The sequence below is a fragment of the Pseudorasbora parva genome, chromosome 17, assembly GCF_024679245.1.
Source record: "Pseudorasbora parva isolate DD20220531a chromosome 17, ASM2467924v1, whole genome shotgun sequence".
Lineage (NCBI taxonomy): Eukaryota > Metazoa > Chordata > Actinopteri > Cypriniformes > Gobionidae > Pseudorasbora > Pseudorasbora parva.
The window spans coordinates 28,220,605-28,508,962 of record NC_090188.1 but is presented as its reverse complement, the minus strand read 5'-3'; the positions used below and the strand labels follow the sequence as shown (position 1 = coordinate 28,508,962).

The window sequence follows — 288,358 nt, the reverse complement described above, 5'->3', positions numbered from 1 at the left end:
TATCTCTCTCTCGCTCTCGCTCTCTCTCTCTCTCTCTCTCTCTCTCTCTCTCTCTCGCTCGCTCGCTCTCGCTCTCCTCAGCTGGTGTATGAGTTCTTCATCCGTTTTTTGGAGAGTCAGGAGTTTCAACCCAGCATTGCCAAAAAATACATAGACCAGAAATTTGTCTTACAGGTGAGGATGTTCTTTAAAAGATAAAATCTCCTACATTCCTTGTTTTCTCAGTAACATTTGTTCATCCTAATTTTTTGTATGCTTTGTCCATCTTTTGTCCTGTCAGCTGCTGGAGTTGTTCGACAGCGAGGACCCGCGGGAGAGAGATTACCTGAAGACAGTCTTACACAGAATCTATGGAAAATTCCTGGGACTGAGAGCTTTTATACGAAAACAAATAAATAATATTTTTCTACGGTGAGGGATCTAATATGACCATTTGCATTATATTTGCACATGCAGCAATGAAGCGCAACAATTCATCTCTGTGTCTCTCTTTCTTAGTTTTGTTTATGAAACTGAGCACTTCAATGGAGTTGCAGAATTGTTGGAGATTTTGGGCAGGTGAGTTGTACTATTTTTAAAGTCACAATGTAAAGGAAGTAGTTACAGATCATTTGTTCTGTTTCGTGACAAACATCTGAGTGAAACATACTATTGAAAAAGAAACAATGTAAGGTGGGGACTTAAGTCTATTCACCGGTTGTTAATTGGCTGGAGGCAGATTAGAATGTCATCTTGCAGTCATTTGTAAGAAAGGGGTGGGGTCATAGCAAACTAAATAATTGGAGAAATCTGGCATACCAGAGACAAGTATGATGCATCACCTGGCCCGGCCTTCACAATGTAGGTTGCTATGTAAAGAACACAGTAGAAGAGTGACTTTAAGAAAGAAAACAATATAAACAAACAAACATCTTCCATTTTCAATTTCCTTTAAACATTTAGACCCCTACGGAGGCATGAAATAGACATGATAATGGAGGGAAAAAATGAAATGGGGGAAGAGTTATATAGTTTAATGCTTTTGCGTTCCCCCAAGACTTTTCAAAGAACTCAAGTTTTAAGAGGGAATTCAAAGTTTCTTGGGAGAATGCAAAACATATGCAAGACATTGCAACGCATTCAAGATCGGGGGTATTCCTATCTTACTAAAAAGTTTGAACTACACAAACTAACAGTTTGATCTAGATCAAAACCAAGACTGGATATTATGATCCAATCTGATTTCAGAATCCTTTTTTTTCTTTTGAGCAACCCATTTTCAAGTTTTGATTCAATCCGTTAGCCGAAATCTGGTCAGATTACTTGTGGGCCACAACTGGGCCCAGATTGAGTTTTGGCATTTAGATTAAAAATAAGGTCAAAACCTTTTTTAAGATCATTAAGGTGCATTAAGAAAAAAGGTTTAATTTCCATTTTTTGTCGACTTTAAGCTTAAAGCTGTACCGTTGTGTTTTTGTTTTTAGAATTAGTAGACCTCAAACTGTATGATTTGGGTTTTTTTTGGGGTTAGTTTTGTTAACGGCTAGCCTTACATGCATGGTCATTTACAAACAAGTTAATAATATCTATTAGAATGTGCCACCAATTATGGCTTGGGCTTAGTATTTTTGTGTTGTGTATGCAATCAGCACTGTCATTGACAGTGTTAGTTGGCTGCAAGGCAGGGTTTGCTCTTTACTGTTGGGGTAAAATCATGTAATTTACATAATTTCATTCACTTAACACAGTTACATAATTCCAATTAACTAACAGTTGGGATTTTCTTTTACGTAAGATATGTTATTCTTGATCCTCTAAACATTTAAGTCTTAAGAGGGGGAAGGTTCATCTGAAAATAAAAAAAAGTCTTACCTTCATGTTATTGTAAAAGCATATGACAAGAAAAGACATTTCCGTACAGTAAACCTTACAGTCTCCAGGGGCTCCATAAAAATAGTGATTATTTTAAGTCTTGGCCAACAAAAGTTTTTTGAGGAACAGGCTGTAATTAAATTGTTGCTCAATAAAGATCTTGACATACGCTGCAGCTTTTGTCGTGCTTGCATATAAAACTTGAGAACAGAAGGTTATAGCACAGTCTTCTCTGGAATGTCCATTAAATATGATTAATTTGGCAGGAAAACCCTGATGATTAAATGACTGAAGCTTGCATTATGCTGACTGTAGGGGTAAAATTCAGGGTTACTCAGTCTTTCACTCCCAGAATTCTGTTAGTGAAAGTTGTGTTTGTCTCCTGTCAGCATCATCAATGGCTTCGCTCTGCCGCTGAAGGCCGAGCACAAACAGTTTTTGGTGAAAGTTTTGATTCCTCTTCACACCGTCAGGAGCCTCTCGCTTTTCCATGCACAGGTACTGCCCGTGTGTGTTAAAACATTCAGATGAGTTTAACTTCCTGCAGTGTTGATCGCGTCAATAAAAAACTGTTGTTTTTGCAGCTGGCGTATTGTATTGTACAGTTCCTAGAGAAAGACCCAGCATTAACAGAACCAGTAAGTGCAGTAAACATACAAAGCCTTTCACTGATCAGATGTCTTTTTTTAGTCCATTTATTTTAACCAGTCTCATTTTTCCCCAGGTTATCAGGGGTCTGCTGAAATTCTGGCCTAAAACCTGCAGTCAGAAAGAGGTGAGACACATGCGGTCTCCTGAATAGAGCTAATTTTACAGCATGGGCTTGATCAGTCATGATTTCAGGACATTGGAAGTGTTGATGATTTAGGATGCATTGTTCTCTATCCACTGCTCTGACTGTCTGCATTGTGTGTGTAGGTCATGTTCCTAGGAGAGTTGGAGGAGATTCTGGATGTGATTGAGCCCACGCAGTTTGTGAAGATCCAGGAGCCTCTTTTCAAACAGATCTCTAAATGTGTCTCCAGCCCTCATTTTCAGGTCTGCACAAAAACCCACTCTAGCCCAAGACTAAATTAAACTGGTCCATATATGATTGTTGCCAGAAATTAAAGGTGCACTATGTAGTATTTTTGCAGTAAAATATCCATAAACCATCAAGCAAGCATTATATATTTTGTTCAATTGAGTTCTTACAATATCCCAAATGTTTCCAACTATTTGTAAATTATGAGAATTGCTATTTTAACCAAGGAACCGGGACGTCTGAGGGAGTCGTCTGTCAATTGTGTCATATCTGCGTTACCCTCAGATTCCATTTTTATTCTGCAGAAACGCTTTACTCTTACTTCAGTGTGCAACGTGTCACAGCAGCTGCTGAGCGAACCTATAGAGTAACGTCATAACATAATTTTAAGCACACTTAAATATATTTAATATGATAAACAGAGCTGTGTTACCTCATGCTCATGACCAGAAAAGTGGAAATGGCGTCGGCGACTGTTTCCTGTCATAATAAAAGTCACGAGCCATGTGTTGCGCTTCCATCGCTCCAGTGGCCTTGCTCAGCTCCTCAACACTCTGTCCTGCTCTGCTTCATACTACAGTAACATTAAAGGGGTACTTCAGCGCTGGGAAGATGATTCTGTATTTAAACTGGGTCATCAATGTAGTAGAAATGTGAAATTATTTTTGAATTTGGTGCTTTCTAGACTGAGAAAAGACAGAAAATGTACTTTTGTCTCATGGAGATGAAAGACTACTATTCCCAGAATGCTTCGCTGCCCTGTGAGGCCATTCCAAAAGCCACCAACTTGATTACTGTGACTGAGTTAGAGAAGACACTACAATTAAAAACTGACCGTGTCTGTTCAATATAATGAGTGAGTCACCGCGCGAGTATCACATCACTGAGCACTAACTGCAGGCGTCAGATAAATGAGCTGATGAGTTCTCGTGATGAGAGCTGAGGTAATCGCGACTACACTCGCGGCATACATTCACAATGCGAGTTCAGTCTGGCGCGTTTCAGTTCATGCCTTTGCAAGCTTAACTTTCATAGAAATTAATTTGAGAAGTTAAAAGACTTACATTGCTCACCATAGCTCCGTTTAAATGAGTGCCTGTAGCTGCGAGCTGAGCTCTGAGTGTGATCTCCCATCCCCCATGTGCGGAAATGGCTCCCTCTGCTGGCTGTAGTCTTTAGCCTTTGACCAAACATTCCTCCTCCTATGATGCAAATATCGTCAATTTACATTATAGGAGGAATTTTTCCAGAAATAAAATGCATAAATCTCTTGTCTCAGGAGGATATGAGGGTGGAAAGCACAATCATTTGAATATACTCCAGGGTTTCTACTGATACAAAGCCATATGCAAATCGCTGAAGTAACCTTTTAATGATTGCATCCATGAACATGATTTCTGCCCGAGTCCTATCCCGATTCTTTTCCACCGGCTGTAAGGTGAAAACCACATGTCCCAAGATTCTGCACTCAAACTTAGTGTCATCAAGCTACACCTTTGTTTTGAATAGGTGCCCTCTTGTGGATGGAAAAGTGACATAGTGCAACTTTAATTTATTATTGTTATTATTAAATCTGCTATTTCACCACAGATCAATTCTCACCACAGAACATTTCACCTGTTTTTTTTTTTATAAATGCATGTATCAATTGCTTTCCTCAAGATGTAAAATAAATTATACATTGTATTATGAGCTTAGACTCCAGCTGTTGTCTGTGTGTGTCCAGGTGGCTGAGAGAGCTCTGTACTACTGGAATAATGAGTACATCATGAGTCTGATTGAGGAGAACTCCAACGTGATTCTTCCCATAATGTTCACAAGTCTGTACCGGATCTCCAAAGAACACTGGAACCCGTAAGTCAAAGCCACTCTCTTCTGATATTATTCAACACTTTCTTTGACTAATGCTATCAAAGATCATTATTTTGTGTATTGGGTGTAATAGAATGTTAACATGCTTTGTTCAACAAATACATTCTTTTTCACATACTGTGCATTATCTCTGTAGTAGGGATGTCATTTTACACCAGTTTCCCGTGATTGATCGTCATTTCAACTAGCAATCAATTAATAGTAAGCCTTAATCCGGCAATATGCATCTACTGCAGTAGCTTATAGCCAAAAGCATGATAGGGTGTGCAAATGCTGCTCAAAACGCCATGTTCCTCACCAACTGAATAAAAAGGGTTTCTAAATAAAGGGCTTGTAGGATTGTAAAATTAGTCGATTTGATTGACCATTTAATGGTAAATGGACTGCATTTATATAGCGCTTTTAACAGACCCTATGGCCATCCAAAGCGCTTTACATCTTGCCTCACATTCACCCATTCATACACCGACGGCGATGTCAGCCATGTAAGGCACCATCCAGCTCGTCGGGAGCAGCTGGGGTTAGGTGTCTTGCTCATGGACACTTCGACACTTGGTCAGGTGGAACCGGGGATCGAACCACCAACCTTCCGGTTTGTAGACAATCTACATGAACCACTGAGCCACTGCCGCCCCCAAGCCACTGCCGCCCCCTTTATAATCAATTATAAAGACTAATAGCCTACAATGTTTCACCAACGCCGCCTCAGATGCATGCTGTTCAGAATTTGTAATTTCTGTTATGAACAGAAATTCATGTGTTCATTAGTGTAATTCATTAGTGTTCCAGGAAGAACGCGTTCAGCACGCATGCTGAAAACAGCAACTAAACCCGATGAATTTACAACAATTTATAATAATAGTGTTCTCATTATAATGTTATGTATTGTCATGTTATAATGACAGTCCCAATCATAGTAATTTATTTAGTTGTGCATTGCTATTTGAGCTGCATGCGCTGAAGATGATCAGAGGCGCACTTTATACCGCATTAATTCTTAACCAGGTGCATCCTATATGAGATAAATCAGATGTATATAGGCCTAAACAAAACAAACAGAATATTACAACTTACATTTGCACAAAAAAAGGCTCCTAATGCACACGCAGCCTTATATTCATGAAGATCTATCTCTAGCCTTTTAACGTAAAATGGTCCCAACATATCTCTGGAGCGCTGGCAGTCGCTTCATCTGTCCTTGTGTCCACATCCGCGCATGTCCTGGCTTAATCGACGTTCAATACATTTTATTTTATTGGTATTTATTTTATCAAATTATTATCAACAATTCATCGATCATCGATTAATTGATAGCAGCCCTAAGGCCTAGTTTTTCTAAAACGTGTCGATTTCTACAAAGCCCCTCCTTCTGAAAAGCGTAGTGTGCTCTGATTGACCGGTTGACTCAGTGCATTGTGATTGGCTAAACACCTCAAGCGTTTGTCGAAAATGATATGCCCCTTGCTACAATCGTGAGCTTTTTCATCAGTTTTACTGTATCAGTTCGAGCCAGTGTCGGATTGATCTAAAAGCCACACAACTTTTTGAAAAGTCAATAGCAAATACTTACTTGCAGGCTCAGATTCAGAAGTGCCAGATTGCTCTAGCGAAGTAGAAGTTGCCCCATTTTTTAATTTATTTTTTATTTTAGAAATAGCCTTTGTGTACAGCTGCGCTTGTACTCTCCCAGAGTCAGGAAGCGGTCCTCCTGTAAAAAATGCTGCACTCAAACATTTAGGTTGTACTGTTCTGGAACAGTGTTGAAAATAAATATTAACTACTGATTCCTAATTGTGTCCACTTTTTAGAAGGCCAAATAAAGTGCTGATTTTGGTTTCACACAGAAACACACAGCGTCACAGCATCTCGCAATCTCCACAACTTAGAGGCAACAACACTCTTCTTTCTTTGCGTATGCATTTGGGCAGCGTTATGCAAATGTTTCCACAGTGACGTAGGGAGAATTTAATCAAGGCTTTTTAGCTTGGTCTAGATCTGCCTTCTCTTAGATAGAATAAATATTTTTGTGGGAGACTTTAAGCTTTGTAATTGTGCAGATCTTATACACATTCGCTGGTTTTTCCTCAATTTCCAAACTCTCTCAGGACACTATTAGGAAACCCATACACATTTTAGTCACATTTAAATTAAATATAGAAATAGGCAAAAACTTTTCCCACACATTGCTTTTGTGATCTATCAGATGTGGTTTCAGAGAAAGTTTATTTAGGTTTCTTGTGTGAAAATGGCTTTATTCACTACTAAAAAATTTGGCCTCAGTGAGATTTTTTTAAGACATTCATGTAGCAAGAAGTTGATCATAAGTCGCTGTAAAGATCTAAAAGAAAAAAAGAAAGAAAAAAAAGTTTCAAATAAGTTATTTGAAATTTCAATTCATCAAAGAATCCTGAAAAAGCTTTTCAATGGTCATGTGACACTAAAGTTGAGTTGTGGCTCCTGAGAATTTAGCTTTGCGATCACAGAAATAAATTACATTTAAAAAAAATACTAAAATATAAAAAAAAATTTTTTTGATTTAATATTTTTCATTCTTGCAAATAAATAAAATGAATGCAGTCTTGGTGAGCATAAAAAAACCTTACCAACCCTAATTATTTGAAATGGTAGTGTACACTCACAGCCTCCATGTAAAGATTCAGTATATCTGTAGTTGATATACACAACACAACACTGTCATCACTGTCCAGCATTAATTAGATATTGCCATCTGCTGGAGTAAATATGTCCTGTCCTTCCATTTCCAGTGTAACGAGTGCTTCAAATGGTTTAATTCTTTTTCTTTTTCCGCTTTCAGGGCCATAGTAGCTTTAGTCTATAATGTTCTGAAGGCCTTCATGGAAATGAACAGCACTTTGTTTGATGAACTCACGTCCACTTACAAGTCAGATCGTCAGAGGTGAGCTGTTTTTTTTATTCATTACTCGGACACGTGGCTCTTTGGCTTGTTAAATGTACCTCCTCACCTTTATTTTTTCTGTCATTCCTTAGAGAGAAGAAGAAAGAGAAGGAGAGAGAAGAGCTATGGAAGAGGTTGGAGGATCTGGAGTTGAAGAGAAGCCTCCAGAGTGACGGAATTATTCCCACTTAACGACGCGCCTCTCCTGGACCGTTTTTTCCCCAACGCCTCCACCACGCGCTCGGAACGTTGGCCACTTTTTTTTCCTTTCTGTATTTGTGCGACTTACTTTACCGTAGATTCACCTCGTCAGTCTCATTATTTCAAAAGCACTGTAAATAACTTTATTTTATCCTCTTTTTTTCCCCCTTAAAAATATTATGCCGAAAAAGAACGTGACTAGAAAAGGAAGTTAAAAAATAAAAATAAGCAAAAACAAAAAAAAGGAAAAAAAAAGAGAAACCCGCACTGGAGTTGGAAGGACTTTGAATAGACAGTAGGACTGAAATGAACGACTGCTGTTAAGAAAATCAATCAAACAAACAAACGGAGAATCTCAACCTACCGATCTGACATACCTCGCCCATCCTTACTGAACAACACCAGCTCAATCCTCTCTTTCTTTCCTCACTTCCTGCCCCCTTTTTCTTTTCCTCCTCATGTCAGCGCTCTATGAATTGGGTCAACATTCGCCACCTGTGTGTCCTGAATATTTGAAAGCAGAATTGTCTACCCTTAACCTTTTGACCTTTGTTTATCCGTTAACATCTGGATAAATGCAGCAGGTCTGGATTGTAGACTTCTCCAAAGGGAACGCAAAGGACACTATGCAGTATCCAGCAGAGAAGATGAAGTGGACACAGAATCACGAATACATACCAGCTCATTTTTTCCCCCTCTTTTTTGTTCTCTTTTTTAGATTTTTTTGTCCAAATGTGCCGCCCTGTACACTCATTTTGGACTCTTTAGCACCAGTCCGGTACTGGTACCAGTGAATGAGAGAGACACACACATCTGAGGTAGTGTCGAGAATTCCAGCAGCAAAACCGGAGATGCTTGTCATGAGAAATGGAACTGCACGTTCACACACACATTCTGCATTCGAGTGTGTGAGGGAGTTTCTTACAGTGTTAAGTACCTGTATACTGTATCTGAATGCAGTACTTTGATACTCTGTATCTAGTAGAACCTTTAGCGTATTTTTCTTTAGGAGAATCCAGTATATGATGAGGAAAGATTGAACACAGCCTCTTGGGATTTATCGTTTCTTTCTTGGGTTTCACTTCTAATTTGTTTTGGGTTTAGTTTTGGAATTGGTTTTGTTTTTTTCTTTTGACCAAGTGGAATTTGTTCTCGCTTCCTTTTTTTACTTAGTTGCTGATTGGGGGGGAGTGAGAGGGGGACTGTGGAGACTGATGCTGTGGTGAGCATTGTCAGAATTGAACCTGTGCTTTAGAAAGCCCCAGATATCAAACGATTACAAAAGTTAAAAAGGGTCGGAGAAATACAAATGTTTAATTATTTTAAAAAATAAAGAGATATTAAATTAAACCTGTTTTGTGATAAAGATGAAATGCACATTTGTTTTATTTGTGGCATGTGTGAGCGGATGAAAGACTGAAAAAAATGCATTATTTGGGTTTCAAAACAAGTAATGTTTCTTGTTTATAGCTTGTTCCTTTTTTCCGTTTAAAGCACTTCAACCAAATTTTCACGATTTTTGCTTGTGTTAACTTGCATACTTAAGAGTTTTTGAGTATCTTTGTGATGAACCAGATGAAAAACCTTTCTGTGGTAAGTTTCCCAAAAGAACCGTAAGCCAAATCTGGTAGCAAGTTCAATCAATCAATCAACTTTATTTTTTTACCGCTTTTACAATGACGATTTTTTTAAAGCTGCTTCACAGAGTTAAACAGGAAAATATTGCAACAAAATTAGATTTGGCTGTACAGTCGTTCAGGAGAAAGCAGTGATGTTATCAGCTTATTTTAATTTATCATATAGCGACAATGTTGGCAGATCAGTATTATAGTTTATAGAATTAAATAAGACCTAATTAATTCATCTTATTTGTATATTTTGATTTGTAAGTTCCGTTGAACTATGTTGGTGATGAGGGAACTTGTGACGTTAGTTGTCTTTGTGAAACGCAAACCCCTGAACGATGAGTTTACAAACTGAACTGAACCAGAATTGCAATGGTAGCAATGAATCGTACTTCCGTCACCCATTAGCTGGGTTTGCATTACAGATTTGCACAAAACTTTTGCAATATTTCCGAAATGCTGATCATTTGAAACATTAACCGATGTTATGCGACTAAAATGTCATTTTTAAATCATTGCAATGGATGATGGTAGGCTTACATATATCGCCGTCACTAGCCATTATTTTGAATCGAAAGGAGACATAAGTGTGTTATCCAAGCATTAATAGCAAGGAAATCCGTTTATGTTTGGTAGCGGCACCACTGAGGCTTTTCTTTATTGTTTAGAATCCTACAGAGCCCTGCACATGACGTGCATGAAAAAAAGAGTAAATTGTGCACACAATAAACTAATTTGTTTCCTCAATTTATAAATCATGTGCATGATTTACTAATTTAATTTACTTTAATTCCCTTAATTTGCTAAATCGTGCAGACCATTTACTACTTCGTTCCCTCAAATTGCTAGACTGGGTAAACCCAGCCTTATCTGCCGGCGATTTGATTTTGCCCAGCAACTCAGTCTGGAAACCTGGGAACCAATCACAAACTGGCTTATCCACCTGACAAACTATTGGTGGGTTTAACACGATGACAGATAGAGAAGTGATGGGTCGTTGCCTGTTGATCACGCCTCTTGTGCTCTGATTGGTTGAAGGACTAACCAATCGCATACAGAGTTGTTTAAATAATGCTCGTTTATCACACCTCTTGTGCAGTAGAAAATACAGAGCAGACTCCCCAGACCAATGTTCAATCTTAATTTGAGTTTGGTCTGGGGATAGCCATACAATCAACTTGCTAAACCATCCACACAATTTACAAAAAAAATTCCCGCGATTTATAAATCTGCTCACATTTTATACATTGCAGGAATTAATTAATAAATCGTGCACACAATTTAGCCTACTCGTTTTTTCCTGCTTGTCATGTTAACGTAACTTTTATGAGTTTAGTCTTGTCTTCTGTTTAAACATACCATGCCATCTTTTAAAGAATGATCGAATTTATGTACACCAGGTGACCTGTAAATAGTTTCCATTGCAGTTTTGTGAAATATTTGTTCCCTTTCGAGAGAGGTTCCTCGTATTACGTATGGGAAAAACTCCTTTTCTCGAGAATGTGAAGCAAAACTTTTAATAAAGGTATCTATGTAAAGCGCAGTGAGCTGCACGGCCATAGCCCAGCGCGAGGAGCGCTCTGATTGGCCGGGCTGCGGCAACTGCAGGAACCTATGGTGAGGCGGCTGAGAGGAACGAACCAATCTGACACCTATGGCGAATTAGGGTCTTATATAGCCTCCTGTATGCAAATATAAGCACCTTTTTCGGCGGGCTTCTGGAAGCCCGTTCCAGAAGCCCGCCGAAAAAGGTGCTTATATTTGCATACAGGAGGCTATATAAGACCCTAATTCGCCATAGGTGTCAGATTTTATCTCCTTCAGCGATACCTTCGCTGGTCTCCGGAAGAAGCACCGCCGTTGAAAAGGCACCAGCGGAACCTGCAGCTGAGGACGACGGACTCCCTCTCCGCCTTCTCTGCCGTTCCAGCTACGCCATCCGGCGTTATATATCCTTTAAACTGTGTCTATGTTGAGTGTTATATGTGTTTGTGTGTGTGTTGCCGCTGCAACGCCACTTCTAGAGCTTACAGGCTTGTTCTACTCGAGGACTCTCTCGTTCCGCCGCGTCGTTAAGCGCCGCGGAAAGACGGAGCTCTTCTCACTCTCCCTCTGCTCTCGTCCCGTCGCGCTGAATAGCGCCGCGGAAAGAGAGAATGTTAGAGGACATGAGCACACTCAAGCCGAAGCTCTCTTCACTCTGCCGCCGCCGCGGCTCTTCTTCCGCCGCTGCCACAGAGTTGTTCCCACTCTTCTCTCATTCCGTCGCGCTACAGCCGCGGACAGAGAATACTAGAGTGAATAGGCGAACTCGAGCCGAAGCTCTCGTCACTATACCGTCGCGCTGAGGAGGCGCCGCGGACAGACGGAGTTTTTCCTCAGGCTTCCTCTTCTCTAGTTCAGTCGCGATATCGCCGCGGACAGAGAATACTAGAGTGAATAAACAAACTCGAGCCGAAGCTCTCGCCGTGCTAGAAGCGCCGCGGACAGAGTTTTTCCTCACGCTTCCAATTCTCTCGTCCTGTCGCTCTATCGCCGCGGACAGAGAATACTAGAGTGAATAAACAAACTCGAGCCGAAGCTCTCGCCGTGCTAGAAGCGCCGCGGACAGAGTTTTACCTCACGCTTCCAATTCTCTCGTCCTGTCGCTCTATCGCCGCGGACAGAGAATACTAGAGTGAATAAACAAACTCGAGCCGAAGCTCTCGCCGTGCTAGAAGCGTCGCGGACAGAGTTTTTCCTCACGCTTCCAATTCTCGTTCTGTCGCGATATCGCCGCGGACAGAGAATACTAGAGTGAATAAACTAACTCGAGCCGAAGCTCTCGCCGTGCTCATTCTACCGCCGCCGTGCTGAAGCGCTGCGGACAGAGAATACTAGAGTAAGTTAGACGAGCGAGCTCGGGCTGTTGGGTATGTCAAGAACAATGTCGCTGCAGCGCGCGCTTACTGCCAAGGAAGTTGTAATGGCTGCCTTGTCATGATAGCGCGCGCCCCTTCCACAGCGCGTTGCTGACTAGAGCGCGGCTTACGTCATAGCACGCGCTCACTGTCAGAGCATAAGGGCGTCGGAAAATGGCTGCCAAGCTAAGCCCTTTTTTCACTCTATCACTTCCAGTCCCCTTTATTCAGGCGGCTGGAAAGGTTTTTACACTGTAGACAAAGTGTCCACTTCACAGTGTGCACCCCTACATAAGCACTGTTAATTCAGCCTCACAAAATCACAAATAAATCCCGCCGCGGCCGGATTACACCATATAAAGTCAACTAGCCTTATTGCAGTCAACTAGCCTGTGGTCAAACACGCTTGTCTGCATGCGCGCTTTCAGTCTAGACTAGAGCATAACGGCATTGTGGAATGGCTCACATACCACCCGCACTTCCTTACATTCTCCCAGTTCCCTTAAGTTAAGTGACTGGAGATGAAATCTTGCAGTCAACTAGCCTGTGTTAAACACGCTCGTCTGCACACTAATGCTGTGTGCGTTTACCCCTGTGGATTTGCTCACTGGTTTGCACCGTGGGTATTCTACGTAGGTTGTGCGCCACTGCACATTGTTTACACTACACACAAAAGAGCTTTCTATGTAGGAAATGTGCCCACTTTACAGTCTGCACTCCTGCACCCAAGCACTTTTCACAAAGTTCACTCTCGCACACACAATATAAATGTGAGGCGTGCGCCCACTGCAAAGCCTGCACCGCCAAAACTAACACTATCCCCACAGTGTTACAAGCAGTGTTACAGCACAAGCAACCCGGCTAACAGGCCCCTATTACTAAGCGGCCAGCCCCCGAATCTAATTCAACCCCTGGCTTTACGAGCCCAGGCCTGGCAGGCCATTCCTGGTATATAATATTGGGTGTTGAACATATAAAACGAGGTTCTCGCTACAGTTTTGCTCGCAGACCCCGCGATTCAAGCCGTGGTCGAGCCCTCTGTAAGAAGCAGTGTCAGTCACGTGCTTCTCGCTGAGGCATTGAGACTGTTAAAGGAGAGAGCGGCGGAAACAGTACACCCGACGCTAGCGAGTCAGGTTTTTACTGTCGCTAATTCCTCATGCCGAAAATGGGTGGCGGTCTCAGGCCCATTTTCCAGGCATCTGAACAAAGCACTTATGACACGCTCGTTTCAAGGTGCTGACGGTGAAACAAATCCTCGCGCACATTCGCCCCGGGGATTGGGTTTTCTCAATAGATCTGAAAAACGCATACTTCACGTTACGATAACCCCCCACCCCCACTACAGGCCATTCTTGAGATTCGCCTTCGAGGGGCAGGCTTATCAGTACAGTCATTGTCATAGACTCAAGACTTACGGCATAAGAACCACCACGTCTTGATAATGTACATAAAATCGCTAGGGCAGCCGAGATCAGACTCTGTTCACTGCATGGCTAAGCATCTCCTTTTATGGGCAGAGCACAATCTGAGCTCCCTAAGGGCGGCTTACGTGCCAGGTATTATGAATCAGGGTCCGGACATGTTATCCAGAGGACCCATGTCCCCAGGGGGATGGTCCCTTTACCCGCAAACAATTCAGCTCGCACAGCACACGCTGCCCAATATTTTTTCTGCAAACGCAGGGATGCCCTGGCCCATGTTGGCCCAGACTCCCTCTATATGTTCCCTCCGATCGCGATCCAGCTGCAGCCTGTGCTTTTTAATAGCCCCACTTTGGAAGAACCGCACATGGTTCTCCATACTGTTTCAGCTGTCAGACACAGCCCCATGCCTATTCTGCCAATGAAAGGGAAGGTCTGGCATCCCAATCCCGAGCTGTGGGCCCTCCACGTATGGCCCATCAACGGTATCCGGGAACCTCTCTGACAAGTTATGAACACTATTTCGGAAGCTAGAGCCCCTGCTATCTGGCAGCTCTGCTTTGAAGTGGTCAGTGGTTTTCTAACCAATGTGCTACGCGAAACATCGACGCACACTCATGCGAACTGGCGGAACCGCTCGCTTTCTCCAAGAGCTAATGGATGCGGGTCGTCCCCCCTCCATACTCGGGGTGTGTGTCCCCGCCATAGCAGCTAGCCACGCTCCGATCGCGGCACATTCACTAGGGAAAAGTGATCTTATTGTGTGTTTTCTTAAAGGGGCCAGGAGATTCAGCCCGCCTTGCCCCTACCTCGGTCCCTATTTGGGACCTCGCCATGGTTTTGGAGGCCGTGAAGGGTTCCCCCTCCTAACCACTTCAGAACACGAGCTTGAAGCACATATCACTCAAAACCGTTTTTCTGCTGGCTGTGGCCTCGGTTAACCGAGTGGGTGGCTTACCTGCACTCTCCGTGAGCCCTTCCTGTCTTGAGTTTGGGTCCAGCAACTTCAAGGTTGTGCTTAAACCGAGGCATGGTTTTATGCTGAAAGTGCTATCAACCCCTTCAGTATGCAGGTCTTTGCACTGCTTAACCCGCGTCTCAGAGAGAATAAGACGCAAACCTATTCTGCCCAGTCAGAGCATTGAGATTGTATCTAGAGCGCTCCGCCCCCTTCAGGCAGTCGGATCAGCTCTTCATTGCTTCGGTGGCCGCACTAAAGTTTGTGCTGTCATGAAACAGTCTCTCACACTGGATAGTGGATGCAGTCCCACTAGCATATAGGTCTAGGACCTAACCTGTCCTACAGGCATTTAAGCCCACTCCTCTAGAGGCATGGCCTCATCTTGGGCTTGGTCGTGTGACATTTCTTTGGAAGATATCTGTGCGGCGGCAGGCTGGGCCTCTCCGTCCACTTTTATCAGATTCTACAAGTTGGAGGTTCCAGCTCTACAAGCAGGGCTTCTCTCCATCTAGGCTCTATCTTGACCCTGGCAAACAGATTGCCTTACATTTTGGCCTGTACACATTAGTCCTTAAGCACTATTCATTCATCATAAGATCCGACTATGTCCGATCAGCTGTTCAAACGAACCGACTCTTCCGGTTCTTCATTCCCCTTATAAGCCGCCTCTGTCGGTGTCTCTGGGGTTTATAACATGTGCTTTGGGTATACTGGGTCAGTCAGCACACACGGCGCTTTACATTGTGTTCCCATACGTAATACGAGGAACCTCTCTCGAAAGGGAACGTACTCGGTTACTTTCGTAACCTCGGTTCCCTGAGAGAGAGGAACGAGTATTACGTTCCGTGCCGTGTTTATGCTTCTCAGGTATCGCTTCAGTCGATCTTAAAACCTGACACCTATGGCGAATTAGGGTCTTATATAGCCTCCTGTATGCAAATATAAGCACCTTTTTCGGCGGGCTTCTGGAACGCCCCCCATTGGTTCGTTCCTCTCAGCCGCCTCACCATAGGTTCCTGCAGTTGCCGCAGCCCGGCCAATCAGAGCGCTCCTCGCGCTGGGCTATGGCCGTGCAGCTCACTGCGCTTTACATAGATACCTTTATTAAAAGTTTTGCTTCACATTCTCGAGAAAAGGAGTTTTTCCCATACGTAATACTCGTTCCTCTCTCTCAGGGAACCGAGGTTACGAAAGTAACCGAGTACGTTTTTCCAATTGCCTGAAAAACCACCTCTGGTGAGTGTGTAAAAACTTCAATGCGACTATATGGGAGTTTTTGTGAAATTGCTGTGTTCCATTGAGCCTATTTTACATTCGCAAATATGCTCAATTTGAAGGGTAATGGAAACGTACAAATGATTTATGAACTTGTTCTTTTAATGAATTGAACAAAAATAATCGTTGTTGAACTTGTGTTATCGAGTCAAATCAGTCAGAATGCTACTTTTAAATACTTGAGTTGATCATTTTGTCAATAAGAAAGTGCTACTGTTTGGCCATTGCTGCCATGAGTCCTACATCCCTTCACTAATTGTCAAACGAATGATTGTCTTGAGCAGGTTCTTCTAATGAATTAATCAAAATGACAAGTATCATTGGTGAACTTGTGTATTATGGGTTTAAAACAGTCTTGCTTTTTCCAAAGCCAACCATAATGACAAGTTCTGTAGTTACTAACACAATTATACTGAACTTATGACATTATTAGCTTACAAGCTTTAGAGAACAATTCTCTATACAATCAACCACAAGTCAATTATTTTGTCAACTTGAAACTGCTACAGTTCACTTGTAAGAACAGGAAAAAAATGTAAACACCTGGACACTATGAATATAGTTTTATTCCGTGAAATAGAATATTTCTTCTTTTGTTTTCTTTGGGGATTTAGAACGAGTACTAGAGGGTAAATAAATAAGAGCATTTTCATTTTTAGGTGACATTACTAGTCATTTTTATGCTTTGACAAATGTGTATTTTTTATTTATGAAATCAGTAGGATTCTCTTTCCAGCCCTCTGCTGACCAGTACCGAGTTCATCCACAAGAGTGCAACAGAGCTTGACATTAAAATTTTGCAAACCAGCTAATGATACTTCGCTTTTGTGGAAAACTTTGGAAGTGGATCATAAACTCTTTTCAGTCTTTGTGCATGTATTCTTTTGATGCTGGTCGGTATTGTTTTTCCTAATGGTTTGCATGCTAAAGTGTGAGCTTGCAGGATTTTACAGGATTTTTCCGGAGGGGTTAAAGGATTGAGGGGCCGCTCCAAAATTGGCAGGTATATGTACTTAAGACATACGCTGGCTTTATTCTTTCATTTTGAGCATTAACATGTCAGATGCTTGGAGGGAGTGGAAAGGATAAGATAGAAGGGCATATTTGGGTGACTGCTTGATTTAATTTACATCACCTCTGGAAACAAGCATAGTGGTACATTTTGGAGGGGAAAAAAATTAAATGTTCTTGAAGATAAGGTTAACTCAAAAAATATTTTCTTATTCACTATCATGTTTTTCCCGACCCATATAATTAGATTTTTTTCTTTTTGGCTATTGGTTTGAAACAAAGGGAGTTTTTTAAATTGTTTTTTTAATCTCTCATATTCTCCCATAAAAAATCCTTTGATTTATAATATTTAATGGTGAATGGATCAAACACAGAATCCCACTGACACTAATGGACTGCTTAAGTTCACCAGTTACGAAAGCATCAAAATCCTTCTTTTATTTTTTAATTGGAGAAGAGCACCTTACACAATAACTGTAACGTTTACATGTGACTTCTTTCCATTCATTACAGCTCCACTACATCTCTGGACTTCGAAGGTCTCCCAGTCTGGTCCCGATTTTTGGTTTTAGAGGGTTTTGGACACTTTTCAGCTGGGCAAATAGCTAAATCCGATAAACTAATTGATTCAGCAAGGCTGTTTAAACCAGCTAAGATCATGCCAGCTTTTTTTCCAAGCAGGATTCTGATTAGTCTTTGCTAACTTGGACAAAAAGTCTTTCTTTACTTGCATTTGGCCACATTAAATATGATGTATGAACAAAAGTGATTATCATAATTCACAGTGTTCATATACACCGTTTGGGAAATTATGAAATTTGATTTGAGTAATTTCTGGATAAGAATGGATGGTAAAACATGTTTTTTTTTTTCCAGACTATTGCCCTTATTCAGTTTTCTAAAATATTAAATTATGTATTTATTAAAAATAAATGTATCATACAGGCAGAGTGTTTCATGACAAAAGTTTAGTGATTGTCAAACACAAATGAATGAATTCAAGGTGCACATTTTACACAAGGGGCACATGACTATTAACTAACTTAAGTAATATGTAATTGTGGTTATGAGTTTTGAATTAATTCTGAATTAGTTAATAGTCATGTGCCCCAATCAAGTAAAGTCATGATACATTTGTAAATCATTCGCTAATGATTAATTAAAGCAGACAACTGGAAGTTGAAATGCATGGCTTTGACCTGTTGTGGTAATTAACACATTAATTTACATTATTAGTTAATTTAATATGTTATTAAGGAATTAATACATTATGACAAATTTAACTAATAACTATTTAATGATTACAATCTATTAATCATGTTGAATGTTCATTAGTTGTTGATGCAGTAATCATAAATAATTGGGTTAGTTCACCATTAGTAATACATTAACTCATGATTATATGTATATTATTGCACCCTTATTGTAAAGTGTTACCAGGTTTCTTTTTTCTAAATATATAAATATATGTTTATAATATAAATAGTTGTTTAAAATACTCAGTCAAGCAGCTCGGGTCGAGTTAAGCAGGTCATTCCACCAGACAGTCAAGGACAAGGTAAAGGTCTGTGAAAGTGATTTGTACCTCTTTGGTGATGCATTAAAGGGGGGGTGAAACACTCAGTTTCAGTCAGTGTCATGTCAATCTTGAGTACCTATAGAGTAGCATTGCATCCTGCATATCTCCGAAAAGTCTTTTTTTTTTTTTTATAATTATATAAGAAAGATGCGCTGTTCCGAGTCTTTCCGAAAAAAGCCGAGCGGGTGGGGGCGTATCGTGTGAGCGGAGCTAAATAATGACGTGAGCGCGCCGCTGTTATTGTGTTGAGTGCGTCGTAAAGCTGTGTCATCCCTAACAGCGGGAAAAAAACTTTATTCAAAATAAAAATATGGCGTTTAATCAGATACAGCCATACATCTATGATCCGGAATCAGACCCAGAGGCTGAAGTTGAACAGGAGCAGCAGCAAAAACGACTAGAGCAGGACGTCTCTATGTGGTACAAGTTATACACTAACTATATAATATGCTTAGCGGCTTGTGTTATTTACATATTTATACTTGAATTATATCGTCGTATTTTTGTCTTTGAAGGTGTAGCCTACATGTGGGAAGTGCAGTTGTGCACGTGTGTGTGTGTGTGTGTGTGTGTGTGTTTACGCGTGGTTTGTGTAGACAATTGTAACGTTAGTAAGCGGACTGGTTTTGCACGGCAGGCTAAGTTAGTGTTTACATAGAAAGACATGGAATAGTAGCGCATTTTAATGAAGAAGCGTGCTTATTTAGTTCAACATATTTCCCCACTCTTTGTGTATTGTTGTTTGGAGTGCTTTTACAATACACAAACATAAAGTTACACATATAGTGGCCAGCTAAACAAATGTACACGCACTACACATCGCATGCTCCATTGATCAATTAACTATACGTGATCATGTTTGGGCTACTTGATGAGCATTGGCAAAAACACAGACATTTGAAGCAGTCTTACTCACAGCCTGCGGTTCTAACGTTGGGACCTTTATCGTTGGGACTGCTCCATCATTCAGCATTAGGCGATCGGAAAATCCGGCGTCGAGCTGGGCCTTGTTTATGAAACAGTCGGCACCGAAATGCAGCGAACAGATATAAACATTCGCGCAACTCAGTTGCTGATCCGGAAAAGCAAATTACATCCTGTTGCCTTAACGCGGGGTTTTTGGGGAATCTGTGCAGGACTGTCTTGGTCTGGCAACCAAAAACGCACTTTTTTGGTGACATTGTTATGTGCACATCACCTGTGCAGCGCATCCTACAAGCCAGCGCTTTGATGGGCGTAGCCTGTTACTTTCGCTCTCTCCCTCTCTCTCCCTCTCTCTCTCTCACGCTGTTCCGGTAGAATTGTCCGTAAGGCCCATACAAGGAAATTCCGCCCCCATTAACGTCAAAGGGGACGCATGATCGCAAAAAACTTGCCGAAACTTATGACTAACCGGAAGTAGTATTTTTGACAAAGAAATACTCCCATCAAACGTCCAACATTAGTTTTTGAAACTTTGTCCATGTTTAGTATGGGAATCCAAGTCTTTAACAGTGTAAAAAGATCAGTATGCATGAAACAGCATTTCACCCCCCCCCCCCCCCCCCCCCCCCCCCCTTTAAGCTCGAAGCTTCAGAAAGCTTTGTTTTGAAATCGGCCATCACTATTAAAGTTTTTTTTTTTTGCGCCCAAAAAACATTATCGTCACTTCATAAAATTATTGTAGAACCACTGTAGTGAGATGGACTTTGTAACCACGTCTTTAGTGCCTTTTATGGGTCTTGAGACAGGAAATTACATTGGTGTCAATGGAGGCCTTTCTGAGCCATCGGATTTCAACAAAAATATCTTTGTGTTCCGAAGATGAACCTAGTGATGATGACATGTAGATGTAAAAGAGAATTGGTCGAAGTACTTAGCCCTGAATCATCCCAGGAGCAAAATGTTGCACTTAGTTCCCTCCACAATACCCTTCATGAGAGTTTAGACTTGAACCATTAGTGAGTGGTTCCTGAGATGCCCTTTGCCATTAGTGTTGATAGGAGGATCTGGTGGTCAACCGTGTCAAAAGGAGCAGACCAGTCTAGCAAGATGAGTACTGATCGGACCATGCCGCCATTTTCCTTACACCTGAGTACAAACAAAGGCTCGTTCAGGAACCCCCGGTGAGGCGGGAAGTTAAACGCTGGTCGCCTCATTCAGAGATCACGCTACAGGCAGCTCTTGACGACGTTGACTGGGACATGTTCCGAGCGAGTTCATCGGACGTCAGCGAGTTCACTGATGTGGCGCTCTGCTTCATCAACACACTGACAGAGCAAGCCACACAAACAATAACTATAACGTCCTTCTCTAATCAGAAACCGTGGGTGGACAGTTCAATCCGCGCTGCAGTGAACGCCCGCACTGCCGCATACAACGCCGGTCTACTAACAGGGAATATGAGGGATTATAAATCATCCTGTTATGCTCTCCGACGCGCCGTTAAAGCCGCAAAGCTCCGTTATAGGGATCGCGTGGAGTCTTATTTCCAACTCAACGACTCCCGGCGGATGTGGCAGGGACTGAGGACCATCTGTGCTTTTGGAACGAAATCCTCTGCAGAAGTGAGAGCTGATCCGTTGCTTGTGAACGAGTTAAACTCTTTCTACGCTCGCTTTGATGGCAATCGCGGCAGCGCGACACCGCCGAGTGACGCGTCAGACAGAATCACTCAGAGCTGCAACAATCACGTGATCTCTGTCTCGGAGGATGACGTTCGTAGGACACTCAAACGTGTGGATGTTAGGAAAGCTGCTGGTCCGGATGGTGTTTCAGGTCGTGTCCTGCGGTCCTGTGCTGATCAGCTCGCTGGACTCCTCACATCCATCTTCAATGAGTCCCTTGCTACATCTGTGGTCCCAACCTCATTCAAAAAATCCACCATCATCCCTGTCCCTAAGAACAGTAAACCCTCTTGCCTAAATGACTATCGCCCAGTGGCTCTCACGTCTTTAGTCATGAAGGTCTTTGAGAGACTCATCAAAAACAACATTTGCTCCTCCATCCCTGACACCTTGGACCCTCTTCAGTTCGCCTATCGTCCCAATAGATCGACTGAAGATGCCATCTCTCACGTCCTCCACTCCTCCCTCACACACATCGACAGCAAGAATGGGAACTATGTAAGACTGCTATTTATTGACTATAGTTCAGCCTTTAACACCATAGTTCCCATTAAGCTAACTAACAAACTCCTGGATCTCGGCCTGAACTCTTCTCTCTGTCACTGGATTGAAGATTTCCTCACTGGCAGACCTCAGGTGGTGAGAGTAGGACAGTTCACCTCCACCTCCATCATCGTGACTGTGGGAGCTCCACAGGGCTGTGTCCTCAGTCCCCTGCTCTACTCTCTCTACACGCATGACTGTTTGTCCACACACAGCTCCACCTCTGTCATCAAGTTTGCGGATGATACTGTTGTCCTGGGCCTCATTTCCAACAACAATGAGACCGCATACTTGGATGAGGTGGAGCAACTGACATCATGGTGCCAAGACAACTGTCTCCTTCTGAATGTGAACAAGACCAAAGAACTGATTGTGGACTTCAGGAAGAGACAGCAGCGGTCATATTCCCCTCTCATGATCAGCGGGACACCAGTAGAGAGAGTGAGCAGCTTCAAATACCTGGGTGTCAACATCTCCGAGGACCTGACCTGGACTGCACATATCCAGTCTCAGGTGAAAAAGGCCAGGCAAAGACTGTACCACCTGTGCCAGCTGAGGAAATTCCGGGTCTCACCAGCTATCCTGAAAACTTTCTATTCAGGGGCGATAGAAAGTTTACTAACTCAGTGCATCACAGCGTGGTATGGTAACAGCACCAGTCACGACTGCAAAGCCCTGCAAAGAGTGGTGCGCTTGTCCGAGCGCATCTCAGGGTCAGCTCTCCCGTCTCTGCAGGACATCTACATCAAACGATGCACAGGCAGAGCTACAAAAATCATCAAGGACATTAATCACCCGGCCAACCCCCACTTCACCCGGCTGCCTTCTGGTAAGCGCTTCCGTAGCCTGATGGCCAAAACTGAGAGACTCAGGAGGAGTTTCTTCCCACAGGCCATCAGACTCCTGAACGCTGTCACTTAAATACATGTGACTTCACCTCACTTCAGTATTAACAAACTCACATACTGATATTGCACTGCACTTTATTCTTGTGTTTCATGTAACTACTCATTATAATGCTGTTTGCACATTACACTCCTGCACTTCTGTTATCCACAGATTTATTTTTATAGTCTCCAGTTTACTTTATCTCACTTATTTTATTCCACATCTCTTATTTCTTTTACTTGATTTATTCATAATTCTACATATGTATATATATATAGCACCTTATCCTATTCCTATTTTATCCTATCCCTATTTTATAATTTATTGTGCTTTTTTTGTTAATTGTTATTTGCTGTCCATGGAGCGGACCTGTTTACATTTCACTGCCGGTTGTATTCTGTATAACTGTGTATGTGACAAATAAAACTCTTGAACTTGAACTTGAACTTGAACTTGAACTTAGGATTTGGAAGCTACTCTTGCCATTCTCAGAGCTTCACTATCTGAGAGCGGGGCAGTCTCAGATGAGTGGCCATTCTGTTGTTCTGTGTAACAAATGTATAGAGACATGTTTAAACATAACTTGTTCAAGTGTTTTAGCAATGAATGGAAGTAGGGATACTGGTCTGTAATTTTCTAAAAGTTCTGGATTTAGAGTGGGTTTCTTAAAGGGTTACTTTAGCGATTAGTATATGGCTTTGTATCAGTAGAAACCCTGGAGTATATTCAAATGATTGTGTATATTCAAATTCCAGGCTTGGTCCTCTCTCGTCTTGCACTGTCGTCGCTCCTTCTTTTATGCTCCCATCACTCCTCCGTGAGACGAGACTGGTGTGGCGTGCAGCTGAAACTCATTAACACTCGTCACCAGCCCGCTCTCGCGGTCCCTCGCCTTGCTGCTTGCCACACGCTGCTGGTGCCACTTCCTCTCTACAGCCCTGAGTTCAGAAAAATTCTCGTAGAGAACATCTGATACCCAGGGGACAGAGGAGGTGGTGCGGGCTGGCCTGGATGAAACGGAACAGAAGTTGTCTAAACTAAGTTATTAAAGTGGAGGAAAGGGCAATAGTAGCCCTGTTAATATTTAGTGATGAGAACTGAGTACAGGGAGGAAGTGTGGATGAGACCAACAAGGATAGGTGGGAGGGTGAGAGTAAGTGTAGGTTACGCTGAAAAAAGGGACCTGTGGAGGAGTGCATGTTGTCATGATGAGCTAGGTTGAGGTTAAGCGTGAGGAGTTATTCCACTATCTGAACCCTAAAACCTAACCCTAAGTTTATAATACTCCAAGGTAGTTGACAAATTACTAGAGTAGAATATCTAAAGTGGACAATAGAAATAAAGTGTAACAAAGAGCGTACTTTGAGAGCATCTTTATGATTTACTTGCTAGTGATGTAACCTTGAGCCATGGAGTGTTTTAGGTCTTTATGGCAGCAATATAAAGTTATCTATGGCTTGATTTAAGGTCCTGTAAAATATGTATTAACCCTGGGAGGGAAAGCCATCCATAGAACATAAGTTCAAGTGACAACTCAGGAAAAAAATGGAAATCGATACAAAGCATAATGTTAGGCTGAAATACGCTTTTAGAATATTTATGCTTAATTTGTATTCAGGGTATTTCAAATTAAATGTTTGTTTTTGTTTTCTCCTGCTGTTCATTTGTTCCTCACAATTAATGTGGCTTTGCACTTTTAAATTTGGGGCCGTAATAATGTGCCTTTTAAAATGTAGGCCTGTTATATAACCAAAGTATTTTCAGGTCACAAATGTCTCTCAGTTCTTGTATCTGCTTTTTCGCGAGTGTTAAATTGCTGTATTTTCTATAATTTATCATTTACACAGTCTGTTTTGTTAGGTTTTAAGACTGTGATTATGTAAGAGCCTCCACAGTTTATGCATCATGCATGGGACACGGTCAACAGAGTTTGCCCTTAGAGAGCAACATCTCGGTGTCACTTAGGTAACTGATATTTTTGATTAAGCTACTCTTGTTCATCCTAGAATAACTTGTCAAACAAACATGGTCCACTAACACAAAAAATTTGATTGACAATACTTTTGTTTTAGGACCAGTAAGGATATTGATCCAGGAGCTGGTCTTACTTCACGGTAAAATCACAACAGAACGTGTCCCTTAACAGGTGAGTTGTTCCATGAACTGCTATTTAAAAAAAAAGTCTAATGTTCTTTGAGGTCTATCTATTTATGATAGCAAGATTTTTGCTGATCCTAATGTAAAAGTAATATTTTCTATCTTGTTTTTGACCCTCTCTTTTAAACACACCGTTTTCATAAGCATGCTGCATTCAAGACTTAAGTAAACGCGCACAGCTATAGTTGGGTGACAGTTTTGGATATTAAAATTATTTTCAGTGTCCTGCCATAACAGTTGTGGAGTTGTTTTGAAAACTTCTAATGTTGAAAAATGGAAACCGGTGAAATTCCACCACAGTTTAAGCCAAAGGCAACTAAAGTTCTGTTGGTTCTATTTTAAATTACCACAGTTATAGTTGTCAAGATAACTTAAAGTGTTTCTGTTTCACGTAAACGAATGAACATGAATATTATAAAGGAATGCACCATTGTTTGTCGCACAGTCATTCTTATAGTCATCCATCATCAAATGATCTGTAACACAAAGCAATAGTTACACATGGTAAAAACACTGTTACCCTTGTGTGTTTCGACAAAATAGTCGGATTCGATAGAGTTGGCTCTTTAGTTTTAGTCTCTGGAAAGCTTGCATCGAATGGTCTTGTTTAAAAATGAATCTGCAGTAAAATGAAGCTATCAAATGGATAGTGTCTAACTGACACAATCTGGATATTGAATAAAAAAGTTCACCCAAGCATTCCCAATGTTAAGAAAGGAAGGCAATACAAGGACTGGGGGTTTCCCACAACTTAGGGCTGCAAAATGTCTTGTAATCCTCAGAGGCATTTCTATCATTACTTTTGAGTTCGGTTCACTCGACATTGCGTCATAGCTGAAGCTATGGGAAACACCGTTATCCAAGAATATGACTGAATATTATTATGGTGCCGGAATAGCCGCTCTCTTGCAGCATTCTGGTGAGTATGACGTTTTTCTTTCAGATGCCTTCCAGACCCCGATATTTCAGCCTGAATGATGCCTACTCGGAAGCAGCACTGCATGAGTCTGCCTTATCGTGGTGGACATTAAATACTCCGGTGATGAGCTCATGCCAACTGTTTGCATTCTTCTCACCAAACACTTCAGGAAATAAACCCAGCTACTTATGCTCCCCCCTTCATTGTGGAGCTGTGAGCTGAGCACATAGACTACGACTAATGGTTCTCATGTCTACACAGGTCCCGCATGAACCCCTGCTCTCTAATGTGCAGTCTCTCTAATGTCTCAGTGTGGCGATCAGCTGTGTACACAGCACAAATCACTCCAGCTCCTCACTCATTCACTTAATATAAGCTGCCCCCCCCCCCACACACACACACACCACTACCACCTAAATGCAGGGTTCTGCTGTATAGAGAAAAGGAAAAGTTCCAGTCACTCACTCATTCTAATGATATAAGTCCTACCCCAGCTCCAAAAAGCTCCGGCCGCTCACTCATTCAAACACAAAAAATGCTGTCTCTTGCTTTAGTGTGGTAACCTGTTAGGCATTAAGGACAAAGCACTTCAGTTGCTCAATCACTCATAAGGAGTATAAGCAGCCCGCTGCCTCAGAATGGCGGTCTGCCTCAATAAAGCTCAATGTGCTTCTGCCGCTCGCTCACTCTCAAATATGCAGCTCTCCGCCTCAGCGACAACCTGTCATAGAGTACAAAGCCACTTACCCGTGCAATATAACCAAATCCCCCATCTCAGAGCAGTGGTCTGTCCTGTATAAAGCACCAAATAGTCCAGCCATTCTCTCATTGCCTTCTATGATAAAATTCTTCTATGCTGCTGTTTTTCATATGGGTGTGTATTGTCGGTTACACTAACAACTACGCATGCCGGCGTAGCCGTCCGTTCATTGCTAGTGGTGTAAACCTACAGTGGTCTCACGGTTCTTTTTGATTGCGATTATCATGTCATCGATTCGGTTCAATTCGATATCACCATCCATCACATTGCATTGACGGTTCACTGCATCCTCATGTATACAATTGTTGTCAGTCAGTTATACCTTTAATTTTACCTGCTCAAAATAAAACACGCTTCTTGAATGTATCAAACAAAACCGAAGTCTGGGCACAGACAACAGGAGCATTTAGAATAAATACACAAAATACTAGCCTGGTCTGGGTCTTTTTACAGTCAACAATAAAGCCTAAATGCATCTGGTTGCTAAAAACCACACATGTAAATTTTACTCATCCCAACAATGCTAAAAAAAAATAAACGTATGAGAGAGTGTTATAGGCTATATGTCATGTTATAGCCAGATATGACCGCGCTACCGCCGCATGCATCGCCACAGAGTATCTCTTTATTAAGCTAACGCACAAACTACCGCAAACTAAACCGAAAGTAAAGTCTTAGGTGCTTAACATACAATAATCTTCATTAAAAGTAAAGAACCTGAATGATCTTACCAATGCTCCATTAAATCTGCATACAGTGCAGGAACTGAAGATCGGATTTATATCTGTTTTGCAGAGACTTTTATGTGCCCAGGTGTAAATAAAATTGTTTATGTGCGTGTGTTCTCCAGGTCATGCTTACCAGGTCTTCATTAAAGCGGAAATGTGCCCAGATGTCGGCTTTTAAAGTAGTTGGAGCATTTTTGCCTCGTCAGCCATTGCTACCATACGTGACATCAGTACCATTATAATCAGTTATGGTCTATTACTGAACCTCTGTATGTTCACGGAGAATAGTGTTCCCCATAGTGTCAGCTACAGATGCAATGTCTGGTTACCTCCTTACAGGAAACCAAGGTTACGTTAAGTTACCTGAGACCTTTTGTTGTTGGAGGAATCCTGTGTTTGCATCTTATTTACTTCTACAGGAGTCAGGACATGTTTGAATTGGTGGTCGGGGCTAAAAAGGCAATGATTTTGCTTTAAAAAGAAAATTTCCTGATAATTTACTTATCCCCTATCTCATCCCAGATGTTCGTGTCTTTCTTTCTTCAGCCAAAAAGAAATTATGTTTTTGAGGAAACCATTCCAGGATTTTTCCAAATCAATGCAGCTTCAAAGCTCTTCAAAGGGCTTCAGAGGCTCTGCATCTTCAGAGTCTTATCTAATGAAAAAAATCAGTAATTTTCAAGATGTTTTTTTTTTGCGTGTTTATCAAGGCCATTTCATTCTATCCCCTACACTGCCCCTACCCCTAAACCTACCCAACACACACACACACACACACACACACACACACTGCCCCTGCCCCTGCCCCTGCCCCTGCCCCTGCCCCTGCCCCTGCCCCTGCCCCTGCCCCTGCCCCTGCCCCTGCCCCTGCCCCTGCCCCTGCCCCTAAACCTACCCATTACAAGAAACTTTTAGCATTTTAACATTTTCAAAAAAGCATAATTTAGTATGTTTGTAAATCCATTTCGATGTGGACACACACACATAATGGTTTGTTTCGGCATAGACATTCACACGGAATCACACAGGGTAGACATTCACACGGAATCACACAGTGTAGACATTCACACGGAATCACGTGGTGTAGACATTCACGCGGAATCACACAGTGTAGACATTCACGCGGAATCACACAGTGTAGACATTCACGCGGAATCACACGGCTTAGACATTCACGCGGAATCACACGGCTTAGACATTCAAGCGGAATCACACGGCGTAGACATTCAAGCGGAATCACACGGCGTAGACATTCACGCGGAATCACACGGCGTAGACATTCACGCGGAATCACACGGCTTAGACATTCAAGCGGAATCACACGGCGTAGACATTCACGCGGAATCACACGGCGTAGACATTCAAGCGGAATCACACGGCTTAGACATTCAAGCGGAATCACACGGCGTAGACATTCAAGCGGAATCACACGGCTTAGACATTCAAGCGGAATCACACGGCTTAGACATTCACGCGGAATCACACGGCGTAGACATTCAAGCGGAATCACACGGCTTAGACATTCAAGCGGAATCACACGGCGTAGACATTCACGCGGAATCACACGGCTTAGACATTCAAGCGGAATCACACGGCGTAGACATTCATGTGGAATCACACGGCGTAGACATTCAAGCGGAATCACACGGCTTAGACATTCAAGCGGAATCACACGGCGTAGACATTCAAGCGGAATCACACGGCGTAGACATTCACGCGGAATCACACGGCGTAGACATTCACGCGGAATCACACGGCTTAGACATTCAAGCGGAATCACACGGCGTAGACATTCACGCGGAATCACACGGCGTAGACATTCAAGCGGAATCACACGGCTTAGACATTCAAGCGGAATCACACGGCGTAGACATTCAAGCGGAATCACACGGCTTAGACATTCAAGCGGAATCACACGGCTTAGACATTCACGCGGAATCACACGGCGTAGACATTCAAGCGGAATCACACGGCTTAGACATTCAAGCGGAATCACACGGCGTAGACATTCACGCGGAATCACACGGCTTAGACATTCAAGCGGAATCACACGGCGTAGACATTCATGTGGAATCACACGGCGTAGACATTCAAGCGGAATCACACGGCTTAGACATTCAAGCGGAATCACACGGCGTAGACATTCAAGCGGAATCACACGGCTTAGACATTCACGCGGAATCACACGGCGTAGACATTCAAGCGGAATCACACGGCTTAGACATTCACGCGGAATCACACGGCGTAGACATTCAAGCGGAATCACACGGCTTAGACATTCAAGCGGAATCACACGGCGTAGACATTCACGCGGAATCACACGGCTTAGACATTCAAGCGGAATCACACGGCGTAGACATTCAAGCGGAATCACACGGCGTAGACATTCAAGCGGAATCACACGGCTTAGACATTCAAGCGGAATCACACGGCTAAGACATTCAAGCGGAATCACACGGCGTAGACATTCACGCGGAATCACACGGCTTAGACATTCAAGCGGAATCACACGGCTTAGACATTCAAGCGGAATCACACGGCTTAGACATTCAAGCGGAATCACACGGCTTAGACATTCAAGCGGAATCACACGGCTTAGACATTCAAGCGGAATCACACGGCTTAGACATTCAAGCGGAATCACACGGCTTAGACATTCAAGCGGAATCACACGGCTTAGACATTCAAGCGGAATCACACGGCGTAGACATTCAAGCGGAATCACACGGCTTAGACATTCAAGCGGAATCACACGGCTAAGACATTCAAGCGGAATCACACGGCGTAGACATTCACGCGGAATCACACGGCTTAGACATTCAAGCGGAATCACACGGCGTAGACATTCAAGCGGAATCACACGGCTTAGACATTCAAGCGGAATCACACGGCTTAGACATTCAAGCGGAATCACACGGCTTAGACATTCAAGCGGAATCACACGGCGTAGACATTCACGCGGAATCACACAGCTTAGACATTCAAGCGGAATCACACGGCGTAGACATTCACGTGGAATCACACGGCTTAGACATTCAAGCGGAATCACATGGCGTAGACATTCACGCGGAATCACACGGCGTAGACATTCAAGCGGAATCACACGGCTTAGACATTCAAGCGGAATCACACGGCGTAGACATTCACGCGGAATCACACGGCGTAGACATTCAAGCGGAATCACACGGCGTAGACATTCAAGCGGAATCACACGGCGTAGACATTCAAGCGGAATCACACGGCTTAGACATTCATGTGGAATCACACGGCTTAGACATTCAAGCGGAATCACACGGCGTAGACATTCAAGCGGAATCACACGGCTTAGACATTCATGTGGAATCACACGGCTTAGACATTCAAGCGGAATCACACGGCTTAGACATTCATGTGGAATCACACGGCGTAGACATTCATGTGGAATCATACGGCGTAGACATTCAAGCGGAATCACACGGCGTAGACATTCATGTGGAATCACACGGCTTAGACATTCAAGCGGAATCACACGGCTTAGACATTCATGTGGAATCACACGGCTTAGACATTCATGTGGAATCACACGGCTTAGACATTCACGCGGAATCACACGGCTTAGACATTCAAGCGGAATCACACGGCTTAGACATTCATGTGGAATCACGCGTCGTAGACATTCAAGCGGAAATCACACGGCTTAGACATTCAAGCGGAATCACACGGCTTAGACATTCAAGCGGAATCACACGTCGTAGACATTTAAGCGGAATCACACGGCGTAGACATTCACGCGGAATCACACGGCGTAGACATTCGAGCGGAATCACACGGCTTAGACATTCAAGCGGAATCACGCGTCGTAGACATTTAAGCGGAATCACACGGCGTAGACATTCAAGCGGAATCACACGGCGTAGACATTCACGTGGAATCACACGGCTTAGACATTCATGTGGAATCACGCGGCGTAGACATTCAAGCGGAATCACGCGCAGAGGTGTCAAGTAACGAAGTACAAATACTTCGTTACCTTACTTAAGTAGAAATTTTGGGTATCTATACTTTACTGGAGTAATTATTTTTCGGCCTACTTTTTACTTCTACTCCTTACATTTTCAGGCAATTATCTGTACTTTCTACTCCTTACTTTTTAAAAATAGCCTCGTTAGGCCTACTCCTCTTTCATTTCATCTTGTTTTAAAAAAAAAAAAAACTATGCAGATAAATCGCGTCACCCGGATAGTGTGAATTTGATTGTGGTTGGATGAGAAGTGTAAACATAAACCAAACCAACACCCTATTGGTTACTACGCGATCCATCGAGCCTGCACATGACTCAAAGCACAAATCACACACGGTGTTGCCAGATTGGGCGGGTTCCAGTCGGACGAGCACGCACTTTCAGTCAATCAGCGATCAGCAGCAGTCGCGCTCATTCATGACAGCCAGGTTTTTAGCGGGATAACTCGTCGTAGATGTACTACATATTCAAGTGATGCTATGCTAAAGTGGCATACCGGTACATACAGTATATATATATATACACAAGCCGTTTCTACAGTAAGGAGTGGTAGAGTGAACCAACTCTCAAACGTGGATTACACCTGTGACTCGACGACTCTTAATAAATATAATCACAATTTCTGTCCACACACTCAGGACATCTGCAACTAGCAACCCCAACAGCTGCTGAAAGAGGTTTGAATCAATGATGAATCAGTTTTGACTGGGGTAAGTGCATGTTCTATGAACTTCACAAGTGTACTGTAGTTTTGTCAGAGCAAAGCTAAGCGCATTGTTGTTATTTTTTTTGTCGGCGGATTATTGTACAGTAATAATGAATTACGCATTGTGGCAGTGGTGTGCATGGGCATAGATTACGGGACGTGTCCCCCTCACTTTTAATAAAATGTATTTTCGTCCCCCGCACTTTTACTGGGTCTCACTGATTCTAGTCGACCCGCTCCGAGCGGGATTCGAACCGGCGTTACCCTGCGCGGCGGCGGGCGAGTTAACAGAGACGCTAAAAACAGACTTCTCTAATCTCGGTTGATAGCGCGCTCCACGCGTCACGGTCAAATGTATTTACATAGAAACCAATGTGAATACATCAAGATTTAAATTCAGAGACAAAAAATAATCTATGCATGACCTGTCATTTTATTCGCATCTAAATATGAGGAGGGCGCTCTCATAGAAAGTCCAAAAGTGTATTCGTATAAGTAATACCCTGTCACGCTGGAGCTACAGCTGAAGGAAAACAATCGTTATGAGAAATGAAACGTGACGACGACAATCAGACGAGTGCGACAATATATGCTTTATGTGTGTTTTTCAAGCCATCTCAATGTAGCCTATTTATTGACAATAAAGTATCATAATAATTTAGCTTTTTTAATGTTTAGTAGGCTATCTTCTGCTCACCACGGCTGCATTTATTTAATCAAAAATAGTTAAACGTAATATTGTGAAATATTATTACAAATTAAAACAGCTTTTTTTCCCTATGTGAATATATAGTAATGTATTCCTGTGATCAAAGCTGAGTTTATCATCATTACTCCAGTCTTCAGTGTCACATGATCCTTCACTAATCACTCTCAGATGATGATTTTATAATCAAGAAACATTTATGATTATTATCTGTGTTGAAAACAGTTGTGCTGCTTAAAAATGTTGTGGAAACCATGATACATTTTATTTTTCAGGATTCTTTGATGAATAGAAAGTTCAATTGACAGCTTTTATTTGCATTTATTAAATAAATTATCTTTTATAATATAAAAAATATCACTTGTGATCAATTGAATGCATGTCTGATCAATAAAAGTATTCATTTATCTCTTTTTTAAATTGTACCACAAATGTTTAGATGGCTTCCACAAATATTAAGCAGCACCATGAGCAGCACAACTGATAATAATCATAACTGTGTTGATCATCAAATGCTCATATGAGAATGATCAGTGAAGGATCATGTGACACTGGATGATGATAAATTCAGGAATAAATTACACTTTACTATATATTCACATAGAGAACAGCTGGTTTATATATATTATATAAATATCATATATATATATATTACTTTGCATAAAATCTATGGAGACTTAATGCACAAGTGTTTGTAGTAAACCAATCATAAAATTGGCATAAAATATAGGAGAAACATATTATAGATATTAGAGGTTATTGTTCAGCAGTGTATTTGATATTTTACCAAATTAAAAGCAAGAGATGCGATAAATTATATCGGTCAAAAAAAAAAATGGTATTACGACATTTCTGTCCCCCTCACTCCTGAAAAGATGGCTACGCCCCAGGTGGTGTGTTTTAACGTATGAAATGCCTGTTAATTATGTGCTTTTTCTGAACTCTTATATTGGGCACTGTTTGCACTTAAAGTGGCTTATTCAATAAAATGTCATCACATTATTTTTGTAGTTAAAGTTTTGGCCGTGTTTTTTTTTCCGGGGGAGTGGGCTGGTTTTGTTGAGCTTTGAGCCCTGCACAGGCCCTGCACAATCCTATGACACACTCCTGCAGTCATTAAAATTGTTCAGCTTTGTTTCTAATGTCCAAGTAGTTATATTTCGTTTAGTTTCTTTATTAAAGTTAATTTAGAAAAATGTTTGGATCATTTTTTTTTTTTTTTTTTTTTTTTTTAAAGTGACAACCAAGCAGTCAGCGGCCGACAGGGGTATGAGTTTAGGGGTGTAAAAAAAGTCAGGGCCCGTAGGGCTTTAAAGTGTCGACCCAATCTGGCAACACTGATCACACATGTAGCCTAAATTTACATTCCAATAAAGGTTATTGATAACATTACTTATAGGCAACTAGTCATCATATCTTCCGCTTCAGGAAACACATGTTAATGCTCAGCAGTAGGCTACACATAATGGTATATTTCCATTGTACTAAAATGCATTCATCTTCAATGGGTATATATGCGGCTGAAACAGGTAGCCAGTGCCTCCCAAATTTTTCAACATTAACATTTTAATATAACATAGTCATTATGGCCTTTAGAAAAGTGTTTTTGAGGTGGGGTAGTGCGCTATAGGCCCCTGTGGTGTGGCCTAAGCTTTTGTCTTTAATAGCATTTTTTTCCTTACATTACTTTTACTTTTATACTTTAAGTAGTTTTGAAACCAGTACTTTTACACTTTTACTTAAGTAAAAAGCTTGAGTTGATACTTCAACTTTTACAGAAGTATTTTTAAACCCTAGTATCTATACTTCCACTTGAGTAATGAATGTGAGTACTTTTGACACCTCTGATCACGCGTCGTAGACATTTAAGCGGAATCACACGGCGTAGACATTCAAGCGGAATCACACGGCGTAGACATTCACGTGGAATCACACGGCTTAGACATTCACGCGGAATCACACGGCTTAGACATTCATGTGGAATCACACGTCGTAGACATTTAAGCGGAATCACACAGCGTAGACGAGATTTGCGTGTACAGACGAGTATTCCTCGTCTGGGATTATGCAGAGCCTTTGAAGCCTTTCGAAGCCATTTGATACTGCATTGATTTGGACCTTCAATATTTACGTTCCAATTAAAGTCCATTATATGGAGAAAAATCCTGAAAAGTTTTCCCCAAATAGTATTTTTTTTTTCACTGAAAAAAGAAACACATGAACATTTTGGATGGAATAAATTATCAGGAAATTTTAAGTTGAATCCTTTAAAGAGATCGCCCACCCCTAAATGAAAATTCTGTTACATGTCCAAATCTGTATACATAAAAAAAAAAATCCTACAGAACACAAAGATGATATTTTGAAGGTCCTTTTGCTTTCTATTGACCTCCACGAAGTCAAGGGGAACCGAAACTGTTTTGTTCCCAACACTGTTCAAAATATATTTCGTGTTCTGCAGGAGAGAAAAAATGTGTACGTTTGAAATAACGGGAGGGTGAATAAATTATAACAGAATTTTAGTTTTTGAGGTGAACTAAACCCTTAAGGGGTAAGATATATCAGGAAACCTCACATATAGGTGTCAGGGAGTGTTGAACTTTTATGTACAATATCAAAAAAAAAAGTCAAATCAAGCCCTTTTTTCACCTTGTTTTTTTCTGAGGGTCTGCTGCTATTTTAAAATGTTTGTTTTTGAATGAAATATGGTAATGTATGACATGAGAGATCCACCCACTCCTGTTTCTATATACAGCGCTGGCCCACACACTTTCACACTGTCTCTGCCTCTTTTTCTTTTCTTTTTTTCAGACAGTTTCTTGTCTCTACTTATATATATATAATGTTTTCTTTTATCCCTGCATGGCTCGCTTTCTGTTGTGATCACAGGCAGAACAAAACCTTCAGTCAATTGATGTACAACACGGCTGTGATGTCATGTCGTGAAATAACACTCTTATTAACATGAAGAAACATTGCATGACTAGTCTTGGGTGAAACTTCTGAATGCGCATCCTGTCGACAATCCCTAATTATCTGTCTTGTTATTGGCCGATAACAAAACCAGTCTTCCTACTCTCTCCTGAGCTCATCATCCCTTTATTAGGCTTACGTAATCTTCCTGGTTTTTGCGGGGTTGTGATTTCTCCCCGGAAGAACCCTGTTAAAACATAATTTCTTATATTATTAGACAATGCTAATGTGTGTTTAACCTTGGAAATTGATAGGTATTCAAAAGAGATGACAGAAGTCGGTAACACTTCATATATATATATATATATATATATATATATATAATTTTTGTTATAATGTTACAATGCTACGGTTTACTGTATTTTTGATTATTTATTTTTTTAAATGCACCCTTGTTAAATGCACTTGGCTTTTTTCAAAAACATTAAAAATGATATCTGCATCTGTAGGTCCCAGGTTGGTTTTGAGTCCCAGTCCATTCCCAGTGCCTGTCACTCAAACTGTTTCTATTTCTCCTTGGCTACAGTACAGGCATAACTTGCTCTCTCTGGGCAGCCAGTTGTCTGTATACCCTTCTCTATAGCCAGCCTGTGGTCACTCAGTCTGTACCTCCTCATTGGTCATTGACTTTGCTCCAGTATTCTGCTGTCTTGTAATCTCTGTTTAGGGCCAATTAACGTCCTGAGGCTGATTATTTGTAATAGTTTGTTTTTGCAGCTTCAGGATCAGCTGAATCAGGGGACTCTTCTCAGTGTTTACTTCATAGTTTTGAGGAGCTTTAAAATTGTAAGAGTTGAGGTAACTCAGTTTTAGATGTTTCCAAAAATCTCTCTCTCTCTCTCTCTCTCTCTCTCTCTCTCTCTCTCTCTCTCTCTCTCTCTCTCTCTCTCTCTCTCTCTCTCTCTCTCTCTCTCTCTCTCTCTCTCTCTCTCTCTCTCTCTCTCTCTCTCTCTCTCTCTCTCTCTCTCTCTCCCATTCGCCTCTGAATATTTAATCAGTTTTAATGTTCTTCTGAAGATGTTTAGTGAGCCACATCTAAAACTATCTGACATATCAGTGTTTCTGTACAGTTAAAATGCATCAGCCTAGTGCCATCAGATCAGATTTCTCAGATTTTGAGATCGAATGGATTATACCGATTAAGAGGACTTTTCTTTTTACTGCTGTAACTATAATTGTTGAAGAAGTGACAGGATTCATCCCAATTATTAAAGGTGCCCTAGAATGAAAAATTTAATTAACCTTGCCATGGTGAAATAATAAGAGTTCAGTACATGGACATCACATACTGTTAGTCTCAAATACCATTGCCTCCTACTTCTTATGTAAATCTCGTAAATCAAAAATTCCACGGAAAAAAAAAGTGTTTCTCAACATAAACCCAACCATGATGCAAGCGTTGGAGATCATTTATATGCACTTATTTTATATGCATCTGTCCAAACATGTTCATTGTCAGGTGGAAATGACGGAGCCGAATCTACTGATGGTTAAACAAGACACTCGAAGATAGCAAAAACGGCTCTCATGACACATGGTTGAGGTTTATTATAATCGGATACCACAACAAATCGTTCGTTTGTTCGGCCCATTTCAAGCAAGCTTTGCTCAGCATCTTCAGCAGCTTAAACTGAAGAAAGGGGCAATTACAACTATATTCCTGCAAACAGTAAGTAGCGATTTATCTACTTATTGACTGTTTAAACAATTTCTGATTAAACTGAAAGTTTCTTACAACAAATCTGAACTAGTCATTTTGGTGAACGAACTGAAAATGAATGACTCTCTTAAAATAATTAAAATTTCCACCACTAGAACGAACTCATATCTCATTCAAATAATTCAAAAGACTCCTGCTGAGCATGATGCAATTGGTCACATGACACAGGAGAGCCAATGACATATTACAATCAATGCTGATGTAATGACGCAATGAGTCACAAGACATATGAGAGCCAATGCAATTTCACTATGAAATCTCAGGTAACCGGCGACAATATTTGAAATTTGATGTGTTCATGATCTTCGGCGGATGGAGATGCTGATCGCTTTTGGGGATTTTCTTCATGCAAATCAATCCTTTGGCCTCAGAAAACTCTTTTGAATAACTCGTGGATGCAGTCGTATGTCATACGTATCCTGTGTTTTATATCATGTTCACACAAATAGGTAGGTTTAGGGATGGGGTGGGGTTGGGTAACATGTTAAAAGGTGTCTAAATAGTGACAACTTCATTCAGAGAAGACATCAGTCTCAGCTGTCAATCATGACGTCACACCCCCCGTTTTTAAAGCGTCAGATAACTAACTAAAACTAACTTATTTTAAAAACGATCACTTGAAATCATGATGATAACTGCCTTCAGTGACATAAACTAACTTTGGGGAAAAAATATTTGAAGTGTAATTTTATTGTTTAGTTTGCCTCGCGTCCATTAGAAAACACAGAGGGGCGGCTATACTGGGACCGGTCACCGGGGGGGCGATCGAGGTGCGAAAGCTTCAGTATCTGAGAGGGAGACTGCAGGGCAGGCTTGATTGTGACCAGATTGTGACGCAGAAGCCACTTGACCATACTTCAGATTTTGATGCCTTAGGAGTGAGAATGGGTTGCAACAGGAAACTCCAAGTACCATACAAAACTAAATAGGATGTCTAATGACAAAGGTTAATATTATTTTGTATTACAAAATACAACTGTAGATACCGTTCACTCGATCCTTCTAGCAAACGTCAACTTTTCCACCATATAAGTTAAAACGATAGTCAATGGAGATTATTACTGAAATGCAGCCTACTTGTTTATTGGTGTTTTCAGGTCATCCGCGCAAGACAGAGCTCGCGTGCATATGGTTATTGACCAGATTGGACATGTTTAGGTAAAACACCGGATAGCATATGTTTTTTTTCACAGAAAAGCTGTTTTGGGGATTTAAATGACTGAAATCTGGGAACCGCACGAACGCGAGCTCTTTCTCGTGTGCAGATGATCTGAAAACACCAATAAACAAGTAGGCTGCATTTTATCAATCTCCATTTGAGATGTTTTTGCTTAGTGCCATTTAGTCAGAGTGGTCAGGACTCACAAGCTGCTTCACTGAACTGCTGTGAGCGACTGAAATGAGCCAATCAGAGCAGACCTCAACATTAATATTCATGACTCTTCCAAATAAGGCAAAAACAGAGCATTACATCCTAGGGACAATTTATAGGGTTGTAAATAGACCTATAAAACTGTATCTGGACAATTTTTGCCCTTAAATAAGCCACATACCCTCTATGTAGATATCAGAGAACAATTAATTGCTTCAAATCATTCTAGGGCACCTTTAAATAGATAGTTCTGATTCTGGATGCCTAGTTGAGGCAGCTTTCCAGTTGTGCTAAGGTACTCAACATTGTAAAACTGTTATTTTTTTATGACGCCCAATGAGATGCTGCTCTTTTTCAACAAATGAAAGACAATACAGGATTGGGTGCGAGTAAATGAGTAAACAAAATTTGGCTTTCCCCTTAATAACCCTGCATGAACACAAATTGTGACAGACTGTTAAATATGAACTGTTTATTCTCTCATTGGCAGCTTCTGCAGTATTATCATCACCTGTGCACTGTGGCTGTCTGTGGAAGAACTAGATCTCTTCTCTTTCTTACACTTGGACTATAATGAGCGGAATAACAGTAAAAATGATTTGAACTGCTGAACTTCTGTGCCTGTGAGGCTGGCTCATTGTAATTAGAGAGCATTTGAGACTATTAAACACATTTCAGCCCTGGATAATGCTGAAGTGTTTTAACTAATTTAATGAGGACCTGACTGAATGTCAGTGAGTCATATCACATCAGGATCCCTTTCTCTCATGAGCTCTTTTTCTCCCTCACACTCTTTTTTGCAACTGTGGTGGATTCATGTAGGCTATAGGAGTGCTGGGAAGCATCTAGCTAAACGATACTAAGTATATTTTTCATTATCGTGACATTAGCTGCAACTTTCTCAAAACCGCGTTGATTTTCTGGAAAAACACTTTCCCCCCTAATGAATAGCAGTATGCAGTGATAAAAGTATGGCTTTTTTGTCACAATATTGTAGGCTTTTGCAGACGCAGCTTTACTGCCAAGCAAATAAAGGTAATAATAAACATACTTACTCACTATATTGTCCACCCTATCTCCCCAGAGTCCCCACATAGCAAATGTTTTCTGGCCCAGCCCTGGGCCACATCACCACTTTTCCCTCGGCCCAAGTACTGCAAAGAATGACGGCCCTGAAGCGGCCCAGTACTGGATTACAGACAAGGGTCACACATGGGCCATAACTGGCCCAAATCTCAGCCAGTTAATCACCCTTAACTGACCCTTAGCCAAAACAGGTTTTATTATCGGTACCAATTCTCAGCCATAAGTTAACCATATCAACACCACCCTTTGACCAGAACCCCCAAAACTGAGCCATAACCTAGCCTAATCTTACCCAAACCATGTGAACAAATAAGTCACAAGAAAATGTAATTTTCAAAATGTGCAACAAAAAAAAAAGCCTGAGTTGTTTACCATGCACATTTTTTACAAACTTACTACGCTTACTCTCAACACACTGCGAGAATACACCAGAACTACTAATACTCAACAATACACTACACAAACCTATCTAATAACAGCTGAGCAAACAATCAAATGAGAAAAATTTACAAACACTTACACAGTAGCTGTCTTCCTGTTGATCAGTGACTCTCTAATATATATATATATATATATATATATATATATATATATATATATATATATATATACATATATACAGGTCCTTCTAAAAAAAAAATAGCATTTTGTGATAAAGGTCATTATTTTCCATAATGTTATTTGATAAAAATCAAAACTTTCAAATAGTTTTGATTCATTGCACACCTACTGAAATATTTCAGGTCTTTTATTGTTTTAATACTGATGATTTTGGCATACAGCTGATGAAAACCCAAAATTCCAATCTCAAAAAATTAGCATATCATGAAAAGGTTCTCTAAACGAGCTATTAACCTAATCATCTGAATCAACTAATTAACTCTAAACACCTGCAAAAGATTCCTGAGGCTTTTAAAAACTCCCAGCCTGGTTCTTTACTCCAAACCGCAATCATGGGTAAAACTGCCGACCTGACTGCTGTCCAGAAGGCCATCATTGACACCCTCAAGCGAGAGCGTAAGACACAAAGAAATTTCTGAACGAATAGGCTGTTCCCAGAGTGCTGTATCAAGGCACCTCAGTGGGAAGTCTGTGGGAAGGAAAAAGTGTGGCAAAAAAACGCTGCACAATGAGAAGTGGTGACCGGACCCTGAGGAAGATTGTGGAGAAGGACCGATTCCAGACCTTGGGGGACCCGCGGAAGCAGTGGACTGAGTCTGGAGTAGAAACATCCAGAGCCACCGTGCACAGGCGTGTGCAGGAAATGGGCTACAGGTGCCGCATTCCTCAGGTCAAGCCACTTTGGGCTACAGAGAAGCAGCTCTGGACTGTTGCTCAGTGGTCCAAAGTACTTTTTTCGGATGAAAGCAAATTTTGCATGCCATTTGGAAATCAAGGTGCCAGAGTCTGGAGGAAGATTGGGGAGAAGGAAATGCCAAAATGCCTGAAGTCCAGTGTCAAGTACCCACAGTCAGTGATGGTCTGGGGTGCCATGTCAGCTGCTGGTGTTGGTCCACTGTGTTTTATCAAGGGCAGGGTCAATGCAGCTATCAGGAGATTTTGGAGCACTTCATGCTTCCATCTGCTGAAAAGCTTTATGGAGATGAAGATTTTGTTTTTCAGCACGACCTGGCACCTGCTCACAGTGCCAAAACCACTGGTAAATGGTTTACTGACCATGGTATTACTGTGCTCAATTGGCCTGCCAACTCTCCTGACCTGAACCCCATAGAGAATCTGTGGGATATTGTGAAGAGAAAGTTGAGAGACGCAAGACCCAACACTCTGGATGAGCTTAAGGCCGCTATCGAAGCATCCTGGGCCTCCATAACACCTCAGCAGTGCCACAGGCTGATCGCCTCCATGCCACGCCGCATTGAAGCGGTCATTTCTGCAAAAGAATTCCCCACCAAGTATTGAGTGCATAACTGAACATAATTATTTGAAGGTTGACTTTTTTTGTATTAAAAACACTTTTCTTTTATTGGTCGGATAAAATATGCTATTTTTTTAAAAGATTTTTTGAGAATTTTGGGTTTTCATGAGCTGTATGCCAGAATCTAGCCTGACAAGCCAGAGTTAACCATATCCACATCAAGATGTTTGGTCTGGAAACTCACCATAGACAGCTCAATCCGAGGGGCGAGATAAACGGTTGTCTTTCAAACTCCCTCTGCACGCGATAGGATAGCGCTACCACCAACCAGAGCAACGAAGGTGAAACGGAGCTTGTTGATAGATTAAACATTCACCGTATCTGGTCGGCTAAACTCAGTGACTTCAATGACTTCAGTGCCGTTCTTTGTTCTTTTCTCAGAGAAAAGCTTAACTCCAAGTCTTCCAGAATCGCAGTCAAAGCTGATTCGAAAGACCGCCGCCGTTCGCCAGTTTCTGTGTTTACTAGAAGCACGCAAGTGCAACTCGGCTGTCGTCATTATGGCCCCGCCCGCTGACTCTATACTCTATAATTGTTTGAGTAGGACCTGTATATATAATGTAATTGTACCCACTTTATATTAGGTGGCCTTATATACTATGTTCTAACATTTAAATTAATCATTTGATACAATGCACTTATTATGTACATACATGTCTTTACATTTAAAAAAATACTTGCATGTAATTACACCTGTAATTACATCTGTAGTTACATTTATAATTACACTGTTTACACTTCCCTTACACCTAACCCTTAAACTTAACCATTCCACCACACGTCCCTAACTTCACCCGTATCCCATCTCAATATCAGTATCAGCAAAAATGTGAACACATTAAGTACATTATGCTCATTTTCTCAAGGACGTAGTAGTTAAGGCCACCTAATATAAAGTTGGACCATGTTATTTTACTCTCAACAAACAGAGCAAATTAAAACAATTTAAATTTAACTTTTAAAAAAAATTACACAATTTTTGTGTGTGTTTCATCGGAGTGGTCCAAGACCTTGGGACATTTGTCGCAACCTTACACACACACACACACACACACACACACACACACACACACACACACACACACACACACACACACACACACACACACACACACACACACACACACACACACAAAGAAAGACTGGATTCAAGAAGTTTATGTGGTTGCTATGGGTTGTAGCCAATTTGACCACTTTAGGAATGAATGAAATGTGAGGACCGCTTCGGTATACAGAGAAAAACCTAACAAATGCTTTAAAATGTTAACCCCCCCCCCCCCCCCCCCAAAAAAAAAATATTGTATAATGTCTACAATACATGAATATATTATGGATACTGACGATAAACTCAAGATCTGACTTCAGTACCCAGAGGAACAGTTCATCTAGTGGCAAGACTCTTGAAATGTAATGTTACATTGTTCATGTTACCAGTATATAATTTAATTAAGGAAATTCAATTTAAAAATGGCAAGAATGTGCTTAAATTATATTATCTATTAATTAAAAGTGCACTATAGTATTTTTGGAGTAAATTATAAAACCACTAGGCCAGTGTTATATATTTTATTCAGTTGAGCTCTTACAATATCCCAAATGTTTCCAACTATTTGTAAATTGTAAGACAATTGCTATTTTAACCAATGAACCGGGATGTGTCAGCATATCGTTTGAGGGAGTCGCCTGTCAATTGCGTCATATCTGTGTTACCCTCAGTTTTATTTAGCAGAAGCGCTTTTCTCTTAGCAGTGTGAACATGTCACAGCAGCTCCGAGCGAACGCATAGAGTAACATCATCACATCATTTTTCAAACACACTTAAATGTATCTAATATAATAAAAAGGGCTCCCTCACCTTATACTCATGACCGGAAAAGCAGAAATAGCGTGCGCGCCCAGCGACTGTGTCCCGTCCCGTCATAATAAAAGTCCCGGTGATCATGAGCCGTGTGTTTGTGTAACAACTGCTCCAGCAGCCGTGTTCAGCTCCACAACACTTGGTCCTGCTCTGCTTCATAATACAGTAATGTTAATAACCGCATCCATGAACATGATTTCTACCCGAGTCCAATTTTAACACTGGCTGTGAGATAAAGATTACATGTCTCAAGAGACAGCGCTCGAACTTGGCATCATCAAACTACGCCTTTGTTTTGAATAGGCGCCCTCTAGCGGACGGAAAGTTGCATAGTGCACCTTTAAAATCTAGTAATTTAAGGATACGTCACTGCTTTTTCATATTAAACTATGTTATTCCCTTAACTAAAACAAGTTAATACATACCTATCTCCTCTGAGTGCGTGCACTTAATCGCTCTGACGTGCGGTGACATTCTGATATCATTTAGCTTAGCCCACTAAGCCAGTTCATTCACTACGGTACCAAACAGAGATCAAGTTAGAAGCGACCAAACACCTCCACGTTTTCCCTATTTAAATACAGTTACACGAATAGTTGAACGATCAAGTATGATGACATAAAACGGGACGCTTTTCTAAGCGGATTAAAAAGGAGAACTATAATGTATGGCAGAATAACACTTCTGAGAGTACTTTGACTCGGCGCAGTAAAAAGTCCCGGCTGAACTGTATTCCTCAGAATCTGGACAGCCCAATCACATCGTGTATAGTTTGCGGGCGGGGCCATAATGACGACGGCCGAGTTGCGCTTGCGTGCTTCTAGTAAATAAACTGGCAAACAGCGGTGGTCTTTCGAATCAGCTCTGACCGCGACTCTGGAAGACTTGAGTTAAGCTTTTCTCTGAGAAAAGAACAAAGAGCGGCACTGAAGTCATTCTTAAAAAGGGAAGATGTGTTCGGAGTTTAGCCGACCGGATACGGCGAATGTTTAATCAGTCAGCGAGCTCTGCTTCACCTTCATGTTGCTCTGGTTGGTGTAGCACTATCCTATCGCGTGCAGAGGGAGTTTGAAAGACCGTCCCTGCGTCCCAATTCGCATACTATCCATCCTAAATAGTATTCGAAAATAGAATTAGTATGTCCCAAATCGTAGTATGTTGAAAAGAGTATTCCAAAGATTCCCGGATGGTTTACTATTTCCGGTCCGAATTCACAGTATGGATCGATGGGCACTCTAACGGCTGATATTGCCCATAAACCATTGCGAGTTGGACGAGGATTCGATTAGAACTACAAACGCAGATAAAAAGCGTTAAAAAACTACAAACATGACGGGTGTGCGAGTTCGACGGTTAAGTAGAGAAGTTTAGATAAAGGGGTTTGAGTGACCAACTATCAATATTTAACCTGACAAAAATATATTTATTCAGTGTTGTCACATTATATTTCACCTGCAGCAGCATTGAGAACTTTTGAAATGACACGTTTGGCCATTAACTTTTAAATGCATCATTATATTTAAACTGTAAATACATGAGGAGAGTCTCTGCATTAAAGACCCACAAATGGCAGATCAACGAGCGGCTACATTTCTCTCCAATACGGTAGGAGATTAAACTGAAAGTGGAGGATTTGAACTGTGACGAATCTGACGATGATTGACAGGGCAGATAAACGGTGACGGGATGCACGTAACTAAGCGACAGAGTCCGTTAAAGATGGCGAAGTAGTATGTCCCGAAGCTTGCATACTTTTCTGCTACACACTCAAAAGTATATACTTTTTCTTCACAAAAAGAGTACATACTTTTAGGACGTATAGTATAAGTAGGAGAATTGGGACGCAGCACGTTTATCCCGCCCCTCGGATTGAGCCCTGTCTATGGTGAGTTTCCAGACCAAACATCTTGATGTGGGTCTGGCTTGTCAGGCTACCCCTCTCCCCTATTGACAGAAATGAGAGAGGGAGGGGGAGACGTTTAAAAAAAAAATCTTACCAGCGTTTAAAAAAAATCTTACCACTTTTGAATGGTAGTAGCCCATGTAGCTAACTACTTTTTTTTAAAAGTTCACTATACGTCTGAGGTCTTATTGAACTATTTTAATTTGGAAAATAGCCACTGTCCACCGACACTTGGTGCATATCATTGAGTTGTTCCTGTCATCGATGCGGTGCATATTCTTTCTCCTTACGGTGCTAATGTGGGAACAAATGGTTTTTATGATTCTAGGAGCAAAAGGGACTTCCTGTTCTTAAATGTTTATGTAGCTTTGAATCTGACAGTAATCGTGGGCAGAGCTGTAATTAGCCCAAGCATGGAGACAAAAGAGATCAGGATGGTTCGCGCTCGACATCACAGGCAGCACGAATCACGATGTGTATTTATCTGGCTGTGTTTAAACGGATTCATGTACTCTCCCTGACTTCAGGGAACAAATATTACAACTGGGTAAGAGAATGGCATCTAATCGTATTGGTTCCAGGAAGGCTGTAGCTTTGAGTGACAGCACTTAGGCCAGTTCTGGGATATACTGCTGCTGATGTGCTTAAAAATAGAGGCATAGCAGCCGGATACCTGAATCTTATCTTAACTTGTATCAATACAAATGTGTATCGTCCTGGGGAAAGAAATCATGCTTATGCATTTAGAAATCTTCACTGCTCTTTGATTGTTGCCTGTAATTTCTCATTTCACTCTATTCCTGCTGGTAATAGATGACGGAGCCCTGCTGTGATTCAATCGAGCAGTATTCTGTGAGCTGTACTTGACCACACATTTGATTGTTAGAGAGCCATGAGACAAACGTCTCATCTGACTGCTCTGATGCGCCTCAGAAAGAGGGACAATTACAGCTCTGAAAAAAATGACACCACTGCAAAATTGTCAGTTTTACTATTTAGGTATGTGTTTGAGTAAAATTACCATTTTTGTTTTATTCTATAAACTACTGACAGCTTTAATTCCAAATAAACACATTGTCATTTAGAGACTGGTCAAAATATAATACTATACTATACTATACTATATTGTACTGTACTGTACTGTACTGTACTATACTATACTATACTATACTATACTATACTATACTATACTATACTATACTATACTATACTATACTATACTATACTATACTGTAATATATAACATAATAATGCAGTTTTTTCAGACCTCAAATAATGTAAAGAAAACAAGTTTATATACAATTTTAAACAACTAATGTTTCAACTTTGAAGAGTTCAGAAATCAATATTAGGTGGAATAACCCAGATTCTTTCACAGCTTTCTGTCTTTCTGGCATGCTCTCTCTATAGTCTTTCACATTGCTGTTGCTGTTAGGTGACTTTATACCACTCTTGGCACAAAGATTCAAGCATCTTTACTTTGTTTGATGGCTTGTGACCATCCGTCTTCCTCTTGATCACATTCCAGAGGTTTTTAATGGGGTTCAGGTCTGGAGATTGGGCTGGCCATGACAGGGTCTTGATCTGATGGTCCTCCATCCACACTTGAATTGACCTGACTGCATGGACTGGACCATTGTCCTGCTGGAAAAAGCAATCCTTAGATTTGAAGAACATTGTCAGAGCAGAAGGCAGCAAGTTTTCTTCCAGGGCAACCTTGTACGTGACTTGATTAATGTGTCATTCACAAAGACAAATATGTCTGATTCCCGCCTCCTGAAGTACCCCAGATCATCACAGATCCTCCAACAAATTTCATAGTGGGCGTGAGACACTGTGGCTTGTAGGCCTCTCTAGGCTAGGTGGTGTACTCCTCAGAAGACCTTATTCCAGCCCTTTACGGTCAAATCTTCATGGTCTTTTGTAGGATGGAAGCAACATAATCTTGCGTAGCCAGAACTTCAGACTGATGGCAGAAAGCCTGGACTCCATTGTAGCTTTCATTGGTCAAGGACCACCCAAGAGGACGTTTGACTGAGCTATAACACAACCAGTCACAGTTCGTTTTGTTCTGCGTTATGTTTAGGGGCGTGAAAATGTATCACGTGCATCTACAAATTATTCATTCATGAACGTTGTTCAAATTAACTTCACACAATTTTGAAAATCCAGCATTTTTAACTAAATGCTGGATTTTCAAAGGTCCTGGTTAAGCGCTCATTGTCACAGTTGTAAACATGACGATATTCTTCTTCCACTAAGGAGTTTGGAGCATAGACTGTAAAAAAATAGGTTTGGTGTCTCAGCATTTGTTTCTAGTCAGGCTGTAAAAGAAAGCAACACCCACGTCTCACAGAATTCAACTAATCAGAGAACGACTTCGAACTCCTGAAGTGTTTCCAGAAAAGTACATGCATCAGACGTTCAGCCAGCAGTCTGATTGACATCTGAGGCTGAGACTAGAAGCAACCTGACGCTCACTGTATCCCTCTGCCTGTAAAGCCAGAGTTGAGCCCTTCTTTTCCTCAGTCAAGACTTTTGGCATGGTCAATAGTTATTTGATTCCAATTACTTTTGAGGTACTAGCAGTGTTTTTGTCACCCAGCTGGTCCTATTTTTTTGGTTCAGAAGAATATTTTGTTCAGTGATCACCCGATCAGTATTTCATTAAGCAGAATGAGGTGTGTCTGTGTTGAAATTCAACAGACACTCGAATGAAATGGCTGCCATGTGGAGAGTGGTTTCTTAAATATTTTCCAGAGATGTCCATTGTATTAGCACACACTCATTTGCAACAGTGTATTTAATCTGCTAATCTTCTAAAAGCAAAGTCAACATTGTCAAATCTGGCCCTATCCCACTTTCATGTTCTGCTTGTTGTATGCAATTAATTAATAAATTCCTTATTATAAATTTACATCAAAATGTACCATGATGCTCCAACTCTTAAATCTCCTTTTTAGCTGACGTTGCTTGGGCCACATGGGTTATTGGTTAATGTTAATGTTAACCAGTAACAGCTCCGTTGTGAGAAATGCAACTTTAAGTTCATGCCATATTTAAAGATGAAGTGTGTAATTTCTATGCTGCAGGCAGCAACAAGCATGTCTGCAAAATTAATGCCAATGAGTTTCAAACTCTCTCACATGTTCTATTATTCAGAAACCATAGCGATGTCCTAAACTCACACTATTGGTTCGGCCCAAACAGTAGTTTGATAGCATTAGTGACATATATAATTACCAATACCATAGTAAACTTATCGCAATAGAGTGGTGCAGGTATGATTTCAGTTTGTAGAATAGAATTTTCCCATAGACTTTTGGATTATCGCTAAAATCGAGCTCTGTGAACAACACAAGTTTATACTTGCATGTTTTTTCCATCAAAATAATTATCACAGATGAACACAACTTGTATTAATTTTGAAGCCTAAATGGAGATGGCAGAAGTAAAAAAAGCTAAAGGTATAGGCTATAAATGGACTACACTATGGTCCCGCGATTTCAATGTCACCATCACTAAGATTCCAACAACTCTATCAATCTCAAAATTTTAAATAGTTTATAAAAGCACAGCTATGAGCATAATAAAACAAATAAAGCAAATAACAATACATTTGAAAAATAGGTGTTACATTATGATATGAACTTGACCTTTAACCTCTAGGCCTACATTGTGGTTTGAAAGTGTATGCCTCTGGTAGTTCTTTGCAGTTGACATTCAGGTCTAGTTTTAATCTGGCATGGAATGCCTACTTTTCATTTTCAAATGAAGTCCTGATGGATTAAATCAAGCCCCTTTCTGCTTTTTTTTTAATATAAAATTTTGTTCTGAAATATGTCTCTTTTTAGAAGTAAAATGCTGACTTTATCTGGCTCATTTAATGGAAAGGCCATTACTGTACTGTAAAACTATAGAAAATCTGGCAGTGCTACAGAGCTGGCGAATGGTGTAATGACAAAGGAAAATCTATCATGTCTGTGAAGTTATCATTTGTCCTCTGGCCCTGTCACAGTTCCTTATATAGGGAAACCTCTTTCCTTTCAGATTCAGAGGCTTATCGACTTATCGACAGGATTTATTTATTTATTTATTTATTTATTTATTTATTTATTTATTTATTTTTTATTTATTTATTTATTTATTTATTTATTTATGTTTAAATACATTCAAGCTAGGAAGAATTATTATTATTTTTTCTAATGGCATCACAGAGAGAGAAAAATGGAAACCCCAGCCCCCCCAAAAAAACTGGGATATGCTCACGGGCGATTTAACAGTCACAATCGACGAGTCATGCCAGGCTTATTGTGGTGTGTGTGAGCAAGATTAAGCAAATGTGTATCAGTGAATACAGTAGAGAGTGTGTGTATATGAATGAGTGTTAATAGATGAGTGTGTACATTTGCAGTTACACAGCAGGTCACCGTCTCTGAGGGTAGAATGAGGTCACAACCCCGCTGTGTTCTGTCTCTGACATTTACAGTGAATCTTAAATTATTAAACATCTGGGAATATATTGATCACTTGAGGTTCATGCTGTCAAGCCTAAACTGTGTTGCTCATTAAAGAACCAACGGAGCTGTAATAATTAGATTATGTCTTAAAGAATGAGTTTTGGCCTCCTTTAAAGTTCCCAGCTGGGGAGATGTGTATCTCTCCTCCTTGTGCTTCACCACTCTCCTTTTTCTCTTCTCTATCTTATGATTTATGTTTTGTTCTCTACGTCATAATTATATATGTACTTTATGCCTCTCTAACTGCAAAGGCAAAGTGTGTGAGCTGGCCGGCTGGTGAGTGTGAGTGATTTAATGAACGTTGACAGCTCTGAGTTATGGAACCTTTACTTGACTTATGCATTCCTTTCTTTACTGTGTATTATTGTAGGATATGAACTTTTTGAATTTGACACAGCTTATTAAATACACTCTATATCACACACATATATAATATATACATAAATACACACACACACACACACACACACACACACACACACACACACACACACACACACACACACACACACACACACACACACACACACACACATATATATATATATACAGTCTTGTTCAAAATAATAGCAGTACAATGTGACTATGCAGAATAATCAAGGTTTTTCATATATTTTTTTTATTGCTACGTGGCAAACAAGTTACCAGTAGGTTCAGTAGATTCTCAGAAAACAAACAAGACCCAGCATTCATGATATGCACGCTCTTAAGGCTGTGCAATTGGGCAATTAGTTTGAATTAGTTGAAAGGAGTGTGTTCAAAAAAATAGCAGTGTGGCATTCAATCACTGAGGTCATCAATTTTGTGAAGAAACAGGTGTGAATCAGGTGGCCCCTATTTAAGGATGAAGCCAACACTTGTTGAACATGCATTTGAAAGCTGAGGAAAATGGGTCGTTCAAGACACTGTTCAGAAGAACAGCGTACTTTGATTAAAAAGTTGATTAGAGAGGGGAAAACCTATAAAGAGGTGCAAAAAATGATAGGCTGTTCAGCTAAAATGATCTCCAATGCCTTAAAATGGAGAGCAAAACCAGAGAGACGTGGAAGAAAACGGAAGACAACCATCAAAATGGATAGAAGAATAACCAGAATGGCAAAGGCTCAGCCAATGATCACCTCCAGGATGATCAAAGACAGTCTGGAGTTACCTGTAAGTACTGTGACAGTTAGAAGACGTCTGTGTGAAGCTAATCTATTTTCAAGAATCCCCCGCAAAGTCCCTCTGTTTAAAAAAAGGCATGTGCAGAAGAGGTTACAATTTGCCAAAGAACACATCAACTGGCCTAAAGAGAAATGGAGGAACATTTTGTGGACTGATGAGAGTAAAATTGTTCTTCTTGGGTCCAAGGGCCACAGGCAGTTTGTGAGACGACCCCCAAACTCTGAATTCAAGCCACAGTACACAGTGAAGACAGTGAAGCATGGAGGTGCAAGCATCATGATATGGGCATGTTTCTCCTACTATGGTGTTGGGCCTATTTATCGCATACCAGGGATCATGGATCAGTTTGCATATGTTAAAATACTTGAAGAGGTCATGTTGCCCTATGCTGAAGAGAACATGCCCTTGAAATGGTTGTTTCAACAAGACAATGACCCAAAACACACTAGTAAACGGGCAAAGTCTTGGTTCCAAACCAACAAAATTAATGTTATGGAGTGGCCAGCCCAATCTCCAGACCTTAATCCAATTGAGAACGTGTGGGGTGATATCAAAAATGCTGTTTCTGAAGCAAAACCAAGAAATGTGAATGAATTGTGGAATGTTGTTAAAGAATCATGGAGTGGAATAACAGCTGAGAGGTGCCACAAGTTGGTTGACTCCATGCCACACAGATGTCAAGCAGTTTTAAAAAACTGTGGTCATACAACTAAATATTAGTTTAGTGATTCACAGGATTGCTAAATCCCAGAAAAAAAAAAATGTTTGTACAAAATAGTTTTGAGTTTGTACAGTCAAAGGTAGACACTGCTATTTTTTTGAACACACCCCTTTCAACTAATTGCCCAATTGCACAGCCTTAAGAGCGTGCATATCATGAATGCTGGGTCTTGTTTGTTTTCTGACAATCTACTGAACCTACTGGTAACTTGTTTGCCACGTAGCAATAAAAAATATACTAAAAACCTTGATTATTCTGGTTAGTCACATTGTACTGCTATTATTTTGAACAAGACTATATATATATATATATATATATATATATATATATATATATATATATATATATATATATATATATAATAATAATTATTTTATTTTTATTCATTATTCATAGCTTAGACAAAACCATTGACTTGCCGGTATGACTGCCTGTGGTTTGACAATTTGTAGTTTGCCCTGAAGATCTTTAAGAGTTAAAAATGGGAATGGACTGCAGTTTATACCCCTGTAGTGCCAAAGTGTGGATCACGCAATGCCTGGCTCTAACTATGTCGTCACCTCCTTTGATCAGTCTTGTATATGAGTTATTAGTATCATGTTCCTCAAAACTTTTTTTTTTTTACTGATGGAATATGTTCATGTAAACTCACTCAGTATGAACCTCTACTCTATCACCCCATTCATCCTGTCTCATGTTGGCAGGTGGCTGAGGGCAGAACAGGTGTTTTAGAGTCTTCAGTGATTAAAGCTTCATAGAAATTAAAGGGCACAGACTGACAGCACTAAAACAGATATGTGTGGTCTTAAAAAAAGCAACTATACACAGAGTTTGGTTGATTTTTGTGCTTGATGTCATCTGTTGCGTAAGCCGGTGTACAAATGGGTCTTGACAGCAGTGTTTTTTTGAAAGGACAACTGGGAACATTGTCCTGGGCTCTGTGACAAGGAGACAAGGTACTAAATATTCAAGGATGGAGGGGACCAAAGATAAAGTTTTATTCATTACCAGAAAATAATTGGTCAATATAGAGAACAATCTATATATATTTTTAATATCTATAGTGTTTACTATACTCGTGTGAAAATGTTAGAACACCCTATTGAATCCCATGGTTTTCTGTAATTTAAAAAATCATCTGTGCTTTGAAGGTCTTCAAATTCGGGAACTAAAACTTCAGATGAACATCAATACATTGCTCCTTGTAATTATTTATTTAGCAAAAATAAAGTCAAAATGGAAAAACTATGGGTGACGATGTAAGGACACTATTATTCAATTGCCTGTCAATCTACTTTTAGCAGTAATAACTTGCAATAACATTTTCTGCATGATTTGTCAGTCTCTCACAAAATACTGGAGGAATTTTGGTCCACTTGTGCTGGGGATCTTCAGATCATTGTCCGGTTGCAATTTTGGCCAAGCTTTAGCTGTCGGACAGATAGTCTCACATTTGACTCTAGAATACTTTGGTATACAAGAGTTCATGGTCAACTCAATGACTGTGAGGTGCCCAGGTCCTGTGGCTAAAAAAAGAAGAAGCCCAATTTGTTCATTTGAAAAATGAAAAGTTGCTCTACTCAAACAAATGAATTATTTTGAGTATTAGGCAGTGTACACATTTAGAAACTATAGCAACAACATGCCAGTTGTAGCTAATATAAATCTTTAGTGAAAAATCTATTCCCTTAACAGATTATCACTGTAAAATAAGTTGCTCTCTTAAATTCAACTCAGATGTTTAAGTAATTTAAACTTAAATTAAATTAAACTGACGTATAAGAACTTATTGTTTTAATAATTTTTAGAAGATTAAACTGTGTTAAACATACACACACATTGTATTTAATACTATTTTTTTTTTTTTTAATATTTGTATTACATTTTTCGGTTACCATTTTGGTGAAGAGGTGAACTTGTGCTTAGGTGGTGAGTAGCTGCCATACACACACACCCACACACACACGCGTTCCAAGATTGTTTGAGAGGGGTAGAACTGATGAACTGAATCAAGCTATATTATTTTATTTATTTACATTAAAACTACCAACACAAAACTAGTTCACATGCTAAGTGAAGTGTAATTTTGTAGCATGCAAGTAATGGTCAAGTAAAGCACCTGTCCCCTGGCATTAGCAAAGTTGCAACTCATTGAGAAGATATTATAGCCACCCACAGCCTCCACAAGGTCTAACATGGGCTAAAACAATTGAGTGCAAATGGCAATTAAGTAAAAAACTAAAGATTAATAATTTAATAAACTGAGCAAATAGCTAGAATATTTGTTGTTGTTGTTGAATCTACACGTAGCCTAATAAATTGTTGTAAAGGTGGTCATGATTAAAAAGCTTATAAGCATATGTTGGTGCAGGATGTCGCTGTGATTCGCGCCACTCATGCAAAATTAAACATTTGGGCTTCAGTTTTATTCTGCAATTAATTGCAGGTCCGTTCAATTCGAACGGGTAGCCTGATTAGAGCTTATTAAAGCTCCAAAGGTAGCCTACGATGTAGACTTATATAATTAATCAGTTATAATATAACGGGAGGTATATTATGGTATAACGCTTAAGAGATTTGATAACGCTTTCTTTTCCTCTGCAGTGGAGTTGTTGGGCACGCGCCCAGCGTTGGAGTTGGAGATCCCCATCTTCTGCCTGTGCGCTTCGGTGCAGTTACGCATGCGCGGGGAGCTCCCCGTGCCCACAGACTTGTCGCTTTGAGCCCAGAGCGCGCGCGGGTGGCACACAGAAGCTCCCGGCCAGCCAGCGCGCGACGTTACCATGAGCTTCCCCGCTCCGCCGGCAGAGACTCCACGCGCAGAGAGTGCCCACCTTACGAGAGCAGCGCGACACACACAGCCGCACGATGCCCGGGGGAAAGAGAGGGCTGGTGGCACCGCAAAACACTTTCCTGGAGAATATCGTTAGACGCTCGAGTGGTGAGAAGCCCGCTTATGATTTCTGAAATGCATTAGGTCACTTATTGTTACAGTGCCAATGATACTGTGCATTTAGCCTATACCGAGTTACCACTATTTCTATAAACATAGGCTAATTAATGTGGAGCTGCTTTTGTTCAGTTATATGTAATTGGCTATTCACATTACATTTAGGATGAAAACATGGACGCTGTAATAGGCTATCGAATTATTTAACTTCGTATTTTTATTTTATTTTATCATTAATTTTCATTAGCTGTATTTTAGTGACTGCAGTTCTCTGAGCTGGGCGCATTGTGATTTTTTTTAAATGCATAATTTGCACAATAATTTTTGTTCTTGAGTTATAGAGGCGTTTTGCAAGAAATGAACTTAAAATCGTGCAATAAAGAAACTTCATTCGTCAGTATCCATGCATTAGGACCTCTTACATCTCGTGCGTCTTCATTGCAATTTGACAACATCATTTAATAAATCATTAATTTCTTACTGCGCTGCAGAATTTGTATGTACATACAGTATTTATTTAGTGTGTATATATATATATTTTTATATATATATTTTTTTTTAATTATTATTATTTAAAAAAGAGCACAGAGAAATGTGGGCTAATAATTAGACAATACAACGTTACGCAGCCGCAATTTACTAAATCATCGTGTAGTAGCCCTACTACCTGTACCTCTACCTGCATCTAATTTAATATAATTACGCATGCCGTTTTATTTCTCTTTCAGTTGATTATAAACACACTCGATATACAGTAATTCTCCACATCTCTGCGTCACCAGCAGCACATCAGGACTCGCGTGAAGTTTGGCCCGATGGTTTTGAGAGAACTGTTGTGTTTATGACCACTAGAGGGGGCAGCATCTCTTAGATCCTGTTACAGTAATGCTGTTTGTGTCTGGTGTGCCGTGAGTCGTCGTTTGCAACTCTGCATCACAAACAAAGCGAGTCTGATAATTATAGGCCTGGTTTCACAGACATGTTTTTAAGGCATTTAAGTAGCTTTTCTAAACGTGCTTTAGAAAAAAAACGTTACCGGTGTGAATCTTTGAGAGAAAACACAATGGCACTGACATGTTTCAAGATACGCCCAGTGCAAGTTGCTTTCTGTTAAAACAGCCAAAATATGGGTTTTAGTCTGAGACTAGCTTAAGCATAGTCTGTAAAACCCGGTAGAAAATGTCTGAAAAATGGGAAGAAATGTCTGTAGTTTTGTTTTATGAAGTTTTGAAAGTAAATTTTATAGAGTAGGCCTACACCAGATGTTACTATAGAGCTAGGTAAGTGACTCTAATATAATGTTGTCAGGTCACTAATTCCTGCTCTCTCTCTTATACTTTGTCATTTTTGCTGAACATTCAGAGACAAGTTTCTTGCTGGGGAATGCTCAGATTGTGGACTGGCCTGTAGTTTACAGTAATGACGGCTTCTGCAAGCTGTCTGGATACCACAGAGCAGAGGTCATGCAGAAAAGCAGCACATGCAGGTGAGGGAATGTACATATGACCATAGAAATCTTACACTGTTCATGCTGAATTGAAGATCTCTGGTGTTGCAGTACCTTAAGGGGCCAGTTGAATTGAACATTTTAACACTGAGGCTTTAAATGATTTGTTCTAAGAAATGAAGAAATAGCCTAAGCGTACGTCTTATAAGAAATTATTATGTCTGCTAGGTGCTTGTTTATTGGGGTTTTACATCACTTTGCCTCTACCTTAAGTGTACTGTTATAAGTGTGTGTGTGTGTGCGTGTGTGTGTGTGTGTGTGTGTGTGTGTGTGTGTGTGTGTGTGTGTGTGTGTGTGTCTATATATACAGTACCAGTAAAAAGTTTAAGAACAGTAAGATTTTTTTATGTTTTTTAAGAAGTCTCTTATGCTTACCAATGCTGCATTTACCAGTATGTTATTAAAAATACACAAAAAATGTATTGTGAAATATTATTAAAATGTAAAATAGCTGTTTCTATTTGAATATATTGTAAAATGTGTGTGTGTGCATATATATATATATATATATATATATATATATATATATATATATATATATATATATATATATATATATATATACATATATACACATACATACATACATACATACATACATACATACATACATACATACATACATACAGCGGGTACGGAGAGTATTCAGACCCCAATAAAATTTTCACTCTTTGTTATATTGCAGCCATTTGCTAAAATCATTTAAGTTCATTTTCTTTGGATTTGGGAATCCTCTGCCATTCCTCCTTGCAGGTCCTCTCCCATTCTGTCAGGTTGGATGGTAAATGTTGGTGGACAGCCATTTTCAGGTCTCTCCAGAGATGCTCAATTGGGTTTAAGCCAGAGCTCTGGCTGGGCCATTCAAGAACAGTCACAGAGTTGTTGTGAAGCCACCCCTTCATTATTTTAGCTGTGTGCTTAGGGTTTGAGGTCTTGAGCACTCTGGAGAAGGTTTTCATCCAGTATATCCCTGTACTTGGCCGCATTCATCTTTCCCTCGATTACAACCTGTCGACTTGTCCCTGCAGCTGAAAAACACCCCCATAGCATGATGCTGCCACCACCATGCTTCACTGTTGGGACTTTATTGGACAGGTGATGAGCAGTGCCTGGTTTTCCCCACACATATTGCTTGGATTTAAAGCCAAAAAGTTCTATATTGGTCTCATCAGACCAGAGAATCTTATTTCTCACCATCTTGGAGTCCTTTAGGTGTTTTATCAGGTGTGTCTTGCATAGGGATGCTCATTTCTGTTAATTTTCCCGACCGACAAACGATGCTCATTAATCGATTGTTAAACGTTAACTGATAAGATTATAATATTGAATTGGCATTACATAAAAATAAGCTACAATTGACGAGTGTCTGTGACCCGTTAAAAATACCTTTTTCACGTGTTTATTTTACTGTGCAAACAGCAGAACATACAGAACAGCTCAACAACAGAACCTAGATTCACACTAGAGCCCTGCATTTATGCCTGAGCCCGACAGGACCCGTCGTTTTTTACGCCCCTAGGGCCGGGCTTCGGGCCAATTTTCACTTCATACCTAAAATGCGGGCCTGGCCTTAGGCCTTTTTTAGGTTTCTCCTTTGTTTTATATTTACTTTATTAATTAAAAGAATGAGATGTTGGTGGAAACAACACAAGACCATAATAGCTTACACGACTGTCAAGACATGGCTCGCACAGAGTTGGAGTCCGCGCCAGCAGAAGCGTGCGTTTCTTCAGCGCAGCTGCTAGAGTTATGACCTTTTTACAACTGGTTCCTTCATTCGTGTTCTTTGACCAGGTTTCTATTTGATTGCGAAATGACCATTTGGTCTAAATGCCTTCCGAGATTCTTTCGAGACGTATATAATTCCGATTACTCAAACAAACCAATTCAGAAGGTGGTATGAAAGCATTTCAGACAAAACCGGAGAAGTGTATGTTGAAGCGTATATTAAATTTAAAATTATCTTTAAAAGTCTTAGATGCTCCAAAACACAATCATCTTCAATAAAAATGTATAAATGATCTTATCATTGCTTAGACCGCTCTTTCTAATATTGCGGTCTTTGAATTTGAAATAAGCTGCTGAATAAAATGCCTCTTTTGCTTTTGTTGCTGTGAACTCCATTAAATATAGGCCAGACCGAAGATCTGATTTATATTCAATTTGCGGAGGTGTAAGGTATAAGGCAAAGATTTGTTTAGATTGTGTAGCTTGTTTCATTTGCGTGCGCCGTTGCGAGCAGCATCAACCTGCCTCAGCTCTCAACCTTTTTATTGTGGAGGTAATATTATAGTTGGGTATAATTAACTAACATTGTGATGCTTGAAGTGTTATATCTATGGATTTTATTATAGGTAAGACAAGTCAAGAGTTGATTTGAGAGGACAAATTGATTAAACATGCAATTAACTCACTGTCGGCCGCTAGTTTGTCACTTAAAAAAAACAAAAAACTTTTATTTAACAAACAAAAAAATGCTCTAAACATTTTTCTAAATTAACTAAACAAAAAAACAAAACGAAATATAACTACTTTGACATTAAAAACAAAACTGAACTTGTTTAATGGCTGCAACAATGTAAAAAAAAAAACAAAAACAAAAAAACAGGCTCCAGTCGGACTCGGCCGAGATTTTTGATAAGCTGTCGGAAAAAACCACACCATGAAAAGCATTAAACAAGGCTTCAGATGGAACTGATGCCCGGGGAATACAGAGACGCCTCGCTAGAGCGGCCAGCCTCAGGAAGCAACTTTCATTTGCTTTCCTCCACTAGTCAGGAGCTTGTACTACTGCTGTATTATAATACAGCATATCTTATTTTGCACGTAACTTTGTCACCCTTTCTGTCAAAATAGTCCCACGCGCTTCTTCTATCCCATTGCTTCATTTTGCGAAATGTGTCAGTGTCGGCAAGTGTGGTTGCATTGTTGACGCGCCTTGTGAGTTAACAAAAACTTTTTTTTTTTGTTGTTTTTTTTAAACTCTTAGGAACCCTAAGTGCAGCACACAAAAAAAGTGTAACCATGGCCAGATCTGTGCCTTGCCACAATACTGTCTCTGAGCTCTGCAGGCAGTTCCTTGACCTCATGATTCTCATTTGCTCTGACATGCACTGTGAGCTCTAAGGTCTTATATAGACAGGTGTGTGACTTTCCGAATCAAGTCCAATCAGTATAATCTGGTAATCGAGGATGATCAGAAGAAATAGACAGCACCTGAGATAAATATTTAAGTGTCACAAAGGGTCTGAATACCATGTGATGAATACCTGGACCATGTGATATTTCAGGTTTTCTTTTTTTTAATCTGCAAAAATGTAATATAACAATATAACAAAGAGTGAAAAATGTAAGGGGGTCTGAATACTTTCCGTACGTACCCACTTTATGTGTGTGTGTGTGTATATATATATATATATATATATATATATATATATATATATATATATATATATATATATATATATATATATATATTTATATATAGACGTGTCAGGAATTTTAATTTAAATAGATGAAAGTATCTTTTTGGCCCAGCCAAGATCTGGCATTGCAGTTGCATATAGTGATATAAAAAAATAATTTCATTAAGTGGCTTGAGCCACAGATATACTGTCTTCCACAATAGAGCATATTTCCTGCCATGCTTGCTCACAACAGACAGTCTTTTTATTTATTAATAAGCTTTTATTTGTGACTGCAGCAAAAACAAACAGGTTAAGATTCCATAATTGGTTACACTTTGCTTTAAGGATAAGAGGTGCACATACATTTTAGAAAATCTCTGTAATCTCTTAAGATTTGTCATTAGATATTGCCACTCATTTTGGGAAAATGTGAATCCTGGACATCATCCGAACACTACTTCCATGAGTCTTTAGACTTATGTAGATTCTAATGAATTCAGGAAGGGATAATTACTTAAAATTCACCTGCTGTGTGAATAATCTCTCTCTGTAGTTTTATGTATGGGGAGCTGACAGACAAGAAGACGATAGAAAAGGTGAGACAGGCCTTTGACAACTATGAGTCCAACTGCTTTGAAGTGCTGCTGTACAGAAAGAACAGTAAGTGAGACTTCAAACAAATATATGCACAGATAAAAATGCCATTAAAGTTTCTTTAAATGACTAAAATAATTAGTATAATTAAAAGAAATACTAGATATTACTCAGAATGGAATATCTGAACAAACAGCATTAAACATCTCCATGTACAATACTGGTCAAGTTTGGAATAATTAAGATTTTTGGCATGTTTTTGAAAGAAGTTTTTTGTTCTCACCAAGGCTGCCTTTATTTGATTATAATACAGTAAAATAGTAATTCTGTAAAATATAAACATTTAAAATAGCTGTTTTCTATTGGACTATATTGTAAAATGTAATTTATTCCTGTGATGGTAAAGCTGAATTTGACAGAAATCATACCTTAAACTTTGAATAGTATTTTATAACACAAATGTGTTTATTTCCACACAAAGTAAAACATTATTATTATTATTATTTGTATGTTTCTTGAGCTCTAAAATAGCATATTAGAATGATTCCTGAAGGATCATGTAACACTAAAGATTGGTGTAGTAATGCTAAAAATTCAGCATTGCAATTTTTCCTATTAAGAAAAAAAAAAAACATTGAAAAAATAGATCCAAATTAGCAAATGGTATATCATGGATCGTTGGAGGTAAAAAGTTTTGATCTGGCCATGCAAATGTGCTTATGAATTTACTGTAATCAATTAAAACACAATATACAGTATATAGCCTATTATGGGTTATATAGTATACTTCTATACTTAATAAATACAGGAGCATATTTTCATCAAAATTGGTTTGAAGACTCAATGTGAAAAGACTCTGCTTTAAAGATGTAAAATCTCAAATGGCATTGTCAGAAACTGTGTGTTGAAGCTAACTTTGAACTCTGACCTTGTACAGGATCTCCAGTGTGGTTCTACATGCAGATTGCTCCAATCCGAAATGAAAATGACAAAGTGGTTCTGTTCCTGTGTACATTCAAGGATATCACTGTCTTTAAACAGCCCATTGAAGACGAAAGCACCAGAGGTGAGTTTTACACCCCCCTCCCCACATGCACACACACACACACACACACACACACACACACACACACACACACACACACACACACACACACACACACACACACTGTATGTACTGTATTATACTAATTGTAATGTCACTCTTACGAAAATCAGCCATGGTTTTATTTTAGTTAAAGTATACCATTTGTATAACCACAGTTTTATCAGAAATACCATGGTTAAACTATAGGTTAAGTATCAAAACCATGAGTAATTTGTGCTTACCATGGTTTAACTATAATAACTTTTTTTTTTTTTTTGTAAAACCATAGCTAATTTTGATGCATACTTGTCTGAAAGTCACAAATGTGCCCATAGTGCTTGCTGGATTTTATTTTGTTCTGACAGATAAACACTTCATCAGATGTGCTTATGTGTACTGTATGTCATATTTGTTTATGATTGGCAAGTACTGCTTGGTTTTTCCTTTGGCTCTCACTCTCAAGTGCTATTTCAAGCACGTACTCTGTGTGTGTGTGTCAGTGTGTGTCTGCTGGGGGTGCTTGTTTATTGAACTGAAAAATATGATTCTGTTTCCAAAACTTCCAGTAGTGCAGTCATAATCATTCTGCTTTGGTGTGTGTGGGTGAATTCCACAAAACCAGTTTAAAACATTAAGTCCAGTTCAGTTTTCACCCTCCCCCAAAAAAGAAAAAAAATATTTTTCGTGTAGAAACTACGGAAGCATGCCTTTTTTACGACAATTATTTTTTACACTAAGACAATTACTGTCATAGTATTGAGAATCACTTTGAAAATAAAAGGGAATTGTTACAGTAATTTTAAATGCACTAAACTGTCATTAAAAAAATAATATTATAGTGCAATATTTTAATGGTCCTATAAATAGGCTTAGTTTTCTTTATACTAAATGATTTCAGGATGAAGTGTGACTTGAGCATGTTTGCGTCAGATTCACCAGTGTGTGAGATGAACGTTAATCACACAAGAATCAAAGAGAGATAGAGCGAGAGATCTGAAATGGCTCAAGAGTCCAGAGAGTGTTGCAACAGTTACATTTCATTGCAGGATCATTACGGGAATGACAGCTAACATCTGTTCCACTTTTACTCAACATAAAGAACTTTGCTGAGTCAGAGTCATATCTGGGCCACAGAGGACTTATGTTTGGGAGGATGTATATATATGTACACAGTTAAAATATATCATGGTTTTTTATATCATGGTTTTTTCATGGGTTCCGACACTGAAGACTGGAGTAATGATGCTGAAAATTTAGCTTTGAACACTTTTGAAAAGTGTTATTTTAAATTGTAATAATATTTCACAATATCACTGTATTAATGCAGCCTTGGTGACCTTGGTAACACTTTAGTAGGGGGAGCACATATCCATTATTAACTACACATTTTGCCTCAGTAAATCCTAATTTACTGCTTATAAATAGTTATTTAGGTAGCTGTTAAGTGTAGGTATTGAGTAGGATTAAGGGCTGTAGAATAAGGTCATGCAGAATAAAGCATTAATATGTGCTTTATAAGTACTAATAAACAGCCAATATCCTAGTAATATGCATGCTAATAAGCAACTAGTTAATAGTGAGAATTGAACCCTAAAATAAAGTGCTAACAAGACTATATATATATATAATTCTCCACTTTTTGGTGTTTAATCAAATCAACAAACTTGCGAGAATGAGTTTGTGAACATTTTTGTACAAAATGTCAGCTTCTTGCTCAAAATGAAGCACAACATGCCCTTTGAAAATATTTAAATTCAGTTCAGTTGTGCAGAACCTTTATTCAAATGTGTAATGCTTTTCATTAAACATATCAAATGTGTCTTGTAGGTTGGACCAAGTTTGCACGCTTGACTCGAGCGTTGACGAACAGTAAAAGCACCATTCAGCAAATCACACCCGTGAGCAGAACCGAAGTCACTTCGCACAAACAGTCCAGACTCGCAGAGGTGAAAACGCGCACACACACACACACAAACACACAGACAGCATTTGCTTACATCCTTGACTACACAGTACAAGGTTATACAAAACTTCCTCTCACGGAGGACAAACTTGTAATAGAATCACACACACACACACACACACACACACACACACACACACACACACACACACACACACACACACACACACACACACACACACACACACACACACACACACACACAGGACACTGCTGTAACACAATCTCACACGTGTCTGTTGGACAGCAGAAGTCTACAGTTGAGTGCCAGAAGCTGCTATTAATAATTAACACTGATGAGGAGTGTGTGTGTGTGTGTGTCATAACCCCTGTTAATTTTTCTTCTTTTCTCATCTGTCATTTACTGCTTTCACAGTTTTGTGGTGGCATTAAAGAGGTGCAAAATGTGTTATTTTTTGTGTCAGGATGGAACCAATCTTACTAGATATTTTGTATTTTGTCTGAAACTCCGCCACTGAAAAGTTTTTGATGAGGGTGAACATTAAAGATGGCAGGCTGGTTGCTTTTATCATGGTTTAATGTCTCTGATCCATGCTGAATGTGTGTTGTTACAGTGTTCGCAAGGCAGCATTGCACAGGTTAAGGTTTGTTCTTATTCATCAACTCTTAAAAATTAGACTTCTGTAATTATTTCAACCTGAATCTCTTAAAGGAATCATTTGGGTTCAGTAAAAGTTAAACTCAATCGACAGTATTGCTGAAACCATTTAATGTTGAATAACGCAAAAATGAATTTGGACTTTTCTCTTTTTCTTAAAATAATCTGGATTACAGTAAGGCACTATTATGGAAGTGAATGTGGACAATCTGTAAATGTTAAAAATACAGTAAAAAAAAACATGTTAATATGATTTTAGTGCTAACTAACTTTAATGAAAATGCGTAAAACCCTAAACTTTAAATAATTATGGGTACACATTTACAGCTTAAATAATACACTGCTAAATAAGTTTTAGCAGAGCAAATCAGAAATGTAAATGCTTTAAAAATGCTGCTTTAAAATCCCCAAAGATTGGCCCCAAAGGTCTTGTACCTTGTGCAGCAAGTGCCTCAATGTTACCTTCATTTTAAAGAAAATAAGGGACTAGTCAGTTGTGCCAAATGTGCTATAGATGCTGTTGATTGAAGCTTCTTGTATTGAACCTTTGATTTGCATTGAATTCTTTACCTTTTTTCTTTTTGTAAACATTATACTTTGTAAACATATTTTTTCTTGCTTAAATTTAAGATAAAGGGTTTTCTCATGACTTACACTGACAGAATTCAAAAGGTAACCGGAAATATGTCACCATTTTTGCATTTGAATTCTGATCTTCTTTTCTTGCATATTTTTACAATCAATTAAACAATTAAAAATTGTCTTGATTGATATACTGTATGATGTGAAACGGCTTTCTCCCTCCTTCGACTTCTGTTCTTTATTGTGTCTTCTTTTAAATCTCTGAGTACACTTCATGTTCTTTTAATACAAAAATGCATAATATATAGCAAACAGTGTATTGTCCAGGGAAGAGCAGAAATTAATAAGAGCTAAAAATTAATATTGAAATAAACAATTTCCGGAGGGAAATTTCATTTTCATTTCATTTCACTCTCTCTTTTGTCCCTAAAGACAATCCCCACTTATTAGGGTGATTTATAGGGGATTATTTTTTAATTTATATAAAATGATTATTGGAGTATGTTTTACAAAGAAGTACTATTTCAGTATTTCTACTTTACATTTAATTCAATGTGTTACTTGCAATGTTAAATGTAAAATTTACTAGCAATTTCTGAGTGAAAACATTTCTTAAAAGTAGAACAATTTAAAATATGTATAATATAAAGAACTTGATCATACATTTCCCAACAATTAAATTTAAAACAAATAGTGTCAAAAATGTGAAATGCCACTGCCATTGCTTTGAAATGTTAGTATTTTACGTTTTGTCTGTCTCAGATCCTTCAATCTCTTTATAATTTTTTGTCTTTATTTAACTTTTTCTCAGGTGCTTCAGCTGGGTTCTGACATCCTTCCTCAGTATAAGCAGGAAGCCCCTAAGACCCCGCCTCACATCATCTTACACTACTGCACCTTTAAAACCACCTGGGACTGGGTCATCCTCATCTTGACATTCTACACTGCCATCATGGTTCCTTACAATGTCTCCTTCAAGACCAAACAGAATAATGTCACCTGGTTGGTTCTGGACAGCGTTGTGGACGTCATCTTCCTTGTGGACATCGTGCTCAACTTCCACACCACGTTTGTCGGGCCTGGAGGGGAGGTGATCTCGGATCCGAAGCTGATCAGGATGAATTACCTGAAGACTTGGTTCGTCATAGACCTGCTGTCCTGTCTGCCCTATGACATCATCAATGCTTTTGAAAACGTGGATGAGGTGAGAAACCGTATAACCGCCGCTTTGCTCCTGGTTAGGACACAGAGTAAGGAATTGGGTACTGGCCCCATGAAATTAATGACAACACACTTGGAAAAAAGGTTAATAGTAAAATGTCATTTTAGTTGTTCTTCTATTCTGAGAATGTTTGACAGTTTATTGTTATAAGATAAGCTATAGTAGTTTTTTTTCAAGTAAAACTCAGCAGCACTTCAAACACTTGTTTTTTTTAACCTGTCAACCCCTCAAAGATAAAAGATTGAACAATTATTTTCTATGGCAGGGCTTCTCACAGGTTCTCTTCTGAGAATAATGCTTTAGGGTTGTTGTTGAAATTCATTTAAACCTTTGAAGAGCTTGATAGTTTTGGGGCAGAAAAGCTGAACTGGCAGCAATATTTTTCCTCTGTGAGAAAAATGTTTTTGCCAGAAAGAAACCTCAGGTAGTGTCACATAGACATCGTTTTTATTGATGACATAAAGTCTAGTCCGTTTTGCAGTTTAGTTTGGCCAAACACAATCCTTCTCATGGATTTTTACTGTTTGTGCTATCAAGCGCTTTTACATTGTGAAAATAAGGGTAATACTTTTAATAGGTAACTATGCTGGTAGTAATGCAGGACAAATTAATAGTTCTACATTAACTCTTCAGCTACCACTAATGACTAATAATTTAGTAATATAAAAATTTAGAACTGCCTTATTAGGTAATCAATAATTACTCAGTGAGATTTACTCATTACTTTATCTCTTTCCTCAGAAGCTCTCATTTTATCAAATCTGTATCCAAAAACCCTACTTCACTTCGACTTACTCTAAGAAAATAAAGTATTGTTGCAGCTCTTGTTAATTTTATGACAATGGACTGTGTGCAGTCTGTGGGGCTGTCTTCTGAGATGGTATATACTAATACTGGCTGTATACTCATGTGATGATTTGTAAATTTCTTCCTCTTAAAAACCATGTAGATGTCCATGTCGTTTTGTCCTTTGCATCCTCTTCTGGTTTGTTATATATCCATGGAGTCTCTCCAGGTTATGTGCCTTAGGATAGATATTGATTGGTGCAGAGTGGATCATTTTCTCTCTTTCAGACAGGAAGTCAGTGCAGTGAGCTAAACCCCAGACAAACACTGTAAACAAGGTTTCACTGAACGCTGGCATGCTTTCATTCATATATTTTTCAGGGTTTTTTCCCCCTCCCTGACTCTTGGAATTTACATAAAAGGTTTATTTTTATTTTTCAACACAGAATTCATACAGAATCTCTACAAATCCTCCAAATTCTGAGGTCCATGTTGGTCCTTCTTCTCTTCAGTTCACCCCACTCATTTTCTATGGAGTTAGGGTCAGGGAACTGGGAGCGCCATGGCAATTTTGTGCTCAGTGACACATTTTTATGTTAGTTTTGGATAATTTTCTTGATATGAGATCCAATGGCCTATTACAAGATTTATAGTAGAGACCATCAGGTTTAGATTTTTTTTTATCTGTGTGTATCTGAGAATCGATGATACCATGTCCAGATGTCCAGATCCTCTGGCAGAAAAATAAGATCCAAAGATCCAGCAGTATATTTAAAGTCATGAACTGGCTTTAAAAAAAAAAGTATACTGTTGTCTGAGGACAACTAATGACGTTTGTGTGGTTTTTACATTCAAAAACATCAAAACTAAGAAGTAATAGGCTATTTTCTACACTGGTTTCGAGGCTCTCTCCTGAACGCTGGGTTTTGATGGGCGTGCCGCACTGGAGAATTGGAAGTAAACACCCACGGCTAGGATTGGATAAGATTTGCATATTTAATGAGCTTCAGCTCCCCTGTCAGGTCAGGTCACATGAGGAAGGGATTGTTTTGAAAGCGGCAACCGGAATGATTCTCTCGACCACAGGGCTCGTAAATGTCTTTATCAAATAAACACGATGATTTATTTTTCATCCACATGCGATTGATTGGAATTTTATTTTTGTATTACATGGCCTGCCCATACATGTCTGAGTCCGATGTGCTAAAGGTATTTTTTGTTAGACACTGACAGATAAGCAAACCGATCTATAACAATGCAATATTATTACAAATAAAAAACACTTTTTACTCACATAAGTGTGCTGCATCATTCCTGTCGGATCCAATATAGAAGAAACCGCATTGCGTTTTAATCTCAATATGTCTGCAAATCCAGTATCGACCTGAGACTTGTTTATAAACGATTCCGTGATGAAATGAAGCAAACGCACGTATAATGTCAAGATGCGCACATCATCGTTTTCTAGGCCCGGTGTCTATAAAAGCTTTTCTTTGACTAAAAAGGAAGTTTGCAGCTCAGAAACTTACAGGATATTGTTCTATTACCATGACCTTTTATATATCAAAAGCTCAAGGGAAAGTTGATTTCTCAATTCATCACACCTTTAACTGTGGGCATGGGGTATTTTTTCCCCCCGTTTGCACCAAACCCATCTTGTGAGAATTGTGAGAAATAGTTGCTATTTAAAAAAAATGCTATTTATACTTAGGTTCCATGATTGTTAAATGGGCTGCATGGAACAATTGATTTCAATTTAAGAGTGTAATGTGTATCAGAGTGAGGGTTTAAAATACCTCACAGTTGCTTTTGTGCATCTTGAGTTCAGGTCCACTCTTTACCATTTTCCTTGATAACAGAACTCAATTCTGTGTCTGAATTGAACAGCGTGTTGTCTCTGATAAACATCTCAAGCAAAATATTTATTTCAGGATAAGTTTTCATTAAAATCCCATAGCACAAATTTTCCATGTTATCTCACATGAAAGAGAATTTTATATTTAAGATTTTGCTGTAAACATTATGTAATCCTCTGTTATTCTCATGAAGTTTATTCGCAGGCAAGCCAGCATCAGAGAAATAAACACGAGGAGCACACATAACTTCAGGCTTCAGTAACTGCATTATTCATATCCATTTATGTAAAATCTGCATTTTTCGTAATAATGTTTATGATAACAAATTACTTTGCTGGTATTTGTCATTCCCTGTGATTAGTTTTTTTTTTTTCTTACCTTAATTAAAAAAATTGTTTTCTTCATTTGACTTTTTAAATAGGATTGGGGTTTCATAACAGTTTTGTAGTAGGCTATATCTTTACATATTTTGTGTTACCTTTACAGTTACAGTTTCAACGGAGCTGCATTGTTGGTTGAATCTTTTACTTGCACTTTAAAAGAAGGGATAAGATTCAGATGGTCACACCAGGTCATGTTTTAACGCAGGACTAAAGTGCTGCCTGACATAAAATTTTCAGAGGCCTTTTAATGTTGGACGATAATGGGAGATAACAGAGTTTTCTCCTTTGAAAGTGATTCTGATGTCCAACCACTTTCGCACCTTTTTTCTGTCATTTTGGCTCAGCTCACCAACTCCAGTTTTAGAACAAACCGTTTGCAAAATTATATTTTGTGCAATTAGGACTGTGAAGAGTTTGTTCAGTGAGCTGAAAAATAGCTCTCACTGTTTCCAAATGTAGCGTCCAATTAACAATTCTGTCTGCCAAATAGTATAAAATAACTTAGTGGTCTGTATAATTTTTTCATTTATTTTTATTTTACATTGTTCATAAATATACACAAAGTAAAATACAGTATCAATACCAAACAATTTCAATAATCCACTTTAGACATTTTGCTAATTAACTTTGCAACTACATGTCAACTATCAGTCATTAGAGTATGGCAGCGGCTATTTGCACAAGTGCAAATAGCAATAGATGGTATTTATACTAAGTGCAAATAGTGATAGATGCTTACATCAAGTGTTGATAGCAACTTATATGGTATTTACACCATATAAATAATTATTTTTATTTAAATTATTAAATGGAGGCTGCCTTTCCGATGTTATTTTTTAATGAGAAAAGAGAGAAGAGCAAGGTCTGCAAAAGGTGGATTCGAACCTAAAACAATGTTTGATTAGCCATACACTTTACTGATTGCGCCACTGAAGATGTTTTTAAATGTAGTTTGGCACAACCAGGCATTGTTAGGCGGAGCTAGTGCGAATAGCACTTGCCAACAAGGCACACTATTTGCACTTGGTGAATAGACACTCTGTTAGAGTATTAGTAGTCTGTCTGCTTAATAGAGTCAAAACCCCAAAGACTAATTCGCCACTGGTTCCTTTGAGGTTTTTCTAGGGGGGGGTTATAATGGGATTTTTCATTTTATGAGTAAAATAAAGCCTGTGGTGTAAGAATTGGTTTTACTGCGAGACAACAAGCTGAGATCCAACACCCTGCAATAAAACAATACAACTCACTAATCTGGAGAGATCTCACAGAAAGAGTGTAGGACATCACCCTGCCCAAACTTCTCCCCCTCTTCCTCACCCCTTCCCTTCCTCCTGATTCAAATCACAGAATGTCTATATATCACATATGATTTATCTTGTATTCTGTAGCCAGAAACCCCCATGCCAGGAAAGATCATAATGACGACCCAATGAATGGAGAATGGAGCACATTATATAGGGGCAATTTTATTTGTTGTAGCTTTTGTGACTATTGCTAAAATTACACTTGTTATGAGTAAGCATGCGCAACCTTACAAGGTAAAATAGTCGCTCTGCCTCCTCTGTAATATCAGAACTGGCTAGTTTGTGTCCATGAGCTAATGTAATCGAGAACGTTAAGTCTCTGTGCGATACCGGGTCCAGTGGCGGAACGAATATTTGAAAATTAGATAGGCTACTAAGAAAAATCAACTATCTAAATTAATTCACAACTAATCTTATGATCAGCTGTTATGTAACAAACGTAACAAATTTAACGAAGTCACATAAAATTGGAGTCAGATTACATTATGCATGGAGTCAGAGTTACAATGAGATACCCACAATTAAGTAAACTTCACAGAAACGCTGAAAAGGCATACACGCAGAATTCCTTTATCAACTTAATTGGACTCCGTTGTTGGGGTGACAGGTGGAACTTACAGTGGTAAACATAACTTGACGATATTTTGACATTTTGTTCGGCAATGTAAACTGCACACACTCACCCATATAAGTATGACACACCCATTTTCAGTATAGGTGTTTGTGTGATCTCAGTTGTAGAACAAAACGTCAAAGTATCGCCAAGTTATGTTTACCACAGGCTTTATTTTATTCATAAATTGAACACCCCCCGTTATAAAACCCCTATGGTAAAAAACTCTGAGAGTTAGTTGACATGTAGTTGCTATGTTAGCAGAATGTCTAAACCATCTTTATTTTGTTTTTTTTCCAGGGCATCAGCAGCTTGTTTAGTTCTCTGAAGGTAGTTCGACTGCTTCGATTGGGTCGTGTTGCACGTAAACTGGACCACTATCTGGAGTACGGCGCAGCTGTGCTTGTATTACTGGTCTGTGTGTTTGGATTGGTAGCCCACTGGCTTGCCTGCATATGGTACAGCATTGGAGATTATGAGGTCATCGATGAACAAACCAACACCATTAAGACTGACAGCTGGCTCTACCAGTTAGCCTCCAGCATTGGATCCCCATACCGGTACAATGCCAGTGGGACTGGTCAATGGGAGGGCGGCCCTGGAAAAGACTCTCTGTATATAACGTCACTATATTTCACCATGACCAGTCTGACTACCATTGGCTTTGGAAATATCGCCCCAACTACAGACGGAGAGAAGATCTTCTCTGTGGCCATGATGATGGTTGGATGTGAGTGATTGTCTTCTTTAACTTCTTTTTTAGAACAAAATGATCAGGGGAAATAGATTGTCATTTTTTTCCTGATAAATCAGATCACCCTAGGTAAATAGGTAGTTGACAAATAAGCAGTAAAAAAAAAAGCTTTTTTTTGGTAAAACACTTGAAGAAAAAACAGTTGTGTAGTGTGAAGTCTAATGTTTGAAAAAAATAGGGGTCACTAACTTTGTCAATTCTTTCACGGTTTTACTGAACATTTTCTCCTTTACTCAACATTTTACTGAAATGTGCCCTATTGTGTGACGCAGAAAGAATTAAAGGTGCAATATGTAGGATTTTTGCAGTAAAATATCCAAAAACCACTAGGCCAGGCCAGTGTTATATATTTTGTTCAGTTAAATACTTACAATATCCCAAATGTTTTCAACTATTTGTGAATTGTAAGACAAAAAGTGATTTTAACCAAGGAACAAAGATGTGTGAGGGAGTCACCTGTCAATGCAGTAATATCCGCTTTACCCTTGGTTTCAGCTTTTACTGCCATAGAAACCATGGCAACAGACATGGACAATTGCACAACGTCTAGCACGCTGATGTAGTTTCGTTCAAACATTATGGGACATGGCAAGCAGAAATGTAACAAAATGAGAAATCAAAAGAGGACCAGTATTGATGTGCCATTTTCGAGATGGCGAGAGCTTCACAACATATTTTGACTTTTGACAGAGATGCCGTTCTTTCATATGCTTTATTAGACAGTTGAGCAAATGTACATAAAACAAATCAGTGTTATGTAGCTCAACACGATGAAATATTAGAATATCATCAGTATGATGTTCTAATGTTGATGTAGCTTACTGCTGGTCTCATATAGCCAACAAACACACAGAATAACATTATAACTTTCAACACTTAAATGCGGTTTAGATAGTGTAGACCAAGTGAAACCATTGCTTTTACTCAGGATTTTAATTCATCAAATATACTGACCTGTATGAATAGTAATTCAGCAGTTGTGGTGTGGGTAGTTCGGTAGAATGAAATGTCCTCATTTCTTTATACAGGACTTGCACGTGATGCGCTGATATCTGTCTCTTAGTAGTCTTTTCATACCACAGTCATGTTAAAAAAACATGAATGCATTCAAACATTATTTCCCCATAAACATTATTAGATCCATCGGTATGATGACAAGTTTCATGATTCCACGCTCATTCACTGGATCACCAATCCACACCTTTGTTTTTGTTTTAAAGAGGTTAGCGACCCCTAGTAGTGAAAAAACACATATTGTAGCTTTAAGAATATAGGGGTGTCACACCAAAGGAGAATAAAACTTAAAGCTGCACTATGTAACTTTTCCGTCTGCTAGAGGGCGCCTATTCTAAACAAAGGCATAGTTTGATGACGCCAAGTTTGAGCTCAGAATCTTGGGACATGTGGTCTTCACCTCACAGCCAGTGAAAAAGAAACGGGATAGGACTCAGGCAGAAGTCATGTTCATGGATGCGATCATTAATGTTACTGTAGTATGAAGCCGAGTGTTGAGGGAGCTGGAGCGATTGCTGCACAAACACATGGCTCGCGAGCAGCGGGACTTTTATTATGACGGGGGACAGTCGCTGGCGCCATTTCCTATGAGGTAACGCAGCTCTGTTTCTCATATCAGATACATTTAAGTGTGTTTAAAATGATGTTATGACGTTACTCTGTGTGTTCGCTCAGCGGCTGCTGTGAGTGACACTTGTTGCACACTTATGCAAACTGAGGGTAACGCAGATGTGACACGACTGACAGGTGACACGATCCTCAGACGTCCCGGCTCCTTGATTAAAATAGCAATTTTCTCATGATTTACAAATAGTTGGAAACATTTGGGATATTGTAAAAACTCAACTGAACAAAATATATAACACTGTACTGGTGGTTTTTGGATATTTTACTGCAAAAATACTACATAGCTCCTTTAACACTTTTATAGTGGTTCGAATTGGTGAACAATTCTGAGTATAAATCTTACAATGTGCACCTTATGGGCTTCACAGTAACATGACCTTGAATGAGATCCTTCAACTAATTAAACTTTTCAGTGGAATTGTCCGATTTAAAATCAGGATATGGTTTCATACAGGAGGACATGGTTTTAAATGACAAAATGTATCAAGTTCCTACAATTTCAGAAAGCTATGGATGAAAAAAATATTGTAATTTACTAAAAAAGACACTTGTAAAATTATAACTGGGGTGTTTATTAACATTTGTATGCTTTTTTGTTTTTATTTATGAAAGTTGTAATTTTTTGAACCTTGCTTGAGACAGTCTTTCTGTGTTTCTTTCTTTAGAAAAAATTCTAAAGACAAAGCATATCAATAGGTCCATGTAAGACAAAGAAATGTTTAACCATTTACTGCATTTTAAATGATAATACTAATTATATTAATTTTTATTTTGTGTGACATGTCACATCAACGTCAACGTCAAGGCCATGTCAGGTCAACAACCCAAATATTAATATTAGGTTAAACGGGGTCTCTTTTCTTCTCTTGCTATTTTACTCTTTTTCTGTTTATTCTCTCCTCTGTCAGAATTACTCAGACCAATCTCATCTGGCCCCTCTATCCTCCAGACAGCAGTGCTTTGCTTCTAGTGCATCTCCTTCAGAAATAACTCAGAGACAGTAATGGAGAGAGATGGGTGGAGAGAAGGGCATATAACTGGCCAGAGTGAAGGAACGAGGCCAGTCGTTGTTAATGTCCTTCTCCAGATCTGTGTGTGCAGTGAGAAGTCACTCTGGAGACTAAACAAATATGCAGTAATAATTATCCGCATGTTGCTCTGAACCGCAGAAACACACATTAGAAACCTTGCTAACATGGCTCTTGAACCATGTTTTTAGGAGGCTTTTAGAAGTTTATAATTTTTCTTTAGTGTGCAAGAAAACCTAGGTTCAAATACCAAAACACACAAACGCGTAATCACCCGACGTGAAGCGGGTGGTTGCCTCCACGGAGAGTGCATTCAAATCTCACTCATACATACATATATGAGGGATAATCCACAGCTAGCTTTGCATTAAATGATTTGAATGCACTCCACGGGCAAAAAAAAAACATTCAAACCGTGTAAAGGTTCTGTATGTAATTTTTTTGACTGTACCTAAAGCACAAAAATACCATAAAACGTTTGCAGAGATTAAGGAAACATGCTAAATTCACATACTTGTTTCTCAGCCAATGCTACAGCCAGTTATTCGACTTTGAAATGTGCATTCCGTGTTAGAATGACTGTTTTTGTTTTGTTTCATGTGATTCCGCCCACTGCCGATTTAACCAGTAGTAATTTGCCCCCAATAGATATATTTCATAATATTTTTATTTAAAGCTACACTGTGTAACTTTTTTAGTTTATTCTTAGCTAAAAAAAAACCACTTAGTTCTTTCAAAAATATATGTGCTCATTAATGTATATTTACTTCTTTCACGTAATAAAGTATTCTGGTAAGTTTATAATATGTCATTGAAAATACATACGGGTGAGGGGTTCAAATGCCGGTCGCCATGTTGCCCCTCCATCTTGAAAGTACATTAGCCAAAGAGGGACATACCCATAAATTCAAGCTTCGCCTTTCGCGTTTTAACACTCGATGGCACTCATGGAGGAGGTGGAACTGGAAGTCATGTTAATCTTGGACTAAATCGGCCACCGTAGGAGTTAAAACGAAATTGGAAATATCGCACAGCTAGTTGGGGGAAAATATCACAGTGTAGCTTTTTTTTTAAAAATGCAGCCACGCTGAGCAGAAGAGACTTTCTTTAAAAACAGCAAATCTTAACAAACCCAAACTTACCCAAATTAACCCAAATGCTATTATATTAATATTATATTACTTTTATATTTTATTACAGAAACATTATTTATTAATTCTATTATATGTGCAGAAATATGATTACTTGTGGCTTACAATCCATTTTTGTTCCACTCATTTCCTCTTTCTTTTTTTGAAAAATCCCCATTAGATCTGTGAGTCATAAGGTGTTTTCTTGCTTTTGACCTAGAAAGCGGTTTCCCTGACCTGTGATATTCTCTAATATCATCACTCAGGTGGAGTCATTTTAGAGCTCATTACAGTAATGGGTCATTGTGAAGCTTTAAGAGGATAGTCGAATGAGCTGCTGATGCTGATTTGGTTTCTGATGCATGAAATGTAGGAACAGCGAGATACAGCTGTCAGGGTGACGTGCATGTGGCAAATACATGTTACTTGATGTCAGAATAATATTAGAACGAGGGATTTCTCCTATAATGACATTATTAATGCCATGTAAGGCCAGAAACGAGTATGTTTTGGGCTTAAGGCATTTTAATGAGATTCTGTTGATCTACTTTTGATGTTGTGAGGTCTTCAGAACACTTTGGTTTAATCAAGGGGAGATGATCACACACGCCCAATAAAAACAGCAGTACATAATTAATGGAGAGAATAATTGTAGTTAGCTGTTCTGATGACTCTTTGATGAGGCTCATACACAGCGCAGAGCCCCATTCTCTCTTTCTCTGTCTGTAATTATCTGAACGCATTGTTCTCATCTCCAGATCCTTCAGTCAAGATCATTTCTCTTTTGTTTCCATGTTTCGCTAAAGATCTTAATCTCCTGTCTTACTCTGTCTTTCTTTATTCACGTCTTGCCGACATCTCTGTCTGTCTGTGATAGTGAGGTCATTTAAGGCCTCATTCTGTGTGGTAGTATTTTACAGCCTCCCCTGAGACTCTCCCTCAAGCACCATCTGTTCTAGAACTTTCTCTATTTCTGCCCCAAAGATACACCTGGATAAAAAGTTTAAAACCTTACTGGGTGATATGTGGGGTGAAATATGTTTATATTGTACTAAAAAATGTCAGATAAATTCCTCATGACATGTTTTTATTTATGCCAAACTGTTCAAAACAAGCTTATTTTGATCACAAGTTCTCAGTCCTCATCTCTGACTGATACTGAAGTCACTATGAGGAACTGTCACATCCAGTTAGGGCTGGAAAATATATCAAATATTCATGACATCTTGCAAGTGAGTTAAGGAGATGATTTTAATGCACATCATATTAGCCATTAAAGACTTATTAGACTTTTTCAGTGCATTTCTTTCTTGTATGGGAGTGATAAAGGGGTCATAAACTGCATTGTTTTAAAATGTTTCCTGGGGTGCACTTATAATGTTAAAATGAATTTTACATCAAAATTGCCTTAATTTAGAAATAAAAGGCATTTTTGCTACCCAGATTTAACCCTCTGATTTGAACAGTTTAATGGTCTGTGTCTGCTGTGAGACTTTAGTGTAGACACCTACTGCTGGGATTGGCTAACATCTTTATATATAAAATAGCTAGGTATTACATTTAAAACTCTCTTGAAAACTTTTTCAAGACATCTTTACTATTACATCTCTCAAGGTTAAAGGTGCAGTGTGTAACTTTTAGAGGCATCTTGTGGTGAGGTTGTGAATTACAGTCGGCCACTGCTCTTCCCTTCCTTTCAAAGCACATAAAGAAGAAAATCATACATTTTTGTCCTTTGTGGTTGCCGGATAATTGTCAGAGAGAGCAAAGACTGACTAGCGTTTTGTTTTTTCATCCTACTAAGAGAAACAATGTGAAGTTGACAATTTAGTCACTAGTTTGATTTACTGACACAGAGACAAACAACATCTGACTGTAAACAAATCATACATATTAGAAATCACTGATCACAGATCAGGTATTAGAATTTCCACGGTTACTTTCATGTTGTGGCATTACTGTCGAGTCCATATCGTGAAAGTTTGCTTGCAAAGTCTGCACCGAAGTTGCGAATGATTTACCAAAGAATCCATAGTGAAATGTACCAAATACAAATAAATAGTGCTCAACTGAGTTGTTCACATTGTTGAAAATAAATAACCACATTCCTAGCATTAGGATCCATTGGAAGGTAAGATTATTTGTAGTCCATCCTGTACTTCTCTCCTCGTCATCTCACCAACACGTCAGTGAGTGGGGCCAAAATTGCAGTGATATAGGCATAGATATGCACATTCCACAATGAGTCGTTCACTGGGCTTGGTAACTATAAAAGCTGTTTTGGACTAACAAGTAAGTTTTGAGTTCTGAAACTTGCTGGATATTCTTATAGTACGATGACCTCTTAGACAGTATGTCAAAAGCTCAAGGAAAATGTGATTTCTCAGTTCATGACCCCTTTAAGATATACTAATAGCACCTTTAATAGCAAAAATGACATTAGAGTTCACACCTTTAATGCATCAGCTAAAAAACGTTTCTCAAGTCTTTATAATAATTTCTTTATTTTTATTGAAAATAAATGCCTTTCCGATCTGATTTGTGCTGGGAAAAGGTAGTAGAGCGAGTTTGGCGTGGATTCGACGTGGATTCGAACCTTGGGTCTCGGAACTTGATGCCATACATCTTACCCCTACACTTATTGCTGCTGTAGAAAAATTGGTGTTTTCCGTAATTTTATCTGGTCCAACCAGACGTTTAGTAAACAAGCTGATATATTTGTACATAATGTAAATGGCATCTACTCCAGTAAAATCTTTCTGGGAGAGGACCCACCCACATTTTCTTCCGACGCCCATGGCCTCCATCATCCATTAATGGAAGAAGTTTGGAACCACCAGGACTCTTCGTAGAGCTGGCAGCCTGGCCAAACTGAGCGCTTAGGGGAGAAGGGCCTTAGTCAGGGAGGTGAAGAACCTGATGGTCACTGACAAAGCTCCAGTGTTTCTCTGTGAAGAGAGAAGAACCTTCCAGAAGAGCAACCATCTTTGCAGCACTCCATCTATCAGGCTTGTATGGTATTGGCTAGACAGCACATGACAGCCTGTCTGGAGTTTGCCAAAAGGCCCCTAAAGGACTCTCAGACCATGAGAAACTAATGATCTGGTCTGATGAAACAAAGATTGAACTCTTTGGCCTGAATGGCAAGCATCATGTCTGGAGGAAACCAGGCACCGCTCATCACCTGGCCAATACCATCCCTACAGTGAAGCATAGTGGTGGCAGCATCATGCTGTGGGGAATGTTTTTCAGTGGCAGGACCTGAGAGACTAGTCAGGATTGAGGGAAAGATGAATGCAGTAATGTACAGAGACATCCTTGAAGAAATCCTGCTCCATAGCGCTCTGGACCTCAGACTGAGGCGAAGGGTTATCTTCCAACAGGACAATTATCCTAAACAAGCAGCCAAGATAACAAATGAATGGCTACAGGACAACTCCCTGAATGTCCTTGAGTGGCCCAGCCAGAGCACAGACTTGAGCCCAATTGAACATCTCTGGAGAAATCTGAAAATGGCTTTGCACTTCCCATACAACCTGATGGAGCTTGAGAGGTCCTGCAAAGAAAATGGGAAAAACTGCCCAAAAATAGGTGTGCCAAGTTTGTAGCATCATACTCAAAAAGACTGTAATTTGTGCCAAAGTTGCTTCAACAAAGCATTGAGCAAAGGCTGTGAATACTTATGTACATGTGATAAAAAATAAATTAAAAAAATGTTTCAAATTTTATTCATGTTGTCATTATAAGGGATATTATTTATAGAATTGTGGGGAAAAAACTATGAAATTAATCCATTTTGGAATAAGGTTGTAACATAACAAAATGTGAAAAAAGTGAAGCGCTGTGAATACTTAACGGATGGACTGTATGGCCAAAAGAGTCTGTCTGTGCTCTCTTTCTTTCTTTCTTTCTTTCTTTCTTTCTTTCTTTCTTTCTTTCTTTCTTTCTTTCTGACCGACCGACCGACCGACCGACCGACCGACCGACTAACTACCAAATTAATCATGATTAATCACTTCCAAAATAAATGTTCGTGTTTACATAAAATGTGTGTACTGTTTTATAATTATTATGTATACTGTATATAAATATACAAACATGCATGTATATATTTAAGAATTTGTTTTTCTTTTTATAAAAAATTTATATTCATATATAAGATAAATTATATATACAGTATATACATGCGATAATTTTTTTTTCCAGCACTACTATAATTACTTTCAATAAAGGTGAGTCAGATGGCTGCATCAGAAACTGAATCAAAAAGATACTCTTACTCAATGTTCAGCCTTCTGACTCCCTCTTGTTTTCCGTTTCTTTCTTTCTATCTGTCTTCTCCTCTAACTTTGTCATTTTATTTGGCGTTTTATTATCCATTTTTATCTTATATTCCATTCATTTCACTTTTTTCTCTGTTCCTGTTCTTCTCTTATTGGTTGTGAGTTAAAGTATTTGGAAAGCTATTTCAGGGAAGGTTGCCATAGAGATGAGGAGCGGAGATACTATGGTAACACATGAGAGAGGCAATAAATACAGGAGTAGAAGTTTACATTGTGTACATTCAGAGAAATGTTCGACTGTTCGTCTTCAGTCCTCCTATAAAAGATGTCCCACTGTAAAATTTTAAAGTACTTAAAAACAAAAAAATATATTTGTTTGTACTTGTTCTAATTTTCTGTTTATGTTTTTACAAATGACATCCAGTACCTTTCATTATTACAAGCTTTTTGGGTAATGGGTTTGAAAATAAATGATTTGACTTAATTAATAAAAAAATGTATTATTCTTATTAAAAGTGACATTTAGAAACACTATATACATGTTTAAAATATCAATTTTTCTTCTCTCCTCTTGTCCTATAGCTCTCCTTTACGCCACCATCTTCGGTAATGTGACAACCATTTTCCAGCAGATGTATGCAAACACCAACCGTTATCATGAAATGCTGAATAATGTGCGAGACTTCCTCAAGCTCTACCAGGTGCCCAAAGGCCTCAGTGAGAGAGTGATGGACTACATTGTCTCCACGTGGTCCATGTCCAAAGGCATCGACACAGAGAAGGTGAAACTGAACGGTTGCATGATTGAAGTTTTTAATGTTATTATTTTTGGAAAATTCTACATTGGAAATTCACATGTGCACAGGTGCTCTCCATCTGCCCAAAGGACATGCGGGCGGATATCTGCGTGCACCTGAACAGGAATGTGTTCAACGAGCACCCAGCATTCCGACTGGCCAGTGACGGATGTTTGCGCTCTTTGGCTGTTGAGTTCCAAATGATACACTCCGCCCCCGGTGACCTCATCTTCCATGCAGGTGAAAGCGTGGACCTGCTCTGCTTTGTGGTGTCAGGATCACTAGAGGTCATCCAGGATGACGAGGTCATCGCTATACTGGGTTCGTTTGGTAACTGTTTTTGCACTGATTTAAGCCGGGTTTACACTCTATGATTTTGGCCATCTGAGACAAATTTGGTGAATCCTAAAAGATTCCTCTGATTTAAAATCTGAAGTCTTTGATCGCTTCGTTTTTTCCTAATTTCCCTTTTTTAATGAAAGCCATGATCCAAATTAATGCTAGAGATTGCTCTTATTTGCTAGCAATTTCTATTCCGCATGTAAATGCAGCTCTCAATCACCAAACATGTCACAGATTGATGATTCTTGCGTGCATCAATTTTTTGACTCTCATATAGTCTGACATTTATGACAACTGATCCTACAGGGTGACATGGCTTACAGCGGGGATCATATTCAGTCTGACAAGCAACAATCGTAAAGGACTATTATAAATCGTACAGTGTGCACCCGGCTTAATACATGCTCTGGACATTTTGTCCATCTATTAGTATCTCTCAATATCTACTATGTCTTTCTGTCAGAGTTTGACTTCTACATTAGAAATGCATTTTGGTTGTCATGGTGATAAACAACTATTTTAAAAAGCAGTCCCTGAGATCTGTGACACAACATAACAACCAGCATATGTTTCTCAGAGATTAAATGATTTCTTTTTGACATCATTCATTTGATTGTGACTTCCATTACAAACACTATCTCACTTTTAAACTTTCAATCCGCTGCTTCACTGAAATCGCAAAAGATTATCATTCTCCCTTTAGTTGTCATAGGAATGGAACCATACAGCGCCATTAATCATTCATTTCTAATAGCTGCTAAGTTGAGGCCTTGTCTCTCCTCCAGTTTAGTAGGAAGCCTAGACCCACAGTATCTCTCTCTGTACCCAGGAGGGTGGTGGGTGTCTGGGCAGAGGAAGATGGGCTCCTGGGGAGCTGAGTTAGCAAGGTGTCTTGTTGTGCTGCTCTACAGGAGACGTATGAGAAGAAATTATGTCATTAGTCACATCTATCCATATGGCTCACATTTACCCAAAACAATTTTCACTGGACTATCTTTAACAGAACTGCTGTAAATGTGCGTATGGGAAAAAAAATCATACCCAACTGTCACTTGTTTACTTAAAGGTATCGTTCTCCCAAAATGGAAATTCTATGATCATTTACTCACCATCATGCAGTTCCAAACCTGTATGTTTTTTTTTCTTTCTTTTTTCTGTGGAACACGAAAGAGGATCTTTCAAAAAGTATCTGTCTACATTAATCTGGATACATTTGAGTAGTTTGTAACACTTTATTTGACAGTGTCCTTGTTACACGTGTTACATGTAGTTACTGTAGTAATATTTATAAATGCATAATTACATGCAACTAACTCTAAACCAACCCCTATTTCTAACCCTATAGTAAGTAAATGTAGTTACTTAATATCACTCAGTACTTAAATCCGTAATTACACTGTAACACCAACACCTTCAAATAAAGTGTAATCCAGTGTTTTTGTAGCAAAATGCTCTCCGTCCACACAGTTGCTTTTCCACACTGAAACATTGGATAACGTTTAAATCATTTTACTGTAAATGTAAATATAAATTTCAAATACCTACATTTTCAGTTGACTACATTGAAAAAACAAGCTTTTTTTATTTTTATGTATGCACTAATTAATCCAGAGAGCCTCTTCAAATGGCTCTGCTTTCCCAGGACAAAAACGCTGTTTCAGTGTGGACAGAATACCAAAATGTAGGGGAAAAAAAGGTGTGTTTTCAAATATATCCATATTATTCTAGATGATGTACTTTGCAACTACCAGTCATTAGAGTAGAGCTTAATATTTGCTAGCACTTTATTTTGATGGATCCCAACAGAAATCTACTGATTATAAAGCCTCATTCCACCAAAATTACTGGAACAATTTGTCCCAGGAGCTTTTTTTTATAGGAAAGTTTTTCTCTCCCAGACCTGTTGCTCTGCATTTCCATGATGGTCTAAAGCAGTGGTTCTCAAACCTGTCCTGGGGACCCCCAACCAGTACACATTTTGCATGTCTCCCTCATCAAACACACCTGATTCAAATCATCAGCTCATTAGTAGAGACTCTAAGATTTTAATTGGGTGTGTCTGATGAGGGAGACATGCAAAATGTGTACTGGTTGGGGGTCCCCAGGACAGGTTTGAGAACCACTGGTCTAAAGTACCGTGAAGTTTAGGCAAAATAGTCCGGTGACGTAGAACGTCGCAGGACTTTACAGTTCCCGCTGGATTTTTGTCCTCTACATATAAGCTTAATAAAGCCTGAACCTCGTTATTGGTTGTATATTTTAAACTCCATTGTTGATTTGAATAGCAATCAATTCTTACTGCCAACATTCGCAACACACTTTTAAAAATGGTGGTTAAAATAAAATGCTGCGTGGAATCAACCAATCAAAATGCTGCATGAACTCAACCAATCAACGTGTTCAGTAATACTACCTTCATGTGCTAACGGAAATTTTCTACCCACTTCTGAAGTTGTGATTACGAGCTTAGGGCAAATTTTTACTTGGATATTTAATTCCGATAGCATGTGAAGGCAGCATAAGTAACTTTGAAATGTCATCTTATTCTACTAACCCTAACCCCTAGCAGTCTATAATAATCAAATAAGAGTTAGTTGACATGTAGTTGCAAAATTACTAATGGTCATGGGTGTTGGAACAATGTACCAGACCGTACCAGACCAAGTATGTACCAGACCGAATCAGAACGCAGATGGTTCCTCATTTTAGTGCCATCGAACGTGTTTTTGGCATGCTTTGGCTGGCGCTGAGCCAGAGACAGACACACTCAGCGCTCGGCATATATCACAACGGTTCAGTGTTTTGCACATAAGTAGCAGCAAAAACACGCTGATGTCTATGGAAGTGGCAATAACTCTTTTCTGACAGTTATAATTTGACTGTGTTTTATTCATATCAGACGCACATTATATAAGTTACTATAGTTTACTATATTCTTCTCCGAGTTCACCGGTCACCGGTCACCGGTCGCGTTCTAAAATACAGCTCTGGATAAAATTAAGAGACCACTTAACATTGAAAAATCAATGTTAAGTGGTCTCTTAATTTTTTCCAGAGCTGTATTTAGCCAAAGAATATGGTCATATTAATGCAAAATAATGCTGAACTGAAGCTGGTTTGTAGCAGACCAAGTATATATACTACTTTGTTGTTATTAGTGCTGTAATATCACTAGTATTAGTGCTGTTATTTAGTGTTAAATTAGGCCTATTGTAGTTGGGTTACAGTTTTAAGAGTACTGGTTTTACACCGGAATTGTATAAAACCAAAACGATACCCAACTCTACTATCAAAATAGTGTAACCAAAGAAAATCACACAGAAACAACATAAGGTAAATAATACATTTCATTTTTGGGTGAACTATCTCTTTAAATTTAGTTTGATCTCAGAGCCTCATTTTCTGCTGTATATTTGCATATCCCACCTAACATTCTCAACCTCCTGTCTACACACACTATAAAATATTACAGCCCAGATCCTGAAGGTATGGGTTCAACTGTACCCACGTGTAACAGAGTGCCATGGTAACATGACTCCTTGGAGACCATGTTTGGTGACTTCTGTCTGAGATCAACTGTAAATCCCCACAGTCTCTTCGGGGATACGACTGCTTTTAAATTCTCAGTAGAGCCCTTTACAAAGTCTCTGTAGACCAGATCTGCTGCACACAGCATGTTTGAATCAAAATAAACATCCAGACCGTGTGAAACTCAACTTATTTTTTTTGTATTATAATACTGTTTGCATGAATCTTGGAAATCCATTTGTAACTGGTATTAAGTTCAAATTAATTGTTGAAATTAAGTTTATATTGTATTAAAAGCAACTTACCAGCTCTTGTGCATGCAGCCTACAACATATTATTAGGGTTGACATGAGAGTGGTTTGCTTTGTTATAAAGATGACACCAGAACAATGATATTCAGGAAAAGAGGATTTTTCAGTTCTTCTTGTACAGTTTAATGGCGCTTGACAAGCCAACTTCTGGTGTATAATGGTGGATTTTTCAGTTTTGCTTAGAAAGGTTGATTGGAGCGCATGTGTGAATGCATTCCAAGCAGCTGCTAATTGTGTTTTAATTAGTCTGGCATGTGCAGCCAATTAAATATGTTTTGCTACTAGAAATAAGTGTGTAACACCTGTGACAGACTGTGGTGAGATTATGCTGAGCTTAGCATCTAAAATATTAGACTGAAAAAAAACAAAAAAACTGAACCAACCAAAACAAAAGCTTTTTTGATTTGCCATATTTCTTGTGGTAGCTGCATGTTCAGCACTGCTGCGTCCGATGGAATCAGTGCAGTGTTGGCACTTGAAGGTTGATGGTCTATTTTGGGTCTCTGGCGCCAAGTATCTGTGGAAAGTGATGGGAGAGATCAGTGTGCCATTGATCTTCGGTGTCTCAAACGAGTAGAGACAGCTACACTCCTCTCTGATAATACCACATTTATCTAATGCAGCAATTATCCTGCTTTTTTACTTTCTCTCAATGTTTCTTTGCTCTTTCACTCAGTTCTGAAAATAAGAGATAATTAAATAATGATACCTGAGCTTTAAGTTTATTGTCTTTTGTGCTTTACACTTATTGCATTTCTGAAGAGTTTTGAGTTTCTTGTGGCTTTAAAATTTAAGGTTGGCATCAAATGGTAATCCACCCTATTTTCTAAACAATTGTGAACAATTCATCCAATCTTTTCTTTTTTTCCAGCTTGTGATTTTGTAACTCGACTCGACTTTCCAGTGAAACGTCAGACTTCTCCAATCATTTAGTCTACATAAACCCATCCCTTTTTTACAATCGACTGCAAACTCAAAATAAATCTGCCTCCATCGAATCAACAGCTGATGGATTTAACCAAGTCCCTGTCCTACTTTCTTTTTTATTGATAATTTGTTTCAGGATGTAAGTCACAAAATGGATGAAATGATCTACCGCTATCTATCTACCTTTGACCAGAAAATGAAAGTCATTTACTCACCCTCAATTTTCTATCTTCTATGGAACCCAAATGATTTTTGAAGAATATATTTTTTATAAAAGTTGATAGTAATTTTTACGGGATAAAAACACCAAAAAGTTCATATGACACAAGCACTATTCTAAATCTTCTGAAGCCATATAATAGCTTTGTACAAGGAACAGACCAGAGCAAGGGAAATTGGGGAAAGTTTTCAGCATATATTCAAAAACAACCCTCAAATTATCATCTTTTGCAAAAGAAAGAAAGTTATGCAGGTTTGCAATGACATGAGGGTGTTTAAACAATAACTATTTTTTTTTTTAACAAAGCTATTTTTTGGCTTTATTCAGCTTCACTCAATAAATACAATAATGTGCGTTCAGAATGAAAGGAAAGTGAGTGAGTAATCCACAATTATAATTTGTAGCTTAATTACCCATTTTAAATAGAGTAAGCTAAACTTTTTCCAGTCCAGTAAAGTAATTCTCCTGCTCAGGTTGGTGCCTGTCTCTAGATCTATGAAGATAATATTAATTGAAATGTCAGATTTGATCATTCTGCTGCTTAACCCTGCTAAGAGATGATACATTTGGATTGACAGCAATTAATGCAGTCTGATCTCACACTAACTCTCTGCTCTGTTAAATATCTTTATAATCTTCTCTTTTATAATCAGATCGTTTTGTCCTTTTGCTCTCTCAGGAAAAGGGGACGTGTTTGGTGATGTGTTTTGGAAGGAGACGACTTTGGCCCACTCATGCGCTAACGTTCGAGCGTTAACATACTGTGATCTTCACATCATAAAGAGAGAAGCCCTGTTGAAGGTGTTGGATTTTTACACAGCATTTGCCAACTCCTTCTCCCGAAACCTCATTCTCACCTGCAACCTACGTAAAAGGGTGAGAAACATTAGCAAGTACACTTCTCTCATTGTTTCTGATAGGGTTGTTGTCAGTGTTTACATAGGCCAGCATTTCAGACTCCTTTGTTTGTCTGTGTTCAACTTTATTCAGTCAAATAACTTGTCCTATTTATTGTGCCCGTGTCAGTCAGCAGGTTTCTTTATTGTTTGCCCAGTCCATTTATTACAACATTAACTGTATTTTATATTCATTAAATATTTTAACCTAGATCATTACATTCTTTCAAGCTACTCTTTGATACTAATCAAATCTGCAAGAGTGTTTAAAGAACAGAATTATCCAGAGAGTCATTACCATGATTAGAAGATCCTGGCATATGCCATTTTATCATGGATATATTAAGAGACATACTGAGAATGAAGTTTAAAATTATATGAATCCCAATTTGAAGCATATCAGGCTTGTTTTCAAAGCTATGTTGCTCACGATTGTGTTAAGTTTTACTTATTGTCTTATTTGGTTTTATGGTCATTGTCATTGCCTGAGTTATTTGTTTTACTATGGTTTCTGATTAGTCCTCACCTGTTCCTTATTCTGTTGCTCATCATCCTCTGTGCATTTATGCCTGCAATTCTCCTTGGTTCATTGTTGAAATTATGTTGGTGGTGTTGTATGCATTCATCTCTTCACTGTAAAAAATTATTTAGAAAAAAAGTTAGCTGGTTGCCTTAAAATTTTGAGTTAATTGAAATTAAAAATTTGAGTTAATACAATGAACATTTTTTGAGATTCGACAACCTTTATTAAAATATTATTAAAAGATTTTATAAGCATATTGGGTAATTGTGTGTGTTTTATTTCTGATGACGCAGTGAAAAATGCCAAATAGTGCTATTTTCATGATTTATTAAAAAATGCATGTGGTTCAGATACAAAAATATTTTGAGTTACTATTTATTAAACAAATTTCCTTCATTGTATCAACTCACATTTTTAATTTCAGTAAACTCAAAATTTTAAGGCAACCAGGTTACTTAACTTTTTAAGTTAAACCAACAAAAACCAAAACATTTTTTATTAAAGTATTATTTATTCTGTGTACTATACACATATCATTGTCTTTGGATCATACTACAGAACCCTCCTGCGACTGAACACGAGACCATAACATTTCGATTGGCATATATTTAATGGTTTTTCCAGCTGTCCATATGCCTGCCTAGAGGACTACAGAGACTTTTTAGACCTGGCTTGCCTTACCCGCTCCCTGAGGCGCTCCCTCTGTGTGTGTTTTTTTTCTTCAAGCCAGCTTGAATAAGTGTTCCACGGCATGCATGCCCAGAGATGGTCCTCGAGGTTCATTGGCTGATTTTCTGGATTGGGTTCTTGTCCAAAATGACTCTGTTTACCATTTGCATTGCCAGCCCCACTCCAGCCCCAGCAGCCAGCCAGTTGTCAGCCATGCCCACAGCTGATGAGCCTGAGCCTGCCACAAAGATTGAGCCAGTGTGAACGCCATAGGCCATCTTCATCCTGGTACACAAGCCTAATAAAGAGTTGGTCCAGGTGTTTGAGCTGGCAACAATGAACGGCATCCAGTGCATTTTTGTGGAATTCATGGAAATGGTCTGGAAACTCGCCCTCCCTTCCACTGGTGATGAAGATAAACAAAGCTGTGTAAATACATTGTGTGATGAGCTGAATGGAGGCTTTTGTTGCACTTCAGTCAACATTGTTCTCAGCCTGGTCCATATCATCTCAGTCATCACTAAATATTTCCAAGTTGTCACTGGTTATGTCATGTTATATGATGAGCTGAATGAGATTTTTGCTGCTCTTCAGTCACCGCCAGTCCCAGCCAGTTCCATGTCATCACTGAATATTTCCAAGTTCTCACTGGTTATTCCCAGTACCAAATTTCCTTTGTTGTGGATGGTCCCATCCAGCCTTCCTCTCCCTCCTCTACAGCTAAAACCATCCACTCTGCCTCATCTCCGCTTCTCTCTTCCAGAGGTTCCGCTTTGGTTCACAGATCCACCAGAGACTTCGTATTAATCGGCTCCCCCTTGTTTTGTGGATCCCTTAGCTCCACCTCAAGCCTCCAAGCTTTGGACTCCACCTTAGCCATTCGACCCATCAGCTCCACCTGTTTCATCCTTCATGTTTTAACGCTCCCTTGGCTCCACAATGGACTGCCATCCCTCAGGTCCCGTCCGGTTCACTCTGGCTCCACCTTGGTCCATCGAGACTCTGGTTACACCTTGTAGTCAGCAGCTTCAGTCACATTTTCAATCAATTACACCAAAGTGCTTTACATTGGCCTCAACCCTCCACCCCTCTGGCTACACCAGGCTCTTCCTTCCCTCAGTCTCTGCCCGGGTCCGTCAAGCCCATGCCTCCAACTTGGTCACGCCTACTTCTTCGGTTCCTCCTTTGTCTCCACATCCACAGTCTTCACCTCAATCTTTCATCTCCCTGGTTCTGCCTGGTTCCTCTACCATGGCTCCACCATGGCTCCTCCCTCCATGGTCCTTTGTTATGACTCTAGGTCATCCTCCTGCTTCTCCTGTCTATGCTCTGGTCCCTTCGTCTCTGCCCTGACTCCGCCCACCTTTATTTCTTCCCTAGTCGTAATCTTAATGGTGTTTTCCTCTGCCTGCTCTTTGCCCTCCTCCAATTAGTCATTGCCTGAGTTCTTGTTTGTTACTATGGTTTCTGATAAGTCCTCACCTATTCTCCATTCTGTTAATCATCCTCTGTGTATGCATGCCTTCAATTCTCCTTGTGTTGAAGTTATGTTTGTGGGGTTGTATGCGTTTATCTCTTGCCGTTCATTAAAGTATATCTTTATTCATTCTTTCACGCATCATTGTCTTTGGATCCTACTATACAGCCAACCCATCACAATGTTTGACTAAAAACGAGAATTCTGTTATTTGACCCTCATGTCATTCCAAACATGTATGATTTCTTTGTTTTGTGTATGGCTGAGCTACTTTTTTTATACTGTGAAGTTGGATGGCAATTTTTACTAGGAAAAAAGAAATATTAATATAAATTCTGATTGGTTCCCAAAGAAAGCTACATTATAATTTTAAAAAGACTTGGAATTTGTTTTGGGTTTTTTGTGGTTTTATTTCTGCAAATCGAACTTGAATTTATTGAATAAATCTTCATGTGTAAAGAAAAGAAATTATAGCATGAGGGTAAATAAATAGGTTAACTAACCCTTTAAGCTGCCAGAGCTCTGATTGGATATAAGCCACAATTGCCAACAATTCCCCTAATCTTATTGGATACAGTACAAAGTATAAAGATGTGTCATAGCCATCAGGGGGATTATGGGTAGATCTGGGTCAGTAGTGTCAAAGAGGGGGAAACCCATTGGATGTAAGCTTCAGTATGTTGGGACTTATCCTTGAGCTAAGATTTTCACTCTCTCTTCATTCCTTCCTCTTTATTTCTCATGTACAGTCCTTTTCTGTCAACTGTTCAAATATTACCTTTTTTGTTTTCTTCTCGTTGTTACTCATTCTTCATTTCCACTTTTGTTTTCTTTATCACCAGGCTTTTGACTAGAAGCTCATTGTTTGCTGCTTCCCTCAGTATTTTCTCTCTTTTTTAAAACAATTAATGCAGCACTAGGTAACTTTTCAACCTTCATAATATATTTTCAAGACTCTTGTGATGATACATCGACTTAAAATAGGTTGAATGACACGTCTGCCATAGCTTGATGGGGTCTGTATCGTTTTTAATCGTACTTTTAAACTTCGGGTTTTGGGTAGTAACCCGAGAACAAATAGAACTACAAAATTCGATTGCTTTACGGCATATACGTCACTTCCACCAACACCCACACTTCCTTAAATTCGGACGTGCGAGCCCAACTTTGTTCGTCGGATAATATAGTCATGTCCGAAGCAGCACAGACAAATAAGAAAGAAAAGGTTTTGTTGGAGGAAAGCAATAAGAGGAAACGAAAAAGTGATGGGATTAAAGGCAGGACGAGGATCAACATTGGACCAGCGTTTGCTCGTCGGCGTGAGCTGAAGGAGGCGTGCCCGACCGATGCTGTCATGCTTGTTACGGTGAGCTACCACTCAAACATTGAACTGAAGTATCATATAGATTCTGTAAAACGGTAACCAATAGACTAATATGAGAACGCTGGCTTGTAAACGTGAGCATCATGATTATTTGGCGTTTGAAAAAAATAAAACCCATGAAATTATATTCATATGACATGCTGAAACATATGCCACTGACTGTACCTGGGATGCAGACATTTCACACGCGCGCCAGAAGAACACCTGCATGTAAAAACTCCTCCTGCAGTGTTCAGGGGAACTGTTAGTGCTGCACCAACCCACGGGGACGCTTTTATGAAGTTATTTGGCCCGCCCCGCACCACTGTATATATTTTTATAACCCGCCCCGCACCCGCGACCATTAAATAGACATACGGGGTCCGCGGGTTATGAGACGGCCCACGCAATTACTAGTTCAGGGCTATCAGGGCTGTCATGTCAACAAATGCATGCGCGATGGCATCCCCTGTTGTAGGATGACAGAACTTTCGATAGTAGTTGAGGACATTATTTTTTCCCAACTGTAGGGGGACCCCGAGAGCAAAAGTTGCCAAGTGCTGCTTTAATATTGTATAAATAATTCTCTCTCAATACACTACACTAGCAAGCCATTTATTCTTAGAGAATTCCCCTCAAGACCCCCCCCCCCCCCCCTCTCTCTCTCTCTCTCTCTCACACGCACTCACACTCACACACGCACGTGTGCACACAAAACAACACCACCCATTTAAACCTACAAGCAACACAGTGTTTTTAGGCTAATGGTCAGATATGAATAAATCAAAACACAGTAAAAGCTTTTCTCATATACACTTTCTCTGTTTCCCTCTTTCCGTAATGTTATTTCTTTTTCCCACCCTGATTGTTCCCAACTTGCTTTTACCCTGTCAAAGAGTCTTACATCTATGCTGAAGCAAAACAAAATTTCCCTGCAGCTTTTGAACAGTTTCAATATATTAAATGTTATTTAGGGCCCTATTTTAACGGTCGTAGCGTGTGTCCAACTCTGTTTAAGGATGGAAAAAAACAGTTTTGCGTGTCAGGCGCATGGTCCAAAAGGGTTGTACCTAGTCTGGTAATGAGGCATTGGTGTGTTTTTGGGTGTAACATGCAATTATAAAAGTATATATATAAAAGTAACATGACTATTTACATGACAGAATTTGTGAGTAGAAAGACTGAAGGCTTCTCCAGAGAGGAATTCTTTTATATTTAATATTTAAAAATATTTGTGTGCAACTGCACGTCCCTGTGTGTCTAATAAGCAGATTGTACACATGTTGTTATTGGCACACATTAATAACAGGGACTTTAAATGACACAGAAAATACTGCAGCTATAGACCAGGTTTTTGTTGGTCAATGCCGTTTTCAGTTGCCTCAAAATAGCAACATGGCAACAATGCACCTGAACACACTTTGTTTTCAGACCAGCACGCCCATGGGTGAACAGATGGGTGCGGCATTTGCTGGGTGATGGGTGACGGACGTCCTGCTGTTGTTGTTTCTCCTGTTCAATTACAGCCTCCGAATTTGATTCTGGATCATATATGTATTAGCTGAGATCGATAGCCATGGGTTTCTCCACACTTAAGGACGTCAACGCTTTGTTCGCGCTCGTGATTCTTTAGCTCCGCCCACACGATACGCCTCCAGGCGCTCGTTTTTTTCCGGAAAGACTCGGTACAGCCTACATTTCTTTTATAAATATAATATGATGACATAATATAATATTATGACAGTCAACACGATGATATTCTCTACAAGATGATTCATTCTTCCTGTAATTATGCTTGATCTGTTGATAACGCTCTATGGTTTCTCATAAAATTACTTTATCTTGCTGTTTATTGCTGTAAATCGTGTTATTTTCTACCGGGTGTCTGTTAGATCACCATACTGGACTAGTTATTCTATTGTTCTTCACATATTGTAACTGAAATGTTAAACTGTAAAAAAAAAAAAAAAAAAAAGATATTGCATAGATAATGTTGTTACTCAACACGTCAATATATCTTCCCTTTGTATTTTGAGCTTCTCATTGCGGATGGAGTGCTGCGCGCCTTGACTCCATGTTGCTTCAAGCGCATCATCCTGCGCTCGGTATGTGCATATGCGCTTTGTGGCACTCTGCATTATAATAGAGGGGATGCATCTACGTCACTTTCCCGCCGGAACACGCACCCTCTGCCGGGGCTGAGTGGCAGAAGAGCTGCGGCGTGACTGGAGTTAATAGAGGAAAATGCGAGTTGAGCAAACGATTATCAGTAGTGTTCAATATTAAAAATTAAAGTAGTGTTCAATATTAAAAATATATGTTTTTTTCCCTTTATAATGAAGTTGTCTGTATTTAGTTGATTGTGTTTAACTCACAAAAGAGTGATTATCAATTCAACACACTAAGGTTTAGAAATTCTGCATAGAATTTTTAAACAAAACTGCATTGGTATCGGATTGGTATCGGCCAATACAGAATTTTTTATATTGGATCGGTTATGAAAAAATGGTATCGGTGCATCCCTATTACTAAACCAAGCAAGACACAGGTGAAAAAGGTTAACTAATAATGAGCAGAGGATACTGGGAAGTGAAATCCAGGAGTAACAGATGCTGCGTCTCGCCTATGCCAATGCCAATGCCAATTTGCCTACTTATACTACGTTCTAAAAGTATGTACTCTTTTTGTGAAGAAAAAGTACATACTTTTGAGTGTAAAGCAGAAAAGTATGCAAACTACGGGACATACTGCTTCACCATATTTAATGGACTCTGTCGCTTATATGTGCATCTCATCACCGTTTAACTGCCTTGTCAATCATCGTCACATTCGTCACAGTTCAAATAGTTTAAAATCCTCCACATTCCGTTTCATTTCCTACCGTATCGGAGAGAAATGTAGCCACACGTTGAAATGTTGACTTGATCTGCCATGTGTGTTCCTTTAATGCAGATACTCCCCTCATGTGTTTGCAGTTTTAATATAATGATGCATATTAATGTTAATTTCCAAACGTATCAAAAGTTAACAGTGTTGCTGCTGGTGAAATATAATGAAATATAATATAATGTACTTAAAAACAATTTATTCTTTCAAAAATGTATGTGCTTATTAATGTATATTTACTTCTTTCACATAATAAAGTATTCTCGTAAGTTTATAATATGCCATTGAAAATACATACGGGTGAGGGGTTCGAATGCCGGTCACCATTTTGGCCCTCCATCTTGAAAGTACATTAGCCAAAGAGGGACATACCCGTAAATTCAAGCTTCGCCTTTCGCGTTTTAACACTCGATGGCACCGTGTCGGATGTGAAGAGGGGGATTGCCATGTTAATCTTGTACTAAATCGGCCACCGTAGGAGTTGAAACGAAATCGGAATTGAGAGGATCTGAAACTAATATTCACTGAATGGTCATATACCATTTCACCGCTAGATGGGGGAAAATATCACACAGTGTAGCTTGAACATACTACGATTTGGGACATACTAATTCTATTTTCGAATTGGGACGCAGGGAGAGTCAATGGAAATGAAGCTGCCATCTGCTGATATAATTATTTTCATTTAACAACAATTAATCCTTATAGTATAGAAACCAAACGGCAGAATAGTGAATTCAGATTTCTTCTGTGGACAAATGAAGGACCGTCTTGTTTAGTGTATTTATTGAGGGAGCCTGGGGATGTCAACAGAATGAAAGATTCGATTTCAAGCATATCTTTCACTTAAAAGAGGTCAGAGAGAGAGGGGGCTAAGAAATCAGATGGCATCACACTGGAGAAAAATAGAGCAAAAAGAGACTTGCTGGTGTTTTATATATTGTGTGTGTGTGTGTGTGTGTGTGTGTGTGTGTGTGTGTGTGTGTGTGTGTGTGTGTGTGTGTGTGTGTGTGTGTGTGTGTGTGTGTGTGTGTGTGTGTGTGTGTGAGCCTGTTTATGAGGACACAAATTTGTATAACTACATGGGTATTACACTGGTATTACTCTATAAATGTGGTTTATGAGGACATATCAAATGTCCCCATAATTCAAATGGCCTTAAAAACATACTAAATTATGTTTTTTTGAGAAAGTAAAAATGCAGCATGTTTCCTGTGATGGGTAGGTTTAGGGGCAGGGGCAGTGTAAGGGGATAGAAAATACGGTTTGTACAGTATAAAAACCATTACGCCTATGGAGAGTCCCTGTAAACCACATAGACCAACGTGTGTGTGTGTGTGTGTGTGTGTGTGTGTGTGTGTGTGTGTGTGTGTGTGTGTGTGTGTGTGTGTGTGTGTGTGTGTGTGTGTGTGTGTGTGTGTGTGTGTGTGTGTGTGTGTGTGTGTGTGTGTGTGTGTGTGTGTGTGTGGGGCAGATGTTTGTGCGATGATTTCATTGTACATTGTTAAAAATAAAGGTTCTTAAATGGTTCTTTGGCAGGGTGTATGGTTCAATGAAGAACCTTTAATATCCAAAGAAACTTTCCATTGCACAAAAGGTTATTTTTAGTGCGAAAGGGTCTTTAGACTATAAAAATGTTTCTTTGATGAAACTTTCACAAAATGGTTCTTTGGAGAACCAAAAATGGTTCTTCTATAGCATCACTGTGAAACCCCATTTTTGGTTCTTCCTGGCACCATTTTTAAGGGTGTATTTTAAGAAGGTTTGTCTACTATTCTCACATGTATGTTGTGTTTGATGACTGACGTGTGTGTGTGTGCGTGCGTTTGTGTGTTTTCAAGTTAATCAGTTAGAGTCTATTAGACAGCTTGTGGGCCTTCAGGCAGACACACAACACAGAAACACTTCTTCCAGAAGGCTTTTGCATTAATGATGTGACCCAGAATAAGACTGTGTCTGGCAAATTTTGAGACTGTTTTTTGCCTAAACTACAACAGTACTACTGTCAAACCACATAAAATTTTCACACGCTCTATATGGCTCTCTTGGCGTTATAAGCAAACAATAACATCATTGAAGAACAATGAGAATCATACATGTGTTAGTTAACCAGACCACCTTGCACTGCCTTGTAAAATAAAAATATATAATTTTACATATATACAGGTCCTTCTCAAAAAATTAGCATATTGTGATAAAGTTACTTTCCATAATTTAATGATAAAAATTAAACTCAACTGAAATATTTCAGGTGTTTTATCGTTTTAATACTGATGATTCTGGCATACAGCTCATGAAACCCCCCAAATCTCAAAAAAAATCTCCAAATCTCAAAAAATCTAAAAGATTTAGCATATTTCATCCGACCAATAAAAGAAAAGTGTTTTTAATACAAAAAAGTCAACCTTCAAATAATTATGTTCAGTTATGCACTCAATACTTGGTCGGGAATCCTTTTGCAGAAATGACTGCTTCAATGCGGCGTGGCATGGAGGCGATCAGCCTGTGGCACTGCTGAGGTGTTATGGAGGCCCAGGATGCTTCGATAGCGGCCTTAAGCTCATCCAGAGTGTTGGGTCTTGCGTCTCAACTTTCTCTTCACAATATCCCACAGATTCTCTATGGGGTTCAGGTCAGGAGAGTTGGCAGGCCGATTGAGCACAGTAATACCATGGTCAGTAAACCATTTACCAGTGGTTTTGGCACTGTGAGCAGGTGCCAGGTCGTGCTGAAAAACAAAATCTTCATCTCCATAAAGCTTTTCAGCAGATGGAAGCATGAAGTGCTCCAAAATCTCCTGATAGCTAGCTGCATTGACCCTGCCCTTGATAAAACACAGTAGACCAACACCAGCAGCTGACATGGCACCCCAGACCATCACTGACTGAGGGTACTTGACACTGGACTTCAGGCATTTTGGCATTTCCTTCTCCCCAGTCTTCCTCCAGACTCTGGCACCTTGATTTCTGAATGACAGGCAAAATGTGCTTTCATCCGAAAAAGTACTTTGGACCACTGAGCAACAGTCCAGTGCTGCTTCTCTGTAGCCCAAAGTGGCTTGACCTGGGGAATGCGGCACCTGTAGCCCATTTCCTGCACACGCCTGTGCACGGTGGCTCTGGATGTTTCTACTCCAGACTCAGTCCACTGCTTCCGCAGGTCCCCCAAGGTCTGGAATTGGTCCTTCTCCACAATCTTCCTCAGGGTCCGGTCACCTCTTCTCGTTGTGCACCGTTTTTTGCCACACTTTTTCCTTCCCACAGACTTCCCACTGAGGTGCCTTGATACAGCACTCTGGGAACAGCCTATTCGTTCAGAAATGTCTTTCTGTGTCTTACCCTCTCGCTTTAGGGTGTCAATGATGGCCTTCTGGACAGCAGTCAGGTCGGCAGTCTTACCCATGATTGCGGTTTTGAGTAATGAACCAGGCTGGGAGTTTTTAAAAGCCTCAGGAATCTTTTGCAGGTGTTTAGAGTTAATTAGTTGATTCAGATGATTAGGTTAATAGCTCGTTTAGAGAACCTTTTCATGATATGCTAATTTTTTGAGACAGGAATTTTGGGTTTTCATGAGCTGTATGCCAAAATCATCAGTATTAAAACAATAAAAGACCTGAAATATTTCAGTTGGTGTGCAATGAATCTAAAATATATGAAAGTTTATTTTGTATCATTACATTATGGAAAATAATGAACTTTATCACAATATGCTAATTTTTTTAGAAGGACCTGTATGTATGTATGTGTATATATATTAACAAGTTAATAATTTTAAATATATATTTTGTTAATAAAATAACCAAAGGACTCTTGACTGTGTATACAGCCTTAGAGATTGTTTTTTTCTAGAGGTAATGCTTTATTTCCTCTATGTAATATTACTTTTATAAAATAATAATATATACTCTAATCTAATACTCACTTTATGGTTATAATTATTATTTCTATTGGTATTAATAATAATGAACAATAATATAATTATTATCCTATTGTTGTTGTTGATGTTAATAATAATTATTAGAAATATACAAATATATATAAATATAATCAATAACAACAACTATAATTATAATAGTGATAATAATAATAGTTTAATAAGTGCATTTATATGCATTAATAATAAAATATTTATTATGTTTAAATAATAATTAAATAATAATAATGTTTTAATAATAATGTTTTATTAAAATTAATAATAAAATTGCCAAAAGCATTCCTGACTGTGTCTACAAGTGTTTTTTCTTGAGTTGATACTATGTATCATTTCTTATTGTAGAACTCCGGCAAGACTCCAGCAATGGCAGATTTTTGTGCTGTATGTGTTATATACCCTGAGAGTCATATGTTTTCTTAGGCAAAGAGATGTGGACAGTTTTAAAATTATTTTCTTTAAGCAGTAAATTGAACCGAAGACTGAATTTCATATCTCATCAGTCTCTGTCACAGAATTAGACCAGTTTTCATCTTTCATGGCTGCATTAGGTGTGTGTGTGTGTGTGTGTGTGTGTGTGTGTGTGTGTGTGTGTGTGTGTGTGTGTGTGTGTGTGTGTGTGTGTGTGTGTGTGTGTGTGTGTGTGTGTGTGTGTGTGTGTGTGTGTGTGTGTGTGTGTGTGTGTGTGTGTGTGTGTGTGTGTGGGCATGTTTTTGTGACATCTGAGGACCCAAATGTGTATATTGACATGGGTATGACACAGGTATTACAAGGAGAGGGTGAAATATGAGTACATTGGCCATGTCCCTATTGCAAAATGCTTATATATCATAGAGGATGAGTATTTTTAGAAAGTAAAAATACAGAATATTTTCTGTGATGGGTAGGTTTAGGGGCAGGGGCAGTGTAAAGGGATAGAAAATACGGTTTGTACGGTATAAAAACCATTACAACTATGAAATGTCCCCATATGTTACGTGTGCGTGACTGCATGTGACAGGCTGGATTACATGAACAACCCTAATGTGTCACCTAATCACCCACTGAGACTGATACACTCCCCCTCAGTGTGTGCACGTGTGTTTGTGTGTGTGTGAGTGAGTGAAAGAGAGGGAGGGAGGGAGGGAGGGAGGGAGGTTTAGGTATGGTACGGTGACTGAAAGAATGAGATGAGAACAAATGTTAAGAGACAAAAAAAAATGTATATTCATTATTTTATATGATATTATTTTATTAAATAATAATAATTAATATAATATGTATTTTTTAATATATAAGTTTTAGTGTTTGTACTATTGCTTGATTACAGTTTCATTAGTGAATCAGGCGCTTATCGTGAACAGCATAAGCACATACACTACGCTAGCAACTGGTGCCATTTATTCTTAGAAATTCCCCTCAAGACACTCTCTCTCTCTCTCTCTCTCTCTCTCTCTCTCTCTCTCTCTCTCTCTCTCTCTCTCTCTCTCTCTCTCTCTCTCTCTGTCTCTCTCTCTCTCTCTCTCTCTCTCTCTCTGTCTCTCTGTCTTCATCTCCATGGTCTGTTTAGTGGTCTAATTAGTGATGTTTTTAAGTTTATTCTCTGTAGTGCCGGGGCTCAGGAGAGTACAGAGATACACATTTTTAAGTTCAGGCACACTACATGATAAATATATGAGAAAAGAAAGAAGTTACAAAAAATAAAACAATTGAATAAAGATGGAATGTTTCGATTCACTCGCCTCAGGCAGATCCCCAAGAGCTCTTACCAAGAAAAAAAGTCATTTAATCATGGATGCACACGGCGACACCTTGGTAAAGAAGCTGCGACCCTCCTGCCGATTTCTTCTTTGTAATAATGGCTTCTCTCTTGAGTGCTTCCAGAACATTCTAGAGGGGGAGAGATTGATGGAGGAGAGGAGCAGGCCTGAATTTTAGTTTTTTTATTATTTTTTGGCTTTCTTGCTTGCTGGCAATAATGCGTGAAAGTTATGTGGTGGCAGCTGTAAATCTGAAAGCTTGTGTTTGTGATATTTCTGCTGCTGTAATGTCAGATAATTATTTATTTTTTCTCCACCTGTGTGGGGATTCTTACATTTTAAGGGTTACATTGTCTATTAGTATATAATGAGGAGTTGTGTGTGAGAGTGAGAGTGAGAGTGAGCACACCTGGTTTCCTTCTAACTGTAATGTGACAGTAAGAGAGTCTGAAGCATTTGTCAGTGATTCTCAGCAGTAAACGTTCTGGACACATTTTGAGCCAATTACCTCTCGTCAGAGAGAAGACGCTTCCCCACTGTGTGTGTGTGTGTGTGTGTGTGTGTGTGTGTGTGTGTGTGTGTGTGTGTGTGTGTGTGTGTGTGTGTGTGTGTGTGTGTGTGTGTGTGTGTGTGTGTGTGTGTGTGTGTGTTATATTATTGTGTTGCTAACAGGACAGTGTGTCCTTTTAAGTCACTCAAGCCTCAATGCTACACACACAATACACATTCAAACTGGAAAAGGACTGACAAATGACATATTCAGAATGACCAAAGATGTACTTTGTTATTTTTTTATATAACTTATTTATTTAGAGTCAGTATTCCTTTGATTTCCTTATCAGTATTTCTTTCTGCATTTATTTAATACAAATCTTTGTATTAGTAAAAACAGTATTATTGTAAAAATGTATTACAATTGAAAATAATGATTTTCTCTTTTAGTATACTTTCAAATATAATTTATTTCTGTGATGCAAAGCTGAATTTTCATCAGCCATTACTCCAGTCTTCAGTGTTACATGATCCTTCAGAAATATAATATGATGATTTATTATCAATGTTAGAAATAGTTGTGCTGCTTAATAATTTTTTAATAACCTGTGATGCTTTTTTAGGATTATTTGATGAATATTTTTCCCCCAAAAAAGAATAGCATTTATTTAAAAGATAAATCTTTAGTGTAGTTTAGTTTAGTTTAGTTTAGTTTAGTTTAGTTTAGTTTAGTTTAGTTTAGTTTAGTTTAGGGTGCGTTCACACTTGTAGTTCGGTTAGTTTGGTTCGTTTGGTCCGGACCAAAAAACAAAAACAAAACATATAGTCCGGTCCGCTTAACGTTCACACTGGCATTTTTAACGGCGAACCTAAAGTTACCGAACCAAAGGCATAGTGAGACACTCACAACCTGATCGGTCGGCTTATATGACGCAGGAGCTGCTTACCGAACATTCAGAACAACGCTGTGTGCTGGATTACACGCGGTCATTTTATGCGTGTACATATGGCATTATTTTTACCAGCTGAGAACTCATGAAGAGCTCATAAAATGTTCAAAACATTCAAAACAGCAGCAGGATTTCCTCCGTTGTGCAGAAAAGATACGGCTATCTCTTATGCAAAAGAGACGGCCGCTCTGTTGTCTGTATGGGCAACATTTGATGAGAAAAACCAGGTAACGTTATGCTTTTTGTGTGTTTTTTCTAGCATTTTCGAAACATGCTCGTCGGACCAAGTATTGATGAGGCACTTCCTCGTTGCTCCACGTTTGCCCTCTAACGTTAAAGTTACTCATTTTGGATACACCGATCTTTCTGCGTCGTCAAATAAGCTGACTATGCGTCGCATCTTGTGACATTACGTCCGGTTTTTGGTCCGTTTACATGTCTTTGGTCCGTGTTGCGTTCATATATCAATCGAACCGCACCAGAGTTCGTTTGGAAGCGGACCGAGACCCATCTTTTTAGCAGTCTCGGTCCGCTTGTTTGGTGCGCACCAGGGTTCGGATGGCAACGTTCACATATGTTCAAATGAACCGCACTAACCGAGCAACCGCACCAGGGTTCGTTTTAATCGAACCAAACATGACAAGTGTGAATGCACCCTTAGTTTAGTTTAGTTTATTTATTTAACAGGGACCATACACAACACAAATGAGTTCGCTAAGATAGCTAGTTTGCATATGCAGTCCCTGGGCAGGATGATGTTTAATACAATTACAGCATTCAATTACAATCCAAGAAAGAAAAAAAAATTAAAATAAAATAAAATAATAATAACAATACAAAAAAACAATAATAAAATAAACAAATAATATCATATCATAATATCAGAAATATTTAATCACATAGAAGTTAATGATATAAAAATTTAAAAAAAATATAAATAATCTCACAACTGATTTTTCTTAAACCAAAATTTAAGTTCCGTTTTAAAAATACTTAATGATGTATACTCTCTAATATGAATTGGCAATGACTTCCATCTTTCTGCTGCTCTATATAAGAACGCCTGTAGCGGATGCCCTGGTTTCCCTAAAGTTGTCTTTACAGAAAGTAATACACTGTTTAAGAGGTGGTGGCGCAAGATCCTGAATTAACTTATCCATCAAACACATATCCGCAAAGAATAAAAAACTATCAAACATCAATAATTTATCATTTCTGATGATAATGCAGATGATAACTCTTTGATTTTTTTTTATCTAAAACTTTCACAGTTTGCTTATAGAGAGTATACAATGGCTTCAATGTTGTTACATTTGCTTGAGACCAGCTTTTGTAGCACAATAAGATAAATGTGGAAAAATCATTGTATGCATAAAAAGCTTAGCAGCAGCCACAGGTAACCGATGCCTAATATTCCGAAAAATCATTACGCTTGCTCTCACACATAGAAACCTTGTAACAATATACACTACTGTTCAAAAGTTTGGGGTCAGAATTTGTTTTTCTTTTTTTGAAAGAAATTAATATTTATTCAGCAAGGATGTGTTAAATTGATAAACAGTGATAATTAAATATTTATATTGTTAGAAAATATTTCTATTTTGAATAAATGCTTTTTAATGTTTTATTCATCAATGAATCCTGAAAAAAGCATAAGGTTCCATAAAAGATTAAGCAGCATAAATGTTTTCAACATTGATAATAATATCAATAGTATCAAATCATTATATTAGAATGATTTCTAAAAGATCATGTGACACTGAAGACTGGAATAATGATGCTGAAGAAAATGTAGCATCACAGAAATAAATTAAATTTTAAAGTATATTAAAATTAAAGAAACATTTTAAATATTAATAATATTTCACAATATTACAGTTTCAGTTTTCTGTGTTTTTGATCAAATAAATACAGGCTTGATGAGCATTAGAGACTTATTTTAAAAACATATACACACACAAACATATACACTTATATTATAGTTTTTTTTTTAATGGCTTCACTGACCTAAAACCTCAGCACTCACATGCATTATGACAGTTTGTTCTTCTTAGCGACCACAAGTTTTCTTTAAATCTCTTATTCTCTTGGCAGTTGCAGGTGAATACACAACAGTGCACAAAGGCTTCACTCCGTCTCTCTGAGATCAGAAATGGAATCTTAAAATAGCCATTACAGTATGAAACAGAGTGCTTTAATACTCCAAGAAAAAGCATGAAAATGTGATGTGTATTGCAATGTGCATTGTGTGGTATTCCTTCAGGGAAGGACAGTCAGGTCAGCTGTCTCTTGTTTAGAAAAAGTAAGATGCTAAAGTCCTTTGAGGTGAATGTGAATCAGTTCATTTGAACATTTTGAACCGTATCATTGCTTAGGATCCGTAAAGAATGTGATAATGCCTCTGCCCTCGACTGAATCTGCAGTCTGCCTCTTCTGACACAAAAATATTTGCAGTTTTTCATGTATATTTTTCAGCCTTTCACCTCTTTGTGGTAATTGTTTATCAAATTTGCCTTCTGGCAATGTTAATTTCTCTGATATTACCATATGCATTCCTGAATATGCATTGCATCGTGTCCTTTCCGCAAGACAGTTCACAATTACAATGTCATTATTCATGATCTCATCTTATGCAGCATTCGATGTCATTTTCTTATTGATAGTTACAGATTTGGGAGTAAATCTCCATTTCTGTTAGTTGCATTTACTTTTGGACCACCACAGTATTAACTGAGTTCATGTTTTTCAGGTTTATTTGAGTAGAGCTTCTCTCTTCTAATCACTCACATGCTCTTCATGCACTAATTGCTTTGGTTATGTCCTCTTACAACATTATGAAAGAGATTCTGCCTTAATTTGAACCTTTCTCTGAGGACTCTTGTCACAGCACAGGGAGTGATGAAGGTCAGTGGAGAAGACAGAAAAACCAATCGAATCCACAAGCAGAAAATCTCTGAATAAGATGATGCATAATCCTGCCAAAACAGTGCCAACACGCAAAGACATAGTCTCTACAAGATCCCTCCTGTGGTATCTGCCACCAAGACATTAGCAGCGGATCCTTCAAGCAGCAGATCCTCCAGTAGGTTGCGAGGTGGATCTGCCTTGGGCCAAACTTGTTTGCGCAGCAGATCCCAAACTGTAAAAAAGTTTTTTTGTTTTTTGTTGGTTAAACTTTTTTAAAAAAAGGAAGTAACCTGGTTGCCTTAAAATTTTGAGTTTATTGAAATTAAACATTTGAGTTGATACAATGAAGTACATTTGTTTAATAAATAGAAACTCAAAATATTATTGTAGCTGACCCACATAAAATTTTTGATAAATCATGAAAATAGCACTATTTGGCATGTTTCACTGCATCATCAGAAATAAAACACACACAGTTACCCAATATGCTTACAAAATCTTTTAATAATATTTTAATAAAGGTTTCGAATCTCAAAAAATGTTCATGTATTAACTCAATTTTATTTTCAATGAACTCAAAATTTTAAGGCAACCAGGTAACTTTTTTTTTCTAAAAAATTTTTATTACAGTGCACAGATGCTCAATTGGATTGAGATCTGGGGAATTTGGGAGGCCAGAGAAACTCCTTAAACTCTTCATCATATTCTTTAAACAATTCCTAAACAATACGCACAGTGTGAAAGACCAGTTCCACCAGGAAACGGCATTGCCATGAAGGAGCGTAGCTGGTCTACAGCTATGCTTATGTAGGTGGCATGTGTTAAATTTACGTCTACAGGAATGGCCGGACCCAAGGTTTCCCAGCAAAACATTGCCTGGAGCATCACACTCCCTCCACCAGCTTGTAATCATCCCACAGTGCATCCTGGTGCCATCCGTTTCTCAGGTGAAACATGCACATGTACACGGCTGTCATCGTGATGTAAAAGAAAATGGAACTCATCGGACCAGGCAAGCTTCTTCCACTGCTCCAAGGTGCAATTTGATGCTCAAATGCCCACTGTAGATGCTTTCGTCAGTGGTCACCATATGCGGCAGAGACTGTGTGTCATGGCACATTCTTCCTACAATTATCATTTAAAATTTTACCCGGCTTGTGCCACAGTGGACTTTCTGTTGGCTGGGACCAGACGGGATAGCCCTCGTTTTCTTTGTGCATCGATGAGCCTTGGGCACCCAACGCCCTGTCGCCAGTTTGTGTTTTGTCCCTTCTCCTGCTGCCCGGGAGCAACCCACAAGCCTTGCTGTTTCAGAGATACGCCTTGTCATAACAATTTGGCCCTTGTCAAAGTCGCTCAGATCTTTATGCCTGCCCATTTATCCTGCATCCAACACATTTATTACGAGAACTGATGTTTGCTTACCATCTAATCTACACAGATCTTAATATGTGCCCTTGTTAGAAGATGATCAATAAAATTCACTTCACTTGTGACTTCATTTGAATACATATGGTCAGAAGACATTTGTTCTACTGTAAATCTCCTGTATCTTATTTAAATTCGAACGGATTTGTTGTTTACAATTGATTGCTTTTTTTTGCAGAAGACTGTGTGTGTCTGCTTTGTGTCTCGTGTTGCCCTAGGGGACATTGCAGTCTTGGACAGTTTTCTATGTTCCTGTGCCCAAATCCACAACATTGGCTTCAATGGACCGACCAGATGAACATTTTCTTCCTTTAAATCTTTGTTTTTGCTTTGTATGTTTAAAGTTTGACAGACAGCCTACAGATGGTCCTAGTATCCCTGTGCGTCCTATGGCCAGTTCATCCCTGTCTTTACTGGAGTTAGTGGAATCAAATTTAAAGTGTTAACTCTTCATAAAACTTTGTTTGCAGATGTGCTGAAAAGGCAAACAAGCAATTATTGCCTTGAAAGGGATCAGAAGAATGAGCTTCTAATGAGCTTTCATTGCTCAACGTTATTAAAAAACAACACAAATGCCGGCAGTTCCCTCCATGATTGGAACTCATTAAATAAATTCTGTTGGTTTTGTGTTAAATAACTCTAAGCTGTACCAGGAACCGTGTGTGTCAGAGGAAGATGTGTGATCTCAAACGAAGCCTCAGTGGGACGGAAAATGTTGTAATGTTCAAAAAGAGAATGTTTCAGTACAGTGTTTCTTTTTTTGCTGACTTTCAGAAAGAGGGTAAAAGAGAATGACAGACTCTCTCTGTCTGTGAGCTCCAGTGTCTGAACAAATCCATCATTTCTGTGTTCAGATCTGAGATTTGAATGCACTCAGTATTATTTAAAATGATACAAATTCTCAAGACATACAGGGTAAAAAGGTAATGTGTGCCGTGACCGTGATCAAAACATTACTCTTTTTATTTCATTTGTTTTTGGCAAACATTTGTGTTTTACACAAGCACACAGATATGTACAATTTTGTTTCTTTCTTTTACTGGATTAAATTTCTTCTAGCACAATTGAATTACGCAAGAATCTGTTTTGATCATAGGCAATTCTAAATGATCTGGGCTGCGTTTCCCAAAAGCTGCATAAGCCTGAGTAGATCATACAGTAAATGCCACCAATGGTCTTTACGATCACTTTAGCTCATGCATTTTACATGTCTATGTTAGCTATATAAAATTTTTAAAGTGTGTAATTTCTGCACTATTAATGTCTATTTAAATGAATAATAAACAGGATAAAAACCTGTTTATAGTATGTAAATGGGTTATCAGAAGCTCTTGTGTTGTATGTTTCTCCTTTAGTCTGACATTGTTCTTGTCTTTTTCAGTATCTTGAGTAAAACACAATTGAATGAATATAATTAGCTGAGCTAAATGAATCAAGCACTCTTTCAATAAGGAACGTGATGATTTTCATGTGGAGAAAAGAGGGATATGAGCGAGAAAGCGGAGGGTGAAGAGACCAAAATATATAATTTAAGACAATCTCCAAGCATAGGTAATCTGTGGACAGACAATGGCAAGACACAGAAAGAAGCTTTAGCGTGATGGCTCTAGAGGAAGATAGAACATGTATAATTTAAATCTTTCTCTTTCATCATTGCACACATTATTGATAATACCCTTATGCTGAAATTCCTGTTGTTACTGTACGTTAAATTTTTAACGCTTCTTTTTTGATATTCATGTGACTATTTTATGTTCAATATTCAAATATTTATAAATCGTTTCATTTGCTGTTTTTCATGATTATAATTTCTAAATAATAAAAAGAGAAACGATATCTCAATTTGCATTAAAATTCTATCTTCAAGATAGACAAATTTCTTGTAGCTGCCACTTCCAATCAAACTAATGGTATTTCTTGTCTCTGTATTCAGTTTATATTCCGTAAAATCAGCGATGTGAAGAAGGAGGAAGAGGAGAGGCAGCGCTCAAAGAATGAGGTCCCACTCACCATTCCTGTGGACCACCCGGTCCGAAAACTTTTCCAGAAGTTTAAACAGCAGAAGGAGCTCCGCAACCAGGGGGCTTCGGCCCAGCTCGACCTGGAGAAGAATCAACAGCAGCCCACACGCATGCCAAAACCACACGCCTCTCTTATGCAGAACTCTCTGCACACGGTTCAGAACGGCTCCACAAGCAGCGTGGTCACAATCTCCCAGATCACACCAATCCAGAACTGTCTGGCCTATCCTAAACTGGGCGACTCCAAGCAGAACAACCGCGACATCATGGAACTCAAACCTGCTGTGGCCAGCGGGGACCAAGTCGCAAACCGATTCAAAGTGAATAACACGGCGCGGACCAAACCCGCTGGAACCGCCCGTGGCTGGATGAGACTGAAAAACAACATGGCTGCACCAGGGTCACCTCCAGAGGAGGAGAGGAAAGGAGGATTAAACAATGCAGCTAAGGCTGTGTCTATGGAGCGCCTTTCACCAGAAGTCAAAGTTCAGATAGAGAGTGTCGAGGAAGTTGGAGAATCTAGGAAGAATTCACTCCGCAAAACAGACTCTTGGGATAGCGGCCTGACCTACAGCGACCAGAGACTGGATAGGGTTTCGGAACCACAGAGCCCTGTTCCTGGACTTGATGGAGGAGAAGGACCAGCCCGTAATTTTTACCCCAGTAGCGAGAGCTCATTCCTGGCCTCACTGCAGGAGGCCAGGGTGGAGCTGCGGACAGAGATCCAGGCTCTGAACGGAAGGATGACGACTTTAGAAGAACGGGTTGGACAAATTCTCAGACTGCTTTTAGAGACTTCAAAGGTCCCATCTAGCGAAGATTCAGTTCTGAAAACTCATAGACCCAAACTCAAAACACAGGGCAGCACCACAGAGTCCATACTCAGTACAGCTGATTCTGAAAAGGATGAGGGGTCGTCATAAGAAATTTGCATTAAGTAGGCTTTTGAGATTGTTGTATCCACGTCTGGCAACTATACCAGCTGCTCATAGAGGAATTTCCTAAATAGGAGCTTGGCTAGTGATTTCAGAGGATAACGCTGTAGCTTGAACATCTGTATGGGAGAAGGAGTTGGTTTCTGGGTCTAAATAACTGCCATGAACTCGAACCCTCTCAGAGTACAGTGGCACGTACTGCTAAATACAAACTAAAAGATATTTCGTTTCAGTGCTTTAATGTTCAGTAAGCACTTTTGCACACTGAAGTAATTCAGGAACTATCCCCCCCTTTTTTTCAGTGCGAGTTTGTATATATTCTGCATGTCCAGCTGGGTTCTGGCTTGCCAAAAATGCACAACCCTGATGTCTAATACAATTGTAATTATATTTAAATGCTTGTATATTATGCAGTTAAATGCATGCAGATAATTATTCTCACAGAATGCTTATTTTCAATGTCTAAATGAAAGAGACTGTTGATTGTCTTGATCTCAACGTAAGGCAAATTTCAGGGTTTTTAACAACACATAGCATGACAGATCACTGAGGAAGAAGGCATCTTGTTTGAAACATTTCACGTATGCATGAATGACTTTCACAGCACTCAAGAATTTTGCCTTAAAGGACCTTAACATCGCTCTTGAGATAAAGCTGAAGAAGAAAAACCTGCATTTGTTATCAGTGTAGGACAGGTCTGGGGCTTTTTGGTCTGTCTTTCTATGTGTTTTAACCATCAGGTGACAAGGATTTTGGAAGGTGCTAGATTTCAAGCTTTCAATGTACCACTCAATGTTATTGGGGTTTGTTTAATTTTATATTGCACCAATAGCAGCTATTGGTGACTGAAGCTTCATCACTTTACATCTGGCAACTGTATTACATGCAACCTTAATAAAAATTGCTAATAAGTATTTACAGTAGTAAGTATCAGCTAAAATATTTTGATCTCATATGCAAGATAATACTGATTTGTTTACCTCCTGAAACAAAGGACAGGAATGCCCAGACATGTCCTCATGAATTTAATGAATATGGGATGTCCCAGACTAAGGACTTACACATTCAAATCAGAATTGTCAAATCTTTCGATATGGTCGACTGATAGTCAGCGGTGGCGCCAGGGGGGGTCTTCGGGGGTCTCAAGACCCTCCTAAAAAATGGGTAAAACTATTTTTATTTTCCTTTACACACTGCACACAGCAACAGCTTTTAATAAAGCGACCAAAGCTACCTGCTAACTGACAGACAAACTTACAATGGCTTTCTTATTTAAGTTTAAATAAAAGGTAATGTGGTGGATAAACATTCGTAAAACATTTTCTCATAAAATTTTAAAGCCACGATCGAAATTCAGAACATCACACAAATATATAAAAGAACATTTTGATAAATAAACCTTAAAAAAATACCTGCTTAGGGAAGAAAAGAACACTTTGAGTGCGTTTACATGCAAGTTCTCAAGCCGATTGTGCCTAAAGAGGTCGCACACTGGACGCGAAGCTCAGCGCAGCGCCGCGTATCTCACGCCGGACGCGCACATTGTGCGCGCGAGCTTGAATCGACTTCTGGCAGAAGAGCTGCACGATGGGTGTATCTTGTAGCACAGGGTGAAATCACATTGACGATTTTAGGGAAATTTAATATAAAACCTTAAAATGGCGTTCTGTGGCGCAGCAGGATTTTAAAGACAGGCGCTCAGCGCTGCGCCATGTATTTTAAATATTGAGCACCCCCCATATTGCCAAAATGGTACAATCCTCGTTTCATAACACCCGCGAAGATTCGACCGTGAGATCGGTGGTCGAATCCGGCTCCGCTTATCGATGAATCGAATCTTCGACTTTTCGGGATCCCCCATAATATATATATATATATATATATATATATATATATATATATATATATATATATATATATATATATACATACATACATACATGCATAAATAGCCTACATACACAGACACACACACACACACCAATCAGGCATAACATTATGATTAATAATATTGTGTTGGTCCCCCTTTTGCTGCCAAAACAGCTCTGCCTCGCTTTGACCCATCAAGGCATGGACTCCACTAGACCCCTGAAGGTCCTTTAAGTCCTATAAGTTGTGAGGACACATGGTTTCCCTACAGGACATTGCCCAAAGCATCACACTTCCTCCGCCGGCTTGCCTTCTTTCTATAGTGCATCCATAACTTAAGCTATGCGCACACACCCGGCCATCCACATTATGTCAAAGAAAAGGTGATTTATCAGAGAGCTGGCCACCTTCCATTACTTCCGTGGTCCATTTCTGATGCTCTAATACCTACTGATGGTGCTTTTGGCAGTGGACAGGGGTCAGCATGGGCACCCTGACTGGTCTGTGTCTATGCAGCTTTATACACAACAAACTGCAATGCACTGTGTATTCTGACACCTTTCTTTTAGAACCAGCATTAACGTCTTAAAACGATATGACAGATCGTCTGTTCGATCGGACCACACAGGACAGCCTTTTCTCCCCACGTGAATCAATGAGCCTTGGCCGTCAAAGACCCTGTCTCTGGTTCACCACTGTTTCTTCCTTGGACCACTTTTGATAGATACTGACCACTGTAGACTGGGAACACCCCACAAGAGCTGCAGTTTTGGAGATGCTCTGGCCCAGTCGTCTAGCCATCACAATTTGGCCCTTGTCAAATTCGCTCAAATCCTTACGCTTGCACATTTTTCCTGCTTCTCAGTGTTATTCACGTCACAATGTTATGCCTGATCGGTGGATATATCATATATATGCCTACACATACTGTATGTATATAAATACCTACTAATTTTGATCAGTAAAACATTTTTTATGAAATTAAATTACTTTTATTCAGCAATGATATTACAATTGATCAAAAGTTTGATTGAAAAAAAAATGCAAAACTTGCATTCTTGCAAAAAAAATTAAAACATTGTTTGCTTTTTTGAACTTTCTATTTATCAAAGAATCCTGAAAAAGAATCGATCATGGGTTTCATTTTAAAGAAAACAACTGTTCTCTTAACTGAATTATTTTATTGGATTTAAATAATGCTGCTTAATTATGGAATTTTCGCAGCTTTTTATCAAAGTTTATATTAATGTGCTGAAGAGGATTTTTTCAGTTCTAAAAGTTACCTGATGTGTTTTTAATACATCCAATTCTTTCGATCACAGATTCAATCTGTCTTCTCTCCCTGTCTGTTTCCAGGCGACAGAGAGTTAAAACTACCTGGGCAGGTTAAGAGTACAGCTCTGCAGTCCTGCTGGTTTGACCCTGTTCTCTACAAAAGGAAGACGAATGAAGCTCTCTGCCAAAGTCAATTTTCAGGTCTGCAGTTTGGCATCAAGCCCTCAAGATTCTGTGATTACAATCCATTTATCTCTCACTCTCTTTCTTTTTGCAGAGATAGCTGAATAACCTTATGAAGCATAAGATAGCAGATATGGAATTGGCTTGGTTTTGCTGTAGCATGCGCTTTTATATTCTCTTTACACATACAAACACATAAATGTTGTTTCACAGATTCAAGTCAATTTCAACAGTAATGTGAGTTTGTGAATGTAAAACCGAAGGGTTAGTGCTGTATTGAATACAACAAGGTTTGTCCTCTGTGTTCTAATGGGTACTGGTTTTAGTGGATGGAAAGTCTCAATGAGCTGTCGTTCTACAGTGTATATACTGTATAGGCTATTAGACAAATTTAATTGGGTAAAGACCAAAGGGTCAAGGGTTCGGTTAGCCCCTGTTGTAAAATACAATAACATCTGCAGCTCAATCATTCTGTATCAACAGCCATTCTAAAGTAACTTGCAATTAAGGTGAATGAGATTGAACAGATTCTTACTGATCAGATTGTCCAAATGTATAGCAAGCTTCATATAAGATAATATTGCAAGATCTAGCGGCCTCACTCTCTCTTTCTTATCAGTTTTTCTCTGTCAATCTTTATATCTTTTGAAATAGTGTAGTGAAACTGCCTGATCAGCATAATCGTATGCTGCCCAGAGAGCATCAAATAGGAAAGTAATGATCAAATTTGCCACCCTTTCAGGATATACAGGTCCTTCTCAAATAAATTAGCATATGTGATTAAAGTTCATTATTTTCCATAATGTAATGATACAACTTTAACTTTCCTATATTTTAGATTCATTGCACACCAACTGAAATATTTCAGGTCTTTTATTGTTTTAATACTGATGATTTAGGCATACAGCTCCTGAAAACCCAAAATTCTAAAATCTCCCAAATCTCAAATAATTAGCATATTTCATCCGACCAATAAAAGAAAAGTGTTTTTAATGCAAAAAAAAGTCAACCTTCAAATAATTATGTTCAGTTATGCACTCAATACTTGGTCAGGAATCCTTTTGCAGAAATGACTGCTTCAATGCGGCGTGGCATGGAGGCGATCAGCCTGTGGCACTGCTGAGGTGTTATGGAGGCCCAGGATGCTTCGATAGCGGCCTTAAGCTCATCCAGAGTGTTGGGTCTTGCGTCTCTCAACTTTCTCTTCACAATATCCCACAGATTCTCTATGGGGTTCAGGTCAGGAGAGTTGGCAGGCCAATTGAGCACAGTAATACCATGGTCAGTAAACCATTTACCAGTGGTTTTGGCACTGTGAGCAGGTGCCAGGTCGTGCTGAAAAACAAAATCTTCATCTCCATAAAGCTTTTCAGCAGATGGAAGCATGAAGTGCTCCAAAATCTCCTGATAGCTAGCTGCATTGACCCTGCCCTTGATAAAACACAGTGGACCAACACCAGCAGCTGACATGGCACCCCAGACCATCACTGACTGTGGGTACTTGACACTGGACTTCAGGCATTTTGGCATTTCCTTCTCCCCAGTCTTCCTCCAGACTCTGGCACCTTGATTTCCGAATGACATGCAAAATTTACTTTCATCCGAAAAAAGTACTTTGGACCACTGAGCAACAGTCCAGTGCTGCTTCTCTGTAGCCCAAAGTGTCTTGACCTGGGGAATGCGGCACCTGTAGCCCATGTCCTGCACACGCCTGTGCACGGTGGCTCTGGATGTTTCTACTCCAGACTCAGTCCACTGCTTCCACAGGTCCCCCAAGGTCTGGAATTGGTCCTTCTCCACAATCTTCCTCAGGGTCCGGTCACCTCTTCTCATTGTGCAGCGTTTTTTGCCACACTTTTTCCTTCCCACAGACTTCCCACTGAGGTGCCTTGATACAGCACTCTGGGAACAGCCTATTCGTTCAGAAATGTCTTTCTGTGTCTTACCCTCTCGCTTGAGGGTGTCAATGATGACCTTCTGGACAGCAGTCAGGTCGGCAGTCTTACCCATGATTGCGGTTTTAAAATAATGAACCAGGCTGGGAGTTTTTAAAAGCCTCAGGAATCTTTTGCAGGTGTTCAGAGTTAATTAGTTGATTCAGATGATTAGGTTAATAGCTCGTTTAGAGAACCTTTTCATGATATGCTAATTTTTTGCGATAAAAATTTTGAGTTTATTGAAATTAAAAATTTGAGTTGATACAATGAAGGAAATTAGTTTAATAAATAGAAACTCAAAATATTTTTGAATCTGAACCACATAAAAAATATGATAAATCATGAAAATAGCACAATTTGGCATGTTTCACTGCATCATCAGAAATAACACACACATAATTACCCAATATGCTCACTAAATCTTTTAAAGGGGGGGTGAAACACTCAGTTTCAGTCAGTGTCATGTCAATCTTGAGTACCTATAGAGTAGCATTGCATCCTGCATATCTCCGAAAAGTCTTTTTTTTTTTATAATTATATAAGAAAGATGCGCTGTTCCGAGTCTTTCCGAAAAAAGCCGAGCGGGTGGGGGCGTGTCGTGTGAGCGGAGCTAAATAATGACGTGTGCGCGCTGCTGCTATTGTGTTGAGTCGAGTGCGTCGTAAAGCTGTGTCATCCCTAACAGCGGGAAAAAAACTTTATTCAAAATAAAAATATGGCTTTTAATCAGATACAGCCATACATCTATGATCCGGAATCAGACCCAGAGGCTGCAGTTGAACAGGAGCAGCAGCAAAAACGACAAGAGCAGGACGTCTCTATGTGGTACAAGTTATACACTAACTATATAATATGCTTAGCGGCTTGTGTTATTTACATATTTATACTTGAATTATATCGTTGTATTTTTGTCTTTGAAGGTGTACATGTGGGAAGTGCAGTTGTGCACGTGTGAGTGTGTTTACGCGTGGTTTGTTTAGACAATTGGGACTGGTTTTGCACGGCAGGCTAAGTTAGTGTTTACATAGAAAGACACGGAATAGTAGCGCATTTGAATGAAGAAGCGTGCTTATTTAGTTCAACATATTTCCCCCCTCTTTGTGTATTGTTGTTTGGAGTGCTTTTACAATACACAAACATAAAGTTACACATATAGTGGCCAGCTAAACAAATGTACACGCACTACACATCGCATGCTCCATTGATCAATTAACTATACGTGATCATGTTTGGGCTACTTGATGAGCATAGGCAAAAACACAGACATTTGAAGCAGTCTTACTCACCGCCTGCGGTTCTAACGTTGGGACCTTTATCGTTGGGACTGCTCCATCCTTCAGCATTAGGCGATCGGAAAATCCGGCGTCGAGCTGGGCCTTGTTTATGAAACAGTCGGCACCGAAATGTAGCGAACAGATATAAACATTCGCGCAACTCAGTTGCTGATCCGGAAAAGCAAATTACATCCACTGTTGCCTTACCGCGGGGTTTTTGGGGAATCTGTGCAGGACTGTCTTGGTCTGGCAACCAAAAACGCACTTTTTTGGTGACATTGTTATGTGCACATCACCTGTCCAGCGCATCCTACAAGCCAGCGCTTTGATGGGCGTAGCCTGTTACTTTCGCTCTCTCCCTCTCTCCCTCTCACGCTCTTCCGGTAGAATTGTCCGTACGGCCCATACAAGGAAATTCCGCCCCCATTAGCGTCAAGGGGACGCATGATCTCAAAAAACTTGCCGAAACTTATGACTATCCGGAAGTAGTATTTTTGACAAAGAAATACTCCCATCAAACGTCCACCTTAACTTTTGAAACTTTCCTTTGTCTATGTTTAGTATGGGAATCCAAGTCTTTAACAGTGTAAAAAGATCAGTATGCATAAAACAGCATTTCACCCCCCCTTTAATAATATTTTAATAAAGGTTGTCGAATCTCAAAAAATGTTCATTGTATTAACTCAAAATTTTTATTTCAATGAACTCAAAATTTTAAGGCAACCAGGTAACTTTTTTTCTAAATAATTTTTTACAGTGCTGAAATATTTCAGTTGGTGTGCAATGAATCTAAAATATATGAAAGTTTAATTTTTATCATTACATTATGGAAAATAATGAACTTTTATCACATATGCTAATTTTTTGAGAAGGACCTGTATAGCTTTTTAGAAGATCAGAATCTCTGGACTAAATATACTTAGAAATGAATTATCTCATTGTCCAGTGATTTTCCATTACTTATGGGATTATTATGTATAGAAGTTTGTTTCTGCCACACACACAAAAAGTGCCTGATATAAATGTGCAGTTGTGAGAAGAAAAGTCAGAACTGTGAGATTAAAAAAATCACACTTATTCTGTGGCGGAATTAAAAAAAAATATATAAAAAAAAACTTCCATAGATTAGTCCCCGCACAGTGCAGATACTAGTATATAAAACACCAAACATGAACATAAAGGTGTCACATGCCTGTCCTGTCGTGTGTGCACTTGTGGGTTTTGTTATGTTGAGCATGTGCTCGTGTCCCTGTCAGTTCCCTCCCCCTTGTTATCTGATCATTGGTTAATTTGCCCCACCTGTTCTCCCTCATTATCTGCCTTGTTTGTTCCCTTTATAATCTCCTTGTGTTTGTCAGTCTGTGTTGGATCCTTGTGTAATGTCTGCGTCTCCCGTTCCCCCAGTGACTTCTGTTGGTATGTTTTGAGTTTTAGTTTATGTTCTATTATGTGTTTTGCCCCCTCGTGGGTGTTTGTTTTGTATTTATGTTTTATTTGTTATAAATATATATCCTTTTCTGCACTTGAGTCCTCGCACCATTTCCTTTGTGTGTACGTGACAGAAGGATCCAACCAATATGAGGACTCAGCGGAGAAAGAGGTCACCGCAATCCCCTCCCTCTGCTATCTCCTGTCCCCTCTGGGACCGTATAGTCCAGTTTAGCTCCCTTAGAGCTATGCGGCAACAAGGAACTGATCTGAGGGAATTTGCACAGGAGTTTAAGAGGGCTGCAGAGGGACTGGGATACAGAGATGAAACTCTTAAGGAGCTCTTCAATTATGCCCTCGACAAACCATTCGATTGGACTGTAATGAGGGCACTGGAGGGGGCAACATTCGAGGTGACTGTGGATTATTTCATTGGACAGCGGAGGAGGGCCCCTCTCCGGAGTCCGGTGGTACCTATGGATCCACTTCCGGTGGACCCTGTGCCGGTGGTCCCTGTGCCGGTGGATCGTGTTCCGGTGGTCCCTGTGCCGGTGGATCGTGTTCCGGTGGTCCCTGTGCCGGTGGACTCCGTTCCGGTGGTCCCGAGTCCGGAAACGGCCTGGAGGGCTGTGATGGGATGCTTTGTGGTGGCAGTCCTGCATGCGTGGAAGGAGCACAGGGCTTTATCCGAAGCCCCGGAGGCAGTTCCGGTGGTCCCAGTTCCGGTGGATCGTGTGCCGGTGGTCTCAGTTCCGGCGGATCGTGTTCCGGTGGTCCCTGTGCCGGTGGATCGTGTTCCGGTGGTCCCTGTGCCGGTGGATCATGTTCCGGTGGTCCCAGTTCCGGCAGATCATGTTCCGGTGGTCCCAATGCCAGCAGATCGTATTCCGGTGGTCCCAGTGCCGGTGGATACTGCTGGACTGGAGAAGTTTCCCCAACGCCCTCCCTGCGCCGCTGAGGCGCCCAGCTCTCCCTGCGCCGCTGAGGCGCCCAGCTCTCCCTGCGCCGCTGAGGCGCCCTGCTCTCCCTGCGCCGCTGAGGCGCCCTGCTCTCCCTGCGCCGCTGAGGCGCCCTGCTCTCCCTGCGCCGCTGAGGCGCCCTGCTCTCCCTGCGCCGCTGAGGCGCCCTGCTCTCCCTGCGCCGCTGAGGCGCCCTGCTCTCCCTGCGCCGCTGAGGCGCCCTGCTCTCCGTGCGCCGCTGAGGCGCCCTGCTCTCCCTGCGCCGCTGAGGCGCCCTGCTCTCCCTGCGCCGCTGAGGCGTCCTGCTCTCCGTGCGCCGCTGAGGCGTCCTGCTCTCCGTGCGCCGCTGAGGCGTCCTGCTCTCCGTGCGCCGCTGAGGCGTCCTGCTCTCCGTGCGCCGCTGAGGCGTCCTGCTCTCCGTGCGCCGCTGAGGCGTCCTGCTCTCCGTGCGCCGCTGAGGCGTCCTGCTCTCCGTGCGCCGCTGAGGCGTCCTGCTCTCACCGCGCCACTAAAGCGTCCTGCTCTCACCGCGCCTCCCTGGCGCCCCCTGCACTCACCGCGCCTCTCTGGCACCCTGCTCTCACCGCGCCTCCCTGGCGTCCTGCTCTACCCGCACTGCCCTGGCTGCCTGAACTCTATGGGCCGCCCCGGCCGCTTGAACTTGGTGGGCCTCCCGAACTCGGTGGGCCGCCCTGGCCATTCGAACTTTGTGGGCCACCATGGCCTCCTGTACTTTTTGTTTTCCTCGTTCCTCCCTTGTTTACCCCTCCCTTGTCTGTACCTTCTTGGTCTGTCCCTCCCGTGCCTCCCTGGTCTGTCCCTCCCGTGCCTCCCTGGTCTGTCCCTCCCGTCCCTCCCTGGTCTGTCCCTCCCGTCCCTCCCTGGTCTGTCCCTCCCTGGTCTGTCCCTCCCGTCCCTCCCTGGTCTGTCCCTCCCGTCCCTCCCTGGTCTGTCCCTCCCGTCCCTCCCTGGTCTGTCCCTCCCGTCCCTCCCTGGTCTGTCCCTCCCGTCCCTCCCTGGTCTGTCCCTCCCGTCCCTCCCTGGTCTGTCCCTCCCGTCCCTCCCTGGTCTGTCCCTCCCGTCCCGCCCGGGTCTGTCCCTCCCGTCCCTAGTGGAGCGTCTGGTAGCCGCTCCTTAAGGAGGGGGTAATGTCACATGCCTGTCCTGTCGTGTGTGCACTTGTGGGTTTTGTTATGTTGAGCATGTGCTCGTGTCCCTGTCAGTTCCCTCCCCCTTGTTATCTGATCATTGGTTAATTTGCCCCACCTGTTCTCCCTCATTATCTGCCTTGTTTGTTCCCTTTATAATCTCCTTGTGTTTGTCAGTCTGTGTTGGATCCTTGTGTAATGTCTGCGTCTCCCGTTCCCCCAGTGACTTCTGTTGGTATGTTTTGAGTTTTAGTTTATGTTCTATTATGTGTTTTGCCCCCTCGTGGGTGTTTGTTTTGTATTTATGTTTTATTTGTTATAAATATATATCCTTTTCTGCACTTGAGTCCTCGCACCATTTCCTTTGTGTGTACGTGACAAAAGGTGAGGGAGTGAGTTGTTGTGTAATAAGACTGAATAGTTTCTCTTATATTTTCTTTCTTGCTTATATTTAGAACCTCATTTGGTTGGATCTGTACCCGTCAGCTCAAACGCCTCGAGTTGTTTGAAAGAGTCTGTCTTGTCCATGAGTTGGGCCAGATTTAGAGTTTATTTATTTGACAGCTAATTGAATGGAAGTGATTTGACAGAAGGGTAATTTTGGTAATTAATCTGGGACAAAGGCGGCATTGGGGGAGGTTTGACATTTCTGGGAATGCTGGTAAATTACATACATGCCAACATACAAAATCACTTAGCAACAATATAGCAACAAAATCAATTGGTACAACACTGATCAAAAGCCAGGACGGCTTATGGTCCAACCAGGCCCCGGGGCACCAGCCTTTTTGGAGGCCCCCTCTTAAACCCCCACACACCTTTTTTTTTTTTTTTTTGCCAGGGACTTAAAAAAGGGAAACATCTTGTAATTGCAAGTTAAAATAACTGAAATATGAGTTTTTAGCTTATCATATAAGATGCAACTCAGTGGGTATATATTTTCTTCCCAGTCTTGTGAACAAACAACTACAATTTACCAGAACATTACCTTGAGTTTGAGGCCTGTTTTGAAAGAAGTCTCTTATGCATTTATTTGATCAAACATGGAGTAAAAATAGCAACATTGTGAAGTATTGAAATATTACAATTTAAAATAACTGTTTTCAATTTTAATATATTATAATTTACATTTAATATATTAAGGAAACATATATACAAAGGAAACATATTCCTGTAATGACAGTCTTCATGGTTGCATAATCTTTCAGAAATCATTCTAATATGCTGATTCGGTGCTCAAGTCACATTTCTTATTATTATCAATGTTGAAAGCAATTTTACTGGTTAGTAGTCTGCAATATCTTGAGAGATTAAATGTCTAATTTAATTTAAAATTGAATCGTAGATTGATTGATAGGTTAGAAGTTAGGACCAGAACTATCAATGTTTTTAAATATATATATTTTTTATTTCAATGAGGAACACAATTTTTGTCCCACTCTTGTAAAGGAACCGCCACATTTTTGTGGATCTTAGTGAAACTGTATTAAAATGTTGGCCCTTAATGTCATTTCCAGTACAAAACCGCTGAATTTGACCTCTGAGGCATTGCCCACCAGAATGTGTTCAGGGTTATAATGGAAAAGGTAATAACGATCATATGTGTCTGCTGCTAAATAATAAGCCAGAATAGGAGAAGAAAATGTTTTCTCATCATTTTCACATTAGTGAGGTTTTAAATAATGTCTCTTGTAGGGACTGCTGGAACACGTGAACGCACAGTAATACCGCTTTCTGAAAGAGTGCTGCAGGATGCTGATAATGAGAAAATGATGTGTTCTCATTCTCATGTGTTTTCATACTTAGTTCATATACGTAACCCTTTAGACGTTTTTTACAGGAATGCTAAGAGGTTAATCCATTCCTTTATCTGAGCATTTATGTTGTTTCACACACGAAACAACATCAAATCTCAGATACAGGAATGGATTGATTAAGTATATGAAGTAAATGCACAAAAAGTATAAATCTTTTTGGCCTGAGAAGGAAAAGTCGGAGCAGGTGCTGTTTATATTTATAATACATGACTGTGAATATGACCGTGTTAGCGATGAATCAGTGATTCGGATGAAAGCAGCATTGAGCAGGTGGCTGGACACCCGAAAGATACATCCATCCACAAGACTTTCTTTATCACTCACACACACACATATGGACATGTGCCATGCACAGTCAGAAGACATTTGGAACAAACAGATATCCTGGAGAAAAAAAACGCAAAACAAATAAACATTACAAATCGAACAGAACTGGAGTTGGTTTGTTACCCAGGCCGGCATGCAGTGTGGCTGTTTGATTCTACAGCATGTTCTTTACTTTGTGTATTTGTGTTTTTCTTTTTTATTTCTTTTATTTTTTATGTTTAAGTGTTTAAAATAATTGATATGGAAATAAACTTCTGTGCAAAGGTTTGGGTATTAATATTCATTTAATGTTTATTTGATCTAAAATATTGGCCTAGAAATCTAGAGGGATCTCCGTCGCCTCCTATTTTCTTACTTATAACCAGAGGTGGGTAGAGTAGCCAAAATCTTTACTCAAGTAAAAGTACAAGTACTTACGGAAATATTTACTCAAGTAAAAGTAAAAGTAACAATCGTAATAGTTACTTGAGTAAGAGTAAAAAAGTATTAGATGAAAAAACTACTCAAGTACTTAGTTACTTTCGATCTGATTGATAAGATCCAAAAACCCTGAATTTCAGACTTAGAGAGCTATATATATATATATATATATATATATATATATATATATATATATCTGTGTGTGTGTGTGTGTGTGTGTGTGTGTGTGTGTGTGTGTGTGTGTGTGTGTGTGTGTGTTTAATGGTTAAACAGTGTAAATTAATGGTGTGCTGGGCTAACCACAGCTCTTTTTAAAACATACTTTGCTCTTATACTTTTATAAGTATATGCATTCTTAAAAATACAGTCCCATTTTTAAATGTATATATACACTGCAGACTGTTGTCTGTCCGGATATGTGTATAAATGCAAGATGTTACATTAGGCTATTCAATTTGTTTCGTTTTTAGCCTAAACTCATCAGTACCTATGGCAACGTTTTTGCAAACCACAAAATATGTACCAATACGTACATATTGCGACAGTTTCAAAGTGAAATGTCCACTGGGTGGCGCTAAAAGCTCATTTTTTTCCAGAACAGATTTGCGTGAATCTGACATGTTTTGTTACGTTGTGTTTTTAACGTACACCCACACTAAACCTACCCGAAAGTGGTAACAAAAGCAAATGTGACAAAAATAAAATTGTGTCCATGTATTTTTAGTTTGTGTTTAGAACTCGTCTTTGAGCTCTTTTATCATGACTCGTTCTTCACGGGGTTCGCTCTCAAGCTTTTCGCATTGCAAATACAAATCTGTATCAGCTGAGCTATCGAGCAAGTCTGGTGAATCAGAAAAGCAGAACATGGAGCTGTGACGCAAAATTCAAAATGTTTTAGTTTACAAACCATAGACTAAAAAATGCAGTTTTTCTGATAGTGTTCATTTCTGTTGGAAACTGCAGTGTATTATTTTGTGGTTTGCAGAAATGTCACAGGTACATTTTGCCAATGAGGTTGCTCGTTTTATGAGAAAAAAGATGTAAATGTGCAGATGTGAACGTTTGTTTGTGGACGTGTGTTCGGAGGATTCAAATGATTTTTCAATGCTTGCACAAGAGAGCATATGAGGAAAACACTCGGACAGTGTGTGAAATAGTATTACAATAAAGGAAAAGTGCCCATAGTTACCAATTTACCATTAATAGTGTTCAAATATAGGCATCATTGTTACACTTACCGCTGTTTTCTCAGGTTGGAGCTGGAATTAATGTATGCTGAGATGTCCGTTCATATTGGTGCACACAGCATGCATTACATTATGAAACTGTTCTTTTTGACATCTTTGACAGAAAACAGGCTGAACTTGAGGCCACGTACGGATGATCTGCCGTAGCTCACACACATCTCCCTCTGCTTCGGCCATCATCTTCTGACTAAACGCGCGCTAATTTGATGCGGGTGATGCGTATCCACCTCTCGCGAAGCAGCCTCTCCAACGTTTCGCGAGACTTGCGAACAATTCATAACTTATTTTAAAAAATATAATTAACTATCATCATTGACAGTAGCGAAGGAACGCCACCGAATGTAACGAAGTAAAAGTAGGCCTACAGTTTTTTCACAAGAAATGTACTTGAGTAAAAGTAAAAGTACCCATTTTTAAATATACTCTAAAAGTACAAGTTACCCAAAAAATGTACTCAAGTAAATGTAACGAAGTAAATGTAATTCGTTACTACCCACCTCTGCTTATAACAAGAAACAGAACAATGTCTAAAAGCTGATATGTGACAAGGTGTGCAGCAAACAAGCTAAAAAAACACATAACTAAGTTTGTATAAGCTGTCGACCCCAAAAAACGAGCGTTTATAGGAGACAAAAGTGGATACAGGCAATAAGACGTGAAGCTTTAGCAGGAAGAATGGGTCAGTTTTGGGATCCTGACACTCAGTATGTCTCAGTATGTCTACGTGTGCAGTAAACATGTTGTCAAATATCCAAATGTCAGTTTTATATATTATATTTCCTGTCGCTGATTACTTTCTCCATCCAGTGGGCGTAGTTCTCAGTGTAATATAGCACGTCGCGCTCTGTCTCGAGTGCCTGTATCCACTTTTGTGTCCTTAAACGTTCGTTTTTTTGGTTCAACAGCTTCACATATCAGCTTTTAGACGTTGTTAGATTTTTTGTAATAAGTCAGAAATGACAATAAGGAGGCAGCTTCCCGCAATAGAAAGTCAATGGAGACTGTTGGTTTGTTTCCCCCCCGGTGGGCGTGGCTTTCGGATTATGACCGATTATGACGTGTCGCGCTGTAAACCAATGCTGCCTCTCTTTTTGCCACTCAGTGGGGGCGTAATCGCAGTCACTCCAGCTGACGGTGACTTCACCTGCATTCCCTCTATACGGCATTTCAGAATGTTTGTAAACAATCGGCACCAGGATACTTCCGGGTGGCAGAACGCGAGCGGCTTCTACTGACCAACTGAAGAGATCCGGCCGGCTACTGTAAACAGTTACATAGTTAAAAACGTTGTTGATTAAAGTTGAAACTATGATGAAAACGTGTTGTTTTTGGGTTGCGCCGTCAAATATACAGCAAAGGGTGTATGATTGTATTGATTTCCTTCAGAAAAAAGTAAATATATCCAGCAAAACCTGTGGGTAAGGAGGCTAAAGCGAGTGGCGAAAATTGAAAAAGCGGCGCTACAGAGAAGTATGCTCAAAACGGTCCATCTACAAAATCATAGCAGAGCCTAATTATCTTCAGCTGGGGAAATTCGAGACTAATATTAGTAACTTTAGATCTCTTTTAAAGATTGAACTCATTCCCAGTCACTGCCTGAAGTAAAAGTAGGAAGAGTCTTACTCTTCTAACCGGAACCGGACTTCTAGTGTCATGTAGGCTACTGATCGAATGACAATGGAAGAAATAGGAAAAGCAAAGCATAGTTGTAGGCTGATGGATGATTGATGCGTGTATTACATTGGTTTCATTATCACCGCGCGTTTGAGTGAGTGCTTAACATTAGAGGAGTAGTGCTAGTCTACAGCACGCTATCCTTTTGAACGTCAAAAGCTCAGGTCTGTGCCATCTGATCCGACTCCGAGGAACAGAAAATGATCATAGCCTTTTTTGTTAGATAACAGGGAAATAGACCATCTACGATAGCCTAACATATTGTAAGTCAAACTGAAACAGTCACTAAAATAACTACTCAATGGTAGGCTGAGGCCCTGTCCACACGAACACGGGTATTTTCAAAACCGCAGCTTTTTCTACGCGGTTTGGTTGTTCGTCCACACGCAAACGCTGTATCCGGTTACTGAAACCGGACTTTTTTGAAAACTCCGGCCAGGGTGAAGATTTTTAGAAACTCCGGTTACAGCGTTGTCGTGTAGATGGTGAAACCGGAGATTTCGGCTTTTTAAGTCGAAGTGCGCGCCGCTCTCTCCTATGTTTGACGTCAGATTTTCCACATTATCTCCTTTTGATTTACGTGTGTCGAGTCTATGCGGTGGATTATAACAACGCTTATCACATGTAGCTATAGCCTACAGATACAGTTATTTCATTGTATTGCAGAAAAAAGTCGCCAGAATGCAATAATACAAAATAGTAAAGCAAGTGTGTGAAGCTATTACAGTCCACTTCGGCCCTGCACCTGTGTATACAGTTACCTGTCAATAAGTCCAAAGTAAAGGAACTTGTAGAAGGGTTTCACTTGAGCTCATGGCATCCCTCAGTCAGTGCAATGTGCATCGGTGCCGTGGATGGGACCCATGTGGAAATCAGGCAGCCAATCATATAGCGTAGTTTTGCTTTCTCATGTGGACAGATTTTTTTTTTAAACCGTGCTCGTATGGACGCCGTTGTTTTTTAAAACGGAGGAGGAAAAACTCCGGTAATAAAAATACCCGTGTACGTGTGGACTAGGCCTGAGGCTCATTTAAAAATGATGGTAATAGACTAGCGCTACAGCTACTGGAGCAATGCTAGGCATTTCATGTATTGCTATTTCCTGAATTAGTTAATCAGTCCCTCAATAATCATGTTAACTATAGTTGTTATATATGTCTGAATCCCAAGCAATTTACTAGTGTTGCCATAGGAACGCTTCGGCTTTTGCCACCCGGAAGAACGTTTATTACTGTTGTAAGGTCATGGTGATTTGTCGCACTGAAGTCATTCTTAAAAAGGGAAGATGTGTTCGGATTTTTGCTGACCGAATACGGCAAAAGTTTAATCTATCAGCTCCGGTTCACGTTGCTCTGGTTGGTTGTAGCGCTATCCTATCGCGTGCAGAGGGAGTTTGAAAGACAACCGTTTATCCCGCCCCTCGGATTGAGCCCTGTCTATGGTGAGTTTCCAGACCAAACATCTTGATGTGGGTCTGGCTTGTCAGGCTACTAAAATACAGTAATATTTTGAAATAATATTACAATTTAAAATAACTTTTTCTAATTTAATATATTTGGAAATGTAATATTCCTGTGATAGAAAAGCTGTCTTCAGTCACATGATCTTTCAGAAATCATTTTAACATGCTGATTTGGTGCTCAAGAACATTTCGTTTTATTATTATTTTTCTTAATATGTTAATAGAAATGGTGATAAAATAATAATAAAAAATCTGAATTTTCGGATGAGCAGAAAGCTCTAAAGAGCAACATTTGATTGTGTCATTGCTGAATAAAAGTATTAATTTAATATTAACCTCAAACTCATTTTTGCTGACCCCAAACTTTGGATTTGTAGGGAGGTATGTTTGTTTGTGTCAATTAAAAAAAATAAGATGAAACCTTTGAATTAAATGTTCAAAACGTAATTGTATGTCTTATGTCCTGTCCCTAATTGTTTTTCAGTTTATGACAGAAGATTGCAGGTGTGGTGTTTGCAGTTTTATTTTATTATTAATAATTTTGCTCTTTTCAGAAAAAAGGATGATAAGGATGGATAAAAGGATAAAAAAGAATGAGAAAGAAACATACAGGGACCATTTGAAGGTAAAATCTCTCCCACATGTAAATAGACATCAAACTGATGTTCATGGTTTTCCTGCAGTGACATGGCCTTTGGGGTTGTAACATAACACAAAGACTGGTTTCTCCTGCCTATCAGACAGAGGTGATGCATTCAGTGGTGCTGGTGAGACAAACCCCACAGTCACACCGGAGGGCCACTGGATAGGTGTAGAAGGGGTCTACGTCCTCTGAGCAGTTGGGCAGCTGCACCGTCTCTAATCGAGTCTCGTTGTAGGTGCACACGCGCTGATGCGACTCGATGAAGGGCGGGTCCAGGACAGGTTTCTGCAGTGATTGACAGGTGAGGAGAGAATGTGTCAGACTGACGTCCTTATGAGAACTTTTTTATATTTGTATACTGACTGTATTTTTTAGATAGACTGTACACCTAAAATCATCTTTAAAGTTTAACATTTAACAATACTCATCTCTAAATTTTAAATAACGTCCCGCATATCTGTTCCAATCCACCAACACCAACTGAAATTGAAATTTGTATCTGAAGGCAAGGCACACATGAAACTGATAAATCCTGATCTCGCCCTTAAAGGGATAGTTCAAATTGCTTAATTAAAATCAACTAAAGCAACACAATTGCTATACATTTTGTCCAAACTTAAATTAATTGTTTTCAGTCCACTTAAATATAAGTCAAATTGAAGTCAAACTTAATTCATTTGTGTTGTATTACATGTATGATTTGTGTTGCATTAACTGAAACTGGGCAGGGCTAGTTAATTCTCAGCATGCTTTGCATATTACTAAATTAAGAGCGTGTAAATCTTTTAATGCTAGCATTTAAGATGCTAATGTGTGCTGTTGCTAGCTAAAAGATTGTCAACTAGCTTGTGCAGTATAATTCAGTTTTGTAACATTAAAGGATATGTAATTGAATGTCTGAATCATGTCAGGGAGCCATATAAAATTCACTTTGAAACTACTTAATGGAGTCACTTAAAATGTATTAATTCCATGATGTTGAAGTTACATGAACAAATTCTGTGTTAAACACAATTGATTCATGTGGGACCGATGTACACAATCAAATAATGTAAATCCGACGCACTTTTTTTCCCAGTGAACCTGTATGAATTTCTTTTTTCTGCTGAACACATAAGGAAGATATTTGGAAAAATGTTTGTAACCAAGCAGGCAACTTCAGGGTGTGTAAATGACAGAATTTTCATTTTTGGTTGAACTATCCCTTTAAAACTGGAGGGCTTTAATGTTTGCAGGTTGATTCAATTATATTAAATTATTTTTGTTTGGAGGGTTGCTGTACTCATAGACGGTAAACTGTCACTCTCCTTCAGACCATTGTATAAATAAAAGCAGTAATAAAACCAGTAATTGTAGCTCTTTTTTTTACAGTCCTGTTCTGCATTTACATAAGGTGTGTATGTACTTATATAACTGTGTAATAACTACTAACCTACACTTAAACCTAACCTTAACCCATGTAGTTGCCTTATATTATCCAGTAGCCTTCTCTTTTAGGTAAGGACGCTTGTACATGTAAGTGCACATACTGTAAAATATAGCCTATATAAATCATCTATTACAAAATAAGTTATTTTTTATTTATTTTTTATCCAGTAAAAAAATAAAGCCAGGCCTCACTGACTGAGCAAATATTGCTACCATTTTTCTCAATTTTCAGTTATTTTCCCTCATTTGATTTACAGCAATCAGCCCAAGAGGTTTCCAGCCTCTCTCTTACGCACTAAAGGAAAAGCAGTTTTTCTTTTTCAGAAAGGGATTATTTGGGTCAAAAAAATTATTTGGGAGTTCTGGTAAAAAATTAAACACAATTACAAACACAATCAAAAATGCAAATGCAAACTGTAATATAACTCTTATAAAATAATTGTTCTAATATAAAATCTGTTTTTGCTTTTTTTTCAAACCCCATTTGCAGCAGTTTGTATTAAAACAGAATCACCTCGTCTATTACTTTTGCCTCTATCTGGGGTATTCGTTTGATTAATTCGATCTATTTTAAAACCCTTTTAAATCATTTGAATGCACTACAATTCCTGTAATAAAGTTCTCCTTGACAGTTTTATGTCATCTTTTTGATTAAGTATTCATCACATTGCAGGTGTGTTGCAAGAGCTCTTCTCTCTGGCTTTAGCATATGTTCTCAAAGGCTAAAATATAGTCTTACTTCCCAGGTCTCACAGCGGCCCCAGCAGGCATCAGTGGTGATGTGCAGCCCGCCGCATCCCGGCTTACGGGCCAGAAAGGAGAATTCTCGAACTGCGCAGCCGATGAAACGCTTCAGGTTGAGCACAGAAGCCTCAGTATGAGCTCCACAGCACAGCCAAACAGCCAGTGTCACACAGCACAGAGTCCCAGGAGACAATCTGCCACACACACACACACACACACACACACACACACACACATACAGAAAACATAAGAGTTCGTGTTGATGATGTCAACAAACCTAACACAGTGTATACTGAAGTGAACTGTTTTTTTGTTTTTTGTTTTCATTTACATGACGGTCACTTTATAACTTTTGTAAAACTTGTAGAATCCCTTCAACATCGTCATTCAATACAAAATTTAAAGATATGAATCCTTTCATTGATCAAAGCTGACAGAAAAGACAAAAGATTTCTGTTTGAAATGAATGTTCTATTGATCACTGAATCCTGGAAAAAATATATTGGCTTTCACACAAATATTAAGCAGCACAACTGTTATTAAAATCGATAGTTTAAATTTTTCTAGAGCAGCACATCAGCATATTAGAATGATTTTTAATGACACTGACTGGAATTATTATACCAAAACAATTATGCTTTGCCATCAATTACAATTACTGTTTTACTGTATTTTTATTAAATCAATTAGCCTACATAAAAAAAATCTTGCCAAACCTAAAAAAAAATTAAGTGTTGTATATAACTATTTTACATTAATAAAAATATTACATTTTTAAAACTATGATGATATACCACTGTAAAAAAGTGTTTTAGTAAGTTTCTCACCCCTGTGCTCTAGACCTCAGATGAGCCATTGCTGTTTCCAGTGATTGTGGATCTCAGTGGTTGAAACGGGTGCCTAAATCACAGTAATGAATCAAATAAAAGTATTTCTAAAACATAAACCTCACTTATCTTTCTTCTTTTTGTCTTAGGTTCAGCAAGGTCAAATTTACCAAAGCACATCTAAAAGAATCAGTGAGTGAGAAAGCCAAAAGAAGCTCTGACGCTAAACTTGCACAAATCTGTAATTTATTAGAAACGGCAATGCCCACCCCTCCTAAAACACACGGGGCTGTCTCTGTAGCGCCAACTGCATCCAGCAGTAATAAAGAGATGTCACATAAGACCAAAGACAAACAGGGAAGGAGCCGATGTGTCCATGTTGTGTGGAGGTTGATCCAGCCCTCGGGCTCTGAAATCTCTGCACGTCTTGTTACTCGGGTACATCAGCCGTACATCCATTAACTTAATGAAGAGGAAAGAACGTCTTTTTGTTCAGAATCATTCACATGGAAGAGAATGGGAAGCACCTTCATCCTCTAATCCATGTATTCATTTATTCATCCAACCATCTTGTGGGCTGTGGTTAGTCCTGGCTCCAGAGAGAATAGAGAGGTGTCAGAACAGGTTAAATGATACGTCAGGCTTCAAACACTCAGAGTTTAGTCAGATACTTACCATGGCAACATGGTGGCAAAATCAAAGAAGCAATTTTCTTAAAAAGAGGTCTTTATTATTGACATCTTTGGGGCGAGGATGACAGCTGTGCTGACTTAATCCAGTTCTTTATTACATTTATATGCAATTAAAGTGAAATAAAATGACAGTGAAGTGGTTTGTATATAATAAGTGACAAACAGGCATGGACACATAAACTTGCAGCCAAATCAAACAGAAGTCTGAAGACAATAACATTAGGGGTGATCTAACTGGGGCCACTAGATATTTCATTAATAATTCCAAAAAAGGTCATATTCTTTTCCATTATCCTTTTGACTATCCTTTTGAAAAATTACTGACATACAAATTTTAACACTTTGTGTGTACAAAATAATAGTCAAAAGATAGAAAGACACAGAAACGGTTGTTGATAAAATAAATGTAATATAATGTACAGAAGAATATCTACTACCTCAAAAGTACAAAGTAGGCCTACCTATAGAGAAAGCAAGTTCTGTTTTTCTCTGCATTAAATCGAGAGACTGAGACCATCTTCAGGTGACTTTTCTAAAATAATGTCACAGTGACTTCTAGTGTTCAATTTGGGAAGTTTCTGGTTAACTTCAGAGAACACATATGATCTAATTAACCTGGATGCCAGCCGAATTTAGCCCGGTCCACAACATTTTTAGGTCGGGCATATTCTGACTAGAATTGAGTAAGACAACGTCAGGCTATGATCTATTCACATTTCACTTGAATCATGCTGTCTAAAAACATTTCCTTTAGTTCTGCATGCATTAGTTTATTCTACACATTGTTAGTAGTATCAATTATTGTAATTATTAAGGACCTATCATGTGTAATGCTAATGCATAAGCTAAACTCTACACTGGTTGACAAGTATCAAGTTATAAAATGAGAATTATGCATTGGCTCTCAGGGGTTCTGGAGGGTTCTGGCACTTTACAACGTATTTTGAGAGTAAGTGTAAAATTTAGGCTTCGTTATAAGAAAATACAATCTCTTAAACAAACATTTCTGTGCTATATTTATTGTTGCCTATATACAATATACAAGTTTTTTAACAACCATATGTTGTGCTATAGGCCGGTTTGTTATATGTAAATCAATAATAAAGTAATATACACCTCTCATTATGACGTGAATAACACTAATTATCTCTTCATCACGGCACCTGTTAATGGGTGGGATATTTTAGGCAGCAAGTGAACATTTTGTCCTCAAAGTTGATGTGTTAGAAGCAGGAAAAATGGGCAAGCGTAAGGATTTGAGTGAGCTTGACAAGGGCCAAATTGTGATGGCTAGACGACTGGGTCAGAGCATCTGCAAAACTGCAGCTCTTGTGGGGTGTTCCCAGTCTGCATAGGTCAGTATCTATCAAAAGTGGTTCAATGAAGTGGTGAACCACAGACAGGGTCATGGGCGGGCGGCCAAGGCTCATTGATGCACGTGGGGAGCGAAGGCTGGCCCGTGTGGTCGGATCAAACAGACAAACTATAGCTTAAATTGCTCAAAAACTTAATGCTGGTTCTGATGGTGTCGGAATACACAGTGCATCGCACTTTGTTCTATATGGGGCTGCATAGCTGCAAACCAGTCAGGATGCTGACTCCTGTCCACCGCCGAAAGCACATAGTGAGCACGTGAGCTTTAGAACTAGACAATGAAGCAATGGAAGAAGGTGGCCTGGTCTGATGAATCACATTTTCTTTTACATAATGTGGATGGCCTGGTGCGTGTGTGTAGATTACCTGGGGAACACATGGCACCAGGATGCCCTATGGGAAGAAGCCAGCGGAGGCAGCGTGGTGCTTTGGGCAATGTTCTGCTGGGAAACCATGGGTGTTGAGTCCTGCCATCCATGTGGATGTTACTTTGACACATATAGGCTACCTTAGCATTGCTGCAGACCGTGTACACCCTTTAATGGAAACGGTATTCCCTGGTGGCTGTGGCCTCTTTCAGCAGGATAATGCGCCCTGCCACAAAGCAAAAATGGTTTAGGAATGGTTTGAGGAGCTCAACAATTAATTTTACTTGGCCTCAAAATTCCCCAGATCTCAATCCAGTCGAGCATCTGTGGGATGTGCTGAACAAACAAGTCCGATCCATGGAGGCCCCACCTTGCAACTTACAGGACTCAAAGGATCTGCTGCTAACATCTTGGTGCCAAATACCACCACACACCTTCAGGGGCCTAGTGAAGTCCATGCCTCAACGGGTCAAAGCTGTTTTGGCAGCAAAAGGGGGACAATATTAGGAATATAAGCCTAATCAGTGTATAGCCTAATGACTATAGATAGTGCTTTGTCGACAGAGACACGTAGCAGTAGCAACTGGTGAAAAATACACGCAGTGACTAACTTTTAGCCATGTAGGCTGCTGCATTTTTAATTTTTCAATACTGAAACCTGGTCTTAATTAAAACTATGCTACTTGTTACTGAACTTTTGACTTCTTTGAAGTGGCTGAAACATTAACTTAGTGGGTGACCTGCACAAATGCACTCATAATTTGCTCCGTGGGGTTATCGATCTACATAGAGGGTTACGTTAGTGGTTTGTCTGCTATGCTCCTTTAGGTTTATGCGCTGCCCTGAGTGGTCGTTATAATTAGAGACCCCGCGGACGCGTCGGGTTACACTCACTCACTCCGCCGCCCGGCTTCTCCCGGTGGAACTCCACTGGAAACGAGAGGGAACTATCTTCACTCTTCGCTACACGCAGTAATATGAACTCCCTAACGATTCATATTTGTCGTTATTGTAGCTGACGACGGAAAACATTCAACACTGGATGTGTAAGTGGAATAGTTTTTCTTTGCCAAACATGTGAGTAGAACTACCTTGACAACTCTAAGGTCGTAGAATAACACATAACACACGTTAATCGTAATCACACCAAATTTATGTTTATGTAATCTATTAATTAGAACTATCGTGTTTGCTGTTATTTGTTTTATTCTGAGTATTTAAATAAATAACTTGTATAAAATGTCCTAAAATGCCACTTTTATAGGCCTAAGTAGGTATAGTAAACCTATAGTTGCCTATAGTTTTAGCTTTTAAAAAAATACTGTCGGAACTCAAATAACAAAGAAAGCCATGCAATAGATTTGTATACGTGTTTGATAGTTGATATCGACGTGTCTTATTGTGCTCTGTTTGGAACACGTGCCCGCGCGAGCGCTATTTTGGGGCCCGTGGTGCGCGCAACGCCCCTCTCGCGCTCAAGGCTTCTATGTGTCAGAGGTCACGCTGGTTATTTTGGATCGTGTGCGTTATTTTTTTATGTCATTGACTTGACTTGTTCAACATTTTGTGTATACAGATGTGAAGGAGCAAACAAGCTTAGATGCTAGTTACGTTAAGTCACTTACAGCTCTTGGAGGGATGGTATGAGCAAGAGGGATGGGATGAACACTGTGTATTTTTTTGTTTTGGCAATCCATTTCACTTATATAAATGTAGATGAAACATGTTTTAAAAAGCCCTATTGGGCATTGGTTCAAACTTTAAAAGAGCCGTTCTCAAAAATCAGCTGTAGCAGTCACGATTTGGAAATTAACAAAATGAAGGTGGGTAAAAATTCTTGGTGAATTATCCCTTTTATTGTTCTAATCTAAGGTAGTTTTGAGACACTTAAGTTCTTTGTCAGTGTTTTTGTTTTGTAGTTTTGAGGCATAGAACTAGTGGAATGTTTCCGTAGAAGATTTGTCTGCTTTGCGTAGGGGATCGTACTTTGGAAATGTTGTGTTCTGTACGTGTGAAATGCTTCAGATGCTGGGGTGGTCAGCCTGTGTGGATGAAGTTTCCATGTAACTTCCATTGTGTTTTAAAGGGATAGTTCACTTTTAAAATGAAAATTCTGTCATCCTTTACTCACCCTCAAGTTGTTTTAAAGCTGTATGAATTTTGAAGAATGTCAGTAACCAAACAGTTAACTGGAGCCATTGACTTCCATATTATTATTTTTTCCTACTATGGAAGTCAATGACTCCAGTTAACTGTTTGAACTGTTTGGAGTTGAAGAAAGACATTCATACAGGTTTGAAACAACTTGAGGGTGAATAAAGGATGACAGAATATTCATTTTAAAGTGAACTATCCCTTAAACTGTGATCCTTTAACTTTAACTGTAATTGTTAATACCTGCTGTATTTTCATTCCACATTATCATGTGTTCTCTCTCTCTCTCTCTCTCTCTCTCTCTCTCTCTCTCTCTCTCTCTCTCTCTCTCTCTCTCTCTCTCTCTCTCTCTCTCTCTCTCTCTCTCTCTCTCTCTCTCTCTCTCTCTCTCTCTCTCTCCCTCTCTCTCTCTCTCTCTCTCTCTCTCTCTCTCTCTCTCTCTCTCTCTCTGTGTTCTTGTTCCTGGGATTCCATCCCAAGATAGCACACCCCTCTGTACTCTAACAGAGTCACGTTGTGCTGCAAGGACATGCAATGACATTTTACGTGACTTTATGATTGTATTGTTTATTAAAAAAATGTGTCTTTAATTGTTTTTCTATTGTCTTGATCTAAAACAAAAGAATAATTCCCCACACATTCTAAAAAAAGTTGTGGATCCTTAGAAGGCACAATCACTGACTTTGTCACCCTGCAGAAATGTAAAGACATCATAAAAGGAAAGCTGTGATTATATTTTCTTAGTTATTTTGACGTATCTGAACGAAACAGATTCTCGAACAAGAAAAATATTTGATTTTGTCCATCAGGACCCTGTACTCACACCAGTAAACACGTCATCAGAGAGTCAAGAGATACAAGAGGAATTTTGATTAAAGATGATTTGCAATAGGTAAATCATTTTTAAATAAATACTGCAAAATTCTATAAAGAAATATGAATTGTCCATCTAGATTTTATGGTGGCTTCAGCAGTATGCAGTACAATCAGCATCATGGCCTAATAAAATGGATAAAATATTAAGCAAACAACTATGGGATGGAACTCATGTCTGTGTCTATGATCACTAATATGAGAAACCACCAAAAATGTTTTTCCTTGTTTCTAATCAACAGTTTTAAAAATATACATTATACCGTATATTGAGAATATTGCTTTAAAATAGTACATCATTTATCAGGTGCTGTATGTTTTTTTTTTTTTTTGACATATAATTTTGGCCAGAAATACCAGCAGAAAATAAGCAGTATTATGGAACTGCCATTTTCATGATATTTTGTAATAATCAGGTTATTCATCATATAAATAATCAGCTTGTACAGAACCCACTTCTGTAACCTTAATAAAAGTTACAGCCAAAAAAGAAGTGCATAACAGAAATGACTTTTAATACAAATCTGTCCCCTCAATAGATGCTGCAATCCCTCAGGTGGTTCTCAGCTGAACTGTCTGCGTGGGAATCATGACATCACAGAGGACATCTGGAGATCCGCCCGTTGAACGTGGCTCTTTGCCACTAGACATCGATGATGTCCACATACTACTACAAGGTCAGACTGAAGCTCTGATTGAGCCAACTGAAATACAACATTGCCATTATCTGTTATTGTTTTGACATTATCAATATATCTCTTGCAATATAACTTTCTTTAGACTTTGGAAGATTATATGAATTTATTCAATTATTTAACAAACTTTTTATCTCATCTGTTTGTTCAAGAGCAAAAAAATTGACATACCAATGCATACCTCGGTTTTTTAGTGACCCGGGATGTTATGTACTACCCATCTCCTGATTCATTATTTCAAGTTAGACATCAACCTTCTTAGTATTCCTCAATCAATTCATTTTAAACAATATTAAAAAAATACTAAAATTATAAAACAGTGCCTGTTTTCCCATTATTTTTCTTTCTCTTTTTTTTGTAAAAATTAATCGTTAACAACCCGAAGTTTGCAATGGTGTAAATATAAAAAAAAATGTAGCCCAACAATAATTTAATCTTTGATAAATAAGTGCATTTCACCTTTATTCCACATGGTGGTGAGGTCTGATAAATAATGATGAAGTGACATTTCATCCAGGCAGAAAACAAAAGAATAGGAAGCATTTACTGCAGAGCAAGTATTACCGAACATAATCAAGTATTAATGTCACTGTCACTTGATGTTGTATCTGCTGAAGAAGCTATCAGTGATCAAAATATTGTTTTGGAACATGTTGAAAATAATAGTTTTGAGAATGTGTTTGAGATTACAAACATGAGCCAGATGCTGAATATACTGGCAATTGAGCTAGTATATAGAAAATGATGATGGTATAAAACATCTGATCAAACTGAACCCTTCCAAGCTCCAAAAGGTAACAAAATATGCTTTAATTTATTCTTCTGTAATTGTTACTCTAATATCAGGAGAGTTTTATATTATGGTGCCCGGCAGAGATAAATCTGTGTATAGATCCGGGTCACTAAAGATCTGAATATGTAACAATGATTGGCAAAACATTCAGGCCTTTAGGGGTTAAACTGATTTATTGGTGATGCTGAACAGTACAGGTTAAAAATACTTTCGCTCTCTCACACACCCATACACGTTATGCTTTGAAAGGATTGAATGAGTGACTTTATTAAGGCATAAATACAGCATGGTCACATGTTTTGCAGATTGTTTGGTAACAGGCAATTAAAGTTCTGTTGCCCTGAGTCATGTAGAGTTGCACAAAAGTGTTTTTTCTAGTATGCAAGGTGTGGGTAATTAGATTTTTTTTAAATATCCGCATACATCTTCCCTCTCTCTGTTGTAATGTCTTTGTTGTTGTTTCGAGAGTCAAGTGATAAAAGTGATTTTCTTAATGAACATCATTTAGGCAAATATTAAGGCATGATTTATTCTGAAAAGCCATAATTGCTACTCACTTGATCGTAAAGCTGAGGGGTCATTAGGCTCCTCCATAAGTCATAAGAGGCACCCATAAAGAAAAATATATTAAAAAGTTATTTTGTTATTGTAGTAATGTCATCATATAATGATGACAATCAATTTACATTAAGCAGTCAGCAATGTTACCAATAATTGAGATGTTTTATTGTGTTTCAGGCTACTTAAAATATTATTTAAAATCATTAAGGCTCCAAAATTCATGACAAAGTTATTTTTCACTGTTAGCTAAGGGTGTAAAACAAAGTTCGTAATATGTGAGCAGCGATATATTGTAAGCGAACATCTGATGCTGGCCACACTGCTGAGAGCGCCGTTTAGATAAATATTTGCTTTATGCTTTCCTTACAATAACTAAAAAACAGCAACAACATTGAGAAAACAGCAAGCATTTTTTAATAAAGCATAAAAAAGTGTCTGATCATTGCAACATGGATATGAGTTCTGCAATTTGGCACTCACGTTTATTTATATAGCACTTTATACAATAGATTTCTTACAATCAAGCAGCTTTACCGTATTAAACATGAAAATCAGTGTCTGTGTCAGTCATGAGAAGTAGTACTTAGGGGTTTAATGATAGCCTCAGGTCACAGATATGATACATAATCACGATACTGAACTCACGATACAATATTATTGCGATACTCCAAGACATATGTAAACGGTTAACAAAAAATGTATTGTTGATTAAAATTCTACATTTGGTATTACATTGGGGATGGAAATAAAAGGTGCACTATGTAGTATTTTTGCAGTAAAATATCCAAAAACCACTAGGCCAGTGTCATATATTTTGTTCAGTTGAGTTCTTACAATATCCCAAATGTTTCCAACTATTTGTAAATTGTGAGAAAAATTGCTATTTTAACCAATGAACCGGGACGTGTCAGCATAGCGTTTGAGGGAGTCGCCTGTCAATTGCGTCATATCTGCGTTACCCTCGGTTTTATTTGGCAGAAGCGCTTTTCTCTTAGCAGTGTGAACATGTCACAGCAGTGCCGAGCGAACGCACAGAGTAACAACATAATTTTAAACACACTTAAATATATCTAATATGATAAACAAAGCTACTTTATCTCATACTCATGACCGGAAAAGCGGAAATAGTGTGCGCGCCTGGCGACTGTGTCCCGTCCTGTCATAATAAAAGTCCCAGTGTTCGCAAGGCGGGTGTTTGTATAACAATCGCTCCAGAGGCCGTGCTCAGCTCCACAACACTCGGTCCTGCTCTGCTTCATACTACAGTAACGTTAATAACCGCATCCATGAATATGATTTCTGCCCGAATCGTATTTTCCACCGGCTGTGAGGTGAAGACCACATGTCCCAAGATGCTACGCTCAAACTTGGCGTCCTCAAACTACGCATTTGTTTTGAAAAGGCACCCTCAAGTGGATGGAAAGTTGCATAGTGCACCTTTAATAGGATTGGACTTGGTGTTGATTCTAAAGATGATAATACAGAATTATTTTAGACACATATGCACTCTATCACAGACTATATATACGTACTTAAAAAAGTGTAGGCCACGTTTTATTGGTACCATAAGACATTTGGCATTCAAGACCCACAAATATTCCCCCATTGCATTATTATACATTATATTCAGCATTATTTATAGTATGTAGTTTATTGTAGTACTTAGAATAAAACTCAAACACAAATTTTTATTTTAGGTGATCTATACATAAATCAGATTTCCACTATCCATGATACATATTGTTGCATTTTTGTTTTGCGATATATTGTGACACGATATATTGTTAAATCGCTAGTACAACTTGATTTTCTACAATAAAGCAGCTATTCAGTGTGTTCATGTTTTCATGTGGACGTGTGTCCTCGGCGGTCTGAATGGGAGAAATTATGCTCCAGAAAAGATTTCTATGTGAAAGAAGGCAGAGCCTCCGCACACACCTACCTATATGTAATCGCCACGGACCAATGGTAGTACAAAGATGTTTACCAGCTGTTTGGCAAGTGGTTTTGAACTCCCAAAACAAACTCCAAATAAAGTTTGGTTTGCCCTCATTCAGTTTTAAATTACATCACATCAGTTCGTTCTTTTATTTCACTTTAAATATATCAGGGCTTTTAGGAAAAATACCATTATGATAAACTGCACACACAAAAAAATGTGTGCAGTTTTAAAAACAATAATTTTTATTATTGTGAAAAAATTAAGTCATTACTTTTGCTAATATTTCTCTTTGTCAGAGTTCTGAAATAAACAAAACAAAATTCAGTGAAAAAGGCTTAAAACTATTGTCAGGTGAAATTATGACACCAGTTTTTTTTTCTTCCATTTCTCAAAAATCAGTAAATAATCTTAGCATGTTGATCACTGTTGGAGCCCTGAGGATACAGTAGAACTGCGTTAAGCAGCGCCTGTGTGGACATGCAGTGTTTCTTTTTGACTTAGGTAAAAGGTGGAGCCTATTTGAAACCTGCAGTACTGGCACTTGATCTTGAATTACTTAGCTAAAGGTTACCGGGCAAGTTTTGCCGTGTGTTTAGATGGTAGATTTCAATTCTTCAACTGACACATGCTCTCCAGTAATTCGATGCAGGAGTTTTGCACTAATTTGCTGCTGTACTGCAAGATGAGGCTGGTTTATGGTTTATAAAGCATTTCTACAATTGCACACTCCAACATGCAACAACTTATTATGATACAGGAAATTCTGGGATAGTAAATCTGATGACGTCAACATGGGTGAGTTTGTAGTAGCTTTAAAATTAGCTCTAAAACTAGTTTACAACAGATAGTATGCAATAATTAAAATAACAATTTGTGCATTTTTAATTGCCTTTAATATTGTTCTATCATATCTGATTATCATGGTGCGATTACTGCTGATGTCTCCTAAAAAGACAACAAAAAGAAGTTGCCTCGTTTTGTCGGGGTCGAACACCCATCTGAAAGGTCTCATAGGAAGATACATGGATCACAAGGTGAGGTGCATATAATAAAAAAAGTATTCCATAATCATAAAAGTATTGCACCTTTTGCAGTTACAGAAAATAGACATTTACATCAAATATTGTTTTAAACGAATTATATCTTTTTTTAATATCCATTATATTTCATGTAAAGGTCTTTCAGGTTAATTAAGAGGCTTTTTAGCATAATAGTGTATTTGATGTTATTTCACTATTGTTATAAATGATTATGAAACCGATATTATTATGGGGCTTTTCTTTTTTTTATCTGCCTTATCATTTCATCATTGTTCCCCTCCTTATGTTTTTACTCAAAGGGAGGTGTCCTCTCTAAGTATTTAAGAACTATTTAAAAAGACATTACACCACACAAGATGTGAACTTTGTTCTGTGGAAACATTCCAGTGTGTTATTGTGTCTCTGTAGAGTTCATTTAAATGTAGTCACCTGTAAAGGGGAGTGTTTGCTCAGAGAAATTTGATGTCTTTCTGAGGTTGATCAACAACTGGTCATAAGTATATATTAAAAGTGTTTTAATTATATTTTAATGACAGCGTTTTAGAGGAAATGCAGCTCATTTTCAGCTCATATTCATCTCTGCAAAATTAGAGAAACAATAAAAAAGTCTAAATTATGTCTAAACAAATGTTTTGCTTTAATATAAGGAAACATTTTCATGCTATGTCACCCACCACAAAAAATTATAAATAAATAAAATAGGCCTAGTTATTGTCTTTATTGTTTTTGACTCATAAGTTTGTGACACCAAAAAGTACTAGCCTAACTCATATACATTTCAAATATTGTTCAAGACAAGTAAACAGTCATTAATAAAATAAGAACAAATAAGTACATTATAAGCAATATCACAAATACAATAGAAGAAACACACAAATAAAATAAACATTGATTTTCATGTAATTAGGTAAGCCTAACAGTAATTTTCAGGTAAAGAAAATTAATAATAAAATGTAAAATTGCACTCCATAGTCTTCATTGTATAAATTAAATATAGATTAATCTTTATTAAAGTTTCAGGATTTATTCAGTCAAGAGCAGGGTTTGAATTTTCGTCTTTATCCGTAGTTTGATTAACATAAAAACTAAGACAGCAGCAGGAATATTAGGCTCCTGATGCTTTAAGAGCTGCACGGATCTAATATACTGTTACACACATGTTTTTACATAACTTTTTATGTTCAGTCAAGATATGACAGACCATGTTTTCTAGGAGACTCACCAAGACGGGCATTTTTTAATGTGTAAACATGTCAGTTCAAGTGTAAGAAGACACAAAAGAGGGCTTAATTCAGCAATAAACTTGTGAGGCAACACTGGCCCAAATGGGCAAGTAACAGTTGCATCAACTGTCCCAAGAAACGTTTATGCTGGCCCCAGGCCATCGGGCAGTCCTTGTTTTCGAGCCCTGCCTGATATACAGTAGGCCTGGGTTATGCAACGGGACTGCAGCAGTACAACTTTACAGCAAGTTGTTTAGCAACAACACAGCAATACAATATTATGCACATCCTCAGTGCTTGACAAGTCATTTTCCCAGGTTAAAAATGACCCTGGGTTGACTGTCAAGTGTAAAAGCGCAGTAGTATTTGATAGCTGAACTCTAAATAAATCCACAGGACCCCAACAGTGGGTGTTAGATGATAACGTTAACCATCTCAAAGCTTTCTCTCATCCTGTGCTGCTGATACAGGAGTGTGGGAACAGTGACTGTCAAACTATGACAGTCCTTTCAAAGAATTTATTCAAACAGACACCCTCTCTCTCTCTTTGTGGGTCAGTCGGTCAACGGCGACATCTCTGAGACATTATCCTGATAACTGACCTGAGAGTCTTATTCATAGTGAGTGTGGCCATGTTTAGCCGTTAACGAGGGAGAGCTCTTTTAGAATCAGGTCGACATCAGAGTCAGGCTAGCAATCAGACTCGTCTTATGGGTTTCGTAGCAATAGTGGTTTGAGAAGTGGTTTCTCGTTTGACAACTTTGAGAAGATTGGACTTGGGCGTATTGTGAGATTTGAAGGTTCGTGTTTAAGAAGAAGAATGGAAGTGGGCTGTCAGAGAATGGAGGATACAGATGTTCTTCACACAGCTGATGAGCTCATTGATTTTGTGGAACTTTATAACGGTAAACATATATGGCACTCTATTTGATGTGACTACTTTTAGGTCTGTATTGCATTTCATGTGAACCACATGTAAATTATTATTATTATTGTTTTAAATACAAGATTAAAATGTAAATACAGATTAAAATGTTATTAACATTAAATGTAAATTGGATAAAAGATTTTGCATTGCTGCACATTTATTGAACTGAAATTTTCAAACTTGACCGATGGTATTATGCACCTGTTTCCTGCTCATACATTTATAAGATCTATTCTCGGACATTGTTTGAATTGAAATGAACATAGAGATACAATCCTGCAGATGTGTCTAATAGTATGAGGTGTCTTCGCTCACTATGTTTGTACGTGCTGGTTTTCATTCTGTTCTCCTGTCTGTTCTGTCCTTAGTGGAGCAGGAACAAATTCAGAAGAGAACCTTCACCAACTGGATCAATGCCCAGTTGTCTAAGGTGAGTTTCAAAGTTCAGGTGCTCCTAATCTTGACTTAGAACTGCTATATCAATAATAGACTGTATGTTGTGTTTATCTGAATCATCATGAACTTCACTCACATTATTTTTAGTCATTTGTATTACCTCTGGATAACATAGGATTTTTTTACATCAGAAACTGCACCTAAACTACAGATAAATGACGGACATTGAGAGTGTTGTTAGTAGAGGTCATTCCTGCAGGTTCTCCAATAGCGGAGAGGGAATGAGGGGTGTGCAGGGGGTAAATATAATCTTCTCAAACATGGCCCAGAAAGACAGACAGCAACAGGAGTTGTGTCAGCGCACACACTCATGAACACACATATTCACAGCCACGGCTACTTATAAAGTGAGGAAATGACACAATCAGTTTGACGTGGCTTGGTGTCCTACAGGCATGAACATATTATTTATGTGTGCACATATAGAAGAGACATCAATGTGTCATTTCAGATCATTTAATATGTTCATTTCTGACTCCACAGCAAACAGAATTTAGCTGCCATATTAATAATGCCTGAAGCTTTTACTTTTATGTAAAAGGTTGAGTTTGCACATGCTTGTCTGATTTGTCCTCTAAACATTTTCTGAATGTCTGCCATGAGCATTGAATCCTATCACCTAACAAAATGGATACAAATGGAAAATAAACAATATTCCTGCATTTATTTTAAATATTTTGGGTAGATTTGAAGGGACATTTGCATTATTGTCATGAAAATATATATCATAATTTATTTTTTTGCCAAAATGATATCTTAATTCTGAGGTGAGATTTGATCCTGACATGTTTTTGCGTGATTTGCCTGTATGGTTTAATTCTAAGGTTAAATACCACGTACACTCTGGTGTTTAATATGAACTATATTTTATTCTGCTCTCTCAGAGGAGTCCTCCAGTTACTGTGCTGGATCTTTTCAATGAATTCAGAGATGGAAGCCGACTATTGGACCTGCTGGAGGTGATGAGTGGTCAGAGAATGGTAAGTGTCTTCAGAAGATGTCAACTGATTTTTTTATATGCTGATATCTAAAGAGCAAGATGGCCATTTCCCAAGATATGCACATACAATGATCAGGCATAAGATTATGACCACTGACACGTGAAGTGAATAACAGATTATCTCTTCATCACGGCACCTGTTAGTGGGGAGCGAAGGCTGGCCCATATGGTCTGATCAAACAGATGAGATACTGTAGATCAGATTGCTCAAGAAGTTAATGCTGGTTCTGATAGAAAGGTGTCAGAATTACACAGTGCATCGCAGTGGGTGTGTATGGGACTGCATAGCCGCAAACCAGTCAGGGTGCCCGTGCTGACCCCTCTCCACCGCCGAAAGTGCCAACAGTGGACACGTGAGCATCAGAACAGGACCAAGAAGCAATGGAAGAAAGTGGCCTGGTCTGATGAATCACGTTTTCTTTTACATCGCGTGGATGGCTGTGTGTGCGTGCATTACACACAGCACCAGGATGCACTATGGGAAGAAGGCAAGCCGGCGAAAGCAGTGTGATGCTTTGGGCAATGTTCTGCTGCAAAACCTTGGGTCCTGCCATCCATGTGGATGTTACTTTGACACGTACCACCTACCTAAGCATTGTTGCAACATGTACACCCTTTCATAGAAACAGTATTCCCTGGTGGCTGTGGCCTCTTTCAGCAGGATAATGCACTCTGCCACAAAACAAAATTGGTTCAGGAATGGTTTGAGAAGCACAACAATAAGTTTGAGGTGTTGACTTGGCCTTCAAATTCCCCAGATCTCAATCCAATCGAGCATCTGTGGGATGTGATGAACAATTAAGTCCGATCCATGGGGACCTCATCTCGCAACTTACAGGCCTTAAAGGATCGGCTGCTAAGATCTAGGTGCCAGATACCACAGCACACCTTTAGGGGTCTAGTGGAGTCCATGCCTTGATGGGTCAAAACTGTTTGGACAGCATCTTCTACCTGATCAGTGTATATACCTATACATGCATAATATAATACAATGGGCCCTATCTTGCACCCAGCGCAATTGACTTTGTACACAGACGCAGGTGTCATTCCTATTTTGCACCCGCGCAAAGCGCGCTTTTCCCTCCACAGAAGCACGTCGCTAAACTAGTGAATGAACTTGCGCTCCCTGGGCGGTTCAGCGCAAAAAAGGGGGCGTGTTCCGGTGCAAACAATCCCTGGTGCTATTTTGCTGTTCCATTAAACAGTTGCGCCACTGACCAGAAAAAACCTAGTCTGAAGTCAGTGGCGCGTCGCAGTGTCATTATGCTATTTTAAGGGCGCATGCTTTACCATAATGTATAGCGTGTACAACGCGGACACACTTTGCTCATGTAATCTACACAGATGCAACAGTTATTTTTGCAAATCATAAATTGTTACACTAAAACAAATATTAACACATTGTGGTGTGCCATGAAGATGTGAAAAAATAGGCATAAATCTAGCTTGCAAATTATTCAGGCTTATTGTAGTTATTAAGGATCAGACCTGTTTGCCCAATAGTGGCAAGACATATATGTATATAAGGACATCTGACAAATTGGTTTGTCCGTCAAGAGCCAGGAAAAAAAAATCGACTGAAAAACTGAAAAAACAGTATATACTGCATATACTGCAATATATTTTTGTTTCGTAACGGGCTGCTCTTACAAGAACGTGCGCCTGGTAAATACGCCATAATAATAGCAATCCGTAATGGAACTTGCGCACCTGCTTTTAAAGGGAATGTTGGATGCCACTCTGATTGGTTTATTCACGTTACGCCCAAACCACACCTATGAATAATGAAGCTACTTCAGACCAACCTATTTTAGATTTGCGTCGGGCGCAAGAGCCATTTATCCCGCCGGGAAAATAGCAACAGCGCCGAGACCCGCCCACAAAGTTAATTGCACTCCGCGCTTTGAAACAGATTTGCGTTTCAGATCGTTAAAATAGAGCCCAATATCCTTTTATATGCGCTTTATGAGAAGATATTAATATTTATTTTGCACAATTATACTCCAGATTTACAGTAAATTTACAGTATTTACAGTAAATGTGCACTATCCAGTGACTAGGCTATTGGCATATTGATATAAAAATCTATTCCAAAAACTTAATGAGCAGGGATTTTCTAATAACCATAACCAACCTTCTTTACAGAGCCGGGAGAAAGGAAGGGGGACATTTCAGCACAGATCAAACATTGAGAAAGCTCTAGCGTTCCTTAAGAAGAAATCGGTAAGATGCACCAGCAGTTGCCACACTGGGAAAAAAACTCCTGGAAATGTATTTCAATAGATTAACACAGTTCATTGTGTTCGTTTCATTGGATGCAATCAGTTTACATTTGCAAAACAGTTAATTTACTTAATCAATTTATGTTTTAAACTACATTTTTTTCCGGCATGCTTTGCATGGGACTGAATGGGGAAAGTACATATTAAGAAATTAAGCTGTATTTTATTAGTTTTTTTTTATGTAGAGGGAGATATGTTCGTGTTCAGAGTTGTGTTGGAGATTTGTGGTTAACATTGTAGTGAAGAGTGGAGTATGCAGCTAATAAAAGAGAAGATTATGGTCTGCTAATTCAGTTCTGTTTGAAGGTGAAATAATCAACAGTAACTTTATTAACATATTTGCCCTGCAGATCAAACTGGTCAACATCAACGTCTCAGACATCATGGACGGCAAGCCTTCCATCGTTCTGGGTCTGGTCTGGACCATTATCATGCACTTTCATGTACGTTTGCTGTCTTGGTAACAAAAGAGTTAGATTGGACAAAAGTACTTCTATATAAACTGAGGAGAATGATTGTCAGTTTTGTTGGATGATTATTTTGATGGGTCTTCTACATTGTTTAGATTGAAGAGTTGGCCAGCACATTGTCCTTCAGTTCTCGTCAGTCGTCTCTGGAGTCTCTGGCGAGTTTGGACACTTATTCGACCAGCAGCAGTGCCCGCAGCAGTCCAGTGCCACCCCGTGGTTCACCCCTGCACGCACGTTTCCGTGTATCTGCCAAGAAAGCCCTGCTGCTGTGGGTCAGAGAGCAGTGCCAGAGGTGAGGAACAATCTGCTAAAAGGAATTTTGGGGATTCTGTACTATATAAGCATTGATATTTTTCTGTCTTCTCAGGGCTGGTTGTACTCTGAATGTGAAGGATTTTAAGGTGAGCTGGAGGAGTGGCGTAGTGTTTTTGGCTATACTTCATGCTCTAAGGCCAAATATAGTGGACCTAACCAGAGCCCGAACAAGAACGAACAGACAGAACCTGGAGCAAGCCTTCCACATTGCTGAAAGAGAACTTCACATCCCCAGACTACTAGATCCAGCCGGTACGTGTATGTTTGTTCTGTGCAAATGTACTGTATGCTGTGCTGTTTTGTTTTGTGCATGCAACAAACGTTAATAAGTTTGGGCTTTTGTTTTCTATGTGTATGACAATATCATATTTGTATTTCAGATGTTGATGTTAGGGATCCTGATGAAAAGTCTATTATGACTTATGTTGCTCAGTTTCTGCAGTACTCTAAAGATACTTCTGTTTCTGATGAAGAAATGCAGGTTAGCCCCACTTTTTTTTTTTTTACTTTATTTGTGAAGAATTTTTTTTTTTTGATCATAATCTTTTAATATATCAAAGCAAGTAGGCCTTCACGGGATATTATTCCTCCATCATTTCACACTGTATATCTAAATGATCGAGTGTCTCTCACATCTCTTTTTCTTCTTTTGTTTTTCCTTCTGTTTTCTTTCTTTCCCCTCTCGGTGGTGGTTTAGTATCTCACTCCTCCTCAGCGTCTCTCTCCTGTCAATCTGCCATCAGACTTTACTCCTTCTATAGCTGCGTCACCTCTGAGACAGGTATCTACTTCTATCTCTCTGTCTTTGTTATTTTTAGCTGCTTTTTTCTCTTTTATTTTGATAAAGGTGTGTTAGTTTTTATTATCAGTGTCAGGATTATTCATAAATGTCAATGAAAGGTTAATCTGGACTTGTCCGACCTGTTTTTTAACCTGTTGAGTGAATTAATAGACTATGTTATCGTAAGTGGTTGACACAACTTGTTTATAGACTTGTTTTAAATCATCAAGATTTTGGGTTAAAATGTAAAATAATGTGTAAGTAAAAGTGTATATAATATTACTGGTGGTTGAATTATTGCAACTGTTTATTTTTTTTAATCTTTGCTATGGTTCACTTTAATTGTTTTACTTGACATATTCTCTGATCAGGCTCACCTGTTAATGCCCTGTCCAATCAAATCAGGCCCTCCCCAATCACCTGATACAGCTAGAGCAGCTGGCCCTGGGGTAAAATATCAACCCCCCTCCCCTTTTTAAAAAACCCTCTCTGATGCGCCATAACCAGTGTTTGTTTTGCATGTACTGTATAAACCAGAGATAATCCCTGAATTTATATAGTTAATTCATTTTAATAAGGCACCTCTTGTGTTTGAAGATTCTAATATGCTGAATTTGAGTTTTCATGGTACTTGGCAGGTGCATTTTAATCACAGAAATGCTGAGAAAGTTGGTTTGTCTAAAGAACTTGCTTCCTCTAGAAGACAGCAGTACTAAACTCTGACTGTTTTACTATTTAGTGTGCAGTGCAAATGGTATTTAACTTGTGCGCAGGTTTAATCTTTAATTTTACCTCAGAACTTGATTGATGATTTTTTTTTTTTGTATACCTTAACTATAATGACAATGTAAACTGCCTAATGGATAACAAAATCAAAGAGCTATGCTGCGTGCCAGCGTCCCAATTCGTTTACTTATACTATGACCTAAAAGTATCGTACTCTTTTTGTGAAGAAAAATGACATACTTTTGAGAGTGACACCTCATGTGTTTGCAATTTAAATATAATGATACATTTAAAAGTAAATGGGCAAATGCATCATTACAAAAGTTCACAATGTTGCTCCTGGTGAAATATCATGTGGATAACATAGAATAAATATCTTTTCGTCAGGTTAAATACTAATAATTGATCACTCAAGCATGTTTGTAGTTTTTTAAACACTATTTATCCGCGTTTGTAGTCCTAATCTAATCCTCATCCAACTCGCAATGGGTTGTGGGCAATATCAGTCGTTAGAGTGTGGAAATAGTAGACCATCAACGTACTACGATTTGGGACATACTAATTCTATTTTTTTAATACTATTTAGTACGGATAGTATGCAAATTGGGATGCAGCATTATTTTTTTTGGCTTGTTGATCTTATTGGTTCTGTCTTTCCAGACCTCAGCCAATCAGAAGGCTCAGGAAGTCACATGCTGGTTGGATCAGGCCTATCAGGAGCTGATAGAGGGATGGGACTCCACAGAGGGAGAGAGCTATGCTGAAAGATACCAGGTAAGATCTGAATTTCTATGAATGTCTGATTACACAATAACAATTTTTTTTATAAAAATCAGAAAACTTTTTAGGGGTTTTGGCCATTCCTTTACACAACAACAGGCTTTTGGGGGCCTGAAAACACAACATTTTGAAAACATGTTTCAAAGTGCAAGTTTTTGAAATACTTTTATTCTCTGTGAAAACTACAAAAATGTGACTTTGTAAAAACACATCAATCATGCACATACATGTTCGGTCCATAGAGGGTATGCACGTGACATCACATCACCTTCGGCCGTAGTTGTGCCCACTGTGTGGCAGCATTGATTTTTAGCGTGAATGCTGTGGAAAACACACAAAACACATCTAAAATGGGAAAGAGCTTTGAGATAGACTGTGCAAATAGATTTGACAACAAATCTGAGGTAAATTTGTACAGACTTCTGAAAACTATAGAAAAGAGAAGCAAATGGAATGCTGCAATTCACAGGAACAATGTGACTCCCGGCCCTAAGTGTGGATTTGCTGTTATCATTTCGTGTCAATATGTTGAATTTTGGGGTAAAATCATACCCTATATATTGTATTGTATTGACAACTCATCAATTAAATATTATACTGTCTTATATTCTGCATAATTGTATGTTTTAAAAACAAACTATGACAAAAACTGTTTTAGGGCTTGATGGTATATAACATTGATATAAGTGATCAGCCGGATTTAGACCTACCAGGTATAGGTAGACCTACCATTTATTTATGTAAAGCATTCACAGGCAAATTTGCTTTATGTATTTTCCCGGCATTGAAATCAGGCACATATAAATGTCAGGAAAATGAAAGTTGTAAAGAACACTATTGAGTTTAGTTTAAACCAGAGGTATTTCACCCTGCTCCTGGGGAACTGTCCTGCCACTGTCCTTACAAGTGATTCTGAAAAACTTGATTAGCTTCACCTGTCTTTAATTAGGGTTGGAGCTAAACTCTGCAGGACAGTGGGTCCCCCAGGAGCAGGGTTAAAGACATCTGGTTTAAACTGATAATTTTCCCGTATTAAAGCCAGTCATGCAGCAGGCTCTTCTGCCACGGCTGAGGGGACGCATTCTGCAAGAAAGTGAAGTCAATGCATACCCTCTATAGGTCTGTAATGTTTTTTTACAAGGTGACATTGCCAACTACTGGCCTATCGGCATAATACCGCTTTTTTTAGTCATTTTTGTGCATCTGTGTGAAATTGTGAACAGGGATCATTTTGACAATATGTATTTGAAAAACACAAAGGAAAAACTTTTCAGTTTTTAGTACATAATTGTTGTGTACACCTATTTTAACTAAAACAATCCACGCTGCAAAATGATGCACTAAAAATATTAAATTCTTGAATTTAAATGAAGAACATTTTATGTTATTTTTTTATTTTACAATACATTCACACAAATATAATGTTATGAACAAATCTGCTCGTTTATTTGTTTGAGTATTACATATTTAATACGCAGCATGAACTAAGAATGTGAACAGTTTTTGGTCCAGAAACTTTTTTTATATATACTGTACATTTTATCCATACATTTTTGTCTATTGTATACTCAATAGTTTTTTAGTTTCTACCTATTGTGTCATTGACTGTGTGTAATAGTATTTTGGTGATCCTGGTAAATAAACTTAATTTTAACTATAAACTAAATTTTAGTTTTACATGATTTGCTTATGTTGATTTGTTTGCATTAATGTTTGTTTCCTTTTGTTTCAGGTCTTCCACACCTTCATTGTGTCCTTTAACGAGCAGAGACGGCCCGTAATGCCATTACTAACGGCGATGAAGAGGACACCTCAACTCAGTGTAGAGCAGCAAGCCCTCAGACGAGCATGGGACACTCTTGCTGAGAAGGTCAGGGGTCACCGCATCGCACAAACTTTCTTTTATGTTACTTACTTGCAGTGGTGGAGGAAGTACTGAATCTCAGTACTTAAGTAAAAGTACAAGTAACCAGAAATATATTTACTTTATTAAAAGTAGAAGTACGACAACGACAACCCTACTTAAGTAAAAAGTAAAAAGTACCTAATTTTAAATGTACTTTAAGTATTAAAAGTAAAAGTACTTGCATAAAAATTTATTCTCTTAATGTCTAATTCTAATAATTAAAAAGAAGAAAACAGTATGGGCTGTGGCATTTTATTTGAGTTAGTTTTGGGTTAATGTAATTGTTCTTACCATCTGTTACCTAGTTTACATTCAGACTTACAATTCTGCTTATCTGCAAAGTTAAATGTCATTTTTATGAAGCAACATTCTCACCAGCTTTGATGTATTTAAATCTTCATATTTATGATATTTTTACCTTTTATAAAGGATATTTTCCCCTAATCTTATTAACTATAGGCTTTGCTTCTGCTTTCCCTTTATATTCTTAAATTTGATTAATAAATTAAATTAGAATAAGATACAATAGGGTTGTTACCAATCAAATTAAATAATTAACACTGAAAAATTACAACTGCACTAAATAATGCTATGAGATTGTTTTTACTAAAGAAAGTGAACTAAACCACCAGTAGATGGCGGCAGGTGAATCCTTATGAGAGAGTCATTGAGTCGATTCGTTCAAACGGCTGATTCAATCATAAATGATAGGCATTGAATCTTTGATTCAGTAACGCACTGTTGCTGTGCAATACGTTATGGTTCGGATGTGGAAATATTTTCGCTGCTGAAATAGAACAAAAGCAATAAAGCAATCAATAAAATGTAAGTGACTTGATGGTAATTAATTGTTTATGAAACTGTCAAATTAAATCAGTGTCACATTTTCTGTCGTGATGGTATTCAGGAAAACTACACTCGTTGGTCGTGTCATGTGATGTTTTTTAACTGTTATAAAATATAAAAACTAAACATTTTGAATTTTTAATGCAGTATGTTACTGAGTTTTTTGTGTGAGCCGAGCTGATTTGTTTCCATTTCTCCTCGAGAGCGAGCCGTCAATTCATTAGCCTATATAACGTACATTATATATTATTATCCGGGCAAGCCTTAATCTCGAGCCCTGAAACAGATCAGAAAATGTAACGAAAATGTAACGAAACGTTGTAGAAATGTAGTGGAGTAGAAAGTATAATAATTGCTGCAAAATGTAACGAAGTAAAAGTAAAAAGTATGCACTATTTATTCTACTTAAGTAAAGTACAGATACGTGAAAAATGTACTTAAGTAAAGTAACAAAGTATTTGTACTTCATTACATTCCACCACTGCTTACTTGATATTTGATGGGTTTTATTTGATTTATCGATTTTGTGCTGAGCTTCATTAGATAGAGTCAGTTGAAAAACAGGAAAATAACAAATTAATATATTTTATGTCTAAATGCATGCCACCTAAATGGATAAACTTTTAGTGTATAGAAATACATAGAAGTTTTATGCTAATTTGCACTGATATATATGGCTGTGGTAGCTGCGTGAGTATAAAACAGAGCTGGACCTGAGTCTCCCGTCTCCACTGGACATTGTGGGCCGCTGGTTGTTGCGTATTGAGGAGGTTTTATCAGCAGAAGAGGGCGAGGCAATGGATCACGCTCGAGCCGCGGAGGACGCCCGTGAGAAAATCGAAATACTAAAGGTTTGCCCGACTTACATATGTTATTTTATGATGTCTATAGAGCTGTTTAGTCCTGAAAATGTAATTAATGTCATTTTCTGAAACATCTTTGCAGGTGTGTTTGGAGGAGATGCCACATCATATCAAAAGGTTTAATATGTTTCAAAACACAAATGACTTTGGAGAGACTCTGGTGCCGACAGACAAGATGGAAGAGATGAAGAGGAGGTAAGTTTGATTGCTTAATCAGACATGAATCCTACTGGGAATGAAACTTCACTTTTAATGACAATAATTCTGTTATCGTTTCATGAACAGAAGTAAACTTTATTTAATTATTTGTGTACATGTCCATTTTCCAGGTTCACCAGTGTCCGTGTAACAGCTAAGTATCATGGTATTAAGCTGGAGTACCATGAGCGCCGACACACAGTGTTAGACCTGCTTAATCAACTCAAAATTAAACTGCGTTCTTGGAAAAGAGCCTACATTTCCCAGGAGGCTGTTCGTGTGCTAATGCAGGACTGGAATGTGAGTGAAAAGTGACAGAATGCTAAAATAAATGTGCTGCTGGGCATTACTTTGCGATTACATGTAAACATTAAATATTTAAATCCTAGAAGCTTTAAACTTTGATCGCAATTAATGTTTTTAGGAGACTGTGAACAAACAGGACCTGACCTCTTTGCTGAATGGAGCCCTCCACAGACTCAAATTAATCGCCAACAAATACACCAGCAAGGCTGCCTTGGGTAATACAAAGGAACTGTGTGTGCATGTGTCTGCGCGCATGCTCCTAAATGCCCATAGCAATTACAGTATAAATAAATATTACAATGAAATAAAATTTGTTGGAAAGTGTTGTGGTTAATTAATAATTATTCATAAGCTGATTTGTGCTGCAGCTGGAGACTCCACACAGGTAAATCACCAGGTGGCTGATCTGGAAGCAGATGTGACAGCAACTCTGGAAGGTGTACGGATGATGAAGGGAACTATGGGACGTGTGTTGGCAGCTTGGGATTCTTACAGTGATATCTATACCTCAATGCGTGCATGGCTGGAGCAGGGTCCGCATGGTCAGCGACACGGGCAGAGATCAGAGGTACACACAAACTTTTAATTTACTTTTTTATTGTAGTTTTAAAATGCTATCAGTTTTAAAATGCTATCAATCAATTTGTACTGGGCAGAAAAACATTACGTATTTTAATAGCTGTTTGTAAGGGTTTTTTTTCTGTTTTTCGTAATATAAACATGCCTATCCATCTTTTTTTTAGGTGACTTTATCAGTGATGTCAGAGTGGAGTTCTCGGCAAGCTCACCTGAACGAGGTCGCCAGCTACCTGACTGAGGTCACAGACCCGCAGACTAGCCGCACTATTTCAGACGAACTCTGCAAGATAAATCTACTTTGGGCTGACTTTGCCAAAACAGCCCAGTTTGTGAGTCACCCATCATATTCAAGCTTGAATACAAACATATTCAAAAACTAAAGTAATTAAAAATGTGCCCTTATCCTGACTTGGGACAATAAGTTGTTTTGTCCGATTATGTTGGACAGGGTGTCTAATAATTAGTTTTCATCTTCAAATATATAATGGGTTAACACAGATGATTAGATGACTTTGTCCTTTTTGTAGTATTTTGAAGGAAATTGTATATTTCAGTCTTTAGCTGAGGAGCCCATTGCTAGCCCATCTAGTCCTCAGACAGTTCAGGCCCTGATGAGGGAGGCTACTCAGTTGCTGAAAGAACCTGTGGAGGTGGTTTCTGGATCACTACGTACTTACACAAAGAGACTACAGGTACGCAGTGTGTTTGTAAATATGTTGCTTTGTCTTTTTGTTTTCTAAATTTAAGACTAGACTAAGTAGGATTTCACTTAAAATTGTTATTTCTCCCAGCTAATGATGAAGAAAATAAAGGATATGGATCTAGAAGCCCTCTCCCCATCTCTAGACTGCTCTCCAGAAACCCTGAGCAAACTTCAGCAGGCCATTCCTGAAGTAAGCAAATACATTGCTTTGAGTAGCCCCTTATGTTTTCATGTGAACTGTGTTACTTTGCTTTGTTTATACTATCAAATTATGCATCATTTAATCATGTATATGAGCTTTAACCTACAATATTAGCAAATCATCATTGTTTTTAGTGTTAATCGAACACTAATTATGATCTTTTCTGATGCCTGTGTTAATTTATTTTTCTGTTTGTTTATCTATCTATATCTGTCCCTGTATATCTAGGTATTACAGACACTCTGTGAGGCTGAACAGGTGTGCGATGAGCTACGTGTGAGTGTTAGTGGGTTGGATGGGCGTCTAGCTGAACTGTTACACTGGGAGATGGAAGCCAGAGAGTTGTATCATCTCCTGAAGGAGGAAACACACAGGCAGAAGAGAGGACAAGACCCTAGAGCCCGGGTGAGTATATACAAGTATATACCACAAAATATTAATTAATTCCCCATCTCTTTACTTAGCGGATTTGGAATAAAAGGGCTCTCTCTTTTCCTGTAGCTGTTAATTTCGAGAGGGCTACAGTTAGAGGGTCAAGTGGTTATGGAGGAGCAGGATCTGCAGGTTATGGTCATGAATGGTCAGAAGACTTCACCACTGCAGTATCTCATTGCATCCACCATGCAGGACAGGGTCCGCGCTGTTGTTGAAAAGTCACAGGTCTGTCAATCGCGTTTAGATTAACAACACTTTAAAGAGCTAACAGCATGATTGCACCGATACAATATTATATACAGCATAATATACAGCATTGAATCATTTCTTTCAGTAATGATCAATTATGCCATAAATAATGTTTTCTGTTAATGTCATATAATGCCTTTTCTGTTAATGTCATATAATGCCTAGGAATGAGTAACCATGTTCTAGAATTGTATGCAAATGCAATGATTTTGAAATTTTGCACAATCTCAACAGGAAGCCATAGGCATGCTTAGCTCTTTAGGAGCTTGCAGAGACAGAAGCCCTGCTAGAGACCAGCCCCCTTCCAAGATTTTTGTCCAATATCAAGAGGCAGAGGAAGAGTCCCAAACTCAGAAGGCCTCCTTCAAGCCTATCTCTTCTTCAGGAGCCCCTAGCCAAACAGAACCCCAGCCTTCAGTCAGAGCCAAAGTCCCAGTACCTTCTCAGATATCATCAGAGATACCTTCTGAAGCTGTAGTTCTCAAAAGCCATCCGTGTAGTCAGCCTGTGCCTATGATTGTTGTACAAGACTATGAAGAAGAGAAAAGGAGCCCCGAAACACAAATTCACCCCTGTGAGCAAGTGAAAGGCTATCAGTCCATTGAGCATGTGAAAGACTCTCAGTCCATGGAAGTGAAGTCACATAAAGTTGTCCAAGCTCAAGCAAAAATAGACATTCACAAAGAGCATCATGTAGAAATCCAGACTTTTTCACAACCTGAAAAATCTTTATCACAACCTGAGACACAAAAACAGACAGAAAACCAGTGGAAGATGCAAGCTCCAGTAGCTAGCCAACCCTCACAGAACCTGCAACAAGTAGCATCTCCAGTTCATAATGAACAACAATTAGCAACACAGCCACAAGTGCACATCCAACAACAAGAAAAAACTGAACCTGCAAAACTGCAGACGGTTCAAGCACATGCTGCAATCCAGTCACAGCATCAGGGCCAAGAAGAAACACAGTCACAGAAAGAGGTTACAAGCCAACATCAAGCTCCAAAGCAGAAGAGGAAAGCAAAAAAATCCCAGGCAAATCTACAGAACAGACCTTGGCTTCAACAGAGGAGTCAACTGGAAAATGTTACCCCAAAACCAGCTCAGCTGGTGCCACAATCACAGTCAGAGCCAAAGGACAAGGGTGAAATAATTCCTCAAGCACCACCACAGCATATAGTGGTTGTTAGCTCACCTGAACCTCAAGGACCTGATCATGGCACAGTGACAACACAGTCAAAAAGCATTGTTGAGAGTGGTGAGAAACGTATGAAGCAAGCTCAAACTGTTGCACAAGAGAAACCCCTTGTAGTGACACAAAAACTACCTCAAACTGTGGTAGCAGTTGCAGCACAACCAGTGATTCAAAAACAACCTCAGCAGCCAGGGACTCCTCCGATTCATCAACAAGTATTAACCCAACATCCACCTCAACCCTCTATATCAACACTAACTCAAGCAACTACACAATACTCACAATCAACTGCACAAATTCAGCAACAAAAGCAATCTCAAACACAAATATTGACACCACAGCAACCTCAAGTGATGATCCAGACACAGGCACAACCTCAATCCATGACTCCCATGCAACCACAATGGCAGCCACAACAGACTATTCCACAATCTCATCCTGCAGTGCTACAACCACAAAGGTTTCCAATGACCCAAGCAATGCCCCAAGGCATTTCCAGACCAGGACAGCAGTACCCAACATCTCTTATTCAACCACAAGTAATTATGCAGAGACAACTGTCACCACATGGTGTAGTTCAGACCCAGCAACCCACACAGCACAATCAGACTGTGATTTCCCCTCCGCCCAAAGGTGCATCCCCCATACAACCCAGAATCATCTCTATGCCTCGACCCCAGATGCCTGTTCATCCTCAAACCCAAACTCAGATTAAAGCACAGGGAAGTGCACCACTTGTAATTCAACCACAGGGGCAACCCCAGTGGTGTCAACCAGATGTCACCCAAACTTACCCCAAAGTCCAAGGACCAATTTCTGTCGCTGCCCAAATGCAGCCTTTGGCCTATTTCCAAACTCATCCCCAACCTCAAAGTGTCCCTCCAGCTCAACCTAAGCAGTGGTCAACAATAAGACCAGGCATAGTGGCCCAGACCTACCCCACTGTCCAAGTTCCAGGCCAGGATGTCCAACCTCAACCTCAAATGTCAGTTTACCCTAAAACCCAGCCACAACTACAGCCTCAGCAGTGGCCCCCTGCTAGACCAGAATCACCTTGGGGTCAATCACAGATAAGACCCCAAGGTCCAGCTCAGCATATGGTACCCTCTCAGCAATGGAGACCTGTCAGTCCAGAGAGAGTCAGTCCAATATACACAAAGGCTGAAACACAAGGGCAGGGACCACATCCTCAGCCCCAATATCAAGCCTATCCAAGGCCACAAAGCCCTCAACGGCAGTGGGGTCCAGTCCGGCCAGAACATCAGTTTCAAGTCTCTTCCCAGACTATGTTCCAGGGTGTTCTCCAGCCAGTGGCTCCATGGAATCAACCACCCGTGCAAGCTCCCATAAGATCTCACAGTCCACAGCAGCCTCAACAAAGTCAGCAACATTGGGGTTCATCCAGGACAGAGGCCCCATCTGAAACTCACATCCAAAGTCATGGTGCTCAAACAGAGCTTCAGTCCCAAGATATGACAAAGTCTCAGTTAGCAGTACAGGAACCGGCCCAACAGCAGTCAGCCCCTCGGGTTAAACAGCCAGCACTCGCTCAGGCTCCCTCTCAAGCCTACACTGAGGCTTACATAAAGGCACAGGCCCTGGTTAGGAATAGATTTGAGGAAGCCAAGCACTGTCTTCAAGAGCACATTCTTGAAGCTATCAATGTATTCAAGGATAAGCGAATGACAGACGAACAGGCATCAGTCAAGGAGGTTTGTTCATTTTAGACATGAGTTGGTTTGTTTGTTTTCCTCTAGTAAAAAAAAAAAAATACTGTTGTGTTTTATAAGAGAATAAGAGATAGTGTTTCAGGTTCCCAAGTGTCTGTGTTGTTTTTTGTCTTCAGGAGACCCTTCGGACTCTGGACCCTGAGCTCCTTGAAGAGTTCTTGAGGGCCACAGAAGGGATGGAAGCTTTCTGCACTCCGTCTGAACTTAGAGACATGGAGTTTTTTACACAATCTGTTAGAACACAGTGGAAGGTATCTGCATAGTAATATTAATGCTTGTTTGTCTATATCTGCACCATTTTTATTTTAGATACTGTCTAACTGAAATGCTCTACACTACAGTATATGTAACTGTACGTGAAGATAACTAACTCAAATATTAAGAGATTGTGTGCTTGCTGTGTGTTTCTTTATTTAATTAAATATTAATTAATTAATTAATTAATATTTTTAGGCTGTTCGAGTGCAAATATCAGAGTTTTTGAGGCAACTCAGATTTGAGTTAACCCGCCTGCATTTTAACCGTATGGTTGAGATATGTGAGATGCACTTTAAGAGGGAAAAACTCAACCTTAAGCCTGAATCAATATCAGAATCAAGCGGAGAGGTAAAGTTACTACTACCCTGACCGCAGCGCATGAGATCGAATGGGTTTGGGGATGATTTTCTCTCTTTCTTTACGTTTTATTTCCGACTTTGATTTATTTATTTGTATTAAACTTATGATTTGGGTTCCATTAATCCCTACATTTATTTTTATTGTCTTTCCTCTTAACCACATTACTACTCACTCATTTGGCATGATATATAACAACATTTTTGTTACTTCCTATTTGCATGTTGCAAGGCAGCAAAATACTGCCAAATGAAAACAATAAAGGTGCTTTCAATAAAGTAGCAGCATTAAAGTAGCAGAGTTAGTTCACCCAAAAAGAAAATTATCCCAAAATGTACTCATCCTCAAGCCATCCTAGGTGTATAGGTGTATTCTTTCAGCCAAACGCAATCAGTTATATAAAAAAATATCCTGGCTCTTCCAAGCTTTATATTGGGAGTGAATGATACCATAGATTTTGAAGCCCAAAAAAGCACTACCATCCATCATAAAAGTAATCCATATGGCTCCCAGGGGAATGGTGTAGGCTTTTCAGAAGCGAAGCGATGCGTTTTTCTAAGAAAAATATTTGGGCTGGGTGAAAAATATTGATTTCTCGATTTTAATCGATTTTTATTTTTACGAACCAATATTGATTCTTAAATCTCAGGAATTGATTAGTCATCCTGTTTCAGTTGATGAATGAATGGAATATTGTAGAGCACCTCCCATCCAATAAATTGTTTTAATCATTAAAGGAATACATGTATTGTACCTTATATATTTATATATCCTAAATAATCGATATTGAATCAAATTAAATCATAATCTATTCAAACTGCAAGCTTGTGAATCGAAATCGAATTGTGAAATTTGTGTGAACACCCAGCCCTAAAAATTATCCATATTTATACACCTATGATGGCTTGAGGTTTGGTAAATTATGGGATCATTTTCATTTTGTGTAAACTAACCCTTTGAATGATAAAATAAAGATTAAAATTACAAAATCATTTACATACTGTAGGTTTAGTGTCAGTTTTTCTCTCTCTTCCTGCAGGCTTGTTTTTCAGCAGAGGGCAGTCTGGCAGAGGCAGGGCAGCAGCTTGAAGCTCTGAAGGAGTTGTGTGATACTCTGAGCCCTGAGGACGCACACAGGCTCGCACAAGCCCAACTCAGAGAATGTGAGAGAAGGCTTGCTGCCATCCAGCGGCAGTTTAGTGGAGACAGAGATACACCTCCTCCAGAAACTGGGTAAAAGGAGGAGAAAGAGCCTCTCTCACATATGTTATTCTTGTCTGATAAAAACATTTTGGCATTAATAAATTGTTTTAATAGTTCACAAACAGAGCAAACAAAAGAGCCACCAACTCCGAAAGCACCTACAGTCTCACTTCCAGCTGAGAAGCCCAAAGAAGTTGTTTCAGAGGTACAATTAAAGGGATATATTTTTAGCACATGTGTTGTATATAATCAAATTAGTTCCTAATAAATTTATCTTTGGGGAATTTTCTGTCTGGGGGATAATGTTTTAGACTGTTACACCGATTAGCCCCCAGCAAACAAGAACTGTGGAGAAGAGAGAAATAGTGAAACAAACGAGTACAGAAGAAGACAGGTATCGATAAAAAATACATTTTGTTTGCGTTTCTGTATATATTGCATCAGAATCTTATGTTTCACATCTACTTTTTCTTGGACTGCTCAGGTACCGCAGCTCCAGATTTGCATTACAAGCTCAGCTGAATAGAAATGAGCAATGCATGTTGGGAGATCGTCCCTCAGAATCAGTCACTCCCACAGACCTGCAGAAAAGACTAAGAGAATTAAAGGTAATGCACAGTATTTTTTGTAGTTTTTAAAACTGGTGGTGATTTGATATTATTATGCATTTTTAAAGCACAATTACTATAAAAGTCAGGCCATAGCTATTTTTATAACTGGCAGGGAAATTAATAAATTTGTCCCCCTCTCTTTTTTGTTTTAGTCTGTGTGGGATGAGACAGAGTCTTTGTGGAAGGAGTATGAAACATTTTGTATGCAATGTGTTCAGTACAACGAACGATCTGTTGAGCAGGACCGCATGGAGCTCACTGTCAGGTGGAGAGAGCAGAGGTCACAGTTACAGGGCAGGTGTGTGTGTGTGCATAAAAGAACAACAACCCTGTCATATGAACGTTTGTGTGTAGACATGGCATTACACTGATCTTTCAGAGCAGTAATGTGTTTTAAACTAGTGAGCTGAAATAGATTTTCAGATAACAGCATATTACAGCTTTTTTTCCTTTCACCCAGTCATATGATCCACTACAGTCAAAGAGTTCCAGAGAAAATATCCTGTAGCCAGACTGTCTGTGTGTGCATTGTGTTGTCTGTTAAAGAATTCTATGCTTTCTGTCAGGGTGGATTCACTAGGAGCAGCACTTGAGCTCATGGACTCGATTACGCTGAAGATCTCTGAGATTTCGAAAAGGCTGGAAAAGTTAATCAAAGAACCCAAAGACATTAAAGGATATACTCTAGCTAACCCTGCCATTTTGAAAGATGTGAAGGTGAGAGACATTTATATTTATTGATTTATAAATCTATTGATGTTGATAGTTTGATATGTTGACAATATTGATCTATTGATAGTTCTATTGATGGTTAAGGTTGGTTATTAAGACACAAATACCATTTTATTTGATTAATGTAGTTAATTTATCTGTTATCATCTGTAAGTTTATGAGTAAATTAAATGAGAAATGAGTCAAGTACACAAATGGCATTTTTTTTGTTAATGGTGTTAAAGGTTGTTAATGGTGTTAATGGTTAAAGGGCATATGACACAGTTTCTGCCTGTACATAATATGTTAATCTTGAGTACCTATAGAGTTGTATTGCAGTAGTAGTAGTAGTATTGTTGTAGTCTTTGGTTTTATCATAATTATAAAAGACAGATACGATGTACTGATTCTTTCTAAAACCACCGAACTCTTGGCGGCATGCAGTGGGCGGAGCTAAAGACTAAAGAGTCACACACACACACATACACACACACACATACACACACACACACAATACATCATGGCATTATGCCTGGATAACTTTCGATTCACTTTACGTTTGTGTTGTTTATATTAAATGCACTTGAGCGCAGTTTGTCAACAAAACACATTTGCATAGACCTTTCGACTCATGACCGGGAACAAACAAACACACTTTGCAGAACTCCGTTAGTGCTCCGGGAAAACAAACTGCATCCACTGATTCCTTAACTCTGGGATATTTGGCAATCTGAACAAGGTTATCTTTTTCTCACAACCAGAAACACAGTTCTTCAGTGACATTGTTGATTTTGTTGTCTTAAAACAAAATGACAGCGCTGTCGATTGCTCCCGTAACTTGAACGAAACTTGCTGATGAACGCACTTTTGCTCTCGCTCTGGTTGATGTGTGCACGGGCTCATCCCGGAGAAGTGCCCATACAAGGAATTCCTCCCTTCATGACCGTTCTAAAAACGTTCTGAAACTTGTCCGAAATCCTGATGGAGTATATTTGGCACTGAAATACGTCCAGTATTTATTTTTTTAGGGGCCATATTTAGTATGAGAATCCAACTCTTTAACAGTGTAAATAAGTATTGTGTGAAATAGCATTATATTCCCCTTTAAATATAATAGAGAGAGAGAGACAAGGAAGTTTGACTTAATAGATTCCGTGATAAGGTCGGTGCATGTTAAACTTAGCTCTTTTCCTCCATCCCATCTTTTTATCTAAATATAGACTTCTTGTCTTTTTATTCAGGACTTAGATGAAAGTATCCAGACAGAGATGGATCGTTTGTCTCGATTCGACTCTGAACCAAGTCATCTGGACCTGCGAGACCGATCACCTCTGACTCAGGTGGTTCTAAACCACAGATCCAGTCTGGACCGGCTTAGGCAACAGGTGCGCAAGAGCGACGCTGCTGCCCGTGCCCTCGAGCGCTTCCTCATGTCCCTGCGCACCGTGGAGCTCGATGTCTCTTCTGTTCAGAGCGCTCCTAGCAATGATCCTGTGGTACTGCAGGACAGCCGTTCTAAGCTGGCACTAATCAGAAAGGGAGTCAGCAGCCTTAAGGATAAGGCTCCACAGCTGGACCAGCTTTTGGGTGGAGCACAACTCGAGGTGACCCAGGACGGGAGACCTGTTTCCTGTCTGGATATGGTGGGGGTCCTGGTTCACGGAGTGGAAGAGGCAGATGATCGTCTGATGATTAGACAGAATGAGCTCCAGAAGGAACAGCAGAACCAGGGCCTTGGCCTGAGGAGGAAGACTATGCAGGCTGAGCTGAGAAAGGTGCAGGGGGCAGCAGAAAAACAAGGTCTAAAAGATCCCACCTTGCCAGCTGTGCAGCACCGGTATTGCAATTATTTCCTTGATCTCATGATGCAGCGCTTTTGTGTGCCAGTATGTCTTGAAATTGTCTTTATTCATGCTCAGTAAATATTGATTTGGAGTTAATTGATTAACTTTGATTAATTAATAAGTATGTGATGTCATTTAATTATTTAAACAATTGAATTAATTAATAATGCCGTTTTTTAGTAGAATGTCCAAAATGGTTAATCTTCATACACTGTTTGCATCTGTGTTTAGGATTCGAGCGCTGTCCGATCTGGAGTCACAATTGAACTCTCTTCGCCCTGAATACCAAAGCATTAAGAAGGCTCTGTCTGAAGCCTCTCTACAAAAAGGGAACCCTGATCCAGCAGATGAAGAGCTGGACTTGCTTTGGGAAGAGACTGAGAGGGCTGTATCTGACAGGTGGGTTCTAGACCAGAGCTGAGATTTGTTCAAAACTGCATTAATGCAGTTTGCCAATTCTTTTCCCTTATAGGGTTAGTTATTTACTCACCTTCATGTACTTACAAAACAACAAAAACAAATGAAAATAGATTTTTGGAAGATATTTTTCATTAAACCTGATCATTTTTGGTACCCATGAAGAAAAAATGAATAATTCTTAGTGTTTTGTTGTTGTTGTTGTTGTTGTTGTTGTTGTTGAAAATATAATAATGCAGAGAGTTTTCTGTGATGGGTAGGTTTAGGGTTAGGGATACACAATTTGAACAGCATAAAAATCATTGTCTATGGAATATCCCCATAAAACATGAAAACTCAACTTGTATGTGTGTATGTGTGTGTTTGACAGACAAGAGCAGTGTGCTGTTCTTATGGAACTGCTGAAGAAGTTTCAGAACTGTCGCAGTTACCTGAGCAACACTCTCCAGAGGGCGGAGCAAACAACCAATGAGCAGGCATCATACTTGGGAAAAGACAACCTGCAACGCCTCCTAGCAAAAGTATGTCAACCTCAGACTAATCCCAACTCCTGACAAAACATGCTAATGTTATAATTGCCTATTGTAATTTATTATCAGGTTTCCTTCACATAAAAGTAATTTTATACTGGATTTGCACCACCAGGGGTCAGTCATTACTCATAATTCAGATTTGTTTGTTTTATGTTTCCATAATCTACATGTACATCAACTATGCTTTTATTAGTCTGAAAGAAACGACTCTTCTCATGGTTCTAACGAATTAGAAACAGAGTTTCCTAATGCTTTTGGATGCTTGTTGTAATTGGACTTTGTTTGCAGAGTACTGATGATTAATAAAATGGATTATAGACTGCACTAAAAACAAGTTATGGGTCATGCATACCTAGTAAGAGTAGCTTAGATCCGTAACTATCAGGCCACCATGGTCAATTTTTCTATTAAATCTCATACTGTGTATTTTTAAGTGTAGTCCTTCATTATATTTACAATAGGTGTTAATATTGCAGGTTGTTGGTATAAAGGAGGATCTTAATGGCCTCGGACCCAAGATGGAGGAGTTCAGATCTGTGTGCAGACAGTTGCAGTCTCAGCTGAGGAAAATTCCTGATTGCTCAGAAACTCCGTTTGAGACAGAGGCAGATGCTTTGGTGGACTCATGGCTAGATGTGGGTATATGAAAACATCTGTTCACATGCTTAACATTTAATTTTCTTGGTAAATCTCTGTGTCTCTCTGGCAGGTGTCAGAGAAAACGGACAGTTACATGGATAACCTGCGTGTGGGTCTGGAGTTGTGGGAGAAACAGCTGGTTCTGGGTGGAGAAGTGGACAGCTGGACTTCAACTAAACTTATCATCTTTTCAGAGTCTCACCCTTTCAGCAGTGAGGCGGAGGTTCTCAGCATGAAGGTGTGACTTCACGAAATGATTCATATGCTTAAAAAGGATTCAGAATGTTCAACGACATGGACTAAATGGCAAAAAAACAATCGTTTTGGTTTAATTTGGTCTTTATGTTTTTAAGAATGAGATTCAGTATCAGGAGGACAACCTTGAACACTTCCACAGGAAGTTAATAGAGATCCAGGAACTGCTGCAGAGCAAAGAATCTCCACTTGAGTTACAGGTGAATATGCAGATTACTTTTTCTGTTATTAAATGGTTTTACTTTACAAATTCCTAATTATTCCTAACTTTAAATGTACACACACTGTCTACCTTAGGTAATGGAAACAAACCTGAGGAAGAAAATGGAGCAGGTTAAAGAACTCTTCTCCGACTGCACTGACGTGTTCCAAGAGCTCCTCACAGTTAAAGCGCATTTGACTGAAAGGATTGAAACTTATCAATCATCTGTGAAGAATATACGCTCCTCAGTAGATACAATGAGTTCAGAGGATCGCACACAGCTGGAGGCACATTTGCAGGTATGATTATTAGACAGTCAGCATGTATTAAAACTTTCTTTTTGTGTATAATTTAATTTATTTTCTTTTGTAGGACTTGTGTGAGCAGCTTTTGGACCAGGAGGAGCAGGCTGAATCTTTACTGAAGGAAATCAATCTCATGTCCAGCATTACTGGACCTGAGGCTTTGGATGAGCTGACCAATCACTGCAAGCATCTCAAAGACAGCATTGCTGAAACACGAGAGCTGATTCGTCAAAAGAAGGAACAGGGGGAGAAAAGCTTCCTTCAGACTATTAAAGGTCCAGAAACCTTATTCTTTGCAAGCGCATTGTGCCATTAATTGGAAACTAATTAATAAATGATGTACTTTTTTATTATTTTTGTTTTATCTATTTGTCCTTTTGGCTCTCTGTAGAAGAGTTTCAGTCATTTGAGGAATGGTTGCAGGATGAGCAGCTCTCTGTGAATGAGTGTTTTGAGAACCCTGAGAGGAAGCAGGATGTAGAAATCTCCATGCAGAGACTGACAGTGAGTAACAGTGAGGTCACAACCCTTTGATTATTATGGCAATTTGGAAATACTTTTCAACCAAAGAGTACAATACATTAAATGCAGGGACAACAATTCAATGGAAAGAGTCACCAGGTGTTTGCAGCTTACTCAAAAACATAATTATAAAATAACTGAAAGGATTAAAATTGAATAGTGTCTGTTTAACAATACTGAACAGGTTACTTTTTCTTTAGAATTTCCTGGCCTCTAAAGAAGGAGAACAGCGTTTGGCCCAGTTGAAGGAGAGATTTGAAAGAGGTGGAGGGGCGAAGGTTCCCTCTGAGGCTCAAGCTTTGCTCTCCACATGGCATCAGGAACAGGAAGGAGAACTGGCCACACTCAGAGCTCACTGCCAGGGACGCCATAAACAGTTAGATGACATCCTTCAAAACCTCAACAGGTACATGGACTGAGCTCACATCATAGCTATTGGTTCTTACTGTTGTTTTAATCTATCCAATCATCTCTTTAGTTTGCAAGAGGAACATAACCATTTGAAGGACTGGCTTCAGCACAGGGAACAAGTGCCAGAACAGAGAGAAAAAGTTAGGCAAATACAAGAGGAGTTTCTTAAAGAAAGGTACAACTCGCTTTTCATAATATTTATTGTGTAGTTTTGTTTAAAGGAAGTGTATGTAAGATTGTGGCCAAAACTGGTACTGCAATCACTTTCAAATGACTGTAGAGGGGTGTATCCCCTCTCCCCTGACTTGAGGTTGCCAGATTGGCTGCAGGATCAGCAGGAACGTTTGTATCTGCAGCTGTGGTAACTAGAGCAGAGCTGGCAACCCGGATGCCCAAAGACTACTGACTTTGTGATTGATCGATAGGTGGAGGGTGGCTCTTCAGGCCAAAACACAACATGACAACATCAACATCAGTTGAGGGCTGCAACAACAACTTTTAAATGACAATATCTCAACCGGACTACTGTTGTCAGTGATAGAATATTTGAAATGAACATTATTTCTTAATGTCTAGTGACATATCAGGGCCATTTTAGGATTAATTGAAATACTTTTCTTACATACAGTTCCTTTAAAGCGTATTCAGTTTTTTTTTTTTTCTTCTCCCAAAATTAAATATATTTTAAAAAAAATGTAAAAACACATTTGCATGTTTGTGGTTCTATGACATCCAGGTAAACAAATTAAAATTATATAAATAGAAATAATGATATTAATAATAATTATTATTATAAATAGAATGTATTACTTTTCTAATAATACAGTTGAATATTTGATAGTTAAAAGGATTTTTTACACTAGAAGTTACTAATAACCAAGCGGCAACCTTCCCAAGTTTCAGTTTAAACCAATACAGAAGTAACTTAAACTGCAATTCATTGCTTTCATTGCCGCTAGAGACAGACTCCAGAAGGGAGCAGAATCTTATTGAGCCCAATGTTAAAATGCCCAACTTTACAGCAGCAAAAAAAAAAAAACATGTTTACAGCCTGGTACAAATTGTGGTTTTGGTCTATACAGCTAATTTTGCCCTTCATGACAACTGCGAGGGGGTGAATTTTTTTGTAATTCATTCATTTACATTATATAAAGCCTTAAAGTTCTGCATAGGTAAGGGCGTGGTTACTTTGAGTGACAGGTGGATAGCCATTTATCCGCTGTCTGTTAGTCATCGCGTCACCTCAGCTCCGCCCACGTTTATCTGCCACGTTTCTGTTTCTTGTGAAAATAATAATTAAATTACATATGGTGCCTTTTCACAACAAAAATGAATCACCCTTGCTAAGTTTTGGGGAGAAAACTCTACAGTGCACATGAAACATGCACAACTTTTACTTTCATCCTTAATCCACAGTGGTCGTATGGAGGCATTCAATGACCTGTTATCCACTGTAAGGATGCGTGGCCTGAGGGGAGACCCTTTCCTAAGAGACAGTGAGACTCTGATAGACCGGTACCACAGTCTGGGGATTCTTTTGGAAAATCAAGCCCAAGTGCACAAGACTCTCGATGATCAAACCGAAACTTTCCAAACCAATGCAGAGCCGATTAGAGCCTGGATCAGAGATTTAAAGCAAGGACTTGAGTGCATGGGCACAGACACCCCAATCCAGGAGAAACATATGAATGCTCAGGTGGGTCTCCAAATCATCATTGTTTGGATTTTAGCTGTGTTTCGCTGAATAAAACATACATTCATACATTCTTAAACTTAAAAAGGAATAATTTACACAAAACATTTAAATTCAACAATAATTCAGGTTCCAAACCTGTATGACTTAAATTTTTCTATTAAAGTTCTATACAATTTTTCTAAAACATAATTTCTAAAGAGCATTCTCAATGTATTTAGGATAATTTTAATCTTTTCTATGTTTTAAGGTTGTTCTGAATCTAAGTGCTGAAGGTGATTCTAAACTGGTGGCTCTGAAAGAAGAGTGCAATGCCTTATGTGCTCATGATATTTTGGAGGACACCAGAAGACAGGAGCTCATTCACACCCTTAGAAACATTGAAGATGAGTGGAAAAGAGTTCTGGATACGGCTCAACAATTAAAACATCAAGCAGAACTTCAAGACACTCTCTCCCGGGAACTAAACGATCTACAGGCCCAGGAAGAGAGCACCCAATCCTGGGTGAGAGAACAACTGCAAATACTGCACTGTCTGGGGAAGGAACTTCAGCCACAGGAAAAACTAGTCAAAGTACAGGTAAGGGCAGAGCAAAAAGTTTGTTAAAAAAGAAAGGCCCTTTCTAGGACTCTCAAATGATACGTATCTACCTAAATCTAAAGGTTGCAATGCACGTATTGTGTTGGGGAATAATGGCTGTATATCCTCTAGGCTGTCTTGGACCTTGGTGATGAAGCCGATTCCAGATTGGCCAGTTTACAAAGACAAGGAAAAAATGTATGTTCTTATAAAGAGCTTGACAATGAGAGGAGGAGCCACATTGACCAGATCCAAAGAGCGATAGAGGAGGAGTGGAGGAAGGTGCTACAACTTGCCCAAGAGCTCAAGAACCAGGTCAAGCATGAGGAATCTCTCTACAGATTGTTACAAACCTTTTGTGATCAGGGAGAAGACACTCGATCCTGGATTAGACAGCTCAGAGAGACCTTGGGTTCCCTTCCTGTGACATCTTCCATTCAAGAGAGGCTTAATGGAGTTAAGGTAATAGAGAGGAATATTTAACCCTTAAATGGTGCGGTAAGTGAGTGGGCCTAATTTATGATAAAATATAATAGGTCTATTGGAAATGACTATTTATAGGGACTTCCCTGTCAAAATATTGTTTCTAAGCATCACGTTATTTATGTTGAAAACAGATAAAAATCTAAAGGCATACATTGGATTGTATCAGATGACTAAAAGTAGCCAACACATTCAAAATGCAGGGCTACAAAAATATAAATGGCACATAAAGTGATTTATTGGGTCTTATCCATTATCCTTAGTTAAGAAATATATCCTGGAACAGTAAATATTTATTGAAAACCTATAAAAGCTACGATGGGCTGCATGAAGAAAAGCAAAATAGAAATGTTCTAGATGAATATCCTGGTTTGTTTTTTAGGCAGTACTAGCTCATAGATCTGAGGGGGACTGTAAACTTGCTGATTTAAAGACACAAGGAGAGAGTCTATGTTCCTATGAAGATCTAGAAGAGGACAAATATCAGAAAATCCAACAGACATTAAAAGATGTGCAGCAAGAGTGGATGCGAGTTATGACGGATGCTCAGGAGCTGAAGAACCAATCAGAATTCGAGGATTCTCTTTCCAAGGATCTTCAGGATCTTCAAGAACAGGAGGAGAGCACTCAATCTTGGATCAAAGAGCAGCATCTGAAGATTCAATTGCTAGGTGAAGATACTCCGTTACAAGAGATAATGAATGGAGCTCAAGTAAGCAACTAAGAGTGATATTCAAACTTCAACAAATATGTACTTAAAATACAGTCTGATTTACTCACTGATTTTAATGGTTTATTTACTGTAGGCCATCCTGAACTCAGAATCTGAGGGTGATTACAAGCTTGCCACACTGAGGAGGAAAGCAGAGGGGTTATGCTCTCGAGATGGCCTGGAAGAGAAGAGAAAACAGGAAATCCAACTGAACCTAAGATTTATTGAAGATGAATTGAAGAAGGTCCTATCAAGAGCTCAGGAAATAAAGAACAAGGCTGAGCTACAGGATTCTCTTGCAAAGGAGCTTCAGAATGTATATACCCAGGAGGAGACCACCTGGTCCTGGTTGAAGAAACAGAAAGATGACCTGGACTCACTGGGGAAAAGCACTCATGGTACACAGAACCAGATTGAGGAGAGATTAAGCAAAGCACAAGTAAGTAGTATAATATGGAGAAACTAAATAAAAAAAATTAAGGAAACTGTAAATTCTTCTGATAATGTCCAATTGGCCTGGTCCAATAAAATGGACCAATGTCCATTTCACCATTTAAACATTTACAAAAAGGGTGAAAATGTGGCAGTCAAGAAAAAAATATATACCCCTCTGTCTTTCAGGAAATTCTAAATCTTCACTCTGAGGGCAACTCTAAGATTGCAGCCCTGAAAAGGACAGTGGACCATCTATATACCCGTAAAGATCTTGACGAAGACACAAGACATTCTCTCATTGAGAAAATGAAAAATGTAGAGGAGGAGTGGAAGGCAACACTGCAGCAAGCACAGGAGCTGCATAGGTTTGATATAATAATTATATGTAAATAGTAATTGGACACAGCACTGATAAATCAAAATAGATAGAGTCAAATGAATTGCAATAATCATATTTACAAATACTATATTATGCTGAGAAAATTATTTTTAAATAAAAAAGATAATTTTAAGACATTATAAAACTATTTAAACCATGTAATTGAATAGGCATGGCTTTTTGTGAATGGATAAGCTTGCTTGATTAAATACATATTTAAAAAAAAATATATATACTTAATGTGGTAAATTAATAGCGCTTACAGTCTCATTTTTATACTAAAAAGAATCATATATCATATAAATTTTATTATATTTTGCAGTCTGCTGAAAAGTGTAGTGGAACGCCTCCTGTCCTGTCAGTGTCAGAAGGAACAGCTTCAGTCTCGTCTGGAGCAGGTAAAACAGCAGACAGCTGCACTGCCACACCACTTTCCCTGGCCTGGTTTTGGGGATCGAAGGCACACAGTGGAGCAGGCCAAGAGTCTGATAGACCGTACCAGAGCCCTGACCCCATCTCTGTCTGCTGTCCGAGCACTCGGGAGGGAGATGAGCCAGCTGACCCGTGATTCCAGCTGGATTGATCCATCCTGGGCCACCATGGAGGAGTGCATACCTAAGTTGATCAAAGAGCTTACAGTAAGGCTGTAGGGGAGTGCTGTGCTAAATATTACTGACTAATTGTGACTAATAATAGAAACCGGATTTTTGTGTATGACGTTCTTTTTGTACGTTTGCTTGTATAGGAGTTTTGCGTAAATCTTGAAGAGGAAATACGGAGAGAGCGAGTTTGTGCTCAGCTAGTTGAGCAGCACACTGTAGCTCAGGATTGGCTGAGAGAACAAGTCAAAGGTTTCGGTGCCCTGCCCACTGAACGCCATGAGTTACAAGGCTCTATTAACACTCTTAAGGTCTGTTTGAATCCTGTTTGAATATATGTATTTATTGCGACTGTCAATTTAATGCATTCATTTAATTTAACTTATTTAATAAAAAAATAAGTTAAATAAGTTCCCTGACCCCTTTATACTGAATAAGGAATATTCTTACCATGAGCAATCCAAGCATGTAATTCCTTGTAATCAACTGGATTTATATTGTGAATTAATTGACAGCTCAAATTGTTTTCCCTTTTTTAAATGATCATGTTTCTTTACCTGTCTAGGCACTTCTTCAGACCGTAGACAGGGAGAAGAAAGAAATGAAAGAACTGGATGCCGTTAAAGATTCCCTGATGGACCTTTGCACTCCAGGAGGTTGTGATGCCCTGACCTTAGAGGTCAGCCATCTTCATGACCTCTGTGTGTTCTCAGAGAAGGAGATGAGGGAACGGTTAGCTGTTTGTGAGGCCAGATTGAGTGAAATCGACCTCAGGCTTGCTGAAAGGGCACAGATTCTCAGAGAGCAGGCAGAGGGCCTCCTGGATGAGCTCCGTGCTCAGGACCACTCTTTAGGATTTCTAGTCGGTAGCCAGAATATCAGTCAGCTACAGGAGAACTGGCATAGCTTCAAGGTATTGTGGGAGTATGCTGATTATTATATGTCAGTTGGTTTGTTCTAAAACTTAAAAATGGTCAGTGAATCCAAACAATTTTCCTTTTAAATTATTTTGTCATAGACATGTGAGAGAGACCTTGAGGCTTTAGAGGGTAAAGTTTGTGACCTTGGCCAGGCCCTTCAAATGGTCCCGCCTCATGAGGAGCCCCCTAGTGATGTCATTTCGATAGTGGACACCGTTACACAACAATATTGCAGGTGCATACTGACTAACTTTAAACTGTTTAAAACAGAAATGTCTTTAACAATGTGTTTAAATCTGAATCTACTTTATTTAATTGTATAATTGATAGCATGTTTCTCACTATTATAGCATAATTTTGTATTATATTACAATATAATATTTATTTATTGGAAGTGCATTTTTGGAGAATCATCTTTTCTTTTCTTTTTTTCTTTTTTTTAGTCTGCGATCGAAATTGTCGGAAAGACAGAATGACTGTGCAGACAGCACTGTGCAGTGTGTGAGACAAGCCTTACAAAACATTCAGTCATGGAACCAGATGACGCATGCAAATCCTCCCTGCAGCTCAGCCTCATCCATGCAGGTGTGTTTGTGTTTTAATTTGCATGCAGTATGTGAGTGCAAAACATCATACCTGCAATATACTAGTACTATTTGAACAAGTAAGGTTGCTGTTTCAGTATAAACATACAACATTTTTACTCTTTAGGCTGCAATTGAGGAAGGCGTGCAACTACATAAAAGCCTGCAGGTGGCGCTGTCCCATAAAGAACTCCTGAGGGACTGTCTAGGCCCTGACTTAGCTGGCAAACTTGAAAGAGATGGACTGAAAACCCTAAACGAGGCAGATACTCACATGAATGACCTTAAACAGGATCTTAAGGTGAGTATTACTCAATTATGTGGGATCGTGTTTTAAATGTAATATCTAGTAGTTTAAGTAGATGAGTTTCTGTTTCAGAATCTTGAGGAGAAGGTGAAGCAGGAAGCTCAGAGTTTATCACTAGAGGCTCAAAGTATTTGGTTAGATTCACAGGTACAACTTTCACATTAAAAAACATGAAAACATATTTCTAGACTTTTGTTGTATCCAGCCAAACTAACATACAATGTGCAGCAATAATGTATGATAAATACCATTTGTAGGTTTCTGCTGTGACACCATCGACAAAGGATTCTGAACAGTTGGAATTGCTTTATACCTCGTCCTTTATCACAGAGAGCTGTGAAATGATAGATAACTATGAACAGGCTAAGGTACAGCCATCTGAAAACCCTGAAAGCAAGATTCCTCTATGCGTAATTTCAGAAACTACAACAGAAACAGAAGGTCATGCTGCAAGAAAATCACCACCAATATTAGAAACTGGCACTGAACAGGCCTACGTAAAAGCAATTGTACCGTTAACCACAGAGATTCTATCTGATTCACACATAAGAATATATGAATCTGCTGTTTCTACAAGGAGCCATGGAGCAAATGAAGCTGAAAATGAGAATTTAGTTTCTGTTGGTTTGGAAACAAAGGCTGATAATGATGAGATTGCAGATGAAAAGAAGCCCAACTCTTTGTCTGCTGCTCTCCACAGCTTGGAATCCACAGTACAAGAGACAGACTCTCAGGGCTGTGGAATTCTAAGTCTGAGCTCTAAAGAACAAGAAAACCAGTTGTCTGTTAAGTTTGTGAGCTTAGACTCTTTTGCTGATAGAATGGAGAGTGTGAGCATTGAAGCAGTGACTGCAGAGTCAGATAAAAAGGATGAGGGCTCATATATTCCACATTTTCAAGAGGAACCTGGTTTAGAAGGTGAAAAACAAACAAAAAGGGATGCTGTCCTCATTTTAAATGTAGATACTGTGCACATAGAGAGTGTAGATACACCCACAGACAGTACAGTGAGTACAGCCTCTCCTAGTGCTATTGTAAATGAGAATACAATGGGAAAACAAGATGATGGAACTTTGGCCCCTCCAGAAGTTGAAACTTCTGACATAGAAAAGGAAGCAATCAGCATTCAATCCTTTCTTAATGAGGCAGGTATGATGAGTGTGTCAGATATTAGCTCAGAAATAGAATCAGAACAGTCACAGCTCACTGATATAGACACTAACAGACAAGTGCAAACAACCGCAGACCCACTTGCTGAAACACAAGGTAGTGGAGATGCTGCTTCAAGAGGTATTGGAACATTTTCTTGGAACAATGGACCAAATTCTGCAATTGCTGACAGAGAGGGCAACTGGACTACAAATAATGGCCCGCGTGAAATTCAACGGCGATATATTATTCTAGACTTCCCTGAGGGGGATGAGATGCAAAGACATCATGCTCATGAAGCTACTTCTTTAAGAGAACCTACTCAGACACAGATTCAGGGATCAGAATGTTCAGTATCAGAAAGAATAGAGATAGAAGGTGAGGCAAAATTTACTGAAACAGAAACAGGGGTTTTAGCCCACACAAACAGACCACTAGAAGCATCAGAACAATCTGACCCGGATAAAGAAAACCAAATCCTACCAACAAGGCAGGTTAGAGAAGTCATGCATGTCATTGTAGAAGAGACAAAGAAGACCCTCTCAGGTTGTGATCCTAAACCTCCAATCAAGCAACAAGATGAGGGAGAAACTGAGATCCAAACAAATACAATGAATGTCTCAACACTAGAGGATAAACCTGAAAGTGAAGAGGCCATGGGTGCCATTTGGAGAGAAGAGACAAAGACCCCATTAGGTGGTGAAGCACAATCCACAGAAATTGAACCTAATCTAAAACCTCATATCAAGCAACAGAATGACTGGGAGCGTGAGGTACAATCTGAAATAATTAATGTCTTACTAACACCAGAGGAGAAACCTAAAGTTGGAGAGGCCGTAGATGTCATTGTAGAAGAAGATACAAACAAGACCCCATCAGGTGAAAAAACACAATTCATGGAGTCTGAATCTAAACTAATGCCACCAGTCAGGCGAAGAAATGGCCAGTCAAACAAGGTAAATGTCTCAATACAAAAGGATAAAGCTGAAGTTGAAGAGGCCATGAAAGTTATTGTAGAAGGAGAGACAAAGACAACCTCATCAGGTGATAAAGCACAATCCTTAGAAGCTGAACCGAAACTGACACCTTCAATTAAGCAGCAAAATGACCAGGAAACTGAGGCCCAGCCAAAAAAGATGGATGTCTCACCAGAGGAGAAAACTGAAGGTGGAGATGCCATGCATATCAAAGAGAAAGAAGAAATCAAGGAGACAAGTGAAAAACCACATTCCATAGAAGCTGAACAGAAAACAACGCCTTCAATCAGGCGAAGAAATGAGAAAAAGACTGATATTCAATCAAACAAGGTGAATATCTTAACAACATCAGAGGAGAAACCTGAAGTTTTAGAGGCCATTGATGTAATTGTGGAAGAAAAGATAAAGATGGCTTCATTAGATGATAACATACAATCCCTAGAAGTGGAACCTAAATCGATGCCACCTGTCAGGGGAGAAGATGAGGGTGAAACTGATGTACAATCAAACAAGAAGAAACTAGACGGTGGGGACTCCATGCTTATCACTGAGAAGGAAGTGACAAAAAAGGTCACATCTGTTGATGAAGCACAATCCAAAGAAGTTGAGCCTAAATCAACTCCACCAGTTAGTAGATGGCATGAGGGTGAAACTGAGGTCCAATTTGACAAGGTGGATGTCACACCCACACCAACACCTCCCACCAGACGACATAAAGGTGATAGGTTATCTATAAACCTTGAATCACAGATAGAGGGAGAAGTATTTCCCACTCCACCAAGTAGAAGACGTAAAGAGAAAATGGAAAGTGAGAGGTTTTCATTTGATTTAGAGTCCCAACCCACACCACCAGCAAGACGACGTAAAGAAAAAGAAGATAGAAGATTATCGCTCAATCTGGAGACCCAACCCACACCACCAGCAAGACGACGCAAAGAAAAAGAAGATGGAAGATTATCGCTCAGTCTGGATACCCAACCCACACCACCAGCAAGACGACGCAAAGAAAAAATAGATCAAAGTTTTCCTCTACATTTGGAGACTCAACCAACACCACCAGCAAGACGACATAAAGAGAAAGGAGAAGATAAAAGATTATCAATGGATCTGGAGACTCAACCCACTCCACCCTTAAGAAGATGTAAGGATAAGCCAGAGAGTGACACATTATTTTACAGTGCTGAATTTGGAAAAAGTGATGATGGACAAACCGTTGAACAAGACGGCAAAGAACCCACTGTTAAACCAACTCCACCTGTCAGACGCAAAATTAGCAGAGTAGAAAGTGATGTGACATTGGCAATTTGCAAAAACCAAGAAGAGAAAGAGACCTTTGTGAAACCTACACCACCAACAAGAAGGAAAGATAGCAAAGTTGAAAAAGAGTTAGCCACAGGTGCTTATGAATCGAAAGAAGAGATGAGCAAAATTAAACCAACTCCACCTCTGAGACGAAAGGATACCCAAGCAGAGACTGATATAGTTTCCACCACTCCTAAAAGTCAACTTGAGGAAGTCTTACCAACTCCACCAACCAGGCGAAAGAAAGGCCAGATAGAAGCTGACAGCATTCAATTAATGACAGAAGAGCCACAGGTGATACCAACTCCAACAACCAGCCACAAAGAAAGTTCAGGGAATGAAATGGTTTGTGCAAAACTGGAAGTGGAAGCTGATGTTGATCCAATAACCAAACAGGAAGATAAAGAGGAGTGTGACACAAAGCAATTGATTGGTCGTGAGCAGCAAGAGGAGGGGCAGTACTCTGAAACCTTGGTACCAGAAACCATAAGTGTAGTCGGTCAAACAGAGAGCATCAGTGAGATGCAGGTAAATTTAATATGCATGATTTCACCAAAGGAACAAACCTGCATGATGGTGTGGTATCTGCATGTTGGATCTTCAACTGAGGATGCAAAATCATTCCCCTTTTCTGCAGTAATTCAATTGTCTCCAATACCAAGCACAGCTAACACATTAAGTTTTAACTCTGATGGAAAAAAACAATCTTCTAATAAAGTTTCCATTAACACCAGTGGCTCCTGAATTGGCTCCTTGTTGTGTCCTCACATGTTGGCCTGGCTTTGGCTGACTTACTACAAAGACAATCCCATCACATTTTGCACCATGCTGCATGGATGAGTTATCAAGGCCTTCTATCAGTGAATATAGATTTAATTAATTTATCATCATTTAATTAATTTATCGTGTCATGTGCATAGAGAAGCCACATATATGCACATATATATTGTTCCTTATCTTCCTAATGGTACTGTGTATGTTTTTAATGGCATTTTGAGTTTGAGTTTGAGTTTGATTATGTGTGTGTGTGTGTGTGTGTTTGTGTGTGAGTGTGTGTATGTGTGTTTACCATAGTTGAGTTTTGATATTGTAGTTGCTAGTCTTAAATTCAACAAAAAGTTTAATCTGTTAATCTTTTATGTGTGGCAGCATGTTCAAGATGTGGATGCTTCTCTGCAAGTTGGTCTCACCACTGAAATCTCTGAGAGTCCAGCAGAGGAAGATGAGGAGCCAAAGGGACCCACAATGAAGGATATCTTCATGGAGATCAAAAACATGATTGAAAAAGGACCAAAAAGTGTACTCATGGAGGTAATATTTAAATTGAACCACTATAACATCAAATTCAAACTATTTCAATCAATTTAAACAGTGTCAATATGTTATATATTGAGTACATTTAAAATAAACATAAACACAAATAAATGTGCATTGTCAGCTGACCTTTCAGAAAGTTTTTTTTTCTTTTTTCTAGGGTATACCACATGACTGTACAGAGAAACTTCTTGACAAGTCCAGCACTGATCTTGAAGCTCAGTTAAAAAGACTAGTGTTCCATTTACTGGACCTTAGAACTTGCCCAGCTGCTCTGAACTCCGCAGACATGGCCAAACAACTAGAGGAAGCTGAGGTGGGTCAACTCCATAAAAACATCAGTTTCTATAGCCTATATCCTATTTAATATGTCATTGCAGTGTTGCTGTTTTAAAAAAATAATCATTTGTATAAAAGAATACTGAGTTATGGCTGTAGGTGAGCTCATTCAGTATTTTCTACTGTATTGTTATATTATTTTAGGAATGTAGAAGGTGTGCCCAGAGACAGGTATCCATTCTGTCTGGGCAAGACCAGGCTAATGGAGACATCGTCACTGGCAATAGTGGCCCCGAGGGCATGCAACAGCTAAGCGCCCAATGGAGTGCAGTATTGTGGGATGCAGCAAGCTCTGTTCACTCCAAGGAAGTACAACTACAAATGGTTACAGATTTTGACAGACAGATCAAGAAAGTCAAAGCTACTCTGGAGAGACTAAAAACTGAGCATAAAGCACTAAGAATGTGAGTATTTATTACTAAGCAAGTTGCTTTCTGTACTTATCACTCTGAAAACGGAGAAAGTTGTATTGCTGTATTAAACCTCTTGTTATTAGAATGGAAAACACAAATTTGCCTTGTATATTGCTAGATCTCCAGCCGTGAGCAGTGTTGATGAGGAGAAGAGGCTGCGCTCTTTCTTGAGAAACATGGAGCAGGAAAGGACAGCTCTTGGTGACCTAATTCAAACATGTGCAAAACTATCCCCCCACCTCAGTCTGCCCGAGAGGCAAGCTGTGGAAATACAACAGAACAACTTGCAAAGCCAGTGGCGGGCCCTAGTGAAGGATGCAGAGATTGCTCTTTACAGGGTTAATGCTTATGCTAAAGAAAGTAGCAGCCTTCTTCAAGAGGCCGGTGCCTTAAAAGAGCATCTCAAGAACATTCAGAAAACCTTGGATACATCTAAATCCTCACCAGTTTTATGGGATGGCAAGAGAGCTCAAGAAATGATGAATATAAATGCTGATCTCACTTCCACCCATCAGCAGTACCTCTACCTTCAGCAGACCTCTGAGGAACTTGCCCAGGACTTCCAATTCAAGACAGAGATATCCAGCATAGAGAAGGACCTTCAGCATATTAAAAATCAGCTAGATCAAATAGGTGAAGAGTTAGCAGCTGCAACCCCTATCAGCAGCAACCCAATGTTAAGTAAAATTTTAAAAGTAATAACAGATGCTCTAGCTTGGGCAAAGCAGACAGAATTTGACATCAGAGGACGACAGAAAAAGGTGTCTCTGCTTCCAGAAGAGGTCCATCGACAAATTAAAGATTTAAAGAAATTGCAGTCAGAGATGAGTTTCAAGCAAACCCAGTTGAAGGCTTTGGTTGAGGAAGTCAATGAACTTATTCAAGACCTAGATCAGGCTGATGTTTCAATGGTGACTTCATCCTTGAAGGCCCTAGAGGACTTGTCCAAATCAACGTCAGAAAAACTGGCCAAGGCAGTTCAAGAGATGGAGTCAGGGCTTCAAACCCGGGAGAAGATGTCAGAGCAGATAGCAGATGTTGATTCCTGGGTGGTCGGACATCTCTGGAGGGAGGCTTTGCGGAGAGAGGATTATCAAAGTTTGAGTATGGCAGACCTGGATCGCAGGGTGAGGCAGATCCAAGACACGCTTGGAGAGGCAGAAAAGCAGTCTGCTGTCATTGAAGCCCTTCTGATGAAAAGCAGAGACATTGCATCAGAGCTACGCGTCTCAGAGAGTACTCAGCTCAATGGGAAACTTACCAACCTTCAAGAGGACATCAAAGAAATTGTTATCTATGAGAAAACCTGTTGCCAGAAAGTTATGGATGTCATACAGAACCAAGAATCTACTCAACGGAAGGTATCATCTCTTGAGAACAGCCTGAGACAAATGTTAGTTGATTTAAAAACCCACAGGTTTCCTGTTACAAAGGAGACCCTCTCTGTTATCGAACCCTTTAAACAAATGATTGTGGAGCGAAAATCTCAGGTTGAACAAGTCACTCCCTGTGCAGAGGATAAGAGACGAGAGCTATTATGTGTTATCACTGAACTGCACCACAAAATGATCGATTTGGATCTCAAAGCACAAGCTCATGAAAGGTACTTGAGCCTCAGTCAGTACATTGAAGATCTAAAGGAAGAAATGCAGGCCCAGATTCCAAGGACCAAAGATGAGAGCATCAACAAAGAGGAGCGCTACAGAGCCTGTCAGAACCTACTGATCCAAATCGCATTAATAAAACTCTTGTGCGAGGAAACAAGAGTTGAACTCCATGAAATCATTGCAGATCTTTATCCATCTCAGATCTCTGCTGAACAAATAAAACTTAAACAAATCTTGGAAAGCCTCAAAACCTCAGAATTGACAGTGAACAATAATCTTCAGATACTGGAATGGGATCTGCTGAAACATATTCACTACCCATCAGAAAAAATAGTACTTCAGCAGTTCCTCAAAGACACCAATGAAGAGCTAGAAAAGCCTTGTAGTATTGAACCAAAAGAGGGAGTAATTGAAAAACAACTAAGAAAGTGCCTTGTGATCAGAAAGACTGTAGAATCTAGAATGCGTGTACTTGAGTTTCTTGAAAAAAAGATTGGAGCTCAACCTCCTCAGGATTCCAAACAGCTTATTTGCTTGAAAGATATGGTTTTGGAAAGGTGTGATCAGCGAATGGTGAGTTTATGATGTGTTTCATCTTTGACTCACAATTTCAAGGACCTATTTCTTTGCAATATAAATGGTATACATATAAATGTTTATAAATATACACAGAAATCTTATTGAAAATATTTATTTAAGCATAGAGACTTCAAGGAAGATTTATACTTTCTTTTCAGGTGAGTTTAACTAAAGCCAAAGAACTGTTGAGGAACTACACCAAGGCAGTGATTTATACTATTCGGTTCCTCCAAAGAGCTGCATTGGTCCTCCTTCCCTCAATCTGCTCTGCTAGAAGCTGCTCAGAAAGACTCAAAGACACTCAGCAGGCTTTATTGACCCTAGACACAGAGTTCCAGTCACATATTTCACAGCTTCAAACTCAAAACCCACAGCATCCCTGCTTCAATCCACAGAAAACTCAATTTCTACATGTAGAGGTTCTAGGCGAGCTCCTGGTCAGGCTATCGACCCTCAAGGCCCAGGCCCAAATACAACTAGAATCTCTGAAGAGGTACATAGTATGAAACCTTATTTATACTGTGTACAGATATCATTTTTTTTCCATCACAGTAAATAAGGAATCACATTCAGTAATGTATTTGTAAGGTACTTAATTAGCATTTATTTTACATACAATATGTTCACTATGCTTATCAAATCTTATCATCATATATTCTGGCATCAATTTCTAAATGCCCCATGTTGAAAGTAACCAATTTCTTGTTCATAACAAGGTGTGTTGAGTCCCAGAAACATTCTCGTAAATGCTATGAGGAGCTTTGCCTGCAAGTGAGAGACTCAGAAACATTGCTATCACAATGTGCTTCCAAAAAAATAACTTCACACAGAGACTGCAAAGACCAGCAACTGAAACTCAAGGTAAAGGCAAATAAAACCCTTTTCTGTTGAACGACTAGCATTTGTTAGCATTAGCTCACCATGTAACTAAAAGTTCTACTCAAAAGATTTAGGAGGCGAGAATAACTTTTGAATAAGATTTAATTACAGTTGTTTACAATGACTATCATAGATGAAATGATACAGTTCGCACCGTCCATAGTCCCAATCCAGAGGGTACGGATGCTTGCAGTTCCTGCCAATGTATGGACAGGGACTGACCTGTTGGTGGTGGGGAGAATGGGGGTGAACGTCGGCGTCAGTATCTACAAATGTAGTAATGGGTGGGAACCGAACTTAGATACTACAGATGATGAATAATGATTGGCTAGATAGATAATTAATGAAAGAGGTGACATAGGAGTCTTCCATGCAGAACTATGCTAGAGCTTCCATATCTGTATCATTTATGTTTTGCCGACTTATGCAATGAGACACATATGGCTTGTCTGTTAGGCTAGTATATTCAAACATATTCCTTATCTTTTTAGGCTCTAGGGGAAGAGGTTGGGATGCTCCTTGGAAAACTGGAGAATCTGAGAGAGTGGTGTTTATTGTATGGATGCAGAGCCAATAGGGAAGATGCAGTAAGTGCCATCTGGGGGCAGGTGGCAAGATTGCAGCGCTGTGCCAATGATCTGCAAACACGCTCAGGACAAGTGGAAGCAGAGTGGAGCTGTGTCACAAGGAGTGTAAGTGTCATGACTAAAACTGCTAGTGATTATTTGACCTACTGTATATCAACATTCATGTGAAATAACAATGAAACTTGAAAAAAGCTTGTTTTCCTTGTATGTAATTCTGCAGGTGGAGCAGGCAGCCAGTGTGTTGGAGCAGGTGGAGGCAGAACTTCCAGACAGCAGCAGAAAGAATCTGACTGGTGACGAGCTACAGGAACTGATGCTGTTCTGTTCCCAGTACCAAGACAGACTGGACTGTGAACACAGAGCTCTCTCTGCATTGGAATTAAGAGCTGCGAGGTTGCTTGGGGTTCCCCCCCACCTGGAACAGGCCCCGCCCATTGAGCTGTGCCAAAAACTTAAAGCCCTGCAGGAGCGTTACCATAGGTCAGAAATCTACTTAGCTTATTACTAATTGGCTTTTTTGTTTCAGTTTTCTTTTCCTTTACTTATCGTTTTCTCAAAACATTACTGAATTTGGCCTAATATTTCCAATTGAGGACTCCTTGCCCCAGTGGTTCATGCATTAATTACAAATCATTTGGCTTATACACGAAAAGTGGGTCAAAATTGGATGCCAGTGTCCCATCACAGAGAGGCCCAGCAAGCAAATCCATACTTCAGAACATTAAACCACCCAGTCTCAGCTAAACATTTTTATTTTTAATGTTTATATTATGCTGTACAAGAACATACCAATTTCTGGGTTTGGGGACATTTATCAGCATTCATTGCATCCATTTTGCAGTATGGACATGGACTGATAGTTTAACATGTTTTGACTTGTGTGTTCTGCAGTCTGAAGGAGCGCAGCACTCAGGGTCAGAGGGCAGTAAGAACAGAGCTGGAGGAAAGAGGACGAGTGCAGGAGCAGCTGGAGGGAGTCAGAGAATGGCTGGAATCTGCCATCTCTCTCCTCTCTGTACTAGAGCACGAACCCAGCAAGAAACAGCTACAGGTTAGTTATCTGTCTTGTAGTCTCAGATTTAGACATCTTGCCCATGGACCGTTGTCTGAATGTCCAATGCACATGGCACATCTATCTGGAAACACTTCAGGAGTTTTGAAGTCGTCGTCCGATTCTACAGGATGTCTGCAAGAGATGTGTTTTGTGTCCTTTAACGGTCCGACTAGAAACAATTAGAGGTGGGCAATAGATTATTTTTTTAAATCTAAATTAATCTAGATTCATTTTGAAATTAATCTAGATTAATCTAGATTAAAATGGCTCATCTGAATTCTGCCGAAGGCTTTCAGAATGTGTGTGCTAGTGCTACCCTATCACATACGTTATGCTAGGGGTGTAATGGTACAGATCGCTCATGGTTTGGTTTGTATCACGGTTTTAGGTTCACGGTGTCAGTACGGGTCTGTATTTACTGTTTTCAGAGAAAAAAAAGGACAACTGTCAAATAAAAATAAAGAAAATAAGAACAATTCACTTAAATACAAGCCGCAGCACAAATAAATACTATTGAGCAAAGATACTAATAAAATAAACAATGCTTTTCAGGTTTTTCAGAAAAGGTCTAACATTAGTTTTTAGGTAAAGAAATTGAATAAAGTAATCAAATGTAAAATAATTGCATATTTCACTGTTTAAATTAAAGATTAATCCTTATTAAATTTACAAAAGCTATTCAATCAAGAGCAGTGAGTGATCTTTTGTGTGACAGACAGCAGTAAAGTCTACTGCCCCTTTAAGACCCAATGCAAGGATATGCGTCGTCTTTCTCGACTCTATACAGTTCACTTAAGGCATACACAGACTATGTCTTCTTGGATACTCATCAAGATGGACATGTTGACATACTTTTTGTGTGAGTTTGTCCGTTCAAGCGCAAGACTTGAAAGATAACTCAATATTTGCGTGCTGTGAGACGTGTGCGCACTTTGGGATGAGTGCACAGAGACAGATCTTCTCACAGTGCGCGCAAGTTCTCATTCGCTTTTTCTGGCTCTACACGTTGTGATGATGGTGAAAATGACTGGTCATATTCGGACATATGGCAGCACTCGCATGCATTGAACAGTTTACAAAGAGAGCCCGTTTTGCTCACATTTTCTTTTATTATCGCTGTTGTGATGTATCACTGAGAAGCCAACACGTACATAAAGCATTATTTTTAAGTTACAGATGTGATCATCAGATGTGAGATGAAACGTGGTGCAAGTGCACCTTTTGCACGGGACCCCTGCTCACGGCACCCCGGTTGGGAAACGCTGGTATAGACCCAACTCCCAACCCAACTTTGAGAATAGATTTTTTTTAATCGTTATTTTTTTTAATCGCCCGATAAGTTAACGCAGATAACGGCCCACCACTAATATATTATATATATATATATATATATATATATATATATATATATATATATATATATATACAGTGAGGAAAATAAGTATTTGATCATCCTGCAAGTTCTCTTACTTGGAAATCATGGAGGGGTCTGAAATTGTCATCGTAGGTCCACTGTGAGAGACTTAACACCTGAGAAAATCAATGTTAATATTTGTTACAGTAGCCTTTGTTTGCAATTACATTTTTCACCAGGTTTGCACACACTACAGGAGAGATTTTGGCCCACTCCTCCACACAGATCTTCTCTAGATCATTCAGGTTTCTGGCCTGTCGCTGAGAAACACAGAATTTGAACTCCCTCCAAAGATTCTCTGTTGGGTTTATGTCTGGAGACTGGCTAGGCCACGTCAGAACCTTGATATGCTTCTTACAGAGCCACTCCTTGGTTATCCTGGCTGTGTGCCTTTGGGTCATTGTCATGTTTGAAGACCCAGCCTCGACCCATCTTCAATGCTCCAACTGAGGAAAGGAGGTTTTTCCCCAAAATCTTGCAGTACATAGCCTTAATACATCCTCTCCTTAATACAGTGCAGTCGCCCTGTCCCATGTGCACAAAAACACCCTCAAAGCATAATGCTACCACCCCCATGCTTCACAGTTAGTATGGTGTTCTTGGGATGGTACTCATCATTCTTCTTCCTCCAAACACGTTTAGTGGAATTATGACCAAAAAGTTATATTTTGTGGAGGTGTACAATTTTCTCTCTACACTGTAAAAAATTATATGTTCAATAAGTTATGACAACATATGTTTTTACATTGTTTTAACTCATCAAAATAAGTTAAGAAACGTTAAACTTGTTTTTATTAGTTATACAAGAAGTAACTCATTTTTTAAAGTCAGTTTAACACAATTTAAGTTGAAATAACTTAAACATCCAAGTCAATTGTACTGCAAAAGTTCAAAATTTGCCTTTTTTTTACAGTGTAGTGTCTTTGGACAGCTCTTTGGTCTTGGTCATGTGAGTAGTTGGATTCTTACTGATTGTATGGGGTGGACAGGTGTCTTTATGCAGCTAACAACCTCAAACAGGTGCATCTAATTTAGGATAATAAATGGAGTGGATGTGGACATTTTAAAGGCAGACTAAGAGGTATTTGAGGGTCCGAATTCTAGTTGATAGACAGGTGTTCAAATATTTTTTGCAGATGTATCATACAAATAAATAGTTAAAAAATCATATATTGTGATTTCTAGATTTTTTTTTTAGATTACATCTCTCACAGTATTCAAGTTTAATAATATATATATATATATTATTGAAAGCTTTGAAGTTATATTAACAGACACAAAAGCATAAAACAGTAAACAACATAGGACAACCAAGGACAAACATTTACATACCATGAAAAAATAAATAAAAAACAACAACATCTGGATTGTCTCAGTCAGCAAATATAGAAAGAATAATTATTGAAAAGATTAACATAAATGCCAATATACACAGTTGTTTTATAAATCAGATAATTCACCACAGGAGAAGGAAAAAAAAATGGAAGGGGAGGATTACAAAATATATCATTGTTAAATCCCTCCATCTGGAATATAAATCTGTTTTAATATTAAATATAACATAAAGCATTTGATTTAACCATCTCAGGAAACAAGGGGCATGTGGCGTTTTCCAATTGAGGAGTATTACTTTTTTTGGCTGCAACCAAGCCTACCGTTATTTGAACACTGTTCTTGAATGAATAATTTATAGATGCACGTCGGTCTGTAATTATAGTGGCATCGACTTTACATTTTCACACCGACAAACATGATGTAGAACAAAACAAACTGTGATTGGTTGCGTTACATGTCAGTCAAACTTCCTCTTGGGCAGTCCTTGACCAATGAAAGCTTCGATAAAGTCCAAACCTTCTGCCATCAGTCTGAAGGTCTGGTTACATAAGACTATCTGTCTTGTGTCTTGTGTTTTAATAAACTTTATCTAGTTTAGATGGGTTTTTTTACATTTCATGAGTTAAATATTTACCGGTAAATTATTAGGTTGGTACAGTAAGTAAATTTATCACTCCAGTCTGATAATTACTAAAGCTTATGAGATGGAAAAGAAAGAAGGGAGATTTGCTTTTAAAGGGTTAGTTCAACCACAAATGAAAATTCTCTCAATAATTACTTACTCTAATTTCGTTCGACACCCGTAAGACCTCCATTCATCTTCAGAACACAAATAAAGATATTTTTGTTGAAATCTGATGGCTTAGAAAGGTTTACATTGACACCAATGTCATTTCCTCTCTCAAGACCCATAAAAGACACTAAAGACGTCATTACAAAGCCCATCTCACTACAGTGAGCTCAACAATAATTTTATGAAGCAACGAGAATAGTTTTTGTGCGCAAAAAAAAACTAAATAACGACTTATATAGTGATGGCCTGATTTCAAAACAAAGTTTCGAACGGTCATGAATCATGAATCTATACGCTGATTCATAACTGTTCTAAACTTTGTTTTGAAATCGGCCCATCACTATATGTCGTTTTTTTTTTTTTTTTGCTACATAAAATTATTGTAGAGAGGAGATTACATTGGTGTCAATGAAGGCCTTTCTGAGCCATCGGATTTCAACAAAAATATCTTCGTTTGTGTTCCGAAGATAAACGGTCTTACGGGTGTCGAACGACATGAGGGTGAGTAATTAATGAGAGAATTTTTGAGTGAACTAAACCTTTAACACAATGTTCTGTTTGTCCCTGACTGCGACCAGCAATCTTCATTATTTCTGCCCTGAATAATACCTCTCACTCATGAAGTCCCTTTTGTTTAGAGAATTAATTAGCAACAACTAACGACACTACTAGCTTTGAAACCAAGAAAACACAACTGTTGCTGGTTAAAACAAAGCTTTGCTCTTTAGTGCTTTATTTCTAGTTTGAACACTGTTAAAGTTGTTTTTGTTTTTTTTCTTCTGCTGAATAGGCTGTTTCATCCAATCAGTTCAAACACACATATCTTAAAGATTCAAAGACTTTTTAACAGTTATTCTCTTTCAAACACAGTGCTGTAGGCTGTTTTTCTCGGTCGTTACCTCTTTGCCACACACAGATTAGCTTGTTAGTGTTCTGGTTAAAGAGCTGAGTCATGTCCAACGTCCTCTTTCTTTTCACTGTTTCAGATACACACACAGTCTTTCTCTCTTTTTCTCAAGCACACACTTTTGATTCCGATTTTCCCACACATAAACACACACACACACACACACACACACACACACACACACACACACACACACACACACACACACACACACACACACACACACCTGTAAGTGGATCCTCCAGGTTTGATCCCAAGGCCAATAATGATGTCATCTAATGCACTCTCTATCTCTCTTACACACACATCATTTCAGTATGCTTGAAAGTTTCACATATGATATTGACAAAATGCTAAAGCAATAAAGGAACATATTGTGTAGGAATGAACATAAAAACGTAAAGAACAGAAGTCATAATGAAACACAGTTGCCAAATAGAATAATCTGAATGGATATGGATCTCTCTCTCTCTCTCTCTCTCTCTCTCTCAAGCTTGGTCCTTTCTGACTGTAAATCCCTCTGGGTTTTTGGTAATTTTGGGATCGTGTTTATGCAGCTTTTCTTCCCATCTTAAATGGCTCATTATAATATAAATAGGGGTTAGAAGCTTAATCTCACCAACTGGAGCCAGAGAGGTGAATAGGGTTGAGAGAGATAGAGAGCTTTTTGAGTGAATTGTCCTGGTTCTGTTATCGTATAGCTTGAGGGACTAAGAGCATCATCAGTGACTGGGTCCACCAGTGAGCTTATAGTGCTTAAAAAGTGATTCTGGTGCTATATGAAGTACTGATATGCATAAACCGAATATTGCATTGTTCATCGTTTCTATGTGCTTTCTGATGTACGGTAAGCATTTTCTTCATTATACTGTTTTTATTTTGTTTTTTGTAGTTATTTCATATCCAGTAGAATCTAAAAATGGTAATTCTGGGCTCGTTTCCATTCTTAAATATATATCCTATTTTTATTATATATATAAATTTACCTTATAAACAGTCTGCTAAATATTTGCTAATATACATATCATATTTTCATATTTTCTCATATGTTTTCAATTTCCTAATGAATAATTAGTTATTCGTTTTATATTATAGTTTGACATAAAGTAAAACACCTAAAGACGTACAGTAACTGCCATTCAATTCTATTATTTCTTAAAAAGAAGTGAAACCATTTTGAATAAAAAAAAAGAAAAAGATTTTAACATAGTAAATTGGTCTGGTGTATAAGCATGAAGCCAACTTGTTGTCACAAGGACAAGTAAATGTATTAAATAATATGACAAGGATAGTTCTGGTAGTCCAAAATAACATTTCTAAGAACTTGGCAGTGACCTATAAAACATCACCCAAGATCTTTTTCTTCTTATATAATAAAGAATATAATTATATTTTCACCATAGAAACAACAAGTTTCAGATGTTTTGTACTCACTTTGCAAAGTCAGTTCTGCCCTCAGTGAATGCTTGTGTTATGTGGGCAACCAATCAAATTAAGTCACTTATTCTGTTCTTGTTTATGATGAGCTTTGCTTAGGAAAAAACTTTTTTACCGAGAAGTATTTTTTAAATTAAATGGAAAAATGGTTATTTGTGCAGCACATAGATGCACCCATTACTAATGTAACATAATTGATGAGTAATGTTCCTTTTTGCTCAACAGGAGGTTCACTCACAGCTGTGTACCCAAAAGGCCATTCTGCAGCGCATTTCAGAAAGCTTGAAGATGATGTACTCTGACAAAAACACACCAATTCCCGAAGAGATAGAGGGACTGTTACAGGAAGTCTCTCAGTCATTACTGGAAGTGGAGGAGCAGGTTTGATGCATTCTTTAGAGTGGTGCCCAATTTATGTTCCAGGACCCATATTTTACAGTCACCATAACAGACCTGCTATTTTTGAGTTGAGAGCTCTTTATATATGAAAAAAATTGTCTAAACCCTTTTTTTCTTAATTTAATATAAAATGTTCTTGTTCGTAACTGAACTCGTACAACTAAATGTGCTTCGCATACACCCAGCAAACATTGCACTTGCTGCAGTTTAATCTCATCTTGAATGAATTAAGAGACGAGAAAGAACATCTCACTCTAGAACAGTTAGATCCCTGCATCAGAGACATATAATCAGCACATACTCATCAACCATTTTGTTGGTTTCAATTGAGATTTGTTTGCTTTTAAATTCATTTGACTGTCTATTCCATTTATCTCACGCACAGGTGAAGACAGCCGTGGAGAAAAGTGGCCCACTTCACAGGCTGGGTGCTAAAATCTCAGAGATTAAAGCAGGTTTGGGATCAGTTCAGAGCTGGTTAGAGCAGAAGAACCTGAACTTCAATGAAGCTGAGAGCACACAGAAGGTCAGACATGAGTTTAGTCTACAACCCGTATAAACAAGTCTAAAACCTGTTTTACACATTTTGTATTGTAAGCATAATATTCATATTAGTGCTCATATAACAGGTTACAGTGTAGCAGATGTAGTGCTTCATGTATGGTTTCAGTGAACTTGATGCACGTTCACAATAACAAATTTAAAATGTATTAAGATTTATTGATTTAAGCTGTTATTAAATGAAATACACAATATAATAGTGCATTAGAAATACATAATATAATTTAAAATCAACACTTTTCCATACTGTATATGAAAAACATGTTGTCGGTCTAAAAGCTCAAAATGCACCTGCATTTGCTTATGGCCTATAGGTGCAAGTTCTGTTGTTTTAAACATTTTAAATTAGTTGTTTACTGAGATGTCTAGGATCATTTTAAATAACCTATGAAAGATTTATATGTGTTTTTTTTATATTGTTCCCTCACAGCGAATCTGGGACGAGCTGGACAATTTACACACTCGTCTGACGGCGGTCGAGGTGGAGCTTCAAGATGTTAGTGAAATGCATCCGGATGAGACCCGTCTGATTCTGGATAACCTGGCCCACACCCAGCAGACCCACACACGCCTCACCAAACAGGCTGAACAGAGAACCACCTTCCTCGGCAAGGTCACCTGTTTAGACTCTCATGATGCTTTGCTGCACACAGATAAAAATTAAAGGAACATTTCACCTAAAATTTAGCAAAGTTGAACATGATAATTGAGATGGAAGGAAAAACAAGTTTCATTGAATAATAACTGAATTCAGTTGCATCATGTTACTTAAAGTGTGTTATTCAAACTATCTCCATGTAGGTCCGTGACTGGCTGCAGGAGCATGAGGAGATGGTGAAGGGGTCACAGAGCTGGATCTTAGAGGCTCAGTCCTGGCTTACGACACCCTGCACATACACCACTGCCAGATGCCTCGACAGTCATGTGAACGCACTGCAGGTATTATCTTTAGATACGCCATTATAATTTAGCTGACAGCTTCTTATTACAGGATAAGTCCTCCTAGAAGCAAACTACATCATCCCATTGAGGGTTTGAACCTTGTTTAATAGTGTATCACTATTGTATTATTTTCGTGTGTGTGTGTGTGTGTGTGTGTGTGTGTGTGTGTGTGTGTGTGTGTGTGTGTGTGTGTGTGTGTGTGTATTTCAGATGGTTCTGGATGACTCCGCTCAGATGAGACGGACTCTACAGGGTTTCAGCAGTGTGCTGACAGAGATGGGTAGTGTGTTTGATGTCAATCCATTAGAGGAGCAGCTTTCAAATGCTGATCGACGTGTGGCAGACATGCAGCACAGTCTTCTGGGACCCCTCTCTCAGCTGGAGCATGCAGCAGCAGTGAGCACACAGATTTTATATATGTATATACACCGATCATTCATGACTGAGTAACATGAATAACACTGATTTTCTCTTCATCACAGTACCTGTTAGTGAGTGGGATATATTAGGCAGCAAGTGAACATTTTGTCCTCAAAGTTGATGTGTTAGAAGCATGAAAAATGTGCAAGTGTAAGGTTTTGAGCGAGTTTGACAAGGGCCAAATTGTGATAGCTATTCGACTTGGTCAGAGCATCCCCAAAACTGCAGCTCTTGTGGGGTGTTCCCAGTCTGCAGTGGTCAGTATCTATCAAAAGTGGTACAAGGAAGAAACAGTGGTCAAGCAGCGACAGAGTCATGGCCAAGGCTCATTGATGCACGTGGGAAATGAATTCTGACCCGTGTGATCTGATCAAACAGACAAGCTACTGTAGCTCATATCGTTTTAAGAAGTTAATGCTGGTTCTGACAGAAATATGTCAGAATAAACAGTGTATTGCAGATTGTTGTGTATGGGACTGCATAGCCGCAGACCAGTCATGGTGCCCATGTTGACCCCTGTCCACCACTGAGAGCACCAACAGTGAGCATGTGTGCATTAGAAATGGACCACAGAGCAATGGAAGAAGGTCTGATGAATTACACTTTCTTTTACATCACGTGGATGGCCGGGTGCGTGTGCATCGCTTACCAGGAGAACACATGGCATCCTGAACTATGGGAAGAAGGAAAGCCGGCGGAAGCAGTGTGATGTTTTGGGCAATGTTCTGCTGGGAAACCTTGTGTACTGCCATCCATGTGGATGTTACTTTGACACGTACCACCTACCTAAGCATTATTACAGACCCCTTCATTGTTGTACACCCTTTCATGAAAACAGCATTTCCTGGTGGCTGTGGCCTCTTTCAGCAGGATAATGCACCCTTCCACAAAGCAAAAGGTTCAGAAATGGTTTGAGGAGCTCAACAATTAATTTGAGGCGTTGAATTGCCTCCAAATTCCTCAGATATCAATCTAATCGAGCATCTGTGGGATGTGCTGAACAAACAAGTCTGATCCATAGAGGCCCTGCCACGGAAATTACAGGACTTAAATTTCAAAATGTATTGAAGTTTCACAAACTAATTTCGGGAGAAGCACGCGCAAACAATTAAATCTAATCAAACACAGGTGGAGCAGGCTCAGATAATTGGGGGGAGAGATACTCTGGGTTCAGGCAAATTTTCCGAGCCCGGAGCCCTCCCCGGACAGCACGCCAAATACGCATAATCATTACTCTATTTAATTGATGTAAGTGTGAACTCGTGAAATGACAGTTATTACTTTTTTTCCAAATTATGTCATTTTATGTTCCCAGAGAGAGTTTTTTTTTTAGATTTAACTCGCTTTTGAGGATCATTTTGTCCCCAAACTATAGTTTATGGTGTAAAAAATGTACAGTTGTACAATCTATAAAAGGTGACATCTGTTTATGTGTATGGTGTGTGTTTTTAAGGAAGTGGATGCCATTGAGACTGAGGTGAAGGTCATGGAAAAAGATGTAGCCCAAATGAAATCTACTCTGACTACCAAAGAAGACATCAGCCAAGACAATCTTAAGGTAAAATAACTATGTACTTAAACATTTGACCAGTTGTAACCTAAAGTGTATTGTAAACGATCCACATGACACAGGTTCCGTTAACAATAGTATTTTCTTTAGAGACTGGTGCCAAATATATTTGCCTCCGTCATTCTCCCCATAAATGCAAGGCTCAGAAAATTCCCAAACATGGGTCTTAAAGTAACACACACCCAGACACAGTCTCAAGGGTGACGTTTTGATGTAGTTTCTTTCAAACACCTGATTCTTGTGGTTGTTTGTGTGTGTTTACAGGCGACAGAAGACAGGATTGACCTGATGAAAAGGACATTAGCTGAGATCCAGAACTGTAAGGATGGTCTGTGTCTTCCTGACAAAGCTGAAAACACGCTCCTAGTGTTCAAAAGAGCAGAACAACTGCAGAAACAGCTGCTGGAACTAGAGCAGGTAGAGCACATATACACAAACACATACACACAGGCAAACACACCCTTCACACAGTGCTCAGTATTGTGTTCATCTCCTCTCAGCTGGCTCTAGAATACTCCGTTGAGGTGCAGGATATATCTACCCCGCATCTCTGTGCCCTGCCCCTCGGTGTACCGCCCACTATCACTGAGGAAGAAACACAGGTTAGACAAAAAATTATGTTAAAATCTAATGCTCCAAAAATGCAAAGATTATATATATATATATATATATATATATATATATATATATATATATATATATATATATATATATATATATATATATATATATATATATATATATATTTGTGTGTAGGAGAGTGGTCAGATTCAGATTGCACACGTAGAGGAGGATGTGCTGAAAAAATCAGGAGCAGCGCTAATGACGGTGGAGCAATCCACGCCGGAGCAGAGACTCACCTGGATCTCTGAGAGGAGCAGCCACACTCCCACAGAAACACAGGTACGAGGGAACACATTGAATGCGCACTTTGAAATTGCCCCTGAAAGTATTAGGTCATCCGGGTACTTTTCGTCTACTGTATTGTGAAAACAATGAATTCAGTCATAATACTTGTTTCTCATACTGTTTTTCACCTTCTATAGTATGGAAGTATGCGATTCCGAATGCAGCCCTAATTAGAAAGATATACAAGTGTCATAATTAAGCAATAAAGTATTATTACTAAATATAGTTGTGACTAAAAGGCTTCATTCACTAGAATATGCAGAGGCTATTATTGCTTTTATAAATCAGTTAAATAACGACACAAAATGATCCTCCAGAATTGGAGATTAACATTTTTTATTGCTTATATTAAAGTATAATTTACCATATATGCAAAACATGTTGTTTTTACTAGAAATTCATTTTTGTGCCTGTTCATTGATCTTCCATAAAGGTGCACTGTGTAGAATTTTTGCAGTTAAATATCCAAAAACCACCAAGCCATTGTTATATATTTTGTTCAGTTGAGTTCTTACGTTATCCCAAATGCTTCCAACTATTTGTAAATTGTGAGAAAATTGCTATTTTAACCAATAACCCGAGACATCTGAGGGGGTCGCCTGTCAACGGCATCATATCTGCGTTACCCTTGGTTTCCGGATTTCTTTGGCATAAACGCTTTACTCTCACTGCAGTGTGCAACAAGTGTCACAGCAGCCGCAGAGCGATTGCGATTGCACATGATTAACGTCATAACATCATTTTAAACACACTTAAATGTTTCTTATATATGACAAACAGAGCTGCGTTACCTCATACTCATGACCGGAAAAGGAAAATGGTGCCGGTGACTATGTCCCGTCATAGTAAATGTCTCGCTACTTGCAAGCCGTGTGTTGCGCTTCAGTCTCCAGCAGCCTTGTTCAGCTCCCTCAACATTTAGTCCTGCTTTGCTTCATACTACAGTAACATTAATGATCGCATCCATGAACATGATTTCTGCCAGAGTCATATCCAAATTATTTTCCACTGGCTGTAAGGTGAAAACCACATGTCCCAAGATTCTGCACTCAAACTTGGCTTCATCAAGCTACGCCTTTGTTTTGAATCGACGCCCTCTAGTGGACGGAAAAGTTAAATAGTGTCGATTTAAGAATTCATAACACTGTGTCTACACAGCGCCACAACAGCTTGATGCTGTCTACAACAGAATGTGACAAAGCTACCCTTGCAAATCCATTTGTTCTTCATGTTCTTCTTGAAGTTCTTTAGAAATACACCTGGATATCAGTTTACTGTTAGGAATTTGTTGCGTCAGGTCACGCCTCACCCAGTTTTGAAAAGCATCGCTGATTATAACGGGTTCGCTTTGCTTTTGTTGCATCGCACCATGCTGCTCGTGTCTGGTGTAGACACGGTGTAACACTCAAAATAATTATTTTAGTTCTAATTATTTATTTTTTTAATTATGTTGGGATTCTCCTTTCAATTTAATGTTATTTTCCAAATCTTTAAATACAGACATAAGCTCTCAGGTTAAAATTTACCTGACAATATTTCAAATAAAAAATAAAGCTCAGACCTTGTGTGTGCTTTTGGAGGGGACAGCATCTGTCCATAATCGTTCATATTCTTAAACAAGTAATAAAATGCAGTGAAGTAGCATTTCTGATTCAGTCAATTGCAAGAGCTTGAGTTCTAATGGCTTTAGGTACTTGAAGTTATTAACCAAAAATGATTTTCACCCCCACATTAACAATTTCTTGATACATTTTTCCATATTTCACTGTTCATACTTTGCTCTGGTTTAGCAGTTAATTAAATATTGTATACTTTACATCTGTAAACCCTGAGTTAATGTTCTTATTTGAATATTTGTTAGGGTTAATAACATCAAGTGCAGCACATGACCTGTTATAATAACTGTCTATCTGCGAAATCATCTTCATCACCTCAGTTATTGTGTCTGTGTGGTTGCATGATTTTTGTGGCTGCTGCTGTGCATGTGTGTGTGTCTGATGTGATGGGACAGCAGGAGTCTGAGGACGAGGAAGAGCTCTTTGAGGATGTAGGAGATGGGGAAGAAGATGCTTCTGATGAAGACAAAGAAGAATGTGAAGTTCATAAAGAAAATGAGGATGACGAGGCAAGACAAAGATCGCCCACCTCTCTGAATTCTGAGGCTTACTTCTGCGTGACTATGGAGGTAATGCAGAGGAATCAGAGACTTCAACACGTCCTAGTATTTCCTTTGCTTTCTTCTGCCATGTTTTCCCATCCCATCAACACCAGTTGAATTAACTCTGTGCTTCCCCGTTATTTCATCGTCTAAAACTTTTTGACTACATTCTCACCCTTGTTATCTTCACCAAGTCCTTGTTTCTTCCACTTCCAGATTCTTCTTTATTGCTTTTCAGTTTAGTTTTTCTCTTGAGTTTAGTTCATTTGAAGTTCAATACAAAGATTATTTTGATTTTCTTTTTCTGAGCAGTGCCGTTTCAGCACTACTTGATCGAATGATGATGCGCATGTTATTCCTCGTCCTCTAGGGGGCAGTATGATTTCACCGTTCTCTTTGAGTCTGTATCTTTCAGATGCTTCCTGTACTTGAGAATCACAAGTGCTGTGATCGCCATTTGCGCATGATGAATCATTGTAACTTTTTATCTACATTTTTTTTTTACATCAATTGCAAAATATAAAGTCAGAATTATGAGGAAAAAAAACGTGGTCTTTTTCCCCTCAGAATTGAACTCGCAAGTCTGACTTTATAACTCGCAATTGCAACAAGCTTAATTCCATACAGCATATTGTGCTACTTTACTGTACTTTATTTAGAAATCTCTTCAGTTTGAGACCAGACTTAATCTGTATTTGGCTTGGGTAACTAATTGTGTGGTTGACATCAATGAATGTGCTTTTTTGTGCAGGATGATGTTTCTTCTACAGAACAGATTTTGGAGCAAGGAGAAGCAACAGACACTGAGGTAACGCTAGACTCCTCTCCAGTATGACCGTTCTCAATTTGATCGCATTAATGCAAGTGTATAATATATTCAGGGGCAATAATATTTAAAATCATTGCCTTAAAATCAATTTTTTGTTCTTTAACATGTAAGAAAGACAAGTGGCCTCTCTCGAAAACGTTTTAACATTCTGTAGTATTTTGGAAAGTACAGACTGTGACCAGATCTAACCTCTTTTCCCTGGATTTGCAGGTAGAAGTAGATACATCTGTAGCCTTGGGAACAGGTGTGTCGGAAGCTTTATCTGAAGCGGACGCCACAGTGGAAAGCCAGTCTCTCCCTGCGGACATGGTAACCAATACCTCCTCTGTTACAGAGATCTCCACATCCCCTTCCAGAGGCCAGCAGAGGTGTTTGGTCTCCTAGTTGTAGTTCTCTCCTTACAGAACTTTCATGTCTTAATTCCATCTCTCGAACCCCTAGATGTAGATATTTCTAGAGCTAGAATAATTTTTTCAGTGCATTTACATGGCAGATGTGTAAAAATAAGGAATTCTGAGGAAAGACTCTCTTCAAATAGTTCAGATCGGAGTTTAAAATGAAGCTAAATGGTTTTATATGAATTCAACAGTGTATTAAAGGGCTTAAAGCAACTTCCTGGGGAATTTGTGATTTTCTCCCAGATGTTTATGATTTCGTATTATTCTGTCAGGACATTCTTATACCAAAGAGCATTTTGAACTTTTGTCTTTTTACATAATATCAATGTTTACATGTCACACTGTGTCTTGCACTGGACGCATGGTGTGGCACAATAAAACTGGATTTCATTGTAATTAACTATACTATAAAGGAGCTGTCACATTTATCGTTGCTCAATGAAAATTTGCAGGCAAAAGAAATGCCCTAAAATACCATGAATGAAATACGGAGAAAATGAGAAAATATCCAAAATTATTGAAACAACTGGAAGTAACTGTTTTCCATAGAGGCTTTTCGTGAATGTGTTTGCAATATTGAATTGTAGTGTTCTGTTTGAGTAGGCACTAACAGAATAAGGGCCTCGTCCATTGTTGGTTTTGCTCGCCCACATAGAAGTCCCTGCAAAACCAAAAGGTTTGCTGTTGGTTGGTGCTGCAAATTGTGAATGTTCACCAAATCTGAGCCCAATGTGAAATTTCTTCACCACCAGAAGTCCATCATGCAGTATTCTTCATTGCGCTGATGCTAATTTAAATTTTGCCCACAAAATTTTGCAGATTAATGGTAAATATGACAGAGCCTTAACACTTCATAACCAATATTTTTGATACGCTGCAGTTACTTCAGCCAGTTTCCATCAGATACAACATTTTATTTACAAATATCATTATACAATACACGGTCAAAAATTTGGACACACCTACTTTTCATTGCCTTTTTATTATTACTATTTTCCATATTTAATTTTTTAAGCTGGGAGAATCTGTGTATTTCTTCACTGCATGGTATCGTGTCCTTTATTTTTAACTAATAAATACAATGCTATGAGGCCAAAAAGATCCTAAAATCTTTTATATGGCATGTTGATGGTGTTTTTTTTTTTTTTTTTTTTATAGCAGTGTGGGTTTTTTTGTGCATTTTTTCCCTTCCAAATGTAAGATAAGACGGTTACTGTGAAAAGATTGTTGAACAGATTTTGTTTTGTGGCGTGAAACAAGTGTATGTGAACATTTAAAATTAGCTAGCCAATGACTGCTCACTCTGCACAGTGTTGTCTAAGTGCATGTGTATTAAGAATAATTTATTGTCTTTCATGAACGATTGTTGTTTACATGACACATTCTCTAAAATTCAGATTTTTCCTGCTCAATAATATTAGAAGAATTAGCAGTAATGTTATTTATGTTTAGTATTTTTTTCTTTTTGTGCCATGTAAAAGCACTGACGCTTACCTGTGCATGTTCTCCTGATCTCTCCCTCTCGTACTTCCTGTGTGGTCACTGTCATGCTCCTTTCAAGTCTACAAAAAAAGAATAAATTCCAACAAAAAATTCACACTTGCTCGTCTCTCTCTTTCTCTGTCTGTGTCAGGAGCAGGGTGCATGGAGGGGGGAACAGACGCCACACACCAGTGACACACACATACTCATGACCCTCCCAAAAAACACACACAAACATCCAGAGTCACAAGCCCCTCCTGCAGAAACAGAAGACATGTTGACCTCACCTAATGTCATAACCTCTGGTGAAGGGGTTGGCAGGGCCTTAGAAAAACGTGTAGTAGTCTCAGAAATGCATTCCACACCCAGTCAACAGACCCATTTAGATGAGATCCCCTATGTGCATCACAGCCTAGGCTCCGTAAATACACCATCAGCCAAACCACCAGAGCACTGTACACACACTCTGTCAAATGCAGACAATAGTTCAGACAGCAGAAGCACACACACACCGATCACAGTCAAACCCTACCTGGAGAAGACAGAGCCATTGGCTGCAAGCACATCTTTGGTAAGCACAGATGCTGATAGGGAATCTCACCCCACTGACTCAAATTTTACACACACCTTGTGTTCATCAACTCACTCACCTCCTGACTTCAAACGGTGTGTGCTGCATTTATCTGCACATCTCTCTTTGCTTACCCAAAGGAGAAATATTTATTTTTTCTTATAACTAATATAGCTAATTCAGTGCTATTCTTGCAGTCTGAAATGTCAAGGAATGGATTCAGTAACAGGAATTCGCATTTTGCCACTGGATGATTCCTTAAAATAATACTTTATTAATCATTTATGGATGATTATTAATAATTAACACCTCAACACATTTGAGTTATATTTAGTAGTATTGTTAATACTGTATATAAACCATACATTGTACAGAAAGTCAGGAATCCACCCTTATGCATAAAATATTTCAAATGAAAGGAGTTATATCACATATGTTTCCACTATGATCCACGTTTTTTTTATCAAGAAGTCATCATTTAGTTTCTTTATGATCGTTCGAACGATCTCTCTTTGCCCCTAAAAATTAAAAAGGTAATTTTTTTTTTGTTGCTGTGCCTTTAAAACATCTATGTAAATGTCCTATTTGCATATGAAATTAGCAAAAGTAAAAAAAATAAACAAAAAAAATGTCATTATTCGTTTTAGGAAATCTACTTCCTCAAAAGCTTACCATTTCTAAAAAAATTTTTTTTTTTTTTTTTAAAGTTTAGTGTTTAGTCTGTCCTCAAAAAGTTGTGTAATTACAAAATGAAAATTACAACATGACTTCCTTGCAGCTTAGTTTAAATAAAACTTTTGGTGGAATGAGATAATTTTTTGTTCTAAAAGTATGTTTTTGTAGAACAAAAAGAAAGAAAAGAGTATACAAATATAAGACACTGAGGAAGACAAGTTTCCCCCAATATTTTAGATTCAGTCCACCAATATATGTTTTTCAGTTTTTGATTCTTAAAGTTATACATTAGGTTCGGTCTAATCCTGAATATGTGGATACATTTCTGATATATGGAAGAAAATTCAAAATGTTAAACAAGGTGTTCTGTGACATCTGAGAAGGACAAAAGCAGGTTGTTGGGGGGTTTTTTTTAGTTAGAAAGAAATACTAGTGCAATAGAATAAAGGATGAAAAATAATTTTGGCCAGTTCAGTCAGTGTGAGGCTAAAGTGTAGTTCCTCCTTTATAGGCTATGTGTGTGAGTGTGTTCTCTGTCACACAAGCTGCCCTCGAAAGTGACGACATTCCAGGAAGTAGTGGTAGCCACAGGTGGGTGGAGTAAACCAGGGACAGAGTCAGACAGAGAGATAGAGAGAGAGAAGCCACAAGACAAATGACCGGTATGAAAGCTGAGACAGTTCATTGAGAGGAAGGCTGCACCAGGGAGGCAGAGAAACACAAACAAAGGGGTTAGACGGAAACTGAGAGAGAAAGAAAGCAGAGTGTGTGAGAGTGTGAAAGTTTGTGTTTGTGTCAGTGGTCACACCCAGTGTGTGACAGTTTGTGCTGCTGCTGCTGTGAACTCACAGGTGTGCTGTATCTCTATCTCTCTCTCTCTCTCTCTCTCTCTCTCTCTCTCTCTCTCTCTCTCTCTCTCTCTCTCTCTCTCTCTCTCTCTCTCTCTCTCTCTCTCTCTCTCTCTCTCTCTCTCTCTCTCTCTCTCTCTCTCTCTCTCTCTCTCTCTCTCTCAGTACACCTGTCTTTACTTTTACTTGTCTGTCTCTATTATCCTTCCCCTGCCTTGAGATACTCTTTTCTGCCTTTATGTTCATCTGGCTCTGAGCTGCTGTTGTGTATGATTGCCCAGGCCGCAGGTGAAGCCGGGGACGCAGGTGGATGGTTGTCCGGTGACGAGGTGCTCCATGCCTGCCGTGAGAGGGCCGAGCAGCTGGAGGTGTGTCTGGAGAGAGCACAGGTCAGCCTGGAGGGGTCGAGACAGCAAGCACAGGACGCAGCCATGCAGCACAGCATTGAGCAACAACTTCACACCTGCCAGGTAATCTTACACACAGTAATATATTATATATAGGTCGTTTTTTGTGTTATTTGACTTCTGTAGTATTAATCATTTTAGAAATAATTGATCTTCTAACGGTTCTTTTAACCCTAATTGTTGGAGCGTGTAGCTTTTCATTTGTTAAACAACCATGGAAGACATCATGGCCATATTTTAGGATGACAATGTCAAGATTCACCAGGCTTAAATTGTGAAATAATGGTTGGGAGGGAGCATGAAGAATCCAGACTTGAAATTCATTGAAAGTCCTTGGGATGTGCTGGAGGAGACTTTACAGAGTCCTCAACCCTTGCATTGTCAATTGATACTCCTCTTGATGGAAATAAACGTTATGTTGTCATGACATTGTCATCCTGTTGCCAAACATGTAACATGCTAGAAACATTATAATCACTGCAATAATCATCCAATCATAGACTCTTCAGCATTTGCCTATTTCAATCCAAACAGTGACTTTTTTTTTGGCCGGGCAGTGTGTGTGCACATAACACACACAGACACACACAAGTGAAGGGTACTGAATATCTTGCTCAACCACTTTAAAGTGACGTCAATTTTCTAAAAATACTGAATAAATGGTGCACAACGTATCCTGTTGCCTTCATTCATTGTTGTATCCTAAGTCAATTTGCATGCTCAAAGTCGAGCATGACCACACCTAGTTTTAAAGCAAATCTCATCAGTAATATCAGCTCTAACTCCATTAATGAAACACATGACCACATCCAAACAGCACAATGAGACTAAACTTTCAATGACAACAAATCAGAAGAGCACAAACATTGATAGTCCTTTTGGGCTTTACGCCACTGAAAAAGATCCGACAGGCTTAATTATTTAACTTAAACTGGAAATGTATGAGGAACTTGTAGAAAAATATATTGCATCAGCGCTTGACCGAGTCAGATTTATCGCCCGCTATCTCTCCTCAAAAAACTTGAATCTGATTAAAATTGAGCACTCAATAACTGAAATATCTGCACAGAGAGTTTCCTTAAGAAAAGAGAAGTCGAAATGCTTGGTGCATTGACACATTCATGCATCTGAAGTAAACAGCACACAAACATGCTGATGCAGGTCATGCCACATGTGTATAACACATGTGTTTAAAAGAGAATAAAATAGGTTGAGAGCTAAAGAAAGAAAGGTAAAAAAAGAAGCAGGCATTGATATGCCTTCACTCCACCCCAAAGGTAAATAACAGACTTACATTATTTGGTTCATTGAGCCATGTAGTACTCCCCGCTTACTGACTTGATGTACATTTCCATTTCCATTGCTTATAAACACACAGATATCAGCAGATAACTGCAGTAATTCAGCGCTGAGATAAAAGCAAAAGTAACTATCAGCAAATAAGACAATAAAACAAAAGAAATATTTTGTTACTATAGTTATTGAAGACATCTAATATAATATATTATAATCCAATCTACTCCTGATTGTAAAAAAAAAAAAAAGTAACCAAAAAATAAATTTTGATCCTTGATCAATCTATAATCATAAATCCAGTGACTCAGTTTTTTAATGGATATCATGGGATCTGGGCTTTGATCACGGTCATCAGCTAACACTTTGATCTCTGAGTAAAGGAGTTCACAGCTGTAAAACACTGCAGTAAAAGATAAAAAATGAAAGAGTAAGTCACAAAGAAAACTAGAAAGACTTGACTATATAGGAGAGGAATTTAATAAATATTAAAGTTTGGGAAAAATTAACAGACAGAAACTTTAGAAGAAGATAATTTGATACTGTCAGATTTGTCTGTAAATGTAATGCATATAGCAGGTCCAGAACCAACTTTACATACAAATATATTAAAATGTTCAATGTATGATCTCATCTCTGAGAAATTCCTCTCCTGCTAAGTCAGCATTTCACAATGCGTGTGTGTGTGCGCGCGTGCGTGTGTGTGTGTGTGTGTGCACACTAATTTGACCTACATTATGAGGACACAAAGACCTAATATTGTGGTGTGTATTCAGGTTTCAGGCCACTCCCTTACATTATGAGGACATGCTGGTGTCCTTGTAATTTAAAACGCAAAATAAACATAGGGCTACTAAATTATTTTTATTAAAAATGGACATGCAGAATGTTTTGTGTGGTGGGTAGGGATATGGGGATAGAAGATACGGTTTGTACAGTATAAAACCATTACACCTATGGAGTGTCCCCCAGTAAACCACATATACCCACATGTATTAGATTTATTCTGTATATTTAGAACATTGACATCAATTTAAAGTGGTTGAGCCAAATATGCAGTACCCTTCTCCTGTGTGTGCGTACGTCCGTGCATGTAACCTGACTCCTTCATCAAAGATTCAAAGATTCAGCTGAGCTCCAGCAAACTGACCTGGTAAAATGTTATAACTACAAAATATGATGATTCATATACATGAATCAATCAGCCTGTAGGTAATTTGGACACATTTGGTTCTAGTGAAGAAGGTGTTAAAAGAATAGTTCCCCCCAAAATTAAAATTCTGCCATCATTTACTCACCTCATGTGGTTTTAACCTATATTCCAGAGAACAAATAAAGTCATACAGAATTGGAACAATGTGAGTAACGATATGATATGAATTTATAAACTGTCCCTTTAAATTATAAGGAACCATCAAATTGTCATCAAGGAATCGTCACCAAATTGTGCTGGAAATCACAAATTGTTCACTCTATGGCACTCAGCGTTTGCTGCAGGATGTACAGGTGGACAAACACTGATCAGTCCCAAACTGAAGTTTGTGTATTGAATTATTAATGAGACTTTTGTTCATATTTGTTTTTCTGAGACTCAGTATTGTGTAAAACGGAGCATTAAGCACCTGTCACCAGCCTCGCAGCCTCGCAGCCCCAGTAACCCGCTCATTTTTTTGAGGAGGACTGATCTTTAGTGTTTATTACTTTTAATTTATGGTGTTTTCTCTATTTTGAACCTCAACAGGTGTTTCTTATTGTAACTTGTTGGTGTTGTCACTATGAGTTGTGTTAGAGTGTGTGTTGATTTCTAATAATGATAATATTCTAGACAATTCTGGTGGAGATTGAGCAGAGGATCTCCAGTCTTCCTGCATGTGGACTGAAAGAACAGGAGCAACATGAGGCTGAATCGCTCAACACCAAACTCCAGCTGCTGAAGAACCGACTGGTGACTGTGCAGTTACAGCTGCAAGACAGACAGAGTGAAGATCAGGTACACACACATACACCAATACACCCAGAATTGTTTTGTTTTTTTAAGATTGGGACAGTGTAATCCAGGTGCTGTGAGGAACTTAATGAAAGATTACATGTGGTCATTAGCCTGGTAACTGCAGCTGATGCTGAGGTATTCAATCCAGAAGTGTTGCTAGCGAGAGAGAGATCTGAACTGTGAAAACAGGGCTGTCTGGGGTGTTGGTTACATTTCTGTCTCTATTTCTCTCTGTAGGTGCGTGTTGAGAGTCAGCGCCCCCTGCAGGCCAGGTTGACTCGCAGCAGTAGTGTGCAAGAGATGTTGAGTTCCTCCAGAACGAAACTGTTCAGACAGAGCAGCCTTCAACAACAAAGGGTAAAACACACATTCATGCACACACTTTCAAATATTAGTCTTTAGTATAATATTATTTATTATTTTTTAATATATTAATTTTTTCAAACCAAATTCCAAATATTTTCACCGACCCTACCACTACCCAAATTTTATTTTCAGCAGTATATTACCAGTTTATGTACTCACTTAAAGGATTATTAGGAACACCTGTTCAATTTCTCATTAATGCAATTATCTAGTCAACCAATCAGATGGCAGTTGCTTTAATGCATTTAGGGGTGTGGTCCTGGTCAAGACAATCTCCTGAACTCCAAACTGAACATCAGAATGGGAAAGAAAGGTGCTTTAAGCAATTTTGACTGTGGCATGGTTGTTGGTGCCAGACGGGCCGGTCTGAGTATTTCACAATCTGCTCAGTTACTGGGATTTTCAAGCACAACCATTTCTAGGGTTTACAAAGAATGGTCTGAAAAGGGAAAAACATCCAGTATACGGCAGTCCTGTGGGCGAAAATGCCTTGTTGATGCTAGAGGTCAGAGGAGAATGGGCCGACTGAATCAAACTGATAGAAGAGCAACTTTGATTGAAATAACCACTCGTTACAACCGAGGTATGCAGCAAAGCATTTGTGAAGCCACAACACGCACAACCTTGAGGAGGATGGGCTACAACAGCAAAAGACCCGCCTGGGTTCCACTCATCTCCACTACAAATAGGAAAAAGAGGCTACAATTTGCACAAGCTCAACAAAATTTGACAGTTGAAGACTGGAAAAATGTTGCCTGGTCTGATGAGTCTCGATTTCTGTTGAGACATTTAGGCGTAAACAGAATGAGAACATGGATCCATCATCACTTGTTACCACTGTGCGCTGGTGGTGTAATGGTGTGGGGGATGTTTTCTTGGCACACTTTAGGCCCCTTAGTGCCAATTGGGCATTGTTTAAATGCCACGGCCTAGCTGAGCATTGTTTCTGACCATGTCCATCCCTTTATGACCACCATGTATGATGTACCCATCCTCTGATGGCTACTTTCATCAGGATAATGCACCATATCACAAAGCTTGAATCATTTCAAATTGGTTTCTTGAACATGACAATGAGTTCACTCTACTATAATGGCCCCCACAATTACCAGATTTCAACCCAATAGAGCATCTTTGGGATGTGGTGGAACGGGAGCTTCATGCCCTGAATGTGCATCCCACAAATCTCCATCAACTGCAAGATGTTATCCTATCAATATGGGCCAACATTTCTAAAGAATGCTTTCAGCACCTTGTTGAATCAATGCCACATAGAATTAAGGCAGTTCTGAAAGTGAAGGGGGGTCAAACACAGTATTAGTATGGTGTTCATAATAATCCTTTAGGTGAGTGTATATGTAGGTATTTCATTTGTAATAAAAGCTGGATATTATAAAGCTACAATATGACTCCATGGAAGCTATAAATCCATGCACTTCTGTAGGAAAGACAGCTTACCTATTAATGCATATAAGACTATGACATATCATATCAGTCCATTGTGATCATGGAGAGCCAAGCTCTCTCACTGTTTTTCCCCCTCTCCTTTTCAGGAATTGGAGCATGGTTTGAATGAACAAAGGGGTCTAACTAAAGCTATTGCAGTTCAGTGCAGCAGAGCCCGAACGCACAACCAGAGCACAGACGAATATACAGGGTATCTAAATACACATACTTTATTTGTAGCCTATGTTATTTGTACAAATATATGGCAACTTTGTGACCATATGATGGTCTCCGATTGTTTGCAGGCCTTCGGCAGCAAAAGAGAATGAAGAGAAGAGACAGGAAGCAGAGTTAGCTGTCCACAGGAAGTGGACACACCTCTGCAGCAGACTGACCAAGACAGCAGAGACCGAACAAGATGGAGATAAAGATCAGGATCCTTCTGAGGTCTAAACTAAATATGAATAATTCCGTTTTAAATTCATTTTAAGTTATTTTAATCAGAAAACCTTAATATTTATGCTATCTTATTTATTTGTGTGTGTGAACAGATCATTGCTCCATCTGTGTGTTTGTGGAGCAGAGCTGGTGTTTCTCTCTGTCTGCAGGAGATTCAATCCAACATCTCACAACTTAAAGAATTGCAAAACTCAGCTGTTACGCAGGTGTCAATAACAAACACATATCCTATCACATACCATACAGACTTACTGTTTATAACACTTGAAACTGATACCATGATACACAGTCTCTCTTCAAGATTAGAGTACACACTTAGTCAAGACAGTCCAGCCCAGAGATAACAGAATTATAAGTGATCTGTGTCTGTGTTTGTGTGCAGGACCATCAGTGTCTGGATGAAGGTCTGTTTGAAGTGTTGAGTGGGGTGAATCTCACTCTCAGCTCTCTCACACACACTCTCATGTTTCAGCCAGCAGCCTCACACACTGACAGACTAAACCAGCTGCAGCAGCTCCAGGTATCCATCCATCCATCCATTCACCCATCCATCCATCAATCCACTCATCCATCCATTCACCCATCCATCCATCCATCCATCCATCCATCCATCCATCCATCCATCCATCCATCCATCCATCCATCCATCCATCCATCCATCCATCCATCCATCCATCCATTCACCCATCCATCCATCCATCCATCCATTCACCCATCCATTCACGCATCCATTCACCCATCCATTCACCCATCCATCCATCCATCCATCCATCCATTCAACCATCCATTCACGCATCTATTCACCCATCCATTCACGCATCCATTCACCTATCCATCCATCCATCCATCCATCCACCTATCCATCCATTCAGCCATCCATTCACGCATCTATTCACCCATCCATCCATCCATCCATCCATCCATCCATCCATCCATCCATCCATCCATCCATCCATCCATCCATCCATCTATCTATCTATCTATCTATCTATCTATCTATCTATCTATCTATCTATCTATCTATCTATCTATCTATCTATCTATCTATCTATCTGTTTATTCATATATCCATTAATTTATCCATTACTCACTATTTCTTCTCTGATTCTTAGAGTTTGTCTGCAGAGCTGACCTCCTTAGGTGCCATATTGACCTCCCAGGGGTCAGATGTCATAAAGTTGTTAGGTTCGAGTTCAGAGGTATCCTCCACTTGTTTTGACCTGCTGATGCAGCATGTATGTGACATTCAAAAGACTCTGGCCGAAAAACAGGAGCAGCTACAGGAGCAAATAAAACACTCGACTCAGCTGCAGGTCAGATTTCTGTCTGCTTCTTTCTATTTATCACCAACACAAACTGATGAGATGAATGTGCAGCAGGCATTTGAAAATCCTCCTGCATATTAAGTTACTAGACTACACTAAATAGATTAGAAAATTGATGCTTACTAGGTTTACAGTGTTATGTGTCAGCAGTTCCATTTTAGCAGGTTTTTGCACACCAAACCCTCAGTTGTCTCACCCTCATAACTGTCACGAATACTCACTTGTTTGTTATGGAGAGGGGGAAAAACACTAAAACTTCTTAATCATAATGTCAAACATATTGGTCTCAGTTTAATCCCACATTTCTGTCTCTGCATTTAAGATGAGATAGAAGGAAGTATTTTAAATCTACTCTTATTACAATTGTTGACCTTTTTTGTCCAGTGTGACTTAAATGTAATATTTTCTTGTGTGTCAAACCCTGCAGAAGAGAGTGAAAGACCTGCATGACTCAATACTAACTAACACATCAATCCTTCTCCCTACAATTAATGGAGAAACCCATCATGACCTTCACACACAGCTGCAGGTAAGCACACACGCCTGTGAATAACACTGCCTTGACACCTGGGGATGGGGATGTGAAGATTTCTTAAACATTACTAATAACATGCGCTGACTTTCTGAATGAGATGAACTATAAATCCTTCTCAAATGTCTGTCTATCATTCTACAACATACACTATATTGCAAAAAGTTTTGGGACACCTGCTTTTACATGAACGTTAACTTTAATGACATCCCATTCTTAATCGGTAGAGTTTAATATGGAGTTGGCCCACCCTTTGCTGCTATAACAGCTTCAACTCTTTTGGGAAGGCTTTCCACAAGGTTTAGGAGTGTGTTTATGGGATTTTTTGGACCATTCTTCTAGAAGCGCATTTGTGAGGTCAGGCACTGATGTTGGACAAGAAGGCCTGACTCACAGTCTCCGCTCTAATTCATCCCAAAGGTGTTTTATCGGGTTGAGGTCAAGACTCTGTACAGACCAGCCAAGTTCCTCCACACCAAACTTGCTCATTCATGTCTTTATGGACCTTGCTTTGTAAACTGGTACGCAGTCATGTTGTAACAGGAAGGAGCCAACCCCACACCATAACCCCCTCCCCCAACCAAACTTTACACTTGACACAATGCAGTCAGGCAGGTACCGTTCTCCTGGCAATGACATGTCTCCACTGCTTTAGATTTCAGTGGCGGCATGCTTTACACCACTACATCCGTCACTTTGCATCGCATGTGATGTAACTCTTAGATGCAGCTGCTCAGAACACTTTCTACACACTGTTCGTGAGCTAATCTGAAGGCCACACCACTCTGTTCACTGTGCTCCTCAGCATGCGCTGACCCCACTCTGGGATTTTACATGACCTACCACTTTGTGGCTGAGTTGCTGTTGTTCCTAATTGCTTCCACTTTGTTATAATACCACTATAAGTTTGACCGTAGAATATTTAGTATTGAAGCAATTGACTAATGGACTTTTTTTGAATTGCAAAGGTGGCAACCTATCACGTTACTTCGCTTGAATTCACTGAGCTCCTGAAAGTGACCTATTCTTTCACAAATGTTTGTAGGAACAGTCTGCATGCCTAGGTGCTTAATTTTATACAGCTGAGGCCATGAAAGTAATTGGAACAATCAATGATTTGGAGGGGTGTCCTAATACTTTTGGCAATATCGTGTATGTTCAGGACAAAACAGACATACTTTAGTTTTCTTATTAGTTCTGATCCACTGATTAGACAAGGATCATTCCAGGAGTGCAGTAGAACATCGATGTTCTTTATATTAAGTTCTTCATATTAATGTGCTTAAAGTCTGAGATTTTGACCTTTGCTGTACCTGTGTTTCCATGTAAAGGCTGTCACTGGGCAGAAAAAGAAAGTGGAGCAGAGCGAGAGAGAGCTGGCAGAAGTCAGAGATGAGACAGAAAATCAAGATCAGCCCTCATCCCTCACACAGCAGATCAACACACTAGAGGTCTGGATGTAACAAATAATAACAAACAACAAATAATGTCAATGTTATGTACAGTTAATACTGTATGTGTTGTTTTAAAGGGATCCCCTGGTGTTGAGACTTGTATGGCTTAATGTAACATAAATGATGTCTCTTACTGAATTATGTAGTAGAAAACCCATGAAAGATCTACGTTATTTTAAAAATCGATTTTATATTTGGACCATGGGCGGCGCCATTTTGTTTGCGTTCTAGGTTGATGACGTAGAGTGGTTGAACTCCTCAATCAGCTGGCATTACCCGTAGCTATTTTTACCACAACGCAACTCGAAAATTGTTTCAGAGTTAAACAAAACCAATGAATTCCTTTGTAATTATACTTAAAACACACTCAAACATACATGTGCACACAAACTCACCTACACAAGTCACAAACAGATCGGCGGGCGCGCACACGACAGGCTCTGTTTCAATCGAGATGTTGGGCTGCTCAGTCTCCACGACAGGGGCTGAATCTGAAATCGACCCTATACCCTTAAATAGGGCATTATTTGAAGGGACGGACATTTGTAGTGTTGTCCGACACCATAGTGGACATGTTCGAGTGCAGTCATTCAGTCTCGGCGCGAACACACACACACACACACACACACCCCAACAGATCGGCGCGAACACACACACACCCCAACAGATCGGCGCGAACACACACACACACACACACGCACGCACTGCGTGCGCGCATACATAACCCTCAATCTATTCCCTGTGTTGATATCCTAGATAGACTGTTGATAGTAGATTAACTGTAATGCCTATGTGACCAGCAGAGGGAAATATCTAGGTAGGACGATGGGATAAAGTAACGTGAGGAAGAGAGGCAGGATGTTTTGGTGATGATGCATGCGATTGAGACAGAGCAGTCTGTCGCTGACCTAGGTGTGTGCGCGCCCGCCGATCTGTTTGTGACTTGTGTAGGTGAGTTTGTGTGCACATGTATGTTTGAGTGTGTTTTAAGTACAATTACAAAGCAATTCATTTGTTTTGTTTAACTCTGAAACAATTTTCGAGTTGCGTTGTGGTAAAAAATAGCAACGGGTAACGCCAGCTGATTGAGGAGTTCAACCACTCTACGTCATCAACCTAGAACGCAAACAAAATGGCGCCGCCCATGGTCCAAATATAAAATCGATTTTTAAAATAACGTAGATCTTTCATGGGTTTTCTACCACATAATTCAGTAAGAGACATCATTTATGTTATATTAAGCCATACAAGTCTCAACACCATGGGATCCCTTTAAATACATTTCAGTTTTCTCTATGAATTACAAAATGTAAAATGTGTTTATTTATTAGTAATTAATTAATGAATTAGTTATTAACATCTTGCAATGCAAACACTATATAATATACTTTCAGAAACATTTACTGATATTAACAATCAATTTGCTATAGCAGGTGGCATATATTTGTATTTTTTAATATAAATAATAAAATAATAATAATATGTTAGCACTTAAAGCCTTTTATATATAATGGATTATAAAGGTTTTCATAATGAAAATTATAATGGATAATATATCTTTTCATAAATAATTGTAACCGTTAACGTAATATGTTTATATTTATATTTATAGGTATATAGTTATATTTATAGTTATATTTGCCGATTACTTGTTACATCAGCAGTTGGTTTTTTGTCATGTGTTTTAATGCATTATACTTTCTATAAGTGTAACATAAATATTATTATGTATTTTAACTGTGGTTACAATTATTTAATGATACAATACAATGCATTATAATTTGAAATACAAGGCATTATTCATGCAGTAAAATTACTTTTATAATGCATTAAATATAAAGGCTTTGAGTAAAGTGTTAATAACGATACTTTTAACCAGGAAGGATACATTAAATTGATCAAAAGTTACATTTAAAATGTTAGAAATTATTCCGGCAACACATTAGAGAACACATAATTCACTATTAACTATGAGTTTTCCCTCAATAAAATCCTAATTACTGCTTATTGCTGGTAGGTAAGTTTGTTGTTGTAGTGATTATGTTAAGGTTGTTAAGATACTGTATATTGTTATGCAAAATAAGGCATTAATATATGATTTTCAAGTACTAATAAACAACTAATATGCTAGTAGTATGCATGCTAATAAGCAACTACTTAATAGTTCATATGTGTTCCTTATAATAAAGTGTTAACAAGATTTCCATTTCAAATAAATGCTGTTCTTTTGTACTTTTTATGCATCAAAGAATCCTGAAAAAAAGTACTGGTATCACAGTTTCCACTAAAATATTAAGCAGCACAACTGTTTTACACATGGGTAACAATAAGAAATGTTACTTAAGCAACAACACAACATAACACAACATAACATAACATACACCCTCTCTTTAGGCGGTATTGGACAGTGTTTGGAGTGATCTAGAGCAGCGCTGTGGAGCTGTTCAGTGGAGTCTCGATCAACAGCAGATGATCGAAAAAATACTGAAGGGTCTGCAGATGCGCTTGAATCTTGGGAGAGAGAAAATCACCTGCACCTCTCAGTTGGAGTTCAGGAATACATCACAACTCCAGACACACCTCAGCACACACACGGTAAACATATCACACACATACAAACACTCTAGCTAAATACAGTAACACTGAATAACACTGATTTATCTCTTCATCACTGCACCTTTCAGTGGGTGGGATATATTAGGCAACAAGTAAATATTTTGTCCTCAAAGTTGATGTGTTAGAAGCAGGAAAAAAAGTGGTCCAAGGAAGAAACAGTGGTCAACCACAGACAGGGTCAGCGGCCAAGGCTCATTGATGCACATGGGGAGTGAAGGCCGGCCCGTGTGGTCCGATCAAAAAGACGAGCTACTGTTGCTAAAATTGCTCAAAGAAGTTAATAAAACTAGGGTTCTAGTGCCTGTAGTGCTTTCGAGTCCATGCCAAGACAGATCAGGGCAGATAAGGGGGACCAATTAACACAATATTAGGAAGGACACTCTAACAAGGAGGCTCAAGGCCGCAACCCCTAGCAACCTTCTTACACATGCACACTACATAGCACCATTACAATTTTAGCAGGGCATGCAACCTCTCATTCATCTCTATAACTTTGTAAATCTACAGGTGTTTTTTCATTCTCTGGCTGCCCACCTGCGGACACTGCAGCAACTAAGTGTGCGGATCCCAGACAGCGCCTTCTCTGGCTGGGAGACTGAAGTGTCTGAGGTGGAACGTCAAGTGTCCAGTGTCCTGCAGCAGGCTCAGGCTGTCGGCACAGTACTACACTCTGCGCTACAGGTACGAGATTGAGGGAATCAAGAAATCATCAGCTGCATCAAACAAGAAGAAACAAATATGCTTGATTAGAAGATGAATAAATGCACTGATAGATTGAATGACCAATAGCAGCTTTTAATATATTTTTTAAGCTAATATACACTTCCCTTAATAAGGACTTTGATGTATTTCAGGTTTGCACTCATTGGGATGAAAATCAGTCCTGGTTAGAAACCCTGCTGCAGAGGCTAGAGACTCAACTTCCCATGACTTCTCTGTGGGACCACACTGAAGGGCAGCTTAGCGAGAATATTTCTGTGTATCAAGTAATGGTTTAAACTTATATTTAGTAAATTAACCTACATATATACCTTTAAAATAGAATACAGGTATATTTTGAGTTATCCCTGAATTCTTCTTGGTGTTTGTGATAGAGTGTGTTGGCAGTTCTGGAGCAGAACAAAGCTCGTATCAGTCTGGTTCTGGATGAGGGCCGTAGACAGCAGGAGCAGATTTCTTGTAGTGAAGTGGGTGTTCCTGTACACATATTGAGTGTGTCTACAGTAAGGCTGGAACAGCGATTGGCTGCACTTAAGAGGAGGGTGGAGCAAGGACTAGACTCCACCCACCATCTCAAGAAGCTTTGGAACAGGTATAAATAAATGATGTGGGTAAATTTAAGTTTGACTATAGACAAAACTTCTTGCCATTTATTAATGCAGTATGCATCATTTTCTGTACAGTCTTTTAAAATCACAACATTTTGAGTCATATGTACTCACTTAAATTATGTTTAATAAGGGAGATATGGAAAAGGACACAGAGGATAAATAAAAAATCGGCCTATTTTATATTACCACTGTATATTTTGTCTAGGTACCGTGGCGATTTTGAGGCTTTGAATGAGTGGAAAGAACAAGCCAGAGAACGCCTGCATACATGGAGTGATCTCAAGAACACAGCGGTTCAGGAAGCGGACACCCTCTGCCAGTTTCATCACTTCATAGTAAGTCAACTACTGATTCTGATCATTAATTTTTTATTTCTATTGTTTTGAACAATAAGCTGATGAAAAACTTGATGCCCATTTACAGGATTTTCAGAATGGTTAGTTCACCCAAAAATAAAAATTCTCTCATCATTTACTCATCCTCATGTCGTTTCAAACCCGTAACACTTTCATTAATCTCAAAAAAATATTATTTTTAATGAAATCTGAGATTTCTTTCTGTCCCTAGATGTTAGACAGTCCAACAACTACCATTTTGTTACTTCAAAAAGTTCATAAAGAGATCGTAAAACAGGTTGGATTGAGCTTCTGTTTATGAATTTTTATATGAATAAAATCCTAAATTCAATCTTTTTATCATATAAAGTGCTTGTGTCATCAAAAAATTTGGACAAAACTGCTCAATTCATATGGATTAGATTTACACTCTCTTTATGAACATTATTAAGCAAGTGGTTATTGCGTAGACTGTCAATGGAGGGACTAAAATCTCTCAGATTTCATCAAAATGTCTTACGGGTTTTGAATGACATGAGGCTGAGTAAATAATGATAATATTTAAATTTTGGGGGGAACTAACCCTTTAAATCTTTATTTAAATTTGATCAACTGGTTCACTTGCACAAACATTGGATTCAGTGTTATTTTGGTATTATGTATATACTTTTGTATATTTATTAATATTTTGAATAAAGTTTTTTGTTTTCATTTTCATATAATTTCATTACAATTTCATTTCATTAATTGAAATATAAAAAAATCAATTCATTAAGTAAAAAAATATTGTTTTAGTAATGTTTAGTAATGTAACTACAGCTTTTTTATTGCAGTTGTTTTTTTAATGAATTAATGAATACAAAATTGTTAATGTTAACCTTTTGTTTTAGTTAACGTTGACAACAGTGGTTGTGATGTTTTTGACACAGGAGTTCATTAAGGAGCAAGAGGTGAAATCTGCTCTAAAGGCATCAGTGATCAGCTCTGGATCTTTGATCCTGTTGCTCTGGGAAAGAGAACATATTAAAACACAGAAGATCAGCAGAAGCTCTAGTGCTCCAAGAACATCCACTCCCTCTGGAAATACAACAATATCTGAAAACATAGAGCCAAGTGAAACTAGCAATCTCACTTCTATCAATTCTGAAGACTCTGATGTCGTCTCTCCTTCAGAAACCAATGTTTCTTCTCTTCAAAACATCTCCTCAGAAGAAACTCTTTCATCAACAGAGAGATCAGATGCAAACATCACAAATGAAAGTATTATCTTGGAGGAACCGATGTCATCTGCACTTGATTTGTCTGTAAAACAAGAGATGCTTCTGTCCCCGGTTCTTCTGACTCTGCAGTCCCAGCTGTCTCAGGTGGAGCAAGACTGGGTGGAGATACAGGCACAAATACCTTCCATCCAACAGAGACTGCACCAGGTACATTTTATTCTGTACTTCCATTTGTCTGAAATTATAACATGTGCTGCATCATTACTAACTGTTCCCTGGATGGCTGGAAAGAAATACCATTCGGTTTCATGTTCTTCATTTTGGAGTATTGCCTCTCTGAAGGAGAACATCAGGTATAAAAGTTTTTATGCAGCCATGATTTCCTCTATCACTCAGCATCTGATGAAATCTGTGATGAATAGAGTCTCTGTCCTTTTTTCATCCATTAGGAGGCTCTCTTTCTTGTTCTCATAGCCTTTTTCTTCTTTGATCACAAGTGTCACCGCTCACCTGTTTTCTTCCTTCTCTATTCTCTCCACTTCTGTCTCTCTCTCTCTCTCTCTCTCTCTCTCTCTCTCTCTCTCTCTCTCTCTCTCTCTCTCTCTCTCTCTCTCTCTCTCTCTCTCTCTCTCTCTCTCTCTCTCTCTCTCTCTCTCTCTCTCTCTCTCTCTCTCTCTCTCTCTCTCTCTCTCTCTTTCCTCTCTTTCTCTCTCAGAGTGTGGTGGAGAGCCTGTGTCCTGAAGGACTGCTGGCTGATGTGTGTGGCTGGATTGCAGGTGCTGAGAGCAAGCTACAGGAGGCTGAACGAGAGTGTCACAGCACCTGTACCGCCGCAGAGCTCACACACCTGCTCAGAATATATCAGGTACTTTGTTCTCTTTTTATCTATCAATGAATAACACTTCAGTAATGAATAAATAAAATAGATGATCTTGGGTTTGGATTTCATTTGATCCTAAATTAAAGGAACACTCCACCGTTTTTAAAAATAGGGCTTATTCAACTTCTTTCCTACATTTAGATATGTGGGCAAATGCATTTTTGTCTCAGTGCATGCATTGTTTTAGTTTGGCAAAGTCACCACTAGCTTAGCTTAGCATAATGAATGAAAAAAAAAAACAGAGATTAAGACTAGGCGATTTCCTAGGCAGATACTGACTTGGGACTATATTATGGGGAAGCACAGGCAAAGCACTATTACTTGGGTGCAGAGATATCACGCAAAACATTGCGATCCCTCAACCGCTGGAGGATGTGAGGATGAGAGCCGTGATAGCCCATTATATAGTCAATATTTGCCTAGGAAATCGCCTAGTTTGAGGGTGCGTCTCAATCAGCTCCCTAGTTCAGTAGTCAGGGCACTAATCAGGGAGTCAGCCCATTGACTTAGGTCCTGATCAGTGCCCTGACTACTGAACTAGGGAGCTGATTGAGACGCACGCTTTATCTGCATCACTATCTGTACTCGTTGTCAATACACAGGCCACAAGAAGTAATTCGTTTTTTATTTTTTTATTTATCACTTTTACTAAGGACAGGCTAGCTGGTAACATGGCAACCATTCATTATGCTAATCTAAGCTAGCGGCGACCCTGCCAAACTAAAACAATGGATGCACTGAGACAAAAATGCATTTGCTCACATATCTAAATGTTGGAAAGATGTAGAATAAGCCTTATTTCTAAAAACGGTGGAGTGTTCCTTTAAATAATAATGAAAGATAACAGATATTATTTTAAGGGTAACAAATTGAAAATAAATGACCAGCAAATATAAGTGAAATAAATAAATGATAAAAGTAACTAAAATCAGTAATTGATTATAGTAAAATAAAGTACAAAATATATAATATTATAGTAATTAATTTTCTGTAATATAGTAATTATTTATGGTTTATTGTGGCATGACAAAACATAGATTTGCCTTTCCAAAGTGTTTGCAATATGACAGAGATAATGAGTTATATAAAGAAAGATAACAAATTAGTGAAATTAAATAAAATTAAATGATTCAAATTTAAATTAAAGGAATCCTGAGTACATAACACAAAGAAATACATTATGAAAATAACAAAAGAAAATAATTATGAACGTTGAATCAACTCTCTTTTTCATTCTCTCTTTTTTAATTTACTTATCTCTGTGAAATGAAAAAGTGTAAATTAAGTACAAAGTAAAACCTAGAAAGTAACATTCAGCGAATAAATTATGGAGGGTTACCATTAAACAAGAGTAATTAACTTTTTCTCTCTCTTTATTTCACTCTTCCCTTTCTGAACACATTTTCACAGTATTTTTTATATACCAGTACTGATGGTGATATAGTTTTAACTTTCAACAAAAATTTCAGTAATTATTTTTGGTCTTTCTTATTTTCTCTCTGTCCAGGGGATGAAGAGAGAGATGGCATGTCAGCAGATGTCTGTTGACTTTCTTAATCAGTGTGAGCTGAAGCAGGTCGGTTTTGACTCTCACATTAGCAGGTACAAACACACTGCGTTTGCTGAAAGCCTGGGACACGTTAGTATGCGCTGGCTTAATCTACAGGCTCACCTGAACATACAGGTGACTTTATTAAGTTTATTAGTATAAAGTATACAGGTAACCAACGAAGACTAACATAGATTTTAATGTGTTTTAACAGATTCGACGTGTTGAAGAACAGGTGAGGATAAGTGCTGAGCGAGATAATAAACTACACCTCCTGCAGCGCTGGGTCAGAGGTCAAAAACAATGGATGCGATTGGCAGAAAGACCCATCAGTCGTTCATATGCTGAGAGGAGCCTGAAGGAATGTGAAGTGAGCCGCTAATATTTTCTGGTTGACGGTTGTGGTAACTGGTTATGTTGATGCTCACATACCTTAAAGTCTGCATGAAGCAGAAGTTGCAATGGCATTTACTTCCCTATTGTGACATATATCTGAGTGAAATGGACTCTCGAAGAAGGAAAAAATGTAGGACGGGACTTGATTTTGTCCGTTGTGAACTGATTGGATGGTTGTGATCTCATGTACTGTAAGTGACAGGTTGTCCCATGCTCACGCCTCGCTATTCATTATTAGCGGTCAATTGAGCGGTAGTTCATTATTAGTTAATTGCTAACTCTTATTTTTTCCAAACCTCCCTGAGGACTACTAAGAACTACTTTATACAAGTTCATAATTAATGTGAATAATGTTAAATGTGTAATTAATTCAGATCATGGTAACCCACTAGTAATGACATCCATCAGAAGGAATTACTATCCAAAACCTTACAAAAAAACTTACAATGACTTGAGTCTTAGAGAGTCGAAAAAATAAGCAGATCTAGCTGTTTTATGACCTTTCTGTATGTAATCATGCTCTCTTTCCACAAATTGCGAAAAATCTCCATTTTAATTTTCTTCCAGCTGCGCTCCATTTTTCTGGCTGCTGTTTTAAAGGGTTACTTCAGTGATTAGCATATGGCTTTGTATCAGTAGAAACCCTGGATTATATTCAAATGATTGTGCTTTTCCCCCTCATATCCCCCTGAGACAAGAGATTTATGCATTTTATTTCTGGACAAATTCCTCCTATGATGCAAATTGATGATATTTGCATCATAAGAGGAATGTTTGGCCAAAGGCTAAAGACTACAGCCAGCAGAGCCTGTAGCATTTCCACATGTAGCAGCAGAGGGAGCCATTTCCACATGTTTTGAACCCGCACATGGGGGATGGGAGATCACACTCAGAGCTCAGCTCGTAGCTGCAGGCACTCATTTAAACAGAGCTATGGTGAGCAATGTAAGTCTTTTAACTTCTCAAATTTATTTCTATGAAAGTTAAGCTTGCAAAGGCATGAACTGAAACGCGCCAGACTGAACTCGCGTTGTGAATGTATGCCGCGAGTGTAGTCGCGATTACCTCAGCTCTCATCACGAGAGCTCATTTAGCTCATTTATCTGACTCCTTGCAGTTAGTGCTCAGTGCTGTGATACTCGCGCGGTGACTCACTCATTATATTGAACAGACACGTTCAGTTTTTAATTGTAGTGTCTTCTCCAACTCAGTCACAGTAATCCAGTAGGTGGCTTTGGGAATGGCCTCACCGGGCAGCGAAGCATTCTGGGAATTGTAGTCTTTCATCCCCATGAGACAAAATACATTTTCTGTCTTTTCTCAGTCTAAAAAAAATAGTTTCACATTTCTACTACATTGATGACCCAGTTTAAATACTGATTAATCTTTCCAGCGCTGAAGTACCCCTTTAAGGGCCCAAGTGTGCTTGTTTATTCATTGTGCCGTTGGACTATTTTGTTTTATGTTCTTTAAATGCAGGGGAGCAATTGTGTCTAAAGTGCTGGAAAAGAGTCATTACTAGAGTTATGCTTTTCACTTAAGAATTCTGATCATAATAATTAGTAGTTCCTTCTGAGAGATGTAGTAACAATTAAGTGTCTCCAACGCTATCCCATACTTATCATTACTACCCAATACTTTACAAGAAACTCATACGCTTACAATGATTTCAGTCATTACTAGAGAGTTACATACATTTTAGAGGAGATTTTTATGATCTTTTTCTCATTCTCAGGAACTGGGGGAAAAGCTGAAGGTCAAATTCACTGAACTTAATGAGCTGAGAAGACTTAACGCTGATGAAGAGGACAGCGATAAAGATTTCCTCTCAAAAGCTCAAAATCTCTCACAATCTTTGACAGATCTCTCTCAACAGGTACAGAGACAAACACTTGTTCCTGTGATTCGAAACAAAACTGTCATTTGAGTGTGTTTATTAACTTTAATAAAAATTATAATTTTTTTAGAGTAAAGTCCTTGGAAATACCCTGAGGGATCTGTGTAAAGTATGGTCTCAGTTTGAACGTGGGAGGGGCCAGGCAACTGTAAACACAATGATGATCTTTCAATCACTAGAGTATTACCACGCCCCTCTGCTCTCCCGCTCCGCTTTCCAGAACAACATTGATAAGCTACAGGTGTTGTCATTTTTTATTTTTAAGCTATTTCTAATTGGTCAACATATTTTGTATTACATTTGATTGTATTAGTTAACTATTTATGATATATAATCACAGGTCTTAAAAGCTGAGACAGAGGAGAATGACAGGCAATGGGGGGATCTTAACAAGACAACATCAATCCTCATTGGTGGAATTAGCACAGACTCTGCACAGATATTATCAGAGGACCTAGAAAAAGAAAAAGCAAGGTTAAACTTCACTCATCCCAGCAAAACAATGTGAATGTGTAAGTGAATGTTTAAGCTCATTCACCTGTGTGTTGCCCTCTAGGTGGTCAGAGTTAAAGGAAAAGGTCATACACGCATTGGAGAGGTCACACAGTCTTCTGAAGGTGTGGCAGAGATACTCTGATGTGAGACGCACCTGCTCAGATCAGCTCCAACATCACAGAGAACAGCTTGCTATGCACAACAAAACACCCTCTGACAATAAACAACTCACACACAGTATCGCAGAGCTGAAAACTGTGAGTACAATGCAAATTCACAGACAACCATCCATTAAAGTAAAATAATAAAATACAGCAAAAGGGGGACCAATACATATTAGTTCATAATTGTATGCATGATCGGTGTATGTGTGTGTATTCTCACACTCATGTAGGTAAATGTGTTATGAACGAAAGACAAAGACACCCTGAAAATCAAAGTGAAATTTTTTTTTGCAGCAGGCTAGTAGCCTAGAAATCTAGACGCACCCTAGCGGCAGCAAATCTAATCTGCCCACGAGTGTCGTCTAGAAACTCTCAATACCCTTCTGAGCTGTAATCGCCTAACTCTTGCCGGGCCAATCAGATCGTGTATAGAGTCGGTGGGCGGGGCCATAATGACGACGGCCGAGTTGCGTTTGCGTGCTTCTAGTAAACACAGAAACTGTGTGAACAGCGATCTTTCAAATCAGCTTTGACTGCGACTCTGGAAGACTAGGAGTTAAGCTTTTCTCTGAGAAAAGAACAAAGAACGGCACTGAAGTCATTCTTAAAAAGGGAAGATGTGTTCGGAGTTTTGCTGACCGGATACGGCAAATGTTTAATCTGTCAACAAGCTCTGTTTCACCTTCGTTGCTCTGGTTGGTGGTAGCGCTATCCTATCGCGTGCAGAGGGAGTTTGAAAGACAACCGTTTATCCCGCCCCTTTGGATTGAGCTGTCAATGGTGAGTTTCCAGACCAAACATCTTGATGTGGGTCTGGCTTGTCAGGCTAGCAGGCTAGTCCATTTTGCTGAAATTTCATTGCAGCAACTCAAAATGGTACTCAGTAGTTTGTATGGCCCCCACATGCTTGTGTGCATGCCTGACAACGTCAGGGCACGCTCCTATTGAGACGACTGATGGTGTCCTGGGGTATTTCCTCCCAGATCTGGACCAGGGCATTGAGGTGCAACCTAGCACCGTCGGATGGACAGGAACACAATGCCCCAGAGGTGTTGTTTTGGATTTAGGTCAGGTGAGCATGGTAGCCATTCAGTGTTATCCTTCATCCTCCAGGAACTGCTTGCATATTCTTGCCACATGAGACTGGGCATTGTTGTGCACCAGGAGGAACCCAGGACCCACTGTACCAGCATAGGGTCTGACAATGAGTCCAATGATTTCATCTTGCTACCTAATGGCTGTCAAGGTGCCATTGTCTAGCCTGTAGAGGTCAGTGCGTCCCTCCATGGATATGCCTCCCCAGACCATCACTGACCCACCCCAAAACCAGTCATGCTGAACGATGTTACAGGCAGCATAACTCCACGGCTTCTCCAGACCCTTTCTTGTCTATCACGAGTGCTCAGGGTGAACCTGCTCTCATCTGTGAAAAGCACTGGGCACCAGTGGCAGATCTGCCAATTCTGGTGTTCAATGGCAAATGCCATTAAGCTCCACGGTGCTGGCCAGTAAGCACAGGACCCACTAGAGGACGTCAGGCCCTCAGGCCACCCTCATGAAATCTGTTTCTGATTGTTTGGTCAGAGATATTCACACCAGTGGCCTGCAAGAGGTCATTTTGTAGGGCTCTGGCAGTGCTCATCCTGTTCCTCCTTGCACAAAGGAGCAGATACCTGTCCTGCTGATGGGTCAAGGATCTTCTACAGCCCTGTCCAGCTCTCCTAGAGTAACTGTCTGTCTCCTGGAATCTCCTCCATGCTCTTGAGACTGTGCTGGGAGACACAGCAAACCTTCTAGCAATGGCATGTATTGATGTGCCATCCTGGAGGAGTTGGACTTCCTGTGCAACCTCTGTATGGTCCAGGTATCGCCACATGCTACCAATAATTACACTGACCCTAGCCAAATGCAAAACTGGTGAAAAACTGTCAGAAAAGATGAGTTGGGGGAAAAAATGTCAGTGGCCTCCACCTGTAAAACCATTCATGTTTTGGGGGTCATCTCATTGTTACCCATCTAGTGCACCTGTTGTTAGTTTCATTAACACCAAAGCAGCTGAAACTGATTAACAAGCCCCCTCTGCTACTTAACTGGCCAGATCTATATCTGAGGAGTTGAACTGACTTGATGCTATTCTCTGATTAAAAAGTGTTCCTTTAATGCAAAAGACTTTTTAATTTCACTATAGTATGTCACACATCGCTTGTCTCATTGTCCTTATTTTCTTCTCTTAGATGTTACAGAAAGGTTCAGAGACTCTCCAGACTGGTGTTAATGTAATGCTTGAAGCATCTAAAGATCTGATTGAACAGGTGAAGGATGAAGATACTGTTTTCATCAGATCAGAATGTCGTTTGTTAACACGAGGTTACCTGCAGTTAGAACAGACTCTGAAAGGACGAATTGAACACATGCAGGTTAGACTCATACATTAACATATGTGTTTTAAAGCGTGGAAGTGTTTAAAGAAAAGTTCTTGTTGTTCCAAAACTTCAATCTTTAATTTTTTTCATTTAACTCAAAATGTGCATGGATTATCATGATCCAAAAAAGCACAATAGTAGCATCAAATTATCATGGTAGTAGTATGTCTTCTGAAGCCTTCTGAAACCATAAGGGTGAATTTTTAACTGTTACTTAAATTGAAACTGTTTGTTTCCAGGAGGATCTTGAGCAATTTCAGGAATTTGAAAGGTTATACCAGTCCCTCGAAACACAATTAGAACAGTGGGAAAGCAAGCAAAGGATGGACAGCGAACACACAGATATATCTCAGGTGATAAACTCTCACTCACTAACATCCTTTATTTAAAGACATCCCCAGTATTAAGGGTTTCTGTGTTTCCGCGTCTAGTCAGGTCTGATGGAGATCAGTTCTCTCTCTCCTGATCTGGATCTACTAAACACACTGAGCTACAGGCTGACCCTCAGTGACCCTGTGACACAGAAGCTACAGCACCTAAACAGGAAATGGGCACAGGCCTCCGCACATGCTCAGGAGAAGTGCAGGTGAGACTAAGTGTAGGGGGAAAGTTACTTTTAAAAGTAATGCATTACAATATTCTGTTATTCCCTAAAAAGGGAACTAACTAATTCCATTACTTTTTATGGAAAGCAAAACGTTGCTGGTTTTGCATTAAAAAAAATCATGTCTCCAATTGAACATTTTCTAGCGACTGATCACATTTAATTTTGTCAGTTGGCCGAATTGAATTTCTGTGAATTGATGCAATTCACAGATATTAAATTTAACGAAATGAAAAATTTAGATGTGATCAGTCGCTAGAAATTTTTCATTTGGAGACATGATTTTTTTTACAGTGTACTTTCACTAGCAGGGTTTGCTTGTTGTTTTTTAATAAAAAAAAAGTTATATTTTGGCAAATGTAAAGGCTCTTTCACACCAAAAGTGAAATGTATAAGCCTCAGGCTGACGAAAAAGCTCATTTATGCCTGTATAATAGAGGGCACAGTTCAAACAAACCTTTCAGCTGTGATTCTGGATTGCAGAAGAATAGGATGCAGAAGAAAGTTCAACACTCTTATTTCAACAAAAAAAATAAAACATAAAAACACATGTGATGATAATCATATTGTTTATTAATGTGTTGAATTGGATCATTGAAGGTCAGCAGCAAAGACATCAGTTATTAAAAGGAGATTAAATGCATAAAGTGCATTTTGTATTATTTAACATATTTAATTATTGCAGGTTTGCATAATATTCTGAGTTTGTGTTTCACTGTTTTTATTAATTTTGAGGAATACTAAATACATGATCACATTTAGTCTAGAACTACAATAACCATCATGCTCACACAGCGCCTCCGATTTCTCTCAACATGGGGTTAGAAAAGGTGTCTGTATATAAATGGGAAAACATCTTATCTTTCGTTACTTATTTGAAAAAGTAACTCAGATATTTTGTTATAAATTTAAAAGTAGTGCATTACTTTACAAGTTACTTGAAATAAATATCATGCTAGTATCAAGTCCAATATACATAGTATTGCGTGTTTACTATGTGTATTAATATGTGTATATTATGTGTGTTTAGTGAGTTGCAGGCAGCCTCTCTCCATCAGCAGAGCTTTGAGCAGAGATGTGAGAGCTGGCTGGCTTTCCTACAACGCATGGAAGACAGTTTAGCTGTAGAAATTGCGTCAACTTACCCTGGACTAAGAGAACAGCAACGCACGCACCAGGTACGACAGTCACGCGCCCATAGCTGCTCATAGGGATCACAGATCTGTTGAAAAATCTTTTTCTCTCATTCCCTTCTAGTGTTTTCAGGCTGAGTTGTCTTTAGGCCATCAGATCCTTCACTCTGTGATCAGTGAATCTCTCCTCCTGTTGCAGAAGGGAGATGTGGAAGACAGGTGAGGATTCTCTGCATGTGTCTGTGTATTGTTTAATATGATTTGAGATTTACTAACCGCCCTGCCTGTGCCCTCAGGAGCGATTTCCTGTTAAAACTGGCACAGCTGAGAGAGCACTGGCAGGGGGCAGTGCAAAGAGCATCTCAACGGCGTGCTCTAGTGGAAGGGCTCATACAGCACTGGCACCTTTATACACACACAATGCAGAAACTCCGCAAACTTCTCACACTCACACACACGCTCCTGTCACCTACCAGTCCCACACACTGTAGTGTCCTGCAGCTGCGCCTCTTGCTGGATGATCTGAAGGTAACAAGATGATTTTTAAGTATTACAATAATCAGTTATGAAGCGCAAGGCCGTAACAATGTCTTGAACACTGGAATTTGTGAATTTGCGCTTTTTGCTCAGTTTGGCCATTTCTAATCATTGGAAGGGAGGGGACTTGCCCCCTCGATGTCTATGGTGTTTACGGCCCTGATAAAGACATTGTGTTTGTCAAAGTATATGCACTGCATTTCAAAAGTTTGGAGTCTGTACTTTTTATTTAAGGGGGGGGGGGGGGGGGGGGGGTGAAACACTCAGTTTCAGTCAATCTCATGTCAATCTTGAGTACCTATAGAGTAGTATTGCATCCTTCATATCTCAGAAAAGTCTGAGCGGCTGGAGGCGTATCGTGTGGGCGGAGCTAAAGAATGACGATCGCGCACAAAGCGGTGACATCCTCAAGCGTGGAGAAGAAAGAAGCTACCCTAAATAAAGCATAGCTATCAATCAGATTCAACTAATACATATATGATCCAGAATCAGATCCGGAGGCTGAAATAAATTGAACAGGAGCAGCAACAACAGCAGGACGTCCGTCTCTGTGGAATGTACTGTATTTAGTGGCCTGTCAACATTTGTGTGGGTTTACTCGCAGTTTATGAGGACATGATTTGGTTTATGGACTATTGTATGCGACTAAACATTAGCAGTAGCAAGCAAAATGGTTTTGCACATCAGACTAGTGTAACGTTATACATAGAACAACAATGGAGTAACCGTTAGCGCATTTGAATGACGAAGCATGCTTTGTGAGAACGCTAGGTTTATGTTTGGGTGGTTTTACAATAAACAAACTGACACCTATATTGGTCAGCTAAACAAATGTATTTAAACTAGGGCCGGGACTCGATTAAAAAAATTAATCTAATTAATCTAATTAATTAGAGGCTTTGTAATTGATTAATCGAAATTAATCGCATTTTAATTGCATATAAATATTTGACCTGGAACAATGAGAAGTAGCCCAATTTTTCACATGGATGTTTAGTATACCATTGAATAATGACTGAATACATAAGCTTAATCAACAAAATATTGTTTATTTATTTCAGTCCAGCAGACCAGTGCAATGTTTGCCATTAAGTGTAGCAAAAGCATATTTGTGATATTTGAGGCTCTGTGCTGCGGTGATACGCAAATTCCTTGTTGTTTAGCAGGGGTGTCCAATCCTGCTCCTGGAGGGCCACTGTTCTGCTGAGTTTAGCTCTAACCCCAATTAAACACACCTGTACCAGCTCATTAAGGTCTTATTAGGCATACTAGAAACTTTAGCAGTGTATTGAGGCAAGCTGGAGCTAAACTCTGCAGGACGTCAGTGGCCCTCCAGGACCGACTTTGGATACCCCTGTTGTATAGCTTGCACACAACCATGCTCTTGTCGACGCTTCCATCATTTCGTTTTTTAAAACTAAATTTCCCATCCACGGGGCCAAGCAAAGCGGTCTCATCAGCTTCTTCGTTCATGTTCACTATGGTTTGTTGTTGTCAAGGTTGTTGTCGTGACTCATGAGCGCTAGTTGGTGTTCCAGTATAATCGGTCCGTCAAAACTCATTCATTGAAAAACGTTCCGCGGGGCAAAAATAAGTGCGATTAATTTTTTATTTTTTTTTGCGTAATTAATTAACGCGTTAAAGTCCCGTAGTTAATTTATCTTAATTAACGCGTTAAAGTCCCGGCCCTAATTTAAACACACACCACATAGATCGCATGCTCCATTGATAAATTAACTAACGTTATACACGATCGTGTCGTTTACTGATGTTTACTCACGCGACGATAGCCAACAGCATAGACATTTGAAGCAGTTTTACTCACCGCCTGCTTCCAAAGCAGGACCGAACCTTTATCTTCACCACTCCATCAAAAACACACTTCTTTGGTAACTGTTGATTTCGTGAAGTCCTGTGACAGCAGTAACCGTGGAGATCCACTTTTGCGGCGCGACTGAAGCGATGTTGTGAAGCTTCCCGTCATTTCTGCGTTCAAATCAGTTCAAATGCAGCGCTGCCTTCCCAGAATGCTGTGCTGAAGCGTTGAAGTCGCTTGACATCACCCATAGGAATAAAGTGAAGACATAAGTGTTGCACGGACAACTGGATCTGCACCTGAGAGCAGTGTTTATGGGGCGTGCATTTCCTCTCTCGCTCTGGCCACTCGCACCCTTCTGGGAGAAGAGCCCGTACGGCCCATACAAGGACCTTCTACTCTGTCGACATCAAGCCGACCCATACTCGAAAAAAACTCTCCGAAACTTGTGAGAAACCGGAAGGAGTATTTTTGACACAGAAATACTCCATCAAACGTCCAACATTAGTTTTTGAAACTTTGTCTATGTTTAGGATGGGAATCCAAGTCTTTAACAGTGTAAAAAGCTCAATATGCATGAAACAGCATTTCACCCCCCCTTTAAAGAAATCTCTTATGCTCACCAATGCTGCATTTATTTAATCAGAAATACAGTAAAACAGTAATATTGTCAAAATAACAGTTTTCTATTTGAATTTATTTTAAAGTGTAATTTATTCCTGTGATGACAAAGATGCATCATTACTCCAGTCTTCAGTCTTATTATTATCAATGTTGAAAAAAGCTGTGCTGTTCAATATTTTGTGGAAACCATGGTTTTTGAATAGAAAGTTCAAGAGAACAGCATTCTTTTAAAAATAGTAATCTTTTGTAAGATTATAACAGTAACTTTGATCAATTTAATTGCCAAATAAAATATTAATTTCTTTACATTTTACTGACACATTTTTAACAGTAGTATTTACACCTAAAACTTTCAAATCATTTTTACACATCTAAAATGTGCAGTTTTTTCTTGAGTTATCGCAAGTCAAAAACTTGATTGTACTCATTTTTTTTTATTCAAAAAATAAATAAATAAATCAAATTATTTGATTTATTCTCTATATAAATGTCATGACTTATCTTTTAATATTCTAAAACCTTACCTTGCAATTGTTTGTGACAATTCTCTCTCTCTCTTTTTTCTCTCTCCCCTTCTCTCTCTCTCTCTCTCTCTCTCCCTGTGTAAAGCGCACCGAGCTGTTGTTTCAAAGGTCAATCTCAGCGTATCTGTGTGTGATGGACGTAGGCAGGCAGCTGTTCTCGGTGAGTGACTCGCAGACGCAGATGCAGCTGCAGACAGACCTGGCAGCTCTGCAGGAGGACTGGGAGCAGAGCCAGTGCATGCTGGGAAAGAGAAAGACCCTCACCTCTGACATCATAAAGGTAAGATGGTTTGATTAGGTGTGAAATGGGACCTTTAAATGAACTAACTCTCGTGTTTTATTGCTTAGTTCTATAGACATTGTGTTGCCTGATGCAATATTTATCCTTATTTTGAAGGTCAAAGGTCACATGGGAAATCCATAAAGCCAATTGAGCTGGTTTATGTGATCCAACTTGATTCCAGAAGTGTTCTCATGATCATGGAAATCTGAAATATTTGGGAATTTTAAAATTGTGACTTCCAACCAAAGAAAGTAATTGAAAAGTCCTTAATTTTTATATATAATATATGTATATTTGAATTAGTTTGATGCTTAGCTGTTAAATATTATATTATCTAGAAATGTATCTTCGTTAGTGGAAAAACTTTAGCTTTTTTGTTGAAATCATTATCCAGTAATCACAAACAAATAGTAAAGTTTTCTCTAGAATCAAGATATCATTCTTATCGGCATTTATGAGGGTAAAGTTTATATAACAAAACTGCTACTGCAAAGTGAAACTTGCCCTCTGAATTATCTGCCCTCATATGATTTGATTGAAATGGAAATAGCAGGTTATGGATTGTCACCCTGGTGAACGCCTGCTCAAACCTGTTAACTGTCTTTCTGACTGTCCCATTATAAACACATCCAAAAGTGTTTCACTTCACCAGCAAAAAAACTCAGGCCATTACAACTCCAGAAAGTTACATGACAACACAAAATGTTGAATTGTGTGTTTCTCTCTCACTGTGTGTTTGTGTGTGTGTGTATTTGTGTGTGTGTTTGTGTGTCCTTGTTTATATTACATTGTGGGGACCAAATGTCCCCATAAGGAGAGTAAAACCTGAGTTCACCTACCTCACTTTTAAAAGGCTTTTAAATCATACAGGATGAGTTTTTTTGTGATGGTTAGGTTTAGGGGTAGGGGCAGTGTAAGGGGATAGAATGTGCAGTTTGTACGGTATAAAAACCATTACGTCTACGGAGAGTCCCCACAAAGATAGTGAACCAGACGTGTGTGCGCGTGTGTGTCTGTGTGTGTGTATGTGTGCGTGTGTGCATGTAGAAAAAGGTGATACCGTCACCTTTATGTTATGGTGGTTTTGTGCAGGAATGAGTCCAGCTGAGTTTGACCTACATTCCCTCTGATTACACAGCTGGACTAATCCAGATCAGACATTTACTAACACACACACACACACACACACACACACACACACACACACACACACACACACACACACACACACGCACACACGCGCGCACACGCACACGCACACACAAGCATTTAAATATCAGTATTACTGACCTGAAAAATCTTTATGTACATCATGCAGGTCAGTCAGTCTATAAAATGATCCATCCATCCACCCATCCATCCATCCATCCATCCATCCACCCCCTATCTATCTATCTATCTATCTATCTATCTATCTATCTATCTATCTATCTATCTATCTATCTATCTATCTATCTATCTATCTATCTATCTATCTATCTCTCTGTCTGTCTGTCTGTCTGTCTGTCTGTCAGTTCCTCATCTTATAGTTGACCTTGATTGTAGTTCAGATAATATGACAAAACATAATCAGTGTATGTGTGTGTGTGTGTGTTCATGAGTACATGCACTTCTCATGTGCTAAAGGGTTTACAGTAAAGCCTGTCTAGGGATTTAGTGCTCTTCCTGCCTGTCTTTCCTTTCTATCTCTTCCTCGCAGTGCATATTCTGCCTACATTTCTTATGCATCACCTTATAAAATGAATGCCAGTTCACTGCACTTTCCTCTGTGCAGTATGTTATTATATGTATTATACTGTATGTGAGTTGCGGCTTATGTGTGGACACATGGGTCTGAAGCAGTGAGTGAACTTTTATTTCACTTTATTTTTTTATTTTATTTATGTTTAGGAGTGTGTTTAAAATAATTTTCTAGAAGTGCATTTGTGAAGTCAGGCACTTATTTTGGACGAGAAGCCCTGGCTTGCAGTCTCCCCTCTAATTCATCCCATAGGTTGAGATAATACATGTGCAGACTCTGTGCAGGCGTCAAGTTCCTCCACGCCTAACATGCTCATACATGTCTTTATGGACCTTGCTTTGTGCACTGGTACGCAGTCATGTTGGAACAGGAAGGGGCCATCCCCAAACTGTTCCCACAAATATTGCATGAAATTGTCCAAAATGTCTTTGTATGCTGAGTAATTAAGAGTTCCTTTCACTGGAATTAAGGGGCCTAGCCTAACCCTGTAAAAACCCCACACCATAATCCCCCCTCCACCAAACTTTCCCCTTGGCACAATACAGTCAGGCAATTGCCGTTTTCCAGGCAACTGTCAAACCCAGACTTGTCCATCAGATTGCCAGACAGAGAAGTGTGATTGGTCACTCCAGATAACATGTCTCCACTGCTCTAGAGTCCAGTGGTGGCGTATTTTATACCACTTTATCCAACACTTTGCATTACACTGGGTGATGTAAGGTTTTGATGCAGCTGCTTGGCCATAGAAACCCATTCCATGAAGCTTTCTATGCGCTACTGTTTTTGAACTAATCTGAAGGGCACATGAAGTTTGGAGGTCTTTAGTTATTGACTCTGCTGACACCACTCTGTGATTTTGTGGCCTACCACTCCATGGCTGAGTTGCTGTTGTTCCCAGTTGCTTCCACTTTGTTATAATACCACTAACAGTTGACCCTGGAATATTTAGTAGTGAGGAAATTTCACAAATGGACTTATTGCACAGGTGACAACCTATCACGGTACTATGCTTGAATTCACTGAGCTCCTGCGAGCAACCTCTGTTTTATACATTTTATTATTATTTAATTTTATACATGTTGGCCATGAAAGTGATTGGAACACCTGAATTCAATTATTTGGAGGGGTGTCCCAAATACTTTTGGCAATATAGTGTAGATCTGTGCATGTTGTGATAACCACACACTTGTGTGTGTTTCTACATGTATGTGTTTTCATAGCCCTTAGTGTTGGCTTAACTTCTCATTTGTTTCTGAGCCGAGACATTGGTCTGATGTAGTGCACACTGACCTCCACAGTAGATATCTGGACACCTGTCCATATGTTTGTGTGTAAAGATCTACCTTCACGTATCCATAATTTCTCCGGGTTTTTTTTCTGCAATATTTTTTTCTTCCTCTGGCTAATAAGAACTCAGGTCAAGCCCATACCAAAATAAAGAGGCATACAGAGCTGATATTTAATCAAGAACATGTCAGAGCATTATAGCAGCTATAAGTCCTTGCTTATGTTTTTTTTTCATTTGTTTCATTTAACAGAAGTGGCAGACCTGTGAGACCAGACTAACTGATCAGGCCCAGCGCCTGGAGGAGCTACGAGCTAGACTGAAGCTATCAATCCCAGATCAGCAGGAGGATATGGAAGAAGAACGCCAACTTGTGAAGGTACACTAACTTCAAGAAGAGGACTGCACTGTAATCTTCTTAATTTTAATAGTAAAAGACTACAAATTATGTGGTAAAATCCTGTTAATTTGGGAACAGTAAATAAAGTGTTGAACTGTTTTAAATCTAATGAGAAAAATACAGTAAAATACAATTACAAAACAATTAAATAAAAAGTTTTACCTTTTTTGGAAGTGAGACAGAACAAGTCGTAATTTACAGTGGAAAAAACTTAATGGACCTTCCCAGAATTCCGTGTGTGACAGCTCATAATTAATGTTTTTTCACTTAAATAACCGTTTGTTAGTTTTTTCTTATCAGTTAGGTCAGTGGTTCTCAAACCTGTCCTGGAGTACCACCAGCCCTGCACATTTTGTATGTCTCCCTATATCTGACACAGCCATTTTAGGCCGTGCAGTCTCTACTAATGAGCTCATGAGTTGAATCAGGTGTGATAGATGAGGGAGACATACAAAATGCGCAGGGCTGGTGGTACTCCAGGACAGGTCTGAGAACCACTGAGTTAGGCTTTGTTACATTTATGTTTATTGCATTAATTTAGAGTTATTTTTGTTACCATGCACACTCTATACAATATTAGTATTTACCTCAGCTTCTGGGAAAGCTACTTCTGATGAACTTTGATTTATCATGTGGCTTTCTCTTTACCACCTGTTTGTGTGTGTGTGGCTGTCAGTATATTATAAAAGTACAACATGTTGTCTATAAAAAAGCAATAGAATCATAATAAAATACTGATAAATACTGTAATAAAAGCACACTCCAACAGTTGTGTTTAGTAAAGTTAAATCACCTACGGTGACAGTTAGCAGTTAGCCTGTGCTAAAATCGCACAACAGCTTTTGTTTGAGTTGAGCTTGACACTTAGGATTTCCCTTCCTCCCTGCTATAGGCTTATTCAGCTGTGATCCTCCTCCCTCCCTCTCTCTGCCTCCTCTGCCCTCCCCCTATGTCCTGTGGGCTTTAATCTTGCTGGGCAGGAGAGTGAGAGAGAAATTGCGTGAGTCAGAACCGGGACGTGTGGCAGTGTTTTCCGTGAGTGTGTGTGACGGTGTTGTGTTATGTTATGCAGGAGGTTCAGGATTGTTTAGAGGACTGGGCCGTCAGTCTTTCCGAGCTCAGCACCATGAAGACGGACCTGTCCCAGTACATCCTCACCGATGATGTCCTCCTCCTGCAGGAGCAAGTGGACCATCTGCACTCCCAGTGGGAAGAACTCTGCCTCAAAGTAAGACACACAAACATGTTTACCTAGCAAACATACCATAGACTTTTGTATTTTTTCCAATACAACAGTAAACTATATATATATATATATATATATATATATATATATATATATATATATATATATATATAGGGGTGGTAATTCTAAACAAATTTACTTCATTTAGGATTCATTTTACATTTGAGGTCCCCATCTGTCCCCAAAAGGAGGTTTTGTCAAAAGCAGCTAATTTTATCTATAGACTATTTTATCGCAAAAGTAAAGCTAAGTAAACCCATACGCATATAAATAGTTATTTTGTAGATTATTTTTTTACTCTTTAATTTAGAAATGGCTCCATTAAGCAAAAATGAACTAGGGGGAAACAGAGCAAATATAAAGCATACAGGAATCTTGTGACTAAACATTGACCACTGTTTGTAACTCATTGAACTGACTGATAAACCTTGTAGTGTGTGTGTGTAGTTGAAGGAAATATTTAACAGTAATAGGACAAATAAATCTGTACTATTTGTATGTAATTTTGTAGGTAGAAAAGTGAAGATGCTTTACACAACATCCAGATTTAAAAACATGTTTACCTAACCCAAACCAGAAATCTACCACTTTATTTGATTTAATTCATTCATTAAACATTTTACCTTTGAGAACATCCTCAGTGTCTTCAAAGGAATATTTTTTCATATTTAACATATGCAGAAATTTGTCCCAACTGCTGGGAAGTAAACCTACACACTGACAACATGCTCAATGGAATTCCAGTTATTTTAAATACAACGTTAGCAGCACACCTTCAATACCCAAGAAACAGATGTGAGGATATTTTTGATGTTTTTTTTTCATTCAGTGCTCATTGTTCCTGTGAAGTTTATTGATGTATGGTGTTCTGGGGACTGGATGATCCATATATTGATTTTCTTTCTGAACCTGTGCATCACTTGCATGAGGTCTTGCTGCTTTTGAATATGGTGCTGGATCAGTCAGCTGGAGTCTCCTGGGGTCATGTTTTGGGGGTCTGGTGTGAGTTTTGGGGTGGGTAAGGGTCTTTGACACTGGAAGGAGAGAGCAGATGGTGTAGAGTGAAGAACACATAGAAAGGACACACAGAAGTGAATAGAAGAAGGAGTCTTTAGCTCTTTGTTTTGGAAATCACCCCCAGTGTGTGTCTGTCACACGCCGGAGTGTGAGTGTGTGTCTGTAGGGGGTGGTTGTGGAGGTGTTGCCTGGTAACAGTGAAGTCCACATGTGGCAGCTGTTGAGTTTGGATTTTAAAACTTGTTTGAAAAAAAAAGGTTCATAGAGAAGATGGTTCTGGAGATCTGAATGATTCTTTAAACACGCATACAATGGTCCTATGTAACATAACTGGAATACCCTGTTTCCCTCTATAGTTTAAGAGTATTCATGTTTTTGTTACACATTATTAATTATTATGTGTTTTAAATTAAATGTAGTCTCTAATTTATTAACTTGAACCTGTAACACACATATAATATTTTTAGATCATGTTGTGAATATCTGAGTTCACATTATTTGTTTGTTTGTTTGTTTGTTTGTTTATTTATTTATTTATTTATTTATTTATTTATTTATTTATTTATTTATTTGTTTGGGTGTGTCTCACAAAAACATGTTTAGATCACAAGATCACATTTGGTCCAGAAATCAAAAGATAAATACAAAAAATTAATTCGATTTTGCATTAAAAAAATATTTAAAAATAAAAAATTATTTACATAATTTTCATGATAGTGAAGCATTTAATTTTGAGGGTTGTTGTTTATTTGTTTATCTTTTTGATTCTCTTTAGATTTCCATTGCTGTGATACAGGTTTTTTGTTTTGTTTTTTTTTGCCTGTAATTTACAACAATACTTCCATAATGCCATTTATTTATCTAAACTTCCATAATGCCATTTATTTATCTAAATGCATTACAGTCCTGTTCAGAAATTGTATGTATTCTTAATTTTGTGCAAAAACGTAATGGCTCAGAAAAAGATTTTAAGCTAAATATTACTATTTAAAATATAACTTTTTTAAAGCTAAATATTAGTTATTTATTTTTCTTTAATATTGTTGTAAAAATATGATCTGCCCTTCATTTTGAAAGATGATTCTGATTCTTATTCTGTGCATGATGCTGTCATACAGTATGTCTTATGTATTATCTCTCTCTCTTTCTCTCTCTCTCTCTCTCTCTCTCTCTCTCTCTCTCTCTCTCTCTCTCTCTCTCTCTCTCTCTCTCTCTCTCTCTCTCTCTCTCTCTCTCTCTCTCTCTCTCTCTCTTTCTCTCTCTCTGCAGGTGTCTCTGCGTAAGCAGGAGATTGCTGACCGGCTGAATGCCTGGATAATTTTCAATGAGAAGAATCGGGAGCTGTGCGAATGGCTGACACAGATGGAAAACAAGGTGGCGCACAGCGCCGAGCTCAGCATCGAGGAGATGGTAGAGAAACTCAAGAAGGTGAGGCCTCAGATACACTGTACTCTCTGATCCAGAATTTTGCTGTATTTACCTAAATAGAAGAGCCCACATTCCACATTTATTCCACAGTTAAATTGCGTTCTTCCCTATTTCGCCTAATATTGTAAGCAAGTAAGAGTATGGCAGTAAATAATCTCTCAAGATATTAAATGGTATTACAATCATCAAATATCCCCTTACACACAAATACACTCACTCTACAGGACTGCATGGAAGAGATCAACCTCTTCAGTGAGAATAAGACACATCTGAAACAGCTGGGAGAACAACTCATCACTGCTAGCAACAAGACCAAAGAGACAGAAATCAATGACAAGATCAAGGACATCAACGACCGCTGGCAGCATCTATTTGATCACATTGAGGACAGGTGAGACCTTAGAATAACACTGAGAGGGTCATGGTCAAATACACTAAGGGTATGTTTACACGACATCGATGTACTAAAAACAGCCAACATTCACACGGATCTGCGACAATGACTCAAAAGGCTGTATTATGGCTGTATTATGCATGCTAGGCCAGTTTGTCAAGAAACACCTGGCAATTAGTAAAACATCTGCTTGAACATGTAATAAGCAAGTGCTTGACATCACTGATTTCACAAATTCACATTTTTGTTGTTTACATGGAGACGGTAAATACATAGTTTTCAAAACTTTGCACTTTGAAACCCGTTTACAAAAGCTTGTGTTGTCAGGCCCCCAAAACGCCATTGTTGTTAAAGGAATGTCCAAAACATATAAAATGTTTTCCGTTTTCAGTTGAAAACAGTGTCGTGTAAACATACCCCAATACAAATACAGATGCTACTCTATTATAAATACTGTTAGATTGTGACCATCAAAATTGGTTTGAGTCATGTGATATGAACTGCTTGCATAGAACTATCTAAGATATGTCCGAGACAACACAGAGACACTAATCTGACATTGATCTGATTCATTTCAGTCACACTTTATTTAACAGACAAAAAGTGCAGTTTGTCAGGTTCAATGCAGCATAAACATCAGCTATAGTCCAGATGGGCGGTATCAGGGTGGAGCCTATGGAGGGGGTTGGTTTATCCTGCACTTTGTTTGATTGACAGTTCTTTGATTAGACAGATGGTGGCTGTAGCTTTATATCACATTGATGCCCATCTTGTTGACTTCTTGTCTCCAAGCCTGCGTTTTCTCAGATCTTAAGGTCTGGATCTTTGAGATCATCATAAAGAGCATTCAACACACACACACACACACACACACACACACACACACACACACACACACACACACACACACACACACACACACACACGTTGGTCTTCGTGGTTTACAGGGACTCTCCATAGGCGTAATGGATTTTATACTGTACAAACCTTATTTTCTATCCCCCTACAATGTCCCTACCCATCACAGGAAACCTTCTGCATTTTTACTTTCTCAAAAAAAAACATAATTTAGCATGTTTTTAAAGCTATTTGAAATATGAGGACATTTGAAATGTCCTCATAAACTACATTTATTGTGTAATACCAGTGTAATACCCATGTAGTTATACAAATGTGTCCTCATAAATTCACATAAACAGGCACACACGCACCTAAAGGATTATTAGGAACACCATACTAATACTGTGTTTGACCCTTTCGCCTTCAGAACTGCCTTAATTCTACGTGGCATTGATTCAACAAGGTGCTGAAAGCATTCTTTAGAAATGTTGGCCCATATTGATAGGATACCATCTTGCAGTTGATGGAGATTTGTGGGATGCACATCCAGTGCATGAAGCTCCCGTTCCACCACATCCCAAAGATGCTCTATTGGGTTGAGATCTGGTGATTGTGGGGGCCATTTTAGTACAGTGAACTCATTGTCATGTTCAAGAAACCAATTTGAAATGATTCAAGCTTTGTGACATGGTGCATTACCCTGCTGGAAGTAGCCATCAGAGGATGGGTACATGGTGGTCATAAAGGGATGGACATGGTCAGAAACAATGCTCAGGTAGGCCGTGGCATTTAAACAATGCCCAATTGGCACTAAGGGGCCTAAAGTGTGCCAAGAAAACATCCCCCACACCATTACACCACCACCACCAGCCTGTACAGTGGTAACAAGGCATGATGGATCCATGCTCTCATTCTGTTTACGCCAAATTCTGACTCTACCATCTGAATGTCTCAACAGAAATCGAGACTCATCAGACCAGGCTTCTTCAACTGTCCGATTTTGGTGAGCTTGTGCAAATTGTAGCCTCTTTTTCCTATTTGTAGTGTAGATGAGTGGTACCCGGTGGGGTCTTCTGCTGTTGTAGCCCATCCGCCTCAAGGTTGTGCGTGTTTTGGCTTCACAAATGCTTTGCTGCATACCTCAGGTGTAACAAGTGGTTATTTCAGTCAAAGTTGCTCTTCTATCAGCTTGAATCAGTCGGCCCATTCTCCTCTGACCTCTAGCATCAACAAGGCATTTTGGCCCACAGGACTGCCGCATACTGGATGTTTTTCCCTTTTTACACCATTCTTTGTAAACCCTAGAAATGGTTGTGCGTGAAAATCCCAGTAACTGAGCAGATTATGAAATACTCAGACCGGCACATCTGGCACCAACAACCATGCCACACTAAAAATTGCTTAAATCACCTTTCTTTCCCATTCTGATGTTCAGTTTGGAGTTCAGGAGATTGTCTTGACCAGGACCACGCCCCTAAATGCATTGAAGCAACTGCCATGTGATTGGTTGATTAGATAAATGCATTAATGAGAAATTGAACAGGTGTTCCTAGTAAGCCATATATGGCATATATCATGTTCCATATTACTTAGAGAGATTGAGATAAGACCTTATTTGCCTTTCAGCTACACTCTTAATAATAAAGGTTACAAAAGAGGACATAAAGGTTTCCAATAGAAGACATATTATTATTTTCTTGTTTTAAAGAACATTTATATAAAGAGCTCGTTGTGCAATAGAAATGATCCATGGATGTACTTCATAGAACAGTTGACGTCAATAAAGAACCTTTATTTTTGAGAGTGTACTATATACTCCTTTGGTGCCTAATGTGTGATTTGTGCACCATAACTATTGATTTTTAAATATAATGAAAATGTATTTTTTTTACTTTGTATGAGTGTTATCAATTTCCCAAAAATATTGACATTTAAGTCAATTAAGCTCTCTTAATTTTTTTCTGAAATTCATTTCTGCAGCTTAAAAATACAGCTGAAGCATTGCGATATTAATAAGATCATCTGGTGGAATGTTGTTTAATGTAGTTGTGTTAACTAACCTCTTAAAGCCGCAGTAAAACAAAACAAAAAACAATTAACATATTTGTTAAACCGGTCATTATGTCCTGACAGTTGAATATGAGAATTTGAGATAATCTGTGAAAAAATCGATCTCCTCTGGCTCCTCCCAGTGGTCCTATTGCCATTTGCAGAAATATACCGCTCCCGGTATGAAACAACCTATCAGAGCCAGGAGGAGTGTCTTAGCAGTGTCAGTCAAGCTTGTATGCACTGATCACACCCTCATGACTTTTTTATTTAAATGGAAAAACAAAGCATGGCATCTTTGTCAGTTTATGCACTCAACCGTCACAGCTTTCCTTGTCAGAATTTGATCCTGAATAATATGATAAATAAGATCATGCACAGCGGACAAACAATCCAAACTGCCAATTCCTCGAGTGGCAGCTGCTCATAAAATAAAGACAGGTAAACGGAAAAAGACAGATGATGATGATAAAAAAGACAAAAAGAAAAAAAATGATAGAGCCCAAAATAAAACTATGGTAAATATCGGAGCGGCTTTTCCAAGGTGGAGGGAGCTAAAGTTACATGTCCTGAAAGGATAACAAACCAATGCAGAGTTAGCCAGATTTCTGCTTGACAAGTAAGTATCCCTGCTTGATTTGTTTCATTCCTCAAAGTCGCTGTGGGTGTGAATTCCTCGTCGGAGCCCATCGACAGCCGCAATTACATACAGATAAAATGTCATGCACTGTGCAAAAGCAGCTATTGAAACCTACTAATTCACCGGCTTGTCATTCTCCTGAAATAATGTTAATAGCAAACCTTATTTAGCATTGCATTTCAATGGACTATTTACTTGCATACTGTAATGTTAGTTACCTTTATATTATCTTACTAGCTATTTATTACTTGTAGAAATAGTGCAAGTCATATAGTTACATTACATGTATTGCAAAATACGTAATGTTTTGAGGACCAAGTTTGTAGTCAAAGCACGGCCAGGCCATTGTCTGTTTAATCCGCCGGTGGCCCTGCTTGCTTACTAGGGTTGGGAATCGTGAGAAATTTTCCGGTTCCGGTTCCGATTCCGCCTAACAATTCCGGTTCCGATTCCGGTTCCATTAAAATTATTAAACAAATAGTGGTAAAGGAAAAAGGCACAATACGCAACTTTAAACAATCCTTTTTTGTGTTTATTACTTGCTCTCAAATGAATTTACTGGTTGGCAATGTCAAAAAAAAAAGTCCTGTACTATACATATATTACAGGATTAATCGAGCCATATGGAATTTATGGAAATTAAAATAAACATGTTCAAATTTACACCTCTGAAATTGTCTTATTACATTTTCTCTCTCTGTTTAGGGATGTTAACCGATGACCGTTTGACCGATGGTTGACCGTATCAACGTTAACTGATCAAAGTTGTCGGTTAAAAAAAAAAAGTGATCTCTAAATTAGGCTATTATAGACAGTGGACTAAACGCTACTACAGTTAGCCGTCTCATTACAAAATCTTTTTGTGTGAAGTGAACATATCCCTCGCACTCAATTTTTCATAACTCTCCTGTTTGTACTTAATAAACCAATAAAAACATTTGGGGCGAGGTCGCAGCGTTTGCGCGCTCACAAGGTTTGCAAAAAGTAAACAGGCTAAAACACTCGAGGTTAGAGCCAGAGCAGACGACAGAATGAAGCGTGCATTCCGCATAAGATGGGCTTACATTTGGAAATATAATATCTACGTTTCAGTGGTAACACATAAGGTGTTGATCGTCTTTCTTTATTATTGTTAGCACTAACTTACCTCGAACTAAAGCGGCGTCTCTTCAGAGCTGTCATTTTCTTAAATGAGCCGCGGCAATGTTTCAAATGAGCTCATAACGCTAGACAAATGCCTTTATTTTCAACGCGATCAGCTTGTACACAAAACATTTCGAAACTAATGAGCCATGGTCCTCGGATTACAAACAAGCTCCTTGGCGCCGCGTTTGCGGGACTCGCGCTGTGGGGGATTTTAAAAAAGTGACGTGAGGGGAAGGGAGGCGGCAGCGCTAAGACTGTGTGTGTGTGTGTGTGTGTGTGTGTGTGTGTGTGTGTGTGTGTGTGTGTGTGTGTGTGTGTGTGTGTGTGTGTGTGTGTGAGAGAGAGAGAGAGCGGGAGTGCGGCTCGCGGCTATGCTCCCAGCGCTTCGCACACACATTGCACCAGAACCGTTTTCGGAACCGACACTCTTTTTGCGCGGTTCCGGTATTTTTCAAAAATCAGTATCGGTTCTGCATAAGAACCGGTTCTCGGTTCCCAACCCTATTGCTTACTAGCCTGTGCGTTCACGGCAGGCTCCATTGTGATGAAGGAGGAGCTGTGGTGGGAGGGCTGTAGCGCAGCAGAGAGCAAGGGGGAGTGACCTGTGAGTTGTGCTTGTTCAAATTTTCTGGCTAAGTCAATGTTTTCTAAAAACTCCCTACTGCAGCTTTAAGAAAGGAAGATGGGTGTTGTAAAGGAAAGGAGTTTGTTACCTGTTACGCTCTTTACCTGCACTGTAAAAAAAATGTTGTTGGTTTTTGTTGGTTTAACTTTAAAAAGTAAGTAGCCTGGTTGCCTTAAAATTTTGAGTTTATTGAAATTAAAAATTTGAGTTGATATAATGAAGGACATTTGTTTAATAAATATAAACTCAAAATATTATTGTATCTGAACCACATAAAATTTTTGATAAATCATGAAAAAAAGCATAATTTGGCATGTTTCACTGCGTCATCAGAAATAAAACACACACAATTACCCAATATGCTTACAAAATCTTTTAATAATATTTTAATAAAGGTTGTCGAATCTTACATTTTTTTCATTGTATTAACTTAAAATTTTAATTTCAATAAACTCAAAATTTTAAGGCAACCAGGTAACTTTTTTTTAAATAATTTTTTACAGTGTGGAGCTCCCGTTTCCCTTGTAACAACAGATACATTCACTTGTAAAGATTTAGATCTTCACATGTGCAGTTGAGCAAAAATGTCTGCATTAACATTGACAGTGTAGCTGGGTGTCAAAAAATTTGCAATGCAAATTATTGTTTTTGTAGTATGTTTGCTTGTTTTACTCTGCTTTGCAAACAGGTTGGCAGACAAATTATGCCTTGCTGCAGACATTTCTATCACAGTTCCAAGCTGAGCAGATTCCTAAGGGTCTATAGGCGATTTAAATGTTAATTCTGTCTCTGTGCCACTAATGTCAAGGTTTTAGAGCTAAAACTGGCTTTGCAGGTGCATGTAGACACTAAAAGTAGCTTTGTGGATCAGTAGGTAACCAGGCACGAGACCTGCCTGTTTGAGCTTTAGCTTTACACCTGTCAGTATTCCTTCTCATCAACCACCGAGACTCCATGAGCACAGGTCAAACGAAAAGACTTGCAGTCAGTCAGTCATTATCAGGATGATATAAGGTCACCCTGTCACGATTTATTTTGTCTCAATGAACAACTGACCGTCCATTATATATGTTGGTGAAGTGCTATTCCTTTAAATTCACTTTGTGTACATACAGCGAGTGTTTAGTGTCGATAATCCTGTTGGAAGTCATTTGTTTTCTCGATGTCTGAGGTCAAAGTTCATAGGCGTGACTCCCGCATGCTGGGCATGTCTCAGCTGGTTGCTGTTTTCATTGTGTCACTATCGAGTAATTTCAGAGATTTTGAATCAGTACCATTTTAAGTCTGTGGGCAGTAAGATAAGATTTTTTTTTTTAAAGAAATTAATATTTTTATTGAGCTGCAATAACTTGATCAAAAGCGCAACGATATTAATAATTTTACAAAAGTTTTCTATTTTCAAATAAAGGCTTTTCTTACTATTCATGATGAATCCTTAAAATGCATCATGGTTTCCACAAAAATAATAGGCAGCATCACCATTTTCAGCATTGATAATATTAAGAAATATTTTGAAATATAGCTTTTTGAAGGATCATGTGACACTAAAGACTGGAGTAATGATGCTAAAAAATGTCTATTGAATGTCTAATGAATATAAAAAATATTAGTATAGAAAACCGTTATTTTTAATTGTAATATTTCAAATAGGACAGGTTTTATTGTATTTTTGAACATATGCAACATTTTTTCTTTCTATGTATGAATTTGTATGTCACTCACACAACTTGTAAATCGGAGTGTGTGATTGAGATGAGTCTATGAGCAGGATTACAGAAGTTGACACAGACGCGTCCGATTCTTTTGTCACCTAAAATCACTACAGAGTTCACCCTCACAGCATCTGCACACGCGGCAGCTGCCGTCTGCTAGCGCGGGCCTTTGTGTCCACTCACCCTCCCATAAGTCTTCTGTCTACACTTATTGTGTCTCTCAGCCAATCAGCTTCAAAGCTCTGTCCTTCTGCTCTTCTGCTATTTGCTGAGTGATGGCAGCCATTATGTTTTTGAACTCTTTGGTGTCTTACAAAACTCTACTCACTGTTGTTGGACAAAGGGGCAACATAGATGGTATGTTGAAAACACCCCCGCTGAACACACACATAAATGTTCTTGAAGATTCCCACTCCGGAAAGTTCATTAAAATTCTCTACTCACCGTTTTAAAGGGTTAGTTCACCCAAAAAAATGTGTAAGGTCTATATCCACACTCCAAAATATCACATATCCAAAGCGTGGATATTGACCTTACCGGAAGTGACGCGCGTTCCAGGCTGTTGGATATAGTGTTGTATTTGAGAACGTTACCCATCACATCATTATATGACCTACACAAAGAATTAAAAATCTTCATGTGCTCTACTGAAGAAACAAAGACACCTACATGTTGGATGCACTGGGGGTAAGCAGATAAACACCCAATTTTCATTTTTGGGTGAACTAACCCTTTAAGGACCAATTATATTGCTTTTAGAGATGATGACCAAAGCGCTCAGATGAGGACATTTGTTTTCCAGTTTCCGCTCAAAAGTTGAGACACCTAAGCTGAAAACTGTTGCTAAGGCAGCAAATGTGTGTGACCGCATTGCCTGTCTGTGTGGTTTTGTGGCTCTTCACAAAGAAGAGTCCACATTTTAACATAATCTTTATCCACCATGACTATCATCCTGAATGGATATCAAATACTGACTAACCGTGAAGTGGGACGATAGAATTAAACCCTTCAGAGAGTTGAAGTGTGCTCTGAATCTTCCCAACACCCGTGAATTGCCCTCTTCTAAAGGCTGAAAGCAGCTCTATCTGTGTGAGGCCCACCAACGTGGTACCCGTCGCCCAGATTTATCAACTCATTTGGCTGAACTGCTTTATTTGCAGTAGTTGACTTAGGTTCAAACTGTAATGTTAACTATTTGACCTTTTTGGAGTAAATATTATTGGTGCTTGCTTGTTCAAAACATACTGTAAAGGAACCAGAAATATCCCAAATGATGTGCTATACACTGCACGCTTTGCTATGTGCTATACACTGCACACTTTGTGCTGTACTGTCTAGTGTGTACATTTCATAAGCTTGTTTTCTTATTCAGGATCAAATTCTGACAAGGAACGCTGTGACAGTTGAGTGCATGAACTGACAAAGATGCCATGCTTTCCATTAAAATAAGTGGTTGGACTTTTTTGTGTGAACACACCACTCAAAAAAATGCCAAAAAATAGCGCATACGTTTATGCAAATTGGGGCACGCCTATTGTGTGTGTGTGTGTGTGTGTGTGTGTGTGTGTGTGTGTGTGTGTGTGTGTGTGTGTGTGTGTGTATTATTTGTTCTTTGCTTTAGTTAATTAGTGAAGTTCTCCCACCTGTTGCTTAGAGACACGGCACATTGATCTTCTTGGATTAATAATCTGTTCAGGTTATGTTTGGATTTAATTAGCTTTAGTCCATGGAACATAATCTCAGACCAAAGAGGACTACAACACATGTAGATGACCTTGTTTGAATCTATCTATCTATCTATCTATCTATCTATCTATCTATCTATCTATCTATCTATCTATCTATCTATCTATCTATCTATCTATCTATCTATCTGTCTATCTGTCTGTCTGTCTGTCTGTCTGTCTGTCTGACTGTCTGACTGTCTTTCTATCTCTATCTGACTGTCTATCACTATGTTGATAAAGCATTTACATAAAAAACATATATGTATAGATTATGTCTGTCCATCCATCTGGTTACAGTTGGTTCATTTATAGAAGCAAAAAGTGTCTAAATACTGTTTGTCTAAATTTCCACCATTATGTATATTGATTTACCACACTGACTTTAATACTGCTTTGATAAATAGTCTTCGAAATGCCTTGACTGTGATCATATTTGATAGATTTAATAGTTTTAATAGATTCAATTGAAAGTGATGTGGACATAGAGCATCCTCACTATCCCTACTGTAACTGACACATGTCTTGGCCATTCAGAGAGCCATGGAGTGGGGGGTGGGGGTGAATATGAGAGAGGGACAGGAGGGTGGGAGTAATGTACACATCAGCTCACGGTCTGTGGGAAGAGTGTGTGTGAGATCAGCCGCAGCCATTCAGGCAGACATGCTAACGCTAACACGAGAGAGCCATGGAGCCTCACCGGTTTGTGAGTAAGTGTTTTCTAATTCTAATACACAGACGGGTCCTATAAGCAGCATGCATTCATGTGTGTGTGAGAGGGGGATGGGCAAAGCTATTGTCAGTGTGTGTGTGTGTGCAGTACTAGCCTCAATGCAAGACTGATCAAAATCTCTTTTGCATGGAAAACACTTGTTTCTAGGGAGGACGTGCACACTGCTGATGTGCAGATGGTGCATGTGCTCTAAACAGATATGCACTGCGTGAAGAGCATGCATCTAAAATCATGCATTATGCATTGAATCAAGCATTACTAATGCATTGAAAATGATATGCAACAAGGTTTTAATATTTGTAAACTCGTCATCTTTTCAAGCCTTTTATGTTTTTTATTGATTTGATGTAGAGGACATCTTGTATCATTTCTTCATTCAAGCATATTTCAGTGTACCTTTTTACAACAAATATTTTGAGTGACTGCATGCATCTATTATTTTCACAGGATTTTGTTTGTGATAATGTGAATAGCGCTTATGTATGTCACAGTAAGAATAAACCTGATAGGAACAAATGCTCCGTTGTCACGTGCAGTTGAGTTGTTGTGTGATGTCACTTCTTCCACATCAGCAGCACTCTGGTTTGTTTTGGACCTCCATTGGAATGGTCACATGACTGTGGAGGAATGTCCCCATCCTCTTTGTCACATGACGTCACTTTAGGACTAGTCTTAACACTAAGTGTTCTGGTGTGGTTTGAATAGAGGGCGACAGACGGACCTGACATGGGTCACCGCTCACTCAGACTGAACAAAAAGCCTTTTTTCCTGTATTGCGTCTTTGCGTATAACTCACCTGATTGATGCTTGATGCGTAGGAATTACACTAGGCGAGGGACTGTTTACTTTTTATGAGAACTTTTACTCAAGCACCACATAACTATATATATTATTTATATTATTATAAAAAATGGTTAAATCGCTCATTAAAGGGGTGATGAATTGTGAAATCAGCTTTCCCTTGAGCTTTTGATATATAAAAGGTCATGGTAATATAAGATTATCCTGTAAGTTTCAGAGCTGAAAACTTTCTTGTTAGTCAAAGAAAAGTTTTGATAGACACCAGGCCCAGCAAACAATTGTGTTTGCACCTTGACGTCATCGACTGACGAAACACCGCCTCTACAGAATAATAAGCATGTGTAATTCAGTAGCCCCGCCCACCGACTCATAGGATCACGCTAGCCAGCAGCAATAAACATGCCGAAGAATATAGCAAGATGTTGCGCTATTCCTGGTTGTGGAAGAACACAGTCGCTGCTTCCTTCGGATCCTAATATTAGGGAATGTGTGGTTGAACTTTATTTTTAATGAAGATGACGTGGGGCTGACGTTCACTTAACTTCACTTAATTTCACCGCGGAATCGTTTGTAAACAAATCTCACAATGCTTTTCTTCTATACTGAATCCGACAGGAGGAATGATGCAACACACTTATGTGAGTAAAATGTGTTTTTATATGTAATAGTATTGCATTGTTATAGATTGTTTTGCTTATGTGTACGTGTCTAACAGAACATACCTTTAGCACGCTGGACTCAGACATGTATGTCCCAGGGCTGTGTGTTTTCCAGACGGGCTACCAAAACGGAAGCCCGTCGGCAGGCTGATGAATCTCAAAATATTCATTTCCTGTACTCTCCTGTAATCTCTTTCTCTTGACATTTGAAAGGCGCGCACACACACACACGTTCGCTCTTATATCGAACGATCGTGCTGGCTATGTAATACAAAAATAATAGTCCAATTAACACGGGTGAATTAGAAATAAATCATTGCATTTGTTTGATAAAGATGTACTTGAATCATTCCGGTTGCCCTTTTCATGTGAACTGAACTGACAGGGGCATAGATATGACAGGAGCTGAAGCTCATTAAATATGCAAATCTTATCCAATCCTAGCCGTGGGTGTTTACTTCCAAGTCTCCAGTGCGTCACGCCCATCAAAACCCAGCGTTCAGGAGAGAGCCTCAAAACCAGTGTCGAAAATAGCCTATTACTTATTAGTTATGATGTTTTTGAATGTAAAAACCACACAAACATCATTAGTTGACCTCAGACAACAGTGCAAAAAAATAAAAAAAAGCCAGTTCATGAAATCTTTAAAGCCATCACTCACAGAATCCTTGCAGTTACACACTTTTTGTTTTTGTCCTATTTATTTATAATTTATTTTAGTTTTTGCTTCAAATCAAAGTTTGTAATGTTGTGATTTTCTCTTAGTTTGTTCATTTGGTTCATGGCTTAAATTGCTTTATGAAGGCTTTAAAATCCCTATGGGAAAAATTAATGGAAGAAATACTGGGAACCAAGATCACTGCAAAGTGGGCAAGGACTGTTGCACTCTATAGAAGAAATGAGGACTGTGATTGGCTACTGTTTACAGAAAGAAAAAATGTACTACCAATCAGGACTCTTAACACCTGATACGATTACCTTAGTGATGCATATGTTGTTGGAATAGTGTTTATTTCACTTCATGTAATAATTCATGTTTTTTTAATGATAGATTGAAGACAAAAAAACTGGGTCTGGAGATAAAATGATAACAAGATATTATTCTGTTTTAAAGAATTGCAGCTTTTCTCTGGGTATAAAAGTCAAATGTGGCACTAGCTTCACTGAATAACTGACATAATGACTGACAGGAGTAAAAGATTGATTGATTCTCGAGCAACCTGAGGCCTTTCCATATTTTGTTCTCTCTCCTACTGCTTCCTGTCTCCTCTTACACTGCTCTTTTAAATATTGGCAAAAGTTTCAAGCAATTGACAGACTGACCAATTGTGCTTCAGGGTGAGGAAACTGAAGGAGACATTGGTGACAGTGCAACAGCTGGATAAAAACATGAGTAATCTCCGTACCTGGCTTTCCCGCGTTGAGGGTGAGCTGGCCAAACCTATCATCTACACTATCTGTCATAACGATGAGATACAGCGTAAACTAATGGAGCATCAGGTAATCAGTGCATTCATTAACAAATCCACAATATCCAATATGTATAAATGTCTAATCCTAACTTTATTTTTAAGTACATATTTTGTCTTATATTTCTCATATCATTTAAAGTGTGCATTCCTTTATTGTTAAAAATCAACATAAAGTTCCTTCTAATATGGGATGCCTTTTGCATCATTATAATATCTTGGCAATGCCTTCTTTCTTTGATTAGTTTTTTTAAATATATGTCAGTCATAGATTGTGATTTGATTTTCACCACTAGGACTTGCAAAGAGACATTGAACAGCACACAGAGGGTGTGGCATCTGTCCTGACCCTGTGTGATGTTTTGCTGCATGATGCGGACGCCTGTAGCAGCGATGGAGAGAACGACTCCATTCAACAGACCACCCTCAGCCTGGACCGCCGCTGGAGGAACATATGTGCCATGTCCATGGAAAGGAGGATGAGGTCAATACAAACACCCAAAGCAGCTTGTTTGGATGCATCAATGTCACTGTTAAGAAAGTTTAATTTGTTTTTTGTTGATGTTTTTTTTTGGGCCCCTTACTCTACACTGCCACCTGCAGGATTGAGGAGACATGGCGTCTGTGGTGCAAGTTCCTGGACGACTATGCACACTTTGAAGAGTGGCTGAACATAGCCGAACGCACAGCGGCCAACCCCGCCACTAAAGACGTACTCTACACTTGTGCTAAAGAGGAACTCAAAAAGTTTGAGGTCTGATTCTGTTTAGTTCTGTTTATTGATTGATTTTTTCACTAATAGTAGCTTGTTCGTCAAATGAGAAATAGCATTAGATCTGTTCCAATTGATACTTTAAAAGGGGTACTGCTGGAAAGATGAATGTGTTTTTAAATTGGGTCATTTATGTAGTAGAAATGTGAAATTATTTTAGAAGTTGGTGCCTTCTAGACTGAGAAAACACAGAAAATGTATTTTTGGCTCATGTGGATGAAAGAAAACAATTCCCAGAATGCACTTGCTTCGTTGCCCTACGAGGCCACTCCCAAGCCATGGCTACCGGTTATTACTTGCCCACTGTGGCACCGCCCCCACCAACGTATTCATTTTTATAGTAATTAAAAAATTTAGCTCAGTTAGAGAACAGACACTACAATTAAAAAGTGAACGTGTCTGTTCAATAAAGTGTAAGTGAGCCGAACGAGAGTCCAGTCTGGCGCGTTTTAAGATAATTGAATTCATTAAAAAGTTGACACTCTCACTTTGCTCCGCACTGCTCCGTTATGAAAGCCCGAGCGGCCTTACACATTTACTTCCTGTCAGTGAGTTCCCACTAGGGATGGCTCGATACCACAATTTTGGATTCGGTACGGTACCACAATCTAATACCGAAGTACCGATATTAAATCGATACCACAATGTCTGATATTAGCGCGGGTATATTGCACGCGAATGAGTTCAATTATGCAAGTTTTGAGTTTATAAAGTGGGAAATTACCACAAATGTTTATTAGTAAATTAATCAGCAAAGCTTATCACATCAAATCAGTCATTTGAAAACTTTCTTGTGAGAAATAATTTCAGCAAAAATCTCTCAAAATGAGCAAATTGCTTCTGGTTTCAAAAGACATCGCACTACACTAAAGCAATCTGCATAATCCGATTCAACATTTCACGCTCGTCTCGGGATGGAGAACGGAAATCATTTGAACATGCAAGTGATTTTATAGCATTTCGTAATAACAGTTACAGGAGATATGAGCTCATACGACACACACACACACACACCTGTCACTTAGTCACGCTCGCACATTACACATTAAGTTTCCTTAAACAGTCAAATACACAGAATTATGTACAAATGTCCGTCTTTAGTGAGTAAGTTATTCACATAAACACAGTCGGCGGTGTCTAACGCGAATGTAAACAGTGCAATATTACGCGTGCAAATATAATGAGATCTAAATGTCATTGGTTGAAACGAACGCTGGAGATTGTGATATTCGATCTTATGTTAGGCTATGTGTGTGCGTTGATCAGTGTTAAAAGAAAATAAATGTCTAAATGAGATGGTTTGAATGATCCACTGACCTGTCGATCTCTTCAGAAGTCTTAAAGTCAGGATAGTGACAGATGCTTCTTGGCTAGGTTTGATGGTTCTTCATCAGTTTTATAAGCAAAGTCATTACAAATGTCACTTCTACTCCTCTCTTTATTAATTCGTTTTGGGCATCTTGAGGGAGATTCAACTGCTTTATCCATTTTGTTCATCTGTTGTCGTCACATTTGCCGGTTGTTTCGGGTCAGTTTGGGTAGCGCGCTGCCATCTAGCGGTGAACTTCGGAACAGCAGCATATACCGAAATGTGCCAAATCATGATATCGTACCGTTTTAAATAAAATATATACCGATATTTTTCCAATACCGGTATATCGCGCATCCCTAGTTCCCACCCCTTATGGCTGTACTGTACTGTTGTACTACTATGTCGGGGCGGCAGTGGCTCAGTGGTTCATGTAGATTGTCTACAAACCGGAAGGTTGGTGGTTCGATCCCCGGTTCCACCTGACCAAGTGTCGAGGTGTCCATGAGCAAGACACCTAACCCCAGCTGCTCCCGACGAGCTGGATGGTGCCTTACATGGCTGACATCGCCGTCGGTGTATGAATGAGAGAGTGAATGGGTGAATGTGAGGCAAGATGTAAAGCGCTTTGAGCCATAGAGTCTGTTAAAAGCGCTATATAAATGCAGTCCATTTACCATTTACCATGTGTATGTGTGTATGTGTGTGTGTGTGTATCAAGCTTGCGGATGTGTTTGACCTTGATAAATGTTCTCACATTCACAAAAAGAGTGTCAAAGAGAAAGGTGGGGAGACCCCTCAATAACTGACCTACTACTGGCTATATTAACATGCCTCTTGCCAAAAAAACCCTCAAATGACGCAAAATTACGATATTTGCATAATCAGAGGCTTTTTCCAGACATGACATTCCAGACATTACATTAAATCTCTCGTCTCAGGGGAATATGGGAGGGGAAGCACGATCATTCGAATATATTACTAGGTTTCTACTTAATGCTAATCGCTGAAGTTACCCTTTAAGTAGTGGCTTTTGCAATTGTCATTAGATCTATTGGACATTTAACAGTTTTTTAAAACATGCACGATTACAGGCGTTCCAGCGTCAGGTCCATGAGCGCCTGACACAGCTGGAGCTGGTGAATAAACAATACCGACGTCTGGCACGAGAGAACCGGACAGACGGTGCCAGTAAGCTGAAGTTGATGGTACATGAGGGAAACCAGCGTTGGGATACGCTGCAGAAGAGAGTTGCTGCTGTGCTCCGCAGGTTAAAGGTCAGATATAGGCCATATACTCTTTTGTATTTGTCAAATCAGAATCCAGATAAAGATATAATTAATTTATATATAATTACATTATAAAATATATTAAAACGAAAACATCTCAGGTTACGACTGTAACACTGTTTCCCTGAGAAGGGGAACGGGGCACGGCATCTGGAGTTGATGCTGTGAGGAACCTCTGTGCGACCTGGCTGTCTAAAAAACATGTACCCAACATGTCAATCTATTGGCCGACGGCAGTCCATGACATAACAAGCAGAGTACCCGCTAGTATAAGAGGTTTCCTCTAAAATCCATCATCAACTCTGGGGCTTCAGGTTCGCCTAGCTCAATTGTTAAGGCGGCCATGCATAGACTGTTTAGTTGAGCCACTTCCTAAACTTTAATTCTCTAATAGCAAGAGAAAGTTTCAGCTTAAATGCTCTATTGCACAGAAAGTCCCGGCCTTATAAGCTTCCTGCCTCCCTTGCAGGAGCAAACAATGCTTTAACACTAGCTATGTTAGTATCTTGACAAAAGCTCTCAGGGAGTAGCTTATTCAAAGGGCGCACTCAACTAGAACCTTTGATCTACTACTACTTCTCAGAGGGAGAAACATTCTCTCGATTAATCAAAAGGGATAAAAATACACGAGGAGCATAGAGGAAAGGCCCTTGACATTTCTCAACTCAACCCCTAAGGAAACTGCAGGGGAACTTAAGCTCTACTTATCTACCCTAAAGACAAGACATCTCAACCCTGTCCAGTAGTTTTTAACTATTACTATTGCCACCCTTCCAAGGGGGAGCCAATCCTTACTCCTACTTAGGGAAGGAGGGACATGAGAGCAATTCATAGCATTTTTTCCTAGTTGGCCGCAGGGGAGTCATGCCCTTCTTATAGACCCCTGGGGGAGAGCAGCTCATACCCTGTCTCCGGTAAATGCAATGTACTCAATGAGCAGGAAAGGGCAAACAAAACTCTATGGAGGGCCACTGTCCTGCAGAGTTTAGCTCCAAACCTAATCAAACACACCCTAAATATTAGGGAATGACACTTAATAAACCTAAACCCTGCAAAAATTAAGATGAACTCTGACTTTTAAATCTTTGTCACTCTACTGTCCTCGCAGTATTGTGATCCATTTTTCATTTCCATGCTAACAAAGTATCCTATTTTTTGTTGAGAAATTAAAAAAGATTGTTAGTAAACTCTTAACGCTTCTTCTCTGTGCAGCACTTCACATCTCAGCGTGAAGACTTTGAAGGAACGAGGGAGGGGATTCTGGTCTGGCTGACTGAGATGGACCTTCAGCTCACTAATGTGGAGCATTTTTCAGAGAGCGATATTCATGAAAAGATGCGTCAACTAAACGTTTGTACACCCCAATCTTATCTGAACCATTTTTAGTGTCATTTAAAAGGTTTATGTTACATGAGTCTGGACTGCAGTCAGAATGCAGAATATTTTGTGCTTTGACTTCCTGCAGGCATTTCAGCAGGAGATCACGCTAAACACAAATAAGATTGATGCACTGATTGTGTTTGGAGAGAACCTGATCCAGAAGAGTGCTCCGCTGGATGCTGTACTCATCGAAGATGAACTAGAGGAACTGCACTCCTACTGCCAGGAGGTGTTTGGCAGGGTCGCCCGATTTCACTATCGTCTTATCAGCAGACGACCGGTCAGTTTGAAAAGACTCATGTCGCAAACACTCCACAAATACTCTTAAGAATGAGTACTTAAACTCTTAAACCCTTCCATCCATTTCCTTTCATAGGTGCTTGAGGAGGACCGAGAGTTCTCGGACAGAGACACAGATCCGGAGGACTCGGCTGTCTATGGTGGGGTTTGGGAGAGGGAAAGGGAGGAGGAAGAAGAGGCTGCTATAGGCTCCGATGTTTCACTGGCGGTACGTCAAGCCGTGTCCCACCTGTTACCACCTGCACTGGAGCGCTCAGGGCGTGAGACGCCCGTCAGTGTAGATTCTATTCCGCTGGAGTGGGACCACACAGTTGATGTGGGAGGATCTTCATCTCCAGAGGATGATGAGGATTTGACATACTACAGCGCCCTATCAGGTAACTCTTTACTGACTGGTCTCTGCAGATCTATTAAAGCATATCTAGAGTTTTTCTAGATCTCAGTTTGTTATCTGGGCTCATAAAAGTGTATCTAGATGACAGTCTGTTAGAGTGCATGGTTCTCTCTTTTTGTTTGTTTGTTTATTAGTTTTTATCTCTGTCTGTAATGTATCTATTTGTTAGAGTATATCTAGATCACTCTCTGTAATCTGCCACTCTATTAAAGTATATGTAGATCCCTCTGTCTGCTATCTGCTGCACTGTAAGGTTAATGTAAATTCATCAGATGTATGTTACACTGATTAAATATAAACTCAAAAACCAAGTCATTTTGTTGAGAATGCATATCGTTTTTGCACTTTTTTGTTGATGTGAAATAGACCCCCAATTATAGAATAAGCCATGTGATGAATTGTTAGATTATATCTAGATCTCTGCTATCTGATGCTCTATCAGTGTATGTACATCCTTCCTGTCAGTTTTCTGCCTCTCTGTTATACTTTCTGCCCCTCTGTTACACTTATATTTATATCCCGCTGTTAGAGTCTATCTAGATCTCTGTTTCTGTTATCTGATGCTGTATTAGTCTAGATAATTCTTTCTGTTATAGTGTCTCTAGATCTGTCTGTCTGCCGCTCTTCTGTTGCAGATGTAGAAGTCACTGAGAGCTCTCAGTCATTTGTTAAAGCTACATCTAAAGCTCTGAAAGCTGTGTCCGGTAGGCTTCAGCCTGCTGCATGCTGTCAGCACTATCACTGCACATTACATATGTGTTTTAGCATATATAACAATAGCTGCATGAACCCAACTGCATCCTACATGCTTCCTTCATTTGTTTCTAAATATAATAGACATTTTATGCTTTGTGCTCACTGCCTGTCTGCTCACTGCTTCCTCTCTCAAGCAGCTGCCCATGTCATGCTCTTAAAGTCCCCTGATGTATGTTTTAATGTTTGCCAAGAATCTACTTCTGCATGTGTTGCAGTACTTTCACAGATGTTTTTCATAATGCACGTCAATTTTGCTACCAGTGAACCCTTTCCACATTTCTCAAAAAACATGGACTCAGTTGAGGTGGATCATTTTTTATTATCTCATAAGACATGCGCATGAACTACAGTGGAAACCTATTTAGCGAATAAGTCCAAGTGGTCAATGACATTCAGCGCTCCCTCTTTGGCTTTAATAAGTGGAGCTTAACCTAATTTTAGGGTTAGGGTGTGGCTGGACCTTTAAGCTCCACCCATTGGCTCTGCACTGAATATCATTGTGCTTTCTGCACCCATGGTACGGCAGCAAAGTTCCTTTATTATTACACAGAAATGAGAGGATAGTTCCTTGCCACATCGGCCTAGAAAATCACAACTTTTCATTTTCCGTCGGTCTTAGTACATGATGTAACTACAGAAGAGTAAATAGGAAAAATATCGAAACTCTTTGGTCATTTTTGAGCGAGATGCTAACGGTCTAATCAGAATCAATGAATTATGCTAAGCTATGCTAAAAGTGCTACTGCCAGACCCAGAGATTGGCTGAATGGATTCGAAAATGGTAAAACTCAGCTGTTTAACTCTAGAGCAGTTGGAAAATTAACCTATTTTACAAAAACGTGGAGTGTTCCTTTAACTTGACAAGTTATAGTTGGCTAGACTTCTGTAGTGGTGAGCAGAAAGTACAGCATATCATTTTTGTGTTTTCACTTGTTCCAGTAGAAAAAAAGATACAAAAAAAACACTAGTGTTTCTATGACTTTCCAAAAGAGAAAAAAAAATTGAGAGATTGATTACATTCAGAAGAGAGAAGTCAAATTTGCAGTCACTCCCTCAACCACTGTATTAGATCACTTAAAACAGCATTAACCAGTTTTCTGTAATTTAATAGCAAGGCAAGAAAACACTAAGTATAGTGTTGTAAGTGTACTTCAAAGGAAAATATAAAAGACTTTGCTTGATTTACAATGTTAATTAAAAAAAAACTAATAATGAAAACTTCTGTGAAAAGGGTCCATTGCATCTTTTCTTTTTTCAGTAGCATGAGTGATGACTTCCTGCATGCTTGTTTCGAGTGATATTAGGAGTTCAAATATATCTCTCTCTCTGTGTCTCGCTCAGGGGGAAGATCAGTGGTGGAGACATGGCACTCTCCTGATGCACCAGACAGGAAACGAGTGAACAGAGAGATCATACGCACTCTCACATCTTCTCCTACTGACACATGCACACAGTACCACCCACAGGCCTATGTGAGTACACACACATACTTATCGAACTGAGCTACCAGTACGCAAATATATATACATGGCCTTACATGTGTTTCTGTTTGTATGTCCTCTCTCTCCAGGATAAACTCATGTCTGAGTGTGCTGGCAGTATAGACAGTATAAAGCGAGTGAAACTGATTCTGAACGAGGAAGAAGAACTAGAGGATCAGGGACTGACGGTCCTCTCTGCAGCAGATAATACAGGTACTGCAGTTTGTATTATGTACACACACTTTAATAGAAGTGCTTATTCAAATATATGTGACCTTTGCCCTCTGACCTGTGTCCTCAGGTGTGATCGAGCGATGGGAGCTCCTGCAGGTGCAGTCGTGCAGCGTGCCGCAGGATCTTCAGCAGTGGCACAGACTGAACTCTGACCTTACCGCTGTCATGGCATGGCTGAACGCCGTGATGCCTGAGCTAAAGAAACTTCAAACTCTAGAGCCAAAAATCACCATCAGAGACATGGAGAGCAACATCCACAAACTAAAGGTACAGTAGAGAATGTTTCTTGACACTGAAAACTGGAGAAAAACGTAATAACAATTCAGCTTTGCCATCACAGCAGTAAATTACATTTTGTAATATGTGTAATTAATGAAAAGTGCGTTATAAATAAAATCTATTATTTATTATTTAATTGTAATAATTTTTCACAATATTACTGTTTTTATAAACAATAAATGCATGGGAGACTTCTTTCAAACCGACCCTAAAAAGTTTTTTATTCTTTCGTTAGGACATGCAGAGGACTTTTAATGGCTACAAATCGGTCATGATTGGTGTTAATCTCAGTGGGCGGGGCTTCCAGCATGGAGACAGCACTGAACTACGAGAACTGCGTGAGAATATGCAGTTAGCCAATCAGAAATGGGCACAGGCCTGTGCGGCCCTGGACAGCTGGGAGCACAGACTGCATCAAGCACTCATGGAGTGTCAGGTGAGGAAAACCAACAGGGTGTGCTTTAAAAGTGTCACTGATACCTGGTTTGACAGACAGAGAGTTGAGACAATACAGCAATGTACAGTAAATGTTTTGCAACTGCAACACAACATGCACATCTCAGCACATCTCTGTGCACTTTCACATGCTTGAACTTGTTACAGTCTGTGGTGATTGTCGGCTTGTTTTGGATGTTTTTTGCTTGAGGTTGTAAAATTGCAAAGCACAGGTTGTTGTTTGAAACCACAGCGTAGAAGTCTTAACTTCCCTTCCCTTGTATATATATATTATACACGCACTTTTCAATCAGTTTTGAGATTTCAGTCAGATTTACACCAGTGTTATTGCAGTTTTTTAGTGTATCTATCAACTTGCATTTATTTCAGTTTATTGACAAGGCTATAATTTATATAATTCTAATATATTTAAATAATTGTAATTGTAGTTTACCGGTAGTTTTTCAGCTTTATGTCAATTTACATACTTTTTTAAAATATTTTTAGTTAACGACAATAACCCTGATTTACACTTGGCAAGGTGGAGACTTATTTAAAAATAGTGACCCATTTCTTCCTGTTGGGCTTTTGTAAATGTCCTGGTATAATGAATTGTAAACTGAGAACACACAAGACCCGTGAGAAACATAGACTCACCTGTATATTCCGCTCTGTTTTCAGGAGTTTCATGAGACTCTTCACGCTCTGCTGCTGTGGTTAGCTAAAGCAGAAAGCCAGCGCTACATGGTCAACATCCATGACACAAACACAGACCTCAACATCCTGCAAGAGCATCGAGACACACTCAAGGTAGAGTATTGTGTGTGTTTGTGGGCAGGCTCTACTGTTCTTGTAAAATATCTGAAAAACTCCCCACAAAAAATAAAACTAATGATTTGTTTCTTGAATAGCAATAACTATTATAAGTAAGTTGATCGCGTTGTCTGTCCATAGTCTGTTCAGCAGGACTTGCAGTCTCGTGAGAGAGAGGTGAACTCCCTGCAGGAGATCTCCTCACAGATCCTGCTACAGGACCAGGGAGAAGACACCCTGGAAGCCAAAGAGAAGGTTCACGTCATCAGCAACAAGTTACGGCTGCTGATCAGACAGATCGCTCACGACCTACACACACTGCAGAGCAGACTGGTATGTTTCATTCAGACTCACACACATAAGGTTTCTCTGCAGCTAGGCTGGTCAGTCTCTCATATTGATGTTTTGATCTCTGCTCTTCTGTCGCAGGACTTAGTGGGTCTAAATGTGGGCAGGACAGCATCAACTCAACACCAGGTACACAAACGCTCTCTCCATTAAAGGAGTAGTTTACTTTAAAATGAAAATTAGACAATTAGAAATTAGACTGCACAGAAATAAACTAAACTACAGGCAGCCCTAATATACATTATTCACGCAATGTTAACATTAACAATTTGAAAATAAAGTATAATTTGCACATTTCGACATGATGTAAGTGATCGTTCGATTTAATCATCGCAATTTATTGCAATGCTTTTTTCCCCTTGGTTGGTCAGAACAAAAGTGGATGTTAGCTACTTGTTCAGATGACACTCTTGTGTTGGTCATACTTTCAAACAGTAGTCTGTGATTCTGAATGACAGTTTCCCCCCGGCACGGTGACTGACAGCCGCACATTCTCCTCAAAACATTGGATTCATCCGCACTGTACCGTGCCAAAGCACCATTCACGTAAAGCTGATAATTCCGCGGATAACTGCAATTGCAGATTTTAAACAGAGATGGCGACAAAGAGGAAAAACCACAGCTTTAACAAAGATTCATTATATTTAATTGACATAGTGAAGACAATGCAGTGTTACTTTACATTTAATAATATTCCATATTAATATTAATATTTCTGTACCTGAGCTATTCAAGTCATCTAGTGAAATTGTTTTTATATCACAGAAAAAGGAAAAAAAAAAGGAATCTCAGTTTTTTTCAATATCGTGCAGCCCTAGCCTGAAGTGATCTTGCACAATGAGCTCTTTCTCAAAAGATGAGGAAAAGCTTGATTCCTCACAAGCCCTTATATAATAATAATAATTTAAATGAATTTAACAAAAATGTGCAAGGTAATGGCCTGCAGCATGTAGGTCATGAGAATCTAATTTTGGTCTTCTAACTGCTCTTTGAGAGTTTGGTTTTGTCTGGCAGTAAATGAAGGTTTTCTCAGAATCATTAGTCTGGTGTGGTGGTGATGGTTACTGGAGGTAACAAACACAGACTCATTTTTCTTCTCTCTCTAGGAAGCCGCAGGAGTTCAGGCTGTTACGCGGCGATCTCCCGCGAGTGTCAGGTACACGCTGATAACACTTCTATGCATCTGCGCTCAGTCGTGCTTTTGTGGCTTTGTGTACCCTTGCTGAAATTGATGTCTTCTAGTGCTCTCTTCACACGCCCTACTTCTTCTCTAGAACGACTCCTTTTACCACTCAACATGTACTTTACGTTGACCCTCGCAACCTATAGTTAGAACTCACATTTTAAAGTATTGAGTAGGGGGCAAATAACATGCTTATAAATGTTCTTAAAGCAACATCTACAATTTAGGTTAAACATTATATACAGTATCATTCAAAAGTTTGGGGTCAGTAAGATTTTTATTTTATTTAACATTTTATAGAACTAAAAAAAACATTTATTTAACAAGAGCATGGTAAATCAATCACAAGTGACAGTAAACACATTTACAGTGCCCTCCACTATTATTGGCACCCTTGGTAAATATGAGCAAAGGCAACTGTGAAAATAAATCTGCATTGTTTATCCTTTTGATCTTTCATTCAAAAAATGCACAAAATTCTACCTTTTATTAAAGAAGAGAAATCAAAGAAGAGCATCATAAGAAAAATCGTATTATGCAATGTGTTCTTTTAAAATGCCTGATGAGTTTGACAAGACAAGAGATCAGAGAGCATTCCTCCATACAGAATCTCTCCAGATCCTTCAGATTCCCAGATCCATGTTGGTGCTGCTTCTCTTTAGTTCAGCTACTCATTCTCTAAAGCAGGGCTATTCAAATCTTACCCTGGAGGGCCATGGCAGTGCAGAGTTTAGCTCCAACCTTAATCAAGCACACCTGAAAATGCTAATCAATGTCTCCAGGATAATTAGAAAATCACAGGTGAGTGTATTTGATCAGGGTTGGAGCTAAACTCTGCAGTGCATTGGCCCTCCAGGGTAAGATTTGAATAGCCCTGCTCTAAAGGGTTCAGGTCAGGGGACTGGGACCGTCATGGCAGAAGCTTCATTTTATGCTCAGTGACACATTTTTTGTGTTTGTTTGGTTTTGGATAATTGTCCTGAAGATCCAACAACAGCCCATTGTAACAGCCCATTTCTAGCAGAGGTCGTCAGGTTTAGATTTTTTAATCTGTTGATATTTGTTAAAATCCATAATACCATTTATCTGAACAAGATGTCCAGGACCTCCAGCAAAAAAATAGGCCCACAACATTAAAGATCCAGCAGTATATTTAACTGTGGGCATGGGGTACTTTATATCCGTGTTTGCACCAATGCCATCTGGTTCCAAAAAGCTCTTTAGTTTTATCTGACCACAGAACCAGGTCTCTTCTGACGTTCCAGTCACATCTGACAACTGAATATTTTTGAGTTTGTTTTTGGATGAGCAAGGAGGATTTTCTTAAAAATTCTCACAAACAACCCCTTTATATAATAATGTAGTTTTTTTTCTTTTTTTCTTTTTCTCTATTAATCTATTTTTTGTCTTTCTGATCCCAAGACTCAACCAATCTTTGCAATTCTCCAGCTGTGATCCTTGGAGAGTCTTTGGCCTCTCAAACTCTCCTCCTCACCGTGCATTGTCCTAATGCAAAAGTGAAGAGGAGCGTGTTTGAGTGGCCAAAGACTCTCCAATATATAGACACTCCCTCTTCTTCCAGGCAGATTTGTAACATCTTTAGTTGATTGGAACTTCTTAATTATTGCCCTGATCGTGGAAATTTCTTACAGCCACTTTCTGTTTCGTGAAGCTCGACAATCTTTTGCTGCTTATTAGAACTGTATTCTTTGATTTTACTCATTGTGATGGATGATTGAGGGAATTTGGCAATGCTTTCATCATAATTATACTCCTGTGGAACAGGAAGTCATGGCTGGACAATTTCATGATCCTAGTCATCCTGTTGTGCATAGAATAAAAGTAAATAAGAATGGGAATATACTTCAATGTGATATTTTACTCATACATTTTCTAGGGGTGCCAAGACTTGCGGCCAACATGCATTGGAGAAAAACATTTATTTCATAATGCGAATTTTACTTCAATGATGGGTTCGATTTTTGTGAATATTTTGAATGAAAGATCAAAAGGATACAGTACTCTATTCATTAAAGAATACTGGAAAATGTGTGGACCACACTGTATACACTAATGTAGGATTTTTGAAAAGTCTCTTATGCTTACCAAAGCTGCATTTATTTGATCAAAACTACAGTAATAACAGTATTTTTTGTAATTTATTAAATATTACAATTGAAAATAACTGGTTCCTCTTTTACCGGTAATATTATTTTAATCTAATTTATTCTTCCAGTAACAAAGCTGGGTAACACTTTACAATAATGGTCATTAGTTTAATGTATTAATGTAATAACTTCATGTATTAACATGTAACTAACCATGAGCAGTTTATTTGTTGCTGTATTAGTTCATCTCTGTTAACGTTAGTTAATAAAAATCCAGCTGTTCATGGTTTGTTCACAGTGCATTAACTAATGTTAACAAGATTGTAATAAATGTTGAAATTAAAATTAACTAAGATAAATAAATGCTTTATAAGTGCAGTTCATTATTAGTTCATGTTAACTAATGTAGTAAACTAATGTTAGCTAATGCCCATTATTCTAAACTCTAAAGTGTTACCCAAAGCTGAATTTTCAGCATTATTACTCTAGTCCTCAGTGTCACATGATCCTTCAGAAATCATTCTAAATGCTGATTTGCTGCTCAAGAAACATTTTTTATTATCAATGGTAAGTACAGTTTTGCTGCAAAATATGTATGTGGGTACAATGAATTTGTTTTCAGTATTCGATGTAACAATGTAGAAGCCATTACTGTTACTTTATAAATTGAATACGTTCTTGCAGAATGAAAGTTGAGTGAAAATGTTTTACTGTGTAACTATATCTACAGCAACTGTGTGTTCTGCAGGGCTGATAAGTCTGATTCGTCCCCGGCGAGGCCGTTCCTGTACCGTGTCCTGCGAGCGGCTTTCCCTCTCCACATCCTCTTCCTGCTGCTGCTGGTTGTGGCGTGCCTGGTGCCTCTCTCAGAGGACGACTACAGCTGCACTCTCTCCAACAACTTTGCCCGATCCTTTTACCCCATGCTCCTCTACACCAACGGACCCCCGCCCACATGAACACGTGCACCCTTCGCTAACACAGCCTCACTAGAATCAGTTGGGATGTTGTCCACACTTCCCGGGTTACGTCTCCTGTAGCAGAACCTGTAGCTCTGTCTGACGTGAGCGAAGTTTGGGTGTCAATATTCAATCGTTTTTTCCTGCAACGATCAAATCCAGCTCCTGAATGTGTTGCTCAAGGAAAGGGATTTCAGGAACCTTTCATCATGATGTACATTTGTATTCCTGGATTTGAAGGTGCAATTTAAAATGTTCTCAAACTGTATAGTATGTAGCAGCACACTCATTTAAACGCTCCTTCACATAAATGTATTTATTTTTGAAATGTAAATGACAGATAATTGAACCTATAGTACTCATAGACTTTGAGTCGGCCTGTATTTTTTAACTAGAATCCCTGTTTATATGTCTGAGGGATGGGACTTGCTTGAATATCAGTTGTGTTTATAGAAGTCAATGTTAATTGACTAATGATAGCAATGATGAATATATTTTATTTGTAGCCGTTTTAACTGCCATTTCTTTGGTTAAAGCCATGGAGGAGAGACACAGAGGCATCAGGGTGTGTGCAAATGTAATAGTCCTTTGTTTAATTTATTCAGTTTATAGTTTGGTGTTTTTATTTGTGCATGTGTGAATAATGTAAAACTACTGAAATTATTAAATTATAATTGGTAAATGATCTCATTGGAGATCTAAAATATTTCTGATTGTTCATATAGCATTTCTCTGGCAGGAGACTCTGGTGTCCAGATGCTCTGTTTAGTTCATGTCCCAGAAACACATTTTAGATGAATCAATGTGATTGTGTGTCTTTTATTTCATTTTATTAATATGGTGAGAAAAGAAATTAGTCAATATTTTGCTCATACTAACTGCCAAAGTGTCAGATTGCATATTATTTATGAGTTTCTTTAAAAAAAAAAAACTGCTGTTCATTTGATGTTTTTAATTGTGGATTGCATTGAGATAAATCTTCATTAAACACAGAAACATTTACTTTCATATGAATTTATTTAGCAGCAAACCTTGCACTGTCAGTGTCAAACACTGTTTGAAGAGACTATGAAGTTAGATGTGATGCTGGTGCTTTTTTTTTTTTGAGTCAATTTTACTACAAATAAACATCAAGTACAAATATGCGCTAGTGTTCACTTAATTCCCACATTTATTTTGCAGCTGTATACAGTTTTGGAAATGTCGTTTTGCTACCTAAAGAGACCTAATTTTGTATTATCAACTATATTTCTTCCTGTTTGAAGCTGAAGTGTGTAATTTTGATGGTAAAATACTTTCTGCTTACCTCTGTTTAACCAAAATACTATATTAGTCGGGACCACTTTGAGAATGAAATTTATTGACCATCTTTGATTTTTTCGGAAGGCTTAGGCTCAAAGATGCTCGAGCTGCCATACTAGACAGCTCGAGATGCATCCTTGAAACAATCCCCCAGCCTTCATAATAACCAAAAGTTTCTTAGCATAGATTACAGAAAAATATACAATAGTAAAAATAGAGTTCTAAACAGAATCTAATACTCGATAATGAAGATACTAGGAGGTGAAGGGGGGGAGGTTTGTGTAAATGTCTGTGCGACAGACTGAGGAAAATGAGTTTGAATGAGCTTAAATACTAGAATTGATTAGAGTAGGTGGAGTAACAAATCAGCTGAGCGTCAGCTGATAACGTTTAGCAAACAGTGGTCTGCCTGAACTACGCTTGAATTCCATTCTATCACTCAAGCGCCAAAAACTGTTTGTAAGTTAGCTTCCCAAAAACTGTAAACGCAGTGGAGCTATTAAAACTTTCCTCACCAACTGTTTAAAAAAAAAAAAGCATACGAACATGCAATATATAAAAAGAAAGAACAGAGCCTCCGCTTTTAAGCTTCATGCATACTGTTTTATCAACACTTAAATATTGGTAAGTTTCATGGAAAAATATTTTTTTCAAATATTTTGAAGAAAAAAAACGCGGAGAAAAATCGTGATTTTCAAAGAATACAACATGCATACACAATGCTTTTATCACTTGTTTCTGCTTCTTTTTTCCAGCATTTCAGATTCAGATTCTCTAGTCGTTCAGAAGATGTATAATAGCGCCCCCAACCGTATATAAGTGAAAAGGCCAGACAATTACATCAGTGGCGGGGAAAGAGTAAAAACACTGTTTGAGCATCTCTCCCTGCTCATTACAGTAACATTGGCTCACCAATGGCATGAGTTTGGGACTGTGTTCGTCCAGCCAATGGCAGATGAGGGAGTGTTTGGGAAAAAATTTAGAAAATGTTTTTTGCAATACTACTTGGTGACAGAAATTACACACTCCAGCTTTGACGCAATTGCCGTTTCTCAAGAAACTTTAGGCGTAGGTTGTGATCACACAAGCCATTTTGTCAGGATGACCATTACTAGCACTTGCAGCACCAGGAAAACTTCAAATGCTTCTGGAATTACACATTACAAACTTATGTTTCCAAAATGATACAGCTGATTGTGCGTTTAATCCGGGCTTTAAGATTACAGCTGCAAACGGTTTTTAAAAGTGTCACATTTACTGTCAACGACAAGTACTTTATAAACCACGAAAAGCACCAAAGGACAGCAAATAACCACTTATACAGACACAGAGTACAACATGCATAAACTATTAGAAGTGTGCATACCATTTCCTTTAGTTTGGCCAGTCTTCAGAGAAACAAGAACTCAAAGATCTTGGATGACAAACAAAATGTTTAAATGTGCTGTGTGTAATTTCTGCAATCTGAATGGCTTAAAAGGAGAAAACATTACACCGGCTCAACCAATGGCATGAGTTTGGGGTGGGGCAACCTGGTTGTGGAGCGATGGCAGAAAGCGGGAATGTTTAAATCTTTTTTTAAACAGTTTGCTTGCTTGCCATTAGTGGCACAGAAATTAAACTTCACATTATAGGGAAATGGATACAGCCTTAAAAACGTTCCATTTGTGATTTCCTGAATATTTAACACGATTAAGATTGAGATTGGTTTGGATGAGACGCATTTCTCTTCAGGTTGACATTATGGCATAAAGGAAAGTAGTTCAAACTGCATGTTGAAGTAGGACTAAAAGGCATTTGAAAGCCCTGCTTGGGTCCGGTTGTTGATCAAATAAAGTTAGTATTTTCCAGGTCTGGTTTGAATCCCCTACACAATACACAGCCTTAAAAAAGGATGATGGTCCGAATTCAATTACCATACAGAAGAAAAACTGTCAGTCTGTGTCCATGTCCTCTCGATGAAGACTAGAGTGCAATGTTTCCTCAGCTCTAGAGAGAGAGAGACACAAATATGTGTTACCACTATTTATAGTTACACTCTATTAAAATTTTTGGTCAACTTGTTTTGACAATGCAAGAGTCAAGCACTCTGTAAAGTCTCCTGCATCACACCCCAAAGATGTATGACCTCCGCCCATCTTCGGAACACAAAGATATTTTTGTTGAAATCCGATGGCCCAGAAAATCCTTAATTGGCCACAATGTAATTTCCTCTCTCAAGGTTCTCAGTGGTTCCACAATAATTTTATGAAGCAACGAGAATAGTTTGTGTGGAAAAAAGCGAAATAACGACTTATATAGTGATTGCCGATTTCAACAAACTAATTTTCGAACCGTTATGAATCAGTGGGTTGCCTAAGTCACATGATTTCAGCAGTTTGCCGGTTTGACACGTAATCTAAATCCTCATATAAGTCGTTATTTAGGTTTTTTGCATCCAAAAACTATTCTCGTCGCTTCATAAAATTATTGTAGAGCCACTGTAGTGAGATGGACTTTGTAACAACGTCTTTAGTGCCTTTTATGGGTCTTGAGAGAGGAAATGTCATTGCGGCCAATTGAGGCCTTTCTGAGCCATCGGATTTCATCAAAAATATCTTCATTTGTGTTCCGAAGATGAACATTGAGGTCTTACGGCCAGAATTTGTATTTTGGGGTGAACTAACCCTTTAAAATAGATTTACTTTAATCCTGTTGCTCCATAACTTTAAACTCAGATTTAAATCTCATTTATGGACTCATTTTAAACTTACATGTGAGGAGGTTTAAATAAAATAAAGTGCATCAACAATTAAAGGGGTACTTCAGCGCTGGGAAGATGAATCTGTATTTAAACTGGGTCATTAATGTAGTAGAAATTTGAAATTATTTTTTGAATTTGGTGCTTTCTAGTCTAGATATATTTTTGTCTCATGGGGATGAAAGACAACAATTCCCAGAATGCTTCGCTGCCCTGTGAGGCCATTCCCAAAGCCACAGCTACTGGATTATTGTGACTGAGTTGGAGAGGACACTAAAATTAAATACTGAACGTGTCTGTTTAATATAATGAGTGAGTTACCGCGCAGATGACTGAACAGAGATAGAAACAGTGGGTGTGTCATCAGGTTTTAGATAAGTGTTTTACTAATAAAAATGACAAATAAGCAAATTGAGCTGTCAGAGTGTGTAGGTTGTGGCAGCCCGTGAGTTTACGCCTGATATTGAGTCTCTTAAAGGGATAGTTTTTTTCTTTGTTTATCAAATTTTCATTTTTGGGGAAACTATCCCTTTAAGCAATTGCCTATTTAAATCCAAACATTGACTTTTTTTGGCTGGGCAGTGTAGTAAGGAATCATCCTTTTGGTAAAGAGCTACTGTTTTAGGTGAATTAAGTACTGATGTGATGTGGATGGATTCTTCACAAATTATGATTTCTGTTTTCCCAAAAACGGCAATTCAAAATGTGTGCCTGCCGACGCAGGCATCCACTCACTGTGGACGGTGCTGGGTCTCCTGGTCGCTCTCTTTCGGTGCAGGCTGCGGTCTAGAAGTGTGGAGGATCTCTTGGCTCTGTTGTGTGTCCGTCCGGAGAGAGGTTTCTGTGCGAGTTGCCAGCATCCGGCTGCTCTGGGACGTGTTGGCGTCCAGCATCTCCAGCAGAAGATCGTACAGCAGCACCACGTTTTTTCTCTTCATGCTTGACAGATGCTCGATGCCTTTGTTACTATATAGATAACCAGAGAAGAGTCAAGAAGAGCAAACTGACAGATGAGAGTGATTACAAACAGTCTGCAGTGGCACCTGAGGTGTCGAATATGTGAGAGCAGCATCAGCAGATGGGCGAGCCGGATGGACTGCTGCTGAGAGGACAAACCCGTTCTGGAGATGCTCCAAACCAAAGCGTCAGTCACAGAATCCAGCAGCTTCAGAACCTTCCCACGACTCTCCACGTCTTCAGGAGTCTGCGATAAGCTTGAACAGTTATCTGTTAATAAGAACAAAATAGGATGAGGTCTGATGCGGTTGCCATCTAGACAATCTATTAATAGGGTCAGCAATCAGACTGCTGCTTTAAACCTGTAAAGCCTGCCATTTAAAATAATTTTCAGAAAAATCTTTTTTTAACAGTTGATTGTACCTTTAGACAAAATATATCATGTGTTTTATGTTCCTAATCATATATTTGTTACATCAGCCTTTTATGGATCATATATTATAATATAGAGAGAACGAGGAGCTCACACTTGAAGATGAAAAAACTCAAAATATGAAATTTGTTGCAGTTGCTGTTAGTTTTATAGCTGAAAAGTGAAGATGCAATTCTGATGGTTTGTAATTAGCTTTAGATAACTTGCATAAAATAAGATTTAAATGATTAGTATCAAAGCGCTACAGTTTTGATTGTGGGTGCAAGAATTATAATTTCTAATTGTTTCATACATACATTTTAACATGATTTAATATGAACAAAAATTATGCATGGAGAATCAAGTAGACGTACGGTATAATTATGAAATGGTTTTAGTAGATTTGTCTTTTTGCTTTAGCCTGGTTAAAACCAGACCATTCTCGGTAGTAATTGAGTTATGGTCTGGCTTAACTCATTAAAGCTTCATAGACAAATCATTTCCAAAGGGGCATCACCACCGGACGATGACGTAACCTATGCAGAGCGACGGAGAAACATCTGAGACACTGTGATTTCAAAGATGTTGCAATGGCTTCTGACGACTTTTGCCATCGTTATAAAAAAAAAAAAATGATAATAGCTGGTGTCCACCACCACTCCATCAACAATTTTGCAAAATTTGGAAAACCTAATAGCAGCTCAGACCGACCGAAACATCTTGAATTGAGGGTCGAACCGAAAACGAGCTCTGATCGCATTTGTCCCCGTTGTAAGGCGTTTGTATTAACATGATTTGCAGTATTTTGAAAATAAAATAATATTGAGGAGTCTTTGGAAAATTGTGTCTCACAAACTTTATTCAAATTCAGTCATTTTAGATGTGTTAAAACATTTTCAAACTTGAGCATAGTTACGCTAGTTTTTTTATTTATTTACAATTATTTAAAACATTTTACATGATTACCAGATCTAATCAGATCTAGAGGAAATAAGCACAGAAAGGCCAGATCCAGAGCTGCTGTGTGGAGTTAGCACATGATCACACACACTCTCCATCCTCAAAGAAGCTGGTATAATCCACATCTGTTAGCAGAGTGTTTTTGTTTGCTCAGGTTTTAACAAAAAGGAAAAGTTTAAATCGCTAAAGGGATACTTCACCGCTTTTTCATATTAAACTGTTATTCCCTTAACTAAAACGAATTGATACACACCTCTCTCGTCTCAGTGTGTGCTCTTAATCTCTCTGACGCGCGGTGACGATCTGATAGCGTTTAGCTTAGCCCACTAAGCGCAGTTCATTCACTATGGTACCAAACAGAGATCAAGTTAGAAGCGACCAAACACCTCCACGTATTCCCTATTTAAACACAGTTACACTAATAGTTGAACGATCAAGTATGATGACATAAAATAAAACGTGGCGCTTTTCTAAGCGGATTAAAAAGGAGATGGAATAACACTTCTGAGAGTACTTCGACTCGGTGCAGTAAAAAGTCCCGGCTGAAACATCCTCCCTCACATCTATCCCTCACTCTCTCATTTCTTTTAATAGGGGAGAGGGGGAGATGTGAGGGAGGATTTTTACTGCGCCAATTCTCATGTATGAATTAGAAGCAGGCTTTATAGGGTTTAAACACAAGAGGGCGGCTTTGGCAGGTGACCACTGGCCAGTAATGTAAATCAAAAGCTTTTCTTTTTGAACAACATGCTAAGCATATAGCCCTACAATTATGTTGAGAAAAAATACAAGCTATGTAGCATGTTACTCGTACACACACACAATCAGAGTAGTGTCATACTGGAGTTGAGAAGGATCATGGCTTTGAGACAGACGTATTCCTCCCTCTGTAGCTTCAGCTCTCTGAATCTGGAGGTGGTGGCCAGCAGCATGTCAAAGATCTCCATGATGCCTTCAACACAATTCCATTCATCCCTGAAAGAAGTAGAGAAAGACAGTCTGAAACCGAGATAGATGAGAAAAAAACAATCTGATCCATACATGTCATGTGGCTAATCACTCTGGAATCACAGGAAAATGGTCTCAATTTTGTTTTAGTGTTTCCTAAAAAGGTCCCTAATTGTGTTTTGGAGTTTCCTACAGTAGGTTTAAAGGGATCCAATTTTCCCATGTTACAACGCACATCACCTAATTTCTCGAAGAGTCTGAAAACGGTTTGTTCGATTCAGTTTCTCTAAACTCAAATTGTTCAACAGGATCAAACTGTTGTGATTGGTTACAATCACACACTTACGGTGCAGTGTAAACAAAACGACCATTACAGTACTGTATAATAGCGTCAGGTTTTTTTCAGGAGTCCTCATTCTTTGCAAGTGTCTGCAAAGTGGAATTGCAGTGCTGAAAACAGCGACTTCTCGATCACGAGCAAAACTCTTCCAGTCTCAGTCAAAGTCAAAGTAGACGTCGTTCATGAGCAGCAAATGGAGACCATAGGCTATCTGGCATTATCCAAGTGTGTTACTTTATTATGCAGGTAAGAGTAAGGAAGTGAGACTGGAATTGTTTACAACTCATTTTAGAACTTCCGAATTTATTCTTTCTTTTAGGAGACAATAACTTTATTTGCAGTTGTGCACTTTCATCTATACAACTTGGCAGACACAAACAGCTATTACACACTGCATAAAAAGGTAATATTCGGAAAAGCTAAATAGGTGCTAAAGATCAGGGTGGGAGAGGTCTGCCATCGTTAGATGATTATTATAAAGTTTTTCTATATTTGTTATGGGTAAAAAAGAAAAAAAGGTTAAAAAAGAAAAAAAGCCTAGAAGGGTACTTTAACATCTTATGTTGAATGAATACAGACAACCTTACAGTATCAGGTGAAAGACAAAGAAAGCACATCCTGTTTCAAATACTTTCTCATACACACACACACACACACACACACACACACACACACACAAACAACTGTGTGTGAGAAATGAATAGTACAATCTAAGCTTGTGTTATGAGAACACACCAAGGTTTGTTAAGACCCTGGAGATAATCACCAAGGAAGAGGAATATTCAATTCCACAGAGACACAAATGAATAAACATGCACACGCACACACACACACACACACACACACACACACACACACACACACACACACACACACACACACACACACACACACACACACACACACACACACACACACACAGCAAAAATTATACATATGTTTTTTTATATATATATATATATATATATATATATATATATATATATATATATATATATATATATATATATATATATATATATATATATATATATATATATATATATATTATTTTTGTCTTGTTTTCCAGTATAAAATTCTTTAATTAAGACATTTAATTGAAAAACAAAATAACTTAAGATCATAAAGCAGTAAAAGCAGTATGCAGTAAAAACAGATCATGACAAACAAGATGAAATCTCTTTGCATTCAAGACAAGCGTTCTTAATTAATTCTTAATTCTTAACTTCAACAACAACAGTCCCGCATGTCACACACAAACACTGTGTACAATGGACACACACAATAGCAGATTATCTGAAGGTTGAGGAATAAATTCCCTAAACACCAGTGTTTTTTAAATATTACCATCAAGCAAGATAGGAACCGATCTCTCCCACTGATGGAGGACGCCTTCTGGTTTCAACCATTTCTAATCTAAAGAGTTCTTTACATATCTGGTGCAAACACACTGATCTGATTTGAACAAGTTTCATTCAAAATACATCTGGTGGCTTGAAATCCAATTCAAATCGGAAAATGTTTGAGTCTAATCTGTTAGATTCAAGCTAATTTGTCATCATTCAGCTTTTGACATTATAGATCATATGCCATAATGCAGAAAGACAATATGGCATGTGTTGAATTTTTTGTTTTGAATTTTTTCATTTTGTTCTGTCATATTTCCAGCTTTCTATCAGCACTTTTCATGCTGTCAAGATTTCTGCTGCCAGTTGTTAGAAAAGAAGTAACTTGGCACAGTGCTGTATGCTTTATGATTACTATAGCAACCAAAGTAGGTAGACTTGAACATGTGTGTCGGAACACACAGATCTGATATGAGCAAACTGTACACATTCAGTAATAAAGATCAGATTTTGAAAACGAATCAAAACTCTCAGTAGTGTAAATACTCCCAAATAATCCTCTCAGAGTTGTCTTTTTGGTTAAAAGAAAGATCTTTCTTTACACAGATGGTTATGAAGGTGTTCCCTCAATTCCAAAATAAAGGTGTGTTTGCAACACATTTCATTTAAAGCATACACTGCATTGTCATTTGTGCTGTGGACGGAGCAGTTTTCTTATGTCAGTAGGAGGTTTTACCGGTTCAGTTTGAGGTCGGGTGAGAAGATGAGTTTCCCGGGATGATCCACAGATCTCCACATCAATCCCAACATCAGAATATCCAGCCAGCAGCATTCCAATAGATGCACCTGATCTGAAAGTGTCAGCTCCACGAACCCTGTGAGAGGAGTAACAAACACCTTGCAAAATACTCCTACACACAGCTGCTGCCATTCAAATGCTGGAGGTAAGAGCACATACAGATATACTAACACAAGTAGGATTTTTATGAAGCATTTTGTCATTTGTGCAGCATGACAGCCTCTGTTCACCTTTCACTTGCATTGCAGATAAAAGCAACATTCTGCTAAACTGTTTGATGATGACTAAATGCCATTAACCTTTTAGAAATTACAAGAATAAAATTGAATCTGTGATGACCTAAGAACTTTGTATAATAAACTAAGCAAGTAACTTACATAATAATTAATATATATTTATACAAGCACACACACACACACACACACACACACACACACACCTGGAATCTTCTTGGCCCAGCTGATCATGAGCACCAGTTCCTTGTCAGCTAGGGTGGTGAGTGACATCATCATGCTGGCCTCCGTGTACGGCTTTTTCACTGGCTCTTTCAGGCAAATCTGAGGAGGCTCCGCCTCCAGAATACAGTTCACCAACTGCTCAGGGGAGAAGCTCAGGCCACACCCCTCAGCTCTGCTCCCTGAAGGGAAGAGGTGATCGCTGGGATTGAGAGGAATTTCTAAATGATGCTGGGGACAACCTCTGACCCCTAACGCCCCGCCCGAGCCTTCTCTGATCTGAGAGTTGCGACGATGACGAGCACCACGATAACTGCAGCGTTCCCGCCTCACGCCTGTTCACACACACACACACACAATTACACACAGTACAGCGCACACTGTCCAAATCATCTTTTCAGAATACACATATGCAACGCACATATCCAATAGGTAAATACTGACTTGACACCAGACAAAATCAACATGAAGCGGTATTTACAACCCACTTCACTTCTATATTGTAATGTATTTCCAAATAAAGGATGTTCAAAAGTTTAAAGAATGATATCTTTCTTTCTATATGATAAATATGTGGCTAAACATAAAAAAGGGATAGGCACTGCGTACCACACTTCATCATGCCCATTTCATAGCACTTGCGGAGTCGACAGGCCTGGCAGCTCTTGCGTCGGCTCTTGTCAATGGTGCACTGGTTGGTGGCTGGACAAATATAGTCATTGTGTCCTGAAGAAGATTGGGAGAAAATGTAATTTAAATAATAATCAAGCTCACAACCTTGTGGGGGAAAGCTGGACCACAAATCTACAGTGGCTTTTTAATGTCATCTCACTCTATTGTGTAAGATATTACAACTAGGGCTGGCAGAAATAATATATTTTAGCGCAAATTAAAAAAATTTATATACAAGTACCAAGTAAATTATTATGTATTATAATATTTTTTTTTATATGATGTTTATCAAATATAAATTACAAAATATTTCTCTATAATAATTTTTTATAATGAAGGAATCCATGGAGGTATTAGTAAGAACATCACAAACTGGCCAGGGAATAATTTTTGCCTGGAACGAATGTATTCCATGATAAGACAGTGTGTGTCCTTTAAAGAATAAAATAATGTGTGGTTTTGACTAAGATTCATTATTCTTATGTGTTTTTACATATCTGACCTTTTGAGTAGCGTCTATTGATTGAAAGGTCATAACAAACTTGTTTTAAGTCCTTATGGGGGAACACAGTGCACTGACCCTGACATATCCAGAGAAATCTGTGTAAAGAACAAGTACAGTAATTTGAGGATTGGGGGGGAACTTTATTTAACAGTCCTGTTTGTTCCCCATGTACATACTATGTACTTATTAAAGTAATTACAATAACTGGGTAATAACTAGGTACCAATTCTGAACCTACCCCTAAACCTAACCTTAACCCATGTAGTTAGCGTATAATACTTGCCGTACCAGGACTTTCTTAGGTAAGTACACTGTAAGTACAATTAAGTGCATGTACTATAAAATAAAGTGCCACCAAAAAAACTCAGAAAGACAGAAACGTTCCATTGACTACCATGGCATTTCAGAAAGCCAAAATTCTGAGGAACATGTATTTGTTACGTTAAATGGTTTGACCATGAGTTTTACCTTGAATGCTCCGCTTGAAGAAAGCCTTGCACCCCTCACATGACCAGACACCATAGTGATACCCAGAGGCGTAGTCATGACACACCGCACAGAAGTGCATATCTCCTTTACCCACAATGCCTGGAGAAGGATTCAAGCCATCATCACCTTCCACTTGCTGCCCTAACAGCTTTGCATGAGTAAGGACAGAACTATAAAAGATGAAGGTACAGATAAAGTAAAAGAGGACAAGAAGTAAACATTTTTACTTTTCCTAAAAATGTGGGTGGTGTCCTGTGTAAAGCATGATGCTGGGGTGTTCTGGGTGGTGGCAAGTGTGTTGCTATATGAGCTTGTTATGACGTTTCTATCAGTAAAAAGTTATCAGTTGACTGAACTTTAAAAAAGTGAGGAAACCTGTTGCCTTAAAATTATTAAATAAACCATGTGTAATTGATAGGGGTGTGACGAGATATTGTGCCACGAGAAAAAAAACATGCAGCTTTAAGGTCTGGAGACACAATCATACAGGAGAGAAGCCAATCAGTTGAGTTTGTGGAAAAACCTTTAACAGTGCTTGAGTATTGTTGTCTTTGACTGCATATGATAATTCATACTCAGAAAGTAAAACTGAAATGACATTCATTACATTAGATGATGAGTTAAACTTTTCAAATGCACCTGCAAACAATTTTTCCAGTAATGTATTTTTTCATTGAGGATTTCTTAAAAATCTGTTTAAAAATCTCATCCCGTCTTCTCTCGTTCTTGTAACCCAATCTTGTGTCTCGTCTCAGCTCGAGTAGTGTCTCATCATACCTCTAGTAATTGAAATAAATAATTTATGTGGAATTCCTTAATTTTTATAACTTATTTTAATTATGCATGAAGTTTATTTATTTAATAATTGTCAGGCAACAGATTTCCTAACTTTTTTAAGTTAAGTCAACTAATCACTTTTTCCAGTATATATTAGGGATGTAACGATTCTCAATATAATATTGAACCGTTCGGTTCGGCATTCACTGTTCAAAACGCGCTTGTGAAATTCTAAAGTGAAAGTAAAATCGCATGTGTCTGTATGAGATGAGAACAGGTCTTAGCAGCGCAGTGATTGTGAACACTTGTCCTTGAAGGGACAGTTCGCCTCTAAAATCAAATTTAAAAAAAAGAGAAAAATCACTCACTGCTCTTAAATAAAGTATATATAGTAGCTTTGAGTCAATGTATATTGCATATTGAAGTCTGTGTTTGCATTCATTCATTCAATTTCATACTTAATAACATACTTTAATATACCTGTTCAATTTCTCATTAATGCATTTAGCTAATCAACCAATCACATGGGAGTTGCTTTAATGCATTTAGGGGTGTGGTCCTGGTCAAGACAATCTCCTGAACTCCAGCCTGAACGTCAGAATGGGAAAGAAAGGTGATTTAAGCAATTTTGAGTGTGGCGTGGTTGTTGGTGCCAGACGGGCCGGTCTGAGTATTTCACAATCTGCTCAGTTACTGGGATTTTCACGCACAACCATTTCTAGGGTATACAAAGAATGGTGTAAAAAGGGAAAAAACATCCAGTATACGGCAGTCCTGTTGGCAAAAATGCCTTGTTGATGCTAGAGGTCAGGGGAGAATGGGCCGACTGATTCAATCTGATAGAAGAGCAACTTTGACTGAAATAACCACTCGTTACAACCAAGGTATGCAGTAAAGCATTTGTGAAGCCACAACACGCACAACCTTGAGGCCGATGGGCTACAACAGCAGAAGACCCCACTGGGTACAACTCATCTCCACTACAAATAGGAAAAAGAGGCTACAATTTGCACAAGCTCACCAAAATTGTACAGTTGAAGACTGGAAAAATGTTGCCTGGTCTGATGAGTCTCGATTTCTGTTGAGACATTCAGATGGTAGAGTCAGAATTTGGCGTAAACAGAACGAGAACATGGATCCATCATGCCTTGTTACCACTGTACAGGCTGGTGGTGGTGGTGTAATGGTGTGGGGGATGTTTTCCTGGCCCCTTAGTGCCAATTGGGCATTGTTTAAATGCCACGGCCTAGCTGAGCATTGTTTCTGACCATGTCCATCTCTTTATGACCACCATGTACCCATCCTCTGATGGCTACTTCCAGCAGGATAATGCACCATATCACAAAGTTTGAATTATTTCAAATTGATTTCTTGAACATGACAATGAGTTCACCAGATCTCAACCCAATAGAGCATCTTTGGGATGTGGTGGAACGGGAGCTTCGTGTCCTGGATGTGCATCCCACAAATCTCCATCAACTGCAAGATGTTATCCTATCAATATGGGCCAACATTTCTAAAGAATGCTTTCAGCACCTTGTTGAATCAATGCCACGTAGAATTAAGGCAGTTCTGAAGGTGAAAGGGGGTCAAACACAGTATTAGTATGGTGTTCCTCTTTAAGTTAAATTATTTTATATTTTATATTATATATTGCAACCTATACAGCATTTTTTTTATTTAATTTTTTTATTATTATATTTATTTAGCTATCTAGCTAAGTAGTCAGAGCACTGATCAGGGGGTCAGCTATTTGAAGGGTTGTCTTAATTGATAATCCTGCCAGAGCACTGAAATGTTCGCTCCCTAAAAAGTCCCACAAAAAAAATTAAAACCGGGGAGCATCGATGCTCACTATGAGTGTCTCCCTCAATCAATTCCCTAGCTCCTGAAGCTCATGAGTTCTGGCACTGGTAAGGACAGTAAAGGACGGTGGCTCACTACACACTGGGACAGTGATGACTATTTTCCCGGCAATGTGACAACCTTCTCATTGTACGACATCACTACTGGTATTTATGAACAACAGCAGAGCTTATATCTTTCTGACATTACTTATAATGTTATTTAATGTACATTGTGATAAATACTTTGCTTGTTACATATATGCGTGCAACATTTCAGCCGTAAATAAATTATAAATGTTATCAAGATTACATTCCTTATCTTATGTTTATGCTGAAATATAATCATTCTAATTTTATTTTTAAAAACATATATTGCATGTCTTTATCTGTCGTTATGTGTAATGAGTTGGCTCATGTGTCTTAAGTTTCACGCTTCGGATCTTCCGTTGAGGTAACATGAGCATCGAATGCACCCTGGGTTTATCGTGCATTGTGGGACTTTTTTAGGGAGCAGTTTCAGTATACTTGAAGGATTCTACAATTAAGACAGCCCTTCAAATGGCTGACTCGCTGATCAATGCCCTGACTAATGAACTACGGAACTGATTAAGACACACCCTGACTTGTTTCATTACTGGATTTATCAGTGTTTTTGAACTTAAAAGAATGATTTAATGACTCACTCATAAAGACTTCATGTTCCCTTAACAGAAGTTCTGAAGTGCGGAACATAAATCATGTTGAAAAGTTGCATGTAACAAGAAACATTATGCAACAAACAAAGTATTATCATAATGTAATTTAAATAACATAAAACAAGTCAAAACGATATAAGTTCTGCTGCTGTCCATAAATACCAGTAATGATGTTGTACAATAATGCTGTCGTGTTGCTGGAAATAGAGTCACCAATCAATGTCCCGATGTGTAGTGAGCCTTACCAGTGCCCGAATTTGTGAACACGATATACTGGGGCTTGTTGCATATACCACTTAGACTAGTCATCTAATTTTTTTCTTTAAGACTGGTCCTAACTTTTTAAAATCAGTTACATAAAATGGTGGATTGGTTCAATTTGAATTAGAAAAGTAAGACTGATTACATTTTGACTAATTGCTAGCTGGACAAATTAGTGCTTAAGTTCACACTTGTAGTTCGGTTAGTTTGGTTCGTTTGGTCCGGACCAAAAAACAAAAACAAAACATAATAGTCCTGGTCCGCTTAGCGTTCACAGGGGCATTTTTTAACAGCGAACCTAACGTAGGAGCTCGTTTACCGAACATTCAAAACAATGCTGTGTGCGGATTACACGTGCGGGCATTTTATGCGTGTATATGGCATTATTTTTTACCAGAGAACTCATGAAGAGCTCATGAAATGTTCAAAACAATGCTGTGTGCTGGATTAAACGCGATCATTTTATGCGTGTGTACATGTGGCATTATTTTTACCCGCTGAGAACTCATGAAGAGCTCATAAAATGTTCAAAACAGCAGCAGGATTTCCTCCGTTGTGCAGAAAAGAGACGGCCGTTCTGTCATCTGTACCTGCTAATAATGGGCAACACAGGAACTTTGATGAGAAGAGCCAGGTTTGCTTTTTGTGTGTTTTTTCTAGCATTTTCGAAACATGCTCGTCTGACCAAATATTGATTAGGCACTTCCTCGTTGCTCCACATTTGCCTTCTAACGTTAACGTTACTCATTTTGGATACACCGATCTTTCCACGTCGTCAAATCAGCTGACTATGCGTCGCATCTTGTGACATTATACGTCCGGTTTTTGGTCCGTTTACATGTCTTTGGTCCGTGTTGCGTTCATATATCAATCGAACCGCACCAGAGTTCATTTGGAAGCGGACCGAGACCCATCTTTTTAGCGGTCTCGGTCCGCTTGTTTGGTGCGCACCAGGGTTCGGATGGCAGCGTTCACATATGTTCAAATGAACCGCACTAACCGAGCAACCGCACCAGGGTTCGTTTTAATCGAACCAAACATGACAAGTGTGAACGCACCCTAAGACACAGTCTTACCATAGAGGCTAGGTTTATGCAACTAGCCTGATTTATGACCGAAGAAGCTGGTGAGCTGATTGAGACGCACCCTTTGGTTCCATAGTTTTTCACTGAATGTTTGAGTTGTTGCACCTCTAAGTGTGCCTGGTTATTTAAGCCATGTGTTTCTTTCTATTCATTGTCTCTCCTCGTTGAATATTGTTTGGCTGTTCTGTTTGAGTATTTAGTCATTTTAAGTTTGTGTTTGATAAAAGAATTGCTGCACTTAGATCCCGCAACCACACACTGACAATTTAACGTTATAGCCTATTTATCTCGCTAAACTAACTATAGACAATTGCGAGGTGAATTTTATTATTTGCATTTAAAAAAATTCTTCCCTGCTCTCGATGATCCTGTCCGTGATTTGATGGTCCCTTTAACACACAGTCTGTTGACTATAAGTAACGTTGCACATACATGTCTACTAACTCCCATTAGAGTGTATTAGTATATTCATAAGGTTAGAATAAATTGACATTTACTTGTTACAGTTACTTAGTCAACATGTTCAAAAGGGACAATCAAAATAAAGTGTTACCGACTTAAGACCAATTCTGGGCCTTGACCCAGCAGCTGAGAGCCACTGATTTAAGGGACTTTTTAAGGTTGTATTGTCTTCTCAACAAGTTGCATAATTTAAAATACTGTAGCAAGCACCTCCGATAAAGTGCAGGAAAAATAAAACATTTTGTTTGGTCACAGGTCTATTATTGACTCTATAGCAACTGATCGATCCCTTTGACAACTGCCATCTGGACAGGAAAAGAATATGTCTGCTATTAGGGGCTAGTTTAACACACACACACTGCACTGTTTAATACACATTCTCACCTGCTCTGGTTAAGCGTGTGGGTCTTGGCGTCCTCCCAGGCAGTGTGTGAGTGTGTTTCGCTGTAGGCCAGTGGAGGAGGGCGGTGCAGAGACAGCGCAGTGTGTGTGGTGTGGGCAGGCCAGAAGATTGAGGGACTGAGCGGGACCAGGCTTTCAGACACGGGGGGATGAGGGTACCCCAGCACTGTGGAGGACACGGGGCTGTAGAGTGTTAAAGCTCCATGGTTGAACTCTCCCCCATGCGGTGGTGAATAATCCTGACAGGCTTCCAAATACGGAGATGGAATGCAGATGGTCTGGTTGTCCATGCCGAGCGGGGAAGAGTACAGACGGGGTAAGAAGTTAGGCGAGTCCCCTCGATCGGCCTTGCCAGAGTCCAGGGCAGGGAAGACTGTCGCAGGGGCCGGACCAGGGGAGGAGCTCATTCTGAAGAACTCAAGCGAGGTCCTGGCTTCACAGGCTACTGCATCGCAGGCCCAACACTGTCAGAGGAAGCTCTTACTGAAGGACACAAATAGAAAACAGATCCTGATATCAGAGTAACATCTTACACCTCCTGCATGTTAAACAGATACTAGCATTCAGAAGTTTAGGTTACTTTTGTAATAAATTATTAAATTGTTAAAAAATAAAGACAATCACAAAATTTTACTAAAATGTATTTTCGATGCTTCAAGAGATTCTAACTAACTGATGTCACATATGGACTACTTTGATGATGTTTTCATTCCCTTTCTGGACATGGACAGTAGTGTGCCTACACTTGGATACGCTCTCAGACTAAATATAAAATAGCTTAAACTGTGTTCCGATGATGAACGGAGGTCTTACGGGTGAGGAACAATCAGGGTGAGCTATTAATGACATAAATTTAATTTTTGGGTGAACTACCCCTTTAAAGGCGTCATGAACTGGCTTTTTAAAAAAATTTATACTGTTGTCTGAGGTCAACTAATGATGTTTGTGTGGTTTTTACATTCAAAAACATCATAACTAATAAGTAATATGCTATTTTCTACACTGGTTTTGAGGCGCTCTCCTGAACGCTGGGTTTTGATGGGCGTGACGCACTGGAGACTTGGAACACCCACGGATAGGATTGGATAAGATTTGCATATTTAATGAGCTTCAGCTCCTGTCATATCTATGCTCCTGTCAGTTCAGTTCACATGAGGGAGGGGTTGTTTTGAAAAGGGCAACCGGAATGATTCAAGTACACAGTGATTTATTTCTCATCCACCTGCGATTGATTAGACTATTATTTTTGTATTACATAGCCAGCATGATCGTTCGATATAAGCGTGAACCGCGAGCACACATACACGTGCGCAAGCACACCCTTGAAATGTCACATCAAGAGAGAGAATAGCAGAAGAAAGGAATATTACGAGATTGTCTTCCCACTGTCCCAACACCACTGTCTTCCCCACGTCAGCTTCATTAAAAATATAGTTCAACCACACATTCCTAATATTAGGATCCAAAGGAGGCTTATGCAGCGACTGTGTTCTTCCACAACCAGGAATAGCTGGTTTATTGCTGCTGGCTAGCGTGATCCTATGAGTCGGTGAGCAGGGCTACTGAATTACACGTGCTTATTATTCTGTAGAGGCGTCAGTCGATGACATCAAGATGCGAACACAATCACTTTCTGGGCTTGGTGTCTATAAAAGATTTTCTTTGACTAACAAGGACGTTTTCAGCTCTGAAACTTACAGGATAATCTTATATTACCATGACCTTTTATATATCAAAAGAGGAAAAGTTCATATCAAAAAGTGAAAGTTTATTTCTCAATTCATCACCCTTTAAGAAAAATGCTGTTCTTTTGAACTATCTATTCATCGATGTGTCAGTTTCCACAAAAATATTTGTTTTCAACTGCCCGTGATTATAATAACAACAACAACATTTTCTTTGAGCAGCAAATCATATTTGAATGATTTCTGGAGGACCATGCACTGAAGTTGGAGTAATGATGCTGAATAAAAATTGCATTTTAAAATATATTAAAATAGAAAACAATAATTTGATATTAATATTTTACAATATTACGATCAACAACAAAAACAACAAACAAACAAACAACAAATATTTGAAAGGCAGAGTACATATTGCACAAACCTTTAATGTGTCTTGCAAGTGTCAAATAGGTGTTGCCTGCATTTTCTTTAATGGTCTTTAAACGTACTTGTGAATTTCATGGTTTCTCCAGACACAAAACTTGGCAGACTACATAAAGACAACACAGCATGCTCAAAACACAGACCAATAATTAGCAGTAGGCCTGTTTTTCCTAGTTAGGTCCAGATACACCTTTTACCACTTTTCTCTGAAAAACTCACTGAAAAAAAAAACATCACAGTAAAACATGATGCATATTTAATATATTTTTGCTAAATCTGTCTAAGGCACATAGCGAAAAGTGAGAATGGTGCTGTGGAGAGAGGTAAATAGCCGCTGTGGCGGGTTACACTGCTCTCTCATCACACCCAAACAGACAGGATAACTGCTTTGGAGTTGGTAATAATTTTTTTTTTTTTTTTGCAGGTGACATTTTGAAAGATGCTGCCACTCCAGTAAAAGAGCTGATGGATAATTTCCTTGTGATTGAGGCTCTAATATTCTACTGATAACTGAGGAGTTTGTCACTTTTATAACAATCTATAACTTTTAGAGGAGTCTGCACCTTTAGTCTGGAAGAAGGCCATAAAGGAGTGTACAGTAGAGGCACGTCAGTCAGACGGACACGGATTTGAATTCAAATGTTTATTTAGTAATAGACGCAGTTATTTTAAACACTGTCACAAAGGTTCAGAGTCCAACACTGTAACATTGCAATCAAAGATGAACAAATGAAATGACTAATGGTAATTGTCAATAGAGCCAGAATAAACAGCAAGTCAACAGCCATACCACCCTATAGCTCAAGACTGGTTTCCCACCCTGATCCTGACCCTAATCAGTACCTGGATGGGAGACTAACTGGGGAAACTAGTTAGCTGCTGGTGTTAGTGAGTCCAGCAGTGATGTACCCTGTTGTCCCTGTTGTCTGTCTGGGTCTTAACACCCCAGTATAGTAATGGGGAGACTATACTGTAACAAACACGGTCATACCAATGAGACGATAAACCGAGGTCCTGACACTCTGTGGTCATTAAAAATGCCAGGATATATATTATATATATATATATATATATATATATATATATATATATATATATATATATATATATATATATATATATATATATATATTTATTTTATTTTTTATTTTTTTTATTTTATTTTATTTATTTTTTTCTCCTCTCCACCAATCAGCAGGTGTGTGGTTGCTGTTTTGCTGCAATATGGCTGCCATCACAACATCCAGGTGGATGCTGCACATGGTGGTTGAGGAGATTTCCTCCCTTCTATATGTAAAGAGCTTTGATTGCCTAGAAAAGCAGTATATAAATGTAACAAATTATTATTTTTATTATTATTATGCGTCTATGTGTCTGTGTCAGAGAGCGAGAGTTATGACCACGTCCAAGCCAGCATAAACTTTCAGCAGTCTCCAAAAATATTTTTTTATATATATAAATATAAATCATGTCTATAAGCCTAGTTTCAGTATTATTATTATTATTATTATTATTATTATTATAAAAATATGCAAAAGTGACAAACAAAAGTGAAATGTGAAAGTGACATGACAAAAGCATGCATGTATGGTGACCCATCCTCGGAATTTGTCCTCTGCATTTAACTCATCCGAGTTAGTGCAACCACATTAGGAGCCGTGAGTAGTGAACACACACACACAAACACACTAAACCGTGAAAATATCAGAAAAAAATCTGGCATCATACTCTGCTTAGAAAGATAGTATAAGAGAAAAGCATGCCAAAAATACAGATAACCTATTTAAAAAGCAGTAAATTGCAGACTTTTAAAATAAAGTCTCTCCTGGTACCCACAGCTACAGGCACGCAACGCACAAAGAGATCCAGCCAAAACCTTGCGGTAGTAAAAATTAAATCAAAGACAGCCATGTGTTTGCACATTTCTGTATCTATAATGTGTCTCTATGAATCCCAATGCACTCTTAAAATGCACACAGTCCTTCACTCACAGCTGTTTTCACACATTTTACTTTATTTGGATTATATAACTTATTTTTGTTATAATTTATTAAAAAAACATAACATAAGCAAGTTACTTAACGTACTAAAACAAATAATCAAAGACAACAAGAAAAAATAAAGAGTATGAGAGTTAGAAAAGAAAATAACCAGTTACTGCAATGCTTTTGTGGGGGATAAATGATATAAATCTAAAAATATATGTATATTTATTTAAAAAAAGAATGCTTAAGAGCTCAATACGTATAGAACATTCTGAATGATGGATAAGCAGAAGACGATTTGACATAAAATGCCTGAAATTCTTTCATTACAAGAATCATTACAGAAACGATTTTGAGAACACTAATTATTTCCCATACATTTTCTGCAGGTGAGTTCACTCAAAAATGACTAATTTGGTTGAGAGTTTTATGAGGACAGAGACTGCTCTAAATGAAAACACATGAGTGAATCTACCAACAAACAACACACTTTTATACCCAGAGTTCCCTGTTCTGTAGGCTAAAGGGCATCTGCGGGTTTTGGGTCAGAGGTCTGGCCTGGTGCCTCAGTAAACAGAAAGAGTAAAGGTGAGACGCTGATGTGCTAACGCTTCTACTGAGACAACTCATGAAACATTGTGTTCTTTCTGAGAGACACATGCATAAAGAATATACCCTGAAATATTTCTCAGTAAACCCAGACATGCTAAAGCACACCGTGCAAATAGAACACATTCATAAAAAAACAGAACTGATAAACATCAGCATGTGACTGACTACTGAAATAAAGAGGCAAAGTCTGCTCTCTGGGTTTTTGAGATTGTCTTTATATCATTTGAGGGTTGGCAACACAAAAAAAAATAGATCTTAAATAATGTTTATCAAAAACCATTCAAATTGATTTTTAAAAAATTGTTGTAACAAAGCAGCACTATTCTGTCTGATGACTTTAAATTTAAGGGTCAGTAAAGTCTTTGAAGATATATTCTCTTATATGCTCACCAAGGAAATCTTTTGAAACATTCTTTACTGTCACTTTTAATGAATTAAAGTATTCATTTATTTTTACAAAAGAAAGATTTTGAACAGTATAGTGTAACATATTTTAAATCATTCTTCCATCTTTTTAACATTGCACAGAGAGATGGGGTGTGTGAGATCACAGAACACAGGCTTGCCACACTTTATGACCAATGAATTTCAATGACTATTCCAGATACAACAAAAAAACATCTACATTTACTTGGGAATTCACTCACAAAGAACTAATTTAGATTATATATTATTTTCAATAACGTCCATTACTGTTCTATGGCTTTCGTAACTGGAAAACACTATTTTAAAAGTAATACTGTATGGAGAAAATGTGGTTTATACATTACTTGGCTTCATATTAGATTTTTTTTTTATTGTTGTTTTTTTACACAGACTCCTTGGACAAACTCACTGGAATATGATGAATATGACACAGGCTCACACACACACATAAAACAGCTGGTCTTAATACAGGAGCACAAAACATTAATTTAAATAAACACACTGATCCTTATATTTCACTATTATAAAAAATTCACACATGCAACCAGTGTAATGGTCTTGTTCTGTTTTGGTTTAGTCTTTCATTCGGTGGTTGTTCCCTATTATTATTAGTTATCTTGGTTGCTGATTTGTCTTTCACACCTGTTTGCTTTTTCATTGATTACTTTCTGTGTATTTAAGCACTGAGTTTTCCTTAGTTCCTTGTCCAATGTTAATTATGTTAGTTTTTTTTGTGGTAATTAAAAGTCTTACCGTCATTCATTTGGTGTCCCTATTACACACAGCAGCCCGTAACAAACAAACACTAGAACGTTAGGTTTACATATTTTTGGTCAAAGTATGGTCAAATATTTCATTTGGAAGCTAGCGAAACTTTAGCACTTTCCTACTGCCACTCTGGTAAAGCTCTTGGCTACAATCCAGACACACATACCACTGAACAAAAGGCCAAGGACAGGACGAAGAAACCCCTACACATAACACACAGTCCCTGGGTGAACTTTTCTCCATCCTAATAAGGTCCTCCTGCCAACTTGAGATTTCTTTGAACTTACAGAAGAATTAAGTTTCCGTTAATTTCACGTTGGGCACATGCAAGCCCACATCACCCCAGTTACTGAAACGTTTGTCTACACTTAGTGAACCTACACGCCAATAATTATGCACATAAACACCTGCGTTTGTGTACATATGTACATTCTTCACGTTTGAAAACCCTCCAATCGCCTACGCCATTCATGCACTCCTAATTGAGACTCACTTCTTTTTCCGGTGGTGAGGGATGATAAGGAGAGCTGGCCTTTTAAGATCCGAAGAGACAGAGTTCTCTGGAGAATAATAAGGAGAGAGTTACAGAGCATGCTTTCTGACATTACTAAATCAGACAGACCGATTTAATCTCCTATCGCTTGCCACACAAGTCCACAAACCTGTCAACAGAGCAGCCCACATATTTTTGTTATGACCACAGCTGAAACCTATTGCATATGGAGTATAATGTTTTACTCTTGCATAGGTTTCGTCAATTATAGTCTAAAATGTGCCAATACAATAAATATTTATTTAAAGGGGTGTAGTCTGTAGACTTCGGTACAAATGCCACTGATTTTGAATGATATTAGACCATTATGTTCAGTGTGAGTACTCGTCCATTGCTCAAGAGGACAAGGACCTCTGTCTAAACTGATAAAAAAAAGTGTTTCTTCTCCTCCCTCACATTCTCTGGAGTGTCTCCCTTCAACAAAACACACCGAAAATCCATTCCTGTACTTATAAAAAAGGTTTTGGGTTTAACTTCAGGTAGGGGAGATGCATGATCTGATAGACAGATAGATGATGTGTCCTAGCAATTTACAGTATAGTATATAGTATCTATATATACTATACTTTGCCTTGGATTTAGATTCAGATTGACATGATGGGGTTATATGAAGCAGTTTAGCATGTGGGACAATGAGAATCATGAAAAATAATTAACGATATACAGATGGTCCACTAAAATGATTTGTCGGGCAAAAAAAAAAAAAGTACTTAATGTGGTATGCTCTAAATGAGCTGGTTTATTATTAAGTATGGGAATGATATTGTGATTTTAGATGCACAAAACACAGCTCACGTAAACTATTTGCAATTTAAATATCTAAATGAGTTCACAGCATCAAACAGCACTTCTGAAATATTATGTAGCTTACTTGCCGCTTGTTTTAGTTACATGGAGTCGTGGTTGTGGATAATATATCCACAGAACAGATATTTTGAAAGTTTTGCCCTTGGCCTCTAAGATACAAAACTCAAAGCGTAAATTAAAAACAACAACAGATGGTTGTGTTAACACCATATTCAATAAGTATGTTTAATGCTCTTTTTTTGTTATTGTAAGGCGATTGATAAATTAAACAGTTCAGAGGGTGGTCTGTTATCATTCACTGTCTAAACACCCCATTTTATGATTAGCTTCTGCCATTGAACCGTCACTTCAACCATTTTCAACATCTCCAAAACCCCTTATTTTGCTTATCACTAAGACCATTATAATCTTATCATGATCAACATTGAGTAATAGACTGTGATTGTGCAGAGCCAATAAACACTTTCTGCAAAAATTAACTGCAAATAAAACATGTTGGGCACATAATAATCCCCTGGAATTTACTGTACAGCCAAATAATTCAAAATGTTGCTGTAAAAGTTATTTTTTTTGTCAATGACCTACAGACATTCTTTTTTATTTCTTGGTGTTAAAATTATGGATATTAATGGCACAGTTTAATCATAACTAATATGTATATACACACACACATTAAATATTCTAGCACTCCCTTGTGGCTCTTTTGGGGTCAGGTAAGTTTACACTGAAGCATATTGGGTTGTCAAACATCAAATCATGAAACTCCACACTCATGTCACCTTTCATCCACTGTAACAAGTTTCACAAGGGTTGTTCTTTCTTTCTTTTCAGTCGTTAAAGTTGAAATTAGTTTCTTTCCACAATTTAAAAAAAAAATACAATGGTAACCATAGTTTCCGACAGTTACTATAGTTCCTGTCACAATCTTTTTTGTTTGTTTTTAATACAGCGGTGCCTAGCACAAGTTAGCACATTTTTAATGCGAGAAAATATGGTTGCCTAAGGTTTTACGTTAGAAATGGCACTTACCGACAGCAGCAGGTGATGTGAGCTGGAGAGCAGAGATCTGTTTGATCAGCTGTGTGTACGCGCTGTATCGATCTGCTTTACTGCGCGCACAAAGAGAAAGGACAGCACTGAAGTAAGCGACAGCCGAAAGAGAGAGCGAGAGACACGCAAACACCTGGTAGTCTCCTAATGGCGCACTTTGACTGGTTGTACTTTGGCAGAAATCTGTCTTTAGATATAAAAATTAGAAAAGCGCGTCACTGCAGCCGCGCCCACCTGGCACCGCCCCTAGATTTACTGCATGAGAGATTTACAAATTGACAAACAGGGCGAAAGGAAATTAAGTTATTTTACCATTCCACAATTCACCGTATTCATGGTCAAAAGTTCACGGTAATCAATTAATGTGTTATTCTTATGACAATAAAACTCTGGTAACTGGTGTGCGAGTGAGAAATGTAACAGCTTCCAGGTAACTTATTGACTTTAAATTAGCCT

At 39.0% G+C, this 288,358-nt stretch overlaps 5 protein-coding genes and 1 long non-coding RNA gene across 10 annotated transcripts in view; 3 read left to right on the top strand and 3 right to left on the bottom strand.

The window, feature by feature from the left end:
* Window positions 1-9,231, top strand: part of ppp2r5eb (protein phosphatase 2, regulatory subunit B', epsilon isoform b) — a 50,387-nt gene extending 41,156 nt beyond the window's left edge. Inside the window, exons 5-14 of the mRNA XM_067421805.1 lie at window positions 82-174; window positions 281-411; window positions 499-558; window positions 2,241-2,349; window positions 2,436-2,489; window positions 2,576-2,626; window positions 2,770-2,889; window positions 4,602-4,729; window positions 7,563-7,664; window positions 7,757-9,231. Coding sequence (XP_067277906.1) covers window positions 82-174; window positions 281-411; window positions 499-558; window positions 2,241-2,349; window positions 2,436-2,489; window positions 2,576-2,626; window positions 2,770-2,889; window positions 4,602-4,729; window positions 7,563-7,664; window positions 7,757-7,856 — 948 coding nt within the window. The 3' untranslated portion in view covers window positions 7,857-9,231. The remainder of the gene's footprint in view (window positions 1-81; window positions 175-280; window positions 412-498; window positions 559-2,240; window positions 2,350-2,435; window positions 2,490-2,575; window positions 2,627-2,769; window positions 2,890-4,601; window positions 4,730-7,562; window positions 7,665-7,756) is intronic.
* A 22,496-nt stretch (window positions 9,232-31,727) lies between these two features.
* Window positions 31,728-108,870, top strand: kcnh5b (potassium voltage-gated channel, subfamily H (eag-related), member 5b). Of its 3 annotated transcripts, none has more exons than XM_067420929.1 (12): window positions 31,728-31,951; window positions 54,511-54,847; window positions 56,219-56,342; window positions 60,324-60,430; window positions 61,302-61,430; window positions 63,279-63,397; window positions 65,427-65,819; window positions 71,080-71,509; window positions 80,198-80,397; window positions 80,481-80,652; window positions 86,420-86,616; window positions 106,934-108,870. In XM_067420929.1, exons 2-12 carry the CDS (start codon window positions 54,775-54,777, stop codon window positions 107,942-107,944), a joined length of 2,955 nt encoding a protein of 984 aa, XP_067277030.1. In that variant the 5' UTR covers window positions 31,728-31,951; window positions 54,511-54,774; the 3' UTR covers window positions 107,945-108,870. The 3 variants fall into 3 exon arrangements, with proteins under 3 accessions (XP_067277030.1, XP_067277029.1, XP_067277031.1); XM_067420928.1 differs by having other exon boundaries at window positions 80,481-80,733; XM_067420930.1 differs by lacking the exons at window positions 31,728-31,951; window positions 54,511-54,847 and adding an exon at window positions 55,776-56,136 and having other exon boundaries at window positions 80,481-80,733.
* LOC137044691 (uncharacterized) lies at window positions 81,556-84,725 on the bottom strand. Its single transcript, XR_010898631.1, has 3 exons — window positions 84,588-84,725; window positions 84,263-84,417; window positions 81,556-81,659 (listed from the first exon to the last, which is right to left on the bottom strand). It is a non-coding gene; the product is annotated as an uncharacterized lncRNA (long non-coding RNA).
* Window positions 108,871-125,712: 16,842 nt separating the features above from the next.
* Window positions 125,713-131,139, bottom strand: gphb5 (glycoprotein hormone subunit beta 5). Its single transcript, XM_067422330.1, has 3 exons — window positions 131,051-131,139; window positions 127,787-127,985; window positions 125,713-125,904 (listed from the first exon to the last, which is right to left on the bottom strand). Exons 1-3 carry the CDS (start codon window positions 131,137-131,139, stop codon window positions 125,713-125,715), a joined length of 480 nt encoding a protein of 159 aa, XP_067278431.1.
* Window positions 131,140-131,979: 840 nt separating this feature from the next.
* Window positions 131,980-263,284, top strand: syne2b (spectrin repeat containing, nuclear envelope 2b). 2 transcript variants are annotated; one of them, XM_067422570.1, is made up of 130 exons: window positions 138,716-138,865; window positions 139,024-139,104; window positions 141,630-141,691; window positions 142,602-142,697; window positions 144,863-144,940; window positions 145,350-145,442; window positions 145,565-145,761; window positions 145,837-146,036; window positions 146,165-146,265; window positions 146,482-146,565; window positions 146,937-147,014; window positions 147,952-148,065; window positions 149,804-149,941; window positions 151,510-151,674; window positions 151,769-151,881; window positions 152,016-152,184; window positions 152,309-152,405; window positions 152,559-152,758; window positions 152,934-153,098; window positions 153,324-153,461; window positions 153,561-153,662; window positions 153,903-154,079; window positions 154,176-154,334; window positions 154,593-157,265; window positions 157,400-157,534; window positions 157,737-157,889; window positions 158,938-159,131; window positions 159,216-159,306; window positions 159,413-159,495; window positions 159,586-159,709; window positions 159,865-160,010; window positions 160,279-160,429; window positions 161,665-162,260; window positions 162,499-162,666; window positions 163,055-163,205; window positions 163,694-163,852; window positions 163,927-164,094; window positions 164,210-164,311; window positions 164,409-164,612; window positions 164,686-164,893; window positions 165,010-165,122; window positions 165,341-165,546; window positions 165,619-165,726; window positions 166,968-167,247; window positions 167,495-167,824; window positions 167,957-168,286; window positions 168,690-169,019; window positions 169,114-169,458; window positions 169,641-169,819; window positions 170,156-170,471; window positions 170,579-170,743; window positions 170,998-171,345; window positions 171,451-171,587; window positions 171,796-171,937; window positions 172,064-172,237; window positions 172,316-172,390; window positions 172,501-176,199; window positions 176,821-176,982; window positions 177,146-177,301; window positions 177,469-177,728; window positions 177,856-179,917; window positions 180,082-180,416; window positions 180,640-180,784; window positions 181,294-181,494; window positions 181,610-181,869; window positions 182,281-182,440; window positions 188,555-188,710; window positions 189,114-189,254; window positions 189,720-189,902; window positions 190,091-190,228; window positions 190,442-190,627; window positions 192,105-192,209; window positions 192,486-192,638; window positions 192,722-192,823; window positions 192,978-193,124; window positions 195,142-195,315; window positions 196,040-196,096; window positions 196,328-196,426; window positions 198,149-198,568; window positions 200,373-200,561; window positions 203,617-203,781; window positions 204,019-204,138; window positions 205,701-205,804; window positions 205,899-206,040; window positions 206,145-206,258; window positions 206,435-206,572; window positions 207,165-207,365; window positions 207,805-207,906; window positions 209,241-209,360; window positions 211,758-211,958; window positions 212,487-212,660; window positions 212,834-212,965; window positions 213,074-213,291; window positions 213,516-213,645; window positions 214,575-215,072; window positions 215,581-215,730; window positions 217,253-217,429; window positions 217,509-217,664; window positions 219,426-219,566; window positions 219,658-219,828; window positions 219,928-220,061; window positions 220,144-220,339; window positions 222,481-222,663; window positions 222,909-223,022; window positions 223,101-223,255; window positions 224,304-224,451; window positions 224,531-224,625; window positions 224,703-224,934; window positions 227,993-228,187; window positions 231,470-231,595; window positions 232,689-232,844; window positions 235,149-235,307; window positions 235,532-235,698; window positions 247,968-248,130; window positions 248,396-248,583; window positions 248,703-248,853; window positions 251,275-251,457; window positions 252,682-252,819; window positions 252,935-253,129; window positions 253,226-253,526; window positions 254,179-254,247; window positions 255,641-255,771; window positions 255,870-255,993; window positions 256,082-256,281; window positions 256,529-256,729; window positions 257,410-257,538; window positions 257,683-257,874; window positions 257,971-258,018; window positions 258,996-259,045; window positions 261,929-263,284. In XM_067422570.1, the coding sequence occupies exons 1-130, from the start codon at window positions 138,862-138,864 to the stop codon at window positions 262,137-262,139; spliced, it is 29,673 nt and encodes a 9,890-aa protein (XP_067278671.1). In that variant the 5' UTR covers window positions 138,716-138,861; the 3' UTR covers window positions 262,140-263,284. The 2 variants fall into 2 exon arrangements, with proteins under 2 accessions (XP_067278672.1, XP_067278671.1); XM_067422571.1 differs by lacking the exons at window positions 138,716-138,865; window positions 139,024-139,104; window positions 157,737-157,889 and adding exons at window positions 131,980-132,098; window positions 134,619-134,756.
* A 2,000-nt stretch (window positions 263,285-265,284) lies between these two features.
* On the bottom strand, window positions 265,285-288,058 carry esr2b (estrogen receptor 2b). Of its 2 annotated transcripts, XM_067422573.1 has the most exons (11): window positions 287,882-288,058; window positions 285,986-286,052; window positions 279,576-280,076; window positions 274,044-274,234; window positions 273,008-273,124; window positions 272,383-272,733; window positions 271,881-272,019; window positions 269,352-269,485; window positions 267,225-267,408; window positions 266,917-267,147; window positions 265,285-265,430 (listed from the first exon to the last, which is right to left on the bottom strand). In XM_067422573.1, exons 3-11 carry the CDS (start codon window positions 279,998-280,000, stop codon window positions 265,376-265,378), a joined length of 1,827 nt encoding a protein of 608 aa, XP_067278674.1. In that variant the 5' UTR covers window positions 280,001-280,076; window positions 285,986-286,052; window positions 287,882-288,058; the 3' UTR covers window positions 265,285-265,375. The 2 variants fall into 2 exon arrangements, with proteins under 2 accessions (XP_067278674.1, XP_067278673.1); XM_067422572.1 differs by lacking the exon at window positions 285,986-286,052.
* Window positions 288,059-288,358: the final 300 nt, after the last annotated feature.

Excerpts from the sequence above, each read along its gene's own strand:
- kcnh5b (XM_067420928.1), top strand. The coding sequence starts at position 54,775 with ATGCCCGGGGGAAAGAGAGGGCTGGTGGCACCGCAAAACACTTTCCTG. Across the intron at positions 65,820-71,079 it reads CTTTTGAAAACGTGGATGAG|GGCATCAGCAGCTTGTTTAG; the intron begins GTGAGAAACCGT and ends TTTTTTTTCCAG. Across the intron at positions 80,734-86,419 it reads CGAGGTCATCGCTATACTGG|GAAAAGGGGACGTGTTTGGT; the intron begins GTTCGTTTGGTA and ends TTGCTCTCTCAG.
- gphb5 (XM_067422330.1), bottom strand. The coding sequence starts at position 131,139 with ATGGTTTCCCAGCAGAACATTGCCCAAAGCACCACGCTGCCTCCGCTG. Across the intron at positions 127,986-131,050 it reads TGGTGCCATGTGTTCCCCAG|ATTGTCTCCTGGGACTCTGT; the intron begins GTAATCTACACA and ends TGTGTGTGGCAG. Across the intron at positions 125,905-127,786 it reads GCCGCTGTGAGACCTGGGAA|AAACCTGTCCTGGACCCGCC; the intron begins GTAAGACTATAT and ends CAATCACTGCAG.
- syne2b (XM_067422570.1), top strand. Across the intron at positions 176,200-176,820 it reads AGAGCATCAGTGAGATGCAG|CATGTTCAAGATGTGGATGC; the intron begins GTAAATTTAATA and ends TATGTGTGGCAG. Across the intron at positions 213,646-214,574 it reads GCCAGTTTCATCACTTCATA|GAGTTCATTAAGGAGCAAGA; the intron begins GTAAGTCAACTA and ends TTTTTGACACAG.
- esr2b (XM_067422573.1), bottom strand. The coding sequence starts at position 280,000 with ATGAGCTCCTCCCCTGGTCCGGCCCCTGCGACAGTCTTCCCTGCCCTG. Across the intron at positions 267,409-269,351 it reads CATGATCCTTCTCAACTCCA|ATAACTGTTCAAGCTTATCG; the intron begins GTATGACACTAC and ends TCTTATTAACAG. Across the intron at positions 265,431-266,916 it reads GAGACCCAGCACCGTCCACA|AGCTGAGGAAACATTGCACT; the intron begins GTGAGTGGATGC and ends CTCTCTCTCTAG.